Source organism: Argentina silus, assembly GCF_951799395.1.
Source record: "Argentina silus genome assembly, chromosome: X".
Taxonomy (NCBI): Eukaryota; Metazoa; Chordata; class Actinopteri; order Argentiniformes; family Argentinidae; genus Argentina; species Argentina silus.
Genome location: NC_139653.1, coordinates 13,195,322 through 13,427,654, shown reverse-complemented (window position 1 = coordinate 13,427,654; position 232,333 = coordinate 13,195,322). Strand labels below are relative to the sequence as shown.

The 232,333-nt window shown below is 39.6% G+C and overlaps 12 protein-coding genes across 15 annotated transcripts; 7 read left to right on the top strand and 5 right to left on the bottom strand.

The window, feature by feature from the left end:
* Positions 1–2,445: 2,445 nt before the first annotated feature.
* Positions 2,446–6,803, bottom strand: klhl31 (kelch-like family member 31). The gene is made up of 3 exons (XM_083695228.1): positions 6,753–6,803; positions 4,746–5,951; positions 2,446–4,490 (listed from the first exon to the last, which is right to left on the bottom strand). Exons 2-3 carry the CDS (start codon positions 5,918–5,920, stop codon positions 3,758–3,760), a joined length of 1,908 nt encoding a protein of 635 aa, XP_083551354.1. The 5' UTR covers positions 5,921–5,951; positions 6,753–6,803; the 3' UTR covers positions 2,446–3,757.
* Positions 6,804–7,410: 607 nt separating this feature from the next.
* Positions 7,411–13,860, top strand: eloal (elongin A, like; the record flags this gene model as incomplete). The annotated part of the gene is made up of 11 exons (XM_083694578.1): positions 7,411–7,485; positions 8,747–8,803; positions 8,941–9,053; positions 9,178–9,208; positions 9,836–10,168; positions 10,284–10,374; positions 10,485–10,655; positions 10,747–10,844; positions 11,143–11,323; positions 11,984–12,107; positions 13,746–13,860. 11 exons carry the CDS (start codon positions 7,411–7,413, stop codon positions 13,858–13,860), a joined length of 1,389 nt encoding a protein of 462 aa, XP_083550704.1.
* A 2,011-nt stretch (positions 13,861–15,871) lies between these two features.
* On the top strand, positions 15,872–48,627 carry LOC310823084 (leucine-rich repeat-containing protein 1-like). Of its 2 annotated transcripts, XM_083695802.1 has the most exons (15): positions 15,872–16,023; positions 16,232–16,428; positions 26,510–26,627; positions 27,346–27,424; positions 28,261–28,350; positions 36,830–36,886; positions 37,304–37,367; positions 37,781–37,855; positions 38,112–38,256; positions 39,202–39,320; positions 39,630–39,713; positions 42,631–42,746; positions 43,037–43,209; positions 44,647–44,786; positions 47,117–48,627. In XM_083695802.1, exons 2-15 carry the CDS (start codon positions 16,270–16,272, stop codon positions 47,273–47,275), a joined length of 1,578 nt encoding a protein of 525 aa, XP_083551928.1. In that variant the 5' UTR covers positions 15,872–16,023; positions 16,232–16,269; the 3' UTR covers positions 47,276–48,627. The 2 variants fall into 2 exon arrangements, with proteins under 2 accessions (XP_083551928.1, XP_083551927.1); XM_083695801.1 differs by having other exon boundaries at positions 15,872–16,428.
* Positions 47,317–53,523, top strand: LOC310822228 (uncharacterized protein; the record flags this gene model as incomplete). The annotated part of the gene is made up of 8 exons (XM_083694577.1): positions 47,317–47,519; positions 50,456–50,615; positions 50,807–51,046; positions 51,226–51,315; positions 51,629–51,706; positions 52,220–52,504; positions 52,721–52,819; positions 53,225–53,523. The coding sequence occupies 8 exons, from the start codon at positions 47,317–47,319 to the stop codon at positions 53,375–53,377; spliced, it is 1,308 nt and encodes a 435-aa protein (XP_083550703.1). The 3' UTR covers positions 53,378–53,523.
* Positions 53,524–60,890: 7,367 nt separating this feature from the next.
* Positions 60,891–102,263, top strand: mlip (muscular LMNA-interacting protein). Of its 2 annotated transcripts, XM_083694811.1 has the most exons (13): positions 60,891–61,053; positions 76,534–76,659; positions 78,736–78,879; positions 79,332–81,098; positions 81,496–81,567; positions 82,172–82,252; positions 82,347–82,430; positions 82,523–82,579; positions 85,355–85,399; positions 86,496–86,555; positions 86,773–86,895; positions 98,593–98,646; positions 101,901–102,263. In XM_083694811.1, the coding sequence occupies exons 1-13, from the start codon at positions 60,943–60,945 to the stop codon at positions 102,135–102,137; spliced, it is 2,961 nt and encodes a 986-aa protein (XP_083550937.1). In that variant the 5' UTR covers positions 60,891–60,942; the 3' UTR covers positions 102,138–102,263. The 2 variants fall into 2 exon arrangements, with proteins under 2 accessions (XP_083550937.1, XP_083550938.1); XM_083694812.1 differs by lacking the exon at positions 79,332–81,098.
* Positions 102,264–107,445: 5,182 nt separating this feature from the next.
* Positions 107,446–115,980, top strand: fam83b (family with sequence similarity 83 member B). 2 transcript variants are annotated; one of them, XM_083695594.1, is made up of 5 exons: positions 107,446–107,563; positions 109,145–109,628; positions 111,350–111,514; positions 112,202–112,326; positions 113,011–115,980. In XM_083695594.1, the coding sequence occupies exons 2-5, from the start codon at positions 109,176–109,178 to the stop codon at positions 115,046–115,048; spliced, it is 2,781 nt and encodes a 926-aa protein (XP_083551720.1). In that variant the 5' UTR covers positions 107,446–107,563; positions 109,145–109,175; the 3' UTR covers positions 115,049–115,980. The 2 variants fall into 2 exon arrangements, with proteins under 2 accessions (XP_083551720.1, XP_083551721.1); XM_083695595.1 differs by lacking the exons at positions 107,446–107,563; positions 109,145–109,628; positions 111,350–111,514 and adding an exon at positions 111,575–111,850.
* Positions 115,981–117,924: 1,944 nt separating this feature from the next.
* On the top strand, positions 117,925–124,146 carry hcrtr2 (hypocretin (orexin) receptor 2; the record flags this gene model as incomplete). Its single annotated transcript, XM_083696442.1, has 7 exons — positions 117,925–118,144; positions 119,201–119,379; positions 121,581–121,824; positions 122,607–122,722; positions 122,869–123,089; positions 123,466–123,587; positions 123,977–124,146. 7 exons carry the CDS (start codon positions 117,925–117,927, stop codon positions 124,144–124,146), a joined length of 1,272 nt encoding a protein of 423 aa, XP_083552568.1.
* A 1,790-nt stretch (positions 124,147–125,936) lies between these two features.
* gfral (GDNF family receptor alpha like) lies at positions 125,937–131,165 on the top strand. The gene is made up of 9 exons (XM_083694940.1): positions 125,937–126,052; positions 126,621–126,755; positions 127,451–127,603; positions 128,326–128,382; positions 128,467–128,791; positions 128,899–129,152; positions 129,237–129,317; positions 129,523–129,604; positions 129,695–131,165. Exons 1-9 carry the CDS (start codon positions 126,013–126,015, stop codon positions 129,759–129,761), a joined length of 1,194 nt encoding a protein of 397 aa, XP_083551066.1. The 5' UTR covers positions 125,937–126,012; the 3' UTR covers positions 129,762–131,165.
* A 1,162-nt stretch (positions 131,166–132,327) lies between these two features.
* Positions 132,328–151,696, bottom strand: hmgcll1 (3-hydroxymethyl-3-methylglutaryl-CoA lyase like 1; the record flags this gene model as incomplete). Its single annotated transcript, XM_083694954.1, has 9 exons — positions 132,328–132,432; positions 132,684–132,809; positions 147,480–147,668; positions 147,966–148,029; positions 148,969–149,117; positions 149,387–149,482; positions 149,918–150,025; positions 150,572–150,649; positions 151,601–151,696. 9 exons carry the CDS (start codon positions 151,694–151,696, stop codon positions 132,328–132,330), a joined length of 1,011 nt encoding a protein of 336 aa, XP_083551080.1.
* Positions 151,697–160,714: 9,018 nt separating this feature from the next.
* On the bottom strand, positions 160,715–172,364 carry bmp5 (bone morphogenetic protein 5). The gene is made up of 7 exons (XM_083695429.1): positions 171,574–172,364; positions 168,127–168,319; positions 164,929–165,077; positions 163,965–164,162; positions 162,724–162,800; positions 162,328–162,438; positions 160,715–162,145 (listed from the first exon to the last, which is right to left on the bottom strand). The coding sequence occupies exons 1-7, from the start codon at positions 172,058–172,060 to the stop codon at positions 161,996–161,998; spliced, it is 1,365 nt and encodes a 454-aa protein (XP_083551555.1). The 5' UTR covers positions 172,061–172,364; the 3' UTR covers positions 160,715–161,995.
* Positions 172,365–175,471: 3,107 nt separating this feature from the next.
* On the bottom strand, positions 175,472–209,375 carry col21a1 (collagen, type XXI, alpha 1; the record flags this gene model as incomplete). The annotated part of the gene is made up of 29 exons (XM_083696391.1): positions 175,472–175,753; positions 175,956–176,033; positions 176,240–176,431; positions 176,519–176,573; positions 176,723–176,869; positions 176,973–177,005; positions 178,014–178,058; positions 178,976–179,011; positions 179,784–179,855; positions 180,097–180,150; positions 181,181–181,234; positions 181,420–181,473; positions 182,050–182,094; positions 192,661–192,714; positions 193,373–193,426; positions 193,528–193,581; positions 193,987–194,040; positions 194,915–194,968; positions 195,163–195,216; positions 195,316–195,369; positions 198,186–198,248; positions 199,243–199,326; positions 200,916–200,924; positions 202,178–202,255; positions 205,153–205,326; positions 205,757–205,985; positions 206,103–206,271; positions 208,422–208,982; positions 209,276–209,375. The coding sequence occupies 29 exons, from the start codon at positions 209,373–209,375 to the stop codon at positions 175,566–175,568; spliced, it is 2,898 nt and encodes a 965-aa protein (XP_083552517.1). The 3' UTR covers positions 175,472–175,565.
* A 7,524-nt stretch (positions 209,376–216,899) lies between these two features.
* LOC310822493 (uncharacterized protein) lies at positions 216,900–231,503 on the bottom strand (the record flags this gene model as incomplete). The annotated part of the gene is made up of 26 exons (XM_083694842.1): positions 216,900–217,105; positions 217,581–217,658; positions 218,119–218,209; positions 219,136–219,312; positions 219,987–220,133; positions 220,322–220,354; positions 220,458–220,502; positions 222,791–222,826; positions 222,913–222,984; positions 223,147–223,200; positions 223,289–223,342; positions 223,446–223,499; positions 223,586–223,630; positions 223,945–223,998; positions 224,461–224,514; positions 224,617–224,670; positions 224,767–224,820; positions 225,005–225,058; positions 225,154–225,207; positions 225,309–225,362; positions 228,197–228,250; positions 228,376–228,471; positions 228,570–228,647; positions 228,808–229,201; positions 230,412–230,535; positions 231,425–231,503. 26 exons carry the CDS (start codon positions 231,501–231,503, stop codon positions 216,900–216,902), a joined length of 2,295 nt encoding a protein of 764 aa, XP_083550968.1.
* Positions 231,504–232,333: the final 830 nt, after the last annotated feature.

Below are 232,333 nucleotides of genomic sequence, written 5' to 3'. Positions count from 1 at the left end.
ATCGCATAAGGCTACGCACGGTTCCACTCATGTAGGGTGTGTTCTGTAGGCTAGAAATGAATAACTGGTAGAGTAATGATGACTTTGCAAGACGTGATATTACAATACCGTGTGTATTGCCTTTTATCTATCGTTGTAAACAAGCTTGTCAAACAGGTCATACTAGAGTGGACATTGCAGTGTTGGGGAGTGTTTTACTATGTAGCTCAACTATTCGTTTTATTACATTTTGATGGAGCTTGGTGGTAGTTAAACTAAATTAAAATCTTAGTGTTTTCAGTAGTTAACTAGTTTTTTGGAATGTAGCGGTGAGCTACTGTCACTGCTCACTACATTTCCCCCCAAAACAAAAAAATAAATAGGTATTTAACTGTTATTCCAGCCCCTAAAAACCTTTTCAAATTCAAATGTCCCTACTATTTACTCACTCGCTGCTTCCCGTTTCTCCTCTTTGCTCCACCTCACAAAGTAGCTCTTTAGTTGGACTATATTTCTCTCAAGGGTAGCTTTAGTGTAGTTCATCTTCTTTGCTTGTAAAGTAACTGGTCATTTAGTTAAATACATTTTCAGAGTAGCTTCCCCAACACTGAGATATTGTCTAACTTTGCATGACAAGAACAGTAGTACATTTGTTAGAGAAATTATCTGGGGCTGAAACACTTCTTGAATGACTTATTGTAAGCCAAGCCGTCGACAGTCTGGTGATATTCATTGATGGATTGTTTTGTTTTCTATATTGATGCATTGTTTGGTCTTTGCGGGCCACTGTGGCAGCCTATAAACGAGACTCATGCCGTGCACTAAGAAGCCCAGTTGCTTTACAATGCAATACGATCAATGAATACAATACATATTTATCTATCTCTTTGGGGGTAATTAGTGCTTAATGTTCAGTGTAATTTTTTTTCTTTCTTTTTAATTCACTAGATCTGAAGAAGCACACTGCCTACATCTGAAAAAAGACATTGCCCTGAGGAAATTACATACTTAAAGTCCTAGGTCTACTCTCCTGGGGAGGAGGTTAACCTTTAACTGACAGTCACAGTACAGTATCTGTCATCTAATATGCCTTGCAACTGCTGGTGTCCAGGAATGGATGGCATAAAGAAGCATGATGTTGGTTGTATAGTCAGAGTAATTGATGGTCCAAGAAAATACCTTGCACCACTATTTCTTCCCTTTTGTTTTGCACCACTCTTAGAATCCCCAAACCCTTATCAGGATCCACATGAGGGATTACACAATTTGCACAACTTGCCTTTTTCATGTGTAATTTATGGTGGTATGTGGTGTGGACACATGCGATATACTTTTTAATACAACATACTCTGTTTATCAATTTGTTAATCTGCTATTAAAGGTATTCTATAAACTTAGTGTCTTGTCTTTGCTCTAGTGCTTCTCCTGCTCTCTTCCTCAATGCACTGTGCCTCCCTCTGGAGGTAGCCATGTGCTCTAGACCCAATCATTCATAATGAGTGGATCCAATTGCATGTATTGCATATATTATGTGATATCTTTCCCAAGATAAAACATGTATTGAATTATAACTAGTTTTTATTTTTGATCCCAGCAAAGTTATTGTGAACTGTATACATATGTGCACTGTTTACTTGGATCAATATGAATAATTGCTACCTTCCCATAGAAATTATGAAAAAAATTGAGGTTTTAAAATAAATCCTGCTGCAAGTTTTGTGAATAATATGAACATTTTATATATTTCAGGGCTGTGTGGTGGACCAACTGTATTGTCATACTCTGTAGTCCTCTACCTGTACCTCTTCACTGCATGAGGTTTGAAAATATCTGATTTCCATTAATGATTCAACGATGACTGGACCATGAATGAGGGTGACTCACTTTCAGGCAGCTTTATCTCATATTTCATTATTCAGGTACATTGGCAAATAATGTCTCAGAGCTACTTGAATTAACTGGACATAGAATAAGCTAATGTTATCAGGACACGTTGACTATCAATCATTTTAATGATTGATAAATAACATATATGCCTACTGCATTAGGCTACACTCCTAGCTCTTCACTTTGCACCCTATTATGACGTGTTTAATGATGAATTGGAGTCATGTTGAAACTTATAAACAATCTCTATAGCAAGACGCATCTTTCACTGTAGTTTCATCAACATTGGGCCAATCAGTGTCATTTTGTAAATGTCCCATCTGTATAGCAAGACCCATCATTTCATAAAAATTGTCCCAGTGGTGTCAGAGAAAAATCTTGTGACATGCAAAAGGACAGAGACCGAATCATAGTCCCCTCTCGGATTTCATCGATGGGGGACAATAACTTACCACATGAAATTGCATAGCAAAAAGGTACTCCTCCGGCCTCATAAAACAGGCAAACTGGTGAAAAGCAAAGCAAAACATATTTTCACATAATAGAGGAAAAGTACAATTCAGACAAGATTTGGTAGGAATTGTTTTTATAATGTTGTAGAGCATAAGAGAGACGATGATAAGACTCATCAAACCAGCTTCACCCACAACTGAGATAACTTGTGTGTAGCTTAATAAATAATTTCAGTTCTTTGTCATTTACACACCTAGATGTGTGTGGTTTTAAAAATAAGAACATGAAAAAACATGAACTGTCAGGGTATCTACATTGTTGCAGAGTGCCCATACCATTGACAGCTCAGGCCACTTGCTTCCCTGCCCCCCCTGCCCACCTACCCCCCACCCCGGTCCAGTATTCACTCTTTCTTTTTTTACAAAACAAATGTTATCACTGTCAAATTCATGTTTATGACTGTACTGTGTTATGTTGAATGCTCCAGAAAACAAAAATGACTAACCAACAGCACCTACTCCTGGTGGGTATGATAGATATGTATCACTTTAAATTCTTCATTATTTCCTATTTCAGCAACAACTTATGCTTTAGTACTCCATCTTATGTAAGAAACATATGGATTGTGATGTTTGCATCCAATGACCTCTGAACAGATGTTTTCTGTAAGTCATTGTTGTATACCTATACATTATGAATTAGGTGCAATTGTACTTTCTTTTTCATTCTTTATCCAGTCTTTGTTTTAATATATAGTGTGTTTAGCTTTATGTATCATCACAACATGGGTTCAAAATATGGGAATTTTGCATGTGTTTATCCTTGAAAAATATCTTATCCTACAAATAACGCAATTACTACAGTATTAGCACATATACACTGGAGTTTTTAAGGAACTAATTGATATTATGGAATAACGGCTAAAGGCTGAGGGGAATAGGTCTGTTGCAACTATTGCGGCTGAATTGGCCCCAAAAGAAAACAAATTATGTCTAATCTCCATGCTAAAATATCCACTTTGACACACTGCATTGACCTTCTCCGTCAAAACCATAATGTACAGTAACACAACAAAGATAGTTCTGAGTATATCCCTTTGACTATCAATGTTCCCTTCATACCCACTTAATTTGTCTCACAGCTTCACACAAACAACCTGAATTCATGTCACTAATAAATGATTAGCCTCAATTTAGCAAAAAAAGAGAGAAGAAAACTATTTTGAATATATCATATTAGATACCAAATTAGATATTTGTCTAACATTTGTATGTCATCAGTTTTGCTTCCTAATTGAGAGTATGTTAGGTAAAACATATATTTTGCACAAATACATTTTCTGCATTGAAAGCCATGAATGATTCTCTGAAATGGACTGGCTGGAGGATTTTTGGTCTTGCTTAAATTAGCAAGTGAACTTCAGTCTACCTGCATTAATTTATATGCTGACTGGTGCAGATGAAACTGAGCTGGCCCTAGACTCTCGTGTTTTGGGTGTGGGTATGGTGACAATACAGCATGAGATGCCAACTGTAGCTTCTGGCAACTCATCATCCTCAGTCCATTCATTGAGGTCTGGGTTATAAACCTGGATGCATTTCTTGTACTTTTTCTCAATCTCGTTCCAGCCTCCCAGGAGGTAGATCTTATTATTCAAGGTGGTGGCACCAGCGGTGCTCACTCCTGTATGGAGGGGTGCAGAGTAGCTCCACTGCCCATTGTGAGGGTTGTAACACTCAACTGGTAAAACATCCACTCTCTCTCCACGACCACCCAGCTGGCTTCCACCAATCACATAGGCTCGGTCTCCCACCGTCACAGCAGAGTGCCAGCCTCTAGGGGTGCTCAAAGCGTTCTTATCTGACCAACTATCAGTGGAGGGGTCGTAAGAGCACACAGCCCTGGAGTAGGCATTGTTGATGTAACCACCGGATACAAGGATCTTGCCATCAACAACAGTGCTGGCATGGCAGCATCGTGGCACCTCCATTGGGGCTTTCATCTGCCATTGGTTGGAAGACGGCACATAGCACTCCACTGAGGCCTGACAGCCATCAGAGTTACGACCTCCCACAGCAAACAAGAGGCCATTGAAGGTGTTGAGACTGAAGTGAGTGCGCTTCTGGATCATGTTGCTCAAATGAATCCAAGTGTTGAATCGAGGATCATACCTAGTAGACAGAAGTATCATTACAAACACATACTATATATTGTTTATTCATTAAAAAACACTACTTATTATTGTCAACATTAACACACCCATAAGTACATATGGGTCATACATTAAGTTACCCCTATACCTGTGTAGTAACTCATTGTAACAACATTGTTACATCCTGTTACATTGCAAACTGGTCATTTATTTGTCATTGCATAGTAATGGAGTTGATTGCCTAAAATATGCAAATATTAAATTAAATCCTCACCTGCAGAAGTTGCTGACAGCATGTTTAGCCTGGTTCCTGGCATCATTCTGGTCTTCACCACCAGCAACATAAAGGAAGCCATCCAAGACTGCCACACACTGATTGAAGCTCTTAGCAGGCATTTCTGTCAGCCTATTCCATACATTGTCGCAATCTCTGTAGAGAACTTCTTTACTGAGAGACTTCTCTGTTAGGGCTGGTCGTCCACCCACTGTTAGCAGGACCCGAAGGCCACCACGCACCTTTGTTCTGCGGGACTGCAAGATGTTCTGTTGGTACGGCAACAGATGGTAATTCATGGCATCAACCAGCAGACGATGGCACTCTGGGTCCTGCATCATTCTAGGCACACTCTGGACATGATTCACCAGGTCCATTGCAGAGATGGTTCCAAAGCGGATGTTAGTCAGAAGATCTGGGGCGTATTTCAGCCTCATCTCATCAAAGTCTAACCACTTCATGGCTATCTGGAAGGCTGTGATCTCAGAGGGCAGCTGCAGGGAATCGTCAGTGAGGAAGTCGCAGATCTGCTCATACGTGAGCTTCAGGAACTGCTCCATCTCAGAGAACTCAATGAAGTTTTCCCGCATAAACTTCTGAGCAGCCTCCTTGGTGTCTTTGAGGTCGTAGGTGTCTGCAATGTTGACCACATACATGCAGTTCTCTGTGCTGAGCTCCTGCATGAGGAAGTCGCTGCACATCTTCACAAGGGTGCTGATCTGCAACAACATGGCTGCTGCAATAGTGCTTCCAATGCTGTACAGTGACAGGGTTAGTTTCCCTGAATAGGCATAGGTGATGACTGTCGCAAGGCCTACAGGAGACAGCTCATTGAGGTCAATCTTCTGGAGGGATGAATCCTTCTTCAGCATATTGTGAATGTAGTCACTGCAAGAGGCCATTACAACCTTATGGACATCAAAGGACTTTGACTTGGTGGCGACAGTCAGATCGCATAGGAAGCTGTCCTGCCTCATAGTGCTCAGACCCTCCAAGAGGTTAGGAGCATACACAGAATCAGTGACTTCAGTTGAGATGCAGCTGAAGCCATTTCCTCCTTCCAACAGGGTGTTAAGCCCATTGATCTTATTGACAGGGCTGTCATCTATTATTATGGTCATTTCATTGATATCTCCTTTATTCTTTTTTGTCGCCTTGTTCTTTTTGGGTGCCATGGCTGCAGCAGTGGGTCACAGCCCAGACCTACTGAGAATGAAATTAGAGAGATATGTCAGAGATATGTCAGAGATATAATCAGATCAAAGCTATATTAACTCAAAACTCAATGTGGCACAACATGTATATGAACTATCAGATAGTTATAACTAATCTTGAAAACCCCCAAATATATTTGGATATTTTCATAATTATTCAAAGAAAATGTATTAAAGCCTAAACATAATATAGCCCTAAACCTAACGTGCCGTCGACTTCTTTCCCCCAAATGTGTTAAAATGACAGTAGGCTTAGCTTCCAAAAGTGATGTTAGCGCAAGTGACCACGTCAACATTCCTCTGCCTGCATCTGTCACAATTTATCAGTCCCATGTCCAGGAATAGCAACTCTGGAAAGTTCACCCATGACGTTCCTTTTATAGACTTTGTGTCATGAGGACTAGGCCTAACGTCCTTCGAAAAACTTAATTCTAAATATTTCTGAAGAAGTCCACAGTTATGTTAACAGAATGTTATAATACTGTAGGTGATCTTGCTATAATGTAAAGAAAAGAAGTCAAAACGTATTTACGACTACACTAGGTTGTATTACAGCAGATGATATTCGTGAATATGCCAAGTTATTTTGAAACCTGTCAGGAATACAAAAGCCTACAATTATAGCCTGACTTTAATCTCTCAAATCAACTACCATTAAATTGTGTTACAATGAATGATAAAACTGTTAAACCTTAACCTACCCATGCTATAACCTACTATAACAGATTCGTTTTCTTTTTTGACAGACACACATGAATGTGCAGAGGCATGGTCTAAACGTGAGGTTTCTTACCGAAGAGATTTCGAAGTTGAAGCCGGTGCAAAATTGACTTGCACCTCCCGATAGTGTGCAGGAGATAGAGACTCGCAGTAGACAAGGTTCAAGAAGTGACTGGCAATTAACTCCTCCTCTGAGCGTATGCGAAATGAAGTAATGCGCAATACGCGTGAGGGCCGGAGTATGGGGCTTCTGAAGCCATACCCCTCTTTACCAAATCATAAACTAACAATAGTCCATTGACTTGTAACATGATAGCTGGGATCATTCTTTATAAATTGTCTCCGCATTAAATCTCTCTAACTTGCGGTATTTTTTATATTTAAATATTGTTTTTAAAATGTCTATAGCTTTTGTTGCATCAGGGTACTGCTGTATGCTTACATTAAATGGGATTTATGTTGTCACTTAGGCCCTACTGTTGGGCCTATACATACATTATATTTAGATGAATATGGTTGTTATGTTATTCAGCGTGATTTAATTGGCCCTTGTTGCCTTATTAGGACAACGGGTTTGGGCAGGAGGGTAGAATAGAGGCATCATGCACAGGCCCATCTGATTACAATGACATAGGGCCTACCTCTTTAAACATATTTGACAACGCCCCTTATAAAAAGTGAGTGGACTAACTTACGTCTGATCCACAAGTGGATGCACGTGTGCTACCGTGATGGCCACCTCTGATGTGTCGAAGAAAGTGTTGCAGTATAAACTTCAGCTCAGTGAATCGAGAGAATCAAAGACGGTATTTTTATACGTGCTAAAAGTAGCCAAATATAATTGTTTGTTGGTTTAATCCTATTTTATTTTTGCACAAATACTCAAATCCTAGACAGTTATATATTTACACTTGGTTAATGGTTAAAATGTTATATTGATGTGTAGAGTGAATCGCATTAGGCCTACTGACAATGATGTTGCTATTCCACACCATGCAGTGTGGAACATTTGTTTCACAAGAATTTAGGAGGACATGATAGCCTATTGTATACACAGTAATTATGAGTTTGTGTGTGTGTGGATACACTAAAGCAAACTCCCATTTCCCATTCCATGAAAAGTTTGTTTTCTTTATGCAGTCCAAAGCTGTCATTAATGTTTGAATATGTGAGTGGACATTTGGCTATACATAATTCCAATCACAATTTGTGTAGTGTGTGTATGCCTTTGCATCTAAACAGACAAGTTCTCACTATCACTCTGCAGCCTGTACCACATCAGTGTAAGGCTCATGGCTGTGAAATGGGTGGAGCTTCAGTGCTATAATTAACAACCCTCCCAGTTGCTGAACTTATGGCTTCTGTCAATCAATTCAACACTGAAAGTTGTGGAGCCTCTCAAGTGTGATTTTTGGGAGAGGTAATTATAAATGTAATGCTTAGCTCGATCATGGTGTTAAAGCCTTTTTCAGGTGTATGTGTTGTATTTCTGCCTGCTTGTTTGACTTCTGCTGCTTACTGCACCTTGTCCAGGCAGGTTTACTACTGAGGTGCTGGCATTACCATTGCCCATTTATAGTTTGTAGTAAAATGAGTAGCCTAGCTGGGCGAGGGAGATCACCATACTGTACATAGCTCTTGCTTTGAATGCACATTCAGCAATCCTGGCTTTCTAGTGAAGCGAAAAAAGGATTACCATATTTGGCATGTCTGTCAATGTGTTCTGGTGGCCTAGGCTGACATTTCATGTTTTGTCCATTTTCTTTTGTTTTCAAGCATATTCATGTCTACATGATAATTCATTTAATTCTATAAATTCAATCATGAACAGGAATAAGAAACAAATCATGTCCTGAAATTTCCATTTACCTCTTCATGAATGAGTTAGAATGTATATCAACTGTCTTCTTTGACTTAATTTGACTTAAATCCCTGATCATCATACTACTGGAGTGTCATTAGAGGTTTTTTTTACACTGATTGGAAATGAGGACTAATGTTTGCATTATGATGGCCCTAATGTTAACTCTCAGGAGTTTATGGATTTATGCCTGTTTCTTAATCCAGGTCCTGAGAATCTTAAAGAAACTACAGGAATTTGATATAACCCTGGACATTCTTGCAGTAAGACCCGTGTTTTGTGTTTTTCCAGAGAAATATATAATTCATGTTCAAATATCATATACAAAAGGCATACACACTTGAGTTGTGAGTTGCTTTCAATGGTTTGTATTCAAATGTGTCCTGTTTATCCTGCTTAGGAGACCGGAATTGGCAAAGCTGTTAATGCTCTGCGTAAGCATGGGGAAGCTGGAGAAGTCGCCAAGTCACTTGTTAGTAACTGGAAGAAATTGGTTCCCAAAGAATCATCCAGGTATGGTGTACTTGACGTGTGGTGTACTTTGCCTGGTCATTTGGAATCATTTGTTTGATGGTTTAGTCCACTTGCTCCCTTTTGTTATCTGCCAATATGATGTCTGAATTTTCCCTTGATGCAGCCATACAGCGGAGGGTCCGGCCTCACAGAGTGTATGTTCGAAAACTGAAGTGGAGAAACAAAAGCATTCTGAGGAGTATTTGAAAACTGAGGACCAAAGTCACAATGCTTCGAAAACGGATGAAAACCCAGATGTTTCAAAAAGGGAACCCTGGAACAGTGAAGACAAACACCAAGATACTACAGAGCTAGAGCAATTACACGATGCAGAGAAGAAGGAGCCTCGTAAGCTAAAAAAGGGACATTTTAAATGTAAAAAGGAAAACAAGAATGCTTTGAAAACCGAACATTTGAAATGTCAAGTGGAAAACCGAGAGGAGAAAAGAGATAATAATGGCTTAATGGTTTCTGAGAAAACAAATTATTGTGATAGAAATTCTAACAATGAAAATGTTCAGTGTGAGGGAAAAAGATCCAAGAGCAGCCACGAGAAATCCAAGTCCTGCAAAGAATCTAAAAACAATTTAGATCCTGGAGGGAAATGTGGGACGAAGAGAGATTCCAATAGAAAATGTCTAGGATCATCTTCAAAACTGGGTGTTGAAGTGCCTTCAAAATCTGAAGTTGTCAGCAAAATGACAGTGTTTGACATTGCTAATGACCAAGGTGACAAAGAATCTGCAAAAGTGAGTAATAACTCATTGATGTGTGATGGAAAGAAGGGGCAAAGGAAGCAGGTCAGTGAAAGGAAGCAGGTCTGTTGTACAGACAAAGAAAAGACGACAGATGAGGGACAAGCAAAAAAGATCAAAGAGAAAAGGGCCAAGATTATGAATGAAGACAGACAGACTGAAATTGGCCTTGTGGTTCCCTCTATGTCTTTTGAGTCCTACTTGAGTTATGATGTCAAAGTATCTAAGAGAAAGAAATCTGGTGACAATAAAAGACCTTCAAAGAAATGCAAGACTTTTGAAAATGGAGAAAGACCACATACCACAAAATCCATTAAGGAGTTGCATAAGGTGGCAGAGGACTTCCACCCTTCCAAAACAGTAAGTTTTACATTGATCTGAATATTTTATAAGATCCTTGTTCTGGCATTGTGAATCAATACTATCACACTGATAGCCAGGTTATTCATGACCTATCATTTTACTGGCTATGAAGGGGTCTGTGATGGACTTACTCAACATTCCACTGCCCAAATATCTACCTGAATGTGATGAGCCCTCCAGCTTCCACTACTTTGAGAGAAAAAGTGAGTGAGTCAAATATGTTGATGTGACCCTTCTCAACATCTAGGTATGCTATTACACATTGTTTTGTGATAGTTGATTTGATATATTTTCTGCATGGTTTTCTTTTCAGCTGAGGAGAAGGTCTCTGAAGTGTCTGATCTCTCTGAGGGGGCCCCGATCTTCACTGGCCAAAGACTGAACAAGAAGATGCAGGTCTACTCTGGAGCTAAGACCACCTTTCTGCCAGCCATGATGACCTTGTACCAACAATGTATCCGTGCTCTGCAGAATAACATAGACTGTGAGCATGGCATTGGGAAACCTTCTCACCGGCAGTCATTTAAAAGGTGCTAATGTGCATTTGAATGTTTGGGCTCTTTCTCTCTTCTCAGTGCTCTATGAGATTGGAGGGGCCCCGTTTGAAGTCATTGAGCCAGTATTGAAACGCTGTATACCAGATCAGCTGCTGCTTATTGAAGAGAGCAATCCGGTAAGAATCTAGGTCCTACCTTAGCTGATTTGAGGAGGACTGTGTTAAAACGCTGTACATCCAAGTTGTGAATTGATGCTGGAAAGAGCTCCATTACTCTAAGACTCAATCCTAGTAATGTACATTTAAATGTAACTTCATTTGATCTGTTAACATATTGATTCATTTCCTGAGCAGTTTTATATCACTAGATTTATCTTTATGAATGTTAAAGACTGACTTGTAAGGCTGTACTATAATTATTATTGAACCTTGTTCATCTAAAGTAAGCAGGTATTGTCATTGTCTGTGTTCACAGGTGTACATTGGATTGACTGATCATTTATGGGAGAAGCACTGTCGGAAGGACTTCAGGGATCACAAGCTTGAGGAGTACGAGTCCTGGAGAGAGATGCACCTGAGACTTTCTAAGGAAAGAGAGAGAAAACTCAAAAGACTGACCAAAAGCATTGTCTCTGCCCATTCTGGGAAACCCAAAGGTCTGTTTCAAGTTTCAATTCTGTTAAGTGCATTTTATGGTCTCATATCATTCTCTGACAATGTGGATGAGTGCTAACCCATATTGTTATGCTCTTTAATCTGTCAAATCTTGATTTGTGAAATCATTATTGTTCTGGGACAGGTGAAATGGTAGCCATCAAGTCTCATGTATACATCCATTGATTGAAAAATGATAATGCTCATTATCACCTTTGAACTGAATTCTCTTCTAGAAGTGACTTAGCACTTAGCATAACAACTTTGGCCAGTTGTTATAGTGATCTGACCAAGAAGGCTCATAAATACTGGGTTAGCATGGACCTGACCATCTGTCCCTTGGCCATCTGAGTCTATGAATAGATTTAAAGTGAGACAGGCTACAGGGTTAAACGTGAGACCCTGATGATCTGTGAGAGCCACTACTGACCTTGCAGGACTGGAGATAATGTTGTAGAGTATAAAACAGGAATAGAGTGTTGTAATATACTGAGGTTTAAAAACAACTTGCATTAAATGTGAACAATAATGAATGATGCAATCTCGCCCTTTTGATCCAGGCTTGCATTAGTTTGCTTTCAGTCTTGTTGACATTCCACACGGTTTAATATTCTACTTATTTTTAAAAGTGTTTTTCCTGTTCCTTTTTCTCTGCCTCATAGGGCGACAGATGAAGCTGGTGTTTATTCATTCCGTAGCCAAGCCGCCTAGAAATGTGCAAATCCAACAGGAGATCCATGGAACCACTGGGGCTATAGTGCAGCCTAATCTTCTAGACAGGCCCAGGTTTGTTCCTTCCAACCATCCTGTCCTTTAGTGACCATAGTGTGGATACCCAGAATCTGTTGCTACACAGTTTTGCTTATAAACATGATTGTCTTTCTGCTTTGTCCCCTATATGGTTTATTGATACTGCTCATAATTGGAATACTCTTTGCAGACGCTGTGACTTAGTGGTTATGTACCCAACCACACCCACATAGGCTATGCCATTCCCCATAGGTCCCCAGTTCTCTGTCCTCCCCCTCATCTGTTTCCCTGTCTCCTTTCCTATTGTCTAACTAATTGTCAAAAAACAATACAAAATAATAGTTAAACATTTTTTATTGGAATACTCTTCCACACTTGGAAGTATGAAACGTTAAGAAACTGTACTTTTTGGGGGAATTTGTTGTCAATGTGGTGTTTTATCATGAAATGCGATTAATTATAAATGGAAGGCAGCACAGAAGTAATTTACTGTGGACAGTTTGAATGTTTTAAAAAAGAAGTGAATTAATCATAGTAGGAATGTTGTAGATGAGGAGAGAAAGTCAGAGGTAGGATTTGAACCTCTGTTGGGGAGGAGTATCTGGCTTTTAAACAGGAGTGGTATTGCTACACCAAGCTATGGCATTAAACATCGTTTAATACTATGCATACTTTCTATACTCCTGAAATTAAATCCTCATCCCAAAGTTAGGGTTAGAAAATGTAGTAATGTTCCAAACATATGTGTACTAGGAGCTGCAGATACATGATTTATTTAAGTGTTAATGTTTAAACTTTTAAGACCCTTTTCTGATTTCCATAAACACCTAACCATGGGCAACATGTGTTATGTTCCCTCTGTTAATACTACTCTCCCAAATGAAAATGTTCAGCAACAGTAGCTAAGCAGGGCCATAACCTGTCAGAGATTGATGTGATAGCGCAGGGTGAAATGCCTTTCGCGTGAGGTTAGGCGAGAGTAGGGATCAGGGCAAAGTGCCAGATAAACTGGTTTCAGTCTAGTTAGAGATGGAGCGTGTGTCCTCGGTCAGATGTTGTTAACAGTCCACCGGTAGTGTGTACACAGTCTTCACTGTCTTTCACAGCCTTTGCCATCTGTAGCATCATGTAATATCTGGGCAAGTTAAATACATCAACAGATCAATGTTGCAGACATAATGTTTGCAGTTTTTCACAGGATTTGACACTTTTAAAAATGTACAGTATCAATGCAACAAATGTTCTGGTTAAATCAGTTTCAAACAATTCAGTTATGCTTTGCTTAAACATGCAATAATATACATGCAATAACATTCAAGCTTTCCTATGGTTGTAATGACTGTTTAGTCGGCAGCCATCAGGGAATGAGATCCCTTAAATGAAATATTTCATTATGAACGTTGTTGTTTGGAACTTTGAGCTGAATTTTGTGCCCAGAGGTGGCAGATTTCCAACACTTATGCACAGCTCCTTTAACCGTATTTTATTTAAACCAGGGCATGTTATATTCATATTTATCCTTTATTGATGCAACACATTCTGTAGTGTTTTGTGTGTGTCTGGCTCAAAGTTTCACAAGCTGGTACAGACCTTTTGTGTGTGTTGGCCTGGGAGGGTCTTTGTGAGAGCATGATCTGTCCACATTTAACACTATATGCATTGCCCTCTCTCCAGTGTCAAGCTTCAGGACAACAGAGCAAGACCAAGCCATATTGCGCCTGCTAAGCCCTCTACCGCTAGCTCTGGAACCAGCCAAGCACAAGACCCCTGCAAAAAAGGCAGTGAGTAGAACTTTTGGACATAATACCTTGTTAGCAACAGTTTGGTGATGTGCCTTTAAGAAAGAAACATTTAGAAAGAGCAACATGTATACACGGCTGTATCCAGACTTGAGATCCATGCACTTAACTCTGAATTCTGTGAAATTCATTCATTGGCGTCAATGGGAGAGTCGTGTAAAAATATATCCTAAATACTGTTGAATTTTAACACCATTATCCATTTTTACATGAGTTTATCTGATATTTGTTCTAGTCAGGAGGCTTGTTGTTGCATTATGCTAGACCCTCTGCTCATGGTAATAATACACACGTGGATGAAATTGCACTCCTCCCATTAATGTAAGCAGCTGCTGTAGCCCAGCATTTCCTAGGACGAAGCTGTGTGTGTGTGTGTATGTGTGTATGTGTGTGTGCACGTCTTAATATATTGCAGACTTAAATTTAACCCAGCAGGTGTTATAGGCATGCATTCCCCTTAAGTGGAGGAGTTGGGACAAACTGCATGGTGTTGGTCTGCTAGATTAAATCTGATTGTACCATAGTATCCAACAAGCAGTGTTGAATAGCCTTGTGGAACCTAACTGCTAGTTTAACAGAAAATGTTCAAGAAAGAATCCCATGGAACCTCTCAATGAGTTTATTAAATGCTTTTTATATGACATCTCTCATCCATGTATTTTTCTGTTCTCACATAGAAATTAAAGAGAATTTTAGAGTCACTCGTGGAAAATGAAATCTGCACCAACAGTGCATAACTTTTGTTCTTTCTCTTGAGGAATGGCACCTATGATGGCAAAGACCTTGAAGGCCTTCAAGAAGCACTTGGGACATAGATAAATGCCTTGAGGATGGACTGGTATAAATTGTTTTGGAGAAAGGGTCACACAGTTCAGCCATAGATACACAATTTATAATGTCACTGGTTCACACATTCCATTCTTAGTAAAGTAATTTAATCTCTCATTTGATACGTTTGTTTGCCTGTGTTGCTGGTTAAATGCTTTGTAAGAATAATACCATATCTATGTTATTTCTTTGTTCAAATTGTCACTGAGGGAATTACACTATTAAATATGTTGAAAACCACATTATTGTTTTTGGCTTTTCATTCACTCTTGTGCGAGTGTCCTGTCCATAGGCTGTATGGGGTCCTGTCATTAATTTAGTAGGTTTTAGCTCTCTCTAGTGGACAATAAGAAAATGACAGGCAAGTGTGATGTCAATGAATCCAGTGGCCACTACTGCATGGAGCAAAAGAGGAAAATCTTATTGTGGTTTAATGCATTGTAATGTATTTAGTTATAGCCTAGATCATTTTGTAACATTCTGTTTAGTGTTGTATTTTCCTATATGTTTTAAAACAACATTTGATCATTGATCACTCATTGGAAGTTCACCATAGACAATTGATTTTGATCATAATTGTAAGTCTTAACTTTAATTGAGACAGAATACCCTACTCATTTGTAGGACTTTTTAAATATGTTTGTATTTATATAGCTTGTCACCGGATGAAAAAAATAAATTTTACTACATGGTGTATTGTTCACTAATTTTGTATCTAATGCATCTCCCCTGCAGCCTTCATAACTTTTCATAACTAGAGATGTAAGGTTTGGTTGTAATTTTTGCAGCCAGGACAGTTGAGTTTTGTGGAACACCACTGTCACTATTCTTCTGTAATAGAACAGGCTTTATTATGTGGGAGTACATAAATATACCTATAATATCTTGCTCACCTAATCATAAAGCAATCTAATTGGTTTAATGAGTTTCCAGTTTTCTGCATACTGAAGTTTAACGGATTTGATGGAATTCATCAGAGGACCTATATACTTTGTATATTGGCCTACAGTATTTTGACAGCTTCAGAGGCTAAAAGGTCACTGACAGCACCACAGTATGCTTCCTGGCTTCTACTTTTCCAAAGGGAGGGGAGGGAGTGAAACAAAAGGGAGGAGCAGTCAGGAATGGTGACGTCAGATTGGAATGAGGGAGTGAATGTTCCGGGTCAGAAACTGGACTGGGAGGAAATTAACTCTGGGACAAGGAAAACACGAAATAAATACCATCTAAACAGAGATGTGACCATTTTCGAGACAAGATTTAGCAAACTACCATACATTCCAGTGGCGACGCGGTTGAGAGACAACGAAACAAAGACAAATCAGGTGCCAAGCTACAAGTATTCGAAGTGTGAGATAGATAGCGACGATCCATGATACCCAGTGTAATTTATTTACGCCTGGGGAGGTGGTTTCGATGTTTGCTTGCTTTTGTTTATTCGAACAACAGAAAGAAAGCCTTTGCTTGACAACTTATATAAGAAAGAATATAGGTATTCGGTTCTACCCTTTGTTTTATTTCACGACTTTTTAGGGATATTTTTCAAGAGCGGATTTTGCCATTACTCCGTAATGTTTCACTGTATACCCCTGTGGCGGTGCAACCGTCATGTTGAAATGATCGATAAGCGGCACTGTTCTCTGTTGTACGTCCCCGATGAGATCTACCGCTACGGTCGGAGTTTGGAGGAGCTTTTACTGGACGCCAACCAACTCCGTGACTTGCCCAAGGTAAGCAGCATTGGTTAGGTAATATAAACCTGTCGTACGCGATAAGTTCACTGATTAGGTTTACGTGGTGACGTGCTAGCAAAAACAGTACATATAAATACACTGCAATCAATAACACACGGTTTACTTTGTTGTTGTTTATGTTAAGTGAAAACTCCTATCTTCGAGCAGGTTGCGTGGTGCAGGTAGGGGCAGTGCGTCCAGTCGTGGGAACCAGGCCACGCATGTCGTACTGGAATGTTCAACTTGGACTGTTTTCACGTTGTCTAGGCTCCTGTAATGCACAGCAGGCCTGTCGATGTTGCCAGTCAGTTTCCTAAGCATAAAATAATGTATATTTACATGTAATTTCCAAAAGCTGACCGCAGAAGAACAGACTTATAGTAAAGCCCCACTCAGTGATTTCTCTATACCGGGTGACCAACAAACTAGCCGGATAGCATCATCCTCTATGCATTCCTATTTACTGATAGTCGGAGACTTTGCCATGTTTGTATAAAAAAAACCTGTGTCTTTATCCCGTAAAGACACAGTTTGTGTCAGTGATTCGTCGGGTGGTTGTCCCCTTTGACGGGCGTCAAGTTTGCCACATTTCTCTTGGAAAGTAATTCAATAACAAGTAAAGGGAGTTAGCGAGCTAACTTTGACCAAATCCTGAGTTGGAGCTAAAGTTAGCTCGCTAACTCCCTTAGCTCGCTTCGTAATATACCCCTCGAGTAGTTGAGAAGTGCGTTTATTTAGGTATATATATTTGTATTTGTAAGGCACATTTGGTTAGCTTGATGCCAATCAAATGGGGCAACCACACTACACGAAGAACCATCACAGTCTGTGAAAGAAGGATTTTAACACAAACTGTCTTAATGGGTTAATTTCCCCCCCGATACATGGTAAAGTCTCCAATTCTGTCTATAGGACGGTCATAGGAAAGCATAGATGATATGCTCTCCGGCTACAACAAAAACATAAACAGTGGGGCAAATGCATCACATCTAAATAGAACTTGACATATAGTGCTCATCACAAGTCTATGAAAACATAAACAAATTAATTGAGACACTTGTTCTACACAAATTGAGGTATTTATAAGTCATTAACATAATCAAGGGAAATATATTGTTAAGTTGCCCTTATTCCAGAAAGAAAGCATAGATTGACTTTTCTAAAGAGATCTGGCTTCAGCTATCCTGAACTTTGAAGCCAAGATCATTCAGTTTCAGAGAAGCAGATTCTGAGTCCAATAATGCAGCCAAATCACACCTGAATTGACTTCAAGGTAATTCCACAGTAACATAATGACGCTGGAACTTTATTTTTCACTTTCAAATGTATGCCAAACAAAAACACTTGATAGCATAGTTTAACAAACCATACAACTCCATGCGTAATGACTACTTCTAACAATTACAACATATTTTTAAAAAACACACATTTACTCTGCAGATTCAGAGTTTGGTAACGGACGTTTCCCCAAAACTTCCCCCCAAAAATATCTGCTCCAAATTAAGATGCAAATATGTCTGCAGAAAGAGTGGGGTGTTACAGTTGCTATCATATGACCCACTCTTTTGGTTTTGAGCTACAGTAAGTGAATTTACATCCGGTAACAGAATGACGGCAACAGAATGACTAAATGGGTCCCCTACAGAAATGCATCATTTCTGGATTTGAATGTCATTTTGTACATGTTGATGACGCTAAAATAGGGAAACAAAGGTAGAAGTATACAATAGACACTCTCATTAAGGTAATAATGTATTATTTTTCAACGTATATACACCGTGAAAAAGGTACATTGATAAAAAACACAAGAAACATAAATCTGCCTGAAACTCTTCATTTAATGTAATTTAAAATCAACAATATTGTGGTTTTCAGTTTCTTATTCTTCATTATACCAAAAGAAAATAGCCTACACTTTTGGCCTGTCATGTGTGACACACACAGAGAAGACACCCAATCTGCTCGTATTATACCTCAGAGATAGCCTCTGCAAAATGAAAATGTTCTTTATTATCTGCAACTGGTGTGGGAAGGATCTTAAGGGACACCACACCATATGTGTCAGTGCTCTTTACAGCTCTACAGCTCTGAAGATACCCACTGTACTCAACAACAATGATGTTTCCATTTATTAGAGGATGAGATGAGGATGTTAATGTGGTGATTGATGATGTTGATGCAGTTTTTTCGAACTACTACTGTATGATTTACCAACATTTTTCAGCTGTCCCTGTGGAATAACCCTTTTAAGAATCTAAGAGCGTCCTTAAAGGGTTCTCCTACAGTCGAAGAACCCTTTTAAGTTCTGTACAACCTGTACAATAAGTGAATGTAGTCAATTCAATTTCAGTAATTCCGTTACCATTTTGATTTGGTCATTCTGTTACTGATTTGGAATGAGGTTTGATGTTTTTCTAAACACCTTTAAAGACTTTTTATGGTAGATGTTTTCTTAGACGCTTTTCCACATGTTTGTCCCGAAATCAAAGCCGTTGCTTATCCATTCTTATGATGAAAGATGGTTGAGAAATGTATTTCTGACTTAATTTCCCCAAAATATTGACTCTTAGCTTTTATTTGTCAAAGTGAATACTGAAAGGAACGAGAGATGAGCACCGATAGCTCCATTGAAGTAATGCAGTAAGCTGCAAAGAAGAGCCAAGTCAGAGCCAATGACTGTGTTTGAGTTGAATAGCTAAACCGACTAGAAACCAGGCGAGAACAGGCAGGGGCAGTGCTTCTGTGCAGTCTCAAGTTGGACAAGTCGTCAAATTCTGACTGCACGGCTTTGAAACATAGCCGTGACAACATGACTGCCATTGTTTAGAAAATAATTCATAGAACGTCCTATGAATTGTCTTTTGAATAACCACCACATGACACAAACATCAACTGAACATATGTGCAATCAATAGGCCAATTATATGTTTGTAAATATTGGGGATGCGCGCGCATCACTCGCCTTGCTAAAGACAACAAAGGACAAATGAAGAGGGGAAGAGAGCTAACGAAGTAATCCAATGTAGCCTACGTTATTACTTAACGTAATAGTTTTAGATTTTAGTTTTAAAATGTTCTCCGCTTACTACAACAGCTTGTCACCCAGTGATGGACACTGTTATGCTACGAAATTAACCTTGATGAATGGGATACGTCTTGCAGACCCATATGCATTGGCCTGTCAATGATTAAACGACGAAACGAAATGGCCAAGCCTTCAGTTGCCAGACATACGTACTTACCTGATCGACACTCCCAATTGTTTATACGTACAAGTCGCCTAATGCGTACAACTCGTCACGTCCAAGACATACAATTTCACGATTACCAAGTTTAAAACTTTGTAGTGCTGAAGACTCAGGTGCTGCCTAGCCAAAGACAGGGCAAGAAGACGGAGTTGTACAAGGCGTGGGTTATTGTCAACAAGACAAACAACTGTATCCTGACTGCGAACTGCACCTGTATGGCTGGGTATGTACCTAACGTTAATTTACTAAATTATCTTACCTTTCCAGTAGTATTTACCCAATCCACTGCCAGTGTCATTCATTTAATCTAATAAAAATGCACTGCTCATTTGCTGCAATAATACAGCTGTGATTATTGACACATCTAGCCAAGTACCATTTAAACCAATGTGTTTATACATTAGATAGCTAGGAATAAATTTTTATTTTTATTTTTCATTTTCCTGCAGGTTAGGGTCATGCTGCAGCCATGCAGCTGCACTTATGTTAAAAGTTGAGCTGTGGGTCAGGATGGGAAAGACAGAGAAGTCTTGTACTTCAGGAACTAATATGTGGATCTAATATGTGGATCCATACATCCAAGAGAGCGGTGAAGCCAGCCAGACTGAGTGAAATCAGCTTCAGAAAGCCTAAGAGGACAGACAGCCAACTGCAGCCAGCCAGAGCAAAGTGTAGAAAGAGCAATGTCAAAGGTTATATATGATTTTTGGTTGAACTATTGCTTTAAATATTTTAATACTCTATACCTGTCTAGAAATGTAGACACAATCTGAATGTAGACAAGATGGACATGGACATGTAAGAAGCAGGTATAAATGAGTACTTAATTTTATTTTTAGAATTAATATAAAAACATTATTACCAGTGCCATGTAACAAGTTAATGACACATGGAACCAGCTGTGGTTGCAATTTGTATTAACAAAATAAGTTATGTAACATTTCTTTCATTATGTTTTCAGAGCTGACAAATGAAGACATAGCAGAACTGAAACTACTGACACCTAAAGCAGCTGTGCTCACTAGCACGGACTTCAGTGACACAGATTAAAAATTACAAATTAAGACCTTTAACAGCTTTTTGATTTTGGCATCCCACTGCACATCATGACATGTTTTCGGACTTTCTAACTTTCTTTTTGCAACCGACACACAGTCTGATAATTCACCTATAGATCTCTCAACCATAATGATTTATATCCTACTACAGTCTACACATCACTGCATATAGGGCTTTTCCAGATTCAGGTACAGAAAACATTCCTATGATTGGTCATGACACGACTTCTAAAATCCTATTGTTGCTGAACCACCGTCTCTCCTGTCGCTTTTGTTTTGCCTACGTAGCACACACTAAACGATGTGGCACAGGCAGGGGGTCACACAATACAAGATTCTTCACTTGGTATTGAGGATTGCTGATATCACTGTCTGGCGAAAACAAAAATGAAACATGACTTTGTTTGTCACAAGATGAGACAGACAGTCTCTCATTGACTATTGCTTATCACCATGCTCAAAACTTGTCGTTGCACCTCTCACATTACAAGAGCATTCAAATGTTTGAGACGGCTCAAAGACGGGATCAGTAGCCCTCAGATCTGACCCGCTCACAATAAACAAGCGTCGGTAGCGGCCACTCCGAGTAGGCAACGACATGGGGGAATTTTTTAACCTGCAAGAAGGCAGGTTCATTCCTGAAGATTTGTTACCATAGTTTCTGGTCTGGCTGGTCCTCGACAGCTCTTTTTTGAGTTAGTCAGAGTTGATTCGGGATGTGAATAAAGTAATCTTGCTTACTTATTGATCCAGCTTTCTGGAATACCCGCCTGTATAGTGACACTGTTTACTCTAGTAACAACATTGTAACATGCTATTACATAGCACATTTTTACAACACATTTACTATTTACTACACAGGAATTGGGGTTACTTAATGCAAAGTGAATCTCTTATTACTTCGTCAATCACACTAAGTAAATACAAATTTTGATAGCCTTCAACCTGAATCTGGAATCATTTCCTCCACTTGCATTTAATTTCTTTGTAGAGTATCAGATAGAAGAAAATGATAGATCCCTTGCATGCTATGGTGTAAGATGGATCACAACTATTGTTAATGGTGCTCCTTGGCATGTAACTAACACCATCCAGGCTGGCTGAGTGAACCCAAGACAAGTCAAACAGAACAAATCCTCTGAATCACTGTACTGTGCTCTTCATTGTGTTGCTGCATCACATTTGCTTCCAAGGTGATGTAGACCTAGTTCAAACAAGCCCTTGGATAGGCCCATAGTACAGAGTATTTTCATCATGTACTGTATGTTTAGATGACACTGCATTACAAAGATTATAGGATGCCTGTTGTTCCCAGATAATGAGTTCAGAGCTTAGGAAATGTTAGAGAAAGGTGTGATAATTTAGTATTGATCTTGACAAGTTTTGCCTACAGATCATCAACGGATAGTAATGTATGCATACATATATATCATATAGGCCTTGTTGACACATTTAATTACCAACTTGTGGAAACACGAAACAGAAGTGCTACATGTACGCCTAGTTTTTGTTTTTCTTATTCCGTTCACTTTCCCACAGACATTGATTGAGGTAGTTGAGTGATGTAATCATTTCATTTATTAATACAGGGACACATTTATTTAAAACAATACATTGGGAATTAAAAGAACTAGTCATTCTCACTGATTTTTCTCCTGTCCTGCAGAGGGGAGAGAGAGAAATGCAGAGAAAGGAAAAATAAAGAAAAACTGGAATATTAAATGGAAAGAATATTATTGGGGAGAAAAACATGGACTTAGCGTGGCTTATTAATGTTTAGGGCTACTATTAGTGTTTAGGGCTGATACCCATGATGCACATTTGCTTGGACAACATATTGCCACATAGTCCTTTTGATTTCCATTTGTTGAGGACTCGGTGGATTTGGTCTGAATGTTGTTACAGAGTAGGCTTTTCTTGTGGGAATAGCTGAGTGTGCTATTGACAGTAGGCTCATGATAATGATCTCTTCAAATCCTGTGATTGTAATAAGTAGGCCTATGTGCCCTCCACAGACATAGGCTAATTTACTCATGTCTTTTAATGAGGACTATGGATAAAATGACTTGTTTTGCAAACCATGGCATTATATTTTTCTGAGATATGGATTATTGGGCAATGGCTTTGTCCTTGTCAAATAAATGAAACTGATGAATACAACTTTGTTTGCAGCCCCCTTATTTACCAAACTGGAATGTTTTAGACTCAAACATAGGCTATGAAGATAAGCAATATTTCCTTTTTCCTTGTTCTTGTCCAACTTGCAAAACCTACAATGGCTAGTGATGAGAATAATGGCTAGACTGAGGAATAATTGGGTCACACCTAAAATCACACCTAAAATCCCTCAGTCTATTGGTAGTAGCAGTCAATAGATTCTGAAGCATCGGCACACAGCCTACTGTTATGTTGCTTTACTTTCCCCCTTATTTTTTTATAATAATACCCTCATATGGCATAGACCATTCTATCTCTCTTTTTTAAAAGTCTTTAGTCTGACCCTCAATGATTTGCCAGAGTACAATCTTAGACCCATTTTCAAAGTCTAGTACAATGTGCAATCAACATGGTGTTATGGCACAACATATTGTTATTTTGTTTTGTCAAGTCCTGCATCACACCTGAAGTTTATAGGCATTGTATTCTGTTAAGTATTTACAGATGTGCCAACTTGGGTTAATGCAAAAGCCAGACTTCCTCAACAGAAATGTTCCCTGTTCCTGTTTGCATCTTATAAACATGAAGGCCATGTCAACATAGCAACACAGGCAATAAAGTATTGTAGTTGGATTACTGTTATCATAAAGACAATTCTATCCACTCCCACACACACATACACTCACACATTTTTAGACTAGGAGCCGGCAGAGACTTCTTTGGAGAAGCCGGTGACCATGTCATATGGCTTGGAATGTTTGACATTCCCCCTTACACCATTTTGCTTTGTCTGACCTATTTGGGCCCCTTCTTCAGGCGCGCGGATGTCTGAGTGGATGTCAGTAGTTTGTTAGGTTAAGTTAATGAATTTCAGCTGTTTGAACAAGTTGTCCCTGAGCGTCTGTGACCTCGATCAGTCTTAAGCAGGCTTGAACAGTTTAGAGGACCTTTGAGTTAGGCTCTAGGGAATACGTTTATTGTAGATATTGGTGTTTCTGTTTTGTAAAATTATGTTGACCTTTAGGCCCAGGTTATGGTATCGACATGGAAGAACATTTTTTTCCTGTCATTTGTTATGATTGTTATTTTGTGTTGTCAAAGGAATGGCATTTGCTGGCTTTTATATCAATGATGATAAAGAAGCTCAAATAGACCAAACTACTGGGACACTAACCATCATATGCTGTGCAAACTGAGGGCAGGCCACATGAGTGCAACACTCTTGTGTGTCTAGATGTCTTGTTTTAGCCTGTTTCTATTTTTAAACAGACAAGCGTCCTTGCTACCTTTTTAAAGAAACTGGTACCAAGACAGATGTAGTTTGCAGGAGCCATTAGGCTACCCCACAGAGTTGATGGACTTAACCCAATAAGACTTCAAATATTGACATAAGAGTGAGAACGGTTAATGTATACTTGTCAGTTTCAGTCTCTTTGTGGCAGGTATGGAGGATGGGTTGGAGCCGTGGTGGTTAATGACAGTAACAGGAAGAACAGGTTTACTATTCTCAGTGTATTTCTTTTTGGACCAACTGATTTGACCTTTTTGATACATTAGAATAAGCCTGCATCTGTATAGATGCCTCTTTCTGCTTCCTGCTCCTTTCTCTGTGTCTTATCAAAGAACTGTTGAAACCACAACCTGTTCAGTTGAGGACAAACATGACCAAAACCAGAGCAGGTTTCATCCACACCAGGTTCACAGTATTCTTGGTTGGGTGTGTTTTGTTTCTGTCGCAGGAACAACTTTTTCCTTAGGCTGAAGCTTGTTGTTTTGCTAGATAATAACACAGCAGAGTAAAACAGGAAAATTCACATTTTGAATTAATCACAAACTGCTAGGTTAAAAAGCTATGAGGCAAGACAATCTCTGCGATGCCTCTTAAAGGTGATTATTTTCAAACGCTGTTATTTAAACTGGTCATCTATGGGAGGGCAAGACAAAAAATAAATTCACATCTAAATAATAGGCATTTGCAACTTTTCCTTCCAGTTTTTTATATCATTAAAGAGTGTAGAGACATTTTGAGTGGACATTTGATCATAACAAGCGAATGGCTTAAATTACTCTGTCCTAGCCTCCCGCTCTAGTCTTACCCACGTGTTGCTTGGGGCAACGTCCCAGGAAAGACACTATTGCGGACTGGTGCGCCATCTTCCCCGTCTCTCGCGAAACCCATTGCAAATCAATCAAGTTTCTCTAATAATGTAGATAATCTCTGTTTGAGAGAGCCTTGCATTTGAGAAATAAGCCTGTAGTAAAACCATAGATATTGTGCTATCTGCATGTTAAAAAATGTTATGGGATGCATTTTCTCCATACATTATGTTTTTGGAGGTGGCCCACTCTTTGATGGTATGAGCATCTTATAGATTGTAGCTTTATCAGTAAATAAATAGTATTGATCTGTTATACTACCAGTCCATGCTAAATAGACACTCTAAATAGTACAATAACATGGTCACAGCGCCAGCAAACACTCTGGCCTGCAAGACTGGCTGTAGCATAAAGGCAGTTAGCCTGCCCCAGTAATGCATTTGTTGGGCTATCTTAAGCTGATTCTGGGCACCTTGTTTTGAGTTCAAATGAGTCATAATGAGTCAAAATAGTCATAATGAACACTTGTTCTGTTTCAGTCCTGAAGTGGCATAACAACACACTTTTTTCTAAAGCATCTCTCAATTGACAGATTTTACATAGTGCTTCATTTTCATTTAAGTGTTATTAAAACACATGCAAATAGTACAGGTCACAGAGACCGTGTCCTCTTAAAATTGTAAATTTGACCCTTGTTCACCATCACTGATTGTAGGCGTACGCGTTTGCAATGAAATTAGGCTATCGATGCTCTTGAAATAGGCCTACCACATCAGAGGTTTTCTGATTTGTGTTGTAGTATTAACAGTAAAATGTAGCCTATCAGGCCTATACCATCATGATTTAGAGCCTCATTCGAAGATGCAAGAGAAGAGAGTATTCATGTTGCTGATTCAATTTCAGCAATTCAGGTTTAGACTGTGCCTAAGTGCCATAACAGCAGCTTTGGAATCTGAGCACATGTCCTATTGGTCAGAATATCAGAGCATTCCATCATGAAGTGTCAGGTGTTCATGAGTACAACATTGTGTTCTTGAAAACACTGCTTGTTATTGAGATACAGGTCATTTTGGGGGTTAATTTTCTTATCTGTGAAACTGCTCGCTGAGGTGGTCAAATTGCCCTTTGTCAAACTGTCGACTCACAGTGCCTACAAGTGTAAGGATGAGCCAACTAACAAGTAGGTCATCCAGATAAAAAGAATAGCGATTACATCAGAAAGAGAATGATCTGAACAATATTTGCCAGGCCACTGACCATTCTTAATTGCTTTATGCTTTGCTAGTTAGTTGACTGTGTTTAAGTATGGTCTGTCAGTTTGTCAGATTTTAACATTAAGTGACATACTCAAAACCTTTTTGTGTTATTTTCATGCAAAAGATGTTAATGTTTTTCTTGGAACAAACAAGTTCACATAAAACCCATATTGTATCATTTATTGTTCTCATTGAATGCTTCCTCAATAGGTCCATAATAAACTATATTGCTTGTCTAATAATGTTTCTTTATGTCTTTCAGCCATTTTTTCAGCTTATAAAGCTACGTAAGCTGGGCCTTAGTGACAATGAGATCCAGAGACTTCCACCAGAGATAGCCAACTTCATGCAGCTGGTAGAACTCGATGTCTCCAGAAATGGTGAGAAGAGAAAACCATTGTCCTGAAACACCAAACAGCATGACATTGATTCAAATCTGTATCGAAACAACTCTCCTTAGATGCTATTCTATGAACAAAATTAATATCTTGAAAAACCTGCTATTTCGAATGTTTTTAAAAACACAATAATCTGAGTAAAAGAAAGCCTGCTAGATGTCAAGCAACAGAAGTAGACATGGTCAGTAATATCCATCCAACCCTCGACTACTGTACACACCCAACATATTATTGAAGCCACTGTGGTGTGGTTCCTCCCACAAAGGCTGAGCTGAGAGGGGTTAACATTCCTCAAAGAAACTCAGAGCTGCCATCATAGCTTCCCCAACAGCACCAAATCCAGAATGCTAATTATGTTGATTATAGAAGTTCAAATGGCAGTTTCACAACCAGCTCTCTATGTTTGGCAAGTGCCATGATAATTTTGTGGTGCTTTAAATGGTTCTAAATAGATGTTCACTATTTTTTGACTATTTTTTGTCCTGTATCTGATGATTTCTGGATCACAAGCTTCATGTGAAAAGTATACTGTAGTAAGATGGACTTAAGATAGATGTTGCTTGTTTCCACTGTTCAACTATGCAATTTCCCAAGTACTATGTAACAACATGGTAATAATTTGTTGTTACTAGAGTACAGTGTTACAACATGGATTTAGGGGTTACTTAATATAATGTTATTTTCTTCCTCCCTCATACAGTCATTATGGAAATTCCTGAGAGCATTTCATACTGTAAAGCCCTCCAAGTAGCAGACTTCAGTGGAAACCCATTAACAAGGTAATATCCATAATCCTGTTCAATACTTAGTAAATTAGATATTTAGTAAACAAGAGAAAACACAATTTCTTTAAAGTCATAATCAAGAGAAATATGACCCACTTGCATTTTTCTTTTGTTGTCACAACTGAGTCAGGTGTCCATTATGCTGCCTGATATTATGCTGCAAATAGATAATGTTTGCAGCAACATAATTTCGACATGGAGAAATTGTCACTGATTGATATAATCAAGGCAGTTTCTTTAATTAGAGCACACTGTCCATTCTAAAAAGAGGACCTACTCTGAGACGGAAATTGAAGAACTATTTTAAGGTTTATACTGTATAGGTAACCTACTTAGTCTTCTGACATAATTTACTTTTTTTCTAACTTTCTCTTTCAACATAGTGGATCCATTTCCATTTGATGGCACTAGAATACTGGAAGATTTTAGTATTGTACACTGAGGTCTGTGTATGAAAGTGCCATATGCCTCAGTTTGGGATTAATCATCCAATGGGACTGGTGATGATCAGTGATTGATCCTTACAAGCTTAGGCCTTTTTGAGAACTTCTGAGAAAGAAGTACTAGCGCTCTTACTTGCCAGTGGTATAAGTACACATGTTAAGTTAGGCCTATACAAATTGTGGTTGCACATAACTCACAAATAAAGCTTGTTCTTACACACACACACACACACACACACACACACACGCACACAGCATATTATATGGAGAAGTCTATACAATATACTCAGTTCTGTTGGCTCTCAGGTATCTGCAGTCATTCATGTACTACTATCAGTTGAAAATATCAAATTTGATTTGACAATTGTACCCCTCTTGTTTTTCCAGATTGCCTGAGAGTTTTCCAGAGCTACGAAGTTTAACATGCCTTTCCATCAATGACATTTCATTGCAAGCCCTTCCCGATAACATTGGAAAGTAAGTACCTAATCAAGGTTTTCTATCTTACGCCAAAGAAACGTTATTCATTGATTAACAGATGAATATAACTTATAAATAGCATAATGCCGTAATTACAACCCTTCCACCTTTCCATAACCTAAACATGAATGACTTAAGCGAAGATGTCGTCTAGGGACCCCAAATTCGTGAATGTTAATGTATTTAATAGTTACACTTAACCAACCAACTCTCTACCCACTCCACTGAACTACCCCTAACTCTATCTATCTACAGTGCTTTCAGTAAGCATTCACCCCCCTGGACTTTTTCCACATTTTGTTGTTACCACTTGACTTTAAAATAGATTAAAACATTTTTTGTCATTGATCTACAGTACACAAAATACTACAGAGTTCTCTCTAAAGAATGTAAGAGTGGCGCTGTTCCATGCTGTGAACTTGGTGGCGCTACTGTGTAAACATTTCAAGGCAAATTAAACTATATACTTAGTAATGATAGAGTATCTATCTTTGATTGCCAACAACATTGTTGTTAAAAGTGAAAATGAAAGCATTATGATGTTCCTCAGAGAATTCAGCGTTTTAGCGGTACTTTTTGCACATTTTGACATGAATAAATGTGAGTCGGGTTTTGCTAATGCAATCCAGCGCCACGCTGTTTAAAAATCCTGTACTGCATATGAAACATTTTTTTAGTGGGATTTTTTACTAATTCATTACAAATAAAAAGCTGAAATGTCTTGAGTCAATAAGTGTTCACCCCCTTTGTTATGACACTCCTAAAATTAGCTATTCAGCTTTTTGTTACTCAAAATCTTCTGTCTTTTAACATGGTGAAATGTTGATTTAGGCCAACATTTTGAGAGCCCCATTATTACTGCAACTGCCATGGAACTTTGAGGACTCTTGAATAAAAACAGCATGAGACCTGCACATTCTTAGAATGATTACACAACAACACACTCTCTTGGCTACCAGTCCTACCCCACTCTCAAACCATTGTCTTACGACAGGTGGTGTCATTCTTGCCAGAAAATCTTAGGTTGAAGTAGCCAGCTTTCATCCAGACAGTGTGGTTGGTGCTGAACAGCAATATCCATAATCCTGTTCAATACTTAGTAAAGTAGTTAATTACCAGTGAGTGCGCTCAAAATTTTGAAGTTAACGTGGTGACGTAGGGTGATAGCGTGAGGGGGGTTGTGGAATTCACAAAGCACGTACGTAGAAAATGAGACATACTCAACAATCATAATGTATATTTACGCGAAAAGGCACTGCCTTTTGACGCAGATGTTGAATGATACAGGAACTGCTTAACCTGCTTGCATGGCAGATGAAGGCAGAGAGGATCTCTGCCTATCCGGTGAGGCAAGCTGCCAGTCAAACAGTCTGTCGGCCAGGCCGGCACGCGCTTACTGTCACTGCCTGCCAGCTAGCGAATTTGAGTACATTTCATTATTTCAAGCATCTAAAGATCCCAAAATCGATCAAACATATGTATTTAGAAACTGAATTGATGTGCAAAATGAATATTTAGTATACTGTGTAAATTGGATGTTCTTCTCATTATCACAGGCACTATCATAGGCACGGCCTACCCTGACCGTACGTCACTGATGTAGGATGAATTTTGATAAACTGTGCACATGGCTGTTGTTTACTCTTTACTATACAGAGTATGAGACCTACCTCATAGCTGCGTTACATAGGTAGATTACAGAAATGCTTCGGAGGGAGGCGGGACAGCTATCGTTTTATAGGACAACTTCACTGGCATACACCGTCATTGAATGGAGCACTTTCAACGTGTCAGAGCAATCTTTCCGTTATTAATTCAATAGTTGCCGAGCTACATAGCCTGCCAGCTAGCATCGCGCTGTCCTGCATGGCTCCGGGATGCTTCCATTTCAAGTGCTCGTGCATAGCAGTCGTACTGCTGTGGTATGCCTTTTGGGCTTTGCACAGCGAATAAATTACCATATTATATTATTATATTGGGTTTTTGTATTCCCACACTTCAGACGCTCTGGGTCTGATCATTCTGGAGGAACCATCCTCAGCACAGACAACGGGGTTTGCCTCCGCCATCTTCACAACACAACATACGAGCGTCGTAACTTGTCCTCCCTGGGGGGTGGGAATAAATTATAATAATAATTTTGAAATGGTAGGGGGGGTGGGAAACTAATGAAAGACGGAGCAGAACTAGTGATATGTTGTTCAACTAAAAGGCATTGCAATTTATAAAAATAAAATAAATTAAAATAAGTATTAACGACTTGTCGATCATAAATATGAAAATCGATGAATTTACATAATCGAAATAATCGAGTCGACTAATCGTTGCAGCCCTACTTGTAGGACATGGAACCGATCTTCAGATTAGAAAACATCTGCGATGAAATAGATCCTAATTTGTGATATTCATGCGCCCTTCCATTGCTTTTTAAGGGACTGCTACTTATTTTACAAAACCATGAAAACTCTATATAAATCGTTAGTTGCTAGTGTTTGGAGTCACTTAGAATCATTTATATACGCTGTTATGTTTGCACAGCTGTGGGTGAAGCACTGGTTTCGTTTCATGTGAAATGTGAGTTGCTCAGCTGGCTGGCTCACTGAACAATCTATGCTAGTTTGCCAAGCAATCATGGAGTACAGATTCAATAAAAGACTTGTAAAACAGAGACATCATTGTCCTATTTACATTAGCTTTCTCATTTATCTTTCGCAGGAAATACAGATGTTGCTGACCCTTCTTACAGACAGCGTCAGTATTGGCATCAAAGTTCAATTTGTCATCAGTTACTGTACCAGTGCATTTATGTTGATCGAAAAATTCAATACCAAGTCCTTTAATGAAGGTCTGAGATGGCGGGAGTGGTTGTCTCCTAAAATCAATAGCCATATCCTTGGTCTTAGTTACGTTTAGTTTGAGGAAGGCATCATTGCACCATTTAACAAACTCCTCCACAGGCGACTGAATTGTCAGCAAATTTCAGGATGTGCCTGTCCCCAAACTAGTTTCAGCTGTCATTGGTGTAAAGTATGTACAGTAATGGGGACAGGACACACCTCTGAGAAGTTCCAGTGGAGGAGTTGCACCGTTAACTCTCACCCTTTGAGACATGCATGTTAAAAAGTCTACAATCCAGCCCACAAGGAGTACATCAAGATTAAAAATAAGTAATAGTAATAGTAAATAAGTAGTAAGTAATAGTAAATAAGTCTAGCATGTGTTTTGGAACCTTCTAGGTGTTTATAAACAAAGTTGAGTAAGGTTAGGCCCTAGTGGCATCTTCCACCCCCATCTTAGCCCGATAGGAGAACTGTATGTGGTCTAGTGGCTCCTCAACCGTTCCCGAGAGCTACTTTTTGGCTTTCCTTTGTATGACTTCATGACCAGTGATGTCATAACAACTGGTCTGAGGTCATTTAGCTTCGTTGGGGATCTACACTTTGCTACCGGGACAATGATGGACTCATTTCCACAGTTTTGGGACCTTCTGCTGATCGAGTGACATCCTAGATACAGTGCTATTCAGACTCCTTCACTTTTTCCACATTTTGTTGTGTTTGACTCAATTTAAAATTGATTAAATTAAAAATAATTAGCTATCAGTCCACACACAATAGCCCAGAATGACAAAGTGAAAACTGTTTTTTTTAGAAATTTCAATAAATCTATTAAAATTGAAATACAGAAATACCTCATCTACATAAGTATTCAGGCCCTTTCCTATGACACTCTTAAAATTAGCTAAAGTGCAAAAATGTTATCAACAAATCACTCAGTAAGTTGAATTGAGTCCATCTTAATGCAAGGATAATAGTTAATGTAATTTTGAAATTAATATCTTTGTTTTTATAGGGTCTATAACACAACAAAGTGTGGAAAAAGTGAATACTTTCTGAATACTTTCCGAAGGCACTGTATAGTAGAAAATCTCACAGAGTTGCTCTGTACAAGATTTAAGGAGATTTCCTGTGATACTGTCTACCCTTGGGCTTTTATTAGTCTTATTCTGATGAAATACAGCCCTTTGTGCATCAAACATCAACTTTGAATTCGATGGGGAGGCGGCCTTCTTTTGTATGTCCCTGAGTTCACCTGTAAAAGCATGTGTGTCAAATCTCAAATAGAATCTATTAAGTGCTTTCGCTAGGTCTTTGATAGCCCACTGTTTCTAGTTGGGCAGATGATGTACTGGTAGAAGTTAATTGATTTGTTGCAGTGATCTCCCAGTATTAAGCTAGGGGCATCAGGGGAAAGAGACTGTAGCAGGGATGCAAACTCGTCACCTTTCGGCAAAATTCGCTCCAAACTCTGAGCGTGATAAAGTAAAGTCCATAAAATTACCACGAAAAGCAGCTCCATGTTGATGATTTGTTGTGATTTGTTTCAACAAACTGGACATAGAAACAAATGCTACCAGCCCACAACACAGGCAAAACCAACTTTTGTACACAGCAAACAAACAACAAACAGAAGACATACAGACACACACACCTGCTGCCGGTCACTACAAGAGCAGCGCCCTTACACCCAACCCAGTTTGAAGTGTGTACCTGACATGATATTTTAGCCAGGCTACTTTTGATCTATCCCATGACCATTTGCAAGATACGAGACATACTGTATCAGTGCAGACTGAAACTGATATGAGACGATGCTCCCAACCACTAAACCGACCAACTCTCTACCCACTCCTGAACTACCCCAAGCCCATTCTATCTATCTATCTATCTATCTATCTATCTATCTATCTATCTATCTATCTATCTATCTATCTATCTATCTATCTATCTATCTATCTATCTATCTATCTATCTATCTATCCAATTCATCTTTAACTTTATCTGCTACCATAATAAGACTATATCACTTTCTTTTAACTACCCAGCAAATATTTCTATGTATCATCCAAATCTTTAAACTTTTTCCATTACCAAAATAAGACTTTGCAAGCCCACAAAGTTTCTTATCAAACTACTTTTCTAGTTGTTTTCTTTTGTAAACTTTGAGGATTCTATTTGTATTATTCAGGAGGATGAGGAATGGTGTAATGGGATGCATCATTCATTGGCAGATAAACATGCAGTGCTTTTGTATCAGCGTGTTTTGCCTCTTTCCTGTCCCTCTTATACCCTGGGACCCTGTTAATTTCCTGTGTAATTTCCTCTAGTGTGCCATTTTCCCTGACTTTCAGTTGCAGCAGAATGCCAGCTCTCTCCCTCAAGATATACTGCGCAGTAACAGTTATCACAGAGCAACTAGTGTACTACTAAATGGAGCTCTGTTTTGACATGCCATAATGCTGAAAATTATGGATAAACATACTGTGCCCACATATGTTTAATGTACAGATGGGTATTTAGCAGAACAGGTCAATCTTGTTTTGTTCTCGTTCTTAGTGGAAGGTCTAGATTATAACCTTGGACTAATGTTACACTTATTGCGCTCCATTTAGTCATTAAACGTGTTTTGATCTGTTCGTTACCATGGTGATCTAGTGATAGCTTTGTCTGAGGTTTGGGAAGTTTCACTATCAGTACTACACCTATAGCACCTCAGTAGTACCCTTTACATTATGGGATAGATAATCTCTCCTACATTTAGATGATTCTGTCCTTTTTCTCTATGGGGGTTTCCTCCAGATTGCTGTCACGCATAGTGTTCAGAGTTCTTAGGGTTGAAGGATCACAGACATCACAGCTCTCTCATCCCCGTGGTACGGCCTCTGCCTCCGCCTTAGGCATGTGTGCCATATCTGTCTTACATAACCCAATGAGTTAGGACCTGTCTGCCTCCCGAGGAGGAACGGTACTGGGAACCATAACACTGTTTAAAAACAGGTTAGTGAGTGATTTCAACACCACATATTCTAAGGCAAGATGTAATAGAGGTGAACAGCATTAATATCTTCTCAACATGGTGTGGTACTGTAGTTATCAAATGACCTTAAGCAAGCTGGCACACATCTTATAATATAGGCCTAGTGCTTGTCTGTGAGGTCCTGTAGCTGGAGCCAACATGCAGGCAGAGCTAGAGAGATTTCTGTCTGTCTTTTTAATCTGGCACAGTAACCCAGCGTTGTGACGGGGAAAGAAAAAACACAACAAAACAAGACCCAGTTGTGTGACGTCACAGCAGGGCTACACAGCCACAGCCATTCAGGAGAGATTGCATATAGATTAAGCGCAAGCTACTCTGGTAATCGGCTTGACTTTGTCTTCATGGCTCACATTTAGTTGCTTTTTCCTACCATTATGAATTCAATGACCAAACAACTATAAAACAAAAAAAACTGTCTCCCTTACTTGTTAAAAGATTTTCTGCCTTTTCGCCTTCAAATTCCTAAAAGTTATTCGTTTATGGTCACTAAAGTCAAATGCATGGCTTTTTTCTTGAGTTTTAAGGAATCCTCCATAAGATTCATGTTGAAGGAATTTCACCCTTGTGAAGTAAAATGTCTTGCAGCAAAATAGTATTGTACGGTACACCGAGTATACTGGGTAATGAAAGGCAGCTAAAAAAAAACGCACTCCCTAAGTGATACATTCAACGCTTTGCATTCAGTTAGTCCATGTTTCATAGAAGTCCCTTGTTGGCGCAGAGTAATGCTGTTCTCCTCTGCCAGTCGCCGTTCAGCCAATCCTGCTGCATTTTGTGCTTTAAGGTTCTCCATTGTTTCATCCTGTTCAGTATATTTTTCCAGATGACGCCTCAACTCCATCTGGCATGTTTTCGCTTCTTCAGAATCAGAATCAGAATTCTTTTATTTGGCCAAGTATATTTGCACATACAGGAAACTGACTTGGTGAGGTTGGTGCATTTACTCTTGTTGGAACATTTACTATTGCGCTCTTGACATGATTTGTCTAGCCAATCTAAGGGGTCTACCTTATCTGTAAGTGAACATACTCCAATGGCCCATTCCATCATATTCATATTCTCATGCCTAAGTCTTGAATGTACTCCTAAATCTAACTTTTCCTAAATTGCTTATTTTTTTTCACCCAGTGTGGATGAAACTTTGACAGGTTTAAGTATCCTCAGCATGATACATTTCCACTTTTTAGAATGCAATTAAATCTTACAAGGTTCCTTGTTTCTTTGTTCGTCAAAAGGTGTTTCAGAATAAAGGAAGGTTGTGGTTGTTAAATCCTTCTCAGTGTTCCTGGATTGAATAAGGAAGTGTTCTATCTTGAGTTTGTGAAGAAGACTCCTACTCCAATCGTCTCCCCTTGTCGCCTGGCTCGCCAATTATGAAGGAATTTCATCCCTTGTGAAATAAGATGTTTTGCAGCGGCAAAAAGCATTTGTCAAGCAACAACTTTATTGTCCAAGCAAAATAGTATTGTACGGTACACCGAGTATACTGGGTAATGAAAGGCAGCTCAAATACAATTACATGTTTGAGAGTCCACATTATATACAAGAGACCCCAAAGGTGTGGCTACCCTGGAGGTGGGCAGTGGTTAACAATGATAGGGGGCATGGTCAATGGTAGCCAAAGTCAGTATGAGGCAATCAAGTCGTTGGCCACGACTTCGTCAGTCAATGCCTGTAGCAGAGGGTTCTCATGTGACTGACTAGCAGACCGCTTTCTTATCCTAATGCCTGCAGATACATAACCATATTTCCTTACAATGTGCTTTGTCAAAACCTCTACGCTGTGACATAAAGACAATCATGTGCACATACACCTTAATACAGCGTCATTGATTGTAATTGTACAACAGTTATTTATACAGTTATTTATCAGAGATAAGGCCCAACCCTTCTTTTGAACGAGTGCTGCACTTTATCATGCAAAGTCGTTTACTTGAATAAAAAGATAGCTGACATGCCATTGTACAAAGTTCACCTACTGACTTTTTTCCAACCTTTGACTGTTGATAGGGCACATTATGGACGTTTCTCTGGGTCGTTGCTTCTTGGCTGGAGTTCCAAAATAGGCAATTTTTAGGCCTCAGGTTGTTTATGTTGTATTGGAGGTTTGACGTACTGTACTGTGTCTTTTCAATGTGTACGTGTTTACATACACAGCCTACATCTCGTTGACCTTTCATATGATATTAATATTGACGCTCCCACACCCATTCATATTGTATTTGTTTGGTCTCCAACCATGTTTGATGCAGGCAATGTTTACTTTTTGTGGATTTATAAGCTCTTAACCTAATTTCATCCCTGGGGAATGAAGATTTATTCTCTCTCTCTCTCTCTCTCTTTTTTTCTCTTTTTCTCTCTCTCTCTCTCTCTCTCTCTCTGTCTCTCTCTCTTTCTCTGACATGTTTTTGGCTATTCTTCTTACTCCTGAAAAGGCTTAATTCTTGTAATTCCTTGGACCTGTTGTACTGGTTTAGTAAGCTTGCTCTATAAAACTGACAAATATGAAAGGGCCGTCTGTTGTTAATGACAATGCATAGGCCTGTGTTATTAACAAACTACAAATTGCGTAATATGTCTACTTTGCCTCTCTTTACAGCCTTTCCAACTTGGTGTCACTGGAACTCAGAGAGAACCTGCTGACATATTTACCAGAGTAAGTATTTTCACCTGATGTTTTGGTGTCAATACACAGTGAAGAAATAGGTCTGTGGTCCACACATCGTATGAATGTGTCACCATCCCATTCTTCTTACAAAGGAGTTTATGGACTAAAGCGTGTTGCCAATTTGGCTGTGGGTTCACCTCAGATTCAGTCATACTGTATGTGTTTTACATAAGGGAAATGTGTAAGTTGGCTTTAGATCGATGGTGATATAGAAGGCAGTGTGCCCTCTAAACATTTTAAACAGTCTTCTACTAGACCTCTAACCATCTCACTGCTTGTTTTGCTACCAAGACAGTTTCACTCAGTTGGTGTGAAAGGCAAGGCAGTCTGTTACAATGTGTGTATTGTATTTCACATATGTATGGATCTGTATGCTGAGTGTTTAACTCTTCTTGCATTCCACAGGTCACTGTCTTTATTACATAGACTTGAAGAACTTGACCTAGGGAACAATGAACTTTACAACTTGGTAAGTTTATGCCATAAATACATTTGGTCTTATTAAAGGTGAAGCATATAGCTGTGCGTGTTGCCGCCCTTTTTGACAATATGCTACATTTCCTATTAGCGGCAAATGTGTGCATATCCATGTAAACAAACAAAACATACGTTTGTGCTCAACCACGAAACCAACTTTTAGAAGGCACTTTGTTTGGACTAAAACAGCGGTCTCCACTGAATGTACTGAATAACTCAGACAGAGATAGAGACATAAGCTACACAGAGATGAACTAAAAACAGTCTGTGAAAGAATGCCAGTTTAGAAATGTTTCAAATGTTTGCATTTGCCTCAGTCACCTATCTATAATTCTCTCTCTCTCTCTCTCTCTCTCTCTCTCTCACTCTCTCTCTCACTCTCTTGCAATTCTTACTCCCACGTAGCCAGAAACAATAGGCTGTCTTGTCAGCTTAAAGGACTTGTGGCTGGATGGAAACCAGTTGGCTAAAATACCTGCAGTAAGCTATTCCCGGCATTTATGTGCTAACATTGTTGAATAGTTCTTGTACAGTATATCATCAGTTTGGTGGACATAGCATACAGTTTGGACTGTAATTATATTCTAGTTAATTAAAACATCTTTGCTGAAGCATATCACCTTATGCAGTAATTAAGCCAAATTAATATTGCAACTTGATGTGTTGATATAATGGAGTGATAAGAGTGCTGTTATTGCTCACAATGGGAAATAAAAAAGATGTGTTTAACTTGCAGGAGATGGGCAGTATGAAAAGCCTGCTTTGTCTAGATGTATCAGAGAACAAACTGGAGTATCTTCCAGAGGAAATGGGTGGTCTGGTCTCCCTCACTGACCTGCTGGTGTCCCAGAACCTCATTGATGCTCTGCCAGAGGGCATAGGTCAGTAACATGTGCAGTGCCCTCTTTTCTTTTTTCATATTGGTTTTACCATTGAGAAATTACAATTGCCATTTTAAACATAGTCCCCCTATTTCAAGGCACCAAAGGTATTGGACAATTGTCTTGACAGGTGTTTCTGTTAAGTCAGGTGTGTTCTGTAACATTTGTGCAGGCATAAGAGAGCTGTCAATGTCTAGTATTGATTTTAGGCTTTGCATTTGCCTGCTATTGGTGTCTGCATCATGAGGACCAAAGAGATGTCAATGAAAGTCAAGAAAACACCAGAAACACATGTCAAGCCAATTTTCCAATGCTTTTTGTGCCCTAAAATAGGGGGACTATGTGTAAAAAGGGTTGTAATTTCTAAATGGTAAAACCAATCTGAAAAAAGAAAACATTGAATTGAGAATCTCTACTTCAACCTCACAGTAATTGTTTGATCGTGTGCGTGTTCATGTTGGAGCTTACATGTGGCTTGTTGTTGGTATCTTGTTTTCGATGGCACAATTCTAAAACTGATGGGTTCGACATTTATGTAGTCTATACTAAATCAAAACAGGAAGTTAATCTGAACGGATTAAATATATTCAAAACAAGGTACAGTACAGAGAGAGGGATTACTGTACAGTATGTCAACCACATCGTCATGATAAATGACTGACATTGCTAACAGAAATGACCTAATAATGCATGTGGGGTCTCCAAAATAACTGCTAATAGATGGATGGAAATTAGTGGTGACCTTTCAGAAAACAGGTTGTATTGTCTGTTGGTGATTGGTAGTTGCATTGCACAATGGTTTTCATTGCAAATCCAAAGGACTATAAATGGGACCTACTTGTTTTACACATTATAGTTAATGATTACTATTCAATCTTCATTTTGAATTGAATTGATATGGAGATACTGTGCTGATACTACAAGATGTTGATGTTTATTTTGCAGGAAAACTAAGGCGACTCTCAATATTGAAAGTGGATCAGAATCGACTTGCCCAGCTGCCAGAGAGTATTGGCAACTGTGAGAGTCTGACTGAACTGGTGCTCACAGAGAACCAGCTACAGGTGTGTGTTCCTTCAGAGGGGATGAATAATGTCTTTACGTCCTGTCACCTTTAAACTGGAACATGCCCTGAAACTTCACCTCTTGTATGCTAAAAGATCCAATTTTTGTATTCTATAGATCTTGTCCTCATCGTGCCACTTACCAATAAGATTTGTTTTTCATCCTCACAGTATGACATGTAATTAATCCCCAGGCTTTGGCCACAAGCCAGCCTTCGACTGAGTGTCACCTGTTGTGTAACATTTGACAAACTGATTAATTCTGACAAAACTGATTCATTTTTTTGCTCTTATTGTTTCCGTATTTAGAGTTTGCCAAGAAGTATTGGGAAACTAAAGAGACTCTCCAACTTCAACTGTGATAAGAATCGACTCTCATCATTACCAAAAGAGGTAATTTGTTATACAAGAAATCAGGAGGGGAAATGTGTAGGTATCAACAGTCTTATCTTATGTGTCATGCTTTTATTATTTAGGCTTTATCTAATAGTACCAGCTTTTCATGTTATCTAGTGAGAGATAAACGGAAAATGAGCTTTACCTCTTTCTCTCTCTCTCTCTCTTTCTTTCTCTCTCTCTCCCCACCCACCCACCCTCTCTCTTTCTCTCTCTCTCTCTCTCCCTCTCTCCCCACTCACCCATCTTCTCTATCTACCTCAGGGCATTTCTGAAGCAATATAATCTGAATATCTAGGTACATGGTGTGAATTTCTCAGGAAAGCGATAATGGCTTGTGTCCTTGATTGCAAATTGACCATTGTCCTTTTGATCAATGGTACTGTCTATAGGCTTTGTGTTGTCCTAACCATGAAGTATTTTCAATGGAGATTCTTAATCTGGGTCTGGGAGACTAGCAATTACACTTCAGATAAAGTTGACTTCATGTCCCTTTGTAGCAGACTGTGTACTTTAGTGATCTGGACCATTCAATCCCAGTCAGGCAAAGAGTATAACATTTGGTAAAGGCCCTACAATACACTCTGACATTAAAATGTTTGTTGTAAATATGATGATGTGTTCCATCGTTTGTTGACATCGGGCAGGTTATCTCCTACAGATTAATGAGTAACACAAAAGGACATGCATATGATGGTTAGGCCTAGATTGTTTTGATCAACATCCAGGTTCTTCAGATATTTGACTGAGTGCAGATTAAATATATATTTTTCTGATATATTTGTACTGTATGTGAGTGTAGATGTGTATTTGCATGAAATTAGTGCAATCTCAGATTAACATTTTTAAAAAGCGGACGTAAAACATGATTATATCTCGTTTTGCTCCTGATTTACATTGCTGCTTGGAACAATGATTGAAGTTCATAGCCTCATGAGTAAGTGGAATCGGGTTAGTGTGCTCTCTAGTGATGACTGTTTGATTTGCATGCACTCTATCAGTCACCTCTGATTTTAATGGGTATTGTGAAAGCTAATCCTCACACCTGTCAACCAGAAGATCCGGTTTGTGTGAGCTGAATCGTTTTCAGCAGAAACGTATGCCACAGTCATTGGCAGACAAAGGCCGATTACCACGGCGACATGGTGCACTGAATAATATATCTCCTGCTGTGACTGCACCCAAGGTGTGTGTGTGTGTGTGTGTGTGTGTGTGTGTGTACACTAGCATGACTTCAGCACTCACAGCGATGCCAGTGTTGGCATGCTACCTTTTGTGTTCATGGGATTCAAGCCCAGACAAAGCACACACACACACTGCCTGCTTTTTTTGCCTATTCATTTAATTTCTATTATCTTCTGCAGTTCTCTGGTGCGTGTATTTGTGTTGGACATTTTGTTTCTAACCCCTCGTAGAGTGAAGGCAAGCTCTGGTTAAAGCTTATTCTGAAAGGGCCTTTAGTGGTTATACAATGCCTCTATGTCTCAATGCTGCAAATAGTCCAGTGTGTGCAGAAAAGTAAGAGTCCACACACTTGGCCCAGATAATGAAATCATAGTGTCACAGTTTTTCCAACCATAATAATAGTATGACATTCAGTAACAAGTATAGAAACCTTACCATGAAACTGAACAAATAGTTGTCTCTAATACAGTGATGGGCAGAATGCATGTTGTTTTTTTCAGTGGCATTGACTTGACATTTGGCTCCAAGTGTCAAAGGCTGTTTTGTGATCGAAATCTATAACTTCATCATATTGACAGAACCGTTGGCAAATCGTCTACTGTAAAAATACTGATATTCATTCGTGTTGTTATAGGCCCACATGATCACATGCTGCAATTTGGCAATATTTTCTATGCACTGAGGAAGACAAACAACCCCTGTGTTGAGTTTGTTTGAGCATCCATGCATGAAGTCCTCTGTATGCCTGAAGTAATGGATATTCTTTGTGTAGAACCTGCAATCCTTTTGCTGACATTTGGACAGCTCTTAGCAGCATCATTTGAACTAATCTTATTCACCCCATTGAGTTCTCCAGCTTAGAGAGATCCTTTTAACACGATGAGTCTCCATCACTATACTTGTTCCCTGCTCAGGGCTGAGCACTGGCTCATTAGTAGATTACAGTGCACTTTAGCTGGACCATCAGGTCTCTACTTTAACTCGCTACTAATTGCAGCTAATTTTAGTCCCCTCTGCCGAACCACATAGACATTTTATAGATCTGCCATCGGGATCAGCAATTCTAGGGCAAACTGCCAAAACACTTTGAAATGGTTTACTTTTCTCTACAACACATCCTTTCTGAACACAATATGTTTAAAGGTTTTAAGATTTCATTTATATATATATATATATATTTATTTTTGCTGTCAATATGTAGTCTGCCAAGTCAGACAGGTTGCCTCCCACAAATTACATATGCTTCTGGCTAACCGTCTGTTCAACAATTGGCTTCCGTGTCCTATAGGTGGAATGGGAGGGATGTGCACTAACAGGAAACCGGCTATCATTATTCTGATGAGCCTCCACTTCTGATTCCTCCATTTCATTCTGAACCCCACCAACCCAAACTTGTGATTTGTTGGGAGAGTGTCTGTCTGTCGAAGACCCTCCCCAAAAGAATTGTTTCTACCTTGAACTTTTTTTCCAGACGTTCTGCATTAGCTGGTACGGATGGCTCGAGACAAGTCAATATGAAAATCTGAGGTTAGAGACAGTACAGGATTGCCTGCATAGATTATGTTATAATATGAATTATAAAAGCTCTCTCCATCCATTCCTCACTGCTCAAGATTTTGGGTGCCTCACAGAACACATCTGTAGATATGGTCTATGTGAAACTACTATCTTTTAAGATTTGTTTTGTTTTAATTTGCTTTATTTCCATGCTTTGTCTCTTCAAATCCAGATTGGAGGCTGCAGCAGTCTTAATGTCTTCTGTGTGCGAGAGAACAAGCTGACACAGATTCCCTCTGAGCTGTCCCAGGCCACAGAACTGCATGTATTTGATGTCTCTGGAAATAGGTACTATTTACAATCATTTCGATTTGACTATATTCACTAAACCCAGTAAACCTGTAAGAGATGACAGGTGCTCATCTGCAGCATTTGCAAGTCTATGTTTGACTGCAGTGCCAACACAAATTATCCAATCAGAGTATGTAGCATTTATTTGTACATTGTGTAGTCATTGTATTAGTTGTTAAACTGTAGTTATTTAAAGTGTATTATGACTTTGTAGTCCAAGTATGAGATCCCAACTCTCATACAGTTTTATGAGGCTTGTCTGTAACATGGTGTCATCTCTTCCCCAGGCTGGCCCACTTACCCATGTCTTTGACCACGCTCCGACTGAAGGCCCTGTGGTTGTCAGAGAACCAGTCCAAGCCCCTCCTGACTTTTCAGACAGACATGGACCCAGAGTCAGGGGAAAAAGTGCTCACCTGTGTGCTTCTGCCCCAGCAGCCTTGTGAATCCAACAATAAAGGTAATTAATTTTTTTCTAATTGGTTAATCCTGACCCCTGGTTTGGCTTCTTTGGATGCCAGTAGAGGCCACCCTGGAGGTGGTTAATGTTACCGGATATGTTATGGCTATAACGTCACCTGATATGCACCAGCACTACTATAATCATTAGTTATACTATGACTGCTTATGTGATAAAATGCGACCCTTGTTCTCTACTAATCACAGGGACACTGTTTAGATGTGCTGTAAGTGTATTGCATGATCATGGTCATTTATGGATTGAGGAGACATAACCTAAAATCTTCCTCTGGGGTCACCGGCCTCTCATTACACGTACAGTATCTATTCATTTAAAAAAAAGATCATGCCTATACTCTCCTGCATATTCAACCCCAGAGTGAAATGAGTTAATCCCACAGGTTATATGATATTATAGTAATAGTCTACATCAGTTCTTGCATGTTCTCCCCAAGCCTGACGAGCATTAAATTCTCTCAAAGCGGCCAAGTTTTTTTATCATATTATCACGAGAAGCTCGGAGAAGCACTGCATGTTCTGTGTCTCTGATCCATCCCTCAATTGATGTCGATTAAGAGGTCCTGTGGGGATCACAGAGCCTTTACCAGATATGGGCCTACGCTGCCCCTTGAGGCCTTGGACCTCGGCTGTGTTTTTAAAAAAACCCAGTGGATTGGACAGTGAAAGAGGCTTAGCTCCGACTGGCCTGCAGTCATTAAAAGCTTGCTGAGTGAAGAGAGGCACTCAGTGGAGTCCTGTCAGAATTTATGCCTGACCCAATTGTTTATTGTTATTATTTAGTGTGATCCACAACCTCATGCTGAATCCTATGGAGTATTTATTATCAGATCAATTTGGTATTGGTGTGCTTTTCCTGTGACCATCCCCCATAGTAGTTGTCCTTATTCCTTAGTCCGTAGTATCTCCGTCAGAATGAGAGGCTGTGTGCTTTATGTTGATTTTCTTGACCCTCACTCACTTGCGGAGCAGATGAGGATCTAAGATTTTCAGAGGTCAAGTGAGTGAGGCTGACGCTGAGATGGGGGAGGGAGGTAGATTGTCTTGCTGTAAGCCTGTGACTAAGCTGGGATTTGAAACTGTGATCTGGCAGTTCCAAGCTCTCATTTATGAGCATTGGGTCATGAGACAGCCTTCACCTTTTGAGGGGGTTTGCAGATGGAGACAAGCAATCATACAAAACATATTAATTTTCTGTTGAAGAATTCTGTTGTGTTTATGTGGGTGTGTTTATTGTTTGTGATTGTAACACATGCCAACACTACTACCTTGAGTGGTTTTACCTCACTTTTTTACTGCCCAAAAAGGCTCTTTATTTTCTGCATTTTCTGCATTAATTTGGGACTAATAAAGAAGCCAGTCATTGATTAATGACTGTATGAATACTGACCTCACATGGCATTCCCAAACTGTGTTTCAGGGTCTGATAACCTGGCCCGCTGTGGTGCTCTGGAGAGCCTGGTGAACGACATGGTGGATGACACCTGGGACGACCGAGCCATGAACAGGATCAGTGCCATCCACTTCCTGGATGATGATGAGGACGAGGATGATGAAAAGGTGAGATGAGAGATTGAGTGTGGGAAGGATGAGGAGTGTGTGAATGGAGGTTGGTGAGGTGAAAAAGCAGGGCTGTTTTGACAAGAGTAGACAGGGGTCATTTGAAATGTCAAAACTATCACTGGACAAACAAGGAATAGAGATGCCACCATTGGAATTATTTTTCTGTAAAAGATAGAAGGGCAAATGGTAAATATGGATTTTTTAAATCCATTATCTGGTTGAGACTATTAGGACTAATGTTTTCATATGTTGTCATTCATGATATCAGAATTGGGCTTGCTTCATCATCCTACTCTCACTTTCCTTCAACTACCCAGCCATCATCCTTCTTCTATCTCTATCTATCTTCCAACCTTCTCTCATCTATCTGCCTATATTCTACCCTCTGACCAACTTTTATCCATTGGTCCATCCTACTATCTCACTTTCTTTCAACTACCCAGCTAATCTATCCATCTATCATCCACAGTTTACCATCTTTAAAGGACCACTAAAGTGAAAATCAGCTTCACCAGATCAAATTAGCACATTCACCAGATAAATGTTGCATCACCCAAAGGTTTCTGTAGTTTTCCAGCACTCTTTATATAAAGATCTAGCCCTGCTACTCTCGATGGATGTAATTGAGGTTATGCGTCCGTCACCACGACCTGCTCATCTTATACTCAAACAGGAAGCGTGTTCTGGGTAGTAAAACTCTATAAAATAAACAAATTATATCATTTGTTTATATTGCACATCCCTCCCATTTTAGGCAGAACTAGAATTGAAAACATTGTCAGCTCCAGGCAGGTATAGATAACAGCCTAGACTAGATGAAACTGGCCATTTAGAATGTTGTGGTAAAATGCAGCATGACTGTTCAGAATACAAAAGTAATAAAATGATGTAGCTAAATGTATTTTGTTGTTTGAGCTAGCACAGTGTTGTATAGTGTTGTAGCTGTTGTAACTCACCAAAAATGTAATAGCATCCAACTTCAAACTGAAATGCTGCATAAATCCACAAAGGAGACACTGCTAACGAATTGGTCAACATTACAAGCCAGCTAAAAAACATTGAAGCTAGGAACGAAAGGCTCACAAGACAAACTGTCAATCAAAAATGTGACTTTAGTCAAAGTTACTTTCGTGGGCCTTTTAAACTTTTCCCAATAAGACTGCAAGCCCACAAAGTTTCTTCTTGAACTTCTTTTTCTAGTTATTATTATTCCAAGTCTTCCACAGGCTACTCCTCCTATAACTTTAAAAAAAACATGCAGAGACCTCATGTTTATATTTTTCAAACTCATTATACTTTTTAAACTATTCAAATTTGAAATTTCACATTTTAACATGGCGGTCTATGGCAATACCGTTGCTCTGACACCTTTCAAGGTATTCACACCAATCCAACTGTAAAATTTGCCCAAAACCCCAAATTATCAACCCTGATAAAATCTCTCTATAAACTTTTTGTAACTCCAAAAACTCTCATCCGGTGGAATGTTGATTTAGGCCAACATTCTGTGACTCCCTGTATTATTGCAACTGCCGTGGAACCTTCAGGACTATTAAATAAAAACAGCATAAGACCTGCAGAACTCATTCTTAGAATGATTACACAACAATGCACTCCCTTGGCAACCAGTTCTACCCCAATAAAACCACCTTATACTCTCTCACTATCTATCTTACCTTAACAAGCATCTCACCTTCTCTCATCTCTCTGGCTAACCAACCATCTGACCATCCTACTCTAACTTTCTTTCAACTACCCAGCCATCATCGTATGTATCTATCTACAGTATCTATCTTTCTATCTTCCAACCTTCTCTCATCTATGCTACCTTCTGACCATCTTTTATCAATTGGTCCATCCTACTATCTCACTTTCTTTCAACTACCCAGCTAATCTATTGTCCACATTTAACCATCTTTAAGCCTTTCCCACTACCAAAATAAGACTACAAGCCCACAAAGTTTCTTCTGGAACTTATTTTTCTCGTTGCAATATAATGCCTGACCTCTCTTAAGAAAAGTGTTCTGTTATATGAAATGGTGTCATTTTTCTGTCACATCTTTCAGTTAAGTTACCATATACCTGTTTTAAGATGAAATGTATATTTATGGAAGCACATAAGATCGAATGTCCCTGCCTATCAAGATCTCTTGTGTAAGAGTGTATTTGTTTGTTGTCTGTGGGGGGTGGAGAGCTAAGCAGAAGACAAATATGTTGTGTAACAGATGGATTAATAAAGTATTGTCTTATTTTGTACTGTATTGTATCATGAGATCTCTTGTAGAACTCTGTTCATCCCCTGTTGTCTGTTTGTTTTCTCCCCATAGGGAACGCTGATGCGACGCGCTACCCCTCATCCTGGCGAGCTGAAGACTATGAAGAAAGCAGCTGAGAACCTCCGCAATGACCTGAATGCTGCCAAAGGCCTGGATTCCAACAAAAATGAGGTCAATAACGCCGCAGACAGAGTGACCACGTCTGTGTGAATCTTACCTCAGCAATGTGCTTACCTCCTGTGTCTCTCGCCATGACCTCCTGCACAACCCTCCAACCCTTTTTTACCCACAAACTCCTCTGCGGCCTACCCCTGTTCCGGCTTAACCCTGGGACTCTGCTTTGCTCCCTGTGTCCAGTACCTTACTTCATCTCTGATCCCATCACCGTATCTGGCTCAGACTACCAGGGTCTATGTGCCTTCTTTTCACATTTCCACAGCAATAATCTGCACAGGTGTGCCCCTTTTTAAAGATATTTTAAAATGTTGTGCTTTTTACAAAGATTTTTCTTCTTCTTTTTTGGAAACGGACAATAGGTAGTTGCACTATTGTAAGTCTTAAGTCAAATATTGTCAAAATCTTTATAAATATATTATGTATATTTGTTCTATTTTTTATTTTTTAAAACACTGGGTGAATATTTCTTTTTACGTTTTGGGGATATATTAAACCCAGGAGTTTTGGACCTACTGATTAAGAATTATTGTATAGTAATTTGTGAATATTGATACTTTTATACTTTTTGGCAGCTCAGATGGTGTAAATTAAAAAAATGTATAGCAAGTTTCTTAATCCATTGCAGATTTAAAACTTTATATCTTTGAACTTGGTACGTATTTTATTTCCTTTTACGTCAAGAAATGAACAAAATGCAGTTGCTAATGTCATATCAAAACGATGTAACTGTGAATTTGGGTGAGTGGACAGCCTTGGATCTTCTTTTCTAGTCCCTTGTTAGACTTCTTAAACAAATCTGAGACTTTTTTTGATGGAAACACATTTTGTAATTAAACAATTAAGGGCTAATACAGTGCACAACTCCTACCTTAACCACTCTCCTACAAATGGATTGAGTGGAAGTGACAAGGCTGTCTTACTTTCGTCCATTGCGCTTCACGGCTTTGCAATGTTGCTTGAAACGGCTGCATTTTTTGATTTGTTCAGATGTGCCTCTTTCTCTGTAACACATAATGTAGAGAACGAGCATTTGACTGACCAATTGTATTACAGATATGGTAAATTACCTATGTGTAATGTTTAAAAAATGCGGTTGTTTTCAGACCATACACCAATGCACTTCTTAAAGTTTCTTGCGTCTTATTAAATACGGCTTGTTGTTCATATGGTACACTACAAAATTGATTAAACTTTTTTGTTTTTAATTGTATTGCAAGGAGAGGACATTAGAAATTGGTTATAATGTTGATTTTATCTTTGAATTATTTTCTTTTTATGATCAAGCTGCACAAAAACACAATCTCAAATAGGCATGGACGGACACTGAGCCTACAGATTTGGATGACTTTAACCACTGATAATAAAATGGGTATAAAACCAAACAATATGATTCCTTATTCCTTAAACTCATTCCCTCCCAAGCATTTAGTCCTCTCTTTTAATAAATGCTGACGTTGAAATAGACATGCTCCATCATGAGTTGTTTGGTGATTTCATCATAACATGCGTTCTATATCAGTTTACAATAATTAGTCAAACGTAAAATCACAAACACTTGAGACATCTTTTGTGTTCACACCCCACATTACAATTAATTATTTCTAGATTATGTACTTTCTACTAAACTCAGATAGGATTTGAACTGGCTTGTCAAAGAAATATCTTGCATACAGTAGTTTTTGTTTTGGTATTCACTCTGAGAGATCATCATGGTGGTCATTCACATACACATAGTATTTGTTCCTGTATCCTCACCTATTTGTCTCCTGTTGTGTCTATCCAACCATGCATGACTTGTGTATAGCATTTTACACCTCATTTACCTATCTGCTATGTATGTGAAGTCCCAGTGTGTAAGGCATGGGTTATGTTGATATTGACATGCTTTCAAGTGCAATTGTTTGATGTTTTTGTCAACATCAACAAATGTGGCGCTAAATAGAAAAGCATGTAATGCATTTGGGAGGTAAGATCTTAACTTGTTCTACAGTTTGTGTACTGATTTAATTGTAAATACGTTTGAATTTCATGTGTGTATAGCACGTCAAGGTACCGTCCCCTTTGAATGGTCATGCAAATGGTTTACACAAAATAATTGACATCACAAAGGGTTAGCAATTTTATGAATATTGACAGGATATACCTAAGCCCAAATTTGATTCAGGCTTGTACAAGCAAACCACATATCCAGTTTTGTGCTTGTACAATATGTTTTCATGTGCCAGTACAAAGCGTTTAAGACACTTTACCAGACTGGTTTCGTCTTCGGGAGATAACAAATGGAACTGTGCACTACTTTGCCTTATCTAACATTTTGTAAAGGAAGCGTCTACGTCTCTCAAAGGGCCTATCCCTTTGATTTTGTAATTCTCGGTCCATTTCCTGTCATGTCAGTGGACTAAGATTACCTAATTGATTAAAGGCTGTAGATTGTTAGACTATCCCTCCGGCTGGACTGACACTCTGCTTTGCTCTGAAATTAAATCTCTGAGAAATAGAGTATTGTTATGTACTGTATACAGTATGTAGAATAACAATATTCAAATGTACCATATTCTTTATTTATCTAGGTTAGTCTTGTTGAGATTCAATCTCTTGTTCATGAATAGAAAAGGCCATGGTTCTGGTTGTCTAGATTGTGAATTAGAAGACAGTAAATATGAGCAATAGGAATCTGAAGGTTATTCAGGGTCTGGCTGGAATCTCTCATGGATTTACATACTTAAAGTACAATCATTGGAGTTCTACAACCAGTTTGTATGCTACGCGAGATGAAGACACTGAAATAAGAATACACAACAGAGACAAATTCCATTAACATTTCAGCCCCTCTTTAAACCAAGTAGGTGTTATTTTAGACTTAATGAAACCCATTGTTTTAAAGCTATACTATACTTAAAGTGAGACCAGCATTTCCGCTCTTGAACCTAAAAGAAAAGACAAGGCAGCTTATGAGAGGAAATGCGTGCTATCAGAACAAAGTGTCACTGACAGGTATGTACAAATATTTAATGTATTACTATGTATACATTAAACACGCGTCTGCTGCAATTATTTAGGAATTTCTCTCAAAATAGATAAAACAGCTGAACTTCACTGTTTTTATTGGCTATATTGGCTTCTTTGACTAACCATAACATATGTGTAGCTATGAGTGATATCTTCTGACTATCTCCAGGGGTGTAGAAATGCTCATGCTAATGCATCCTCCAGTGCCAGTAGCCACAACTGGCCCATCTCTGGCCTGCGCTGGGTGGCAGGCAAGGAGTGCCTGCATGGGGGACTCAACCTGTTCCCTGTTAACGACAGCATGAGGGGCCACAGCTCCAGACCAGAGAAGGATGCAGAGGAGATTCAGGAACACCTTGAGGACGTGAGCTCAGTTCTCTTCTGTTGCCTTGCTTTTCCTTGCATTGGTTTTATGTTCCCAAACGTCCCACATATTTTCACACATACTTAGTATATCCTCAGAAGATGTTTTATACATATAATCGATCATTCTACATCACCTGTTCTCTTTCTCTCTCTCCCGTCCACCCCCCTGTCCCCGTCCCCAACCCCTAGGATGGTGCTGTCCATTTCTCAGAGGCAGAAGCAATGCCCAGAAGATTCCGACATCACAGAGGAGACATTCGGGAAGACAGAAAACTCCAACAATGTAGAGCTCTGCATGCAGGGCCCGGTCTCCATGGAGACCCCCCACATGCTGCAGACTGCCCTGCTACCCCTGGGAAGTTAGACCAAGCTGTGGCAGCAGAGAGGAGCACTCTTCAGCAACCACTTATCTCACAAGTGCCATTAAAAGTAAATGTTCATGCCTTAACTATCTTGAATGTCACAGTTAATATCAGTGCCATCTATTTATGTCACATGTGGTAAGTCAGGTTCCTGTTTTCTGTGGTAGAGAATTTGTGCACAGCTCTGATGGTACTGTAGATAGCCAGGCTGTGCAGATTCTGTATAATGGTAACTTTTCCACTTAGCTACAGATCAAAGTGTGTGGCCAGAGGGGAAGTCTGGGAATCAGCATTGCAGGGGGGAAGGGCTCCCTGCCTTACAAGGAGCATGACGAGGTGAGCCTTATCGCAGGAGAGCTGAAGAGGCCCAAGGCAGCACTGCAACCACAGCCGTAGCACCCCACACTTATCACATGTTAATCATAAAATGGTTGATATTTACCCCCCTAAAACGTACATTGCATAATTTTACTGGTTTACTTAAGTGGGATCAAGGTAATAATAGCCCCAACAAGGTGCTGGTCACGTCAGAGGCCCGCAGTGGTGCACACAAATTCTGATTCAGTTCAGATGATTGAAGGTGCAAAATGTCCCCTGTACATGTTTTCCTTTGAGTATCAATTGTATTGATGTGTATATTTCCATTCAGGGCATCTTTATTTCCAAAGTGTCAAAAGGAGGACCCGCGGAAAAAGCTGGGGTCCACATTGGAGACAGAGTGCTTGAGGTTGGAAAATACTGAAATATGTGAAAATACTGCGATATTTTTACACTCCTAGTAGTGTTTTTTTGGCTGGTTACTTCTATTTGGCTGCTATGATTATCAGATTACCAGTGAACAGTCCCATAAGGCTGCGTAAAAAAATGCCTTTTCTGCTATTCCCCTGCTGGCCAGTGGGGGGCATCATTAGACAAACAGAAATGTAGAAAGAGACTTGGCTGTAGTGTTTGAGACAGACTTCTGGATGTAGACTTTAGTTATTCAAATAAGTATATAGTGAATTACACCTAGACACATGAAAACAAAAACATTCATCTCTAGAGTCCAACAGTGGCAATGAGTGACATTGCCACTGAAATGTTGAATCATAGAGCAACTTTTCTATTGTAGCGTCCATAAGTAGACAAGTTATTTTCAGTGAATGCATACTGTGAGGTAATAGGTTCAGTTTCCCACCTATGACCTTGGGTTTTACTTTCGCTGGGTCCAAATTGGATCATTTGTCCTGGGTCCATCCAGGTCAACGGCCTGGACATGCAAGAGGTCACCCATCACAAGGCTGTCACCGCTCTCAGGAATGCTGGGAGCTGCATCAAGATGAAAGTAGTGAGAGAGAGAGCCATTCCACAAGACATCCGTGCCCAGGACAACCCTGTTGCCTCGGAGACGGATATCCTGATGAGCCGACAAAACTGCAAGCAGGAGGACGTACGCCAACAACCCAAGCAGCCAAGCATGGAGTCCCCTGTGGATTGCAACCTGTCCAAGAGAATTGAGGCTGTGGTCTGCAATGGCAATGGAGTGGTGAGTTGACCACTTTCAGTATGATTGTGTTGGCAAGAAAAATAGATAGAAATAGAAGTAGATTCATTTTATCTTGGCTTTTCAGAAACTCCTCAACACTGTCCATTTAACGACTTGACCATTATTTATTGTTTTGTTTTCTCAAGACATTTTTTCCCCCCACTAAAGCACTTTTTTATTATTTAGGGTTTTTTCATGATTTTTTTTATATTTCAGTGTGATTTGGAGATTGACCTAAATTGGACCTTTTTTGAACGAGAACCAGAAGCCTTGTTCAAAGACAATGCACTTCAAGTGGTGAAAAATACCATGACGGTAAGGGATTTTCTTCCCACTACAGGTCATATATTCTCTTCATGATTGTGATGAAATCCTTGCAACATGCCAGAATCATCTGGTACAGTTATTGTCATCCAAATCCGCTCTCCTTGTTGAATCCATGTTGATTAATTAACCATAAGCAGATATAGATTATAAAAACAGCCCAGAGTCACTGTTGATATCAAACATTACCACACTTCTCTAGCACTTGGGTGTTTGTGTATGAATGAGAAATAACAACCTATTTGTATTGTAATTATTATGGTGGATTATTGATAATGTCACTAATCAAACCCAGTTGTGAAATTCCAGTATGGTGTCAAATCAGGTAACTAATAACATGTCATTCTTTTTATTTCCTACCCAATCCTGTTCAATCTCTGGGCAATCACCTGCTAGATACCACGGATTATCCTCACTCATCCCTCTACCTCAGATGAAGATGTGGAGCCCTTGACACAGGGCCCTGACATAGAGGCATTAGATGACTTTGATGATCCAGACAGTCTCATCCACTCTGACTGCTTCAGCAGTGCTGGCTATCCTCCATGACCACATGCAAGAGGAACGCATGTGAAGAATGTTGAACAACTGACTTACACAGTCCTCTCCTTCCTTTTGTATTGAATTGTATTGTAATTGTTTTATGTGATACTCCAGAAAGATATATGTTTAAGAACCTTTAAATGACTCTTAGTTTCATGGCCCTGTTTTTTTAATGTTGTTGTTAATGTTTTCTTTTTAATGTTTTCTAAGACTCATTGTCAATTGCTAGAAGTAAATTATTAAAGAGCCTTTGTGTGGAGAGTTGAAAAGATTTTGTTTTGTAATGTATTAACTGTGTGGGAGTGTGACCACAATGAATAAACACAATAGAGTGAGTGCAAGCAGACGTTTCAAAGAGACATAAAAAAAAATGCATTTAAGAAAAAGACTATCACTCTGCTATGCTCTTCTTCACTCTGCTATGCTCTTCTTCCTTGTTAGAAATTGTGTTAAACTGGGAAGTACCAAGGAGCCACTGTATCTTATGGTTGTGCCAGTAGTTACTGGTATGTCACGCCAGCTACGAGAGTGAGATGCCCTTATACTTGCTCTAGTTGGAGCTTAGATAAAATGCCACATGGCTGAAGTGACCTGGACAGCCAGAGTCAGTTCTGCTTTCCCTCCACCAACACCTGCAGCTCAAGCTAAATTTAACCCGCTGAAAAAAACAGTCATAAAGCTTGATATCCTTACTTAAATAAGAAATAAATGAATTACTTTACTAATAGTCATTCTTGATTAGGATTTTGAGATATTACAGTATTGTTGCAGTTAGTCACTGAGTAAGGAGTATTTAATTGTGATGTTGTGATATGTATTTCTTGAAATATATTTCTGATGGAGCAAGTTTGAAATTATTCAGAATAGTAAGTGAATCAAACCTGTATTCACACATTTCAGGTTTGAGGCCTTCCAATGTTTTTAGTGTGCTTCTCAAATCCAACTGCATTTAGTGCACGGTGGCTGCTTCTTGTGTTCGTTCATGAGGAATTGTATGTGAATACTCTTGCCGAAAAGAATGATTTCTCTTACTTGTTCTATCCATACTAAAAAGTACCAATGCAATTCATCTTAGATCAGTATTTGTTATACATACTCTTTTGTCACAGTACCCAACATTCTAGGCAGCAAAGCAATGGTCCTCTCCAGTGGCACATTTCACTGTCTTTGCATGAAATGTTGCATAGGAGGACTAGAGAGCCACCGGCTTATAGTTGATGTAATGAAGGGTTTATGATGTGCTTAAATTCTCTGCAGACCACTAAGCCAAGATATGTTTTTTGTTGTGATGTATTGCCTCTGAATAAAGATACCTTGTTTACTGACTCCAGTCTATGTTGGAAATCAAAATGGAGGAATTGTACTTTACCTGTTTAAAATCCTGCTACTATACTACAATACACTTTTAGACCTCACTTGCCTTGTATGATATAATTTTATTTTGAGGCTCAGTCTCTCACTATTCTTATATTGCCAAATATGTCATTTCTCAATAAACATTTCTCTGCAAGCATCCTTTGTGATGATTTTTTATCTTTTGTAGCTCCATGAAGGCTCCTGTGTACAGTATGTGACCGTTCTGGTGTAAACACTGTATTGAACGGCAACACAGTGCTACAGTATCAGTCATAGACAGAGGTACTGTATACAGTATGTATTAATGACTACAGTGCGATATATTATGTTTGAAGTGCTTCTCATTTGACACATTATCTCTAAAAACACGGACTTGTCTACAGTAGACAGCATTTGCCATATCAGCTTGGTAGGTATTGCTTATCTGCATGCTCAGTACTCTGCTCAGAAGCTATGGTGTTTGACGAATGAAGGCACATCCTCCCACTTTTACCCTTTCTACACGTCATACCTGCTTACAGTGTTATGGCCTGAATACAAAGGATTGTCTTTTATCTATGCTTTACAAGAGTGTTTTCCAGCATACATTAAAGGGACCTTCAGTATAAGAGCAGTGCTCGACAACTGAAATGTAAGGCTGAGATTTCTGTGTAGAGTCAAATTCTTGTCGCTCACATATCAACAAGTATATGCAAGGAGGAAATTAGCATGATGTTCCCCAATATATTTAATGGTCACAGATATGTGCATGTTCCTATTAAATTTACAGTATATTGTGTTGTTAAATCTGGTGCAATGAGACTTCAAAGAGATTAAACAGAGATATATTACTATTGTTCTATGTCATTTCATAGAAACAATGATCACATTTTCCAATAGCCAAAGTTTATTTTAATCGTATGGAGACTATAATGGGTGCTTTATGAACAAAGGTTAAGCTATGTTGTATGAGTTCTAACTGGTATGCAAAATTATACGAATGCTAAACAATAAACCTTGCCATAAACTTTACATAAGATGGTATCCATCTCATACAAGAGTCACAAGGGAAGCCTGTCTCGCATGATGACTTATATCTGGATTGTGAGTCAGTAACCCTGAGGTACGCACTAAGCTTGCGGGTGCCACCATAGATATAGAACCGTTCTATCTCTATGAGTGCCACCACCAAGGAAGAGAGGGCAACACTATTTTGGGGCACATTTCATGGACCCAAAACAAAACCCATGCAAATGCATGAGAGGGAAGGCTGTTCCTCTATGCTCCTCCAAGTAGCAATGCATTCACACTTAATAACAATAATAATAATATGTTATGTATTTGTATTGCGCTTTCTCATGGACTCAAAACCCTAACCATGTCAAGAATGTGAAAAATAGAAAATAACAAATAAAAATATAGGAGGACGGTCACAGAACATACATATAGTATCATAGGGCCCTATACCTTGAAAGCTGCCTGAACAGGTGAGTTTTTTGCAAGGTCTTAAAAGAGTCAATACTGTCAGCAGCTCTGACATTGTGGGGGAGAGCATTCCACAGGCGAGGAGCAGCAGATGAGAAAGCTTTGTCACCCATAGTGCGGAGTCTGGTTTTGGGGACAGTAAGGAGGCCAGAATCAGCGGAGAGGAGGGAGTGGGTGGGGCAGTATGGTATGAGGTGCTCAGGCCGAGCCCTGTAGGGCCTTGTAAGTGAGGAGCAGGACTTTTAAGTCAATCCTTTGATGGACAGGTAGCCAGTGGCTGTCCTGGAGTACAGGGGTGATGTGATGGTGGGTGGGGGTGGATGTGAGGAGACGGGCAGCAGAGTTTTGTACGTGTTGTAGTTTGTTGAGCAGATGGGAGGGGAGGCCGAGGAGCAGGGCATTGCAATAGTCCAAACGTGAGGAGATGAACGCATGTATGAGTCGTTCAGTATCAGAAAAGGAGAGAAATGGGTGGATCCAGGCAATGTTCCTGAGGTGAAAGAAGGACAGCTGTTGTGTTTTATTGATGTGGGTTTCAAATGAGAGAGTTGTGTCAAGGTGGACTCCCAGGTTTTTGGCATGTGTGGAGGGAGTAACCATTACATCCTCAATGGTAAGGCAGAGGTTATTGGCATTGTTGATTTTGAGCCAGTGAAGACAACCTGTGTTTTATCACAGTTTTGTCACAGTTGAGTTTTAAAAAGCTGGTGTGCCTACAGATTTTTATACTTTGTAGGTAGCGGTTGAGTGTGTTCAGTGCAGGTGAGGTGTCAGGCTTGGAGTGGATGTAGATTTGGGTGTTGTCTGCGTAGAGGTGGAGGCTGAGACCATGGCTTTGGATAATGTGGCCATGGGGAGCATCTAGATACAGAACGACAGGCGGCCAAAGACAGGGCCTTGTGGGACACCATGGAGACCAGTGGCTGGGGCTGACTGAACACTGTTGATGGTGACAAACTGTTGTCGGTTGGTGAGGTATGATTCAAACCAGGATAGGGCCAGGCCGGAGAGACCAGCAATGCTCTCAAGCAGTTTCAGCAGGATGGTGTGATTGACTGTGTCTAAGGCTGCACTGAGGTCCAGGAGGATGAGCTGGGCTGTGAGCTGGGTAGAGGGGATTGGAGGGATTGAAGGGCCATAGATATCAGGCTGGGGTCAAGGGACCTGAGATTGCGTGAACTTATGGTGCGCTTGATGGCAGGGTGGGAGAGTGGTCTTCAAGTCCAAAGAGATTATTTTCGGTCAGAGACCCAAGTCAGCACCAGTCAGATTGTTGACAGAGAGGCCATTTGAATGCACCAGGTCAAGTGTCAGAGTCCACATGGATGTTAAAGTCTCCAAGTAACAATGTGGCACATTTGATCAATGTTGTTGTCACAAATGTATTCACTGAGTGTAATAGCCTTGTTGTTGATGGAGCGGATGTTGTAGAGCAGGGGTGCCCAATACATCGATTACGATCGACCGCGTTTTTTTTTTTTACTACGGACATTTGTGCTTCAGCACGGCAGGAGGCAATTGAACCAGTGTGAGTGCGCCACTTGATTGACGTACAATGCGGCCTAGTAGTAGTAGAACATAGTAGGCAAACAGGACACGCTGTAGGTCTTAAAGGGAGGCAGTTTCCGACGGAGACTGAGTGGTGGTCCCAGCTCGGTAGATCAGTAGTCGACCAGGATGGAAAGTTCCGGTCACCAGCCCATAAGAGTTTAGCCACTCCTAGCAGGAAAGGCAGGTGCTGACGCTGACATTCTATTGGGTTCGATAAGTTGAGTCTCCGCAGCAGAAACAGCAGTGGCTGTAGCTACCCAGGAAACAATTAAACAAGCAGAACATGGAGATCAAGGCAGGTTGTTAATAAAGTTAAACAAACAAACAAACAAACAAACAAACAAACAAAATACGCTCCGGCAGAGAAGCGGCAATCAGTCACGCCAGCGTACTCTCACCTCCAATAAACAGTCCCTTATGACTGATAGGCTGGGAATATGTTGTCTGAGTGTGTCTACTTCTAGACAATGAGAGAAATACTCTCACATTGTTGTACAGACATTATGGCCCTACTCAATCAATCATGCTAACTGGGCTTCTTGGATTCTGGGAACAGTCTCCCATAAACATGAGAGGGCATGTTCCATGTTTGTTTTTGCCTCACATTGTAAATGTGGTTATGTTGAGTACATGATTAACAACATGCAATCTTGCAGCATGAAAATACTGATGCTTTTACTGTAACAAAAGCCAAAAGATATAATCATGCATCCAAACTGTTAATGATGGATAATATTACAGGACAGCTACATACTTATGCTGCCTACTCATTGATTTGGTAAATGATTTGAAATATTTTATAATAATTTGATTACTTAATTGGAACCTATTGTAACAATGGATTAATTTGTGGAAACATATGCCTAAGCCCACACAACCCTGAACTAGAATCCCTTGAGGAATTCATGCCTGCAGCGTTCAGTATAGCACCAATTTAGGAATGTGGGCCTGTGCCATGTAAGAGTAAACACATGCTTAATATTCAATGAAGGGTTTCAACTGACTTTTCATGAGATCCACTGTAACATGCACAAGCAAACATATGGTACATTTGAATATACTGCAACAAGCTCAAAAGAGAAAACATTATTTTTGTGACTGTGATTCTGTCAGTAGGCCTATGTTAATAGAAATTACCATCATGTTGGAATTTTCATATGGAGCTCTGGAGTTGAATGGAGTCAAATTAGAGAAAGTTATAAAGAGCTTCTCAAAATGTTCCCTCAAATTCCACTCATTAGAGAAAGACTTAATTCAAATTCTAACAATTTGCTTACTCTTTCACAGGCAAGTTACAGAAAAACTGACAAAATGTTGGTTTAATAAATTATTAGTGAGAGCAAGAGTGTGTGGCTCTCATTCTATCTTTTTAAGTTGCAGAAACGTGACATGCAAATGGACACAATGAAATTAAATTGACAGTCTTTTTTTCCCTTTTTTTTCTGCTTCATTATGATTTGTATGGAGCGTGAATGTTGAGTCTTATAAAACGGTAGCAGCAACACAGGGCCATGTTTAGCATTCTAATGAAAGATACCTTCCTTTACCATGTATCCATATTGTATTATGTTGTAAAATAAAAACACATGCCAATACTAATTCAGTTACTGTTTGGAATATCATTTTGTAAAAATTGAATAAACACAGTTTTGAAAAAAATAACAAAAATAATATGATTAATTAAAAATTCTGAATCTTAAAAACACTATAGATACACTGTAGGTTCAATGGTATGGACTGCTGATATCTGGCACAATAAACAAAAGTATTATTATAGCATGTACACCCCTCCTTTCCTTGTGTTGCTGTTATAGACAGACAGACAGACAGACAGACAGACAGACAGACAGACGGGGGGGGGGTGGATGGAGATGGACAAGTACAGCTGTGACAGGAATGGGGAATGTGGCATACTCAAAGGATTAGAATCCACTCCCGCGGTCTGCTTTCACTCGGTGGTGGGAGAGAGATGGGGGAGGGCACACACCCGTAAACAGCAATTTGAACTTGTTTGGAGCCACCTGAAGAGTGATTATTTGGAGACATACTCAGAATACTGCAGCAGTTTGCTGCCATTAGCTACTGTATATACAGTACAGGCCTCATAGGGAGTAATTTCATAGTTAGATTAACAGGTCTGCTCTCCCCCTTGTTTTCATCTAAAAGAACAATATTGGAACAAGTTGCTAAGGTACAGACACAGTAGTGACACCAAATTGTTCAGGGAAATGTTGTGATATTACTGTTGGTCATATACTGGCCCTGTCAAAGTAGGTCAAGGATCACTGTATTTGGTTACTCACTCAAAGTTATAATAGCATGGAATAGTTTGGACTGTTCTACATCTAAATTCTTTGATGGATAGTTTATTTACAGTATTTATTGACCTATGATGGGACCACCTACACAGGTGCTAACTTGAGGCAGAGTCGGTTGTGTCTGAATTGCGAGCTGCTGTGAATAGTTTGGTCCTCTATTCAGAGTGCAAACATGTGTTTCCCGGGTTGTGACTCATCTCTTGATATTCACATATAACACAAATCCTGTTGATACAGTACATCACACACGTTTCAAATCCTGTTGATACAGTACATCACACACGTTTCAAATCCTGCTGATACAGTACATCACACATGTTTCAAATCCTGTTGATACAGTACATCATACATGTTTCAACAGGCTCATTCTCAAGTAATGACTACGTATCAGTGAAAAAATGGGTATTTCACTAAACAAACTACAATACAGATAACATCACATTTAAAAAATAAACAGAAATCACAGTAAATAGGTTGTGGACAGGAAAAAGGTTTATTCTATCATTTGTTATACTGAGTCAATAGAAACAGGTATATATTGAATGTGGGAAAGTGTGGGAGAGTCTCAATCTTGGTCATGATAATAACCTCTGTGGATGTTACCTGGGGCCCCTCTCAGGTAAACACTGTGTTTACAGTGTTTACACTGACATAAGAGCAATAACAGAATACATTCCCAGGGGCACAGAGCCCAGTTGGCGATAGTGTGATCATTATTGTTGTTGGTGCCCAGCAGGCTGGCTGCAGGCTATTTGTGGATTTTGTGTGTCTATAAATGGAAGTCAGCGGAGCTATAGTACGCACTTATCACTGGTAATACATGTTTGACTTCATATGAAGAAGTTGAAAAGTGGGCGTCTGTGAATTCCTGCGTGTATCGCAATGGACCTCCGTAGCCCTAAGAACATTTCCCCAGTGCCTGGACATAAACAATGCTTGGACGTGGAAAAGTCTGACACATTCATGAAGAGCTCAAAGGGGAACTGTGGTAAGGTAAGGGGTTTTCAATGGAACCTACGGTAAATTGTACCTTTGCAGTTGTACACTTTTCAAACAGGGTTGGTTTCCCGGACACAGATTAAGACTAATCCTAGACTATTTTCAATAGAAATTTTCTATTGAAAAAGTCATTTAGTCCAGGACTAGCATCAATCTGTGGCTGTGAAACTGTCCCTTAGTGTTTTAGTGCTCAGTGACCTTCATGGTTGAAAAGGTCTTTTACCATGACATTTGATTTGCCTTCCATTTGACACACAGCACACAACTTTATTTGATGAAGAATCATTATTAGGTGCAGAAAATATATGAGACTATAAGACTTCAGGCTAGAATTCAATAGAACCTGTCACAGCAATTTTTACAGTAAATATTTGTTTACAAACTGGCCACACACACTTTTAAAAACTGGTTAATTTAGTGGTTGCATGTTTTTAGAGTACCTAACCATTTTGGGATTTTATTTGACTATGGGAAAAACTGAGCTATTGCATAACTACTGCAATGCAGGTTTGATCAGAACACTCTAGAGTTGCACAGGTCAGTGGGAAAATAGTGGGGAACAAACAAAGGGCCCACAGGTAGAATAGATCTAGCTGGACCAAACATACCCTCTTAAAAGCGAGTATGAGGTATTACCATCTGGACGTAGACATAGGTCTAGACATTACCTTTCAGGATCAAGAGAGCCCTTAACAGTTTTGTGCCAACATCAATTTGACTTTTAAATGAGAACTGATTGAACATTACACATTGAATTTGTCATGTAACCTGTATTTGTAATATATTATATATATTGAGCTGTTATGTATTTACAGTGTATTACTGTCTGACGGAATGCCACAACTGAAGTTCCCCCTGTCTGTCTGTCTGTCTGTCTGTCTGTCTATCTATCTATCTATCTATCTATTTATCTTAAATTGTAAGTAGTATGCACTTGCGTCTTGACTTTTGCTAAGGAGTACGGAAAAAGGGCCTAAGACTCTAAGTGGCATTGGAGTAAGAATGTTTTTCAAGGATTTCCAATATATATATATATTGACTGTTGTTGATTGAGGAGCAGGATTCCAAAGCATTTCACTATATCAATTACAGCTGTATGTGATGTACGTGACAAATACAATGGGATTTGATTTGATATCCTAACAATTTGCAAGGAACAGATTTCCACAATGTGTGCTACAGTATCTTCTGCACTGCATAAATCAAAGTTAAGCTACAATCTATATCTTCCATTAAAAGCTGCTAATTACTTTGCTTTGACTGAATAAGTATAATGTTAAGAATTCCTCTCTCAGCTGTACTCATTTAAAAAGGATATTGATGTAGAGATCAGGAATTGGTAGAACAATTTTGATAGGCTTCCACTATCAGAAGGTGTCTGAAAGGTATATTTCCTTGAGTGGATGTTGAATTACATTTTGAGATGACTGTGTCCCAAAAATACATTGAAGTTGATCTGCATGCGTACAATTGCCTCTCTCTTACTGGATTGTTAAATAATCTCGAGAGTCTGTTTTTGAACATGGGTTTGTGTACCTTCAATTGCTTATTGATTCCTACTCTGTTTGATTTGGTATAAAAAAAAAAGAATGTTGATATGGAATCTTGAAATGAATAATTTATCTTTTCTTGTCACCATCAATTTGTACTTGGTACATAACAGTAATATAACAGTGCAAAAAATAAGCTACCATGTAGCAATGACAACATACTGTAAGCAATTTAGATACTTAGTCTTTTGCACAATATTTCTCACAACACTAGCACACTGTTTTCTGTGGTCTTTGTAGTCTGGGAAAAATGTGTCTGGAGCCTCTACCAAATCTTAATCCACCCTGTTATCGTGGGCTAGAAACCCTATAGCCTCAATGGCTTTTTTGCATAGCAGCTGCCAGATGGTTATATTTGTATATTTACTTTTGAGGGAGGGGCACTGTTTGGATGTAATCAAACTCTTAACTTAAGGAAACACCCACTTGTTTATGTTCTAACCTAAGTGGAGATGCAACTTGACTTCAGGCTAGAATTGTTTTGTTGTCAGAGGTCCATTTGAACTGAACATGTAGCTATACAGTATATTGTCATATCAGCCTATCAGCAAAATGAACATTTATTGGGTGTAAAAACAATGCCATATATTCAGCTACACATTGAATAATAGTCAATAAGAATGAAAATATCAATAGTGACTATAAATAGCAAAGCCTGTTGCCCAATATTGGCATGGATGTAAAAATATTATTATAGTAAATGTAGCGACAGTATTATAGCAACTGTGAGTAAGTGGATATGTATGAAATGTTTTGTTGATAATGGCTACATAGAGTACTGTACTGTAAATATTCTGTGTTCTTGATCTCAAATTATTTAGTGTATGCCCATTCCATGGTGGTTGTATGTGAAAGGATCTATACAGTGTGAGTCACCAAGGAGGGTGGTCTGCCTTGGATAGAATGATTTATTAAGGTTTCTTGTTGGTCTTTGGTATGACTCATTCCATGAATACCTGTGTGAGAAATGGCACAGTGAGCGGACATGCAGTATTGAGCAGGGCAAAGCAAAGCAACCTGTTTTCAGTGGTGGTCGAAATGTGATCTGGGAGGACGGTATGACCTCGGCAATACTCCCAGCAATTAAACCTTCAAGGGAGCTGTTACTGGCAAGTAGGAAATGCCTGCCTTAACCTTTTAAAGTATTTGTTTACCCACTGCTGTGACTACAGAGGAAGTAGGCCTGCAGACACAGTGGTAGTATGTGGGAAAACGCAGCTAAATTAAAATAAAAGGAAGGTTTATAAAATTAAGCATACTTTGTATTTCATGCGGTAAGGCTTTATAATGGTTAATTGCAATGACTTGGCCAACGACTGAAGAAGAACCCTTTTCACGTGGCTAGACACATTACACTAGGTAAGGCCACGGGGGACATTTACTGGAGGACTTTCTTCATCTGGTTATTAAATATTCATGCCAGTCCTTTGCTTGGCTAACCTCTAACCTTCTTGACAATGAAAGTACAACTGTCCATGGACACTGTGGACAGCAGTGCCAGCTCAATACCATAGCCAATCACAACAACTAACACCAGAATTAGATGTTGCTCCTTAGTTCTAAAAAATAGTTCTGATTTCTTTTCTTATCTTCTCATGGGTGACCAGAAAAATGTGACACAGGAGAGATAGCTTTGAAAGTGTCCATTGCAACAAAGGTCAAATCGCTATTATGACTTGTAAGCATTGTGGCTCAATGAATGATGGCAAAGGGGATGCAGACATATTGTCCAGTAATCATTCCCACTATAGTTAGTTATCTGAAAAGAAACAAAGCAACATGACAGCTTACAATCTACTACCATGTCAAAACTAAAATATCAAGTTCCTGAAGAAACTTTGTGGGATTGCAAAGTCTTATTTTGGTAGCTGATGAAGTTAGATAGTCCAAACCATAGATGCAACTTAAAAGTCTTGAAGTTGAAAAAGTCTAAACAGTATTAAAACTGACTGGAAGTTATTTATGGAGTCAGTATACACATTTTAAAGTTTAATTGAGGTGTCAAGCTAAAAATATGAAGTATATATGAAATATAAATGTCCCCATTCAGAGCAAATGGCCATATGAATGAATGGGATTTCAGGCAAATTCTAGTACAGCTCAAAAAGTATAAACGGAATGGCAACTCAAGTTAAACAAGTCTGAGTATTTAAAAGTTGATTTTAAGTTAATAGGTTAAGCGGTTTAGGCTGTGTACGCAGCAGTATACTGTAGGCATGAATAGGATTTCATGCAAATTTGAGTAAAGCTCAAAAAGTGTAAATAGCATAAAATATCTGCATGGACGTTCTTTAAGAGATAGATAGATAGATGGATAGTTCAGTGAAATGGATAGAGAGTTGGTTGGTTAAGTGGTTGAGAGTGGTAGTTGGTTGGTTAAGTGGATGAGAGTGGTAGTTGGTTGGTTAAGTGGATGAGAGTGGTTTCAGAAGGGGTAAAACTGGTTTCCAAGAGAGTGCATTGTTGCTAACCAAGCATACAAAGCCCGGGGCATCCCGAAATCATTTGTGGTGAAGTTCCTTCATTTCCAGATTAATTCTGTACAAAGCATGGGATACAAGAGACTTACAGTATGACGGGAGCTGTATCAACCTGGACCATGACTACTCAAGTGGCTTGCAACGCAAAGAATACGGAGACAACGAAGACAATACTAAGGCAACTGAAAGAGCGCAATATCAAATTCAACGCGGGTAGCCTAATCTCAAGGAGACCTGCATTACTGCCTCCAACAGGCAGTCTTAGGCCCAGACACCTACGGGTTGGTCTGGATATTCCTTTTTTTCCCCTGTTATCTTTCTGTTTTGGACATAATTAATTTTTTACACGATAAAAAGGGAAGATGGCAGAGAGGGCCCATTCGGGTTTGGGCCGCTATAGTGGAAGTATTAATGTTCATAGCCAGGGCCGTATTAAATGGATTGATTACACTAGGCAGACTGTAATTTTTGCCCCCCCCCCCATTTTGATATTTGGTAAACAAACAACTGTCACATGATTATTATGCTCATTAATTTAGTTATCATTATGCTCATTAATTTTAGCTTATCTATTTATATTTAGATATTCATACACAGTTTGTAATTTCGGACTAGGGAACCCAGATGCAGAACACAGAGTCGGACAGCAATGTCAATGAAACGTATATTTAATGAGGGGGTAGTAGGAGAATAGGGAAGGCAAGGAGTAGTGGCAGGCTGGTCAGACTGGTCAGACTGGCAGCGGACCCAGCAGGATGGATAGGCAGGGCAGGCCAGGCAGGCAGTCAGGCTGGCGAATAGGTCATCACCAAGGTGATCACCAAGCAGAACAGGTAGACAGGTAGACGGCGAGATGGCTGGGTCTGGATCCTAGTGAACAAGTAATACGAATATTTGTAACATGTAACAATAGCGCTAGTCAGGCTAGGCAGGCGTGACAATTTGTTTGTTGTGTGTTGTCATTTATTTATAGTGGAAAGTATAGCCCTATATTATACATTTCATTTATATGCATTTTACATTTAATTAATTAATGTGTATTTGCTTATTTGATTTAGATATTTAAATAGAAAACTTACATTTATAGATGCTTTCTCCTGACTTTGAGGCGAAGTCCTCGATGATGTCATTAAAATCCAGGGAGGTCGTAAATACATTTTCAATTGCCAACAGGGCAAAGACGTTTAGTTTAGTTTCCCTTATTGTAGACCTTAGGTACGTTTTCACACGTTTTAATAAAGAAAACGACCTTTCTCCTGAACAGTTGGCGATAGGTAAGGACAAATACATACAGAGGCAAATGTCTACGTTAGGAAAAGCATCCCTCAGGCCTAATTCTCTGAGCTTCTTGTACATATCCAGGACCGATGGTTCATTTTTCACCATTGAGGTGAACTGGCAAAATTCTGCTGCGAAGTCATCCTCAATATCATGTAGGTATATTTCCTTTAGCTTTTCTGTCGCTGCACGCATTTCTCCGTTGTTCATTGTTTGGGCTTTTGTGAAGAAACCAAATTTCTCCTCCACATGTTTGTACGGTGCTTTGCGACGTTGTAATTCCTGTGACAAGCGGTCACAGATTACATAATGTGTGCGTCGCACCTCTGGACCTGCAGACTCATCAAACATTGGTTTCTTCACGCGACTTCTTCGGCTATCTGCCGTGTACTCCTCGGTTGCTGCGAGAGTTTTGGCCTCTGCTTTGTAGGCTTCAAACTCATTTCTGGCCTGGAGTATGAATTGTACAAGAGAATTGTACAAAATAGGAACTGTGCATATGTCAATTTGTACCTGCTGCAACGACCACACTACGGCCATAACTGCGTTTTCAAGAGTGCTCATTACGGTGAATAATTGAGACGCTTCATATTGCGCAGCTTTGGGCGTTCCATTATCAATCTGGATTTCATTCAATGCATCCTGAATTTCTTTGTAGCCAAATCTCAGAGCCTTCGTTGCGTCAGCTCTCGCAGACCACCTTGTAGCAGAAAGGCTCTTTAGCGTCAAACCTCGGCCACACTTCGTGAGGTGGGTTGTTAAAATCTCCCACCGCCGTGTCGAAGCTGAAAAAAAGTTGTACAGACTTTGAATGAAGCCAAAAATGTTAACTGCTTCTAGGCAACATTCTGCTGCACATGCACCAACTAAATTAAGGGAATATGCAGAACATGGTATGAAGTCAGCATGAGGGTTTTCATTTTTAATCCTAGCCTGAAGTCCAGAATATTTGCCTGCCATATTACTGGCATTGTCATAGCTTTGCCCACGACAGTCCATCAAGTCAATGTCCAAGTCTTTTAACGCAGATTTGAGCGTTGTCTCCATGTGTTCTGCGCTATGACCATGCAGTGGTATGAACTCTAAAAACCTCTCGACAGGCTCCCCACTCTTGTTCTGGACATAGCGAATTATCAGAGCGAGCTGATCAACGTGTGTGACATCGGGTGTTGAGTCCACAATGATGGAGAAATACTTGCCATCTTTAACTTCCTTTACAATGGCACGCACAACCTTTTCAGCCATCAACTGAATGAACTAATCGCAAACGGTAGAGGACAGGTAATTGTATGTCCCCTGCCCTGGTTTCCATATTTGGCTAAATGTTCTGATAGCAGTGGATCAAAGCGACTAATCAATTCCAAGCAGCCCAAAAAGTTCCCATTGTGGGATGATCCCAGTAGCTGATCGTCGCCACGGAAGGGCAGTCCTCGGGAAGAAAGAAACTGGATAGTCGCCACTATACGTTTTAAAATGTTGCGCCAGTATGGTCTGTTAGATTCCACTAGCTGTACTAAATTTGAATCTATTCGTGCATGTGTATTTCCAAACGATGACAAACTGAGCACAGCACTGCGATGGTCCAAAGTATTTTCGTGATCATGTAAGCGACTGGAACAGTTTTTCCAGTCATTAAATCCGGTGGTAAATGCACTGTCTCTATTACTGAACAATTTGCAGTGATAACAGAATACAGAGCCAGTACTTGGCGAATACACTAACCATTCTCTCGACATGATTTCTCCATTTAGTTTTTTCCTAAAGAAATGTTCCTTAGTTAAACTGCGATTAGTATCTCCATATTTTCTCAGTGATGCAGAAAAATCCCCAGTATTTTGACATGGTTTGTTTGATGCGAAATACTCACGAATTGTGTTGTCAATTGAGTTCCAATTTGCAGGGTTAGATGAATAGCTTGCTATAAGCCTGTCTAGGTCCAGTGGTTGTGTGAAAAAAAACGTTTCTGCGACCCGCTGCTGCTCTACTGCGATTGTGACTTTGTTTGGGCTAAAATCACCTGCTTCTCCCGCCTCGGATGCCGGGCCTCTGTCCTCCTCCTCCTCCGCAGCGGAGGGCCTTGTTGCAGCCGGTAGTTGAGGCTGGCTTGAAGGGTCCGAGAGAAACTTGTGAAAAGCCCCTTTCTGTCGTTTTCTGTCCTCCTCTATATTCTTCCTTTTTTGCGCTTTGCTGCACCCGAAAGCATTTTGAAAATATGAATATAAATGTATATGAAAAGATGTGTTGCTGTTGCTAGCTGATGACCATTATCTCCACTGGACTGAAAATATTTTTTCCCGCCTATTGGCGCTAATTTAACGTTGTGCATGTTTTAAAAAATAAATGAATAAATAAACATTGATTTAAAGTTTAAGATCGGATTTTTATATATATTTTATATATTTTTAAAGTATTTTAAAATATATGTTTAACATTATTTTGGCAGTTGATGTTCTTACTGCTCGCTGTCTGGGCCCCCTAGTGGTGAGAGGGCCCTAGGCAGCTGCCTAGTCTGCCTATGCCTAGATACGGCCCTGTTCATAGCTATTTAAGTTTCTGTTCTTTTAAATCTTGGCTACACACTAAGGGTTGAGAGAAATGTCCTTCTTTGGAAAACACAATTTTGAAGGGTGACAAAAATAGTCCTGAAGAGAGAGACAAAGAGTGAGATCTTAGCATAAACTATAATAAACAATCATGTCAGGTCTTAAAGTAAAACTTGAAGGGTCTGCACAGTCCAATAAAGAGGACACATATTCTAGTTCAACTTAAACATATGGACTGTGACATTGCATATTTACAAGAGGCACATCTGTCAGATGATGAACATGAGAAATAGACCAGGCCTCGGGCTGCTCAGGTGTATTACTCCTCTCACAGCTCAGGCCGCAAGTGGGGAGTGCCCATTTTGGTACATTTTGGTTGGGGTGGTAGAATTTCAGGCTTCTATTAGAATGGAGTTTGTGCAATATCTAGAAAGAAATTATATGGCAGATGTATCACCAGTCACATTGTGGGAGGGGGCAAAGGCTATGCTAAGGGGGAGGATAATAGCGTTTGCCTCAGCTTTGAAAAAAGCAAGAGCAGCCAAACACAGAACTTGAAAAAAGTATACAGCTTGGAAAAACAACATAAGGAAAATGCAATGGCAGACAACTTGGCTCAGCTCAGAGAGGCAAAGAGTGCATTCAATAATTTACTTACAGAAAAGGTTGAAAGGAATATAAGATATCTGAAACAAAGGCACTATGAGCATGGGAGTAGAGCCAGTTGACAGTTGCCTCATTGTACAGAAAGTGGTCTCATTATACAGAAAATTAGCTCATTAACTCATACTTAGAATCAATTAACCTCCCCAGCATGACTGTGGCAGAATCAGAGCGTACTGATGTACCCATAATTAAAGAGCTTGAACTTGTGCTATTAGAAGGCTGAGTATACTGAAATCTTTTGAGGAACTAACCACAGAGTTTCATTTACTAAGATCTGATTAAAAATGGAACAGAATCCGAGATTTGATCTCTCGTATTGAGCAATATTTTGTTCTAATTCAATGTAACCAACATGCTGGGAAACCAATATCTAATTTGTATAGGGCCCTGTCAGCCATGAAGCAAGACAACCCATCTCATACTAGACAGAAATGGGAAGATGAACTTGAACAAGGGATTGGTGAGGAAGTCTGGATCGATATTTTCACTGAAACTCACAAGGTAACAAATAATGCAGAGTCCTGGAGAGACTTTAGAACTCCTCTTACTGTAAGAAGGATGAACCCAAATCAAACAAGTGCTTGCTGGAGAGAATGTGGGGAAGATGTAGCTAATCATACACATGTATTCTGCAAATGCCTTTCCCTAGATAACGTTTGGAAAGAGGTTTTTGACATAATGGACAGTTTTTGAGGTTATGTTACCAAGAAACCCCATGATTGCCATTCTCGGCACGAGACCAGAAGCGGTGAAAGATTAAGAAAAAAATTATTTATTACAAATTCTCTTTGTGGCTGCAAAAAAAATCACATTAAGATGGCTCAAAAGGGAACAGCAAACTTGTGAAGAATGGTTAACGGTAGTATGAGGAATCTACTCAATGGAGAAAATAACATACATGTTAAGACTACAGAAAATACAATTTAATGATAGATGGATGCTTTGGAGAGATAAAATGGAAGAAGGCTTGGATTGAACATTTGGTAAACCTGTTGGTCTTTTTTTATCCTGAACTGTGGACTATGTAGTACTGCTGTAGCTAGACTCATGTGAGGAAAAAAATAAAATGTCTTAACTTGCTTCTCTCTATTTCTTTCTCTTTTTTTTTTTTTTGGGGGGGGGGGGTATTTTTCATGTATGAGCAAGGACAATAGTTGGACTTACCTGTACTGAAGCAAGGCCACTAATAAGTAAAAATAAAATAAGGAATTGGAATATCAAGAGTTGAACTTGCTGATGCAAGCCCACTAATAATGTACAGTACCAGACACTTCTTTTAAGCCTACAATCAGCTATACCATACAGCCATACAATCAACTATACCATACAGCCATACAATCAGCCATACCATACAGCCATACAATCAGCTATACCATACAGCCATACAATCAGCCATACCATACAGCCATACCAGTTGATTTAGGGATGGGCATTCGACTAAATTGTCTTAGTCGATCGTCGGGAGAATTAACGATCGATTTTCGATTAATCATTAATATTTTTATATTAAAATTCACTATTTATAGGCTATATTCAAAATGCAATGAAAATACAAAAACACAGGGTGTTTTCCTCATTGAGATCTTTATTACAAGATGAACAACTCTTGTGGCAGTTAAACCGGATCCGTTCAATTGAAGATACGCGCTGCTGTGCTCTAGCAGCGGAGCCTGCAGCTAAGCCGGTGCTTATAAACACAACTGACCCTCGTTTTCTTTTCCAAAATAATAATAATATTAAAAAAAAAACAATCATGTTAAACAATTACTTAACCAAAAATATATAATACTTAGGTCGGACAGGTTTTGCCAAATGTAACTCAAAACTATCAAAAAAGGCACCAAGTCGAGAAAGAGGGAGATTAGCCTACCCAACAATGAATTAGGCTTATTAACAAAGCTTCATAAAAAATAACCAGTAACTCACATACAACTTCAGCACCAGTCTACTGATTTTTGTTGAGAAACATGAGCATGTTAACATGCCCTGGGGTCAGACGCGACCGCAGCCTGGTGACCGTCAGTCCAGCCGCCGAAAACACCCGCTCTGAGGGGACCGACGTTGCCGTGATGCACAGGTACCTCCGTGCTAATTTGACAAGCCTGGGGAACCTTATTCCATTGATGCTAGGTTGAGACTGAGAGGAGGATGCACCGCCACTAACCAGGGTCGGATGCGCGTTGTTCAAGTGGTACATCATTTGAGTCGTGGCCGAGTTATACTTATACACAGCTTCGCAGTGTTTGCAGTTAACTAAGTCCTTTTTTAAAACAAAATGGTCCCACACCACACTTCGCCATGACCTCTTCATGATTACTTTTGAAATACACGGAAACTCGCAGGTAACTGAGTAGGCCTGTGGCGTTTTTTTCAAATATTGCCCCCGTGTGGTAAAATTAAGCAATAAGCCCCAAGAGGCCGCGGGTTTCGCTGAACAGGTAAGGGGAGTTGTTTGGCACGACGCGAAGCCTAGTTTCATCGACTAAAAAAATAATGTCATCGACGAAATTCTAATGATCAATTCGATCAATCGATCGTCGATTAATCATGCCCATCCCTAGTTGATATGAGATTATTGTTGCTAAAACCACCAGGCTATTCTGGGCCTGAAGGGTTGGTAGACATCATGTTTTATGTCCCTGTGTTTTAATGCATTTGGTCTGTGTTCCTATTGATTTGAAGTGATAATTGGCTACACTGTGTTGTTCATTTGGGCCTCTTGACAGAATGCTTTTCATGGTCTTTAAACCCCTATATTTCCAACCAATTGCTGACAAGAAAATGAAGTGGATTGGTCAAACTACAAGTAATGGCACCACTCTAAGATATGGTGGCAAAATGTTTTCTGACCTCTGTTTTCTGTCGCTCAGTTTCAAAGTGCCTTAATGGAGTATCTGATGGCCTCTAGACTGTCATGAGAGTGAGGTAGAAAAACATAGATGACAGTAATAAATCACACCGCTGAGGTTGGCTCTTTTTTTATATCCCATCAAATTGACTTTTAATCTTTGTTTTGTTAAGTAGACTAACAGACGATATCTTGTGTGACACAAAACAACACATGAACATGGCAGGCCACTTGCAACATCACCTAGCATGTTGGCGGATAAATTGACATAATTTTCTCAGGCTACAAGTTTCTGTAATGGACTGAGTTCAAACCACTGCCCCGGTAACAATTTATCCCACCTGATATAGTATAAGGACTCCTTATGAGTATGTTACAGTGTTTGCCTAACATGATGTCTAGACACTGTCCGAGTAGATGTAGTTTGCCATGCACAAGGAAGAATTAGTAATGAGCTGCGTTTGTTTTGCACCCGAAATTGTTTTATGCCACACCATATAAAATGTGCCTGAGTACGCACACATCCAATCCATAAATGTTGTTCATTTTGATGCACGTTGGAGATTTAATTAAGAATTAAGTATTATGTAGCCTAATGAAGGTATACAACAGTGGCCTAGGCTGTTGGCATTTTGGATGTTTGAATGCATAATCCAGTTAGCTAGATCTACCAAAGACATGAATGGTTATCAATCAAATAATTAAAAAGGAACAGCTGTGGATTTATCTGCATCTTGGGCTTATGTAGAATATCCTATGAGTCAGCTGCTTTAATAAAAGTTATTTTATAGTAAATATTAAACAAGCAATTTTTTGAAGGAAAGGAGTGAGTTTGGGAAATAAAACATGGTTCCTACACTGTCACACATCATAGTTCATAAGAGCTGTTTTGTGTGTGTGTGTGTGTGTGTGGGGGGGGGGGGGGGGGGGGGGGGGGGGGGGGGGCGTGTAGCCTGTGCAATGAATCCTATCACTAGCCTTCCTATCACCCTTTTTGGAAACATTTTGTCAGCCAGGAGGACCTTTATTATCATGGTTAAAAAGGTGACTCTACTTGCTTTGCCCTATTTTAAATTGCCTAAAAATGTCACAATGGCAACAAACTTGTTGCATTTTTTCCTTTGAAAAAAATCTAGTATTTTTAATACAATATTGAAATGCAAGAGAGGATGGTGTCATCTCCTGTCTCTAATTGGTGATGACTGGACGGGTCAACACTTTGATCTTACAGCTATAGCCTGATTGCCTCTGTTCAGTGAATCTCTCTGAGTACCCTTTGAGTAGAAGGTAATTCTGACCTATCATGCACTTCACTACAACGAGCTTGCAGGAAACAAGACCAAAAATGAAACCTTTTTATTAGTTAGTCTAAGGTTACCCTCACGATTTTCCTTGTGCTTGTGGTAAAACTGAACACATTGCATTTAGAATATATACAGTAAACAACTATGCAATCTTGAATTGACAACATTAATCACAAGTTTTCTGTGACGTTGTCCTCAAATTCATAAGATGAGAAAGATTGAAATGTGATTGATTTAAAATGATACTGTATACATTTTGCAACATTTTGTAACCTTTGTGGTGTCTCCAAATCAGGTTTCTGTCTACACCTATTGTTTCTGCCAGTTAAGATCAAAAGCATGCCATAGCACTGTAGTAATGCCATTATGTAATAAAACATAACGAGATAGCAGATGTATAATTAGTTCCCTTATTTCTGTAATGACCTTCATTGATTACAGTGGGAGTTCTGAATGCTCTTACTCATCATTTCATATTTCTCAGATGACCTGACATCAGAATAGAAAGAGGAATCGTGATTTGTCCATATACACTGAAATTACATTTGAAGAGCATGTGCTGTCATTATTATGATGAGAACAAAATGCTTGCTTCCAGAGATGGCTGATCATCAGGCGACAGTATTTCTCTCTGAAGTCTTGAACCAAAATAACCAACATGGCATGAAATGTACCTGTTTGGTACAGTGTAAAGTATCTGCATTTACATGACACCATTATTATCACAGATAGATTATATCTAAATGTCATTGATAACAATTTGATCCAAACATGTACATACTGTATGAGTGGAAACTATTTCAAAGGGGCGTAAGATTGATACTCAGTACAGTATAGTTTCCAATGGCCTTTTGGCAGGTCGCTCCAAGACTGTTAGTGGAGGCAACTATCTGTATTTTAATTAATTAATTAATCGTCACATTTCCTTAGACAATTGGTATCGGAAGTGGCATAGCCTACTACTTTAATAAAGTGTGTTGTGAAAAATCATTCTGTATCTAAACTTCCCATACTTTGAGTGAAGTTGAAAGCAATTAAATATGTACCTCTTATCTATAAGGGAGCAGCAAGTCACTTTAATGATCTCAGAGATACAGCAAGACCTTCTCTCTAAAAAAGTGTCATGAATAATTCAGTGGATCATTGAGATTTGTTATACCTGCAAGGCTTCCCTAGGTTAGGATGATTTCCTGTTCTTTTGTGCTAAGCCTTTGCTGATCCACTACTGAAGCAGGCATAACATCTCCCGCTGTGCTTAATGAACACATTTCTTCTCTAAAAGGAGCCAAACCCAGAAAGGACATTTAACATGAAAGGTTAATAAGAATGTTAAGAAGGTTCTGGTCTGTCATCTGGTATCAGCCCCCACCGCCATTCAGCGTTTCCCAGACGATGGGGCCTCAGTTGAGGATAACAATTTAAAAGGATGTTGATTAAACACTTGTTCATTAAACACTTGAGTCATTTGACTCTGACTTTGATGGTTTTATAGCTGTATTTTATAAAGTTTGGGAGGTCCTTTCTAAAGTGTGATATGTGTGACCTGGAACCCAAGAGGAGTTTACTCTAGCTCTTTGTCATGATAAACTGAGCATCACGTACTGTAGTTATGGGGAAGATACATTCAGTGTATAAATTACATCATAAAATGTATTCTTGATAATCATTACCAATCAACCATTTACAAGTTGTTTTATTTGTTGATTTTCCACTGTCTGTATGTATGTTCAGTATATATTATTGATGCTGCAATAGAACACAAATCGTCTTTGTTCAGTTGTAATGAATACTGGGGCTTCCACTCCATTATGCAAGCTGTTGTGAAAATAAACGTGATGTCAAAGTCTAAATTAATAGATTCATTGGACAAATAATGTACTAAAGTAAACCTCAATGAGTGGGATGTCTATCACTAATAATTTGCTTGATGTATTGGTCACATATTCGATAATACAAAACAAAACATTGTTTTTCTTAAATGGAGGAGGGAAAAATGCATTTCTGCATGTGTTCTCCATTGCTAGGTTGGAGAGCCAACAATCGTGAATTGTGAGCTCTTAAAATGTGAACAGGGTTGGACCCTGTTCTCCCTCCCACATATTCATAAAATCTGAATGGAGCTTCTGTTCTGACACATTCCATTTTGACTACTACATCCCAAAAGTAATTTGGAGAAAACACTGCATTATTCTCTCTGGTTCATTTCATGGTGTCCTGACCAGAGAAACTGAAGCAAGCAGGTAAACCACATCACAGGAGACTTCTCTCCTTTATTGCTACAGCTTTTAAACTAATTCAGTAGGAATAAATACTATATACCAGGTATAACTATTGTATTACAGTGCTTTAGCAATCTATATACTTTAATTTAAGCAAATATGGAGTGAGGAAGAATGGCTGTAAATGACATGCTATGTAATGATATTCTGTTTAACGTTTTGGGTGAAGAACACACATATAATTTGTATTCTTGCTTATACTTATGTTCAAGTGGGGGAGTGAATCTCATATGATGGTACTTTAGTGCAAATTCAAAGTTGTAAGTATCTGAAATTCAGATTTTTATCATTTCTCAAGTTGTGCAATGAATTGCATTGACAGTTTAGAAATAGAGCAATGAAAGAGTGATAAACAAGTTTCTAATTTTCTCTGATTCTGTCTCCGTCAGTCGTGTGCACTCCAAAGCTATGACATTAGAAGTGAATGCTCTTGATTGCACTCGAGTGGAAGATTGTTGGGGATAAGATGATGAAAGGAGCTTGAATTAAGAAACATGCAAACTATTTGTTCCTTTCTCATTCACAGGTCTCAACAGTAGTGTCATCCAAGCTTCTGTCTTTTACGTTTGTGCCAGTGGTGCAGAAATTGACACTTAAAAGTGCGGTCACAGAGGGGGAGAGAACTAGACCACTTACCTACAAAACAAATGAGGTACATACAATAGCAGCTCTTATTCATATCAACAAATTTGCTTTTTGATAAATTCTACTAGATAAATTAATCATTTTGAATAGATACATGATTTGAACAGAGGTTCATTATACCAGCCTCGTCATCACTACAGTGAGTTTACAGTAGAACGTTGGCATGGTGCTATATTTCTTCAATTATATCACCAGGAGATAGAATGTTTGTTTGACCTACCCCACTCATGTGCTGCTGGCTACTGAAACCAGTTAAACAGCAGTCTCAGAGGTTTGATTGAGTTGCCTTTTGACCGTTTTTTTCCAATGTACTAATTATCATACAGTGTTATACATCAACCTCCGTTCTAAATCAGTTACTTACTAACCCTATGTAAACAAGCTCTTAATTAAGCTAATATTTCACACAAATATAACACCCTTGTTATTTCCAATGCACTTCAATTACTCAATGGAGCACTCAGTTGGTAAATCAATTTAGTTCAGGCAACCATGAAGCAAGCCTGGTGGCCCTCCAGGGTAGGAGATTGACTGTGGCATTGACAGAATTTTAACAATCCATTTTACATTCCAAATGCATCTAGCTTGTGCCACATTCATAAGTGTATGGGTGTGTGAACCCCATACATTCCTATTTCTTACTTTTCTTCTTTCTGTAGGTTGGTAAAGGCAGATCAAATAGCTAATCTGGGATTTATTGGCAAATTGTTGGCATAATTCCAAATACCAAGTGTTTAAACTAGTATAACTGTATTGAAATATGTATTATCATTAGACAGAACAAAATAGAACAAACCTTCCTCATGTTCACGTTGGGTCCAATCCGGAGATCCAAGTATGTCCACCATTAGTGCTATCACCATGAATACATTAGCTGTGCTTGCTGGCAATAACAATTAAACAAAGGTATCAGAGAGGGCATGCAATTTGATGCCAAATGAAAATGTACAGTGGTATGAACTTCTATTCAAATGTAGTCTTACTTGGCAATATATTGCTTTTTGGTATAACTCTGACCTTATTTGACCCAGTCAGACTCACTTTTAATATCCATTCCTGATAATGTTATATTGTATTAGTCATTATGCTCCTTCATTCATAATTCAGACTGTCAACTATGACTAAGCTGATTCAGAATCTAAAAAGGATAATAGAATACTCTATTTCTCAGAATACTGTACTGTGTGTATAAAGAACTATGGTATACCAAATACACAGGAATTCAAAAGGTCTTTGCCATAGAGAATAAACTGAAATGATGGTTCACAGTCACACTTCCAGTCAGTTGACAGGTTTACACCACCGCCGTAGGTGACCTTAATCATGATTACTTTGTCAAATGAATAGCTGAACAGCAGAACTGTCTGGATTATGGTGAGTTGAGTCTAACAAACCTGTTTGGTTGTTGTAGTAATTATGCTTCCTGTTTCATTGTTTTAATATCTGTTTTTATTTCAAAACAAGAAGTAAAGCTGTTAATAGGCTAGTGGATAGTAGGCTATGTAATTTGTGAAATGAAATTGACAACTGGTATTTCACGAAAACATTGTAATTACAAAATGTGCACATGATGTTGACACCATTGGATGTTTTAAAATATTATAATAACAAATGTATTGTATTCCTCAATAAAATAGCTATTTCTCTCTGTAAACTTACTCCTGACACCCCCAAGGTTTCAAGGATGACTTTGAAATACTCCTCAAATTGTTATCCAGCAGAAAGTTGGTAAGGGTCATTGTAATTGTTTTACACTTCAGTTACTTATCTAGATGTGTTGTTTCTTCTTTGGAGACAAGACTTCAAGTGGTTCATAACAAAACTATATTTGGAAGTTGATGCGTTCACAAGGTATCTGCTGAGCTCTTACTTAATATGATACGGGCATGTGCCAGTGCATGTGAAGGATACATGTGGGACATGTGTAATGGTGAAAGCAATCCAGCACACCCAGGAGAGAGACACAGTTGCAGTTCATCCCTGCTAAAGAGAGGGAAGTTCCGGGACTTGCAGAGGTTAACTTTAGTGTTGCTCAGGTTTCAGTTGCTCAGTTGTTCATCATTGCTTCCTGTACCCATGTCAGAATTTAGGAGCTCCCGAGGGGAAAGCAACTGAAGAGACCATGTCGGATGGAGGGATTTTCAAGGCGGAGGTTGTCTATATCAGGGATTCTGAGGATGGAGGAGCAGGGGAGGTAGTCCAACAGGAGACGTATACTGCCACTCAAGTAAGTGCATGGGTTAAATACCATGACCTTTATCTTAATATTGCTACCTTATCATGATGATAATAACATTTACAGTGCTACCTTCACAACCCCAACCATAAGATTGAACATAAAGCTCATGTTTCTTTTTCTATATTCTGCTGCTTATCTAGTTGCAGTCTTGACAGAACTTTGACAGAAAGATTTACAATGCAGCATTAAATTGATTAAATGGCCATTTTGGTTACCAAACAGGGTTGTCTTCAAACTGCCCAACCTGAGAATGGAGAGCAAAGATGTATTTGATCTATCATGGTTAAGTAATTTTGCCCTTGTAATGACTACACAAATCCCAGCATAGTCACTCATAATAAAGGGGGAAATTAATCACATTCAATATCAGTTTGTCATCTTAATGTGCTACCATTGGAACAAGGGCTTTTACCTTTCTCCTATCTTTCTTTTCTTCTCAGTTGAAGCCTCCTGCTGATCACATGATCCCCGCCTCAGTCAATGTTCAAGCAGAAAATACAGCCCACCATTTTGTTGGTGGGCCCGCTACTATGGAAACAGCTGTTAACAAACACCAGGGCATTTCCCAACAGCGATGTCACAACACCTCTGTGGGTGTTGAGGTCATCTCGGGTCTCTTTTTAAATAGAGTATCTGAGTCAGATGACAGAATGAGCCCCACTAACTCAACAGAGCTGTTTCCCACTCCGGCCTCCTCAAGAGAGTCCATCCTCTCAGAGGGCTGGGACAGAGACAGGAGTTGGTCTGCATTGCAGTTGTCCCCCGAGGCCTCCACCTCCCCTGTCTCTTTTAGTGGCACAGTGTCCCCTTGCTCCTCTGTCAGATCTGGCATGTTCTCCCCTGCTGTGGTCAGAGTCAAGAGGCACTCCTTAGCTCCGGGCTCCAGTCTGGTCCACATGCCACCAACCTACTTCTCCCCATCTTGTGAGAGTCTCTCTTCTTCTCCCTGTCCCCTGTCTCCCCCCCGTTCCCGACACCGCCCCCCTCCCACCCGGCTGTCTCTGCTCACGGCCATCCTGAGGAAGGGCCGCCTTCCCATCCTATGCCCCTCTGTACAGAGGCCTTACTCCCCCTGCTGGCCTATCAACTCTGTGAGCCTGTCCCACTGTAATGCCTGCTCTGCGGCCTCCAGTGTCTCCTCCATTCCCCTGGAGGTGTCCTCCAGAGCCCAGTCTTCAGCCACCATAGACAGACCGGCTCACAACCACAATCACAGGGATGGCTGTATGCCAGAGTCCTTCAGATGTGTTACTGTCCCACCATACCTACAATTAAAGGAACATTCCACTTCTGATTCTCATACTCCACCATTGAGACACTTAGATGGACTGGAATCAAACAATGGCTCTATCTATGAGAGGGTCATCTCACCAGTTTATCGAAGCCTTGTGTCTTCACCTGCTCCGATCTCATCTCAATCTCTTCCTAAAAACCTCCCCAAACCAGTGAACAATGTGGCTCCCCTGCCCCCAGTTCCAAGTCCACTTCTTTACTCACCCTACTCCAGGCTCAGATCGCTGTCTCCTAAACCAGTTGACAAACACAGGACCTCTGTTCCCCAGGTTCCAAGTCCTCTTCTGTACTCAACTGTCTCAAGGCTCAGTTCACTGTCACCTGAGCCCAAACCAGTTAATAGTCAGGTAAACTTGGAGCATCGAGCCGTGAATACTCTACACTCATCCCTTTCAAAGCTGAACTCTGTGTCCCCTCAACCAGTTAACAACCGGGTTACCTCTGTGCCCCAAACTTCAAGTCCACTGTCATACTCATCTCTTTCCAGGCACGATAGTCTATCTATCCCTGACTATCTGTCCTGCTGCCACTCTGAAGCCCAGTCTGTCCCATCCCACTCACCCAGTGTCACAGTTTCCTCTCTACAGAGGTACACCGATACAACATCACCACCTCCATTACAGAATGTGGAGGAGCCTCCCACTGTTTCCACAGCTCACAGGCTGACTCCACTTACCAGAGCCCTCTGCCTCTCTTCCACACGCTACACACCCTTTGCCTTCCCTGGATGCCCATCACCAGAGCCCCAAAACTCTCCTACCCCTACGCCAGACCGCTTCACCCTCTCCCCCTCTCCAGCACTCCCAACCCGTGACCTCACCCCATCTCCCTCTCTCTCCCTCCGCTCCACGCCCTCTCCAAGCCACTGGAGTGGGATGTCAGAATCCATTGACAGGGCTGGTATAAAAAGAAAGGTACATTGCATGCTGGCATGCAGTCCTGTTGCACGCCACCTGCATGGCCATACAAACAAAGACAAAGGAAACTATTTAGTCTATGTTCCCTGACAGACATAGAGTATGCATGATTGATTGTCTGGCACTATGTGTATGCCTCTAAAAAAATATCTTGCTGACGTACAAACCTCTATCACAGCAAATAATGTCCTCTGTTTTCGACTGCCATATTTACATCCATGACATGGATGTCTTATGTAGATAGTAAATATCGTAGTGATGAGCTTGTCCTAGGTGTGCTTCCTGTATGCCTACCAAGCTCTATGGATTCATTTAGAAATGCTATAATTTCATCTTATTTGGGGGTATTTTTCATGAATCATGTCTCTCTTCTTCCTCTCCATCTCAACTCTAGCCACACAAGATTAAATTAAGCTACAAAGCACTTGCTGCCATTCCCACAAATACTCTTCTGTTGGAGCAGCAGGTGAGCATACATACATTTCCACTGTAATCCCAATATCCCCTTTCTGATTGAAAAAAACAGCCAGGAACATGAGCCCCCATTTAAGAGCTTTGCGTTTATTTGAAGGCCGTCAAGCTTGTGTTTATTTGATTTGAAAGTATTATTTGAAAACATTCAATTGGCCAAAAGGTAAGAAAAGGGTTGTACTCTCCTCTTTGCACCCTATTATGACATTTTGAATAGCCCTATCACCTTAGCCGCACCGCCACAAGATGAATAGGCGTCACCTCAAAACAACAGATCTCTATATCAGGATGCATCATTCAACATGTTTTGTCAAAATTGTGCCACTGATGTCGGATATAAAGCGTGTGACATATGAACGGACAAAAAGTGTGTGACATACAAACAGACAGAGACCAATCTGTAGTCCCCTCCACGATTTCATTGTGGGGGACACTTAAGTACATCAAATGAAAAGAAAATCTGACATGAATGCACTTTTTAGCATCAGCCATATTCAATTATGTGATTTTCAAATTCAAAATGTAACAAAAGTCAAGCTGTTATACTGAGTGTGTCCAATATGATTAGTGATTTTAATCTGAATGTATTGCTTTCACAGGTGATAGATGATCAGGTGGACAAAGAAAGAGATCCACAGGACCTATTGGACATATGTGTGAAAGAGGACACCCATGTCAAGGTAGTCATCATTATGTATAGTACAAAAGTATGGCTGATTGATTCTAAACACTGGTCATGCTGGCTTTGATCCCACCAAACATTGTTCTCCTCAGATGTGTTCCCCTGCACAACTCCGGCAGCAGTCAGAAGAACTGTATGCTGTCATAGACGAAGTGTTAGTGGACCCTATTCCAATGGTGAATATTGTATTGACCTCACTCACATTAACCAAACATAAAAAAGAGATTGAAATGTTCTCTTTTCTGATGACTGTTTTTCTGTCTTTCAGTGTCAAACGTCTCCTGCCCACAGACGCTCCAGGGAAATGATGGACAAAGGGGCAAAGGTACAGTATATACAGCACCAGTTAACCCTGGTATTATAGTATTTTGCAATTGCTTTGATGCTGATGCCAGATGTGTGTGCTCAACTTTCTAAACTTTTAACACAAAACTCAAAACTTATCACACTTGTAACATAACCTGTCAAATGTTCAAAATCTTACATTATGCATTCATTTTCATGAGGATATCTTTCAAATTAGAATCATTGATCCGAAATAAATGTTTATAGTGAAATACCACAAATACCAAGAACATTAGAGTTTTCCCGATTGCTTTGATGCTAATATCAGATATATGTGCTTAACTTTTAACACTCTTAACACTAAACTCAAAATGGTTAATGAAAAATTCACTCAAAACTATAACACATTTTTCTCTTTCAGTCGACTCGGTTCGACCCTTCACTATGGAACTGCACATTCCTATTCCCTGAACGCGCGTACCCATGATTCTGATTTCTCTTTACTCGCTTCCTATAGCTGTGAGCAGTTCTTGGTCAGAAACTAGCAACTTGGCTAAACAGTTCCACAGGTCGATACTCACTGAGCAGTGTTTCCGTGGGAAGTTAAGTTTGTTTCTCATTAGAACTTGTGTACTAAGCTTTTCCTACCGAGTCTCTTAGTTTTTTGCTCCCTCTCACATGAGGCAGTTTTGCTAGCCCTCCTAACTGGGTGTAACTAGTTATTCTATTATTCGTGTAAGACAGTGTTATATCTTTATCGTGTATATTCTCTCACTCCCTTGTTTTGTTCACAGGAAAATCAAGTACAGTAGGTCACTGTATAAAAATGCATGTTGTCATCGCAGCGGTGGGCTACCTCAATGCCACTGCTGTGGCAGATAGTAGTTGTTAAGGCGTGTGAAGTGCTGCCGAAAGCCACCACAAGGTGGAGGAAAGAGCTGTGAAAGATGAAAAGAGAAGACATCCCTTGGAGACCTCCTTGGCTGAGTATCTCCCCCGACCTAGACACTGTTTGTTCCAAGCCCCCAAGCCCTGTTAGCCCATGAGTCATGGCACGGGCCATTTGTGAGAGGAGCTTCTGCAAACAAGAGTTTCTGCCAATTGTTGCCGAACTCTAACGGGTAGGTCAGCCAGACCTTCGGGCCAGGCAGACCGCCTGACCCCTCTGGGGGCAGGGTGCCTGTGAGTGTGTCCCTGCCAAGGAGGCTGTCGCTGCAGGTACTGATGTTCCCCCTAAGGAATGGATGGGGACCCTGATGCTCTATACGACGTAGTGGAATGCGTGCACAGTCTCTCCCCGGGTCCTACAGTGGACCAGGGGTACTGACTACAGTTTGCAGGCCCTCCACTGCATTTTCGCGGGTTTCACATAGTCCACTGCACAGGGGAAAACGGCCTGAGTCCTCAGTGACAAGGATAAGGGACGAAGCCTAGCTGGGCTTCTACAGACTTTATTTACAGGTCCCCAAGAAAAGGGGGCGCGGTGGAGTGGTGCCCCATCCTGCACATATAGCGCCTCAACGAGCACCTACAGACCTACCGCTTCTGAATGCTCACGCATCGCATTCTGACATACGAATATCTAACCATTTGGTCTGTCTCTGACCCCACAGACACTCATGAAGTCTGCCAAAGCAGCCATAACCTTCCTTCCGGACAAGGGCTTGAGGGTCCTCACTTACGATTGGTTGATATGTATGGTCACCTTGGATCAGGCAGCAGAGCACACAGCACTCCTCTTGTTGCCCCTGCTGTCCTAGACTTCTGGATGAATTGTGCCAAAAGCTTGCTCACACCGGCCCAAGGGACAAACCTTCGGTTATTCTGGTCTTAGTCTCAGCTCGAGCTGCCCCCACCGTGGACAGGCGAGAGTTTTTTCATCCAGCCACGACAGTTTCGTACTGAATGTGTCTGAAGCTACTTGGGCGCATGGCCTCCTGATAGTGGTAGTCTCGCCTGGCCTCCTTCTCATGCAAGAATTCCTGCAATGGAGAATTCCCGTCTGGATCCTTCTCTGCATCAGCACAGATGCGTCTCCAAGACGGGCCTACAGGCGCTCCAGTGTAGAGAGACCCCTCCCTTCTGCGGTGAGGCTGCCTCATGGGGAGAGTCTGCCTCATGGGGAGAGTCCTGTCACACAGGGTTGTGAAGTCAGATGCGTCATTACAGGGATGGGGGGCAGTTCACAAAGGAGTGGCATACGGTTCACGAATGAGTATATGGTTCACGAATATGGTCAGACTAAATGACCATATCTCAACTTACTTATAGTAATTATTGTGTTGTACATTTCTATTGTATATTATTGTACATTTGCCGTCTCCATACACCCAGTATGTGTGTGTGTGTGTGTGTGTGTGTGTGTGTGTGTGTGTGTGTGTGTGTGTGTGTGTGTGTGTGTGTGTGTGTGTGTGAGTGAGTGAGTGAGTGAGTGAGTGAGTGAGTGAGTGAGTGAGTGTGTTTGTGTGTATTTGTGTGTGTGTGTTTGTGTGTGTGTGTGTGTGTGTGTGTGTGTGTGTGTGTGTGTGTGTGTGTGTGTGTGTGTGTGTTTGTGTGTATTTGTGTGTGTGTGTTTGTGGTCAGATAATATGAAATGAAATGGCCTGCTCAGAAGGTGGAAAAAGCCTCAATATAATTGCATGACACACAGGGTCATGACAGTCTACTGGGACAATATTAGATTTTTTATTGTTTATAACCTATCAAATTTTACACTGTTCTTAGATTATGAAAAATAGGTTTTATAAGATATGTCAACTTTACAAGGAATATATATTCCTTAAAGTTTTCTCTTTTCTGTTTCTCTTTTATGTAGCGATTCACATCATTACCAACATCACTTGGACGTGAAACTAAATACGTGAGTATAAATGTGTTTGTTTTGTTACCTTAGTAAATAAACTAGATTTGTATCGCGCATTACATCCCAAAATCCAAACTTCTCTCCCTTAAATATATTTATCCCCTCAGATGCTTTCAAAGGAAATCTGATTGCCACATCAAACAATAGCTTTTGGGATTTTGGAATAAATCTATACGTCACTATTTCAATAGATACCTGTATCATTTGATCACTCCTTCTGATACTGTTATGATGTGTTCTTTATTCTGGCAGTGTCATTTCTCATTTGTTTATGATAGAAAGCAAATTAATACAGTAGGCATGGATCCTGACTAAATTTGCAATGCGGTTTTGGAGATACACTCTGTATGACAAAGAGGCAGTAGGAACAGGTGAGAAGAATAACAGTCGTACATTAAGCTCATTTTGCTATTACAGTAGGGCTACAGTATACTACTGAGGATAGGGTATTGATAGTGTTTGAGAAGAGGCTATGCCTACCGTTGTACTGTGTAATTATTAAGTAAATACCTGGTCATTTCTGTATTGAGTTCTGTGTTGAATTTTTGTTTTTTTAAAAGAGTGATCTATAAACTTGAAGACACATTCAAGGTTCAATACTGAGCAGGTTGTATGTTGCATGGACAAAGTCACCTCCTCATCCACCATAGGATTTAACAAAAAGAAAAAACTAGCAAGAAAAAATCATTATGAGTAGATGATCTACAGTATTGAGATCAAAACAATACGATACGTGAACGTTTCCAGATGCTCAATGAATGAGAATATACAGCAGTCCTAACATGGAACCTTATATAAAAGTTATATTACCATTCTGGCTGCAACTTCTTCTTTTTTTTTATTTACTTTGCCAGCCTGAGGGAGCTTTGATTTACAGTATCAAACTCTGATTGTTCTCTGTGCACCAAGTTGACTCATAAACAATTAGGACAAAATTAACAAAGATAAAATTCCCATATTTGAGCATTGACATTCAACTACCACTTTTTTGGAACAAGGGTCAAACTGCAAACTTCAAGACTTCAAACCACTGTGAACTGGAGGTTTTTAACTATGCCCACATACAGTAAATGTTTGAACTGAATGTTCACAGGCTACCTACAACTTAACACCACCAGCCACCTCTGAGAGAAAACAGCTGGATCCTTTTCAGGTATTCATGCTATAGAACTTGAAATGCCAATGTTGACTTTCACATTACAGTCTGTATTGTATAATATATTATATACTATATAATATATATAGTATATCATATCAATTGTTGTAATTTATAATTTGTTCACATGTATGAAAACAATTAACCAAATCAAATGAGTAACATGAACAAAGTAATGAATAAATGCATTGTAAAACTGTCTCAAACATTACAGACTAAGCCAGGGGTCATTCGACCTGCGAACATTATCCCAAGACTAACAGAGGAAGACTATGATGAAGAATATCGTCCGAACCCCTTTAAGCAGTATCTTGAAGAGCTTACTGACCACAACAAGGTAGGCCCACTGCATCTGAGCATGACAGATGCAATGCAAAGGTTTTGCCCAGATGATCACACAGGGTAAACTGCTATACAGTTCCCTGGTCTCACAGTTCATCAAAAACACTGTCACCTCATTTCATCTCATAAAAAAATATTAGTCTTTGACAATAAACTCCTTCAGTTGAGCATTATGATTATGCAGAAACATAAAAAATCAACAAGGTGAAATATTTTGATCAATGAGATGTTTTGTCTGGTTGGCTTTGAAGTGTGCTTCTCAACCGGTACATTGACCTAATTTACCAACATATTACATTTCCTGAAACACAAGTCAAGTGCTAAAATGTCTCAGTTTAGAATCGAAGGCTACTTTAGATGTTTTCTCAATTAGGTCACACATTAGAAGGAACTCGACTGGAGCTGCTAAGTTGGCAGGAAGGATGAGATATCGGAGCAAAGGTTCTTCAAAATATTGAACAACCAAGCTTTGCTGATTTTTTGCGCCTTTTTGATTAGAGAGACAGAAGTTCAAAAGGGCCATGACCAATTTGTTAACTTTCAAAAAGGGGAACATGATTTAGTGTATTATTATTATTATTATTATTGCCATACATAAACAAGGGTCCAATATGCATCCATGTGGCTCAGTATGTGTCTGAAGAAAAAACAATTTCGATTAATCTGATATGAATTTCTATATTTGCAAATCTAATCTTACTTGAATAGATGGCTTTATTCATATGAATTACAGATGCAATGTGAAGGTCAAATATGATAGGTTGGCAAGACTGAATGACAGCAACCATGTAATGTCTGGGAAGTAAACTTTTTGTTTTCTTGGTGTATGACACTCCTGTTGAAAGCATTCAGTGGACCTGCTGTGATTATCTGTGGAAAGAAAGAATCCCACGCTGTCTTGGTTCTACTCCCAAAACAAACAGCGGGGGCACACATCACAGACACATGGTGCAACATTACAGCCTCACTGATTCTTCTAGGAACTTCAGTGGACACCTACCTGGGGAAAATCAAATAATAATCAAAGCAATTCTCTGAAAATGGAAATCTGGTTATTTTGTTATAAGGAAATGTAAAAATCTGTAAAGTTGACTGATGTAATAAAGTCAATGTCAGTCTATTAGAAACCTTCAACATGACAGAAGACAATAATAATTAATTAAGAGCAGGATTTACCAGAGGCAAAGGGAGTGGGGCAAATGGGCTTTCATCTGGAAAACAACAGCCAATCAAAGTAGGCAGCTGGCAGACAAAACTGACCTTTTGAAGCTGGATCACCACTAACAATATGGAACAGTCTTTCTGAAACAGGTTCTCAAGAGGGTGCAGAGCGCTATGTAGTAGGCTGACAAATCCAATTTTATACTCACTTCCTAGCTTTCCTTTATTAACCACAGGCATGGACAGTATGTCTCCTATTGACTTTGAATAATTGTGAATTGAGGGAACAAAAAGCCTTCTAAAACTGGGAGATAAACTGTGGCCCCCGGTCTGACACCACATCCATAGGGAATCCATGAATACGAAACACATGAAATAACATTGCCTCCGCCATCTCCTTGGCGGACGGCAATTTAGGCAGAGGGATGAAATGCACCATCTTTGAAAACCAGTCCACCCCCGTATTACCTTCCGAGGGGGGTAACCCTGTGATGAGGTGCAGAGAAATGTCAGACCAGGTGCGATGAGGCACAGGGAGTGGGCGCAGAAGACCAGGGACGGGCGTCGGGAGACCTTGTGGCACACACAGGACAGGCAGCCATGTACTACCCCACCTCTCTCTCCATGGATGGCCACCAGAAATGTTGCCTGATCACAAACAGAGTCCGCCGTGCTCCAGGGTGACAGGAGAGGAGGGAGGTGTGAGCTCAATGGATCACCTGAGAGCAATGGGAGGTAGCCCTTGGGGCAGAGTCAGGGTGAAACATGCGAGACAGGGCATCAGGCTTAACGTTCTTAGAACCGGGCCGGTATGACAAAGAAAAATCAAATCTATTAAAAACAAAGCCCATCTGGCCTGCCTGGAGTTGTGACGTTTGGTGGTCCTGGTGTATTCTAAGCTCTTGTGATCTGTCCATACCAGGAATGGATGCTCCACCCAACCAGTGGCGCCACTCCTCCAAAGCCGCCTTGACGGCCAACAGCTCTCTGTTTCCCACATCGTAGTTCCTCTCAGCAGGAGAGAATTTCCGGGAAAGGAAGGTGCAAGGATGGAGGTTATTGTCCGCTTGAGACCGCTGGGAGAGGACCACCCCAATACCCACGCCGGAGGCATGTGGAGGTCCACAACAAACTGCCGACAGGGGTCCGGAAGAGTGAGGACAGGCACCGAGGTGAAGCACTCCCTTAGTCTTTGGAAAGCCTGATCCGCCTGGGGAGACCACTGAAACTTGACAGAAGGGGAGGTGAGGGCATGCAGCAGGGAGGCAACAGTGCTAGTTCTGGATAAAGCGTCTGTAGAAGTTAGCAAACCCCAGAAACCGCTGAACCAATTTACGGCTGGTAGGAGTGGGCCATTCAGCAACTGCATTGACCTTAGCAGGATCCATTTGAATGTTCTCCTCCGAGACGATGAACCGCAGGAATGTAACGGTGGAGGCATGGAAATCACATTTCTCTGCTTTGACGAAGAGCTAATTATCGAGGAGATGCTAAAGAACCCGGTGGACGTGCTGAACATGCGTCTTCTTGTCAGGGGAGAAGATGAGGATATCATCCAGGTAAACGAAGACAAACCGATTGAGCATGTCCCGGAGAACGTCATTCACCAGGGCCTGGAACACAGCTGGAGCACGATGAGATAAGAGGAAGGGGGTACCTGTTCTTTATGGTTATGTCGTTCAGAGCACGGTAGTCAATGCAGGGACAGATGACTACCGGATGACTACCGGATGGACGAATGATACCGGCAGCAAGGGAGTCAATGTAATCCTTCATAGCATCCCTCTCAGGAGCCAACAAGGAATAGAGACGCCCTCAGGGAGGTGAAGTTCCTGGGAGCAAGTCTATAGAGCAATCATAGGACCGATGAGGAGGCAGAGAGGTAGCATGGTTCGTATTAGATTAGATTAGATTAGATTAGATTAGATTAGATTAGATTAGATTCAACTTTATTGTCATTGTGCAGAGTACAAGTAGGGGATAGCCCAGGATGAGAGACTGTAAAGGAGATTTGAACAGGTAGAAGCTCAGGAATTCAGTGTGGTTATTGGCAATGATTAGTTGAAGAGGTTGAGTGTGATGAGTGACTCTGCATAACAGGCGACCATCTAAAGCGTTGGCCTCTATTGGCTTGGGCAGGGGAACAACGTTTAGTCCAAGTCTCTTGGCTAGCCTCCAATCAATAAAACTCCCATCTGCTCCAGAGTCCACAAACACAGGAAGATGCAGAGCCTGAGTAGGAGTGATCAGTCGTGCAGGAGTGAGAATACTAGAGGGATTAGCAGAGAAAGCATTTCATCTTACCAGTGCCCTCTCCTTCACTGACCCTTGCCCTTTTACTGGACACCTTGACATGAAATGCCCCAGCTGAGCACAGTAGATGCATCTGCCCTCCCATATATGACGCTGGCGCTCCTCGGGAGTGAGCCTGGCTCTCCTCAATTGCATGGGCTCCTATGAAGCAGTAGGGAGCATTGGTGAGTTGGAGTGGAGGATTCGTTGGGGAAGACGTCATGACGAAGAGCGATTGGCAGTGAACTGGCACCTCAGGACGAGCAGAGGAACCAGGGTTCTCTCTCTCTCTCACTCCTAGAGATGATTGTCAATCCTTATGGCCAACACGAAAAGAGAATCCAGGCCGTGGGGAAACGCGAGAGAAGACAACTGGTCCTTGATGGAAAGCTCATGGAGAAAAGCATTAAACTGCGTGGATGGATTCCAGCCGCTATCAGCTGCCAGAGTGCGGAACTCTATAACGCAGTCCAAAACCCGTCTCTTGCCCTGACGCAGGCCCATGTGCACTTTTGCTGCCTCTCGACCGGGGGTTGTGTGGTCGAAAATCTTGAGAAGAGTGAAAACCTCCAGGGAATTGCAGACAGGAGAATCCCTAGTCCATTCGGTTGTAGCCCAGGCCTCCGCTCTGCCGGTGAGGTGGGTGATGATGTAAGCCACCATGGCTCATTCTGACTGGAATGACGAGACCTGTAGCTCGAAGTGGAGCCCACACTGAACCAGGAATGCCCGACAGTTACCGGAGTTCCCGGAGAACCACTTGGGTCTGGAGAGGTGAGGAACTAGTGCCAGTGGTGTGGGCAGGAGAGCCAGAGCTGGAGTTGGAACGGGAGTGGGATCACGGGTCGGAACTGGAGAAGTGACGAGACAAGGTGAGGAACACAAAACAGGAAACAGAAAATGAATAACATGAAACAAAGACAAACTAAGAAACAGGACAAGATGTGAATAATACAGCAAAAAAACATTTGCCGGTATGACATAAAGAAATATGTTTTCATTATCTTTGTGTCATGTGCTCCCTGAAGGTTTTTTTGATTGAAAACACTGTGAAACAACGGCAGTCAGCAGTGATTCAGATGGAGTAAATCTATTAGCACTGGCATCATTTGTTACAGTAACTGCATTCCTTCATCTTGAAGTAAAAGTATTTCCCCCTCATCCCCCTGTCTATACCCCCATTGTTGTGTTCCCATACAGTGTTGTTACCTGGAGCATTCCTGGAGCAAATGTCAGATCCACTCTTCGTCTCACATTCAAAGTATAATCCCCAGAGCTTGATATCCCTTCTCACATATCCATCTCCTTCTGACCTGTGCACTAAATACCCTCTAACTTTCTCTCCAACTATTACTACAAGATGAATATGCTCTTTTCTCAACATTTCTTTACTCAAAGGTTTAGAGGTGAGAGTCCTAGGTCATGAGGAAATTAGACCTTTAAACAACATTGGTACAAGTATTCTATTTCTCTATGGATACTTTTCTAAGCAAGTGCCCTGCTTAGAATTTCATCTTGCCAGGGTTGTGGTCAATTTGGTTTCAATTCAGTCATGATTTGAATGTACTTTATAAAGAAAGCTTCTCATTTTCAGTTCATTAAGAAATCATTGCAAACAAATGCCCTATTTGCATTCATTTAATTGTAATTTCAATTTACTGTACTTCCTGAATTGACTAAATTGAAATTAAACTGGCCCCAACCCTGCATTTTACCAGGTAAGTCTGAAACAGTTTAAGATCTGTCAATAGAAAGATGAAGATGTTTGTTCCCAATGAGTTGATCCCCTTGTCCCAATGCAGTATCAAAGCTAGCATAAAAACCTGTGGACAACAAGAAAACAATCACAAGAAATATGAGGGGAAGATGAGACAATGAGCACTTACTCTTATTTCATCTCGTTGAAAGCACGCTTTTAGGAGACTAAATGACAGAGATGGTTTTGAAATGCCACTGTCTTTGACACATTAAACACTGTTTTCAATCTGGGAGGCTCGCACAATGCAAGGTGTCAAGGAATGCCAATGTTACCAGAGAAGATCATCCAGGAGCAAAAAGTTGTGTAATAGAAAACACAACATGGTCTTTCAAGGATTTATCTCTAATTACTGCATACTGTACCTCAACATGAGTGTTGTCATAAGTGCTGCTCCTATGATGTTACAGTTAAAGGTATTCAATCTAAGTTTTGACATTTACAACTAACTTCTTTGCCATTGTGTTTCTCCATGTTGGATTGTATGGCGCATACAGATACATACAGAACATGGCACATACAGATATATACAGAACATGGCACATACAGATATATACAGAACATGGCACATACAGATATATACAGAACATGGCACATACAGATACATACAGAACATGGCACATACAGATATATACAGAACATGGCACATACAGATATATACAGAACATAGCACATACAGATATATACAGAACATGGCACATACAGATATATACAGAACATGGCACATACAGATATATACAGAACATGGCACATACAGAACTTTGCAGGACATTCTTCTTTCCATTTGTCATATTGTGGAAAATGTGAGGTTATTTTTTAAATCAAGGTTAAGGCAACACAAAGAGTTGGTTCGTTAAATTGTTTTGCAATTCATAGTTACAGCATAGGCCTACTGTTATCATATACTGTACTTTCTTCTAACAGTTCGCATGTAGCACATTAGTGATATGTGCTCTAAATCAGTTCTATATTTTCGTTTTCCTTGATCATTATTCTGAAATAACCAATGCATTTCAAGTTTAAATCTGAAAATGAATAAACCAACAGAGAGGAACTAATTTGTTGGGCAAATTATGTAAAAGCTTCTTCTGCCAAGGTAGCATCTGTCACTATAGAGTTACCAATTACATACTATCAAAGGTGAGGACTTACATCTGGTAATTGGTGTCTGATCACTTTTTTTGTTGTTATTCTCAGCCTGTTCTGTTTTTCATAAAACAAAACATTATATATATATATAATTGACTATTGACCATCATTGACTGTCACTGACTATTGTTGCAGTTAGTGCTGTAACAATGATATCCTCATTGCTATGGATATCTAACCACACCCTCTGAACAGGGCTTATTGATATGTGTGGCATGGTGTTGTTATTATCTACTAATTAGATTTTTTAAATCACACCCCTTACATTATGCAGCAAGTGGACCATTAAAGTGTGAACATACAAAGCAGCACTTGCATTGATAATTGCACCTTGCTATAGATGACAGTGCAGATGCTAAAAACATTATACTGCACTATGGCGTTTTTAAATCAATTGCATTTGATCCTTATGGATCCGTTCTTATACAGCAACTCTTGTTATAAGAAATGTACATTTTAAAACCTTAGTGTGGCCACAGAGGGCAGCATAGCACACAACCTTTATTCTGGACTTTAAAAGAGATTTAGAATTTGTGTTAACACTTTATAATAACTTTAATTTATAAGACCTTTTTTAAACCATTAATAAATAAATGCCTAAATCTATGCCATTTGTAGACCATTGGTGCAAGTTGGTTTGATAATATCAATAAGACATAAAAACGCATACCGTGAGGCATTCAAATGACCACGCAAACTCACATAACCACAAAGGAAATTACAATAGATTAGTATTTTTAAACAATTTCAGTTATTTACAGGGAGACGGACAAATTCGCCCCGATTGCAGACAGTTGGAACACTTTTGTGAGTAGCTCGATTGCTTGTTATAAGCCAGGAGACAACATCAATATTTGTTTTGAATGTGGTTTGCCTAGTGGAGCATAAGAGCAGATGGATTTGCGTTAAGACGCATAATCAATAAAAGAAAAAGCGATTTTGTGTCCACTTAAAAAAAAAACTTTAGCAAATGACTGGTGTATAACCTTCTTGCAATATGTAATTTCATTACATGTCATTATTGTTTCAGATTAGCGTTGTGTTTTACTTGTTATCAAGCATTGGCGCTTCACATTTGACCGCATTTTTCTTTCTACATTAGGCTATCTACAGTTACACCAATTATGTCCGTCAATACGTTCAATTCAATATGTCAGCTCTTTAAATTACTAAATGTGATATTCTAATGATTCTTAAATCCTGACTAAACACAATCAGTTAATTATGTTTTATTTTTTATTCTATTGATCTAATTCAAACACTGTTACACTAACGTCAACAAATAAAGGTCTCCAGACGTCAATCTGGGTACTTTGGTTAGTAATGACGGCTCTGGGCCTCTAGGGTAATGGTTTATATAGGGCTTATAAATTAAAGTTAGTATAAAGTGCTACAGAATTTGCTTTGACTCTCCTATATCCCTGGCTATAACTTCAGTATGGTTGTGGACCTTGGTGTGACCTCAAAAGTGCCAAATTCGCATCCCCTGCAGTCCTGGCCCTCCAGAGTCAAGCTGCTGCTGCAAGACAAGCTGCTCTGCTCTGATTGCCCTGTGTTGTGTCGATTACTACCCATTGTGACCTGATGAACAGAATCTTAATCATCTGTCAGCTTCCAGTTTTTCATCTGACTTGAAGATGAAATCGGAGAGGGGACGATAAGAGGGGACGATGATTCGTCTTTGTCCGTTCGTATGTCACAAGCTTTTTCTCCGATGCCACTGGGACAATTTTTATGAAACTAAAGGTGAATGATGGATTTTGCCATACAGGTGGGGCATTTACGGAATTACACTGATTGGTCCAATTGTGACGTAAATACAGTGAAAGATGCTTCTTGCCACAGATATTGAGTTTTGAGATGACGTCATTAAACACGTCACAATAGGGTGGAGAGCTAGGAGTGTAGCCTAAGCACTGTGTCCATCAACAAAGCCTAAAAAAAACTATTTTTCCTATCTGAAACCGAGTGGAAAAAGACGTGCCTGTTGCTGCTAGGTTACCTGATACAGTGGCAAGGTAGCTAGCAATGATTAGCGATTATGCTAACACGAACTTCGTAGGCATTTCTATGCTAGTAACAGATGAGCTTGTTAGGAAGAGGGGGTCAAATATATTTAGAGAGTGTTTATTTCATACAAAAAGAGTGTATATTTATTTCAGAAACTATAGTGGAAAACATCCTAATTTTTTTTACTGAAGTATCCGCCATCTTATTGTGACATTTTTGTGAACAGAATTCAATATGAAAGCGCCCGGAGCGCTCCACTAAAATTACATTGAAAACAACTGGAAAAAGGCGCTGGCGGATTGAAAAACGTGTCCGGTGGACAAGGCTCAATATAGCGTAATGAATTTGAGAATAATATTTTTAGAAATCAACGCAAAGCTGTAAGAAGCAAAACTGATAAGGAATCAAATAAGCACTACAGGTTCCGGCAACTTTTCAGGCGGGCTACGAATGCAGCTGTACAGGCCTATAGCCATAATATTTTGTGAGTGAAGTGTGTTATGCAGCATTATTTAATACCGAAACTGGGCTATATCAATAGCAACCCTGGTTTATAGCCAGTCGCATTTGTAATGTGGAAGGATGGAAGTGGACAAATGAGGAGACTTATTCCAAGAGGGTTTACACAGTTTTATTAATGCAGATAATAATAGAGTAATCAGAGTATCCAAATTATCCAAATAAGTTATGATCATGTCTCCCCATTATATACATAAACAGGTGAACAATATCCACCCTTTGGCCCAAAACCCATTGGCTTACAAAAATTGGATCAGAACATTATAATTTCGACATCCTTGTAATTTTGGCAAAAACATAATAGTTACAACATCATAATAACTTGTTTTTCTTACTCCTGTATCAATAACAACATCTGGATCCTATTAACCATTATGCTAAGAAAGGCTATCACTGAACTTTCTGTTACCTCGTTCTGGGATTTTCTACCACAGTAACTAAATAATTTGCCTGTGCAAATGTTTTGTTTTAGCTAATGAATTTGTGAGACATCAATGCAAAGCTGTAAAAAGCAAGACTGATGGAAATATTGGCTGTGTATATTTTGTCTTAAATAATATTATAATATATATAATATAATATTTTGTCTTACATACATTTGTGTTTGAAGTAAATGTGTCTTATGTCATTACAGAGTTAGTATGATAGTAGCCTAATGGTGCCCAAATTATTTTTGTCTTTGGTCACAGAAGGTGATCGCAACAAGAGAAAAGCCCTCCCTGTGCGCAACGGGGACACAGCACTGTAAAACACAGACAACCAGAGTGTCATAGTAAAAGGTTTATGAATAAATAAAGGGGTGCTAAATCATTCGTGGGAGGCAACATGTTTACATGGGACAGATTTGTTACACTTGTTCCAAGGCTATTTGTTCCATTACAGAAAATACCCAAATTAATTCTCTTGCTTGACGTCAATGTTATCCCAAGGCAAAAAGTACTACATCGGCAATTGGTGATATTAGCTTGCAAATTAAATTACATGGAAAGAAGGGAATGAGTCTTATTTCTAGTTCTCTGCAAGATGTTTCTAACATTGCATGCCCATTTTAATCATGAGCTACAGTGCCCTGCATAAGCAATGGGACAGTGAAGCATTCTCTTCTTTTGGATCTACACTCCAAAAGTTTGGATGACTATGAGGTCAAAGTAAAGATTCTCAGCTTTTATTTGCTGGTATTTGTGTTTTTTTGTTGTTGTTAGATATTGGTTTTATTTCATTCAGAAATTACAACACTTTTTATGCATAGTCACCCTATTTTAGGGTACCAAAAGTAATGGGACAATTGGCTTGACAGGTGTTTCTGGTAAGTCAGGTGTGTTCCGTCACATCATTTGTGCATGTATAAGAGAGCTGTCAATGTCTAGTACTGATTCTAGGCTCTGCATTTGCCTTTGGAGTTTGCTATTGGTGTCTGTCAACATGAGGACCAAAGAGGTGTCAATGAAAGTCAAGAATTATTAGGCTACAAAATCAGAAAAACACTATCAGAAACATAATCTTAGGTTGGCCAAAATCAATAGTTTTGAACATCATTAAAAAGAAAAAGAAGCACGGGTGAGCTCAGCAATCGCAAACCAGCTGGTAGGCCAAAGCAGACTTCAACTGGATGAAAACCCCAAAACAACTGTCCCACTGATCAGGAATTCTCTCCAGGAGGTAGGCATGAACGTGCCAGAGACTGCCATCTGCAGAATACTTCACCAGCCAAACTACACGCTTCATTGCAAAGTACAAACCACTAGTTATCCTCAAAAAGGATGGTCAGGTTACAGTTTGCTAAAAAGTAGCTAAAAAGCTTGCAGAGGTCTGGAAAAAGGGTTATGTGGACAGATAAGATTAATATAATCATGTACCAGAGTTATTGCAAGAGAAAAGTTTGGAGAAAAAAGGATCTGCCCAAGATTTACAGCAAAACACCTCATCTGTGAAACATGGTGGAGGAGGTGTTATGTTTGGTCATGTGTAGCTGCCACTAGAACTTGCTAACTTGTCTTAATTGATGATTGTAACTGCTGACAGCAGCAGCAGGTTGTATTCTGAAGTGTATAAACATCTTGTCTGCTCGAGTGGTGCTTCATCATACAGTAAGACAATGACCCAAAATATACTGCTATAATATAACTAGGGAGTTTTTCAAAAAGTGGAAAGGTCTTGACTCACCAAGTCAATCTGCAGATTTAAATCAATCAGATGCATAGAACATGCATTTAATCCTGATTTTAGGCAAAAAGACCTCAAAACAACTGAAAATGGCTGCAATACAGGCCTGTCAGAGCATCACCAGAGAAGATACCAAGTGTCTGGTGGGTTCAATGGGTCGCAGACTTCAGGCAGTTATTGCATGCAAGGGATTGTCGACCAAATACTAAACATGAGTGATTCATTTGGACATTTAATAAATCTGTCCAATTACTTTTGGGTACCCTGAAATAGGGGGACTATGCATAAAAAGTGGTGTAATTTCTGAATGTTGAAACCAATATGTACACCAATACCATCAAATAAAAACGGATAATTTCTCCTTTAACCACATAGTAGTTGTTTGATTTCAAATTCAAACTTGCTTCACTGTCCCATTACTTATACAGGGCACTATATGTGTTTCCTTTGTGAGAGCGATCAGAAGAAAATGTCCTTTGTGAAAGTTGTCATTTTCTCTTTGTTGGTAATGGGTGATTAGTGATGACTAGTGAGTGATGACGAGTTTGAATATGCCAGGTTTCATCTTTAACAAGGAACCCAGTTTTCACTAATCTTGTTGTTCTCTCCTTGTGGTTATATTCTGGATGCCAAACCTGAAAGCCAACCCATCCCATTGTGACTAGCCATGAGAATGAGGCTCTGAGTTCTAATAAGGTAATGTATAAGGTCTTGGCAGTGTTCAACATTAATGTTTGATGTTTTGGAAGAAACTGAATTCAAATGAAACATTTTATTTTGTTATTGTATCAACTGTGTTCAATCTACTGTATGTAAAACATTGAACTACACAGTACCAGTGTGAAAATATAAACCTGAAAAAACTTTCATATGCAGAAATTTGGTTCCCAAATGTGACATTTCCTTAAATACATGAATGTATTCCCTTCTTAATTGATGAGCAGAGCAAGCACCATTATTATCTACTTATGTTGACTGGGAATGTACAAAGATCTGGAAAAAACTTCTATTTACATTGTAATGCACTATTGAATACATACTTTTTCTATAATAATTCAAAGCTAATGTCTATTCAAAGCACATTGGTCTAACACCTGATAATGAGTCAGTTCTTTGACCAGTAATTACTTTTGGATCCATCTCTATGGATGTTTTGCTCAGTTTATCTTTTAATAGAGTTCACAGACTTTAATGAAGGTGCTAAGATGTGATTCAGATGAGTCACCACTGACCTTGCATTGCCACTACATCCTGTACACAGGCAATCTTTTTAATTGTCATCTGATGCTTACTTGAGATACTACTGACTAGTACACTAGTACTCACAGTAGTATCAACTTCTTCCCCCTCAAAAGTTGCTGAAAGCCTTGTCCAAACCAGCAGTCTCCCCTGATTGGAGTTGAACACACCTTTCATGAATACAGGGTTTAGAAAGTGTCTATACTACACAGTAGCTGAACTGTATGTCTTAGTAAGGAGTCTTACCTGATCCACCTTGAGCTCCTGTACAGTGACTGATGGTCAATATTTGCACAATGGTATGGTACTGTAATGTTGTTAAACTAATCCCGTCAGAGGTCCATGTTTGTTTGCATAAAGGGATGGTTCACTTTCAGAATAGATAACATGACCCTTCAGGGATGGGCAAAAGATTTCGAGGTGCATGTATACAACTTCAAATGGCCCAAGTTATCCTGAAATGTATTAGTATATTTATTATTATAAGATGGGTTGATCAGAACAAGCACTGTGATCGAGAGACGTTCAAAGCTTTGTTCCCTGATAAAGTAACAGCTATGACACGTTTTACCTGCTTACCATACATTTCAGTGATATCCCTGGGCAAACACTTGAATTACGATTTGTTTATCACGTTACCTTGACAGCAGTGGCCATTTTGAGAATTATATTTCTGAGCACAAGGCAGAATCTATCACAAAATAAATACTTAAAGCAGTGTTTTCTTGTTACGATTCTCTGTTTTGTTACCTTTGTATAAAAGCAATAAGGTAATTGAGTCCTTTATTTGCGATAAAGCACAGACTCAAGTGCTATATATTAGCATGTATGTATTCTCTGAGTATAGTATATCCTGATACAAAGATGTATATATACAAAACAATATATACAAACCAACTAATTTGTTATGTTATTAAATTAGTGCACCTAATTTTCTGTGAATAGTTTTCAATCTGCAATAGATTTAGGTCTGTGGGAGCAGGTGATTGTGTGCTTTATCCAATGAATTACTATAATTGTTGATTTAAGATGGGCACAGTGAATATCACCAGATAATGATGCCCTAAATTAATTTCGCTTATTGAAATCTTCAAATCAAAATGTTTTTGTGATTAGCAAAGCATCTCAAAAGCAGTTTTGAAGATTAATTGAATCTATTGCATAGACAGTGCCCTGCGTAAGTAATGGGACAGTGAAGCATTTTTTCTTTTATACTCTAAATTTTCGGATTTGAAATCAGACGATTACTAAGAGGTTAAAGTAGAGATTCTCAGCTTTGGTATTCGTGTACATATTGGTTTCACCATTTAGAAACACATTTTATGCATAGTCCCCCTATTTTAGGGTACCCAAAAGTAAAGGGTCAACTGGCTTGACAGTGTTTCTGGTAAGTCAGGTGTGTTCCGTCACATCATTTGTGCAGGCATAGAGAGCTGTCAATGTCTAGTATTTTTTGTCTTGGATTCGAGGCTTTGCATTTGCCTTTGGAGTTTGCTATTGGTGTCTGTCAACATGAGGACCAAAGAGGTGTCAATGAAAGTCAGGGAAGCCATTGTTAGGGTAAAAAATCTGGAACAACCTATCAGAAATAGCCAAACCAATAGCCAACCATAGCCAAAACCACCCACAGATCAGGTACTGTACACTCCCCAGGAGGGAGGCTTGAATGTGACGCTTCACTGCAAGGTGCAAACCACTAGTCATCCACAAAAAGGTCAGGTTACAGTTTGCTAAAAAGTACCAACAAGCCTGCAGAGGTCTGGAAAAGGGTTGTGTGGACAGCTAAGATTAATATTATCATGTACCAGAGTGATTGTAAGAGGAAAATTTGGAGAAAAAAGAATCTGCCCAAGATTCACAACATACCACCTCATCTGTGAAACATGGTACTATGGTTTTGGCATGTGTAGCGGCCACTAGAACTTGCTAACTTGTCTTAATTGATGATTGTAACTGGTGACGGCAGCAGCAGAATGTATTCTGAAGAGTACAGAAACATCTTGTCAGCTCGAATGCAAGCAAATACCTGCAAATTCATTGGATGGTGCTTAATCATACAGTAAGACAATGACCCAAAACATACTGCCATAGCAACTAGGGAGTTTTTCAGGGCCAAAAAGTGGAAAGGTCTTGACTGCTGTCTTCAGATTTTGCATTTAGACTTTCAGACTGTGCATTTAATTTCCTGATGATAAATTTTTTGGCAAAAAGACCTCAAAACAAACAACAACTGAAGATGGCTGCAGTACAGGCCTGGCGGAGCATCACCAGGGAAGATACTCAGTGTCTAGGTATCTTCTTTGGTGGTCTATGGGTTGCAGACTTCAGGCAGTTATAGCATGCAAAGGATTTGTTGACCAAATACTAAACATGAGTGCTTAATTTGGACATTTGATAAATCTGTCCCATTACTTTGGGGTATTGTGAAATAGGGGGACTATGCATAAAAAGTGGTGTAATTTCTGAATGGTGAAACCAATAGTTATATATAAACACCATCAAATAAAATTGCTGATAATCTCTACTTTAACCTCATAGTACTTGTTTTATTTAAAATCCAAACTTTTGGAGTGTAGATCCAAAAGAAGAAATAACGCTTCACTGTCCATTCACTGTCCATTTATTTATGTGGTTTAATCATTATTTTCTCATTTGTTCAGAAACTAATGTACAACTATTTCCATTAATAACATGTCATATTTTGTTTGCAGCTTGAAAACACACAAACAGGGGCTGATGGCAATATAAGCTCTGGCAGCCAGACATTTAGCAAAGAGAGGAAGAGCCCAACAACAGTAATCAAGGAAACACTCTCCGCCTCTGCACTGCTTATAACTGAGTCTGAGAGGCCTGACTCCAGCCATGCAGAGGATGTATTCTGGCAAGGTGTTCCGGCCTCTTTCAACCCCACCAAGGTGACCATGGAAGCTTTTGAGACAGACATTTAAATGGTTTGAAAAACAAATTGGTGACAACCGCCCTTTATTAAATAATCCTGAAGTGTAACTTTAAGTAATGTTTTTTTGTCCAATATTAAATAAAAACATTTTGTAATCTTTTGATTTGTTTATTACTGACTTTGTGCACATATGAATAAACATGTAAAAATGATTACTAGCAAGTCTGTGTGTGTGTGTGTGTGTGTGTGTGTGTCTGTGTGTGTGTGTGTCTAGGTGAATAGGGAGACATTTATTCAGGACAGCACACCAGGGACTCTGCATAGTGATGTTATGCAGACACTGTCTGTCCCTCTCTCAGTACCTGTCTAGAAAGTTATCATGCATAAACGAAGACCGTTAAGCCCCACTTACAGGGTTATGTTTTCAAAGATGGCCACGTCACTCAGGTTGAACAACGGAAGTGCAACACATCTTTTCACAATGGTTTTGTGACAATATACTGGACTGTATATTTTGTATGAATGTCACTATCATTAGACCATTGGATAAACAATCAATTCATCTGAGGAAGTGGTAACTCATTGGCAACTTTATATGTACAGTACGCTCCAGACATATTTTTTAAATAATAGTGTCCCAAGCGCGATTTGAACCAGCGACGTTCAGGTTGCAAGTTGGGCAATTTTATTGAGTACAACATGAACCCATATTCAATAACATGATGCTTTTATCAGTGTCTCACATCTGAATGAATTCTACTATGTGCATGTGGATCCATACATACATACATACATACATACATACATACATACATACATACATACATACATACATACATACATACATACATACATACATACATACTGTACCTAAATAGATAGATAGATAGATAGATAGATAGATAGATAGATAGATAGATAGATAAATAGATAGATAGATAGATACATACATACATACATACATACATACATACATACATACATACATACATACATACTGTACATAAATAGATAGATAGATAAATAGATAGATAGATAGATAGATAGATAGATACATTCAGACATACATACATACATACATACATACTGTACATACATACATACATACATACATGCATGCATACATACATACATACATACATACATACATACATACATACATACATACATACATACATGCATACATGCATACATACATACATACATACATACATACATACATACATGCATGCATACTTTACATACATAGATACATAGATACATACATACATACGTATTTTTGGCCAAAACATTTAAATGTATCCTTTTTTTTAAAAAACAATTAACTTGACAACAAATGACAACTATGCCTGAAGGTATCTTGTGGCAACTTGTAATGGTTAATTACAGAAGCTGATTATATTCAATATATACTATTATAATGCTTGGTATTTTAACACTAACATCTGTTATGAAATACAAAATAAACAATTCACTTGGTCTATTGAATAACTATCTAAAAATATCATTTTTCAATAGAACACTCATTTACACTCCTCGTCTGTTAGACTACTTTCAGGGTAAGGAAGCAAATATGTGATATTGTAATTTGGGTAAACTATCCCTTAAACGTGCACAAGAGATACTCCAATCGTTTAGACTAATATATTGAACAGACATGTACCTTTGATCGGTTCATCCAATTTGTGTGATTTGAGCAATTCCTCCACCAATTTGCTGCAACAATGACAAAAACAAATTGGCTAGCTATTTCATGTAAAGAACATTTGTATCCATTGTATGTTTCCTTAAAGATACTACTGTGAACAAGCCTTTCACTCTCAACATGAACAGGAAGATTAGTAAGTCAGAGATTGGTCAGCTCGGGCAGGTTTTACTATCACCCATAATTCATTAACTTCCTTTAATGCAGAGAGATACAAACTGAAGTCAATGGATCCTGTTATCTACCCTTACATTCATTTGAGCTCAAGGATCCAAATTGTTTTCAGTTTATACTTTGTCCCACTTTAAACAAATTCAAATGTTAAGGCTTTGATCAACTCTTTATAAGGCCCACATAAATGTTTCACAAATGTTTTAAAGTAAAAAAATAAATAAAAATGTAGGTAAAGTCAGATAATCAACTCTGTCCACACTATCGAAGGACAATGATACCGACCGTGAAATAGATGCAGTACAATCCTGTGTCAGTAATATTCCATTGTTGGTGTGAGGGAAATGTAGGCCTACTATAACAGGCAAACATTATTTTCATGACTCAACATCAGTGGTATCCAGGCAAAAGGAATGACACAGTCGTATGATCACAGAGTAAATGTCAGAACACACATTCTTATCTTTACCTTATCTCATTCATGCATTTAAGAGTTAGTTTAGTCACAATACTTTGCTATGCTTTTACTGTATCAACTGTTAGTAATGTAAACACTTGTAGGGGCATGTTCACACAGAGCCAAACACACTGACAGTACAGATTGTGATGACAACACAGGGCTTGGATTTCACAGAAGGTGACTCACCAGTTCTGCAGCTCCAGGGGTAGAAACTTGCAATGTTGATCCAAATCCATACCTTACCTGGCCTGGGAAGACTGCAGCCATCTCCAGACTGAACAATGCAGCTGATATCTGTTATTCACTGGTTTCTTTTCAGCTTCAACTACCAGAGGCATTTCAGTCACATTATATGGGCACTGTACATGTCCTGTAAAATCTGTTTCAGTATGTCAGGGTGCACAGTGTGTTGTTTGTCACGTGTGATTCACAGGCCTACCATTGAAAATGCATTACTGAAGAAGTTTTGATATTACCAGCTATACTTGGACTATACAGCACTGTTCTATTGTTCTGATTGTTAAGGACCCATCAGACAGATACTGTAGGACACAAGATGATGTTCTGATGAAGGCTTTTGTTTAACAAAATGTGTTGAATTCAACAATGACATTTTTTTGGTACTGTAAGTACCATTGTACTCAAAGACTAATTAAAATTATCCCTCTATTGTAATTAGTTCTGTAACTACTTCAGGATGTGTTTCTGTCAGGCCTGTCACTTTCTGTATATGATGTGTGTGGTGTGCCTGCATCGGCTAAGCATCTGTGCATGCATGTATCAGGCAATAGCAACTGTCAGAGGGCTAAGAAAGGAAGATTGTGTTGCTAGGTGGTAGGATGGAAGTGGGGGAGGGATTTCTCTAGACTTTCTGAACTAGGAAGGTCTTGTCTCAACAAGGTTACTCTTTCTCTAACCACTAAAAGTTAATGTCTAACTCTAACCCTAACCACTCAAATTGAATCCCTAACCCTAACTTCTAGTACTAACTAAGCGCCACATATGTTGAAGAACTACGTTGTTGTATTGCTAACGTAGTGTTATTTATTTCCTTTTTTTACTCTTTAGTAGTGCAGATTTCACACTACAGTCATGTGCAGATGAGCATGTTATTGTGGCCTTGTACTATTGTATCTGTATGCACATTTTGCTAGGAGACCATGTTGGTTTCTGTTTACTTGCTATCCAAAAATCAAGGTCTATCTGTATTTTCTGCCAAATTGCATAGATGCAAACTGAACAGTGTTTTGTTATAAAAAAAAATTGGGCCTTCCAAGCTGAGAATTGACTTCAACCAACTCACCATGAATCCAAGGTTCTCTCGACAAAATATTGATTCAATTTGTGAATAGTGCCCTCTTGCTGACACTGCTATCTCACCCTCTCTTGTTGGCATTAAGCCTTGGAGGTAAGATCTGGGCAAGTGAGACTAGATAAATAATAGAAATTGTGCTCAGAAAGAGCTGATCCTGGTATTTGAACTCTTTTTCAATACTTTTCAATATTCCTAAGAAAATTGATGCAGAAATTGATGCATTTATATTTGTGCACAATTTACACAAACACAATTTACTTAATGTGTTTCAATTACTATTGAACAACATTAATATCCGTCCTTTAAATTTCTGACCAGACACAGAAAACAATAGCACAGCTGACTGATTATAGTACCTATGTTTTCATTCAGGGTCCATCACTAACACTTAAATTAATGTAATGTCCTACTTTTCTGATTGACTCACTGATTGAAGTGCAATGTCAATGCCGTCTACTTGCAGATTCTTGAGAGGAAGCTTCTGACCATGATGATATTATGTTAAGACAGTGCGTGATCATTGTGCCTCTTGCTACACATGAATGACAGTCACATTGCTTGGTTGTAAAACAAGAACAAGTAGAACACACACAAAAACAAGAATATAACAAATAACAGCAAAAATTATTTATTATAATTATATTATGATCATGATGGGATGCAGGGTTGAGGTCAGAGGAATTTCAATTCAGTCAATTCAGGATGTAAATTGATTGATTGCAAATCGGGCATTTTGAACCAATAATGGGAAAATCAGAATATATACTTTAAAAAAAATCGTTTTTCTAATGTTGTTCAAATTGACCCCAACCCTGATGTATTGGACCTATATAGAGTTTATCATTAGGCCTCAGAGCACTTAGTTTGCACTTGTCAAATGCCCAGTAGGTGCTTGACAAGGTTCCAAAGGAACAGATGTTAGTGGCGCACTTAATTGTAGGTTATTTGAGGTTATTTGTGAACACTGAAAGTTTTGAAAAGGAGTGCCTCCTCTTGTGAGATGTGATGCATTTAAAATAGCCACCTGAGAGTGGATGGAAATACCGGTACTCGCTACATTAGGCAGGTAATCCAAACAAGGCAGTACAGTAGGATGCGTGTTGAGTGTAGTACAGTATCTTATTTCTGAATGTGATTTATTTCTGATTATTGGTTTTCTGTTTGATCATTATGGTTTTGAAGATGGACAATGGAAAGAACCTTGTTGACTCATACGTGTATCTCATACTTTGATTGAATATTTTTAATAGCAAGGCTGCTCTTCCCCTCTTGTTTTTGTTTGCACTTAGAATAGTCCCAGAGATTCAAATTAGCTGAATAATTGAGACCAATGTACGTATTCTGAAAGGCAGGCACCTGCTCGCCCGCCCACCCAACTGCCTGCCGGTCCTGAATCAGGACTAGTGGTACTGATTCATGAGTTAACAAGCTTGCCTAGGTTTACATATTGCCGTGTGTCAAAAGTCCAAAGGCTCTGTCTGTTTTATTGTTTATCTTAATATGTTTTTATAAAGATAGCTCGCTTTGTCTATGAAAAAGAAAGGGGTGGCACTACAGGTATATATTTCAAACAGGTTTATGGCTGGCCCTGGCCTGTAAGCAAGTTTCAAGCCTGAGCTATTTGCATATGAAAACTGGAAACCACACCCTCCATCCAGAGTGCTTCTCATGTTAAGACACTTCCTTGTCTTTGTTACTTTCAGTTGGCAGGCAGCAGTTTGTCCTCAACTATGAGTTAAGCATAGGCTGAATACATTTAAAGATGCCAGTGTGGGATTCATTGGGAACCTACAAGAGGATTTTCCTATAATTCACACAATCAACGTAAGTTCCTGCTATAGAGTGTAAGACAATACTGTGGTGACCTAGAATGTACAGTATGCTTTCAAAGGATTACATGGACTGATTATTTAAGAGTAACAATAGGCTTGATCTCCATTCTTTGAAATAATTTATCAGAACAATGAATGATTTATCAGTACAGGACATTAATGTTTTAATATTGTATGTTGTTGAAGGTGCGGTTTGATTTCAAATACAGTGAATTACTAACATAATCACACAAGGACAGTAAATGTTATAATTTCTTTTTAATTATGTTTGAAAAGTACAACATGGGAAATTTGTCAATGTGAGACAGTGTTGAATCTCTCTCTGAGCTTTAGGACTACAATTTATTGACAGTTTATCTTTATTGCGATGATCAAAACAAAGTTGCAGTGGGCTGCAGTGAAGTGGCTGATTACTACTCATATACATACTTAATTTACATTACATCTGAGACCTTTCGCAGACGCTCTTTTCATCAGCTGGTTGCATAATATTTGATCCTTTTTACGGTAACTAATTGGAATTGTTCAATGCTTAGGGACTTGAGGAGCCTGACATAACTGATATCAGAAATCACCTTGAAAATTAGAGGGTCTCATATGAACACCTTGATGAACACCCTTATCCCTTGATGTCTCTAGACTTTAGTCTGAATGTTTGCATTTCTCTGTCAGCAATGATGGAACCTTGACATGTCATACAGTACATCAATGATGGAAACTTGACAGTACATCGATTGATTATAAGATGTGGGTTTAAAAGAAAAATGACTGCACCACTGCACTGGTGACAGTACTCACCGCAATACGCACATTTCTCTCTGTTGTCATTGAACCTCATATAAGATGTAGACCTAGTGCTACATTTAGCCACCTCTCCATCAGTCAATACCCTTTTTGTTCTAATACTTTAATGGGAAATGTAGGCTTCTTTATTTCTTAGTACACTTCCCATTTTATAATTCATAAGCTTCTTTATTTCTGGGCACACACATTTTCCAGGCACTGCAAATCACATAATTTCATCGTAGTTAGAACTGGCAATCTCTTGAGTCACAGATATCAGTTTGTTGACTTTGTTAGAAGCTCAAATTCCAACTTGGATTCCGGTCCTGTTTTTCAGCAAGTCTATGCAAGCTGAGCCAGTGAGAATAAAACACAGCGTGCTTCTGAGAACCTGAACACCTGCTTGTGATGCATTATGAAAGATAGATATAATACAGTATGATTCCCACGCCTCTGATGAGTCACCCCTGTGCACTTTTGTCACTTATACATAACTTGCCATCATTTTTGAATAGCAAGAGGATAAGTGAATACCCACGCCATGTTCAGATCCAATTTGAATGATTGTTTGCCATGTTATTCTGCTATTTATATCATTGTTGAATCAAACAGGTCTCAGTGGTCTTTCGAACCTTCAGCCACGATTCCCTAATGAACCTGCATCATGAAAGATATGTTGTATTGGTTACTTGATGTAGGCCTACAGTATGTGTCAATGAGTGCTAAATAATTTTCAACTCTATATCACATAAATCGCTAACATCTCTCTTCTTGCCTCTTTGTTTTTCAGCATCTGAGAGAGGATTAACTGAGCCACTGTCATGATGGAATCCCAACAACTCTCTCTGCTGTCCTCCTTGACGGGAGAGTTGAAGCCTGAGGATTATGTCCAGCCCCACTATAAGGAGTCATATCGCCTGGCTATCGATTCCCTAGTGAACAAAGGCAGAGAGAGCTATCAGGAGTTCCTCAAGGGAGAGCGTTTAGGGAGCTTCCTATCTGAAGACGAGCTCCTCTTCATCACCACAAATGCAGAGCAGCCATCAGCCGGCAATCAAACAGAGACAATCGACGGTTCTCCAGAGAGCAAGTCCTCGACTGGGACGTATTGGCCCATACACTCAGATGTGGCAACACCAGACCTGGACTTGGGGTGGCCGGAAGTCATGCTTGAGAGACTGCTGACCAATATAGATCTGCTCTTTCATCCGCCCAGACAAAACAAACCCACCATCAAAGAAGTGATCCGTAAACTAATTCAGGATGCAAGACAGGTAATCAAATGTTTTTGTGTCAGTTACAATGCTGATGCTAATGGCCTTTAGAGAAAACAAATCACAGTATTTGTCTTTTTAAAAGACAAAATGTGGATTAATGTACAGAGCCCTATTGGATATGTCACAAAGCACTGTCATGCCCTAACTGGTTTAAGGTGGTGTGATCTAGCTACAGAACCATAGGGCTTGGTTACTAATCCAGTAACCTGCTAATACTTCAGATTTTAGATATTACACACACCCTTTCCTCCCAGGGCAAATGTATACACACCCTTGTTGTTCTCTCTTTTCACCAGACAGTAGTGTCTAAAGGAGTGTCAGGGCGGGTCTAAAAAATCTGGTTTTGCAACCTACCTTCATGAGTAAAAGTACTATATGGGTGCTGCTCTAACGGAAACCTATTGAGTGTCTTTAATTGTGCAGTTTTTCTCACAATTGAGAAAATTCCAGGATTTAGTACCAGAATCCAGAATTAGATAGTAAATGCTATAATCTCCTACTCTCTGCATTCCTAATATGAAGATGAATATCAGCAATGTGGCAATTGTCACATTCTATCTCTCTGTCCCTAAAGCAAAAATACAGGACACACATATTTTGCTTACAATTATTAAAACTTTCTATAACACCAATTTACATATGGTCACCAAAATAACAGCAATCTGGTTAAAACTACTATAGTAGACAAGTAGTAGTAACTAAACTAGTAGTAGTAACTAAACAATAGATTTCTCACAGTGGGAGTTTAGAAATTAATTTTTAGATTAGTACAAGTACAGACTGATGATGTTAATCATTTGACAAGGATTCATCTGTCAGCATGGCATTTTGGAAACATACTAGACCAAATATCATGACTTTCATCCAATCTACTTTTACCTGACATTGCATTGCACAAAATGTTGAATGGACTTATCATAGGTTAACTGACGCTATTGTGGAAGAAATCAGTCAATGCTGTGTTCAAAGAACCTCAGAGGAAGCTGTTAAACAGGAATACCAAATTAAAAAGGTTGAAACTTGAAATATGAAAAAACTGAGCGTTGGTCTCTTTATATTAAGAAAGCTATATCCCTGGCTCCTATAGTCTTATAATCATCTTGTGTTACACGTATCTCCACATGGTCAGTGCTGAGGACATGCAAATGTGTAACAAAGATGTAATGTCCCAAACATGGGTCAGTGTCCAATCAACTTTGACGTGAATGAATTCCAAAGTAATATTCTAGTCTGAAATAATGAGGTGTGAAGTACCAGTCTCCAAATGATCTTACTTACAGTACTTATGCAAGGATTATGACACCATCAATAGGCTCCTAATGACTCCCCAAAATGATGACTCACATTCCATTATCTGGAAAAAGGTCACCAGTATATTCTTGTCTTCACTGTTCCAATCGTATTAAATAAGTGCCACTTCCTTCTCAGTAAGAATGTTATGTGTACAATGAGAAGTAATGAAACTTGAAGTTATGAAACTTGAACCATATCTCATTAACACCTACATATAGGTATATATGGTAGTTGGTTACCTGCCTCTGTGCTACTTTAGGTAATCACACAAGAGTTCCTGAGCTTGAATTAATGTCTCATTATACTTTTTAGAGCCACCTATGAACACCAAGATGGCAACAATGGAGTAATTTCACTCATAAATGTATTTCTCGTCCCCCTCTCTGATTCTAATTTGGTTCTAATTTGTCCCTCTCTCCCTGCAGGTCATAGCTATTGTAATGGACATTTTTACTGATGTAGATATTTTCAAAGAGACTGTTGAAGCCTCAATCCGAGGAGTTCCAGTTTATGTGCTTCTTGATGATTCCCATCTGCAAAGTTTTCTCTCAATGGCTGAAAATCAAGACATCCAAGTGCAAAAACTCAGGGTAAGTTGTACTAAACTTTATTTATGTAATTTATGTGATTTGTGTAGATATTTTATACTGTAGACATACAGTTAATGCAAATAATAATCTGATTTATACAGATAAACCAAATAAAAATTAATGAGGATAGCACACAAATTCTGTCTTAGTTCTGTTGTGGTTCTTATTTATGGTTGTAGGCAAAAAAGGACAATTTGTACATTAACAGTAGTCCTTCTAATACAAAAGTATTGTTCTTATACTTTTACAGGGTGGGGTGATAATTACTCATTGGCTAAGAGGTGTTTGGGCCAACCACACCCTTTATATGTATTCATAAACAAGTACACACCTAAAGTAAGATTACCTTTGCACATTTGAAAATACATTATCTTGCCTTGACAAGTGTCAGTGGATTCTAGAATACACTTGCTATTGCAATTTGTTTAACCAATTTACAACACAGTACAGTATATTCAGTGTATAATTTGTAAACTTCTGTACTTCTGTGGGTTTTGTACCTCTGCCAGGCATAGTTATGGTTTATTATCATAGTATCAAGCCTGCCATAAAGCTCTGGCACTGTTTTAGAGCTTCTTAATATTTTTCATATGAGACAGACGATAATATTCAGGCTTTGCATACAGAGGTGTGTTATGATCTTGTCTTGTCTAACATGCCTACAGTAACTGACTTTCTTGACTACAGAACATGAGAGTGCGCACAGTGAAAGGTCAGGATTACCTGTGTCGATCAGGAGCTAAATTTCATGGAGCAATGGAGCAGAAGTTTCTATTAGTCGACTGTCAAACAGCAGTGTATGGATCTTACAGGTGAATTTAACCACAGCTTGGGCGAAGGGTGTGTGTGTGTGTGTGTGTGTGTGTGTGTGTGTGTGTGTGTGTGTGTGTGTGTGTGTGTGTGTGTGTGTGTGTGTGTGAGTGTGTGTGTGTGTGTGTGTGTGGGGGGGGGGTGATGTCAATTAAAATAAATGTATATAAAGTATTGTCTTAGAAGTTGAGAATAATGCTTGCCCATTTTGATGAAATGTACTTCAGCTGTTAAATGCACTCATAAGACATTATTATGTACTTTTTAGTCATCCATTGTTACTTCTAGACAACCCCAATGCTTCCATAACCAAGGTGTCCCTGAAAGGACTCTCTTATCAAGAACAGAATTTTGATAAGCCAGAAGCTTATGAATTCCTACATTAAGATACCAAAGTGAGGAGAAATGCAGTTTTTACTTTCGACAGCCAAATAATATTTTACTTTTCATAAAATGTTCCATGACTCAAAGATGAATGAAAGGGAAGACAGCAGACAATTTGTTGACAGTCTATTGTCTACCAGTTTACAATATGTGCCTTTTATCCTAAATAGTATCACTTTACTGTTTCCAACAACGATCACTAAAGCCTTCATATGATCATATTATAAATGTGATTATTACACCTGTTGTAATGTTGTTATTATCATATGATTAATTCTAACTGTTTCTACCTCCCTACCCAGCTTCATGTGGTCCTATGAGAAAATCAACCTGAGCATGGTGCAGGTCATAACAGGTCAGCTGGTCGAGTCCTACGACGAGGAGTTTCGCACGCTCTATGCCCGGTCTACTGTGCCAGAGGTTCTCTCCCCTCCAGAGAGCGTGTTACTAGACAGCAGGTCGAATGGAAGACGTGCCCTGGCAAAATACGGTTCTCAATCTGGCCAAGCCTTTGAGAGGAAGGACCAGTTGAGGAATACCCTTGACACTGTGTACAGGAAAGCCTGTGAGAGACAGATGGGCGTGAGAGAGCTAGAGGAGAGGCTGTATGAAGATGAGCCTTTTGAGCACAAACCCATGATCAATCCTGGTGTGGGTATGCTAAACCGGGTTCATCAGTTCCAGCCTCCTGAGACCATGAACTTCATGAAAAGGCACAGCTATGCTGGAGAGAGACAAGAAGTCTCATATATTCCGCAGAACACAACGTATAGGGCAAGCAACTGGAATGTGGCTGGAAATGGAGGTTTTCACGGCCCTCCTGGAAGCAGTCACTATTCTAATGCTATGGAGGACTATTCTCAGATGCCACCAATGAACCAGATGTACAGAGGTCATAACATGCGTCAGTCCTACCATGGGAATGACAAACAGGTCCTCTCCATGCAGCAGAACATGCCAACATTAGAGCCTACGTCCAAGTCCTTCTTACGCACATGGAGAATAGAGTCCTATCTAAATAACAATGATGTTCCAATTGGGGATTCTGGTGACTACCTTGACCAGTATGAGACACCGGAAAACAAAGCTGGTTCCCTCATGCACTCCAGGGTGAGGTCATCCATTGTCTACAAATCCACTATTCCAGAGCAACCAGAGACAAACAAGTCTTCCTCTTCAATACGTCAGATTGATCCCTCTGCAGTCCCAAACAGTCCACCATATTACTCATCAATGCAATGGAGTCCAGCAGCAATGGAAAACAGAATGAGGAATGATGAGCTAAAGAGGCGAAGTCATATTTGGGATGATCCTAGGAATAATACACAGGGCTACGGCCCAGCAAGAGATGCTTATGCCAGCCTTGGCAGGGCCAAAGGTGGGCTGGCAATCAAAAACCCTGATATCCTTCAAGAAAACTGGCACAAAAGGCATAGTGTGGCAGACCCAAAGTCAAACATTGACTACAGAGACAACCGAGAGTCCTCCAGTCACATGTATGAAGCTTTCATGAGAAGACAGCCAGATAGAATTGCAGGAATAAATGCACACAATGGAGGATATGTGTCAAATCTGAATGAGGATCAGAGATCTGTGTCTCATTATGATGTAAAAAATGTTGTGGACATAAAGAGCCCCCCAGTGTCCATTTGGCAAGAGCCTCCCTCCAGAACAGTGTCTGCTGCAACCCTTGATGTCAATGGTAAGGAGTCAAAAACCCCCAACATGGGCTCAATGCGCTTACTTAATAAAAGTTCCAAGAAAATCAGATCCCTGCTCAACATACCAGAGAAAAAGGAAAGACAGGATAGAATAATGGATCGCAGCTCAGACACTATACTGGCAGAGGAAGAAGAACAAAGACCAGGGGGAGAGAGGAATGTTCAGGGTAACGTCACAAAGCTCCAGATTGACAGAAATCTCTTTGCAGATGATTTAGTAAAATCATCAGCCCCTCGTTTCAGCACTGAGGAGCTCCACCAAAACTCTCCTGCCACAACTACGTCTGTCAAGACACAGCAGCACCATACTACCAGTGATGGAAATGAGAGGTCAAGCCTTGCATCAGAAAACTGGCGTAAAGATCAAGGAGCTGACAGTCGATTGTACAACAGATTTGAGCCTTTCTGCTCATATGAGAAGAAACACTCTTCCTCTTCACACATTGCAGGATCTGCTAACACGCAAGCCCCAGAGAGAGCCAAGAGCATACTCTTCGCTAAAAGTGGCTCTACCAGTGAACATCACAGCCACGTTGGTCAGCAAACACATGGTCATCATGACAATAAACTGGGCAGATTCATACAAAAAGTGGGGAATTTCATTCACAAAAATAAATAGTTAGATAATACGGTAAACAAATCCTGTATGGTATACATATGTAAAATTACATTTTTCATTTTTCTTTATGACCAACTAGCCTAAGCTTAGAGCTTACCATTGTTATTCAGCTGCTTCATTCTTGCCCTTTCCCCATTGAGTTACACATTGAAAATGTAATCTGAATGCAAGCAGAGAGGAAGCTAGGTACTGTATTATTTTCTAGGATTAACTTCAAAACTGTTTAAAGGAAGACTTTAAGGATTTGTTTGAGGACTCCATGGCAATGACAAACTGATCATTACTTGAATTAAATGATGTTTTAGGCTTAACTGTTTTCAAATATGAAAGAAATTATATGGTATTCAATTGTTTTGTTTATGAAGTTTCTTTGTACAAGGGTATTTAAGGTTAACTAACACTGCATCAAATACTGTATGAAACATAACAGTGGATTATCACAATATCTGTGCAACATATGTGCATGCAAATTGGCCAATGTTGTAATAACTAATTATGCAGTTCAGTCCCGTTACCTTTGTCAAACAGGATGCATTCAGGATTTACACTAGCTACATGTCCATATAAAACACACTTGACAACTGTCCATCAAATTAAAAGGTGGATGAGATGTAAACAGTGAACAAAATGTTAAATAAAAAAACATAATATTAGATGTTAATTACAGGAATGGGTGAATGCCACATGTTGCAATGTTTACACTATTTTGTTTTGCTTTCTTTGAAAAAAAATCTTCTTGGCAAAACATGCTTAAAACTAACTTTTGTTAGTTTAGTCTATTCAATTTGTTTTCTGTTTGCCACTTTTACAGCTCTTTGGGGAAATGTCATGATATGACAATGGTATGAAAAGGGACTATTTCAGGGAAATGTGCATCATAGGTCTTTGTAAATATGTGAAATATTTGAGCTGTAAATAAAAAACTATTCTGTATAAACCAAATTTTTTCTTGAAAATGTGTTATCGCTGTGTTTCCTTTAATCTGAATATACAAATATATATATTTGACTGTATAGTGTAAGGCTGGTACAGTGCCTGCCACTTTATAGGGTACAAGATCAATTATACAGAATATGATTGATTATAAAAAAAACAATAAAAGCTGATAATGCAATTTACATTCAATTCAATGCAATTGCATTCCAGTCACTGAGAAATTAGTAGGTTTTGGGGCAGCCATACAGGGCTAGCCACATCAGGTCCTATTGTCCTGAGCAACACAAGCAGTCCTTGATTTCCTGCTGGGTTAGGGTTAGGGGTTTTTGTCCTGAAGTGTCTTTCAAGTGTCTTTCTGTTGCTACTCCTTAACTTAATTGGTCACAGTTGGGGGACCAACTTTATACCTAACATGCTTTAATAACCAACAGTGTTGATGGTCTTGATAAGGATCATTCTACACCAACACCATTCTAGGTGATCGTATTGTGACACAGAGATTGTACTGTAATTCAGTGTTCACAAACAAACAATATGAATGCAAGAAAATACATTGTTGATCTGTATTCTATTGACCCTGCAAGGGCACTGCTGCATTTCTATAGTCAGCCAATATGCTTTTCAGAATATTCCAGTTATCACTGCCACTTAACAGTTAAGTCAGAAAAATAAGAATAAATATGTGCCCTGGAATGCCAGAGCATATCAAGCCTTTACATTGAAAAATGTCTGATAGTCTCATAAAAAAAAAAATCTCTATACAGTGCATCAGCAGATTCATTCAGGAGACCTTTGAAGATTACCTTTCTGCAAAAATCAAGTCTCTTGACCATTTCTACTATGCAGAGAGAATGCATAATAGATAAAAGGATGGCTATGCTGAACACCCACATATAACCTTTTGAGGCCTACATGTGCAGAGTTACTTCAATACTGCATTAACCTTGGTGCTCTTATTATTGATGGTGAGGGTAGATTCATTTTTCCTCTAAACAAAAGAAAGGAAGCTTCTCACATGGCAGTGGTTTACCCAGCTGTGCCCACATCAGGAAAGTTGTTCTGTCTAACATAACCATGTTGATTTTGGGATAGTATGTAATAGAGAATGTGTCACTAACACCATGAACGGTCAATTTAAAGAAAACTCTGTTGTTACTTGATTTCAGACCTGGGTTCCAGTTGTATTTGTATTTATCTGCAGCTGTGCTTGATTGAGTTTACCTCTCACAACGATACCAATGGAATAGTCCCAAAGGTGCAAACTCTGCCCATGTAACACTCCATGTAGACTCAAGCAAATGCTCAAAGTATTTAAAAATAATTGCTATTCGACCAAGGTCTGCTTTATACATACTATCTGAAACACGACTACATCTCCACCCCAGGTGACATCCATGTTGATCGATAGCAAATACAAGTTTACAGAACACAGTTTTGAGATACACGTGTAAAATAATTTCGTGGAATGGTGATAGATGTTGAAAATAGCGCCATATTTATATCTTGTCATATTCCATCCAACAACATAATACTAAGGCACAGTGTAACAGGTGAAATACAGTAATTCTTCCACATCGTGTACTCTGCTGCTATGTTTTGATCTGAAGATAATTGTGTGTAGCCCATTTAAATGTTAAATGTTTTTATAAAGTCAGCTTTGAGATGTTTGTGAGTTGAGGGGATGGAACTCATATACTCATGTGTGATACTGTATATGTAATCATGACATTATTTCCCCCCCTCTTTCAAGATAAATCTATTATCTGAATGCGCTCTAGCAGCGCGCCCTGCCCTGGAGATGCGTCACGTTGACTATGCCCAAGCAATCACCGCTTTCATTTAACACTGTCAAACCGGTGTGCAACCCAGGCGCAGTCTGTTGTTCTATGCGCGAGATGCTGGATGGACACTCTAGGACCCTAAACATTTCAATATCTTGAATGATGTCGGGAATCACAGTAAACTCAGACTGTGGAGAATGTTCACCCCCTCAGCATGAGCCTAATACCACGGAATTGCATCCTTATTCAAACATCGATGAGGATGATGAACTTCTGAAGTATATCTGGAGAGAATATTTACACCCCAAGCAGTATGAATGGGTTCTTATCGCAGGATACATAATTGTATTTTTCGTTTCACTCATTGGAAATACACTAGGTAAGTTTTGGTTGTGGTTTCAGTATACAGGGCTTAATTAATTGCGGAGATCTCATGTGTGATTTTTTTTGCGGGTGCTGACTTTTGTTTTCATGTTTTGCACTGTGCTATTTGCCCTGTAAATTGGGTATAGTATCTTCAATAGCTTATTATGATACACGAAACCAACGTGAGGGGCGCCTCAAATTTGCGGGGTTTTCTATTTACCATAATCAAACACACACCATCATTCAACACCACTGGAACATTGGTTTTAAGGAAATCGAACAATCTGACGGTCCACTTTCATTCCACTGGTTAAAATCTTTAAAAAAAATGAAACCTAAATTCCTAAATTCGAGTAAATATTATTACTGTGCATTCTAATATCAACTGCAGGGGGATGTTCCTTGTAGACCTACAGTACGTGACATGTGAGCACAACATTATTTTTCCTATGATATTATTGACCCTCTTTGGGATCAGTGAGCCTCATAATGTGTGACCTGAAAAGGAAGTGTGCAGATTTGTCTGGAGTTTCAGATTCCAATTATCTGTAGATTACAGATAAATCATTTTTTTAAACATAGACATGTACTGCATACATATTGCAAGGTTTGATTGAAAGTTGACTGCATTACCACTACTGTATATGGTATGAGATTATTGATCGATTTTTAAAAAAGATTTTCATGATTTATATACATTTTATGTATTGACAGGACTGACCTCAGGTGCATGCAAGCACATCTGATTGGACATTTGCCCCCAAGATCAGGGCAAAAGCTTTGTCTAGAACTGTCTTTGTTTGATGTAGGATTCTGTGAATAGACTAGTCCATGTGGCAATAATGTGCATTTGTCTGTGGTGGTAACTGTATACCAATTTCTCGGCCTAGGCAGTAACAGCCTGATACTGAAGTGCATTTGGACTGTGGTGATTAGATTGCTCTTCCAAGGCAGTGGAACCATTTGGGAGTAATGATAAACCTCTTTAATATGCCAACTTACAATGGTGAAATGACTGCCTCCCATTTGTGCGCTTAGCAGTAATTGTGGGTTGTGTTTTGTTTTTCAGTTTGTTTTGCAGTGTGGAAAAACCATCACATGCGTACAGTGACCAACTATTTCATTGTGAACCTCTCCTTTGCTGATGTCCTGGTCACCATCACCTGTCTCCCTGCCAGTCTGGTGGTAGATATCACAGAAACATGGTTCTTTGGAAACACTCTTTGTAAAATACTGCCCTATTTACAGGTAAGACCGTGGCTTTAAGGTCTATATTTTCCATTTTTCCTCCCTTCGCTTTACTTTGCATTCAGCCATGATAGCCAGTACTGAACTCTAGAAACCAACTGAGACACCTTTGATGGGACCCCATGTTGATTCCTACCACAGGCAAGTCTTTTGCTTATCCACCTTTTAACTGCCACTGGTGGCAGTTTAATGGAACATTATATTGAGCCATCTGATTCTGTGTAAGGGATATGAGGTCTCACATCCAAAAACTGGCAAGTTGGTTTTTACAGTAAAATTATTCTAAATACCTTTAATCAGTCTTTCAAAGTCTCACAGTGCATTCGTCTCAAATGCGTAGTAATAATTTATTTAAAAAATCAAAGTTGGTCAGAAATAGTCAGACCTCAACAGTCCTTGTGTCGAGATGAGTCTATGTCCCACACCATCTGTTCTGTGTAGCTACAGTATATGCCTCAATCCCAAATTGCACCATTTCCATTCTTGGTTTTATTAGATTATATACCTGATTTTGAAGTTGATTAATTCCCATGTTGTTGACAAAAAAAAACCAGAACAGAATATATTTTACAATCATGCTTCAGGACATACAGTACAGTACATTTGCCATTCTCCCAGATAAAACCCAAACCCACTCAGGCACTCACAGAAGCCCATAAGTACTCCTCAATGTATTACTCAATGTATTATCAACGTCCAGAGGCCAGAGATGAGAGGTCTACAATTATTAGCTGAGGAGAGACAGCTGGTGGTCCTCACCCAATCAAGAGATCAATTAAAAACTCTTTCATACATTTTCATGATGTGCTGCTGCAGGACATCCTCCGCTTACCCCCGGCAAGATGTCCTGCAGTGTGACATTGATACACTCCCCCAGGAGGGAGATCTGTAAAAGCTATTCAGATTTCACTGACATTTCATTAGTTACTCAAATATTTACCACAGCACACCGCAATCTGTGTATTTTGATGGCATTTATGCCTGGGGAATAAATGACTGTGGGAGATTGGAATAAACTAACCACAGCTTCAGTTGCTGCAGGGCCATTTTTGATATGTTCAGTTTGATTGTCAATAGAGAGATTTTTCCCCCAGACCCACTACAAATACAGTGGGCTTCTATTTCGCTGCAAAAGCTCATCTACTTGTCAGAGTTTAATCCGTTTTTTATTGATTGTTGGCTCTCTATTGGCTCTCCATTGAGCTTGTGTGTTGTTTTTATACTGTATATCAGAGGTGTTAATGAGTTATTTAATACATCATTTACAACTTCTAGTGTTAATATAACTGCATAAATAACAACAGAGGAGGTAATTAGATTATCAGATCATCACTCGTTAATGTATCTCATTCATTGATATACATACGTGTACACTGTAATTACGCATGTCACTTTGCTGGGTAGTTATACTCATTGTGAAGTGTTATCAAATTACAGCTTATTTTAATTTCCTGCTGGCTTCTTTGATGGAAATTAGATTATATATCCATCATCCATCTACTTTTGAGTACATTATGTTGGTTATTGATGATTGTTGAATAAGATTATAGAGTTCACATCTCAGCCATACTGCATCAGGATGCATTTTTCTATACTTTTTAATTGAGTCAATACTTAATTAAAAACCCTTTTAATCAATGTCCACTTTGTTTGTATGTTTACAAACATTGTTATGTTTGACCATTTAGAATCATATCAAAACAAGTGCACTTCAATTAGTCCATTTACCGAGTTGATGTATTGGAGGAGGCTGGCTGTAATCACCATGGGAGAAACTGTCAACTCCCCCATCAGCATCTAGATTTAGCAATTTTTGCTGTCCATCAACGTTTTGCCCTTGGCCTCCACAAATCACTGTCAGTGTTAAATGCCAACAGATGGGGGTATGTAGACAGTTTTGGCTCTGGGAAAATGTAGCAAAATTTCTATTGAAATATACTCTATACAGATATACTGATACTCTATACAGATATACAGAATACTCTATACAGATGTATTACAAATTAAAATGTTTCATAAAGATTACAATATAAATTGTGTCTAATCTCCTATAATGCATCACATCAACAAATACAGTAGTGAGTTTGAATATTTGTTTTTCTATGGAATATGATTAGGTTGTCTCCTAACAACCACTGTATAAACAGTACATTATTTTAAAAGTCTCACTTGGTGCACAACTCTTCTTGTCAATTTCCAAGACAATCTCTGTGTCTGTGTCCGTCCTGACTCTGAGCTGCATTGCCCAAGACCGCTGGTACGCTATCTGCCACCCACTGATGTTCAAGAGCACAGCCAAGCGGGCTCGCAAGAGCATCATCCTCATCTGGGTGGTGTCCTGTGTCATCATGATTCCTCAGGCCATTGTTATGGAGTGCAGCAGCCTGCTCCCTGAACTCACCAATAAGACCAGCCTGTTCACGGTGTGTGACGAGCACTGGGGAGGTAGGCACACACACATCCTTATCCTAATGTTATGGAACTACTCTGTAACATATGACCAAAGTCTCAGGAATAGTACAATTATTGTAACTAAATCATAGTCAGTATTGTCACTATCATTATCGTTGCACTGATATGTTTGACTGGGGTGTCCAGTATAGATAGAGAGATAGAAATGGAAATATAAATGTATCCACAGGCCTACTCAGAAATTCAATGTCAACTTGAAATCCAAACAAATTATAGTAGCTCCAATTGAAAAAAAAAACTCCCAGCTAAATGGACAATGTGTTATGAAACATACAGACGTGTTTATCTTGCCTTTTTTGCTTCAAATGCCATCTATCAATGCATTTATCCTTTCTCCTGAGCTGAGTCAAGGTTAGACAGTTGAAAAAGACTTGAAAGCAGGGAGGGGTGACTTTTCACATTATCTGATAAAAGAGTCGGGTTGTCTCTCTGATTACTGCTGATGCATACTGTCAAAGAGAAAGCCTCTTACACACGGACAGAAATTGATTCAGATGAAAGAAGACCGAATGGGTTTAGACTATGGACTGACATTGACATATCACATCTAACCTCACTGTAGGGTGAAAAACTAGCTACCTAAAATTACAGAACTCAATTCAATTTTATGCTTGCAATAAATATGCCAGGTTGTTTTCCTTGGCATTTTAAAAGGCACTGCACCATCATTAAACCTATTATTTTGCTCTCACATGCAGTTTGTTTCAATTAACTTCACATTTTAAATAGCAAGTTTTATTTCATTCTCTCAACAGCTGAGATTTACCCCAAGGTGTACCACACCTGTTTCTTCATCGTCACATACTTTGCTCCATTGTGCCTTATGGTTCTGGCATACATCCAGATATGTCATAAGCTGTGGTGTCAACAGGTGTGTATTCTAGCATATACACATGACAAAGTTTCAAATAAATGATTTAATGTCTGTGATTATTCATCTTTGCTTTTTTAGTGTTTTGTCTAGATTTAATTAGTGTCACACAATTACTGTGTGCTGGGCTGTGGTTTTTAAAACAGATTCCTGGGACGTCCTCTGTGCTGCAGAGGAAGTGGAAGTCTCTTCAGTGTTCTGCTCAGGCTACAGGACCCGGAGAGACTGTTAGGATCCGGACCAGCACCGTGTCTGCAGAGATCAAGCAGGTCCGGGCCCGGAGAAAGACTGCCCGCATGCTGATGGTGGTTCTTTTTGTCTTTGCCCTCTGCTACCTGCCTATTAGTGTACTCAACATCATGAAAAGGTAATAGCCTCTTGGAGTAGTAACTAAGTAGTTAACTAACAAAGTAAATAAACAAAGGTTCTCATAGAAAGGTATCAATAAGTCAGAGTTCACTCTACAATATGTCAGTTAGAGAAATTGGCAGTTAGAATTAACTTAGCATTTTGATATATTATAAAGGAAGAAGTTCCAAAAAGGTAATTTTAGGTAAATTTACACAGATTATTGGAAATGTGTGGGATTGAAAACAAGCCTTTTGACCAAAATTGTGTTCTGGGTTAAACCAACCAATAGAGCTTTTGTAAAAGCCTATAGCCAAGCTTCCCCCCATTTTTAAAAACACTTTTATTTAAACTTTATGGTGTGATTTCACATTATGTCACCTTCTTCATTGCAGAGTCTTCGGGACTTTTAAGAACACACACAACAGAGAGACAGTGTACGCCTGGTTCACCTTTTCACATTGGCTGATATATGCTAACAGTGCTGCAAATCCTATCATCTATAATTTTCTAAGTGGTAAGTTTCAAAATGTACTTTATTCATGATTATTACCCCATCTGCTGGGCATAATGTCACATCACAATATCCTGGGGTATCACAGAAACCCCACAATTAGAGATGTTCTTCTGTAATCTTGTAACATTTAGAATGGCATTTGGGTTTTGTCAGCACTCTGGATGTGAAAGCCTGCTTAACAGCTTTAAAAGTGGAACACTGAGAAACACTTTCTCAGCAATAACATTCCCTGCTAATGCTCATTTTACCAGTCGTTATGTAAAGCTATAGCAGTGGACAGAGAGTGACTAAAACTGTATTAAGGCCTATCAAGGTATATCTACATTTCTAGAAGTTATTTCCTACTTTCAAATGTGTGTGTTTAAATTACATTTAGATTTTTTCCACAGGGAAATTCCGAGATGAGTTCAAAGCAGCGTTTTCTTGTTGCTGCTTTGGTCGAGGTCAAAACCAAAAAGAAAGGATAAGGGCTAGAGCAAGCACTGACAACCGCAAATCTCTGTCCACTCAAGTCAACAATATGGACAATGTCTCCCGGATATCAGACCAGGTAGTTTAGTCCCGTCCTGGGGAGGAGGGGAGATCTTATCATTGCATTCACTAGTCTGTAAGGTAATGATTAGGAGAGGAAAAAAATGCATATCTTCGTGCTTTTCATGAAAGACATCCCATAGAGAACACAGACTCTGAATGGAGGCACTGGACACCTACTCCCTATCTAAGCAAATCCTTCATTTGGTGGGGATTGCTTCCCAGAGTGACCTGAGAGATACCTCACAGGGATGTGAGTCAGTGTTGTTATAGACAGATTACTGTCGTGTATAGTTTGTTATTCTGTTCACATCAAGCAGATGGCCCACAGCCCACATTTCACATCAACACAAAGAATAAACAGAAGGATCAATCATTTTTCACAGTGATGAAACCCTATCAGTTTATTATAATCACTTTATAGACAAAGAGGTAGGTGAGGCAGGTGTTACAGAGCCTGCAAACTCACCAACATGGTCTATCACTACTGTATGTGTAGTTGTGTATGATTCAACATGATTCAATTGCATTTGCAAATGACTTATTTCATATTCTGTATTGAATGTCTCTTGTTTGTTATTGAATTTTTTCTGTGCTGTTAGAAGGATTATACCAAGGTTGATCGTTCTAATGCTCACACACTCACAAGAGCGTCATTCCTCATGCAATGCAGACTCAGACAAGTAATCAGAAGAGAATCACACTGGAGGACATTGCATCCTGATTGTTCATTTGACAGCATCTTATTTGGCATAAAGAAGTAACACTTGAAAACAGTTGGTAGAGTTGCTTCTGTTTGTTGTGAGCTTCCCCAGGTGCTTGTTGTGATGATTTCTTATTGGTATTTACTGTCATGTTTTCTTTTCTTCGATTTTATAGAAGTATACAAACAGTCTTTCACGTAAGATATAAGATATTGTTGTTTTAATCGATTTGAGGTTAAACACTTTTTAATGCACTGTATTATCAGCCAGTTTTTCATGGTGATTTGTGTGAAATTAGTAAAATAGCAAAATTGTATTAGATACTTCTTCTTTGTTTGTTTGTTTGGGAACCATTAAACAGCACCACTTGGTAGTCTTTGGTAATAGTTTTTTTGTGTGTGTTTTTTCTTCTTTAAGTAAGTAGGCCTACCAGAAAGTAGCTATTGTTGCAATATGGCATTGATTGCAGTACATTTCCTCACAATTGCAGCACATTATTTCTTCAGAAATTATTTTAAAATAATAATAAAATGCTCCATAAAATAGTTGCAACACAATAGAATGGTGAATCCTATGTGAAACAATAATACATTTGTTGTGTTATTTATTCTGTTCAAGATCTTGTTTGTATTTGAAGTACCTCATTAACATAACAATTTTATTTTATATTTGACATAGAATGAGCATAGAACTGTAAACAGTAAAGGAGCAATATTTTGGGAAAGCATTAATTGCACCTTTATTAACAGTTTGAGTGTGTTGTTATTATTGCAAATGGATGAATTTAGCCTACTCACCTCTTCCATTCGACTCCTAATTCATACCTTTTATCATCATTATCAGTTTGAAAAGTTTTACCCGTTCAACATTAGGATTCAACCCTAGGGTAATGAACACTATCTTAACATAAACTAAACTAAAGGAGGGTAAAGCCATTTGATAGCTCTTTAGAGATACATGGTAATATCATTGCATGTCATCTGTGCAGTTTATATTCATTCAAATGTCCTTAAGGACAGTTATCTAACCATCTATGCTGTTCACCCTTACCTCAAAGGTAAGTGCAGCCTACCTGACAATTGACGTCATAGCGAGTGGCGAGACAGCGGCACACGGGTAATCGCAGTTCCTAAAACCGGAACGGTCCACTTGAAGAGGTGTTAAACGAAAGCGAACGGATTCTAGTTACCATGCAGCGAATTACAGGTGTGAAAACCGCGGTGTTAATAGGTGAGGACAAACTCTCCGAGTTATTTGTGATAGTCTTAACCTTTTCCAGCTCAGTGAAGAGTGTTAATCTAAAGTTTCAACGTAAAGATGGGCTACCTACTTAACACTAGCGTTGTACTGAAACCACAATAGGCTACTGTTGTATCAGGCTACTTGACCTTAATGTACAATACTGTAGCTGCACACTGAAAAGTCGCAAAAGTGGTCAGTAAGTTAAGAAAACAAATATGGGTTAAATTCTTTATAGACACAATGTTGAAGTTAAAGTTGTGTTAACGTTTATTACATAGTTTGTTTGTACCTTTGCCTTAGAAAGTATTTGTTCTGGCAAACGCAGATAAAGATAATACAAATAGCCTCCTCCATGAAACGAGCCATTTGTATTCAAATAAGCATGACCTTTCTGAAGATGGCTGACTATCAGAAATTGTTTCTACTTACTGTATAATGATAAGAGTTGGATGGGAAATAGTCAAATATGCTGCCCACAGGTTGAAGCAGTTCTCAAATCAAAACAGAAGACTTTGAACTTGTGGTATATATTTATATGTATATATTTATCTTTTAGGAGTTCTTGTCTACCAGATAAGCAGTATCAAGATTCCATCAAGATCTTCAGACTGCTTTGCTACAATGGAGGTCAGCATGTCAGATTTTTGCAGAAGTGAAGAGACATTTCTTGGTGACATATGCAACCCTACAGGTAAAAAAGACTATGTACTTTTTGCTTTAATCTATTCATTTAATTCCTGGGACATACACACGATTAAAGTCTATAAGTTGATGAAATCCTATCAAAAGCCTGAGGACATGAATTGAATTAGACACAACGCCCAATTTCCCCCTTGTGCAATATTGAGGAAACACAATACTGAAGCAATAGCCTTGAGCCTAGTCTTAGGTGGAAAATGCATTTCCCACCTTCTATATCCTAGAGAGCAGAAACAATTGTTGGGTCATGGTGAGGACGAAATTGAATTCAACAATTGTAATTTTGCAGCCTGTAATAAAGTGTTGTAAGAATGGATTTTAAATTTCCAGATATCTGTCTATTGGCTATTAAGTATGAGCTGTGTTAAACCTTGCCTGAAATTGTGTGGATTTATTCTGCGAAAATGATTTATGTACAGTACAAACCATATCTCAGTGTTGGTCACTGGTTGGTAATATTTATCATTTTGAAAGAAATTAAATAAGCAGGTCTGAATATCTGGTCTACAAATCACACATCAAAGCCTTTACAAATTGTACACATGGTGGTAGCCTATGCCTGGAAGCTACTGTAGGAGTAGACTAAACACCTGTTGCACAGAATATATATCAATACAAATGTGCTTGTATTCACTCGCATTTGAAAGTCCTGTTTTTCAACCTCTCTCTTTTGTGTTTGGTACCCAGATGGAAGCTGCCAAATAAAAGGCTCAAAGGTGTGTAACATGACCATCCATTTCATACTAGACCAATATCCTGCACTGAGAGGCTGTATGTATGCATGGGAGGACCCCTGCACCTCCATACAACTGCTTGTCTCAAAATGTCACTCTGAGCCAGGTACAGAATTATTCTCTCATGTTTGTATACTTGGCAAACCTACATTTTTCATTTATTTTTTATTTTGCTGTACAGAATGAACATGAAGTGTTCTTCCAGAACCTTCCAGTCCATCTTCATTAGGTCATAAATGTGATACAAATAATTTTGCCTCATAATAACTTCCCTGTAGAAGATGGTCTAATCCTCAACAGCCCTGCCACTTCTAGACTTATCTGGAACTGGCTGGTGATCATAAATAGTTGTTAGTTTGCCCTTTTATCATTGTCAGAATACCCAATGTTATGTATGTGCTGGCATAATAAAAAATTGAAGGAGTATGCCAGATAGGGAAAGACCAATACAACTCTCCAAGTTCTGCTGTCTGTCCTTATGGATGATTCTACAGAGCATCTCTCTGCCTAGTTGTATGTGCCCTGATCAGAGGAGTATGCCATTGGATATCTAATCTCACAAACAACCTCAGAATCAGAGGTAACTGGAGCATCTCCAGTGGTCCACAAGATATAGAAGTAGTCACATACAAGGGAAAGTGCACTGGTAATGGTGAAATAAACCATTTATTTCATCAGTTCATTTGTTTTCGGTAAAACCCTTCATTTTTTCTTAATATATATTTTTTTGCATGTTTTAGATCTTTATTACCTATGTTATCTTGTTGTTAATGTGTGCTTTCTTTGTGAAATGTATGTGTTTTTGAACCACCCTCCTTTCCTGTATAGTACAACCGAATAAGGCGTCAGTGGTGGATTGGCAAGCAAGCAGTCTCATAGATCATGGTAATGACCTCACTACCCTAATTTCTATACATACTGCATTCACCAAACAGTGACCATACTGATGATGAGTGATTTATTTTTCAGTACATGACACTGATGGATCCTGCTTGCAACAAATGACAATCTGCATCCATGATGAAGTCTGCAACAGGCAGCTGGTCTCTCTCGTGCAGGCATGTTCTGCAAAGCAATGCAACAGCAGCCAATGTCGGCAGGTTACTCAGAAGTTCTACAACGGTCTGCCGTATAATGTTGCAGAGATGTTCGTCATCTGTGATTGTGACCCTGGAGATCAGGACTGTCTGCATATGAAGGAGGGTCTGCACAGTGGCACATGTGGAGAACATTTGGAGGAGACCAGGACGTGTCTGGAGCTGTTTGACAACTGCCTGGAAGATGTGCTCTGCAGGTTTGTTGTTTTTATCAGGATATTTTACAGAAGTAGGCCTATATTCTTGTGTGTATAGTTTATTGACTCTATCTTCCAATGAAAAATTGCTTTCTTTCAATTCACAGAAATCGGTTCAAAGCACTCCTGTCAAAATGCTGGGATTCTGAAGACACACCATGCAGAGACTATCCTACCAATGATTGCACCAGTCTCATGGACCCTGCTCTTATTCATGGTAGAGATATTGAGTGCAGAAAGGCACTAATGGCCACCATGGGCACATCACTCCAGCTTCCTTGTACATGTGAAGGAGTACACACCAAAGATCTACTGAAATGCAACATGTTTCATCAATCTCTCCATAATCGATCACACTTTAGTGAGTAAAATGTTTTTTCATTGGAAATGATAGGTCATGGATTCATCAAAACAGTTTTAAGGGGTTTTTTTGTGCCCATTTTAGTGTCACCATTGAAGAAAGTAAGTGTTCCGTATCAGCCACCTCAAGTGAGTGAATCTGGACCAGGAGACCAATGGTTAAGTGGTATGTTTAAAGTAATCCTTCATCAGTTATGCTGATTTTTTGCACTGTATTGACCGTTGACTGAACAAATAAATTGGCTTCCATAATGTAAATAGATTTTTATCATAAAATTCTAAAAGTTATTCCAATGTGAACACTGTAGTATTGATTGTCGTTCAAGTCTGCCTTTATGTGCTTACAAATTACAGTGCATTTGTCTTTTCAGATCAACTACTATATGTGTTTGCCTATGTGCTACTTGTTGTGGTAGTTCTATTGGCTGTCATGATTGTTTTTCATAAACTGGGGTAAGTACAGTAAGGATCTGTAAACAACCAGTGCGTCAATTACTACAGAATTTGATATCCTATACTAAGTTGTTCTTTTTAATCTTGTAGGATGCACAGAGGGACAGAAAAGCCCCAATTTCACCCTCCTGACAAAAGTGCTGTTGTAAATTTCTGATTATGTTTACGTATGTTGAAACATGCATGTCTGTATACAGAATATTTATCTATTTATAATATCATTATTATTTCAACAGAATGCGTCTTTCAGATTTTGCAAAAACTATATTAAGTACCGACGGTAACATCTGGGTCCACACGAACGTTCCACAATTATTTTCTCTGTATGAATAGTATTTTAGTAACTATTATAAAGTCAGTGTTGAACTAATGCTTTGATATATTTCCAGTATATTTTTAAATTTGTATTCATCAACCTTAACCGAAGCATAATATGCTAAACCTACAACACACCATATAGTGCATGCCATTTGATTTACACAATGTGTAGTACACAATGTATAGTACACAACGTAGCAGATACATTTATACGATTTATATGGTATGAAAACCAAATGTACACTCCTATGCCTTTTAGGGTCTATTATCCATCACTGTGGGAGCGTCTCAAAACAGAGGTATGGTTTAGATTATTTACTCCTGGAAAAAGCTGATAAGGCTTGAGTAAGTGGTGCCAAATACAGTAAGTGACATTATACAGCTGGTTGAGTTAACAAGACAAAGACATGCCATGGTCAAATATTGACTCATCCCTTTTTACTGATGGTTTTTGTTCACAAATGATTGCCAATACTGTCATTCACATGCTATAGACCTGATTATGCTTTTTTCCCCGTTACACTGTACCAAGCTTAGCCAACTCTCAATTCAATTTCTTGTTACAACTGGTATCTAGAAGGTGTTAGCCCTCTCAACAATGGGTAGGCTACTTTTGGGTACAAAAAATAAAGAGTGAAATAAAGCATCTCAAATAAAGGTAATAGATTGGACTATACAGAGTGTAATTACCAGAAAGAATACATCATCAGGTTAATAATGACGGCTGACCTTGATAGAATGCTGATGTTTATGTTTTAGGTTATATTTGCCCTGTCTGAAGTCTGAAAATATGCATAGCTTTTTAATGTTCAGTGACTCCAACACCGTAACCCAGACTTAAGTTTCCCACAAACTAAGGAGAAAAAAGATGACACCTTTAATATCTATTGATAATGTCTAAGACTTAACGATTACATTTTTCATCTGATAATGAAATATATACTCCCAAAATAATGTTTTTAAAGCGTGCCAAATTTAGGGCTTGTGCATTATCTTATGTAAAATAATTGTTCAGTTAGTCAATACAATATCCTTGCAAAAACAACCACCCTGGTAGGCAGTGATATCAAGTAAAGGCTGGGAAAATGGGATAGCAGAGGATGATTAGATAATGTTGTCATTAGACAAACATTAAAAGCTCAGATTGTGTATGTTCAATCCTAAACCCGATCTTGCTTTGTAAACACCTTTGAACCTTTATGCATTTACTATTTGTAGTTTGCAATAAACATGTTGGATTCACTCTATTGTTTCCCATAAGATTTTGTGTATTTCTGTTTACATTGCCTCCAATCAAGCCACAATACAAAAGGGAAACTGTGTCTCTATTACCCTTTCAAACGGGAGCAAACACTATCTGAGAGTAAATGTATGCATAATACTGTAGACCTTCTGAGGCACTTGACACGTCAGTGCCATATTGTAACCAAATGCAACCAGGTTTCCAAGGGAGAAGCATGTTCAATTTATCTTATTTTTTCTTTTTGATCCACACTGTCAACACTGTTTTATTTAGGACATTAATCCTATTCATTATTGCTGTGCAAGCTGTTTATTTCACATCATGATTTATACCACATACAATTACATATTGTTCCCTAATAACAAGATGAACCCAACCCATAACATGATGCTATGGCATACATTTAATATTGTCATACATGTTCTACTTTCATAGATCTACTTCACATAGTAAGCTGTCCAGTGTTCTTAAATGAATGTTCAATACTGTGAACAAAAGAAGTGGAATACATGTAAGCCTCACCAGTTACATTTGATGCCTCCTCTGACTGGTTCACAAACAGGTAAACATAAAGTTGCTGTTTCTTTAGCATTTTCAAAATAAAGGGAACTTGGGGTCAGCCAAGTGAACTGGTCGGTGGGAAAAGAAGAATACATACATGTATAAATATGATGTGGAGGCAGGCTTCCATCTTGACAGAAAAGGAAATGAAAATACATTTTGAGGGAGATAATGATGGACCCTCACTGGTTTTAAGCCCAGCATGGCTCCATTGACCCGCCTTGGTCCCCTGTCTAATTGTAACCACATTGAGCAGGAAATGAATGGGAAGAGACCCCCACTGAAACATTGTGAATAACCTTCACATGTGAGTGTGGAGTCGTCTCTCTCTTTCAGCTCCTATTAGACAGACTACTGCATGTATGTGACAACTGGCGTGAACTAAAAGGGGAGAGGTTAAGGTTTGGGTTAGAAAAATATTTGCTTTCAGTGCTATCATATGGAGTTGCAACATTTTAACCAATGCCAATGTGAAATGGCTATTGTTTTAGTTAACAAATAAAGAATATTGCACTTTTGTACAGCATAGGTTGCTACTGTATCTGTATATATAGCATCAACAGTACAGTATATTTCTCCTCTTCTTGCAGCAATGAAGTAATCACGAGGACTCTCCTCTTGCTTGGGCTACCTTTGAGTTGGTCTTGCGGTTTAAAGTTTTACAGATGAAGTCACCAGCTTGTATAACTTTAGGGAGGTCCACTCCCTGTAATGAAACAAATATTGTAGATTACTGAGAGATCAAAGTAGCAACATTGCCTCCCCACCAGCAGGGAGGGCAATTGCAAAAGAAACCATTGTGGAGAGGGACGCACATACATATATCAGTTTGGCAAAGACTATACAACATTTGTCAAATACTACTGACATGAATGAATGTAGTGAATGGGTGTACAGTTGAATGTACTTTCCAAGTGATTATAAAGGTCTATCTAGGGACACTGCAGCAACACTCACAGTTTCAATGCCCATTCCATGGAGCATATAGAGAACATCCTCTGTTGACACATTGCCAGAAGCACCCTGGGCATACGGGCACCCTCCCAGGCCAGCCACAGAAGAATCCACCACATAAACCCCCATCTGCAAGGAGATACAGGAGAGACATTCAGTACCCACACACAGGCCTTACATCAGGTAAAATCCCAGAACAATGTCCCCTGTTCTCTTTTATTATAACATGTTGGTACAGTGTGCCCTGCCAGGACTGTGGTTGTGTTTTACAGTGAGTTAGGAGAACTGTGGTCTCATTTCTCAGAGATGAGTGGGCACAACAGCATAATGTCCCACAGTTCAGCTTACTCATCCTCTTTGTCATTTCAAACCAGTACCACATTTGCGGCATGTTTTAATAATAGAAGACATTGTAAAAGTAGAAAGTTCCATAGTCATGTCATAATGTTTTTCTGATTATCATGGATACTTATGTTTTTTTCTTCACCAACTCTTAGTCACCGTGCACTAAAGCTGTATTTGTTCAAGGATTTTTTTTTTGTTATTATTTATATTTATCTACATATACAATTATACAACATGGTAATACAGAACTGCCCTGGATATTTTCACTGGACTTTTTTTCTGGTAAAACAAAGGAACACCTTACTCTACCATCTATTCATTGGATAATTAGCACTATCTCTCTAGTGTATATTCTATTTCTAAATGGTATATTCCAAAGGTCTGTTACTAGGCTCTGGAAACTGTTATTGTTTCATTTAAATTCAAGGCAATAACTAAATTCTAATGACATCAACACACCCTCTGATGACCTTGAATACAATGTCCCAGTCTTCTCCGTGTTCTTAATAAATAAAACACACCCATATGTAAAAATAATCACACCCAAAATGTATCTCCTCTCTTATTTCTCTTGCAGGTTCAATTTGGTTTGTGCAATGTCCGCAATCATTGTAATTGTCATTCCTCTCCATTCTGTGGGAAAATGCTTTTTACTGCCTATAATACCAAGTGTCTGGCCTCCATATGAGAATTAATGATGCGTTTTGGGTTGTTCCTCTGCACGTCTGCGCTTTTGTTGGACTGCAATACCAAACAGCCAGAAAAGGTTGCTTAGCAAAGGACAGACCCACAGCATTTAGTTTGAACCTTACAACTAGTTGCAAGAAGAACTGCTGTGACGTAAGACAATGTTCTATCATCCTAAGGAGAAGTTCCTGGGAGAAGAATCCACTTTATCATGAAATGGATGTTATTTTCTTCATATGAAGTGCAACATTGCCATTGTTGAATAAAGGGTGCAGAATTGCACATTATTAGACCAGGTATTGTAAGAAAAATACATTGTTCTTGTAGGTTGAAAATTCTTTTTTTTTTTTTATCAAATAAATCTATATTTCATTCCTGTAACGAATAATGAAGACAATTTAGATTTACCAGATGTTGAGTCACATATGGCTCTATACACTACTGATGTTGAGTTTGGTTTTAAATATAATTTATATGTTCCAACAAAGCACCTGAGTGTTGGAAATTATCCAACAAGTGATAAAACTCCAGTTATTTACAATACTTGCCTACAGGTGTATGACCTGACTTGTTACTTTCAGTTTTGGAGAAATAAGTATATGCCCCAGAGGGGTGGCCTCAAAGCTATTTACAACAGTCTCTGGAACCTTGTGTAATGGGGACACATTTTGAAGCCAAGTGTCTATTTTTCAGAGGCATTGCAGATTAAGATATCAAAATGTTTTCCACATGTCCTCGAGACTGTCAGGAGAATATTAAAGACGTTTTCCAGCTTCCGTGGCAGAGCCAGATGTCAGAGGATCCCACGGTGAGGGATCTCTGCTGTGGCATCAGGACACATCAATGTGAAGCCATGAAAGACTTCTCCCCCTCGGGAACAGGCCAAGCAAACAATAATAATGGAAGCTCCGTTGCTCTCTGAACAATGGTCCTAATTGGTGCCTTTTCTAAAAGACAAGGCCCTATTTCATCCAGGGGCTGTCTGTGCCGGCTGTAATTGCTGTTTGCGTTGGCACAGGGGAGTGATCCACTCCGGTGTGCACTGTGCACGAGATTTCCAGACCTTGGTTAACGCCAGAGCCAGATATTGTGCTGGGCAGACATTTCTGTTGTTTAAACACAGAGTTGTAATTTACCATGCCAATCCTCTTGCCTTCAACCACTTGAGAGGTGAGGGGTCTTTGTCAGATCGTTTCCGAGAGGAACAAAAGGCAAGAAATGAACAGTGATCCTTTTTGACAGCACGTTTGACTCCTGTTTTGCTATGGACGCAATACGCACAGGGGATTGGTGGTCAGAAATTCGAAATTGCTAGGGTTCAATTAGCTTCACACAGCCCAGAAACCAGATGTGGACTCACTGTTAAAGAGCCACATTTAGTGAGCCATGGCTGTATGAAAACAATGCATTCCTGGGAAAAGACACTTTGCAGTATATTCTGGCTTTTCAAATCACATGATATGGGGTTATTGAAGGCGGTTGACATACTGTAAGTGAACAACTTTTGGGATGGCCACACTCCTATTATGGTTTGTTTAAAGTGTGGCAGTACGTCAGTCAGGACAAAAGGGGTATGTTCATTGAAGGATTTGAGGCCACAATGTTCCGCCAACTCAGCCTTGACTTTTCTCTACATAAACTGTGGAACTGAGGGAGATTGTATTCATGGGTAACTCGCAAGGCTGACACATTTTTAACCTGGGACAGCAATAAATAAACAGTCCTGTAAAGCCACAACCTCTTCCTGGTATTTATGGCAAATAGGGAGGTAGACAAAAACATAAATGGATTACTCAAAAATGAAAAGAGGGAAATTTCAACTCAGAAAGAAAGCATGAACACCCTCCATTGTCTATGTTGGAACATAGTTGTACACCAAGTTAAGACCACATTCCTTTAAGTAAGAGCCTCTTTGTTATTGAACACCATAGCGGTTTGGGTAACACTTAGAGTGATGATAATGTAGCATCCATAAAGCATTCATTAAGCCTTTATATGCATGACATAAAGAGTCATAATGGCCTACATTATTGTATATACTCATTTAAAAAAGTACTTATTAATGTATTATGCAACATTATGCAATGTTAATACATTGATAAGATACACATGTCGGCTCATTCTCTATAGGAATCGTTATCCGTCAACACAGAAGGGTAATATAATATTGATTGAATATTGATTATACTCATGAGCAGGAGCCAGTGAGTGAGTCCCAAGGCGAGAGCAATATGAATGTTCATGCTCAAAGCTAGCGACATCACATACTTGCTAACTCATACCAGTACCTTCTTAAAGGGACACTTCACCAATTTTTGACCTCAAAATCGTTGTCCAGATCACCTTATAACTTGCTGTTGAGTTGTGGTGACCGTCGTGGTGACCATAGGCATAATTAAAGTGCATTAACAATACATCTTTTGCTGACCAAATGTGACACTGTCCCATTGCCTTGCAGTTAAAAAAACACACTGCTTAGTCTGCATAGTGTAAAATTTCACCTGGAACGAAAGAAGGGGCGAAGTTGTATCTCTTGCTTTGCATATCCCTCTCTGGTGCAGCGACCCACAGGAAGTGAGGCAGCAGAGTTATGGTGGAGTCCTGTTTACCTACTGTAGCATGTGTTAACCAACAGTGATGTCGCAACCTGAATGTCGCAGGTTCGAATCGGCTCTGGGGCAATTTTGACAGAGGTGCTTTTAGTGTTTTTGTTTGCTAATTTGTGTTACTAATACTAATATTTGCTAATACCTTCCCCTGACAACTTACCCTTACCCTAACCACCAAGTTAATGCCTGACCCTAACCACTTGTTACGTTAATGCCTAATACTGCCTAATTGCCACGTAAATTGAAGTACTACATACGTAGTTGCATTGCTAGTGTTTATTGTTTGAAGTAGTGATTTGTGCCTGCTTAGCCCAGCTAATCTGTATTTCTAGCTGTGAAGCTATTCAGCTATAAAAATGTATATCTGAAGTTATTACGTGTTTAGCAATACTTAGTTTTAAATACTTAGTTATGGTAAAACCAACCAAGACCAAACCGTCCGATGGTTCACAGCCTTTCTTCGAAAGGGTATCAGATTGCTAGCAAGTGTACTCACTTTGACTGTCCAGCATGCCTCGGACTGGTGCATGTTAAAGCAGGCAATCGAGGAGATGGATATAGGCAATTGGTCCGAACAGTTCGACCCATCACAGTTCCTGGACAAGGTGTTCTCAAAATTCCCCACCTTGGAGGATGCAGATGGGACGGATGGCGTCTGTGGAGGTTGTCAATTCGGCCACGGAGTCCTTGGATTCTTTTATGGCACTGCATTGCAGAACTGCCATTTGCCTGGCGTTACCTTGGCTCACATCCACTGCTACCCCCCCCCCCCCCCCCCCCAACCAAAACTACGGCCCCCTCTCAGTGGCTCAATCTCGTTACCCAGATGCCGTCCTCAGACTGAAAGCACTGTCTCGACAGCCCCATGCATGCAGAACGTCCCTTCTATCCCTTCTCTCCTTATCTAAAACCCTTGAACATGTTGTCTCTAACCAACTGTCTCACTATCTCCTTCAGAACAACCTCCTTGATCCTCACCAATCCGGCTTTAAGGCTGGGCACTATACTGAGACTGCTCTCCTAGCTGTCACGGAGACCCTCCACTCTGCTCGAGCCTCCTCCCTCTCCTCTGTTCTCACTCTTCTGGACCTGTCCACTGCATTCGACAGTAGACCACCTGATCCTTCTCTCCACCCTCTCAGAATTGGGCATCTTTGGCTCTGGCATCACTCTCCTGGTTTGCATCCTACTTGGCCGATCTCTCTTACCGGGTGATGTGAAGAGGGTCGCTGTCCTCTCCACGCACCCTCACCACTGGGGTCCCCCAGGGCTCCGTCCTAGGGCCCTTACTGTTCTCCCTTTATACCAAATCTCTTGGATCTGTAATTTCCTCACATGGTTTCTCCTACCACTGCTACACAGACGACAATCAACTCTTTCTCTCTTTCCCCCTCTCGGACTCACAGGTGGCGACACGCGTCTCTGCGTGTCTTACAGACATTTCTGCTTGGGTGTCAGCCCACCACCTCAAGCTCAACCATAACAAGACTGAGCTGCTCTTCCTCCCTGGGAAAGCCTGCCCTCTCCAAGACTTCTCCATCACAGTAGAGAACTTCACTGTGACCTCCTCCCAGTCAGCCAAGAATCTTGGGGTGATCCTTGAATGGAGTTCCATGTGTGCGATCAACTCTTTGTCTGCTTTGCGCGTCTTGTGTGTGGTAGATTTGTGAGGTTGTATCGCATGGATTTTACTCTACTGGCGTGGCACAGTATTCTCACCACTGGGTCTAGTCTGGGTTAGGCGGCAGTTACAGTAGGCCTACCTCAATGGCGCTGCTGCGGCAGACATGTGTTGTGAAGCCGTGTGAAGTGCTGCTGAAAGCCATCACAAGAGCTGGGAAGGATGTTTGAAAGATCCACCCTTCTGTTGGAATAAATTACAGACAGTGTTGACATTATTGCTGTTCCCTCCAAATAATCACTAAAATAAAAATTGCCTTATAAGCTTGCCTTATCATATAGATTTTAAAAGAAAGAGATGAAGAGTTGAATTGGCTTAAATATCAGGCTTAATGAGCACCAAGCAATGGGACCAGCTCGTGTTTTTAAAGTATCTTTATCTACTCTCATACCATCATCACACATTCTCTCATAGCAACCAACATGCGACAGCACAGGGGAAATGTTTTAGCGTAATTTGACATGAATAAACCTGAGGCGGCTTTTGATAATGCAACCTATGGATCACAGAATAAAGCTAGGAATTGTCATGCAAGACAGGACTAAGGATTTTGGGATCTCAGTGGGATTGAGACTGGATAGAAAAGTAGCCCACAGTAGGCTAGGACAACAGAGGATTGCCGTGACATCAGCCCACATTTGATAACAAATTCGCTTATCTTCCCCCACTCCTATATTGTAATTCGCTGCCCATTATAGAGCCATGATACAGAGATTGTTCTGTCTGTATAAATTACTGACTGCCCCCCTCAGCCAGCATTGAGCTAAATATTTTTAGTTGTTCCATAATGGACATTGCCTTTAGTAGGTTCTTAAAACGTTATCTACTTCATTTGTACAATGACTTGTTCTGTAAGAGCATATGTTTTATACACTCAGTGGTGATGTTACAGCTAAACCTGTGACATAATCATTGCCGTTAACAGGAAGTTCAATACCAGGCTCTGACGGCAATGTCTTGGGATTGTTTACCCATCACAGAAACTCCAGGGCCCAGTATTTCAAATGGACATTATATGAATCTGTCCCACTACTTATGGTGCCCGAAATAGGGGGACTATGTAGAAAAAGTGTTGTCATTTCTAAATGGTGAAGCCAATATGTACACAAATACCTCAAAAATAAAAGCTGATAATCTCTACTTTAACCTCATAGTAATTGTTTGATTTCAAATCCAAACGTTTGAGTTTGGAGCCAAAAGAAGGACAAATGCTTCACTGTTCCATTACTTACGCAGGGCACTGTAGATTAAAGGTTTTGAAATACTCTGCCCTGATGACATTTATTTACAAGTCCCTCTATCTTAGCTCACTGCTTAATATACCAATAGCAACTTGAGGTCTGGTAAGGCTACTCCTAAAGCCCGCACTTACAAGCTGCGTAATTTGAAAAGTATAAATATGATTTTTGTGATGTCATATCGAATTGATTACAATTCTCTTTCAATCGACTCGGTTTGACATCTTACTATGGGACATGCACCCCTGCGTACCCTATTCACTGAAACACTATTCAATCATGCCTGGAACAGGCTGGCATTTGACATGGCTGACCCCGCCCTAGCCACCCTATAAAGGCAACTGCAATGCGTGCCCATTTCATTCTTTTCGCTCTTCACTCGCTTATTCGCAAGCCCGCCTGCAGTGTTCCGATAGAACCTAGCTACCTAGCTTAACTGTTCCACTGGAAAGTTCACTGGTTTCCATGGGGGGTTAGGTTACTTATTCTTCCTCATATGAATCCTGCTGATTCAGGCTTCACTCTTACCAAGTGAAGTTCTCTTTAGTTTGGTTTGCCAACAAAAGATTTAGTCACTAGCCTAGCCACTTTCTCTCGTGCCCCTCGGGTGCCACGCGAGTTTTGTAGCTAGCTGGTAGGTGAGCTCTCGTAGTGTTTATGAGCGTCGAGGTACTCCCCTCTTTTACTACACAAGTGAACGAAAGAGTCTAGTTTGCCCCCTCATGTTTTCCGCATGAGTGAACGCTTGCAGAATTTAAAAAAAACTTGACTAGCTAGCCTACAGTACACAACCATTAGTCTGCTCCTTTCACTTCACTGTTATTTGCCTGGCTTGCTAGCATTCGCTATGCTAGCTGGCTAACAACAGAGTGGTTGGCTAGTAATAAACCCACACTAGGGCTGTGCTCCAAAATGGGTTCTTGCGCTCTGCGTCTTCCCGTTCTTGACATTTTAAATACGAAAGGACATCTTCTATATCCTTCAGTTGGTGAGCTTGCTCCCAATTGTTAGGTCGGACCTGTGACGAGAGACAGCTTTGTGGAGTGTTGATATCCAAATTAACATTGCTGCACTCTATAGTGGACACATAATGGACTGTACATAAAATATTTTTCAAGGCTAAACATGATTTTCACTACCACTGTACTCAGAAACAATTCTAGTGTACATATCAACTGAGTTTCAACCATGAACGATGTCATACAAACATTTTTTTTTGTTTGTATTGCAAGTATTGCCATTTTACTGTCGCCCAACAGTTAAAAGTGCGTAGTCTAGATTGCATAGAGAACACATTATTGACTGTACACAAGAAAAATGAAAAGGCTAAACATGATTTTTGCTACCACTGTACTCCACAACACTTCTAGTATAGATATCAACTAAGTTTCAACCATGAGCGACAAACAATTATTGACCCTTTACTCCAATCTCCAATACCAGTTAGTTTCTCTTTATTTTCGTCCTCTGGGTCAATAGAAATTGCTGTTTGGAAATCAGTGGCAGAGTTCCAGATTAAAAAAAGGCATTTGCTCTTGTCACTGTGGAGGCTCAGTGTGATTTTCATCTTATGTGTCCCGCTTGCTTTGACATTTTACATACGAAAGGAGTTCTTCTATATCCTTCAGTTGGTGAGCTTGGTCCCAATTGTTAGGTCGGACCTGTGATGAGAGCCAGCTTTGTGGAGTGTTGAGCTGCTGGATAACCTGTGACATCACAGGTCTTCCCCCTCACCTCACAGAGGAGAAACATGGTGGAGTGGAAGCTCCTCCCCTCCACTCAACCTGTGTTTAAAGGTCCTCACTTAGATTGACGATTGGGTGATATGTGCGGTCACTTTGGATCAGGCAGAAGAGCACCTGTTGTCACACCTGCTCGTCCTAGGCTTCTGGATAAAATCATGCCAAAAGCTCGCTCATACCAACCCAAGAGACAAACCTTGTCGGTGACTCTGGTCTTGGCTTGAGCTGCCCCCACCGTGGACAGGCGAGAGGCTTTTCGCCTATGCTTTGAGGTGTTCCATCCAGCCATGGCCTCCTGATGGTGGTAGTCCCACTTGGCCTCCTTCTCATGCGAGAATTCCAGCAATAGGTCATAGCACTCCATCTGGATCCTTCTCTGCATCGGCACGGATGTGTGCTTGTCTCTAAGACGAGCCTAATGGCACAAGAGTGGTGGAGAGACCCCTTCTATCTGTGGAGGCTGCCTCATGGGCAAATATACGTCACCACCAAAGAGGGATGCACTTCCAGCAGCTCCTGGCCATAGCACAGGAACTGCTGTTTGGCGCAGCAGCAGCAACCATCTATTGTCTCTCAGAGCAACACATGTACCAGGCAGACTAAATTTGGGAGGAGATTTACTCCTGCGTGGAGACCCCCTAACAGGGGAATGATGTGGAGACGTCATGGCAGGGTACCGTAGATCTTTACGCAACAGATGTGCATTGCTGTCTGTCAGCAATAAAGGAGTGCAACATTTCTCAGGACATGGATGCTCTGGCTCACTAGTAACAAGACGCGCTCCTTTACGCATTCCCTCATTTCTCCTGATTGCCCCACATTGGCCAGGGAGACCTCGGCATGCGAAGATAGCACAGCTTCTTTACGTATGACCGTGGTGCCTCCCAATCACAGGGCCAAATAGTCCTCCCGCACCCCAAGTTGATGGATCTATGGGTTAGTCCATGAGAGGTCCAATTTACACTCGGAGGGCGTGGCCCTGAAAGTGAGAGAACCCCCTCAACAGCAAGTATACATGACCTCAAGTGGAGCGTGTTTGAGGGTTGGCTTGAGAGGTGTGGTGTGGTGCCTTTTCAGTGCCCCTCTCCCACAGCCCTCTCCTTCTTACAGGACCTGCCATTAAAGGCTACATGGCCACCATCAGCATGCCATGTTGGTCCTGGTGAAAAGACTATATGGGCACACCCCCTTGGTCTGTGGTTTTGTGAAAGGAGCACGCCGCATCATTCCGGTCTCCAGGCTACCTGTCCCATTTGGGACTTTTTCCCTGGCTTGACGGCTTCATTGCTTGACGGAGAATTGGCTTGGCTTTGTTGCCAGCCTTGACCACGGTCAAGAGCAGTAGCGACCTCAATGCGCTCTCGGTTCATTCTTCATGTACTCAGTTTGCCCCTGACGACTAATGTGACAATACGTCCTAACGCTGCGTTCGTTCCTGAAGTCATTACTATGACGTATAGTAGTTGTGCTGTCCTTCCATCCCTGCCTCTTCTTCTCCAGAGGATAGGTGTCTGAACACTCTCTACGTGGTGCACCCACTACGCATTTACAAGGACAGATCTGAGCCGTTCAGGGTGTGTGATCAACTGTTTGTGTTTCGCCAAACTTGTATGGGGTAGAGCACTATCCAAAGAGCCTTCTCACTGTATAGTGGAGGTGTACAGTTCTAAAAGCCTGTGTACAGTTCTCCCCCTTTGGGAGTCTGGGCACATTCCACGAGAAGAATTGCTACGTTTTGGGCTCTGATTAAGGGCATCTCTATTTCTAAGATTCGTGCTGCAGCCAGTTGGGCTTCTCTTCACACTTTAGTGAAATTCTACCGCCTGGATGTCACTGCACAGTAGGTCAATAACAGACCTACACAACTACCAGCAATTGTTACCTAGCATCATTATAATTGCAGGCCATACACACCATGGGCCATGATACTGTTGATAGCCTACCTCATCCCCCATCTCTGATGATCAGTGGAGCGGACAGATCTCACAACATGTAGCCTATTAACAATTAAGTTGTGATCACATTTTTATAGGTAAAAAAACTGGGAGAAAGAGGCTGGAATTATTACAACCATGGTCACGCACAGTCCGTACAAATGACTGACATTGCCGATTCACAAGGAACTAAAATGACAGAGATGCTCTGGCAATGAGTACCTGAGGGAAGGGTGGGACTTCCTTTTGAGCACTGGAAGGCCATAGGCTCACCAAGGGTGTTGTGAAAGGTCTTGTGTGAAGGCGTATTCCTATAGCAATGGCCAGTTCCCTTCCATCAGGGAACAGTGGTTATATAAATAACCTTACAATGTGCGCTATAGTCACATGCGGATATGCTATGGTTGCCTTCTGAATGCATGTTTTGTTAGGAGACTGTTGCTTAGATACATCGCTGTGTTGTTTAAGTATTGACAACATAGCCCAACATCTCTTGTCCTGTTGACTCCTTCACCCCTTCTTTCCATGTATACAGTAGACTATCAAGGAGACTGAGTCTCCCTATTCTCCCTCATACCTAATGTTGAGATGTCAACAACCTTTCGTTTGCAGAGCCATTAACATTCTCCTCATGATAACATTCATTATTTCAGGGAGGTTGCTACTTGGCCTATGAGTAAGGCCTAATTAGCAACCATCAAACAACATCAACCTCTAAATGTTTACTCATTTTGTTTAAGATTGGTTGAGTTGTTTACAAATGAGGGGTCCTTACACCCACATAACCTACAGTAGCTACATTTTAATGGGACTAAGGTTATACCAACAATTTCCTGGATTGGTTAACTTCAAACTCTATAACACAACATGTTTGTTTTATTTTACTCAGTTTAAAATTTTTCCCATAATCAGCACATGTACCATATCACTGGCCCGAGAGCAATAGTAGAGCTACAGTACCTAACCTTTTGGTGCTGCCTGCCTGGAACACATCTCAGACAACTTGCAACATAGCTAGCATGTTGGCAGTTAATTTTAAGTAACTTCCGCAGTTTTGATAACGGATCGAGTTCAAATCACTGCCCTAACAATTTGTCCTACCTGCAGCGAAGATAAGGACATGAGATTAATTAACTCAAGAATGTTGCGGTATTTGCCTAATAGATGTCTAGACAGTTGTCTGAGTAGAACTAGTCCGTCTTTGTCAAGGAACAAAGCTTGTGATGTGCCCTGTTTTTTTGCACCCCAAATTGTTTGATGTTGAGCCATACAGTAGCTACCTGAGTGCACACACATCAACAAATGTTGTTTACTTTGATGCAAGTTGGAAATGTAATTTTAATGAAGTGATCTGTAGCAAATTAAGGTGTAGAACATTAGCCATTGCACTTCGGATGTTTGGACTTGGCATTACACAGTTGGTCAATCAAGGACAGAAGCGCTGTCTCGCCTGCACCCAGGTGGGTGTAGTAGGGTAATAGATGCATGGCATCTCGAGTGGCAGGTCGAGTGGCATCAGGTCATGGCAGGTCGAGTGGCATCAGATGTGCTAAAAGATTCTGGCCTTGAAAACACCAGTAATATTTCAGACACACCCCACATAGCACCACTGCCAGAATCTTTATGCCAGCGCCCTGTTGGTCTACTGTGTTGCGTAATATATCCTTCCACCGAGACTCATTAATGGTACAATACGCAGCTGGTGAGATTAAACAGTGAGTGGTGCTAAGCAGTTACTTCCAATTAAAGCCTGTTTTAAACCAAGGCAAATTGACGTTGCAATTGAGTTCAAAATGAAACTTTCCAGAACACACTGCCTGGGTGTTTTTGGCAATTCACCAATGTTGCAAGAGGCCCGGACAGTTTCCATTTACAACCAAGTCAACATAGACAATGTTTCTGGCGAAGTCCGAGCCTTAAACTGTTACCCATCAGTGGGTCTCAGTCCACCATTTGGGAACCACTGATGTAGAGCATTAGATTATATTGGACCAGGTGGAGTAGTGTCCCTTACTGATCCACTTAAACACATTCTCAGACTAGCTACTGCTCCATAGTTTATATTCTAGATACAGTATATATACATATATTTAAAAGATTAAAACACTGTAGATGAACTTTGACTCTAGCTTGCTTTGCATAGCATGAGTGAGACCATGTCAGGATTCTCAGTCAAGAGCGTCTGGCTACAGTGAGTTCCATCAATAAACCAGCAAGTCAGCCGTAGTTGGAACATGGAAATATTTGGTATGATTAAATATATTTCCAAGTCTATGAAATTGAAGGACATACTTTCTCATTGTGTGTACTGCGGAAGGTATGTTTGTAACAAAGGCCCCCAGAACCTCCCCAATGAAAGGTACAAAGAGCATGGAATGTCTTTATCATGAACAAAAGCAGAGTTGACTCAGGGCTGACAGGGTTAGGGGAATTCATTTCTCTCCCAGTTGGTGGTGTGGAATACTGGCAACCAGTAATGAAAAGCTATGATAAAATCTTTCATTTCCACTTTTGTGTGGAGTTTGTTGAGATGGAGGAGGACAAATGGCTGGCTAAATATCCAGGGCTGTTATTATTTTCTGTGGTCATTGGGCAGCTGTGATGAATCAATTTCAATGTGATTCACAGAGAGGAATTTCTCCCTTCTTCTGCTTCTTCTCACTCTTGTCAAAGTGCCCAACATCATGATCTCTTGTTAAGGTTATTTTTAAATGCATTACTGAAAGCCATTGAATGAACATTGAAAATACAGATTTTGATTTAGGTCATCAAATGTATTTCAACAAATGTATGTATTTTATGTAGAAATTCAAACAATCATTGCACAAGTTATTGTTTGTTTTTTTGTGCCGGTTTCCAGTAGAATTTACCTCACCTTTTAGCATCTTGTACCTTGAACTGGTACGTAGTTATAATGAATCTGAAACACACAGTTTTCTTAGTATTTTGTAATTACTGTGTAATAACCATCTGATTTCTTGGTAACATCTGTACCCCTAAGGAGAGTGCTATCGAGACATTTCTCATTGACTCTTTGTCTTTTCTTTCTTGAGATGTCCTAACAAACATGACCATGACTAAGAATTCTCAATGTATCAAGACAGTCCTGAATTAGTTCAGTCTCAGTTACCAAGTTGCAGCTGAAGGGAAGGGAGAAGGGTGTGTGTGTGTGTGTGTGTGTGTGTGTGTTGGGGGGGGGGTTCTTTCTCCATTTGCCATGTGTAGTAGCGGGCAATGAAAGGATAATTTTTCCTTGCCCTTTAAGCACAGCATTGTCAGATAGTTCAACAGCCAAGTGACAGATGAGTTGGGAGCCCCTCAGGGCTCTCCTCTCCCCCTCACTCTCTGTGGCTTTGTCAAGGCCAGGGCACTGTCATGTGAAACAGACACCGAATAGGTGAGCCTTTGTGTGGACCCCCTCACATCTGCTGACCCACCCAGCCCCCAAAGAGCATCCCTCCAGTGCCGAGGATGACAAACTGGGAGACAGAGCACAATGGGGCCCAGAGAACTGATACAGCCACGTCTGCCTTACCTCTGCTTGTTGTCCAGCCTCTCAGGTTTTAGGTTTACCAAAGAGAGGTGGTGAGAAACACCACAGAGAAGAGCTACTCCAGGAAGCTTTTGTACAATTTAATTTGATTTTGTGGTCTAAGCAAGGATAAAGCTTTTATTAATGATCTGTGAAAGCCTCTTTTATTCACTTTAGTGAAGGTGCCTGTAACAGGAGAGCCTGATGGACCTATCTTATGCTCATTATTATTCTGGGATTTTTTCTAGGGTAGTTTATGTATTATTTTCTATTGTGGGGACTCCCAGATCATGTTCCCTAACATTGTCATGCCAAATTAACAGATGTTTCCTTCTCTCCTATTTGTGTCTTATTGTAACATATACTTTTGTTATTGTTGTTTATGAATATCTTTTCAGGAAACAAAGCAATGCTCCCTCAATCCGCACAAAAACAGAGCATACAAGAGGTTTGGCACAGAAAAGCTTTCATGCTATCATTTATGACCACGAAGGTATGTTTCACATTAGCATAAAAACATAGGAAGTACAAAATGGTTCCCATTTTTTGTATTTTTTAAAAGGAATGAAAAGGTTATGAAAAGGAACCCTATAATATCTTGTGAATATTTAACATTGAGCCTTTCAGTCATTTTTACTACGTTTCAGATGTACCTTTGATCTGTAGTTTCTCAGGCACTCCAAAATTAAAGAAATACTCTGTAATATGTACAAACCATCAAAGAGTGGCACCAACAACGTTAACAATAGAACAATTGTATCCCATGACATTTGTACATGCAAATAGCACTAACTTTAAGTATTTGTAGGAATGTCATGCAATAAGAGCAGCACTACTTAGTCAAACAGGATTTTAAGCTATACATCATCTGTTTACAAAGTCTCGTATGACAAGCTTAAATAATGGAGTAATAAGTTCTTAGTGTTCTCAAAGGAGTATACTGTATTTTATTAGTTGGAATTAGTGGAAATCATTATTGACTATGGCCTTAAAATAATGTGGTATTATCGTGCCTAAATGTCAGTGGTTACCTGCAGGGCAGTGAGGATGTTGGCAAGTGCCTGCCCGTAGGTGTCATGGCAGTGAACCGCCAGGGCGCTGCTGGGTGTCTCCTTCACCACGCTGTGTAACATCTTGGCCATGGAGCCTGGAGTGCCCACACCAACAGTATCCCCCAGGGACACCTCATAGCAGCCCATTCCATACAGCTTCTTGGCCACCTAGCCCGGAACATCAAGAGCAACTCAACAAAACAATTCTCTTGAAAACAAAAGGCCGGAGCCCACAGCTATCTGGCCTGATAAGAACTGTATGCAGTCTCACTGTCAAAGAAGAGATAAAGTCCTCATGAGGCTCTGATATTGTCTAAAGAAGAGATAAGGTCTCTTTAGAGGAAATGTTCACAGAGAGTTCTGAGATGACCTTTATGGTCTGTTATACCATCATCCTATGTAATGTTTAACCTCTATAAGTCCATCTTTGTTAAATAAAAAGATAACACAGTAGTTTTGCCTTACCTCTGAGACTTTAGACGGTTCAATGTGTCCTTCATATGGACATCCTAGTGCACAGGAAACATATCTGAAAGAAAATACATTAATAAACAGTAGTCATAAAGATGATTAGTCATTTCTTTAGTGAGTGTTACAAAATATATAGTCCTACAATATGATCTGCCCTTGGAAAAAAACTAATATATGATTTATTCCTTGTATTATTAGAATTACAGAAGAGCATAACATGAACAACTGGTGTTGAATATTTTTGTGATATGTTCCTTGTACTGTTGACAGTAGCAATGAGAAATGATGCAGGAGAATGAAGTAAAACTATATAGTCTTTCCATATGTGTAGGAAACGTTTACCGCTTGAAAGGGCAGACAACATGTGAAAAGTAGAAAATGTTTCTCCTGGGCTCTTGGTCGTTAGGCGATACCCTAGTTTGCCACCAGAATTTCCATAGAGTCTAGCTGGACTTCAGGGAGCTTGGTTCTACGCAGTCATCTCAAACAGCAGGCATTTGCCAAAATGAGTGTCAAACAAATGCGTTGTCATGGTAATACTGCTCTGCTTTCCTACAGATTTAAAGGGTGCTACTGTACAACTTTCTTTATGTTTCTGTTACTGTACTGTCCATCTGGACTTGTAGTTATTACGCATTGTACGACTCAGTGCACATCTGGAACTTTGCTTATTAACCTATTATTTCTGGAATAATTTAATGCTGTCTGAGTGTTCTTGTACAAATAGAGAAAGTGTAGCATTCTGAAACAGTCTACAGACATGTTTTTAGAGGCTCAAATTGTTAAAAACTCACAGCAGTTAAGTACAGTATTTTGATCATAACATCATGAACACCAATCCTTGCACAGCTTAATTTTCATTTTATAGGCGAAACCAATCGCATTGTACATTGTTGGTTAACATTGGCTAGAAAGCATAGGATAAAAGACATGAATGCCTACAGTACATGGCTTCACCAATGTGAGTGAGGAAAGTGAGGAATCATACTGTACAAACCCTCGGACTGGAATTTGGCATTGTTTGGCAGTGCGAATGACTTCCTCGAACCTCAGCATGCTTTCATCAATAGAGCAGTTGATATTCTTCCTACTGAAGGTCTCAGAGGCTGACCCAAACACTGCCACTTCAGTAGCACCAGCTGCAACCTTAAACAAGAGAGACCGTTGACTGCTGCCACACATGTAAAACACTTGTGCATACTGTGTTATGACACAAGGTGAAGGATTAACACCTTGTAACACAGTTGCAACCAACCTCTTAGACATAAAACATACTTTAAGATGTACTGCAGCACCTAGCATATGAATAATAATCATTACAATTAATATTCATACAATTAATTCATAGACACAGCCTGAAGTAATATTTATTAATTATAAAGGAAGTTGTTCATGAATTATGAAGAATTGCTTACAGCATCCCGGAAGCCGTGCATGTTGGGTGTCAGAACAGGGTACCGAACATTAGGTGATCTGTGGATTCCTTGCAGTACATCAGTGTGGTCCGCCATCTTATTCAGCAGACAGAACAAAATACATGTACACAATATATCAACAGAGTAAGTAGTTATGGTTTCAGAAAAAACATTACAGAGCTTATTTTTATTCAACCCTCATACCCTCATTACCCAAAATAAGCCCATACAGATGAAATATAGCAAACTTTTACACATTGTATGTCTTATGCAACTACAAAATATGACAGTTACTTCTGGTCTATTTCATTAGGTGAGCGTTAATATATTTTATGAAGGTGAATGAAATAACATGCTTGGAAAACAACACATAGAAAATATATCTTAAGGCTTTCCCCAAAACATCTGTGAGCCCCAGCACATAACTGGGATGCTGCAGGAGCAGGTTTCCCTCAGTAGTCCTGCAGAGAACAATGAGAGCCTAATAAATCACTCAGCATGCTTTCTGGCCGCACAAAGAAGAGTTATTACCTGCGGTACCCACTTTGAAGACACAAAGCTGGTGGCCTCGATCACAGGCAGGCCTGTTTCCGAGAGCATGTCTATCAGCTGGATTTTGACTCCTGTCGGAACGATTTCCTGGAAAACAATGAAATGGAGACGGCTCTTTCTGGATTTGATTCCTCTCAAGATTGGAGGTACCCGAGTGGACATCTGGCCAATTCAACTGCAATGTATTTGCAATCAGAGTAATTTACTGTCCTCACCTGCTGGGCCTGCTTTTTCAAAACATATTTCTTACAATTACAACGTGTGGTACCCAGACTTTGACTCTGTCATCATGTCAATCTGCACAGCTACGGTAGACTACAATGTGGCAATGATAAAGTTGTGACTTACTCACACTGAACATACAGTACAACATCTGAACCATCTGGTGAAACCATGTCATGTTTCCCATAGGTTTCAAGGTTAGTTGGTGTTCATTTGATCAATACATTTTTTGAGGGGTAAATGTGAAACACATGCCCGGGGTAATCATAGAAAAGGAATCCATATGTTGAAGGAAAATCAGTGAAATTATTTAATTTAAACCTCTAGTCTGTGCTGCGTATGGTCTTTACCTAATATGTTGGGCCCCACATAGGCCGTACAGTATGCTAGATGGGTGACTATATTCAGTACCTTTTCATTTTGAAGTCCGTCTCTCGGCCCAACTTCAACGATTTTAACAAACTCTGGGTATTCATGTGTTCCAGTGCACTAAGAATAAATAGAATCATGTTACACATTGAACACACATTATTTCACCCCTCCTAACACTCTTTAACACAGTAGGCCTATCTGATGCTGCTTCAGCTCTCCTACACTGTGTTACATTTTTAGCTGAAAACCCTACAGTTTCAGATCACTGCTACAGTTTTAATAACAGTGAACAGTTTATGAACAGTGAAATGTGTCAGGTTTAAGCTGTTTGAGCTGTCTCTGCAATAACACCAGTCCACCAGCAATAACATCTCTTCTGACGTCATAACCAAGTAAGAAGTGCATTTGCCCAAAAGCTTCCACTGTTGTGGGAACAGATAAGCAAGCGAGGAAGTAACAGAGTGCTGACTTGATGCGCTCCCTTTGTCTGATGATACACAGCCTTAGACAGTGGGGTAGAGACAGGGTCTTGCTTATAGGCCTGAAGTCAGCAATTGTACAGAATGTTAGATTGGTTATGGGTATTTAAAGGTCCAGTATGTAGTTTTGATCTTGAGCATAATACATTGGTACCGATCAAGGAATAATATCACAAGATATGAACGTTCAGTGAAGAAAGCTATTTTGGTCCAAACAAATCACAACATGTACCTATTTTACGTTTTGTTTGTTTACAAGGATATGCACACTATTATAAAAAGTATCATATGTAGGCCTACGTTTTCTAATTTTCTCTGTGGCCAAAGGGGCCAGCAACATACATGCTTCACCTTTCAAATACTTCAGTTTCAGATGTAGTTCATTGGATAACCAACCTTGCTACGCTCAATTATTCTTATTAATTTCAACAAGAATATGGCATTTACATACAGTATATATGTAGAACGTTGCATAAGTATAGCAGAACATCATTGCCTCTGTCCTTTCACATGTCCCCGCCCTGTCTCGGTCATGAATCATGTGCACAAAGCACGTGCAACAGAGCAAAAGCAAGATAAAGACGCCCACCTTCTCCTCCTGCAGCCAACGCGTTAGCCACGGATAATCCTGGATGAGTTGCTCGTAGCTCAGGCAGTGCTTCACCGTGGCGGGTACGTTACCCATCCGAATGACTCCCGTTCAGCCTGCAGGACTCCCCCAGGATCCTCTGACACCTGCAGAGATGGATCTTTACGTCTGACTGCAAAAGATATATGCAGAGTACACAGATCAATATGCTCACGCAGGCTGGATAACGCAGGGGCCTGCCGCATGAAACACTTACATTAAGAGGTTGGCAGCTGAGAGCAGAGAGAGAGTGACTCAGCAGTTACCATGGCAGCCGCATCCCTATCAAGGAATGGATGGAGAGAGCGAGAGAGAGCTTGAAGGGGAGGGGGAGGGGGAGGGGAGAGTCAGTGGCTCACTGGGGACTGAAGTGTGAGCAAGTGTTTTGTCTGGACAAGACTGACAGTCTTACAACTGGCTGTGTGAGCAGTCAGGCTCTCAAAGGGAAGTATTTGCATGCCGAGTCTCCGGGCTCTAGAATAAGACTAGTCACACCACTGCTTATTCTAGGTCCCCCACCTCCCAGTTTCAGCGGAAATCTAAGGCTTCAGGGAAACAGGCTGCTTTGATTGATCTCCTGTGACTGAAGCAGCTGAAGGTTTTCCATTGCCAGGCGTGCCACTGCTGCCAATGTCAACTGCACACTGAAATAAAATCCCCTTGTAAAGCCAGGGCACAATTTACCAGAGAAAGACCTATTCTTCCTCACCCAGATGTTAACAATAGAGGGGCTTAATGAAGTCCTAGCACTGAACCCACCACAATGAGCTGCCCTCTGATGAGAGACCCCTACCCCCCACTCAGGGGAGAGAGGGAACTCAGATGACCATCCCTGAAAAGTGCTCTAGTTCTCTTTGTGCACTAGGCTTCCAGGTTTACGTCCATCAGTTGTCACCCCTCTAAATGTGAAAACTCCCCCATTCCAGATAATTTCTAATCACGCCTTCACAGCCCTTCGCCGTGCCTCTGAGAAGGGAAGAATGTTTCACCATTCACCATTACCATGTTGCAGATGAGTTCCATTAGGTGTATAATCAAATACTGAAGTGGAAGGAAACATATTGGGTCACTTCCGTCATCCCAACACAAAACAGTTTGGCTGTGGATATAAAATCCTATTGTAACAAGCTGTAAGGAATGTCTGTGGCATGAATACAACTTGAATGTTGTGGAACAAATTATCAATTTGAGATGATAAACTAATTCATGTTTTGACTGAAAAACGAATGATGCAAGTGAAGCAAGTTTCAAATGATAGTATACTGCACAATGTTTTTTTGTCTGGGTGAAGAAGAAACTGCCTTTGCAGGCTAAAATTTCAAAAGGTTGATTCTGAATCCATGGCAGCTGGAGTAAACTACATCAGTTGCATGTCCCTAACTGGGCATTTAATGTTTCCCTTTCATGAGTGCTCTGCAGCTAAAAGGACAAAGATGGAGGCTCATCTTGACAAATACCAGCTGCAGAGGGTTGCTTTAAAGAAAGAGCTGCCCCTTAGGGGCATCCCAGCTTATTGAAAGAAATGCAGTGCAGGTGAGTGAGGAAGTTTTATGTTCAAAATGCATATCAAAAGGACATTACTTTTGCATTTTAATGATTTATGCCATCATTAAGTGAGGAAATTAGACATTTTAGCAAGATCAAATAGTAAGTGACTTTAATTTTATTAATGCAAAAAAAGAAAATGCATTTCTATGAATCAGTGGCGACATGGGTAACACCCTCAACAGACTTATTTATGTTGCATATTTTCTACTTATTTGCACTGTTTCTCTGTTGCTGTCCTTGTAATGGATCAATGAATTCACTACAAGTACCACTGAAATCCCAATTAAACTATTTCTGTAATAATTAAGGCACTGTATTTCTCTATGAGGCTAGTGAAAAACTTGATTACCTCCACCTCCACCCCCCTTAAGAGTAATTGATGATACAACCAGCAAACAACTTTATAAATCATGCTGACATTTGGTCTGTAAAGAGTCCTCTGTTCCACAATATATTAATGAATGCACGTCTCTAATGTTGTGTGCCAAAACAAAGAGAACTTGCTTGCTGCTTAGTAGGAAGTGAATCTGCCTGTCAGTGTTTGGACAACAAAATACGAACAACTAGAAGAAGATTTTTCTTAATTCATAACACGTACACTTATGCAACAACTCAGTGCAGCATGAGCTAACAGCTATGACATATGTCCTCACAGGAAAAAGATGCGCCTGCACTATTTTGTGAGCTATCTCCTATGCATAATATATTTTACGCATGAAAATCTTGGAGACTAAACAGATGATGAATGCCATTAAAATATGTTAAATAAAAACTTAACAGAAAACGTCTTTTTAAATATTCATCTAATCTGTAAAATATTGCTTATGAAAAAAAGAGTGAGAGTATACTGTATCATTTATATCCTCAGAAAGAAACAGATGTGCAAAACACACTTTATAGGGAGCAGGTTTCGGTATGGCATGAAAGGGGTTTTAAGCTCTCAGATATATATTGAAAACAAAGAAAACAGGATCCAGATTAAGTCAATTTCCATCCTTCCATCCGTCTTCAATTCTAAACCATGGGTTTGATTGAACTGCTCTAGTTGCAACCGTAGAGCCTGGTTCATTCCTCTAACTGTGAATGCTGAAGTAATATTAAACAATGCATTATATTTATGGACAGGAAAGGTTTTTAAATACACTGTTCATCTATGGAAAGTTAGCTCTAAGGTACTGTATTGTAACCGTGGACCCCTGGCTTCCAAGTGATAATGTTAAAAGAAGCAAATGTTCAGGAGTGTGTATGGATTGAGAAGTGTACAGCATGGCCTGCATCAAATATAGTGTGTTAAATTAATTGCTGCAGCATTGTGAAAAGAAACCCTGTCTGTGATCAATTTGTCAGAACACAAAAGAGTGAGTGGACGAAAAAGAATGGTTCTTAAACATTTCACATTCTACCCTCCCCTGCAACTCAACTGTGTGTAAAAGAGAGAAAAAATGACCTCAGGGAAATATTATTTTTTGCAAACGTAAAAGCCTTTATAAAAACAGCGGGTTACCTTATACAGTTCCTTCAGGAAGGTCGACTGGCCTGAGCCAACTTTCCATAGCTCCCCTCAGAGACAGCATGTGTGTTAAAGATTACTTTGCAGTAGTCACATTGGATAGTACCCCTTGGCTTTTGGTTACAAAAGTCACTGACCTGTGTGTTTGGGCTACTGTCCCCAAATGACCATCAAGTGCAGGTTAAGAGGGTCATGTACTGCAGGACATTTAACTTTAGAGAAGCGCATTTCGTAACAGAAATGCCCATACCCATGCCAAAGCTGTTTAGCCACTAGGCTTGCTTTCAGAACTGTCGACTGATGATGGCTCTATTTACATAGCAGCAAAATGCTGACTCTCAAAATGATGTCCCGCAGGTGGTAAAGCTAGAGAGATTACTCTGAATCATTAACACTTGGAATGATGGTGAAATTGTTTTCTTTTTCTTTTATTTGTGATGGATTGGCTGTAATATCGCCACATCACGGTCAATTTGATTTGAGAGAAGACTGCTGGCTAGCCATTCAATAGAATGCTAGGTAACAACGTGTTTGACATTGATGCATCTGGGCAGATGTTTTAATGCAGCTGGAGATGTATTGTGCAGATTGTTTAATTGCCCTATGGAGGAATCCATGGGCGCATTACAGCTCCATTTGGATTATAAAGTTCAGGATTTTTCAAATGTTCCCTTTTTTTGGGGGTGAAAGAAATTAGATTTCATAGCACCATTTACAAGAGCCTTAACGAAAGTGAACAGAGTCAAATGTCAGCTGTTGACATCTCTGTTTACCTCTGAACAATCAATCTATCTTCTCCTCCTTTGTTGGTGTAAGAGGATTCTAAGGAGAATTCTCACACACTTATAGTTTCTCCAAGTGCTCAAAGAGAAGAAACTAAACAGGCTAATTCAAGAAGTAAGTAACTTCAGCACACTGGCAACTCCATAATAACTTACTGGATCACAGCCAAAGTTTTGGTCAATAGACCTTCATGAGAGAGGATCAGAGAGGATGACAGGACAGTAGATCATAACTCGTCCTCTTGGTGGGAGCAACCTTGTCAGCTTTAATGTGTTTTACTGATTTCCAAACTTCACAAACAAATGACCAGATTGATAAGCATCCTAATACACACTGGATGTTGGTTTCGATGCAGCGGTATACTATTCCGTTGCCTAGAACAACACGGTAGAGAAGCAATGACTCTTGTTAGCATGGAAAATCCATTTCAATCCTATCTGTCTTACACAACTAGACACATTTTAATGCAATATTTGTCTTGGCTACTAGGACAGTGATGAAGATTGACTAAGGAAATGATAGTTTCTTTTATCCAAAGACTACAAAAACAAACATGTTTTAATGCACCTCCATTCGGAAGACTGTTTGTCATCAGGTTTCGTTGGCAAGGATGTTACCTCTGGATGTAACCACTGACAGGCAATAGTGCTTTTTAATTTCACTAGGGTCCAGAACTGAACTAGAAATAGAAACCAGGTGGGTTTGTTTTCTGATGCTCCCTGGCAGGAGATCAGCCATCGGCTTTGAGTCCGGATGATAAATCAGCATGATTAATACAGGATAGAGATCTCTGGGCTTGTTTAAAAGCGTTTCATAGAAAGCTGGTTGATGTACTGTGGACCAGATTTAGTCTTTATTTTTTCCACTATCTTTTGTTTTATGGGTACCTTTGACAAAACACATACTGTGATATTCATGGTGTTTTATGTTAGGGCGACATAGGAGAACAAATATACTGTACATAAAGGCCCTCTTTGACTGCAGACTTATGACATGGCTGACTGTGAGGGAGCAGGCCTGCCTGCAAAGTTGCACAGTAAAAGAAGAAGGCAAAAAAAAAAAGGTTAAAAAAAGTAAAAGAAGAAGGCAGACATTCTCTTACCACGATGGTGTCAGGACTCAGGAGCTCTACAGGAACTCTGTTCCTTCTGGAACACAGGAACAAGTGAGGGAATCCAGAGGTTTGACTGGGAGCACTAGTGGGAATACAGGTGTGTTTTATCAATATGAAACATGCACTGACCACCCATTAAAGCCTACTTCTGACGACTCTGAGAGTGAGTCAGAAGTTATCTACATGTACTGTAAAACATCTATATCTCAATATAAAATGTTGACTTTAACTTGACAGGCTTATTTATGGCTGTATTAGAAAGACATCACATTTTAACTAAAAACAGCCATATATAAAACTATTATAGCATGTTTATAAGCATGACATTGCATTTCCTCTGCCTAACAGTCGTCTGAGGAAAGAAAAACATTTGTAGATACTGATGACTGTACAGTCAGTGTGGGAAAAGTATATGCTGTACTTGTCTCATTAAAATAAGAGAACATTATCAAATATATGAGAACACTGAGCTAATCTTGTCATAATGGTGTGTATCAGAGTCTGGCAACATGCAGAACTTTGAATGTACCTACTCTAACCTCTTCATCACTTTAGTTACCAGGGAGACTGTATTAAACATGAACCCATGCAGTGCATGTTTACATTCTTATACCAGCTATAAACTGACATTTTACAAGAAAATGTGTCAGATTCAGTAATACGAGTTCAAGATGATAAAACATAAAAGGTATTTATAAGATATACAAGGGAGTATGACTTAATGTGAAATCATTTTGCTAGCTTCTCTATGGAAAGGTTGTAGTACGTCTATAAAAGCTAGAACAGTCACTTATAGGATACTTCCACAGATAGTTGTTAGTTACAGGCTAAATGTGTGTGCATGCACATATCAGGCAATAGCAACCAGCAGGAAGCTACAAAGGGAAGAATGCTTTGCTACTGTAGGAGGTAGGTGGGGGTGGGGGTGGGGACGGGCGTATAACCAACACTTGACTGTCCCTTGACTTTGCCCTAAATGTATGCTGTGAGACACGCGTTGACCTTGGGAATATTGGAGCTGCTAATGAAAGGACATTTGAAGATGAACTAAGTCATACGGCAAATGCTGCCAAGGCACAGGTGCTACTTCTTAACAATGATTGTGTTAGACATTTCAGGTCTAACACAGCCTTCTGCAGCTCCATGAACCCAACAACCCACATCCTCCTGCAAAAGCAAATGTGCATTTGAGAATTAGGTAACATTTTATTTTAACTATTTTGCAACAAGCACACATTCAAAAAAATATTTCAGCGTTGTCCACCGTCAAGAGACATTCCTTGTGTGTCTTGCTGTAACCTTGTCATACCAAACAGCATGTAAAAATGTGACCCAGATGGTCTCGCTGTTCAGGAGGCACTGATTGAGCTGTATGGAAGTCGCAGCCCACCCACAGAAGACAAATAGGGAGAACCATATGTGGAAAGATGAATAAAGTAAACTACAAAACATTTTTATTAGATACAATTTCACCAGCCTTGTGGACAGACTGTAAGCTGACACTTTGAAAATAAACTGTGAGGCAAAGAAAAAGAAAAAAAAACCTGTAGTTTACCGAAGGGTAATAGAAGTGGGAATTATCCAGAATGTATAATAGCTGTTGTTCTGTGGCCAGTGTGCATTCATTAAATCGCTGAGAAACATTGAGCAAACCTTTGAACAATGTAAGATGCCCAGTACATTTATAACAATACTCACAATACATTTATAACATACTGTAAAGAGAGTTTGATGTTACTAGTACGCAAAATAGATAGAAGGTGAAGAATTGGAATAGCAAAATAGCAATATGGTATTACCATGTTCAATAACTTTAATAGTGAGTTTGAATGCTCTAAATCTAGTTTTTAATTGTTTAAAAATGAAACAATGTTCCAATTTGTTTGGAAATGACAGAAAAAGCAGCCAATCAACACATAGGGCTTCAGACCCTTTCCATGTGATTGATGGGTCTTCTCACGAGCTTCCTCTCCTCAGTATATCACATTTGCTGAACAAGAGGAAAATATGTTCCTGAACAACTCCTCACACCGGTTAGTCTGTTTTCTCTATCAGAGTAACCATACTGTGAGCTCTAAGAAACACAAAACTGACATGTCATCAGCACTCTGCATGCAGTGCAGTGACTAACAGTGTGTACTACAATACATACAGAGTCACTGATTGACTTACTTCTTCAATAGTGACAAAGTGATAAAAGTGTAAAAGTTATCATTCTCAAAAATGTTCATGATATTATCCATTGCCTGTGTTGTTTCAAATGCCATAAAGCACTACATGAGGACAATCTAGAATAGCAGATGACCATTATATTATATACTGTTGGTAATACAAAGATTAATTGCTTGAAGGTAGAACTATACATACATCGAAAAGTTTTTACTTTGGTGAACGTACAGTAGGCCTTCTATTCATATTATTCCACGAGTAACAACAACCTATACAGATACTAAACTGCATTGTCATGGGGTGGTTTATGTCTGTTTTCTCTCTGTTTTTATGGCATGTCTAAGAAGTGGGGGCTGTTGATGTGATGGGTGTCAAGGCACCTTTGACTCACTGCAGGCTGTATTTCATCAGGGGGGCTCTCCCAAGGGGGAAGGGGGCAGTGTATTAATCTGCCCTCAGTATGGCAACTGTATACCCTTTCTTTCATGTGGTCACAGGGTTTACGCTAAGAGGCCTGTATACTTGCGGAGAGTTCCTTAAAATAGGAGCTCATTCATGCTAGCCCCCACCTTATAGAAAAGGAAGAAAGTTAGCAGGATTGGAAAGAATCCATGATATTAAACAGTAGATGGGATTGTGAAGTGGTAGGAGTAATCATGCCAGGCAACCGGCCGCAGGAATGCAAATCATCCTCCACGCCAAGAGTTAAGTTAGCAGGTGGCCTCCTCTATTCATTGAATGTCAACACTCTTTTAAGATCGAGTCCACATAACATCTGGGCAGGCTGGTCACTGCTTTTAATTAAGTGAAATACAGTCACTCAATGTTCCGCTGTGAGAAGAAGTCCTATAAAATAGGGAGGGTGAGGGAGTATAAATGAGTACATATCCTGTGTTCGCGAAGGTCAACACAGTTGTGTAAATAAATATTAATCTTTAACCTAATCCCTTTGGTTACCTACATTTCCAAGTCTATTGAAAATCTCTACTGGGCAATCAAAGGACTGCTCTGAAAATGTCACGTTCACACTTTTCAGGAAGCACTACTTGGAATGACTTGGTGGACCAGGGGGCAAATGCAACACCAACTGTATTCAATTCATTTCAGGTCCATACTCCTTAATAAATAACAGCTCCTAATTTTATTTGAGTCAAATGGGAACAGGAATGACAACAATGTCAAATGTCATGCCCTGATAAAATAGGTGCTTTCTCTTTCATCTTGAAAGATAGGACACCATGCCAGTAGTCTCGCGTTGCCAGCCTACCAAGTCACGTTAGCACTCAATCTATCTTTTAATCTCGGATTTAATTGCTGTGTCAATAAAATTTGATCTTGAGAAATAATCAAAATCCTCCAAAAAATATTGGTTACATTATTGCATTATCCAAATGAACATTGTGCTTCTTCTTCAGTCTGAAAGTGATACGAGGGCTGCCTTCTTGGTGCCCAGTGGTTTTACATCACCAGAGTTGAGCAACAAATATACTGTAGTGCTTTCCTCATGTAAGGACTCAGGAGAGCAAAGCACTGCTGGAGCCCCTGCCACTACTAAACCACTAAACACTACTACTCTCTCACAGCAGATGTACAGGCTCCCTGGGTGGACCCCTATGTTTATATCATACTTGTCAAACATTTATAAATCTCAGACGGTAGTCCGGCAACAGTGGATAAAACATCCATAGAATTCCAAACACTAATACAAGAGGACAACCTGAATTTGATAGACCGTAAGATTTGCAGCTGGACTAAAAGTCTACAGTAAAAATACATATTTGTCAACTTAGTTTCAGTAAGGTATTTTGTGCTCCATAAGGGAAGAAATAAGAGACATTGTGTATTTTGAAGTTAAAATGGAGAATGTGTAAATCTTAACTGATAACTATATATTATATACAAATATATATATTGTGTGTAACAGTGAATATATTAAGAAACAAAGTTTTCAAAAAGTACATTTATTAATATAAACAACACTCTTATACAGTTAGTTGTACTTTTCCCAAACATATATTACTCAAATTACTATGAAACATTATAACATAACAATAATAACATTATAATACAAAAATAACAGTGAAATAACCACAATTGGGCAAAATTTTACTTTCTTATTTCATTCATTATGTATTGAGTATGTAAAACATAAAAAATATATATACTGGCCTTAAAGTATGATTTTTGGGGTGTATTCAACATGTGTTGCCTTGTTCGATGTTTCCTCAATCACTACTGTAGACTTTTACTGAACTAGAGTATGTAATTACATGGGTCTGAGAATATATAGCAGGCCAGTTCTTATGTTTGTTCAATTAATGCGCAATCAACACAACGTATGAGGAAGTACCTTTCAGCCTAACTTATTTGATGTAAAACATGATATATACATGCATTTTACAGCCATAAGTCTAAGGATATCATTTAAATAACCAGTTTTTCCTAACCCATTTTTATGATAGACTGTTTGAAGCTCATGTTGAGTGTAAACATGATTAATGTCAAACCAAAAGGAAAAACCCAAATTGTTATTAAAGGGGACTCACTTGAAATACTTAATTTACTTTTTACGTCATACCAAACGTAATTTATGTTGTGCCAGCTTGTTACTCAACGCTTGTACTCAACAAAGAGAGAGTTGTATAGCTTAGTATAGGTTACCATGTGCCTATAAAATCAGCATAATAAAATATTGACACTATTTCTAAGAAAGAAACAACGCAAATATGTTTTTATCCCAAAATATGACCTCATTTTATCATAGCAGCAACTGTAAACCTTGCTTGAGTGGTTAGAATGGTTTTGAATCAAAATACTATGAAAACCAGTGCTATACTGTAAGTGTGTTTGAACAAATGAACTGATGATGGTTGCTAAACAGATCTATTTGGACAAACAATATCAAATAATGATAAGATCAAATAGATGGTTTCTTTTTACTGAGATATATTTTAAACTACTGCTGTGACTAAGACAATGTGTCTGTATATGGTCACTATGGCCTGTAAGATAGTGTGATAAGTGATATCAAACATACATGAACTCTAATTTAATATTCTAAATCATATATTCATTTTGCAATATTGATCGTTATCTCCAAAATAGTGTGAAATAAATAAGTTAATAGAACTAATATATACATAATACTGTACATCACACCTAAGATCTATATACTGTATATTGATATGTTTTACCAGCAACCACATATCAGAAATATAACCCTGCTTGCATGTTAATGGCAACCACATGACCTGACTACCATATTTCTGTATTTCTTGAGGATGACATTTGAGCTGTCATCAAAATAAAGCACTGATATTGCATTCAGCTTGGTTGGTGCACAACATGGCTTCGGCACGTTGTCAGGGAACATCAGGTGGACCTGTGAATGAAAACATAAAGGACTAAGTAGCAGTTGGGCTTTGTTAGCAACTACACCACAGTTTATACAGCATGCTTGGAAGATCTGAAGGATGTGTGATTGATTATCAGAATATTGGTAGAGCAATTCAATGTACTGTATATTCATAGAATGTAAGTCACTGAAGTGCAATGGACACTTACAAGGGTTTGTACGATGGCGTGATTTGTCGCATTCATATGTGCATTGAGTGGAAAAGAGCATTCCCCATCACAATAAAAAGCAGCATAGCCTTCAGGTGCAATAATCCAGTCCTTCAAAGAGAATGAGCAATGGATACAATTAGTTTCAGAATATATACCATTTCCTTTTATATTGAAGACACCTTTGATAAGCAATTAAGGCATTTCAAATGTTCTCTTAAGTCTTTCATACAGTCTCTACTGTACTGCATTTGATGAGGGTTTAAATCCAAAGAGGTTCTTTTTACAGATAATTGTGTTAACACAAATGTTATGACTCCTTATGACATCTACTCTGCCATGCTGTTGACAGTGTAGAATAGACACAGTATGTTTCGAGTACTGTAGTTTTCTTACCTGCCATCCCAAGTCTCGGAAGCTGACGTAAAGTTCATGCTTCTTGCAGGCTTGTTTCTGTTCACTTGTGTTATGATCTTATAAAGAAAAGATGAAGAGTCTCTCAGCATGATATTGAATCTACCATTAATCTTATGATAATCATGTCTGCACATGTACCACATTATTATTACATCACCACAATACTGTATCCAAAAGCCATGGGTTTTGCTTTCATTGGGCAGGGACTAAACTAACACTATTGCAGGCAGATTGTAATATGTCAGCAATGATCTTGTAGTAGAATTAAGTTTTGATAGTTTCAATAAAGGTTGCACGACAATAAAACGTAAAACATTTTTTCCAAATATTGTTTTCTGAGTAAATTGCTGAAAGAATACCTTGTATACAGTCACCTACAGAGCAACAAAGCCTACTGTATATTAATGTGGGCACTCAAGTACATTGTTTGCCCACAGTAAAATGTTTGACTATAGGTAATGTACACCGAAGTAATACTTCATTAAATATTAACAAACTATTAACAGCAAGTGGCAGCAGCACCAGCTCATTTATTGTTGTTGCATTCGCATTGAGCTGAGGGGGTGTTGACTGGATGCACTGTGTGCTCTGAACCATATCAGGCTAGATTAGCTGCCAGGCTGAAACTACATTAGAGCATCCAGAGACCTCATTGTCAACATCCTATCTAGCTAAAGCAGTTGTGGAGGTGATCAGTCTAAAAATGAAAGAATCCATGGACAAATCCACATGCTGGAATGGCACATACAGTATATGTTGAAGGGGTAAATAAAGGCAAGTAAAAGTCACCTTTGTTTCCATACTGCGGTACATGTATTTGAAAAGGACCATTTTTATAGAGTTCTACATACTGCAGTTGGCTTTCTGTACAATAATTAGAAGAGCATGAAGCCACAACAAGGCTCCTGATGTGGAGCCTTGGCAACAAAGGCCTGGTTGCGTAGACATAACATCCTGGGGTTTGTAACAGACTGTGGTGATGCACTGACAGTAAGATACACCTCGACTCTTAGACATGCACTCGAACTCAAAATGTGTTTCAGTATTTGGGAAACAAAAAACGCTATTCCCTAATTTTAATTTGGCAACTGACTCCAGACCCAAAACAAAGTTACACCTGTTGTAAACCATATATTCCATTCAATACCTGTTGTAAACTCAAGCCAATTACTGTAGCTTTCCAAAACCTTGGGTTTTCCATAAACATGTACTGTACCCACCTCCACTTTTGGCTGGCCGTGATGATTCCTGTTGACCACCAGATTTATTGCGATTGTGATTCTTCCTCTTCCCACCAGCAGCCCTGACAGAGCGGAGCAACACCTCACTGGCCTTGAAGAATGCAACAAGAAACGGCTGTTTGGACTGTGGCCCAGTCCGCCCAACAATGCCAGCAGACTTCATGTTGATACTTCGTCCTTTTAAAACAACACGTATGGTGAAAAACAGAAAACATAATTTATTTGTCCCATTTAATCACATGCCACAATATAGGGGTGATTATGTTCATATTCATGTTACTGTAGCTTGCATTCTTGATATGAGCAACAGGTCCATTGCACTTGGCAAGACTGCCCAATGCTAAGCCATGAAGCTGCTGTAGTATGGATTTATGGTCATATGTCACTAGACAATGTCCCTGATGCATAGATTATCCCAAATGACATAGTCAAAATATCTGTCCTTAATCTTCAGTAGTTGTTAAAACATTCAACAACTCCAAATGTTTTCCTCATTCCACTGCATGAAGCAGAAATATTCTGCTGAAAAGTGTTTTTTTCATTGACTGCAATATTATGGTTATTATGGATCATCATTATGAAATATTGTTAGTATTATAACTACAGTTTGTTTATTGTAATTATAGTTCAAACTATTGTGCATAGATTATTTAGACGTCACAAAAATAGCATACAGTATAAATGGTTGTTTGTTTCTGGTGTCAAGGCTGCTCTGCAATCTACTGCTCTGCTGCTGTCATTGATGACACACTTCATTCTTGTAAAGCTACCTCTCTCTCTACTAAGTTTCCATACTCCTCTAACTGCTAGTTGTAGGCTGTTTGATTCCAATCCTGCTCTCCACCCTCAGGGATGGGTATCTCAGGCTCACTCCAACCAGGTCAGGACAAGCGTCCAAAGATCAGGCCTGGTGCATGACTGCAGAGAATAATGCATCACTTACCATCCATAGTCTCCACACAGAGCTGCAGGCCCATGTTCTGCTGTGGATTCAGTACCCAGTGGTTACTAGTGGCTGTGATGTCAAAAACCAGCCAACCCCCATCAGAGGCACGAATCTTTTTGGAATCCAACAAAAATGTCTCTGCATCCCTATGGAGGAAGACGAAATACAAAATAACACACTAAATGTACATGATAACTTGACAGAATAATAATACATATACAGTTCCTATAACTATATATACATATATATACATATATATATATATATATATATATATATATATAAAAGATCTACTGCATACATAAACATGACTTAACACAGTGGCAATGTAATTTATTAACCTTTCTTTCCTCATGGAGAACATTTTGAGCTCTGGAACTAATCAAGAGATTCCTGTTTATCCTCCTTAATGTTGTTAAAACTGGCAAGGGGCCACACAAAGAGAGAACATACTGTATGCTTCATCTGGGTCATTTAGACTTGGAAGCAGTCGAACAATTCAGGAGGCCCTGACCTGCCATATTGGAAATCATAACATAAACCACCAAGGTACCATTTGCTAATCACTAATGGATGCTGAGCTCTCTCTCTCAGATCTAAGCCAAAATTCCTTTGACAAAAATGTATCTTACTAGTTTCATTTGTTTCTTTATGCTTGTCCTATATACTTTGAGTTCCATATTTGGAAATAAACATAATTCCAAATGTTAACACAACCTCACAAAAACTGGATATGCAGGATCATTATCAAGCTCTAACCTGTCAGATAGTGAAAAGGGCCATCATTTTAAAATGTTGAGAAAGCATTTACTCAACTGAGAGTAACAAATGTGTCTTTTCTCTACCACCCGTTTTAAATCATAAGTGGCTGAGCTGTTGAGCAGTTCAACACCAGCTTTATGAGGGCTCCTCGGGGGGAGGAGTGGAGAATAGGGTGCTGAACTGTGAAACTCTGAATAACGTTTATCAAGCAGAAAAATCACAGCTAGAATCTGAGGAGCAAATGTGTGATGGCTATGGACCTGGGTGAGTAATAAAAGGCAGCGTGATGACTGGCCTGGGGCTTCAGATGTGAGAGTTCATTGACTAGGACCTCTCCAAAGCCCAAGAGGGTCATATCTCCCCCTTCAATCACCCGCACACATATTTTGCCAAGTGAATGTGGGCCCTGTTTTAAGTACACCCCTGTGTGTTCAGCTATGTCACGGCTCCAAACTTCCGGATCATTGTGAAGTGAAGCAGGTGGGCACGAGGGTTGCCATGGGAGCCCTCTGTGAGGCCCTAGAAGGGCCCACATGGGTTGATCTGAGATGCAAGCAGCCTGACAGGCAACACACACACCAGGAGGAGTGATAACTGATGGACTTCCAAGGCTTCATAAGTGGCTAACTCGCTAATGGAAAAGCTTTATCCTAGAACTATATTAGGGGCTCGTGAGAATGAGGCAAGACAGGGCTAGAGATATACAAGGATAAGGTTTAAATATCTGGTCAGTCTGCTCAGAGGAAAGCTGTATAGAACAATGACAGGAACAATTATATAACAGGAATAGAATGTATTTGTTTGGAAAAGTTACAGTATGTGAATGAACATACTGTATCAATTAACACCAATGTAGCAGATCCATATGATTTATGCTTAATCATGCTGCTCATAGGGCTCTGAGTTGAATTTGCTACAGGTTCAAACTAAAAACACTCTGCCTGTCATTTTTGTATCATCTTGATAGGATTCTTTCAAGATATAATCACACATTTTCTTTCTTTGTTTATGTAAAACATGATGTTCCAGACATGTCCTTGTCAAAGATAATCTAATTTGTAATCTAATCTAAGTATGGGGCTGATAGCCTTCACCACAACTGCCAGTCTGTTGACTGGAATTCACCCAAAGACTTACGATAGAAACAGTACAAGGGATGTTCTAACAAAACGGGGTGGAAAGGGAAAAGGACACTTATATTGTACTAATATATTTGTAACTGAATGTGTTACCTTCCATTTAATGGCACTTCTCAGTGCGTTATTACACATCTTTATCTGAAATAGTGTGCTATAAATGTGCATATCAACTAATTTTCAATATTTCAATGGAGACAAATTACCTTCTTGAGGCTTCTTGAAACAAACACTTGAATTGAAAAACAGTGAGATGGCCTTATAAATTCAGGCAACATGCTAGTGTAAACAGGATGTTAGTTTATTTTCTGCCTGATTGCCTGCCTTAAGTGTTTTACAGAGACATGCAGGTTTTAATAGGGCAATTTCAAAGCTTCCCTTGGTGTACAGTAGGCTTACACAAACATGTCCCCAGAGGCAGATACTCAACTTTGTTACAATGTTATCTAAAACCAGCCACAGCAAGTATTAAACTTGCTGTAAATACATCCATAATTCCAAACCCATGTTCAACTATCACTAAATGTTAGGTTCACTGCAATAATGCTGTTTGTGCTTTAGCCAACTCCTATGACTACTGTATTGTTGTCATGCCAAACTTGATGATAGTCATAAGAGTTGGATAAAGCACAAGATCTGTATCCAGGCTACCAACACCTATGAGAAGGCAGTTCTCTAACGAATTAATAAAGATAAAAACACTAACTCAGCAAAACTAACTCAACAAATGTTTTCAAGAGCTGTAGTCTCACTGACAAGATTGAGAGGGCAGGACAAGGTAAACTGGTTTGTTAACTCATATGGCTGCACCTCAGAAATACAGTGACTCAGAATGCTTATCAACAATAACCAGAGGACATTTGAGCTCCCTGGTGCCTCTCAGTTGAACAGAATATGAGATGTGTTTTCTCTTCCCCTCTCAAGTTTTGATAGAGGAATCCGCCACAAACAACGGAATGAGAAAATGCTCCACTTCAGTTTATAATGTTGTTTAATTTAGAGTTAGTTTACTGAGACAGTAGCAAGAGGTGTAAAGCTGCATGTCAATGTCCTGCATTGAAAAAAAAGCTTATGGAGCTGTTATTGACACCTATGAACTGTAAAAAGTATACAGGTCAGCTTATTCCATAGGTAACCCTAAAATAGATCATGTTTCAGTGGAGGAACTTTGAAATGCCCATGGCTGAATTTAAACCTTATATCACAAGAATGTACAAGGTAATCATATACTCTGTGTTAAAAAACTAAGTTGGGATGATTTTTGGGTTAAAATAAATAAAGTGCAGCTGGAGCTTACTTGTGTTGATATTCCTTGATGACCTGGTATATGGTGACCTTCAGGGTAATGTTCTCATAGCGGGCATGACTGCGATCTTTATAGATCCGAAACTCAGCAGCAGTCACCGCCTCCCCATCTGGGATCTGTGTCAGGTCAAAACGGAATTCCTTGTAGTGTCTCCGCTGATGCGAGAAATCTTTATCTTTCTCCACTGAAAAAGAAGACCGCATGGTTCATGAGAACTAATAGAGCACTTGTGTATATTTTCAGAGGCAATAAAAAAAACAGAGATTATTACTGATACCTTTCCTTGGACCACAATGGGTGAAAATATGTTGCACAGACAAGAAAAGGTGTGCCAGCAGCAGTAACATACTGAAAATGGGGTAATTAATCACAACTTTTCACATTCCAAACCCAATCCAAACAGTTTGACTCCCAACAAAAGCACTCTCCAGTCCATTAAATCAGTCAACTGAGTACAGGTAGCAGTTCCCAGACAGGCCGTCCACTGTGTGCCTAACTGCATTCTCTGCCAATGATGAATGGGCTGTCAGTTAAGAAAAACAGGCTGATTTCAATTAAAGACACTTTCGTCTGCCCCTCAACGTGAGAAAAAGAGACCAGACAGGATTCTTTGACATGATTTGAGTGACCATTGACCTAATTTTCTAACTTAATATTGACCTCCTGTAGCTCTGACATTTTTGGATACAATAAAAATGTGCGTTATCCCACCTCTGATGTTGAAGTCCCTGTTCTAAGCAATCTTTGTCTGAGCCTGATTGTTGAAAGTCTGTTTATCTTGAGGGCAATGAATAAATAGTTTATACATCTAAATGCAAGATGTGCATTATACAATCATACAGATGCAAAGTGTCAAATAGAACAGAGCTGATGAAGAACACTTAAACAATGAAATCCAGACCTCCACTTCACCCCTGCAATCAAAGACATGCAGTTACGATTCTTCTTGAAAACAAAGACAAGAAGTGACAGCCAACCATCCAACACTGTTGCTAAATAGCAGAAAAGAGCCATTGGGGCTGAGGTGTGTTAGTGTTCTGGCACTGCTAGTGATACCATACAGTGCATTTCACTGATAGTTTATCTATAGTGAAAGTCTGTAGTTACTTATCACATGCAGGTCAGAGGTCAAGTCTGACTGTTACAGATTGAGCTTGCTATGCTATGGTCAGTAATTTGAAGCAGGAGTGAAGTTGAGTGCATCAAGCATTTCAACTTTAAGTGTAAGATAGCTGCAGATTAATTGGGGGTGATTTATTCACTGAAAAGGCATCAGTCTGCAAATTACTTGACATGTGGTAGATTCGGTGGATTCACTTTAAGTTCCTGAACTTTATTTTATTGACAGTCCGGAGGAGGAGGCAATAAGATAATTATGTCTTTGATACTTAATTTGTATGATGAATGCAAAATCAACAAAATCATACAAAAATAAAAAATATATGTTTTATTTGCAGCCATACCTGTTTTTGGTAATCATAACGTCAGACAATTAGAACATGATTTGTGTGTACCTTCTGATACATTTATAGTCATTACTACACATAATTAAGGTCATAATACAGTAGTAGTAATACTGGACAAATACAAAGCCCCATTGAACACTTAACCACTGACTGTCCCCAACATGAGAACACAGCTTTCCAGGCTGACAGGGTGCACGGCCTGCAGCTACTAAGTGGAAACAGATGGGACCTGGCCAAGGTGAGGGATTTCACATCCAACAGCACCTCCACACACATACCTTTTACATGCTTTTGTTATATACCTTTAACTTTACTGGTCCTTAAAACATCCTATAGCCTTTTCTTCAGATGTGTCTTCTCCAAACTGTGGTGTAGCTTTTGTTTGTTTATAATTGTGGAAAATATAAACAAATGGAAAATAGAATTTTGGAAGTCCACTAACAGCAGGGTTTTGACACTGAAGGGGATCTACATACATGACTCTCTATTAACATAAACATTAGAGACTTGTATTTCTTAACGAAAAATGACACAAAGAGGAATTAACAAAGCTACTGCTTTCACATCTTACTGCCAAAGCCTACTGCCACTAGGAATTGTGCCGAAAAAGCCCAGGCTTCACTCAATCTCTTTCCTTTCTTTAACAACAGGAAGTAATTAAGCCCAATTTACCCAGACAGTCATCTGATAAGTTAGTATGAACTGCTGGGTCAAAGTTCAGGGCTACTGAGGCAACATAGTGTTAACCATCCTTATCATACAGCCCTTTTACAACAAGTACAACATTCAAATAAGATGAATAATGTGAATGGTAAAATTTGAAAATATACACAGAATAACTTCATTGTCTCCTTTGTTGAGTTTTCAGTAAGAATCGCTCCAAATGATATTGGTTTTTTTTCTAAATCAGAATTCTGTATGAGCTATACGTATTTAAATCTACCTGCTCTTTCAAACCTCTAAGCTGTGAAACTGTAATCTCTTTGGGAAACATTAAGTAAGTCAACTATTGTTTCAGATGGATATTGAGACCCGAATATATAGTCTGCAAAATGTGTTTTACCAGTAAACATCCAGTTGGGATGTCCTGCTGAAGCAGTAAATAACAGTGCATATATAAAAGTATGACATTTAGAGTATAGACTTAGCATACATATATAGCCTGTACTATATACTGTACAATCCAAAAATACTGATTGCGATTACAGCACTAAGACAAACACAGAAATGACCTTTGAAGTGAACTCATGTCAGCATTCCTGCTATGTGTAACACAGAGGAAAATGTACATCTGCTACTCTTAAGATGTATACGTACATTTTATCAATTGGAAAATTAATATAACATTTTAAAAACTAAATAAAAATGCTGCATATCATATTTCCTCAAATCTCTTTAACAACTTTCAATATCCTATTGCAATGCTTTATATCATTACGTTAAAGAAAGATCATGCAGGCCCACTGATGTCACATTTCATGTTTACAAATATCAGTATCTCATATGCCTCGTAACGAGGAGGCATGGTCATAAAGCTATAGTTGCCTGCACAGGTGGACACTGAAAATGTATGACTGAAAAAACACAAAACACACGACCCACCTTTCCTTTGATTAATTTGCGGTTTACCCCTGTGACTACAGTTAATTATTAGCCAGTGTATAATTTACATGTAGGCCTAGGTTCATAGGTTGTATTCGGATAATAAACCATTCGGCATATATATATATATATATATATATATATATATATATATATATATATATATATATATATATATATATATATATATATATATATATATATATATATATATATATATATAAATATAAATACACACACACACACACACACACACACACATATACACATATACATACACACACACACATATATATATGTGTGTGTGTGTGTGTGTGTGTATATATATGAAAACAGTAGGCCTATACAATTTTACATACTTTACACTTACCCAAATTGACAAAGCTCATGACCATATCTGCATCGTTGAGAAAGTTGGTGTCGTGAGATGTTGTCAGTGGAGGGCTTTGGCTAGTGAGAGGGGCCGCGCGGTAAGGTTGAGCAATACGAGAGTATCCCTGTGGAGAGCCATAGTACCCTTTACGCGAGTGTCCATGAGTCTTCCCGCTGAATCCCTTCCCTGTAGTCTCCTGTATTCCCTCTTCCTCCTCAGTGGCCATGGCATTGTAGAGGTCCAACATGAACAGGGGCGCTGATGATGCTTGTTTTCCTGGGGAAAAGGGCCTCGGACGATGTGGTAAACCCAAAATAGAGAGAATCTCTCTCTGAATCTCTCTTCGTTCATGATTGCGCAATCTTCTGTAAATAAAACTAGAATGCACATGGTTGTCGCCCAAACCACAATGAACGCAATAAAGAAAACTCAAGCAGCTCCAGAAAAGTCCAAATGCGGACCGGTAAGGTGTGAACGCTCTCATTTTACAATAATGGATTGTAGTTACATAGGTATAAAGTTGAGCTCCATTATAATTCAAATGCCACAGTTTGGGAATACTCTTTTCACATGCAATTACATCAATATTAATCACACCTTTAGGTAGTCCCTTTTAAGCCTTACTTTGAGTTTGTAACTCTTTAAAATAAAGCCTCGCATCAACCTATGTTCAGTAGTGATGGGCACTGTCCTCTCTCTTCAGCGCGTGGTCCCAGGTTCATCCGGGAAGTGTTCTTACATCCAAATCACAGTCACATTTTTCAAGAAAGGCGCATCTAATGTGGAACTGTGACCTTCTCTCGCACCTTAACTCCACTTATGCGCACAAACACGTAGGTACGCCCATAAAAGTCGAAAAAGTCCAACGCCTTCATTGAATAAAAACATGAAGAGCCTTTGAGTGATGTCGAGGAAATCAGTCGACTGTAATTGTACCAAAAATCATACCACAGCGCGTAACTTTTTTGGAAAACGTGTTGAAGCCAGTTGTCCATCCAATGAGTCCATCCCACCCAGGACCAACTTTTTGCATCCACCTCTAGCGGCCGCAATAAAACTTAACCGACATGAAGATGAATGTGGCAGCTCTGATGTGTAAGGGGAGACACTTGAAATTTGAAACCTAACGAGTCAAAGAATAACGACAGGCATTTAATTACCCCTACAGACTTAGCAAAATCCGTGCATTTCTAGAGAGGTCTTGACACAAATAAGTAATGTGTCCATTTTAGCCTATTCATCATGAGAAAATTAGTCATATTAATTTAATTAACCTATATATATATATATATATATATATATATATATATATATAAAATATGATAGCTTATTATATGAATATCTATATTCATAAGAGACATTGCACCTGAAAAATACCAGTGATAGTGTTTTGCACCATACACAGAAGTTGGAAATTAGTGAACTACTTCTGTTTAAAGTGTGCAGGGCACCTTATCCTAGTGTAGGCCTAAGCCTCGTGCCTAACAGTGTCCTTCCTGGGGCTACAGTATGTCGTCTTACCTGGGGCTACAGTATGTCATCTTACCTGGGGCTACAGTATGTCGTCTTACCTGGGGCTACAGTATGTCATCTTACCTGGGGCTACAGTATGTCATCTTACCTGGGGCTACAGTATGTCGTCTTACCTGGGGCTACAGTATGTCATCTTACCTGGGGCTACAGTATGTCATCTTACCTGGGGCTACAGTATGTCGTCTTACCTGGGGCTACAGTATGTCATCTTACCTGGGGCTACAGTATGTCGTCTTACCTAGGGCTACAGTATGTCGTCTTACCTGGGGCTACAGTATGTCATCTTACCTGGGGCTACAGTATGTCATCTTACCTGGGGCTACAGTATGTCGTCTTACCTGGGGCTACAGTATGTCATCCACTGTTGAACAACATGGTTCAACCTAGGTCTCTAAGGGGATTTGTTCAGGCCTATAGGGCGAGGATATCTATTTGACCGCTATAAGTCACTTTCCCATCTATGGTATTGTCATTACTTCAATTATTTAGACTAGACAATAAAACACATTGATTGTCAAACTATCATGAAGCTTTAGCCAAATGAATATGTAAGTCTCAAAGCTATCAATTATGAGTTACGAAAAGGATGCACATGTTTTCATTAAATTGGTGGGTGGTTGAGCATGCCCATTGATGTCATATTGCCACAGTGCAATCTGCATTTGAGTTATTACCCAACAGCGCCATCTAGTGTCACTCTCACAGACACACGTACAAACACACACATACAAACACACACACACACACACACACACACACACACACACACAGACACAGACACACACACACAGACACAGACACAGACACACACACACACACACACACACACACACACACACACAAAAGGTGCATTTATTTGAAAGTTTTAGACTTGAGTACCTATCATAATCTGTGAGGTTTGCTGTAATGGTCTACTATTAAGGAGTACTATGGCCGTCTGTCCTGCCTTGAGGGGTTAAATGCAGACAGAGAGTCATCTGCAGAGAGGTTTCCCCATACTTAACCAACCCAACTCCTAATGCGACATTCAAAACACAAATGGTCTTTGGGTTGCATGGTGTTCGATGCAGTTGATCAAAATGGTAGGTGAGAGTGTACCATGGTCACCTGTCTACCACTAATAGCTAATACATTTACTCAAGTTAAAGCGACAATCCTCTTCTAAATTGGTACAACACAACATACAACATTTCAAAATTAAACTGCAAAACTCATAAAAAAGGGTTTTAATTAATAATACCAAAAGTCAATATAAAAGTCACTAACACAAAAAATAATTGTAATAAAATTAGACATTCCAAAAAAAACAGACATCGCTCTCACAGGTAAAGCCCATTAGTACACAGTAAATGAGTTCAGTTTTATAAATAACAACAAAAATACTTAATAAGGTAAGCTATGGCTGAGGCGCATAGATGGCATACTGCATTAACATAATGACACATTGAGTTTCAGATGGGGACAAGGTGGTAACATCTCCCCATGTCTCTTCACTTACTCACAAATAGGATTTCCCATACTGTATGAGTTATGTTATGAATAGGTTGAAAATTACAGGTAGCAATGTGAACAAATTGGGGTGAAAACGCATAACACAAATGACACAATGCTGCAGGTTGTTCAGACCATTCAAATCCATTACAGACATAGCCAGCTTTGTTGCCTGTATAAAGGGTTTAAAAGTAGTGTATTGGCTGTTGGTAACTTGTTTCTGGGTAGTTTATGCATCATAATAAACAGTGATGACACATTGGTTGAATTGAAGTGATAATTTGGTGCTGACAAATAGTGAGTTCTTTTGGATTGTTACTTTTTTATAAATGCATTTATTTCTTCCAATGTGTAAAGCAACTTATAAACCCTTTACAAAGACAACCTTAATGTAAGGTGTTACCAACGTTGTTCAATGTAAACGCATTGATTTAATGGTAAATTAAAATATGTTGCATGAGTCTTAAAAAGTTGGGTAATGTAAACAAACTGAGGGGTGACAAGAAAGTAGGGTGAGGGTGCAATAAAACAACACCAGGGGGCAATATATATAGTGGGAACATGTACGAGCAGCGTGTCTCTACGTTTATTACCATAATAGAATTCCTATGTGTACTTGTGTGAGCAGTGTAGGACTTTTTCTCAAATTGATTCTTCTGGTTACAATTTGGTCCTGAAACCAACCAATGCTGTCAAAACATAACAATGAGCAACGGCTATCATTCTTTAAAGAGCATTTGAGCCCATGACATATAGCAGACTGGGAGAGGAGAATGAAGATGTTTATGCCTGATCATGTGACGCACATGAATATCGTTTGCTATGTACATGTTAAGAGGTACTTCCTGTTTCCATGACTGTGGGAAACACTGTAAAAGGTGATCTTCCTGAGATTGGAAAGATTTACTGTTTTTTTATGCTTCAACTCCAGACTGGTTGACTGCTTGTATGTCTGCTATGCTGCATCAATAGTTTGGTCCTTTCCTGAAAGGATCCTGCCTCATCATGACACCATAGCACATGGAAGGATGACACACCCCGGGCTGGCCAGGCGCCCCAGGGTTACCTCTCTTGCCCTCCTCCCCGTTTAGACCAGGGGGTCCTGGCTTACCTGGATGACCTGGTTTACTGTACCCCTGGGCACCCATTGGACCTGGGAAAGTAAACAAACATTAAATGTTAAGTTATATTAAAGGCTACAAAGGGAGCATTGTACAGTGTTCCTGTTTTTGTAGTATCCAATGTATTAATTCCATGTTTATCTTAAATTAAAATATGCATTGTTCTACCACAGTTGTCAAATTTGATGTTGTATACAAGGCAAGCCTGTTTTATATGAATATCCAGATATTTACCTGGGAGCCCTGGTGGTCCTGGGTCTCCAAACTCTGTTCTTCCTTGACTCCCCTTCTCACCCTTTACACCTGGGTCTCCTGGACAGACAAACAGAATGGTTTCTTTGTTTTTAGACACACATGCAAGATACTGTATCTTACTATAAAAACAGGAAGTATCTATCTGCCACTACAAAGCTGAAATTCTGGAATATCAGTTAACCATGACTAAACAACACCTGTCACTGTATACAGTATGTACAATATTGCATTGCAAATTCAAATTTAGCCCTATGGACCATTACCTTTCATTGCACGGATGCCAGGGCGCCCAGGTAGACCAGGATGCCCTGGCTGCCCACTGGATCCTGGGAGCCCAGGGAAGCCCCTGGAGCCTTGGGGCCCAACAGGGCCTGGCTGGCCGGGATTCCCAACTCTGGTGTGGCAGTGGTCACAGCCTCTCTGCTGGTTACTGAATTGCAGAGAAGGCATCTCAGCTTGGAGAAAACACAATGGAAGATTTCAGATGGAAGTTAAAGCATTCTATAGAAATACATAACCCGTCATTCATAATGAATACTCACATCTAAGTACCTCTCTGCAAATTTGCTGAATATGCTGCATAGACATCTCCCGTCCCTGTGAAAGTGTAAGGTGACTGACGTCATTTGCAAAATATGACATGTTACACAGAATAAAGACATTGATAAAACAACAATTGTCCATTTCAAAGTAGTCAAATACATGATGATACAGAAACATGATGGGTGCACAGGTAGAGTACATACAGGTCTCCCCTCTAGTCCAGGTGGGCCAGGAAGCCCAATGTCACCGCTCTGTCCTCTGGGACCAGACGGGCCTGTCTGTCCTGGCAGTCCAGGCTGCCCCTGGTGACCTCCCTGTCCTCTCTGACCCAGATCTCCTGTTGTCCCTTTCTGGCATGGACACAGGCATAGTGTTAGTACACACACTGATGTAGGCCTACTCAGGGCAACAGCAACATATTATATTGTGTATGTATAGTCAATGACAACCTACCTCTCCCTTTTGTCCTCCTGGACCAGTAGATCCCTGTCAATCAAAACCAAAAATTCTAATTAGAAATGTGTATTACTCATCCAGTTAATGCAAGGGTTACATTGACACACATTTAATGGACTTCCACCTCATCTGAATACAGAAAAAGGGGGAAAGATACTGTTTAGATTGAAATTGTAAATGGAAAAATGATCTCAAACGTAATTCCAAATGTCCAATTCCTGTACATGAGTGCATTACAACATAGTTAGATGGCAAAATGCATATCAGTGTTCTAGAATATGAGATGAACACAGAGTGACAAGAGGAAAATATTCCCATCTACCAAGAAGACATTTATTACACATTATACAGTATATGGAAGAAAAACTGGAATGTGGTTTTCCCATGGGAAAAAAACATAGCACTTCCGAGCAGTACAAAGCAACTAATCAACTGTCCCAATTTGACTACATTTTCAAGTATGGTCATATGTAATGCTGTGAATTTACTAAAACAAACAATAATTATAATGTACCTTAGAACTTCAGAAAATCTACAGCTACAATGTGTGATTGCAATAATAATATCAAAATATAGCTGCTAGCAATGAAGCAGGTGAATTGAACAAAGTGACCAGGAGTTATAAGTGTTTTAATAGGGCTATATGACATTTGAATTTTGATGGTTCAAGATAAGAAGATTTTTTAAGGTTTCTAAAAACAAATTGAACATGGCGGTAATCCATCATGGTGGAAGTTATGGTCCTTGTGAGGAGAGGGACCAATACGCTAAATTTCATGATTCTCAGTCAAACGGGGTGGCGGGCTGAGCCTGAGACTTTAGGTGCTTATAGCAGTGCCACCTATTGGCTGATGGGTGCCATTTCTGGTTTCTGAGTAGCATTGGACCTGGACTTGGATATTGCCAAAAAAAGAAAATTTCTGCCTAGTCAGTTGTTGAGATATTTGGCAAACGACGGAAAAATTATAATACGGAAAAACCCCTTCAATTACAATAGGGTTGAATTAATCCCTAATAATAGTATGAAAGGAAGCTCACATGATCCCCCGGCCGCCCCTGATCTCCTTGGTCACCTTTCATTCCCTGTAGAGAAAATACAATGAAGCATGTCAAGCTTGACCTCATGAAAAAATACTTGAGCAATCAGTCGCAATTTACATCTGCACACAAGAATCATGATTTGAAGGTTGTTGTTTTTTTACTATGCAGCCCGTGTCAGAATAGGGTTACAGTAAGATCTGCCAGTATTGTGGACTGTGCTTTGTAGCTATGCCTACAATAGTATGGTTTAATAGATATTTTCCAACTAGATAGAGAACACAAGTGACTGCTTAACCACAGATTACAGTGAAGCCATTGTCAAGGATTCAATGTGCTTCCTAGTTTTCCCCCAGAAGATCATAGCGGACCCCTTTTTCCATGGCTTTGGTTATTCAACATGATTCCACTTTTGGCAAAATGAGAGCAACCGCATTTTGAAAGGAGGAATTAAACAATATACAAGCATACAATTATACTGTGCAATCTTTTGTTAATGGAAAATGTAGCAGTCGCTATTCATGTTTTCTAAAGCAATTCCCGGTGAGTAATTAAAAGGAATCAGAGGTTTGACAGTTCAATAAGAGTATTCAATAAGTTTACCATATTAGACTGAACTTGGCCAAACATAACCGAATCGAATGCTTGAAATATCTGGAATTCCAACATAAACGCCTCAAGAGAACAGACACTCAATCCCAGGCTTCAGGGGTGGATTGGATTTCTCATCAGGACTTCATATAGTAGTGTTAATATCATTAAGCGTAAATAACTCTTCTATTATTGTGGCCATTGTTATCTTTCAGATTTGTTAGAAACTGCTATTGGAGAACTGTTATGAGACTGGTATCAGCATTTAGCTTTAGCTTGTGTCACATGAATGTTGGACTCATGTGAAGTGTTGCAGTCATTAGTGTGTACACATGCTTTTTAAGGCTCTAATATTAAAATGTCATGAATACCTCCCCTCCTCTTTCACCTGGATCTCCTCTGTGTCCCTGGTGAGACATGAAACAGTAACCACACATTAGTAGGATAGTACTAATACTGCACCACAGGCATGCACATGCAATGAACATGCCAGCTAACTCTCTGCAACATGACTTTAACCTCTTGTATTACATATTATTTAGCTGTTATGATGTTAAATATGTGTGGGGCTTGAATAATACCAACATTTTCCCTTAAATAGCAGAAATGCAAAGAAAGACTACTGTAATGGATTTCTAAATTCCTATACATTGAAGTATATCTGAGAGACAAGAGACTTAATTAAGTTTCTGTCAACAAAAGCATTATAGATCAATTATTTGTTTTACAGCATTAGAATAACCATCACCTGTAAATTATTTACTTCATCCAATTAATGACTAGCTTGTTTGCCACGGTATAAATAAGTATTCTTTATTGACTTTAATAGAGGTAAATCTGGAAAAACTGCAAACTATAAAGTATGTTTTTGGCTCTTAACTGTTACTGAAAATGCAACATCAGTGTTTTTCCTCTCTCATTAAAAAAACAAATGTGATCGGATGGAAATACTAAACACATTTGCTGTTTGTTTCTAAATGGTGACTCCCAACTTAATCATACACTACTGTATGCCTGAGAAAACAAAATGAATGATACAATTTCAAGTGTGAGATCATATTTATTGAACCCCAGCAAGTCCCATAATTGGTAAATACACCCAGGTAAATCCCCAACACAGCATAATTGTATTTCAACCAAACTTTCATAGCACAGTATTTAGTAGAGAGCTGTAAATACCTTATGTCCCTTCAGGCCTTGCATTCCTGGGTGTCCTGGCTGGCCTTCCCTTCCAGGTTCACCTGGCTTGCCCTTGAATATCATTCAATAAAGCATCATACATTACATGGTTAAGGACATATACAGTACTGTACTTAAACTTTTCGATGCACTTCAGTGATTAACACAGCAACAATAATTCAGATAAGTCTGGGTTAAACTACGTGATTGCTGTGTTATTCACATTACATGAACCTGCATGCTGTCATACAGTACCTCACCATTATACTGACATTAGAAACATACATAATATCCAAAGATCTAAAGGGTTTACCTCCTGTCCTGGAGTCCCTGGTTGACCTGACTGTCCACTTTCCCCTTTGTTACCCTTTATTTGAGAAAAGGTTATACGTTTAGGGAATAATAATACAGGAGGAAACAGCATCCAAATCATATTTTAGTCATTACACGTTCACACTGCCCTCAGCATGTGATAACTATTTTTGATTAATGCTGGTGTGAGAAGCTCAATATAACATTAACATTTTAGGGAACAATAGGAGACTGAGCATAATGACAGAATATAGAGCTCTAGGTAGTGTTATTTTCCAAAATGAACATGCTCCAATAACTGCTGTTTGAAACTAGGCCATAAAAATTAAAACATTGCATATGTCCATAAACTACTATTTCACTCCTGTGCCATTAACCAATACACATTGGCTCTCGTTAATGGTAGATCAGCTAATGAAAAGTGATTGGGAGACAGAGAGTCGAGACCAGAGCAGACCAGACCGCTTTGATTTCTACCCAAAATTCCACTGACGAATGCAGTAGTAGGCTTGGACCACCAATTCTTTTGGCGGCTCTGGTATGGCCCTGAAATTGCTCTTAACAACATATTTGCTGGAAGTTCCTTTTATACTACTGTAGAAATGCTGACCAAAGCAAACTATAGCCAATGTAAAATCATACTTTCTGGTTTAAAGACCTAAGTACTTCATACAGGTACAGTACTGTACATCTGATAAGCCATCTGCTGCAAACTAAAGAGGCAATAAAACCCCATGGTTGTTGTTACATGCCTTGGTGTACAGTGTCAGTACCACTGTAACACAACTAGAGGTGCTGATTTGCACACACATCAAAGAATCAGTGCAGCTTTAAAACCCTGCCTTGAGAGGACAGACAAGTATAAAGTATGTAATCTGTAGTATTTGGGATTTCTTTAAGTTGCTCAACTTTTAAATTCTGAATTTGACAGTCGCTCTATGGTAGCTAATCACTGCCTCTAGTGGTGTTATTGTAGCACTGCATGGCTTGAGGGACAAATGCACAGTGCCACACACATGGAAGTTGGGCAAAAGTAATCCATTGGCAATAAATTACATCTTTAAGACATAAGTAAAGTTGCCTACCTTAGAGCCAGTTTGTCCAGACAAGCCATGTAAACCAGGCAAGCCCATCTCACCCTGAGGAAACAGGAATGCAACATAATATGTTCTCTTATATTTATATATGTCAATATATATATTTTTTATCATCAACTGAGTGTAGTATGTGTGTGGAAAAATATGTTCCATACATAGGCTACAGACCAATACTGTGTTCATCTATCTCTTGAAAAGGCTTTTGAAAATTCAATCAACCAACTTACAGATGTTCCAGTTGAGCCTTTGGCGCCCTTCGGTCCTGGCAAACCAGATTCCCCCTTTAATTATAATCATATGAGTCTCAACATACATAGCAGCTGTCCTGTTCTCCAATCTTGTGCAATGGTTTAACAATTTGAATTCCTCTTTGATAAGAAATACAAATGTATACCAGCTTGATTGCATAAGTGCTCCCTCTCTGCCACTGGACAGATTTACTAAGACTATTTATGCATTTAAATACCTAACACTCTATCATACTGTACTGTAGTTCATAAAAGGTCTGACATCATGACTGTATGCTACAGTACCTTTTAAACTGTTCTGCTACTTCCCCATGGGCAAGACTGAGGTTTTCCACATTCAAAAGTCATCATGCATACAACTTTACTACATTCCTTTTTGTCTCAGTATTTCTAACTTTCATGTATAAACTGCATTTTGGTGTAGATATATAATACCACAAGAGAATAAGAAATATAAGAAAACAATAACATTTAAATTCAACTTCAGCTTAGAGAGATTTTGACTTTGAAATTTTCGACAACCAATATGACAATTACTTATAAACCTGCGCTGGGCATGTCCTGACGTGGACACCATAGAAGGACCTTATGAGAAAAACAGGAGCTCACCTTAGTTCCCCCCAGTCCCACGTTTCCAGGCAAGCCAGGCATACCCTGGAAGCAAAGGAAGAGGCAAAGCAGCTTACTCTATATAACAGCACAGAATGAACACCACTCACCCAGATCTTGTTATTACACACTGTGGGGCTTAGAGGTTAAGCAGGACAGGTCAGGTGGTGATGAACATGTCTTGGCTTGTATTGTATGGAGGAAATACAAAGACATTGTTGACTGTCTTTCCCCTCTAATGTAGCTAGCATACATTAGTAAAGGATGCATGGTTTTGTTTTCTTCTCAAAGTCTGGATTAATCACATGAAATGTCTTTCCCCTGAGCTTTGCTAGCTTTATCAGCCAGGGCCTTTAATGGCTTTCACAGAATGTTGTTAAAAAAAATGCAAATATCTCACTAACGCAGATAACAGTGATACATGGATAGCATTGGGTATCACAATGGACAGGAAGACAGAGACTTCATACCTTATTGTGTTTACAATGCATTTGAGAGATTGCACCAATCTAAATAGCATACGCTATCAGTTAACCCTTTGTTATCTCTTCAAGAACGTTGATACTATATGAACAACTGGCTTGCTTCAAAAAGGCTAAACATCAACATCACACCTAAATGAATCTCACTCTGAGATTCTCACTCTAACCCTAACCCTAACCTCAAAGCTACAAAAAAACACTTTGATAGTCTGATTTTGAATAAAAAGTTAGATGGTTCCCAAAAGACTTGAGTGTATCCTAATTGAGAACAGTGAAAGGTGTTTCAAATGCTTGAAGATAGTTCAGTCAGGACACCCACATCAGATTAACCATTTATTACATAAAAATGTACATTTAAGCTTGGCGTGATTGGATGGGCTTTGTAAAGCTCCCTGCTCTGGAGTCAAATGACCACAACATACAAGTATACAATATGGCAGGGAGCCCATGACTTATCAGGGTAGGTAGATAGGCTACATGCAGAGCGACTGAGCAGGACGACCACACAAAACTCTCAGAGCCAGTGCAACCATGTCACAACTGAAACTATGGAGAAGCGTAAACTTAGCTGCTTTTTGCCTCTGTCACTTGAACATGTGATGGTGTTTTTGCATACAGTATGTGTGAACCAGCTGTCCTGTCACCTGACATATTGCTGCGCGGTTTGACTACTTCTGCGTAGCCTACGCGCATACATAATTAATGGTTGAGAACAGCTGCAGTCAAAGTAGGGTAGCAGAAGTCAGACTGTGCTGTAGTCTAGTTAGGCTAGCTAACTAACTAGCTAGTAAACAAAGGCTGCCTGTATTTACCTCAGGATAGTTTGTCTCGGTCTCCCGGTGCTTTATGAATACTTCCAGCCAGGAGAGCATAACGAAGAACGTGGGCTTTGTTTGATTCCCAGCCGCAGCTCCACTTTTCTTAGTTTTCTCCAGCTTTCTTTTATTTCGCACAAACTTCTCCCGAATCTTCTTCCAGTACTGAACTACTTCAGCTCCGCCTCCATTCACTAACCAACCAATCAATGGTGTGCAACATCTACACGGCCGGTTGCTTATCGAGAAATCGAGAGAGGTGCACGACCGCCTGTGCAACCTCCTCTCCTCTGCAACCTTTGCGAACCTACGCAGACCACTGGTTGTGTTGTTGTCGATGAAGCATGAATCAGCCTGTAGAGTGCCCTGCTTGAACTAAACCAATGCTCCATTTCCGTGAAATGGAATGGATGTACTATAGTTCCATGAAACGTTGCCCATTTCTTCTGGACATCCATTGATGTAAATCAGTCATTCATAATTAGAACCATGTGTTTAGTGAACAAATATGTAATGTTTAAGGAAAGACTAAACTACTAGATTACTGCATTCTGTGGTACCAAATACTGTATCTCTGATAATTTATTATGGTGTAACATTCAAGACCCATGTGAAAGATGAGGCTAGCAGCAGATGATTGTGTATATGCCAAGGCCATTCATTTAATCATGTTTAAGTAGTCCCAGAGCAATGTATGTTTCCTTTTTGAAGTATGATCTATGTGCAAGCACATTATCTGTTGAAAACATTTCCTCCTTTAAAAAAAATCCAAAGACAAATCTCTCAGCAAATGATTGAATGATGAATTTAAATGCTTGGTTGTGGAATAATTTCCCACTAGGACCATACTGTATATACAAAATAATGTATGCATTCCGTGGTGTAGGTCGATTTGGATAAAAGCGTCAGCTAAATGGTTATAAATATAACAATTAGTTCGGAGAAATATGTGAATTTATTGGCTCAAACTGCGGTTCAAGCAGAGGATCAATCGGCCGTCTGAAGGCAAAACGAGCAAGGCACTGAGAACGAGCATGGAAACCTTCTAGACTTCGGCACATTACATCCAGAAGTGCCGCAGCAATTGAGCTAAAGTACATAAAATCACAATCTGTGTAGTATAGGCCAGTACATACATTATTATTGTGTATACTCTCAATGAGATGAGATCAAGAACTTGTCGATTGTGGCTAGTGATGGAAGATATTAAGAAGGCTTATTTGGCTATTTAAAATTCGGTGATATTTGGACCATTTTTTTGTGGGTTCACTGTACACATCGTGGGTAAAGTTAAGGCTTTCTATATCTCATCTCGCGATCTACATTCTTTGGATCAAACAGTTAATTAATTTCTCAAATCATTACCATTTGAGTCAACTTCGAATGCCGTACTCAAGTTTATTACATTACTTAACTATACTTTTCTGATTAGGTCATGTAGAGAATAAAAGAGATTTAGTGGGCTAGATGGGATTGACAATAAAATTATGAAATAACATGAAATCGTGGCCATATTGGAAGTATGGTAGCCTATATTGGTAGCCTATATTTTGAACTAGACTGAGGAGCTTCTCATAAGTAATACAAAAAAGGATTTGCACAGAATCGGAAAATAAATTACACTACGGCTATCCTTATTTTAGAGCAATTGATCCTAATAGGGCATAACTGATTAACTGAATGATGTGCTGTAGCTGTATTGCCCTGTTGCTGGCTGGCTGAGGGGTGATGCGCATTCCGTGTGCTTCTTGTCTTGATAACCCAGTGCCCATGCTAAAAAAACATGGCCGACATCTCCCTCGCCTCGATTTATGTTACCCTGGTTACCACAAAACAACAATGCCAACACTGTAATAGGATTACCCCGATTGATGTCGTACTAGCTAACAATTGTTGTTTTGGTTGCACATCATCATTATTTTTATTAAACTGATAGCTAGCATCCAAGAAATGCTAGGAATCGAACGCACTCGTTCGCTACTAGCTATTCTACAAGCCATGACCACCAGTGCTGTGGCTAATTACTTTTCTTTTCCACGAAAGATTACTTTTACAATAGAATGCTAACTAGTTGGCTAAATGGGAAATAGTAACAGTATGCATATGTTGATATATTCAACGTGTAAGTTTAAATTTAAAATTACTTTACACTTGAATTGGAGGGATCTGCACATCAGATTTGCCACGTTGTGAATTTCTGGGTAAATATTTATGGACTACCTGGCTGCCAGATATATTCCCCTCGGGAAAGTTGGTGACAATAGCCGAATATGTTACCGTCTTACAGGCTAATTGTGGGAGCATTTTGATGGAACTATAATTACGTTGCGTATTTAAGAACGTAGCGACACACTGGTGTGACGGCCCCTGCTTTTCCATAAAAGCGTACCGTCACACGGGTGTGTTTAGAATGTAGCTACCTGAGTATTCCAATCGCAGCGCAACAATGACCCTGTGTGGGCTAGCACTATGGCTCGATTGCTAACACAAGCTAACATTGTTCTCCTTCCGTCAATAATTGACTCTCTCCATATGATCTTGTCGTTATCATTTTGTTTACTTGGATAAGTATAATAACTGCGCAGACACCTCCAACTTGTCCCATTATAATTGCAACTTTATTTGCGCAATATCAGCGCATCCACAGTTTGAAACACATAGCGGCTGCCACATACCCGGCATCTCATTCATTCATTCAGTGATACAGAATAAACACAAGTAGCGATAATAAAAACGTACAATAAAGTATAGAAAGGGAACATGTCCGGGCGAACAAAAAGACGTCAGCTTATCGACGAGGAAATAAGGGAGATATTTTTGGACGTGGATGCTGAAGATGCTGCTGACGAACCTGCGCTAAATGAAGTTGAACCAGACGAGCAGTCATCGTTACAATATTTGCTAAACAAATATTGTAACATATTTTGGATGAAAATTAATGAGTAAATTGAAGACAGCAAATCAGTCCATGCTAGCTCTGCATATCCCCAGTCGGCTGCTCTAACAATGACTATAGAATGCTACTATAGAACACTCGTGAAACGGCCTAAAAAAACCCACCCAGTTGAAAACAATGGTAAAAAAAAAAACTACGTTCTTAAAGGTTAACACTGCAGAATTCCAAGGTGTTGTAGGGTGTGTAGAACACCGGAGGTGTGTATTAACAAAGTAATGTAGGTCTAGTCAAGTCACATGTCCATTATTTTGAGTTTCGAGTCTTCAAGTCAATGGTTAAGTGTTTTATACCATTTTCAATGCCATTTTTAAATGTAGGTTACATGTTTTCCTTACACTACTAGTACATAGGCCACATAATAAACTTCACATATCATGTTAGATATGTTTTTATTTATTTATTATTATTGCTAATAGAAAGGTCATTCAAATGGCACCAATAACAACAAGGCTTTCAGTGGCCTTATGGTTACAGTGTCTGCCCTGAGTTCAGAAGGTTGGGGGTTCAGCCAAAGACTGAGACATACCAAAGACTCAACAAATGGGACTCATTGCCTCACTGCTTGGCATTCAGTATTAAGGTGATGGATTCTGGGTAAAGCCCTGCAACAGACTAGCATCCTATCCAGGGGGTGTACTTGTACATCAAGCTGCCCCATGCTACAGAAACAGGATAGGCCCCTGTGTTGTTCTGGCTTGTGTGTTCCGGCACACAAGGCTTACTTTTAGTCTTATGACTCTTACGTTTTCTACACAACTTAGCCTACTGTACACACAACAAAATGTGAACCAAATCAGCATGTCTGAAATGTCATCTAAAAGTAATGTAGTCTTTAGAGAGAATTTGGGATGATTTGGGCATGACATTTCAAACATACAAATTTAGGGTACATTGACCGTCATTGTTTTTTGGTTAGAACTGCTATCAGTTAGCGTTTAGTACCAGTGCCCAGATAAACAGAACCAAAGTGTGGATTGAAGTCTGTCCCAGTCCATACCCCATGAGCATTTTTCATTGTGTCACAGTTGTGCAACTGTCAAAAACTAACCACGTTAGTTAGTTTATTAAACATCAACATGCAAACGTTGGATCTCTGTAGCTGTTGCAATGCTGGATTGCAAGTTGCAAGTTTCTTAGAGGTTGTCATATGATGGTTATTTTTCAATGTTGACTTAAGGTTGTGGTTTGATGCTCATCATCTAACGTTGCTAAACGATTGTCCTTTGGTTGAATATGAAAGTTTTCTTAACATTGGCTGTTGACGGCCAGCATCAGACCTTCTCACAATTGAAAGTAATAGTTTTTAAAATGTTGCTTATTTCCGGAAATACAAGTTAAATGTCTAATATTGATGTAATGTGAACTTCCGGACCAAATGGATACTAAATTTTTTTGGAATCTGCTCAAGTTTCCCATCTGTATTTCACTCATCTGAGGAATGATGTCATTGATATGATCACATGACATATTTTACAATCAGGATTACATTTAGCATTTTATTTAACTGAACTCACTTTTTGATGTGTTCTCACATCAAAAAGTGATGGGATTCGAACTCATAACCTCTTGTAAGACATTGCACTGCCTTACTTGCACCATCACTTGGTCAGTGCAAATTTTTAACACCTTAATGACTACATATTGTGAAGACCATACACGTTATCTAGTGTTTCAGTGTATCTTCACCCCAGCCATTGATTTCACAGTTTCAGTGTTTTCTGCATAGTTGTCTAATGTTGGTGGGGTATATTCTGTTCTATAACATATTGAGGATTTCTTGATTACAAATATCTAGCATTGATAATGTTACTTGATTATGTGTATTAGGTTGCACTGAATCTGCCTCAAGCTACTATTTTATACCTATTTATAGTTTTTTTAATAAATAGACATTACTGTGTACAATAAGTCCCAATTTAGTTAAGTACATTTCTGATATTATGAACGGGACACCATGTATTTTACCATATTCTTACCATTAAAATAATGTTCTGAAAGGTAACGAATTGATCAGGTAAGTGCCGCCAATTTTTGCCATGCATATGTCTCCTTTTGACCCCCTTGTGTAGGAACCAATAGTATATCTATCTCAAAATGTACCATCTAGGGTTGAATATTTTCCCATAATTTTACAAATTGCCCATCCCGAGAAACAACTTTTCTCCCGGGTAACCCGGTATTCCCGCCAAAACTGAAAGTGTCATTCCATAGCATATAAAACCATCGGAGATAAACATAGTTCATCATCACATACAAGCTAACATTTTCTGCATTTGTTATCATTCGTTAGCCTAAAAGAGGTATTTTTAAAGCAATAAAGTCAATGATCATCTCTCAAGATCTTGTTTAAAAGTGTTTATTTATGTTGTTGGGGTTTGAAACAACCTGAATCACAGAGGCAAAAATAGAATAGGTTCAAATTATCAAACCACTTTAAAAAACAAATTAAGGATACATCAGGGCCTTCTTTGTTAACGTATTCATAGGAATAAAATGATAATTAAATAAATCAACACCCGACATAGAGAATAAATCATCAAAACACAAAGGCTATGCCAAATATAGCCATAGCATAAAATACATGAAACGTGAGTCTTCTGGCTACACAAACTTGGACTACATAATAAAATTAAATAAATAAGTCCACACCCAGCCTAACAAATGTTGCATAACATGAGCCTTCTCTAGCCACACAAACCTAGGCTATAGTCTACATAAAATAACCTGGTACCCACTAGGAAACAAGAAGTCCTTAAAATACAATTACTTTCACCTTAACTTGCACTGAAAACATGCCAAGCCCCTTAATATAATTAAAACAGAGAAGACACCTTAATATAAGAAATTAAGTTGAAACATGTTAAGGGATTACCCTATAGCATACAAAACTACTCATAATTTGCATACAGTATAGCTGTTTAACTTTTAGCCTATTCTTTACATTTGTTAACACTTACAGCATATTCTTTCATGTCACGCTGTTCATCTAAATAATTTATTATAATTTACCGGTTTCACACTCAGGAACCCAGTTCCCACTATTCAACCATCTTACCATCCTGACACTCTTGAAAGGTACGTACAGAATTCCCCGTATTTGATATTATCATGATTGTCATCATATAGTATGAGCAACAAACAAGGTTCAGATAACCACTTCTGTGTGAGTAACCTAAAGTGATAGAATGTGGTAATTTACTGTAGGGTAATATTTGCACATACAGGAAATTGACTTGGTGAACCAAGTTCAAATACTGCTTGTGTCAAAATGGAGCCCCTTAAATTTTATTCCAATAGGTGTCTTTCCATAGGTCAGTGACTAGTAAAGTTGTCGAGAAGCCAATGTGGGAGACTGGGGTTCAAATCTAGTACAACATGTACAGACCAAATGTTAGTGTTCATTGAATTTCCCTTTATCATACTTCAATGACTGAGAGGTCATGTTATTAACAGTGCAACAATGTTATATAGACAGATACTCATCTGATATGGTCTAGACTTTCTTACTATATACTGTATACAGTATGGTAGCCATTGCATCATTAATGTTATTCTCTACCATTTTGAATAGAATTGCCTGAAGGTGAAACAGAGGCAAAGTTTACAATTCACAAGTAGAGCTTTCATTTATATCTGGATACCAATATTTTACCAACGTAAGATTTGGTCTGTGTGGTGAATGTTTGCTTGGGGACATAGCCTCAGTGATTGCTTACAACTACAATGCTATAATCTGAACCTTTGTCGGTACAATGTTTCTGAGAATATGTCAGAGCAACATCTAGGAACAGTGTTTACTAATATTAAAACTAAATCTCTGGGATGTTAACATTATAATGTCTTGCAAACTTTATGTTTAGATGTCTGGTTGACATTTGCTAAGATACGTTACCTCAATGACACTTTCTGACTGCCTTACAATGATCCTAAAATAACTTGTATGAGACAGTGTTACTACATCCTACTTCACATGTCTGTACAATGTTTTGGTTTGACATCGTCTCTTTATGATTGGCATAAGAGAGTGAATCAACATCCTTTTAACTTTATACCATGTTTGGATTTAGACATTGCTAGAACATAAAATTTTCCGTCATGATGTATATACAACGATACGACCAAAAAATGTTAAAGCAATGTCAGTTTTTTTTTTTTTTTTTTATAAATGTCCATGGGGTAGACTTGTTTCAGGGTAAGGAACAAAATATGTGATTTTGTAATTTGGGTGAACTATCCCTCTAACTAAGCCACCATGTGAATTAACCCTTGTTATAGCATACACTGAAAAGTGCGACCCCCTATGAAGTGATCATCCCAGTGGTCGTCTGTTATACAACAGCCACACATAGATGTACATACATATGTTTGGTTGTTCAGAGGCACAATTATTTGTTGTTAATGGACTAATGGGAAAAGTGGTTATCATTTAAAACCCTCCTGAGGACATGAATGGAGTCAAATAGTGAATCTATTGGTTTGTGAATTGTTGAGTAAATAAACAGTTTATAATTGTTGAGCATATCCAACAAAACTACCTTGAAATGGCTTTTTAGTCAGTTTTCCTTGATAAACGGGTGCAGATGTTTGGCAAAGGGCTGAGACTATATCTTGAGGGGATTGTAAAGGAACATAGGAACATGTTGCTAAAGAACTCCTAGGAATTCTCAGAAGCTACAAAAACATTGAAAGCTCTTCCCCAAACAATGGTCTTGATCAAAGCACGAGTGAGGGCATCTCTTAATACAGATCAGCTATTTTAGTCATACTGTACTATAGGTCAAAATGCCATGCAAATCTTTCCTCTTGTCATACTGAGTTAGGTTAGCCAAAAAGCAGACTTGGTGTAAAACAGCAGCTCATTCTTGGAATAGGCAGATTAGTACATTTTCCATAATTCAATTATGGCAATTTCAGTTTTGCAGATGTGTATTCTCAGATCATTTGATGAAGTATGAGGGAGATTGTTCTGTGAACAGGTTGTGAGGCTTATCACGGTATCAAAACTGATATAAGGAGGGAACAATGACATAGAAGCACAAAGTAGAAGTATATCCAAATGTGGCAAAGAGGCCATCTAACAAATAAAATACCATTTGTGCAAAATTATAGCCGCCCCCCTCCCAAAAAAATAATTATTATTATTTCGATACATCATACTTTTGAAAGGTGATACAGCAATCTTACTCAACATAGAGTCAATTCCAAACCAATAACATTCAAAGTGGATGAGTCCGTCTTAAGTCAGGCCTTCAAATAATTGGTTTTGCAATAACACTAAATGAGCTCTGTCACTAATACACAATGCTCAAATCCAGTCAAGAAAAATGTCAGCAAAATTCTTCTAAAAAGTCTTTGCCATCAACTACACCATCCTGCATCCCTCCACTGGCTTTGGTCTGAGGCTAGGCAGGGCTGGGCAGGGCCTACTCGATAGCTGAATGCCAGACCAAGATGCTGCTGATGGTGGTGTTGGACCAGTAGGGGGCACTAATCTCTCTCTCTCATCTCCCAAACTGGTTGCTAATACTACCATGGCCACCTAACAAGAGCTTCCAATTGCCTAATTCAACCCCCTCCTCTGTCCTGCAACTCATCCCCAGATTGTTGTGTAAATGAGACTGTACTCTCATTGGCTTATCTAATCAAATACTTATTTAATTAATACAAGGAAAAAGTCTATGACATAATAGTGTGGGGTATCAAAAGCTAATCATAGCTTTGTAGACTAGCTTTAAGAGGTTTGCTGTAAATGTAGTGTATTTTAATCTATGAAGACATCGCTCATTTAGTGCTCTGGCAAACCAAATGGCTTAGAGCCCCATGGAGCGACTGACTCATCCTTAACATTCTAGTTCCATCAGACAACTTGTTTGGCCAACGTGAAGCACTTAGAGAATCAAAGGGGATGCCCCTGTGCAATATTTTCCTCTTCAAACCCACTCTGTCCCCCAAAGAGATCAAAACATTAATTCAATTAGCATCTTTCCCTGCATCATCATTATCGAAAGCGTTTCTGTTACATACTAAGGGGATCCCAGCATGAACTAAAGGAGATGCACTCCAAATCTGCCAGCTGTCAGAAATATTCTCATGATCCATACCGCCTGTCATGATTCAAGTGCTGTTTCCCCAGATGACCCAGAGAGCCTGTACAGGATGTTTTGTTCCCTGTGTTGGAGCTTACTGTATCTGCAGTTGTGGAGCTAACCATATAATTTGGAGCATACTGGGAATTCTCATATTTCCATAAAACGCTGAGCATACAAAATAGGAATAGAAATTATCTTAGTGGGAAACGCAATCTATAACATACTGTAATCGATGATTAAGTAAAGATACATAAATGTTCATGACTTACAGGTTGGCCCCCCCTTCCGTCGTGACCAGGGATGCCAGCTGCTCCAACTTCTCCCTGGGGATACAATGTTAATGAAAATAATGCAGACAAACAGAGCCATCATGTTAGAAGATTCAGTGTGCTATGTTGCAGGTGCAGTTCCAAAGACTGTGAGTGTGTGTGTGTGTGTGTGTGTGTGTGTGTGTGTGTGTGTGTGTGTGTGTGTGTGTGTGTTACATTACAGTTATATCAGATGCATTCAGTTCAGCTTGAGACTGAACGTGATTTACACCAAACTGACAACCTAAACAAGTAATGAAGTGCTCTTTTTTTCTTTTCCGTGGTAGGGGAATGCATATGTGGACATTTGAAAGGTAATATATGTTTCAAAATTAGAAAACAGGGTGTATCATCCTGGAATAATCCTATATAACCACCTAGATAATGAACTGCCTTTAGGATAATGAAAACCATCTGCCAGAGAAGGCCTGAAAACAGAAATGCTTAGCTGAACGAGAGGAAACAACAGTGCTAACCCACTTTATAGATCACAATGTGGGCTAACAGCAGTAATATATTTCCACAGTTGGAGGTCTGCCAAACAATAACAGCAAATCCCTGGGCAGTCCTCTCAGACGAATGCCAAGTAAACCTTATGGTCCATGTTTTCATTCATCCTCTCACCCCTCAGTGATTTCACTTTCCTTAGATTAGTCATACTGAGAGAACAAACCTTTGGACCGATTCTCCCTGGAAATCCATCCTTTCCATCTCTTCCAGGTAAGCCCTGAGTTAAAGAAAGAGAGATATTATGACACGTGAGATGTTATGAAAAGGCATGTGAGTTCCTGGCACAAGTATGACACCATAATTCCATACTGTACTTACTGGCTCTCCTCGATATCCTGGTGGCCCAGGGGGTCCCCTACCTCCTTTTTCTCCCTGAAACCAGAACGACATCAAGATAAACAAGAAATACATTTCCAATCAAAGCTATACAGCTTTAAATGATGTACAAATGATCTATGTAGTATGTTTGTTATGAGTTCCACTGTGTGGATACATTACACTAATCTGGGTATTTTGCTGATACTGTATGTTATGTTATGTGGGTCCTCCCTATCAAAACTCACTGAACATACCTAATGTGTAAATTTGCTGTTTGTGTGATTTTAGTGAATAGGTTAATATTGACCTCAACAACATATGCAGTGATCATTGCCATCAACCAACTCTATTTTCCCCCAAAAAATTGCCAGCTGCAAGGGGTTGCTGACAAGCCAATGAGAAGTATATCAATGAATGTTCATAATGGTATTGTTAATTACAATATTGCGACATTCTTACCACTTGGCCATCTTTGCCTGATACTCCTGGTCCCCCTTGAGGACCCATAGACCCCTGGAAAGACAATCAAATTCATTACCATACCTTGCCTCCAGCAGAGCCATGCCTCCAACACGTGAGGCTCTGGGGGTTGCTGTTTAATTTACCTGTACCACCTGCATCAGCATGATAACAACTAATGTAATGACAATAAAAGAGGTAGGCTGTAAAAGCTGGCCTCTATTTTCAGGTGCAACGTTGAGATGTATAAAATGTTCATCTATCATCTATCAATGTCCATTCCTGCCTCTTGTCAATACTGTCAATAGAATACTTGTTCTTAATGTCAACGGTTAACACCTCCTATAACAATAGGTGATAGTTGTGGAGATATAGTAACAACATACTGGATGTGGATTAGATTCAAGATTATGTGGTGTGCCTAGGAATGTTCTGGGAAACCATTTGGTTTCCCTTTTTAACTGCAATGTTTCATCCATGCCCTCTCTTGATTTCCGTTGGCCTGACCTCATGAAAGACATATGCTTTTTGATGTGGGGTTCATGCAATTCAACTACTGTTTATTTCTGTGGAGGACCATTGAACCATGAACATACCGTAGCTCAGACAGGGCATTTATCATTGTGGATTACCAATGGTTTCCTATTCTGTTCATAACTTAACCACAATAATGAATCAACACGACAAATGTAATCTGCCCTGGATTTGTGAGCTCAAACTGAAAAATTGCCTGCACTGCCTAGTGCTTCACTCATCTAGAATAAGAAGACATTCTTATTCAGTTATATTATACAATATGCATACAATTAGAATCAAGAAGTGGACTCTACTGATTGATCAACAGGATTTTGATTCACTGGTTTACAATTGTTCCTGTAAAATGTTGATATTATATATGGATTTAATGAAACTAGCAACATTCTGCTACCTTTTCACCTGCTTGGCCAGGTGGTCCAGACAATCCTGGCACCCCCCTTTCACCCTGAAAAGAAAAGAGATTGTATATACTGGATGGTGTGAGTTTGATAAGAGATATCACAGATTATTAAAAAAGTGCTAAAAGAAATAGGAGTAGGGTTACTATAACTTTTTAGTTAATAATTATATTGTTGCTAAAGTTATCAATATTGATCATGTTTCAAAAGTCAAACTAGTGCCCTTTTTTGACCTTCCTACCGAATCACCAGGCCTTCCTTGTTCTCCCTTGTACCCAACGGCCCCACGAAGCCCCTGGCAGAGAGAACATGACAGAGAGCTCCATTTATTTGACATAAAAACTAATCAGCAGTTTGAAGGTACAATAATATGATTTTAGACTGTAACTGATACCTCTGTTCCGGGTGGACCTGCTGGCCCAGGATTTCCTCTAATGCCAGGGATACCCTACAATTTCAGAGGAGATATGAAGAGTAATGAGTTATTTGTTTAGTGGAACGTCCCTCGGGATGATCCATATTAATAAGCTGGGTGTTGAATATGTCATGGGTATACAGTAAAAGTCATGTTAGTAATGATGAGCAGACTATGCTCTAGTCCAACTATGGAACAGGCCAACCAAGAATTCCATGAGGACGAGACCTTGCACCCAGCTTTGACTTGCAAGTTGTTATCCTCAAAAGGCCAATCAATGTAATCAGACATTAGACAACTTAGGCGTACTCGCTCTCCAATTCATATTCATACATGGCCATTAATGAGGCTGAATCCATCTTTTCCTTTCAAATACATTTAGATGGCTCTAGACTTATAAGATGAAGACTGATGAGTGCCAAGCACACTTCATAAATATATGACAAGAGAGCACATGAAACAGATTAAATAATTAGTGCTTATGGTTCTGCTTTACAGCTGTGATGGAAAACCTAAGCCTAGCTCCAGATATGAATTACAACATAGGTACTGTATCTATCTATCATTCACAACCAATAGCCATAATAGCTACTTGCAGAATTTCAGTTATCCGATTTTTACATCACAAACTGACAAATGAACCTCCAACATAAGAAAAATCGAATCATAAGAAAAATAGTTTGTGGAAAAATATCTCTCCAGAATCTATGCCTGTACATGGATCCTTGCCCTTTGTGTTGTGAGAAACGATAGTCTCTATTACATATTATCTTGTAAGTTTGTATCACATTTCTTCAATTTAATGATAGTGTGCTGACAAATTCATCAGGAAAACTTTGAAGGCCGTATAGAGAATTATTATATACATGTGCTCAATTATATTTTACAACCAATAACCACTTAGACATTCTCTGGGCAAGCAAAGATTCTCAGTTTCTACAAACATATGCAATGAAACAGCCCCCATACTTGGAATGACACCAAATGTAATCTGTCCTATCTTCACGGGGGAGATGACATTTACTGTAGAGCTTTCATTGTTACATAGTATTTGCACTGAAACCATATCTTCCCTCTGATTACCCAGATCTTTTGATACAAGGGATGACTTCACTATTGTGAAAGGCGTATTCTCGCATTCTCAGTTTACGGCACTTTGGAAAACATGTTGTCCTGTTATGGATTGCCAATATCTAAAGGCCACAACATGAGAACAAAGAATTCATTTCGCATGACCTTAAACATCAGAATCAAATGCAAAGAACTTGAACTCCCCACATAGACCACACTATTTCCAACCATATTACAATGCATCTAATGGAAAAAGTAATAAAAATATGAGTTAAAAATGTCATCAGAACAATGAGTGCCACAATGAAGCAAACAATGAACAAAGCAAAGACATAAAAGTAAAATAATGGTTTGTTTGTCTTTGATATACAGTATCTGAGGCAGAACAAATTTAATTACTATTTGCAAGAATAATAATTATATCATCCCTAACAACCATCGTGGAATCACAGCTTCCAGGTTCAAAGTAGTGTTGAAGTAAGTTACTGGTTAGACTGGAGATATGCAAGACTAGAGTGAAGCAGACCATGATATCCCAACATTGAATACATAAAGTTGTAGTTATAAATACACTGTTGAAACTCCAGTTTTGAGACACATTAATCAAACAAACAATTAGTAAATGTGGCATCCAGGTGTTTTCCTCTTTCATACTGTAACTTAATTACCCTGTCCCTATGCGTGAGTCACTTTCCTCCCTCATGCTGTTTCAGTGAAATCTGACACATTCTAAAGAATAAAGCCAAGAGAGCCCTTACTATTGTAAATCAGTTTACTGCTCCTACAACATTACTTACTATTGTAAATCAGTTTACTGCTCCTACAACATTTACCGGTATTCTGTTTCAGTCCCCCGCAAGTTAGCCTACAATGTACAATATAGCATTTTCTTGGACACATGCATCCAAAAACAGTTGTTTCTTTGACCTTCCTTTCCTCAAAAGGTCTTTATCATGCTTTCATCAGACTGTACTAAGGAATTATCTTCACAAACACCAACAGACATAATTGTTCAATCAAACCCATTTACCATTAATCATTCATCATTCTTCTTGTGCTGAAAGAATGTACAATGCTTATCAGTTGAAGTACATGCCACATGACTCCAATTACTCACATCCACTGAGTTTACGTCCTGCAGATCTAAGTTAGAAAGTGTGGCAACAAAGATTGATTTATGCACAATCTAGTCTAGATATATCTACATACATATCTCTATTATGCAACCAAACTTTCCTGCAAATCATGAAATATAAATGGTCTCCATCTGGCCCTCCTCATGTGCCCAGTTATCACACCATCAGGAGTAATAACGTTTCTCTACTGCCACCCAGTAAGGAGCTACAGCTTTTAGTTTTAAGTACTGTTGCCAGTTACTTAACACTTACATTTAAACCATTTCCCCTTGCCTTTTGAATGTGTAAATGTCCTGGAATCCCTGAAAGGGCAATCATTTCAGAGAAAGGCTGCCATTAGCACCAGTCTGCCATGTACCTCTCCAGAATGTGGTCTCTAGCTACTCATGCACATTTTCTTGACATCATTCAACAGAACTGAATGGTACAAATGCCCATCAGCAATATGTGCTGTGCAGGAGCAAGTAATACATCCATCAATGATACAGTATATAAAAATCAGTTTTTCTGAAGTTTGGGATCATTTCACTGATCATAATCTGCAGTTGTCACATTAATTACATACAGTAGTTGAGGAGCTGTGGGTGTGCTGAGAGGGTGGATGTGATGTTATGTTTGTATATTAAACTACGTAGTACTCACAGGCTTACCATCAGCACCAACAAGACCAGGTTGACCAGGGTCACCAATGTTTCCTTGTTCACCCTAAAAGAGATCCGAGCAAGTTATTGATACAGTATGGCAATGTTATTTTACCAATCTAACCAATGCAAGTGCCCTACTCAGAAACTGTCTAACTATTGAATATTACATGTGGTAAAGCATTGTTATAAAATGTCTTTCTTGTTTCTTGTATCTTTCTGGATAGATTGGAACAGTAATGCCATTTACCTTCCTTTTGGTGACACTTAACTTTACAGTCCCCTGTAACACTGCGTAGTTACATAGTAAATAACATATGTTCTAGTGGTAATAGGGCTGTAAAATAAAGTGATAGTCTTCTTTTGAATCAAGGCTTTCCCTTACTAAATGAGAATAAAATCTGCACTTAATTCCGGGTCCATGTCCCTCAGCAGGGCATGTTCAGCTAGTTTACTTAATAAAAGATGCCCTTGACATTCCTCAGTAATATATCAGTTTAAAAGGTCCATCTGCAAACCAGGCATGCTTGCAGCATTTTGGATCTATCATTAAACCCATTAAAAGCAATCTCCTGCTGGAAAACAGGGTTCGTACCCATGCATGGTTTTGACCTTATAAACACAAACATGCCTGTAACCTTGTGAGGTTTTATGTCATAAAGAAAGTTGTTGCTGAGGTAAAATTGCTTAGAGGTACTTGTGAAAAGTTATATGACTTAACATGTTATTTAGCTCTTGATCCGTGTACAATAGAATGGGTGACACAACATTGTATTTTGTTCCCTGTTATAGTACATTTCATTTTCATAGAGGGACCTTTTTAATATCAGTGCCAGTCTGTTTCTAATTTTAGCTAACTTGTAAGTCTCTTGCCTAACAGCCTGGAATTATTGTGTCTCATAAGAAGATGGCGGGATGGGTCTCGTCCTGATTTAACCTTCACAACCAAAATCCAATCACATGCACTGTTATCACCATCAAGTTGAAAACTGTTAACTACTTGCTAATAACCATTATTCTCAAATGTTATGTTTTGACAACTCTACTGTGTGACTGACCTTCATGCCAGCAAGGCCAGGAGGTCCAGGAGGACAAGCACAGGGTTCTGGAGTGGGGTCAATGTCACTAGGGCCATTGGAGCACTGTAACAAACAAAAACACACCTTTAGATAACCCTACTACAAGTTTTCTGGTGAGCCACACTCTCGCCATATGACCCATGGAGGACTGACTCTATTAATCAATGTGTGATCCCTGCTAGCAGCCATTTCACAGCCAAGAGGATGCATTCCACACTAGTCTTCTAATAACAGCCCATTATCACTCATTCATTTGGCAGTGCTCACAGCCCAATAGCACTGACACAGCAGACACTCACAGCAAAATAGTAGTCTGGTGGGAAGCTTTGGAGCATGTACATTGTAGACATTATCTTAGATTTACTTCTAGAGACAAAATGTTTACATAGAGAAACAAATAGAAACTTGGCTGCACACTCATCTAAACTTACTCTATTTAACATTATGATAGATAGATTTAACTTTTACCATACCATATTTATGAATCAACAGTAAACCACAGTAAAAACATACTTTTGACTAGAATTGCAAAGTATGGGTATATTCCCAGTACATCTCAAAACTTTCCTAGAAATGTTTGGAACATTGGTAATTTACCGGAATTTTGGTACAAAATGATTAACCCATTAAGAAAAGTTCCTCAGCAAGTTACAGAGGAAGTGCAATAATAATAGTTATTCTTTTTGTTTATTTATTTGAATATTTTTTGCTTTGAAGTCTCCAGTAGGCTGTGTAGAAAATCCTAATTGAATGTATTTTTAAATTGTATGTAGACCCTGAGGCAATACAATGTGCAGAGGGTTAAAATAACTTTTTCAAGGCACTATGAGATGTGAACTTACAAAAAATATATCAAACTTTCCTGAATATATCCTGTGTCAAGAGACGAGATGAGATGGTTTTGGAATGACGTTTGATTGATTTTAGCCATACTATTACTTAAAACTTTTTTTCTTGTAAAGATTTTCTCACAAAGATACTACCATGTAGGTTGTCACTTCATATCCATTTTCTGGGGTGCTTTGGCTAGCTAGCTAGCAAACAAGCCGATATTGGCCGCATATTTCTCTGCAACAAAATGTTCTGTACAATCTGCGTGTAATCAAACACAAGATGGGCACATATTGTAGATAAGGAATAAACAAAATGCATTATACCTCTGCAGAGTAATATTATTAAAAGTCCAGTAGGTGTGTAGATTTGAGCATTAAAATTGTGTTATGGCCATGATAAATCGGTAGCGATAAAGGAATGAGATCACATGTTAAAGAACATTCAGAAGAGCTCTGTTCTGGTCCTAAAATCTGGTGTAGAGGGAGCAGGCTCTGGCCTATAAGTACCTATTTTATGTTTTGTTTCTTACAAGGATATGCACATGGTTGGTGCTATTAGAAAACATAGCATAAGTAAGTTTTAACATTTACAACACGCAAATCTATATGCTGCTACCTATAAGAACAACTTCCAAAGAATTTCAAGTTCCCATAGATTTCCGAAATTAACAGTAAATTACCATGGTTTGGGAAACTTTCAGATACTTACAACTACTTTTGACTCTACAAAAGATCATAAAATGAAATACAGGCTTACCTCTGGCGTTGTAAATTAAACTAGGGGTTTAGCAAAGCAAAGCCATCAGCCAAAATACATACCTCTCCATCCTGGAAATAAAGGAGCAAAATTATGTCATATTGTAGAAGCGTCTGGCAAAATGGAATCATAAGATAATCGACCAATCCATCAAGACAACAACACTGGGATAATTTATACTAAATTAAGCATTACAAGACATGCAGAGAGAGACCGAGAGAGAGAACTTTTGGCATGCAGCTGTGTGTTTCAGGGCCTCTCTCTCTCTCTTGCTCTCTCTCTGTCCCCCAACTGATACCCAGCAATCACATATTGTCAACATTGGTCTGGCACTATTTGTTAGTAGTGAGAGCAATAGCCAAGCCAACAGCATTTGGCCACTGCTTCACAAACATGATCCATTACAGTGATGCAGTTAAAGGTACTCTACAACAGCACAATAAGCAGGCTGAATTAAAACACAAGTGATATGGTACATGTCAGAATCTATCTAGAATAAAACAAGGGGAATGTAAGGGTCGGGGGGGGGGGGGGGGGGGTCATATTCTTGGGACCATATGTACACTGCAGTGCAAATCTGAAAAACAAGACAGAACAAGTGACATACAGTGCCTTTGGAAAGTATTCAGACCCCTGCACTTTTTCCACATTTTGTTGTGTTATAGACTCAATTTAAAATGGATTAAATTAAAATAATTTGCCATCAATCCACACACAATAGCCAAGAATGACAAAGCAAAAACAGGTTTTTTGAAATTTCAGAAAATTTATTAAAATTGAAATACAGAAATACCTCATGTACATAAGTATTCAGACCCTTTGCAATGACAGCTAAAATGCAAACATGTCATCAACAAATCACTCAATAAGTTGAATTGAGTCCATCTTAATGCAAGGATAATAGTTCATGTAATTTTGGAATTAATATCTTAATTGTTTTTATAGGGTCTCTGATTTGCATAGGAATCAATTACACTGTGTTGATTAGGATGCCACTACCAACTCAGCAAATTTCATAATGGATGGACTCAATTAAACTTATTGAGTGACTTGTTGACGACATGTTTGCATTTGAGCTAATGCATTTGAGTGTCATAACAAAGTGTCTGAATACTTATGTAAATGAGGTATTTCTGTATTTCAATTCCTAAAGACCTGTTTTTGCTTTGTCATTATGGGGCATTGAGTGTGGATTGATGGCAAAAAAAGTAAAGGGGTCTGAATACTCCGATGCTACTGTATGTGACATATGTGTGAGGTTGAGTTTGGTTTCACATTGGTGGATTAATAACAAGGCCAGACCCACGCAGGTGTTTGTACTCACAATGCCAGGTATTTCACATGCAGTTTCACGGTTGTTCTGCTCAGGATCACAGTAGATCCGCAGTTTCTGAATCTCAAACTGTTCAAAACAAGAGATGAGGAAATGATAGTAAGAAATCAATATCAACTTAATCAATTTCTGTTTCAGACGTCTCAGTTCGACCCCTCACTATGAGACACGCACTCTTGTGTACCTTTCGCTGAAGACCCCTATTCAACAAAGCCTTGCACAGGCCGGTGATGCTTGCAAGTGATAGCCCTGCCCAAATAAAGGAATGCTGCAAGCACGCTATTTCATCCTTTCCACTCATCACTCGCTGACTGTCCGAAGCAAGTTACTTGAACAGTTGCCAAGATTTTCACCTTGTGAGCACCTGTTAACATGAGACGGTCTCCAGCTAGCCTGTTGTTGAACCCTTGCTAGCTCAACGATAATTCCTCAAGTTGGCGAGCACTTGGACGGACAGCTAACTAAGTGACCAGTTGTCGCTGGACAGCTGAGCCCTTGGCTAGCTTCGACAAGCTAATTTTCTCTCACCTTGTGTGGGAGATATTAGCGCACTGTTTGCAGAAGGGTTGGCTAGCTTGTGTTCGTAGTCCAAGGACTTGTGAAACAAACAGAGGGTCCCTAGTGTAAGCTTCGACTAACCATTGGGACGGTTGGCTAGCTAGCACGTTGGTCGTCATTACGACCCTGTCCATAATTAATGAAATTATTCATTACACATTGAATCACATTCTGTGTTGGTACATGTGCTGCACCTTTGAGCTGATTTGGTAACAATATGGATAGGTTTTTGTAATTCAATAGCAACAGTTTCAGTCTATTCTGATGCAGTCTTGCATGGGATTTTAATTATGTACAAATAGCCCAGATAAATAGGCGGATAAGGTTTCCAACTGGATGCAGTCCGCAGAGCCTCCTCTGGTCTCAAAATTGAGCTCCCCGATGCCCTGCCATCACCCAAGAGGTGAAATTGATGGAGCTCTGCCACATCACAGACCATGTGACCCGCACCATGAAGGCCACAGCACAGGGGAAGGTAGGGGCCTCTCTGTGGTAGGCTGCCCGGTCTGCAGCCTATACGCCCCAGGCCAAGGACTGGTCTGGCACCGACCAGTGACCTCAGCCAAAATACCCTCCACGGCCTTCCCCCTCCCCCCGCCTTGCCAGATAGGCCCCTCCCTGGACCGGGAAGCGGAGCCAGAAGTGTGGCACCTAATGCCAGCAGGTGCGGGGACCTGGGGGACCTGTGGGGTCACAGACTCCCCAACACCTGACCCCAGCTGGGATGTGGACTAACGGTGTACACAAGCACACCAGGTGGCACTGCTCAGCCCTCTTATGCCCAATGACTCTGGGTCTGTACCTACACCTGCACATTTTCCCTGGTGCACGGGCCAGTGGTAGTCCTGTAATAAAAATACAAAAACTCCCTATAGGGGTCACGTCTCTTGTGCTCCCAGTTGCAGGACTGCAGGCTCCACCTGTGCCTCTTCAGGTGCGTGTTGGCTCCCTGTCACTTCATTCAGAGCAGTGGTGTCTGCTCAGTCATCCCCTGGGTACACTGCACACTGTCACAGGTCTACTGCCTTTGCAGGGGTGGTGCAATTAGTTGAAACCCAGGCCCTCCAGGAGGAAATACCCTCTCTGTTGGAGAGCTTCCCACACCACAGTCAGACACACAGCATTGAATGGGTGTCTGCAGGTGTTTCGCCCAGCTATAGGTGTATCTTAACCTGCATGCCTGTGGCTCTTGGGTCTAATGACTTAATCGATTGTGGTCATTCAGTTTGGCCTCCTCCACATGTGAGACTCCCAACGGGGATGCCCTCACTCCACCAGGATCCGTCTTGCCATCTGCAACAACTAGTGCTCATCCTCACACATCTGGCAACACTTGCGTAGTGGAGAGTCTTGTTCCCCTGAGTCTGAGGTTCCCCCATGGGGAGTTCTCAAGTAACAGGTTGTGATGACAATTACATCCTCATTGGTGTACGTCAATCGCTGAGGAGGAACACGCTCTCTCCACTGTCGATGACACTGAGGTTGTAGAGCAACATTGGCCGTCCCTTCTGTGCCAGAAGAGCTGAACACAGGAGTGGACTTACTATCACGGGGAGGACCCCTTCTATGGGAATGGCGACTACACCCGCTGGTCGTCCAAGAGGTTCGGAGACTGCAGATCTGTTCACATCACGAGAATACGAGCTATGTCCGTTATTCCTGGTGATCACACTGCTAGGTGTAGACACTCTCACCCACCAGTGGCCGTGGAAACAAGTGATGCTGCCAGTTGGGCTTCTCTCCTCTTAACTTCTGGATTTGCAGCCTGGACGTGACTCTGCCCTCTGTGGCACACTCCATCCTTAACTCAGGGTTGGAGACTGCGTGTTGTAGACAAGGGTACATTTTTGTATCGGTACAGGTTTCAAGCAGTTTGGACCAGGCAATCGGGGCGTTTTGCAGGGTCACATATTGAGGGGTCGAACCGAGTCGACTGAAAGAGAACTGAAGATTACAAATGTAACCCAGGTTCCCTGAGGAAAATTAATATCTGGGCTATCACTTGCAAGCGTCACTGTCTCATCTCATCTCCTTCAGAGAACCTGGGTTACATTTGTAACATTTAGTTTTCATTGGTGATCCGAAAACAGTCAATCTTAAATAACTCTCTTGTCTTGCTCACAGTTCCCCTAATTTATTTATTTATTTCCACAATGTCATCTTAACCTCTGCCCTCCTCTTGAGAACAAAACTGCTGTTACAAATCTTATACCATACAGTATAATATGCTTTGTAGGCTAATGATCGGACATCAGTAAGGGTCAACATGTGTATTGTAGCAACTGGTCTAACCAGTGATGATAACACAACTGTTATCCAATGAAAAGCACATTTTCTTCATGTAGTTGAAAAATAGCTAATCACACAATTTATTGTAAAAAATAACTGTTGTCTCTTGATAAACTTACTGGTACAGTTGTTTCTTTGCTGACATACTTTCCAACTTGGGTCCTGCCATTAATGAAGATACCAACAGGAGGTTCCAAAGCCAAGGTTTCAATTTCCAAGTCATCAACATAAAGGGTAACATCCTGCTCAGTGACCAGGAGTCGCAGCTGGTGCCATTTTTCATCAAATAGTTTCTAGTTTTCAACAAACAGAAATAGAAATGGTCAAATGTTATGATGGGTTAGCAAGTGAAGAGTTTATAATTCTGGAATGATAAAACATTGGCATAACTTTTGGGAACTTCAGATCCACAACGCGGAGGAAAAGCATTCAGTTCCAGTACATCTTTTCATCCAATCACTAATCCATATGGTGGTTAGAATGTAAGGAATTCAAGACACTAAGCTCAGGCATGTAAAATACATTGTAAAGTAGACCTAGCACATGGCCAATAGGAAAAAATAAGTTGATATCAAATAGCCGACAAGTGACTGCTCTAACCCCCCCACCCCCCGCCACACGCACGCACGCACGCACGCACGCACGCACGCACGCACACCTATTCCATACTGTATCTCTGTTTTGGTGCTATTGTGGCCAAAGGTAGGTATTATGTATCATTACCCTTGCTGGTGGCGATGTGAACACCACCGTCTGAGTACCACTTGGTGTTATGCTGGTTGTGGTGAACGTGATTGTTCTGTCGAATCCATTTAGTGAGACTGCCATCTGTGGTTTTTCGTCATGGGTCTGTACCCTCCACAGATCCCATTCCTCCATGGTGACAGATCCCTTGTACTTCAGCGTGGACACAAAGACATAGGACGGGGGGAGACCGTCTGGAAACAAGGCCCTATGGGCCAAATAGAAAACAATATTGGTTAATAATCACAAAAATCTGTACAAAAACACAAAAATCTGAGGGATTGGTAAAGATAGACATGGTAAATATAACATGTTTTAAGCTTACCTTGTGCTTTCGCTCAAGTCAACACGAGGTGTCACCTGATAGGCTTTAGTGCCATAGAAAGACCCTTGGGTCTTTTTGGTCTTTTTGGCCAAGTCCAGATGCAACAAAATATCAAAGCCTTTCACTTCGACATTGTCATCAACTGGGATTTTTGTTGGACAAACAGTCTCTGCAATGAATCAGAAATAGAAGTTGAAATTAATTTTAAAGAAAAACGACAAGGTAGAAGTTTACGCTTTATATGGAACAAAGTATTAATACTAGTAAAAGTAGTATCATTATACTTTTCATAACATAATACTTCTCTCTATACCACACCTGATTTATTTGCTGTTCTACACCTTTGAATACAACTAGATGTTTTGTCAATGGCAGATCATTATAAATAGCAAACCCCTTGCTTAGGTTGGTCAACATGGTTACAAAGAGTTACATTCCTGGAGTGCAAGAATTTATTTCATTTGGCATTAAAACTGAAGTATGAAAACATCTGTCGTAAGAGACATTGGCATGGAACACTGGACATTTTGCAAATACTGTATGTAGTCTGTCTAAGTAACATCAATCCCTCCCATTGGTTGAAACCAGACAGAAATTTACTATCAAACCCAAAATGTGATTACTTATTATTATTATTATTATTATTACTTATCTCAATCATTTCATTCAGTGTTCATTTAAAAGTGTTTGTTGGAGTTATGTATCTATTGTTTTATGTGATTCTATGTTGTTTACTTTACAAGTCCTCTTGGATTTTGCTGAGTAATATACCATTAGGACATAACATTGCTTTGGAAAATATCTGTTTTGCCTCTCAACAAGGCTATAATCATCCAGTTTGTATTATTGTTATATTGTATTATTGTTATATTGCCTGCAAGGACTCACTGCCAAAAGCCATGCACATTCCCCTCAGTTTTACAAAGATGTGGTATCAAACTCCATGAAATTATTATTATTCATTGGTCCAAGAAAATACCAAAGCCTCATTAGCCATGTTTACTCAGAGGCATGTCCAGGTAATTTAACGGTAATTTAACGTTACTGTTGTCTGTGTAAACTGACCTGGGGAAGGGCATATTCCTAAATATTTTACCTGTGGCAGACTTAGTCATGATCCCGGTAAAAAGCCGATCCGCATTTGCATTGAATTCCACTGTCCTGTGCCCCCCTCAGGTTTGCTCATTTGTATTTGCATTGAATTCCACCCCTCCCTGATGCTACCCAACCCTCCCCTCCCACTTTACCTGTATTTCACTGATGTGTGCAAACAGGGTGACCCAGGTAAATCACAGTAAATCAAGGCCTGTGTTAAGTGGGGTCAGACAAAAAATACTGCAAAAACGTTTCAGGCATTTTACTGTTATCTCTGTGGGAATAGGGCTATTGGTTGTTGAACCTATTGCCCTATGGCTCTATTTCACCCTGGAGCAGTGATATAACATCATATTGCTGTGACAGTTCGGCTATTCATGTCCTCACAGTAAACAACTTGATAAGACATAGATGTCTAAACTAGGGCTGTACAGATTAATCTGTTAATCAAACAGATTAATCAATTCATCCTTTAGTTGACTTAACTAATTTTAGAAGTTAAGCTAGAGTGAGTGACATGTAGCCAAGTAAACAAGAGTGATGTATCAAGGAAGCTCGGTTCAAGCAACACAAACAACAGACAATTATTACTTTTGCAACTTGTAAAGCACCCTATTACTACCCCACTCATTGTTTGAGCACCACTTTGGGTTTCTTGTCTAATGTTTACAACATATCCGACCACCTAAATTGCAAGGTGAAAAATACAAAAAAAATGTAAACACACCACATTAGATTAATCAACTAATAGGGAAGGATTATCAACCAATTGTTTTAATTGACTAACAGCCCTAAACAGTTCCTGTCTCTGAAGAGGTGGAATGAGCAACCACTTTAAACCTTTTGGGTTGTGAAATATTCCAGTGCACTGATATTGCTGCATGTACAGTATCTCTAGGGAAGTCAATAATAAACATAATTTTCCAATTGATATACACATGAGTACATTACTTTTGAGGCACAAAACCAATATTACAGTTAGGTGGAAAGCTCACCCGCTTCTCTAAAGGGCAGATGATTACCAGTCAAAGGGCAGTATAGTCACTATAGTTTGAGTAACACTCAAAGTTAGTGCCATAAAACAACATTGTGGTATGTAAAGTTGAACTGTATCTGTTAAAGATAATTGTCATGTATTAGGCCTACAGTAATCCAAGTCAGATATAAAAACATATGCAATATGTCCATTTTCATGAGCCATTTTGTCATAACAAAAATGCCTACCTTCACACAACTTCTGCCTAATGACTTCACCGATCTTGGAGATAGCTTTGTAGTCCTCAACGTAGAACACGTAGGTAGAAGACGGCTTGTTTGCGATTGCCTTCAACTCAGCCTCTTCCGTCTCTGACCCCACACCGATGGCGAAGAGGATAATTCCTTTTCTCCTCGCTGCTTCCGCTGCTGCCAACACCTCATCCTGAGACTTCCCATCGGTTAGAACCACAGCGATTCTCGCAATGCCCTTTGGGCCACGTTCAGAGAGGGAAAACAGTTTGTCGCTGGCAAACTTTATGGCCGTTCCTGTCCTTGTGTTTCCTCCCATATACTCAATGGATTCCATGGCTTTGATGAGATCCTTGCTAGAGAAGTGCTTCCCTAGTGGTATCTGTAAGAATGGATGATCACTGTACTGGACCACTCCCACCTGCGTGAACTTCTGCCCGATGTTAAAACTTGTAGTGATGTTGACCAGCCATCGCTTGACTATTTCAAAATTGACATCAGCTACACTCCATGAGCCATCCAGAATAAAAACCAAATCGCTTGGAGCAGTTCTACAGCCTGCAAGAGAGAGATGGTAGAATGAGTGGTGTTACACTGGGCTTTAAGATGTGATGTAGTTGTTATAAATGTCTATTATTTCAAATGAACTAAATGAAATGTTAGCTGATGATCTTCAATAAGCAGTAAAGGCCATTGAGTCGGAAGGAATGAAGTTATATTGATATACCTTTGTCAATTGTGTACACATAGAGAGCCACAACATCCATTCAGTATATTGTATAAATGATAAATAATGGACAACATGCATTGAAAATGTGTCAACATAATGATGAAGACAGAAGCGCTCTTACTCAATCTCATGTCCTCATCTTGTGCTGTACAAAACAAGTGAAGGAGCATGAAGCACACACACCGAAAGACACAATGCATGGATCTGGTTTTGCAACTCATGATGCTGAGGTACCAAGCTCCAATTTTGCACCTAAAGGGAAAGGGAAACACATGCATTGCATTGCTGAGATGTCCTCACATTGACATCAGTTAATATGACCAGATAACTACAGACAACTCATAGAAAACATACTTGAGTGGCATATATCTTGAATATTGAAAGTAAACTTTTATGGCAATTGATGAAGAGGCATTTCATTGCATTTGTTTATTGCAAACAACATAGCAACTTACAGTGTAGATTAGGTCCATGCTAGTGATGCTAGTGAGCATGAAAGATGGAAGTGCATTCTAAACTGTGCGTACTGAAGTGGTAACCTGAGATTGCAGATGAAACGATGCACTGAAGATTAATTTACTGTACGGAACTCAGAATCATTCATGGAAAGTCATAGTGAGACTACTGTACTTGGAATACAGTGTGTGTGTGTGTGTGTGTGTGTGTGTGTGTGTGTGTGTGTGTGTGTGTGTGTGTGTGTGTTTGTGTGTGTGTGTGTGTGTGTGTGTGTGTGTGTGTGTGTGTGTGTCTGTCTGTCTGTCTGTCTATCTGTCTGTCTGTCTGAAGACTTTTGATCAGACTTTGTTTCCCTCTGGCTGCTTAGTAGCTTGTATTTTATTGCAGTTTCCAGCAAGTCAAAGTAAAAAACTGCAGACATTATAAAAAGAAGCAGCCATAAATGAGGAACAGATATGCTCCACAGAAGGCATTTGTGGAAGGAAGAGAGGGAGGATGTTTGATCAGCTCAGTCCATCTCTCTGATCAATATAAGGCTATGGATTGCCCTAAGACAATAACAGGACTTGGATAGGTACATTTTACAATGACCGAGATCTAACCCTTGCCCACCATGTGTAGCTGTGCAGGCAGTGTGTTGTCGCAGCCATAACATGACTGTGTTTTTCCACTCTCTGACCCAGGATTTGAGGCACAGTTCAATGAGGCGCTGAGCCGAACTGCCATGGTAAAGCCGGTCATTTACTCCAATGCTCTCCCCAACTAGATCACTGGGGGAGGTAGCTGGAAAGCCCCACCGTAAACACAGGCCAGTCGGCATGGCTTTTCCCTCTATTGACTTTCCCCAAAAACTGGATATTTCTACATCACTCTGCTCAACCCACATGGAATTCATTTACATCGTCAGACAGTGAAATTCCAGCTCTGGACAGTGACCAAACACATGTCATGATGAAGGGAAAGTAAGCTACCTTTGTCCCAGAGTGAAAATAACACTGATTGTGATTTGACGACGCAGTAATGCAACATTACACTAGTACGTTGAGGGTTGATGGAGTATGCTAAACATGAGAATGCAAGCAGGATGCAGAAAATGCATTAAAAACTAAAACTACCAGTGCACTTGTTTTGAAGGTCAGTGCCTTTCACCATATGGCACTTTGCACTATGACCCAGTCATTGACCTTTGACATTATTGGGGCAGTGCAGACACTTTATGGCTCTCTCCACCTTGGTGAAGATGACGGAATGGCAGGGCTGTAATACCGGTGTGCAATGCAATAAAACACCCCCCTTCAAAACAAGAATTAAACAAATAGATTAAGTCATACATTTTGTATCTAAAACATGACATCCAAATCCTTTGGGAATTTGGAGCTGAGTTATATTCCTCTGGTTTGTAGCGATACTTATGAAAAGATTTATGTCAGGCCTAATGGGTTTGGTCCAGCTGGACGTGGGAGTCAGGAAGCCAGTGTTGAACAGCTGATTCCTCCCACTTTTCCAGATAAGGTGTTACCAATAGCATTAACCTTTTAGCGGTTTTGACGGAAAACACGAAAATATGCAAATACTAGATAATGGATTTTCTGGTTTTGTCTTTGATTAAATGTTCTGCTATATCGAACAAGTCATATTTTGGGATAAAACCTTTAAGATTTAGTTATATATGGTTAGAACTACATATATATCTGTTTGATGCACTTTTTAGTATGTTATGTACTTTCCAGATTAGCACCTGCAGTCTTTAATCACTACATTTGATATCGCAACCATTGCATGTAGTACTAAATTGCTTTAAATAGTGCAATAAAAAAGTTGTTCCATCCCAAAATCAACAACTGCTGTTCAGCATGTACAAAAACCTTGCCAACATAAGGGGAAAATTAATTGCTGCCAAGTTCTTCAGGCACTAAGGGAAAAGCCAAAACATTATATCAGCTCTCCCCTGAAATCAATTCAAATAATCAAAACTATAAACCCATATCATCACAGAGGACTGCACCACATGCAATCTGGGAGGGGTATCCACTATAGTTGTCCAACATGTTCCTATTTTAGACTGAGAAGTTTCACATTTGGGATTACCCAGCTTTTGTTTCATATAAAACTGTCACACCTGCGGAAAACCATGAAAATAATTCATGCAAGCTCCAAGTTTTGGTATCTTTTGTACGGATTCCCCCCCCCCCAAAAAAAAATAAGTTTATGAGATGAGTCGAGCGCCCAGCAGTTCAGTTAAATAATTCCATTCATTCTTTGCATATGACAGTGGCACAAACAAGGGACTGATAACTGCTCCTAATGTCTTCAGTATGCTTCTACTGCAGCACTGATTCTAGGAATCTACACAATACTACAGTATCTGGTATACTATCTGACATTGATATACATAGAAACACAGTCACATAGCTGCCTCGGATTTTCTGTCATGTGTTTCATTAAAGTTCATTGCTGTTCATTGCAACCAAAACATCTGCACCTCAACAGCAGTTCTTTCTGAAAGGCAAAAACTTAAACTAGAAAAAACTACAGTATACAGTATGCCCTCTGCATCATGCAATCAAATGATAAACCCTTTCCAATAACAATATTTGTTTCATAATTTCAGAGAGAAACATTCTGTAGAAAACAATCCAAAATAAAAACACTACAAGCACATTACTAATCAAACTCTTGTTGCAGACCCGAACAGCAAATAAATTCCACATGCAAAATCCAAGAGGTAAGTGGAGTCCAAGCCCTCACCTTCTCATTGATGCCCTATGGCCATAGCTGTGCCGAGCTTTGGGCTGAATAAGCTGGGTTTGGGGAAGCTTCAGCACTGCAAATGTTCTGAATGTGAGTGAGAGCCTGCCCTCTCCATCCACTTTCCAGCCACGCTCTCTCTCTCTCTCTCTCTCTCGCTCTCTCCCACTCTCTCTCTCTCTCTGGCCTGCAGCCACTCTCAATTACCAAGGGTGGAAAGAGAGGCAGATAAGGAGAGCCTGAAATACTGAAAGAGACAGCCCCTTTCTGTCAGTGCAGGGGGAAAATAATAGTAACAAGGACAGCATCCTTCCAAGTGTTGAGGATTTGGATTATGTATGGTGGCTTTGGTATAAACAGAGAGTATGGAGGGTTCCTGGAAGCAGAACCAGCACTAGATAAGGCTGCATGATTTCACATACTCAGAACTTCAGGCTTGGCAACTGGCATATCAGTCTGTCAGAGTTTCTGTGAAATGTTATGAGTCACTGTGCTGCGGCTCAGTCCCAGTGATGCCATCGCCATCTCACCTTTATGTGCTCATTCTACTAACTTACCAACAGGAGCAGCAGATCATGTTCTAGCTACTGTACAAGTCTATGAATGAGGTCCTAAAATCTACTATGGTGCTGTTCCTCTTGCATCTGAAACTCATCTAGAAAGTAGAGCCAAATCTGATATACAGTAAATTGAGAATGTAGAATGAGTTTTATAGTATCTGAACTTTACAGCGGGCTGCACCATAGTACATCTACTAATGAGAGGCTCTGTGTTAATGAATGGCTATCTGCAGACACAACTCCAATATACAAACTGAAATATACAGCTCACTTTACCTATGGTGTCTCAGAGACTAAAGATTCCATATAACATACTGTAGAATATGAAATGCTGTTGTTCTGATGTTGTATAAGAAAGCAATTGCCAAACATGATCGGCAAAAAAAAGTACAAATAAAATCTTCTTGCTGCTTCGTTGCAATGTTGATGACGGAATTTTACTTTTACCTGCAAGCTACCTCTAGTTGTAAAGTAATAGAACACAGTGGTAGCCTGGAAAAACGTGATGGGCCAGGAGAGTGGTCCATCAAAAGTATATTGCCCTTGAAAATATACTTAGAAATAATAATTCACTGGTGTTTCAGATGGAAGGTTCACCTGCATAAATCAAAGATGGATCATGAAATTAATGGGTGGAAATAAATCACTTTATATCAGGTATTTTTCTACTGTTTCTAGTTCCCAATGTATAACTGTATGGTCTGTGCATTATACTGTGTGACAACTGAAATAATAATATTAATACATAATATATACCATAACATAACATATTTAATAATAATCTAAAGGTGGAGGGTGCATTTTTCAAGACTTCACAGCTGCAAAGGCCCCAAAGAGAATGTTTAACTACTTTGTCTAATATATGGTCAACAATGATACTTATAAATTATACAACTCTATTGGAGGACTGATATCATATTTAGTGGCAAAAACATTACATATAAATACAATTTCTCATTTCAGTATTTCAGGCTTGAGTGGTATCCCTCATATTTGCAGGTGTGTTCACCTCTAGGAAAGCATCTGATTAAATGTACAGGTGGGATTGACTAACCATAGTCTTACACAGGATTCAGCTTCTTCACATAAGGACGTCTCCATCACCTCCACATCATCACCCACATCCTGAAGGGAAACACAGGAAACTAACGAGCAATGTTGTTACAAGGATCAATCTTACATTCATCAAAGATGCATGCAGTACACCCATCAGGCATGGTGCTTTGAAACACTCCAATGCCACAGCATTTCTTTCCAAAGTTCATTCGACTTGAAGCTTGTTCTGAACTCAAACAGCAGAGACTTCTTGAATCAGGCCTGAGAGACTCTGTGTCTCAGCACACCCTTGTGGTGCAAGCTCACCTGCTGACAACTGTCTGGCAATTGACTTCCACGCTTGACGAATGGCTAATCTGAGCTTTACATGGCTGTGATGGATGAGTTCAAAACAGGAACACCTGGAAAACTTCATGTCGCTATTTTGAAATGTACAGTTGCACTCCTCAGCATGAGTGTGTTCTGTCCAGTTTGGAGGCCACAGTGAGAGGGAGGAAAGGGAAAGAGAGGACCGCTGGGATGTGAGGGCCTCTCTTGTTCACTGAACGTTTACTCGTTTACTGCTAAACAAATCTACCTACGGGTACAAATAAAGTAACCTGAACCTGAACATAAAAAAATAAGTGAACATTTGTGAAAGCAATACACATGTAAAATGGTCACGACAACATACTCTACAACTACATACATCATACGTACATGGTCACATTCAGCATGTTTGATTTGTAAATAATCATACAAAGCCCAAAATAAATACCCTGATCGTATAGTCAGGGTCCTATATTCCTACACACTAGGGCTGCCTCAGTAGGGACAATACCCCTAGCACCCTCTCCCCCACTTATGATGAATTCATTATTATAAATACAATATAATTTTCATTGTTTACTCAAAAAAATCACTTTGGAGTCCTTTATGGAGTTTGTTGAGACAGTCCTTCATGGTTAACTAAGGACAAAATAAAGCATGCCATTCCCTTTACATCCCTCTTTACATAGATCTTTACCTTTACCCTCACTTTGAACCTTGACATAACAAACAGACACTCTTTCTGTTGGCAGGGGAGACCGGTCGAGCGGTAATGATTTATAATTGAATGCAATAAACAGCAAATTAAAATTATCACTTGTGCGGTTTGCCACAAAGATTAGTTTGATGCGTTGCTGAGGCGAGTGATTAGGCTGACAGAGACTCTGACGTGGAATAATAAGACTTTCCATGGAGAGAATTGGCTAGAACATCCTCTGTGGGAACAACACAGAGCACAACACAGAGCACAGCACAGAGCACAGGATGCTGCAGCCACAGATGGGGTGTCATCAGGAGAGTGTGGGAGAAGGGGATGGCCACCTAGGTGGGTCTCTGACGGGGGAAAACTCACAGACAGGAGCCAGGAAACAGACTGTAAAGAGGTACATGGAGAGCCTCTCCTGTGTGTTCCTCCAAGGACCTGTTCTCTGTCTCCACTAGACCTGTTATGTGGAACAGATAATAGGGTAACATAACAACCCCATGTGTATGTTAAACTCAGCAAAGACAGTTTCTGAAACAAATAAGGAGTGAGTGGGCCTATTCACAGTATATTAGCATTGGGGGTTCTCAACTGTTTCTTTTGTCTTTACTGGTATCTGTGATCCCTGTATAGATTGCTTCTGTGGGCAAAAAAAACAGGTTATCTTTCCTTATATTCTACAAGGCAATACAGTCTATTATGTAAATCAGTAAGGATTAGGGTTAGGGTTAGGGTTAGGGTTAAATTCTGTGTGATCTCCTTGACCCTGTCCAACACAATTTGCTGATCAATTGCTGATCAATGCTACAAACCATTGTTTTCATAGCTAGTAAGATAATTCATAATTGCAAAATAATGCAAGCTACAGTAAGCTAAAGTTGACATGCTGAGTGCAATGAATTCCCGTGAAAAATAATCTGGTAAAATGTGGAAGAGTGAGCATATACTTGATAACTGTAACATGACAAATTGGTCTAAAACAGATTTCACAACAATAGCACATCAGATGTACGGCACAGTACATACTGAATAATATTCAAACACGAGGCACATTGTAAACCTATGGCGGTTTGGGTGTTTTCATTCATGTTCATAGATTCATAGTAATGTGTTTCTAATTAAAGGTACAGTATGTAAGCAAACATGTTGTGAAATATACAAGCAGTGATAGATCATTTCCTTACAGAATATAAATAAAGAGCACAGGGATCATAAAGTCTACTACAAGGCAAATGCCTCAAACTACAATATACAGTGTAAACATGCATTAACTGTCTATAACTGAAATACAAATAAAACATTACCAAAATTTTTATTCTTCTTTAAATTCAACATTTATGTTACAGATATTTCCATTACACTTCGTCTTTTTGTTGGCTTGCACCAGGGTTGGGATCAGTTCCATTTCAATTCTGTCAGTTGAGGAGGTGAATTTATAAAATGTGAACGATAAAGGACCAGTTATACAACGATATAGGACCAGTTATATTGAGACAACTTGCCCAAGAAAGAAGCAGTGAAGCACAGTCGGTATGGTAACACAAGGGATCGATTTTTTTTTACTTTTATTATAAAGAACAGTAATATTTGAAGACAACTTGGATTCATATGAGATCAGTTTAAATAAAACATGTCAAACAACAATTATGATTTGTATATTATTTTTTACATATTAATGTCTTTTTCAAATGAACCGTGGAAATGAAGTGTTGTTTTATGGCCAACGTCCCTAGAGCAGATTTTCAGAGACAGTCAGGGTGTACTGTGTCTCAGTCTTTCAGGGTGGAGATTGCAGGCATATTTACACTGAAGCATTTAATGTATATTAAGGTATACATATATTTCCTCACCCCCTTCACCCATTCACCATCCACAATGCACTACTGACTTTGTGAAAAGTTTCCTTTTTGCTTCTAAGGGCGTCTTCTCAACCTCTGGGGTGCCTGCTGAGGTGTTCCGTTGGTTGTGGCGTTGAGCATAGCACACCCAGAGGTCAAACAGACGCCTGGAACTCCTATCAGTCCTGGGTGACCCCTTAGTCCACGGCGGCCTACATGGCCTCTCTCGCCCTGCTGTCCTGGTGTGCCATTGAAGACCCTGCCAGATCTTCCACGTTGACCTGGTCAATGAGGGAGGACAATCAGTAAATAGTGGTTTCAGAATAATTGTACCTATAAATACAGCTCTGAGATTTTCATACAGTATGGAAATCCAGGGCTAGTTTCCCAGACACAGATAAGTCCTAGTCCTGGACTTAAGTCCATATTTAATGGGGAATCTACAATGAAAGTGCCTTCTAGTCCAGTAGTAGAATTAATCTGTGTCCAGGAAACCAACCTCCCAATGTCAAGCGTATCGCATAAATAAGATATTCTCTATTGCATTAACATATATATCATGTATAACTATAATTGCCCCTCCAGCTATCAAAGCTGATCCTGTGCAAAACATTATCTATTATTGTTATCATGATAACAATTTCACTGGGATACAGGGCCAGTTAAGACTACCATTTGATCATCTCTTTTGATGTGCTGTAAACGAGGGCCTAGTTATTGAGACATTAAACGATACAAAATGAATGGTGATGTTACCCTTTGGTCCCTGGTCTCCGATGTAGCCAGGTAGACCATGGCCCTTCGCTCCTTTGTCCCCGTGTTCTCCTTGACCACCTGGGAAGCAGACACAATGTTCTCACAAAAGATACAACAATACAACAACTCATGCCAACCCTAAATAGTATGCCTGGGGAAATGAGCTGGTACACAAGAACACGCTGTTCATGTTGATTAACGACCATGTGTGTTACTGAGATCATCGTTGAATAAATGTATAAAATGGCTTGTAAATATTCTTCGATTTCATTGGCTTGGCTGGGGAATGTACCATAAGTGTGACGTCATGCTAAGCCCTATAATACATTCAAATTCACCATGAGAATACACGCAATGCCATTGGTTGACTAGGTGTTAACTAGTAACTATCTGTTTGTTACAGTGTTTTTCTTTGATAATGCAGTCAAAATAAGCACAAGCTAAACTTTGCTACATTAACAATATTGTTTACTTTTTATTAAAAAATTACTGTTGCACTACACATTCGTCTTGGCAGTAATGCTTATGTATTTCTCACCTTGTGGTCCTTGTCTGCCTGCGTCTCCAGCCTCCCCGTAGAATCCTGGTTGTCCTACCTCTCCATCAACACCATCAATACCAGGGTCACCCTGAAATCACAACACAAATCAAATCAAATCAAATGTTATTTGTCACGTCCATCGCATTCAGCTGTAATTGACATAGTGAAATGCATTGGGATCTTGCTCGACGCTCAACTACAACAGTCAGCAACAACCAACAATTCAACACACACACTTAGATACTACAGGCTGTTGCCCTTTATGACCAAGATCCACATCAAATTCACTTTTGGCAGGCTTTGTATATTTGTTTGCATGAACACAGATTTTGGTAACACTTACTGTAGATGATTTTCAATCATCTTACTGTTCACATTCCAGTGTCAAAACATTGTACTGCTACATCAAAAATAACTGGTTGGTTATTGAAAGTCACAACAAGGTGCTTGACAGCCATGATTAAATATAGTGGTGTATTTTTATACACATTTGTGGCTTCATGAACTTTAATCAGCCTGAGAGGCTCTGTGGTGAACGTTAGGGGAACCTGACTAGGGTCTGTCCTGCATATTAAATGTGGAAAAGGCTTTCCACTGCTGGAATGGGGGGTGATCCCCTCCAAGAACCATTCAACACAGAGCAAGTGCCTCGTCTGTGACTTCTTATTTGTCTTCACGGGGACGTGGAAAGTCTTAATGTTTTCATTCCAACCTATACTGCCAAATACTTCAGCTCCCTCACTCCAGGCGCTTGCAATATGTAAGAATTTTACTTGGCCAGGGAGATACAGTAACAAATAACGTATGGAGCATGTACTTCAACAGTGTTCCAGAGCTGAAGGCTTTTAAGTGTAATGAGGCTTAAAGGAATACTTTTGTAATCTGCTTTATCCAAGCAGGATTTGTGTTTGGTTGTTTTATAAAGAGAATTATAAAAATCAGTGGAAATATTCCATAACAGGCAGGCATTCAGGCGATACTGTATCACAATAATCCTTAACATGTAGAACTCACAGGAGGTCCTGGGGGTCCCTTTTGTCCTGGGGGACCAGGAGCACCCATGGGCACATCCCCGTGGAGTGGGCACACAGCAGCACATGTCCTCTTCACAGAGTTTGCAAAAGTGGACATCTGTTCCAGTACCACTTTCTTGCAGACCTCAATCACGTGTTGAGCGGGGAGGGTCGGACCCTGTGGAACAAATCATTACCACATCCATCACTGGAGGTGACCCAACTGTGGGACATGCAATATGGAATATTAGAGGACAGGGCAAGGCCAACCAGCGGCGGCGGCCCTCTGAAAAGAAATGGGTGGTAAACACAGCCAACAATATTTCGTTAGGCTCATTATGGATTTACAGCCATACAAAATGAAACCCTTGCTGTGAGTCTCAAAAAAACAACACTAATGAGAAACCATTTGCAAGCATTCTTGACACCACAATTGTTACCTCACATTGTACATGCCGATCACTATAATATGACTCTTATACCTGTTATGATGATTTAAGGGTGTCGTATCTCTTAAAACACAGAAGATGATTTTCAGTATATTGAAATGCAGGTTGAATATGGTGTCTTGTTTTGTTCAATAATATCACAGCTTGTACAAATGTACAAAGCAGCCAGAAATCAGCCAGGCCCCCTTATCACAGACTGGGGTTCTTTGGTGAGTCATCCATTGCATGTGTGACTTTGTGCTTTACTAGGTGAGTCACAGCTGAGTAAAGGTAATACTGGCTCCATCTTTTTTTCCACATCTAATCCAGACAGTCAATAAATACTTTATTTCAAACATTTGTGTGGCACTCAACACAAAGCTAGTGACCTTTCAATTTTGAACATGGCACTCTCAGTACTTACTGGTGGCCCTGGCGGCCCCTGAAATCCTACTGGTCCCCCGTCGCCCCGGACACCCTTGGTTCCAACTGGGCCTGAGCGACCAGGCTCGCCCCCTGGGCCACGCTTCCCCTGACCTCCCTGGGGACCCTGCTCACCCCTATCTCCAACCTACACCACAGACACAGCAGCACCGGACTTCAGAAAACATTCAAAACATATTGGTAGGCTGTGTAGAATAACACAACCATCACTGAAATGTATTTTCAACAACATTGTGTCCCTCATTTTGTATTCTGCCATTGTACTGTACACTGTACACTGATAAGGCATCACAAAACAATAAAAGCACATCTCACCTCGCCTCTTGGGCCCTTCTCTCCTTTTATTCCCTTTGATAAGAAAGTAAACCCAGGGTGAGTATGAAACAGATAACTTGTATACTTTTCAAATTAAAATAGATTCAATTCACTCATAATAACAGTATTTAATTACCTTTTCACCGTTGACACCCTGGATTCCCTGACCCCCTGTCCCCCCCTGTAAGATACAATTGAAAATCACATCATTAGAATGTCATGGCATATTTGACTTATTATGTATGTCTGAACATGGAGTCCCCATGGATTGAAACACAAGACGGCATATGTTCTTATTACTGCCTTTGACTCGACAGTTATTCACATGATCCGAGGACAAGTCTCTCACATCCATTAATCGTCACTACTCTTTGATGGCCCATAATGCTTTCCCATTTACCCCTTTTCTCGTTCAGGGGCAGGATGTGTGTGCTCAATGTGTCCCCAGAGCCCCTGGCCTCTCTTTTGATGTATGGCAAACGTCAAATGAACATGTACGGTACTTCAGAACCAAGCAACCACTCCATTTTGTAGAGGACCGGTGTACAGTATGTATGTTCCAACATCCTCTATATTTTCCACAGTAGGTAGGTCGTTATCTGTCGTTATATCTGACTCCCTTCCAGTCTTACAAACAATTAGATTAATTGCAAAGTTATTTAAATCTCATTGACAGTAATTCCATTAATCTCACAGAGAGATACTTCAATAAAAAGCTAATTAAGCATTACTGAGAATGCGTGGGTAGTAGTCAATAGGGGATTAGCACTGCTAGGCAGTTTGAGATAAACAAATAGATGAAGGCCTATATGTAAAAGAAGCAAATGCATAATACACATTATTTTTCTTATGTAACCAATGGCATTTCAAACATATTGATTTAGTGATCTAAATAAAATCATTGATGCATTCTTTACTTCATTTTTCCGTTTTAGGGTTTTTACAGTCAGCATGAAAAGCTTGTCAAATAGGTCTATTTTTGACTTGATAGCTGACATTGGAAAGAGAACAGAGAAGTTTTAACTCACACACACTTTGTAGTCTGACGCCACTATGAGCCAACTAGAAATGTGGCCAAAATGGAGTGTGCTTTAAGCAGTGGGGTGTGTCTCAGACCAGACAGGATCACACTTTAAAAACATGTTGAAAGTCAGATGTTTGTATCAGAAGTTCTCTGCATCCGGGTTCTTTTCAGTCTGCTTTGCATGAGTGAATATCATTCAACGCCACAAAAACATTCACCTCCATGGTCTCTGATACCTACTGTAAAGTGCTAAATTGAGTGTAGTCTACCGGGCACATGTGATTGAGAGGTGTCTCTAAAAACGTTAGAAGGCCTACTGTAAACACCAAGACCAGGTCCTCAGGGGCAGTTTAGCACCCATGTTGACCTCAGGTACAGGTAGAGAGAAAGAATACAGTGAGAGAGCAGGTGTTTTCAGAGCCAGTACTGCCCTGAAAGGTGCCATTAAAGAATCAAAGAGGACAGCCAGTTAAGAGAACTAAGTGAATTATCCACATGTTTGTTCCACCTCCTCCATGGGGATGGACGTGGGGTTCAGTGACAGATGACTCTGGTGTAGTAGACGTGGGGTTCAGTGACAGATGACTCTGGTGTAGTAGACGTGGGGTTCAGTGACAGTAAGCTACAGAGGCTCTATACTGACACATGAAACCCCGATGGAGCAGTAACCTGAACATCATGACTGCTACATAAACCAACCAAAAATGCAATGAATGGAAACAATAGTATACCTAGTGTGCATGCAGATCTGTACAATGTCTAGTATTGCATGACCTTGCCATGGCTGCATTATGCATACAGTTAACAGTAGCCTCATGTTCATACTGTATCATAAGCCCATACTGGTTCATTTTGAGAAGCCGTGCTCTTATGTAACATGCTGAAGGACCTTGTCAGAACACTCCATTATCCCCATGGATACAACAATGGTATTGATAGCTTTGAGATCATAACAATGTGATGACACTGCTGTGTCATGTAGGTGACCACTTGAGGTTGTAAATGAATGTTATACGCTGGTAAAGTGGAACATCATTGGAGACATCCAAACAACCGTGCAACGCTGTAACACTGACATGATAATGCAGATGTTTGGCTGTCAAACTTGATCCCACTGAAATAAAATTGACTAATGTTAATTATCATCCCAGAAATGGAGTTAATGAACTGCTCAGGTTAGAAGATTAATTTTCAAAAATGTTATTCAGCTATATTAGCGACTCATCATGTGAGCTACCAGTACACGTCTCCAATATCAACAAAAACAAAAATGTTTTATCACCCCCCAAAAAACCCCGTATATTATGATGCAATCACTTTACCGGTGTATAAACTGCACTTTACTGGTAATGTTCTGAACATCATTTGAGCCCCAGTTCAGAAGTCAGTATAGAATTCCCTACATTTTGCTATTCTAGACTAAATAACTGAATAGAGTTCATTACCTTAGGGCCTGGTCTGCCAGCTAATCCCACATGTCCCTGTGGAGATTTAACATGTTTTAGTGTTTTGGAGAGAATTAACTTGTATTTCAAAGAGTTTACGAAGATTCATCCGGAACACTCACGGTAGGTCCTGGGGGCCCAATAAATCCCGGTCTTCCTGGCTTTGCTGTGGAACCCTTATAACCTCTTGGGCCCTGGAGAGAGTAACATTTCTTAAACCCATCTGAAATTTTCTGGACACCAGCTATCTGATTGCAAATGATTGTGCATAGGCAGTGCTAGACAAGGGTGAATAAATTAAACGTTAATTTTAAGTTAATTAAAAGTGTGATATGAAGATGTGAAAGACTACTCACAGTTCGTCCTTGAGGACCCATTTCCCCTGGTTGCCCCAGGGCTCCTTTCTCTCCCTGTTGAGTGTAAAACCATACAAATTTAACATTAACAGATCTGACTGACAGAAAATGATTTTCCGTTTACAACAGGTGATTATATTACCATGTTTCCGAGCTGTCCACTTCTACCCTCTGGGCCCTGAGCTCCTTGATAAGCCTGTATGGGTTAGGGTTAGGGATAATGCCACATATCAGATACAGCCACACAAGGTCACAGCCCTAAACAACAACTTAATGGATCTGAGATAACGTGAATTTACCTCAATTCCTGGATCCCCATCTCTCCCTGGCAAACCAGGATCTCCAATAATACCCTGTGAACATGTCATCATTACTAAACGTTGTTTACCCATTTCTGACACTTTATTGAACAACTGTTATTTATCCAGACAGAACTCACCTTTTGTCCAATGGTGCCAAATCTCCCTGTTCCTCCTTGGGTACCCTGGTGTTGAAAAACAATTATTCATGATTAAAGTAAGACTCTTCATGTCACTGATTTTTTACATGTCCTTGCCTTAGTTTTCTTTCCAAGTGCAGGCAACTTGGGTTATATCACTGATATACAGTACAGCAGTTACGTTTGATAAAGTAATACATACACACATACAGTAAATGCAGTAAATGCATTGCAATTTAATTTGTCTAGGTTTTCGAACATTCTGCATAGTATGTGTATGCTGGAGGCGAATAATATAAAACTGAGGAAATATTCGTACATCTAGAACAGAGTAATGAGTGATGATGTGTCATACATACAGGTGACCCCTTCATTCCAGCATCTCCTGTCTCTCCAGGATCACCCACAATACCCTGTCAAAACACAGAAAATCATCTTGAGACACTTTTTCGAAATATTAGAAATGCAATAGGCTGTACAGCGATTTTATAGTGGAACCTACAATAATTTATAATAAAGCCATTAAACCAAGAATAGGCCCTTTCAGCTCAGCTGACCAGCAGACTGCCCTGTCTCTAGATCACCACAAGTTCTCATCATGTTGTGTTGCTATGGTGTGAACCTTCCCCTCAAAACTCATCCCAAAGCCACAGCTACTAATGTTGTTAGTGAAGAGCACATGTGTGCCAAAACATAGCTCTATTCCACTGTGGGCTGCACCACATAAAAAAATGATTCATTTGTTCTTTATGCATGCATGAGACGTTCTGGAGGTGGCAGACACTGAATTTAAGAGTGGCCAATGAGATTTGAATTCATTGTGATAGCAGATGGGGTTTCATCTGAACGCTTATGGACAGCTTAATATACTGTACCTGCTTTCCTTGCGGCCCAGCAGCCCCGTCAGCTCCAGACGCCCCCTCTTCTCCCTAAAAACAAGAATACACATACAGTATGATAAGATCAAACTTTACATAATCCATTGGAGTTTTAACATGGAGAATTAAGACTAAGGAATAGAATATCATTACCTTCACTCCCTGGTACCCTGGAATTCCTTCATATCCTGTTTCACCTTCAGGACCCTTCAGGGAGACAAATACATTAGTCATGGATTACATCATCAATCACACCAATCACATTAGGGATTAATCAATAAAGTGTGTTTAAAATAAATGTACCACTTCTCCTGGCTCCCCGGTCTCCCCCAAGTCTCCAGGTGACCCCCAAACTCCCTGTAATCGTAGTCATGATATCCATATCAAATCCTCTTAAACATCAATCAAACAGTTCAGCAAAACAGCAGTGAACATAAGTAAGCAATGTTGTTAAATTGGCTGCTTATGCTGCAATTATATTGACAGTTCTACTGAAATCCTATGATTTGAGGATGTGTATGTAATTACCATAACCACGTACCTTGAAGCCTGCAGCCCCGCTTAATCCTTTCAGACCTTGAGGACCTCTGTCACCCTAAAACGCAGCAGCCCATTAAATTAACACTAATCTGTAAGCCGACACCACAGATGAAGGTGTAAAAATATTATGATCTGTGTTTGATGGATTACCACTTGGCCATGAAGTCCTCTAATTCCCTGCTCTCCTTTCTCTCCTTCAGTGCCCTGAGGGACACATGTTGTGAACAGTTTTAAAGAGTTCTGCAAACACAGACCAAACACTCTGTAACTGGACCAGCAGAGGTAGCTGTAAGAGCAGGTCTTACCTTAGGGCCTGTCTCACCAACGTGGCCATAGTCACCTGTGTGTCCCATGCTACCCTGCAGCAGAAGGAAAAAGTTTGAATTAGTTACACACCGCAAGAAACTTGGGCTGCATCTCAATAGTCTAATACTCCTTCTCTAATCTTTGTATGTATCTGCACTGATCTGAAAGCATAGGACAGGTGATATCAATATGCAAGATGCTTTACCAGAAATTAGCTTTCACCTGTCCAGTTCTTTCAGGTCAGTGCAGATGGAGGAAAGAGACATGGAAAGAGATTCGGTCTAGTTATAAGAGGTCTCTGAGTGAGCACTGCTCACATCTACTGTAACACAACATCAGTAGGTTAATCCGTTGTTCATGAAGTCTGTATCTGTTTAAATTCTACAAGCATGGCACACATCACAATAATAATTACTGTGAATATAAAGAAAATGTATGCCATTACAACTAGATACTATTATGATAGAAGAGTGAATACAGAACATCAATAGATACCTTGCTGACAAAAATTAAACCTAGGACTTGTGGATTGGACAAAGGAAAATGTGTATCCAAGGACTTTGAGAGACTAAGCATGCAAATGCAGTGCATTAGGTATGGTACAGAATCATTAACTACATGTAAATGATATTAACGAACTACAGCAGCCCATTGTCGTACAGTTGTCTTAGCCATTAGAATGTGCCCCTGATTGATATTAGACGGAGCAGACATTGAAGCAATTTGTTTGGAAACTGTCAAATGTGTGGGTATAGTATTTAATTGTGGCCTTTAACAGTCAAATCATTTGATATTATCATAACAATCATAACATTCCCATAGAAGGGCATATGTTTACAAAAAGATAAAATCTGAATTTGGGCTGTTATGGGATCCTACTCTAATTGTAAATTGTGACTCTTATTAGATGTAAAGAGACCTATAATCTTAGTGATATTAGTGGGGGAAACAGCATATTCATGGGCGAAACAGTGTAACAGTGTATTCATGAGCCTTGAGGAGAGATTGTTTTTGGGGTAAATGGGAGAACTTTTCTACTTACACAAATGCCCACTTCTTTACTAATGCAGAACAATGTATTTACCATTGAATTGAGGTTATTCCATTGAGTCAACCAACACCTTTGAACAAGACCAACAGCACTCCATGGTACCAGTTTATTTAACCATCTCACCACAGACCGCTATATGCACAGTCAGCTGGTAGGAGGCTAACCTCTCAGATGACGGTTTATCCAGAGGCATGACCGTGAACTTAACTGCGTTTTTAAAGCGATCAGTGTGTGGCAAGCAGAGAAGGACCACCCACTGCCGCAGATGGACAGTTCATATATTGGAGCCCTCCTTCGACGCCAGCGGCGGTGGCAGTAAACATGGTTGTGCTCTGTGATTCGCACACTGGCAAGGGGTCAGGTCTCCACTGAGTCACACAAGACAGATGTTCACCCCCAACCGAGCTCCAGCAACAGTGCATTCCCCCTGTCCTGTATGACCTGATGTATGACAACAAATTTAAAGTGTGTGTGTGTGTGTGTGTGTGTGTGTGTGTGTGTGTGTGTGTGTGTGTGTGTGTGTGTGTGTGTGTGTGTGTGTGTGTGTGTGTTGCGGGCAGTCTGTGTCATTTTCATCCAGGGAATTCAGCCAAAAGGGCATGTTAAAAGAAAGCCAACAACTCATTTCTCATGTACAAGACAATCATCTGTCTTTAAAGACCTACTGCAGCAGCATACTATTGGGCACATGCTCTCTGTTCTCTGGGTTGTGTTTAAAAGACATTAAGCTTTCCTCCAACATACCACTGAGAACTGGAACTACATCAAAGAGGTAAATTAGTCACAACTCTCAAATGGAAATAATAATGTCTACCACTGCCTGAAGCATACAAACATGGTTATGTTCGCATAGTCAAATGTATACATGTAATTGGATCCTCATGCAGTATGTCATGTCCTTTAATTAAACATTGCCCTCTGTGCTGGACGGCTCTCAGTCTAAACCTAATTTTAAAGAGGTTCTCAACTGTTCTCAACTCTCTCCAGTCTTCTGACAATGACAGAGCTCTAGTCTTCCTGTAGAGAATTTAGGACTTACAGGACTATAAGTAGGTGGGGTCATACATTTTTGGCCAATTGTAAGATTATTAAAACTGTCTGAACCCAGTATAGAAACACTTCAAATGTATCTTTCAGCAGTCTAAAGACACTTCTGCTATCACTTCTATCTCAGATCAGTCCTTCTTGGCTCCAACAGCGATACATATGGCCCTCAGTGTTCAAAACATGAGCAAGGCCCCTGTGTTTACCATCGCTAGGCGGTCCTGCTTTCAGCCCTGTTTCCATCATGCCGTCTCTCACTTATGCTTCCATTAACATTTTCCACAACTTCACTCCTGTCTCGCAGGCAGGCAGGGGTTTTCCAATTTCATTCACTTAGTTCAGTTTAACTTTTTACAATGTGCCTCTGCTGTCAATCTAGTGGCTACAGCCCAACATGTATGTACCTTCTGTCTTGTATCAACAAAGACATGTGATTGCCAAATATTCCAGGATGTCAGATAAAAAGGCTGGCGGTGGCTATGGGCAGGGGTGGGCTCAAGATGAGCGTCTTGCCCACCCAATAAAAAGTTATGATTTTTTTTTTTTTCTGAATTGTTGATATTCCGGGGGCGTGTTTGAATGTTTCATCTCATATTTGTATTTACTGTAGGTCCATATACTATGTCTATCTATTTAGCGCTGCCCATAGCCACCCCCCCCCACCCACCCATACAAAATCAATGGCCTTTCCAAGGTGTTGGTTCTGGTGCCGGGCCTGGTCAGACACCACCAAAAACATTTACCCTTATTAAACACAACACTGCAGTGAGATGTTTAGTGTAATGTCCATACCCAGTTCCCCAGCTTTCCTGGCTCTCCTGTATTGCCTGGGAGCCCTCTGTGACCCTGCAGATGGAGACATGCAGCCCTGGGTTAACAAATCTGTGTGTGTAAAGGGGGGCAAAGAGAGCATGGCTCTCAGTTCATGACTCTAAGCACTGGTACAGTACTGTATGGGTTCATTGGGTCACCTTTGGTCCTGGGGATCCCTGAATGCCAGGCTGTCCATTCATACACTTACAGGTCGCCCTCCCTGCTGTTAGGCCAATCTCAGCATACCCTCCACACTGCAGTGGGAGAGAATTAGAGAACATGCTTAAATATATATAGATATTTCACACTGAGGTACAGTAAATTAACCTCTGACAAATGACAGACAGCTCACCACACTTGAGAGCTCACAGCAGCCCTCTGAGTATGCCTGCTCTGGGTCACAGGACACGTCCATCTGCTGCAAGTCCACCTGCAATGGCACAGGCCATCACAGTGTATATCAACATTAAGTATTCATGATGAATGAATGTTGCTGTTTTAGTCATGATAATTCCTTAGTATAACTACAAAATAGAACAGTGGGATAGGGCATGACTAGCTCTGCTCTACGACCTACAGTATGGACTTACGGAGACAGATCGGTCACCCACAGCCCTCTTCACGATGGAGGTGTACCCTTGGCGGATGACTGGTCTGGGTTCATCAATGGGCTCCACGCTGACCTCCTCGCAGTCAATCAGCAGCTTCACCTGGCTGCCCTTGACACTCAGCGCCAGCTTGTGCCACTCTCCGTCGAAGAGCTTCGCCACCCTCTGGAAGGTGCGCAGCATCTGTGTGCCGTGGGGACTTGTGTAGAAGAAGTCCAGAGAGTATGTGTTGCCCTGGAAACGAAGGCCCACTTGTTCCCGTCCCTCTGGGTCGCTGACCTGCCACAGGTTCCAAGACCTCTTGGCCGTGTCCTTAGTCACCTTAAATGTGGCAATGATGGAGTAGTCGGAGGGCAGGCCGTCTGGGTACACATCGCTGTAGCACGACAATAATAAGGGATTAGGAGGCACTGAATAATTCAAATTGAGTGATCATTTCTTCATGTAGAATAAGCACAGGCTTTTTGTAGTGCTAAGAAATAACATGATCAAACTTTGCAGAGTAAAAGAAACAGAACTATGCAATCTTAAAGTGTCATAACATTTTCTACTGCTCTCTGTGGATGAAAACCAGAGTTGTTTTCAAGAGTCACCCTCATTGAAAACTGAAGCTCAATGAAACTATGGTTAATTATTAAAATAATAATGGGTCTGGTGCACAACCTTCTTTTATCCATTTCTCTCTTGGTGGCTTTTGGTCAAAGCAAATCTTTCTTGTTTTCTTTTTGAAGCTGTACTTTGACATTGCTGATCATTCTTTGTTCCCATTATTTGTATTTTTCAGGAAGGCACTTTCCCCACTAAATATAAACAGTGTTTATTTGTCAGGCAGTGCAGTTCAATGAGGTTAAACGAGGTTCATTGAGGACAGCTTTGCTGGCCACAATAGAGAGGGGAAAGACCAAACTGACCAAATAGACCAAACAGATTGGCTACTGCTGCTCTGTCCATCCCAGGCAGCAATGAGTGACATGCGGCATAAAAAAAAAACAAATAAACATGTGTGTGTGCCAACAAAGTGGGGGGCGAAGTAATCCTCTAATCCAATGTAATAATTGTGTCATTATTTCCATACTGGGTGTTATAACTACTCATCATCTATATTACCATCCACATACTGTATCATTAGGTTAATTAACAAATAAGTTTAAGTACCCATAAATCTATTGTGATGAATGAAAGAAATGCTGCTGGTGTTCTATCCATTTAAATATTAAGTGATGAGGCAAGGCTTTGGATGTTCCGTGCCGGAGAGGAAATCAAATTTGTGTTTGAAAGTGGGCATAATTATACTGACTGTAAAAGCGATGGAAAACCCATTGGCAAAGAAGTATATAAGAAACATTGAGCCATATAATACACACTGCTATAGATCTCCAAGTTGGGGTGTGTGGCACTAGATCATGTTTATAGTTCACATGCTAGGAAACTCTTAACATAAACATGTTTTTTCACCGTCAGTGAGGAATGACACATAATAAGTCTGTGTGTTTTACCACATATTGAAGGAGGTAGATCAGGTCTACAGTATAATTTGAGATCATGAATATGCAGTTCTATTTTGCTTCATCCTATGCATGCAGTACCTCATGGTCTTCCGTAGGTGGATGGAGGGGTTGACTCGGTAGGCTACTGCATCAGGTTCAGATCCATTCACTCTCCTCACTCCTCTAGACTCAGACACACGGAACTCCTGCAGCAGGTCAAAACCTCACAGCGAAAAGACAGCTCAGTTTTACAGTAATGTGATGTTGGTAGTGCTGAACAATGAATGTTAAGGATATTGATGCATTCTAGATATTGTACAAAAATATATTATAGAAAATTCCACTCAATAAGCAGCTCAGCTTGGATGGTCATGTGAAGGTACTAGATAAGGGAATGAAGCAAACAGTCTCTAGCAAAATATGATCTATCAAACTTTGGTTTCTATTTCTTGTATTCATGATACTAGCATCATGTCAGATGTGGTTTTCTGCTCATGTTTTGTGAAATTGTTAGTTGTGTAACCTGTTTTCATTTGCAAGAACAACTCTACCACAAGAACAATGGAATTATTCATTAAAATGTAATTACAGTTGGCACTAAATTACTTCAGTTTACTTTCATAATAATGAACAATAACTATTGAGGTCAACTAATTAGTAAGTGACATCTGAGTGACATCAGTGCCTTTTTCCCTCTGAGGTTTTAAAAGTGTCAGATGTATCAACATCACTGACAACAAGACATCAAAATTACATGACTTTGAAAATTATGGTACAAGCTGATTTAGCAAAAAAAACAACAACTAAAAAACCGAGAGGGTATAGGTGTGTTTAACTGTATCCTGGGAGGGCTATCATTTTATAAGCCAGGGTTGACATCTGGTGGTCATGTAGAGGTACAAAATTGACTGATGTTGCAATGCTACCTTGCAAAGATATAATATTCATCATCATGTTCCAATCTGTCATCTTCCAATTGTCACAATACAGCTATAGATATACACAGTCTTGAGAATAGCTGATTTCATGGAGTGCGTCATCATCTCAACCATCATTGTTGTTAGACCCTAAATATATATATAGAAGAGCATTTGTACATGTATGAAACTTACTTGGTAATTCCTGGCATTTGGTAAATCCAAAGATGGCTAGAAGAACTGGGATAACCAGCATCTCTTTCAAGGCTGGCATTTTCAAAATTGTAATAGTCAGGGATTATATGTGCCTGCAAAATGTATCAATACTTTGTCAATTTCAAATATCAAAATATGTTAAATATGTTAACCTAATTAAAAATATTATAAAACACAGAAGAAACTACCATAGTTAATCAATCAATAAATCAACCATTCAATCAATAAGATGAATCACAGAAAAGCAACACTTTGATTCTGAGAGAATTGTTGATGCGTAGACCGAAGATATAACCAAACAACCACAATGTATATATTAGCCTATAGAAAAACATAAAAAGACTGAAGCATTGCAACAAATTCTATAATGTCAGTCCAATCTTCCTCTAATTGAATATCTTTAGCATGGTATTATCGGGTGATCTACATAGGAAGCTCAACAATAGTCTTTCTTATATCATCTTTCTTGTATTCAGTGAGAAATTTAAGGGTGACAATCTAACACTGAATCATATCAAGATGTATTCTTATGACAAACATCTATGAACAATGAACTGAACAAGATATGGAAACATATGTTAGGCTTATTTCGTTATGAACCTGTTTCAAGGTAGCTGTACATTTTGAGAATTGAGCTAAATTATAAGCCTATGACAGAGCTATTCTTATTTGACAAATACAAATAATAACTAGACGCTAATCATATCCACAATAAATTATCCATGTCCACAATACATAATGGGGTTATACCTGAGGTTAAGATTACCCCTGATGTCTAAATATGTGACAGAATGTAGAAAAGTTTAAAAATCACTTACATATTCCTGAAAAAGAGGGCCCCGAGGTGGACTGCAGACAGTTCCTTTACAGTTTCCGCAGTGAGGATAT

Excerpts from the sequence above, each read along its gene's own strand:
- klhl31 (XM_083695228.1), bottom strand. The coding sequence starts at position 5,920 with ATGGCACCCAAAAAGAACAAGGCGACAAAAAAGAATAAAGGAGATATC. Across the intron at positions 4,491-4,745 it reads GCTGTCAGCAACTTCTGCAG|GTATGATCCTCGATTCAACA; the intron begins GTGAGGATTTAA and ends TCTGTCTACTAG.
- LOC310823084 (XM_083695802.1), top strand. The coding sequence starts at position 16,270 with ATGTTTCACTGTATACCCCTGTGGCGGTGCAACCGTCATGTTGAAATG. Across the intron at positions 36,887-37,303 it reads CTGCTGACATATTTACCAGA|GTCACTGTCTTTATTACATA; the intron begins GTAAGTATTTTC and ends TGCATTCCACAG. Across the intron at positions 39,321-39,629 it reads TCACAGAGAACCAGCTACAG|AGTTTGCCAAGAAGTATTGG; the intron begins GTGTGTGTTCCT and ends TTCCGTATTTAG.
- mlip (XM_083694811.1), top strand. The coding sequence starts at position 60,943 with ATGGACCTCCGTAGCCCTAAGAACATTTCCCCAGTGCCTGGACATAAA. Across the intron at positions 82,253-82,346 it reads AAGAGGACACCCATGTCAAG|ATGTGTTCCCCTGCACAACT; the intron begins GTAGTCATCATT and ends TGTTCTCCTCAG. Across the intron at positions 85,400-86,495 it reads TTGGACGTGAAACTAAATAC|GCTACCTACAACTTAACACC; the intron begins GTGAGTATAAAT and ends GAATGTTCACAG.
- fam83b (XM_083695594.1), top strand. The coding sequence starts at position 109,176 with ATGATGGAATCCCAACAACTCTCTCTGCTGTCCTCCTTGACGGGAGAG. Across the intron at positions 109,629-111,349 it reads TAATTCAGGATGCAAGACAG|GTCATAGCTATTGTAATGGA; the intron begins GTAATCAAATGT and ends CTCTCCCTGCAG. Across the intron at positions 112,327-113,010 it reads GCAGTGTATGGATCTTACAG|CTTCATGTGGTCCTATGAGA; the intron begins GTGAATTTAACC and ends CTCCCTACCCAG.
- gfral (XM_083694940.1), top strand. The coding sequence starts at position 126,013 with ATGCAGCGAATTACAGGTGTGAAAACCGCGGTGTTAATAG. Across the intron at positions 128,792-128,898 it reads CTGGAAGATGTGCTCTGCAG|AAATCGGTTCAAAGCACTCC; the intron begins GTTTGTTGTTTT and ends TTCAATTCACAG. Across the intron at positions 129,605-129,694 it reads ATTGTTTTTCATAAACTGGG|GATGCACAGAGGGACAGAAA; the intron begins GTAAGTACAGTA and ends TTAATCTTGTAG.
- bmp5 (XM_083695429.1), bottom strand. The coding sequence starts at position 172,060 with ATGAGAGCGTTCACACCTTACCGGTCCGCATTTGGACTTTTCTGGAGC. Across the intron at positions 162,801-163,964 it reads ACGGCCAGCCAAAAGTGGAG|ATCATAACACAAGTGAACAG; the intron begins GTGGGTACAGTA and ends TTTCTTTATAAG. Across the intron at positions 162,146-162,327 it reads ACGCCATCGTACAAACCCTT|GTCCACCTGATGTTCCCTGA; the intron begins GTAAGTGTCCAT and ends TTTCATTCACAG.